The sequence below is a fragment of the Sturnira hondurensis genome, unplaced genomic scaffold (assembly GCF_014824575.4).
Source record: "Sturnira hondurensis isolate 20B ecotype Veracruz unplaced genomic scaffold, ASM1482457v3 Scaffold0019428, whole genome shotgun sequence".
NCBI classification, from domain to species: domain Eukaryota; kingdom Metazoa; phylum Chordata; class Mammalia; order Chiroptera; family Phyllostomidae; genus Sturnira; species Sturnira hondurensis.
In genome coordinates this window covers 5,844,878-6,121,577 of record NW_028092059.1, presented here as the reverse complement: position 1 = coordinate 6,121,577, position 276,700 = coordinate 5,844,878, and the positions used below count along the sequence as shown (strand labels likewise).

Here is a 276,700-nt window from a genome sequence, read left to right as displayed (position 1 = left end):
GGGCAGAACCGGGAGGATTTGAGACATGCCAGTGAAGCCCCTTCCCAGTGAGCGTTCAAAACGCACAGTGTTTGCTCAGGTTGCAGCGATTCCTTCCTGCGAGCGACCCCCTGAGCCTCTCGCCTCACCCCGGAGAGCAGCTGAGTGATGGAAAGGCTGGCAGTAGGAAACGGCCGCAGCCAAATCTTACTCCCCACCACTCCCGGGGCCGCACGAAACCCATTGTACTTAATCGGAGCTGAAAAGCTAATCGAATTGTGCAACCAGGTTAGACCTAGACCACTTAACGTTTGCAACAGAGGACTTAGGTTGCAGAGCGAACATTGAAGGGGGAAGAGGGTCTGCGAGGCAGGTCCTAGGAAGTGGGAATCCGGTTGCGGGTTTTGGTGGACATAATTTTTCCACCTTCTGGTATATCCTTTCCCCAAGTAAAAGCCTATCTCCTCCTCCCAGCCTCTCATGAAATACTGATTTTTTTCTCATTGTAAGTCGTGTTTCAGTCTCCTGTCCTTTTCGATCCAGAGCCTCGGAGTAGAAGCCGAGGGCGGCCCTAACCTCCGCCCCTCTGAGCACCACGGAGGGCTGGCGTGGGAGAGGGTGATAGGGAAGGTCCCCTGGAAAGTCTGGAAGAAGGATTGCGTGGGTCCACCTGGGAGCCTGGAGCTGGCGACTAGGGACCGCCCCACCTCCGCCAGGTACCTGGGCCTGCACGGCTGCCTTCCCCAGGACAGCCCGCCCCAGTGGCTACATTTATCCATCTTGGAGGCCCCTCCATCTCCACCTTTCTATTCTTTGAGTTTCTCTTCAAGCAGGCCTCCTCTGAAACTCCACCCGCTTCTGCTCTTCCCCATAACCTACTCATAAAAATATCTTTCTTTTTAAATTCCCTTCCCATTCCCTCTGTCTGGAAGGGCCTCAGATAATGTTTTTTGTTTGTTTGTTTGTTTTTTGGTTAGGAGCTTCTGGATCTCAGAAAGTTTTTCTCTTATTCAATTTATGTTTAGAACCTTTGGACACGGAGGTGGGCACTGCAGTGCAGTCTCTCTGCGGGGCTAAATGAATTGAACACGAGTTAATCAAACCGAACCCGGAACTGCCGGCAACTCCGTGAGTGGCAATCCGGTACTGTTCAGGGCACGACGTAATGGGTGCCATCGCTGCCACTTACTAAGTTTCCAGGGAAGCAATGCCATATACGTATTTCACTTGATTTTAATTTTTTTTTAAATTAGCTCAGCTTATAGTTTAGTACAAAGTTATTTGGGTTCAAAATGAAGTTCAATATATCACCGCAGTTCATGGGACTCGGTTCCTGGTGGAGACAGAATCCTTAGGATCTCTTTTTTAAAAAAGTATTTTTAAAAAATGATACAAAAAATATGCACTCAAAATGTCGGCAGTCAGGGGTTATCTCTGTGTGGTGGGATAATAGATGGATTTTTTTCTTCTTTATACTTTACCATATTTTCTAAAGAGTATGCAACACTTATTATTCAGGAGAAAAGGTTTAAATATGTTTACTCCAAACATGCAACACTCTCCAGGCATCCATCAGAAGAGCTATAATATTAAATCCCCCTTCTACTTTTTTTCCTCCCCTTTTGTCACTCACCAAGTCCTCAAATTCCATCTCCTAGAGTAGCTTTCAGATCTCTCCGTCCTCAAAAACCACTCTGTCTCTGCCAAGGCCTCGTCGTTTCTTACCCAGATTGCTGCAACAGCCCTAATTGTTCTTTCTGGTCAGCCACAATGCTGCCGTGTCTCCTGATGACAAAGGTGATTTTGTCACTTAAAAGCTAAAAATCCTTCAGTCACCCCCCCCCATCCAACTTTATTCCTATGAAGTTCAAACCTTGTACCTGGTGGGCAAGGCCCCTCCCAGCCTGGCCTCAGCCTCCCACCTTGGCCTCATCTCCTGCCTTCACACTTCTCTACGCAGGAGGGTCTTCCCCACGGCAAATTTTTATCCTTTGCACACATACTGTGTGACTCATATCAAGTAAATGCTCAACGAAATTTTTTTAAAGCCTCACCTGAAGATATTTTTATTGATTTGAAAGAGAGAAACATTGATGTGAGAAAGAAACGTCAATTGGTTCTCTCCCAACCAAGATCAAACCCACAATTTAGGTACCTGCCCTGACCAGGAATCGAACCCTCAAACTTTTGTGCACAGGACAACACTCCAACCAACTGAGCCACACCTGCCAGTGCACTCAATAAAATTTTAAAAATAAATAAATAGGGGAGTAAATGTATTTTGTTTCATAAATTGACATGCAACTGTTATACAAAGTCTAAAACACTTTAGTGGCTATGTTTAAAAAATTAATATCATTAGATCCTTATAACACTAATTTGACTCTTCTACTGTAAATTGTCTAATTTCTTGTTCAATGTCACACTTAGGAAATATAGGTAATGTCCTATTTGTGGATATTCTATCATTGCTAGGAAGAATTTATTGTTTAGTTATTTTTTAATTTTTATTTATTAATTTAGAGAGGAAGGGAAAGAAAAAAGTGAAACAGGTTGGTTTTTCCACTTATCCATTCATTCATTCGTTGGTTTCCGCATGTGCTCTGACCAGAGGTGGAGCTTGCAATCCTGGCACATTGAGACCACGCTCCAACCTCCTGAGCTACTCAGCCAGGGCCAAATTTATTCTTTGTTAAATAAAGTTGATTTTTAATATATAAAAAACCAATTTTAAGACACAAAGCACAATCCATAAAAGAATACATAAAATGGACTTTATCAAAACTGAAAATGTTTGCTCTGCCAACAACACTGTTGAATGAATGAGAAGACAAACATAGACTAGGAGAAAATATTTGCAAATCATATATCTGACACAGGACTGGTGACACAGCCAATATGTATATAAAATTCTCAAAACTCAACAATAAGAAAACGACCAAAATTTTTCAATGAGCAAAAGATCTGAACATTTTACCAAAGGAGATAGAAAGATGGGGGAGCTCATTATTGTTAGTAATTAATGCTGATTAAACCACAATGATACTGTGGTTTAAACTGGTTTAAACTGGTTTAAACTGTACTGCATGCCAATAGAACACCCAGTACCGAGGAGAAGGCAGAGCGACCAGAACTCTCACATATTGCTCATGAGAATGCAAAATGGATCTGCCACTCTAAATACAACTTTATAGTTTCTATAAAGTTAAATATGCACTTAACCATATGACCCAATATTCCCACTCCTAGATATCTATTCAAGTAAAATCAAAGGCCTATGTTTACTCAAAAACCTGTTAAATACTTATGGCTATTTTATAGCTAAAATCTTGAAACAACCCCCAAATCCTCCTACTGGGGAGTAAATAAACAAACTGATTACATCCATAGTATGAAATGTTACTCAAAGATAAAAGGAACCAAGTGTTGATACAAACATTACGTATTTCAACGAGTTATGCTAATTGAAAGGAAATAGATTCAAAAGCTAGATGTACCCACTAGTTAAAAACATTAGAGTAGCAGCCCTGGCTGGTGTGGCTGGTGGTGACTGAGTGCTGGCCTGTGAACCAAAGGGTCGCCAGTTCGATTCCCAGTCAGGGCACATGCCTGGGTTGTGGGCCAGATCCCCAGTAGGGGGCATGTGAGAGGACACCACACACTGATGCTTCTCTCCCTCTCTTTCTCCCTCCTTCCTCTCTCTAATAAAAAAAATAAGTTAGAGTAGCAAGATAAAAGAACTTGAGGTTTTTCATGATGATGGACCTCACTTTGAGGTCTGGATGATCTATATTTACATGAGGCAATTATTTAAACCCTTGTTACTTTAAGTTTCCTGTCACATAGAGCTAGCCCTCTTTTTACCTAATATAATGAGTACATGAATTAATCAATTAATGAAAATTCAATTAAATGTAGTCTTCACAAAAGAAGAAACTGTGACTATTTTACTCACTGACACATCATCAATGCCTCACACAATGCAGTACACAGAGTGGATACTCAATAACTAACATTTAAATGCATAAGCAGACAAAAATGAAGATAAAGTTGGGGTTTTATAGAAATGTAACAAAATTTTCCACTCAGATGAGTGTTTTCCCCTTCGAAGTAGCTGCTTTGGCACATTACATTTTTCAATCCTAGTGATACTGCTCCTACTTCAAAATATATTCTCTTTCCGCTTTTTGTTTATTAAAATATTGCCTTTTCCTTAAGTAGTATTGTCTCCCTTAAATAAATTATTCACTTTCTGTCTTTCTCTTGATGAGCAAACAGTAAATTTAATGTCTTAACATTTTACTCATTTTTCAATATCTCAAGTAGTATCTAATTCATCTTCTTTTCTTCTACCACAAATATCGGAAGTTTATTTAACAGGCACATAGTAAAAATAAAAATGCAGATTTTATGGAAAGCTTAAGAGATTTTGACTCAAAAAACCATCATATTTCTAGATGTATCACTAAAAGTAATTTTCATTTATTGGACACTGATGGTTGACATTAAGCTCTTGAAATATCATTAAAATATTTCTGCTCTAACCACTTTGCACAGTCAAGCGACTTTTAAAAAATCATTTACAGCTAAGCTACTGTGATGGAATTTATTATAGAAACTCAATTTTTCTCCACCAGTTTTTTTGCTGGAAACAGTAATCCTGACTTCCAGTCAAGATGGAGGCATAGGTAGACATGCTTCACCTCCTCAGGCAACCACAAAAAGGAATTACAACTGCACCTCAAAAAAAAAACCACACCCAGAACTGTCAAACATCAAATAGTATAGAAGTCTGACAACCAGGATTTAAGGAAGCCACATTCAACCAGGCGGGTAAGAGGGGTGGAGAGGTGAGGAGACACAGAGTATGGCAATGGAACAGGCATGAGCAGTCCCACATTCACACGTGGTGAATAAATATCAGGAGGGACACCTTGGGAGCAAACAATCCCAGCCCCAGGCCAGACTGCTCAGCCCAGGATTCCAGCTCCAGGAAGATAAGTCCCCATAACTTCTGGCCATAAAAAACAGTGGGGGTTGGAGAGGCTGAAGAAATTGCTGGGTTTTCAGGAAACATTGTTTAAAGGGGCCACCTGGTCTTAATACATATGCAAACCCACCCATTCTGGGATTCAACACAAAGGCAACAACTGGAAGGGCACCAGTGGCATATGGGGAGTCAGTAAAGTGACTGGAACCAGTGGGGGTGCTGGGCAAATCCCCAGAGGCCAGGCAGCAGCACAGTCACCTCCCTGAGCCCTCCCTCCACACCAAGTCACAGAGTAGAGAAGCAGGTTGCCCCACCCTGGCAATTACCTAAGGCTCCGCCCCACACAATTTACAGGTGCATTTTACAGAGAGTCAAAGCAGCTCTACCTGATGTTGGGAACAAGAAAAATAGTCTCATCCCCAAGGAGCCTGCATCCCTAGCAAACATCCTGTAAGTTGATTGCCATCTGTTTAGTTTCAAAATTTTTCTTTCAGTTGAGTCAGACCCCACCCTGTTCCCACGTGCGAGGGCTCTGTAAGCCAAAAGCTAACCGCCACATCTGCTTCTGTGCAACGCTTGCTTGCTTGCCTCTATCTAAGGACTTAGCTGTAAGAGCTGGGTGCGACTCTCATTTGCAGCCCCTGCGGGCACTGTGTCTCCGGACACTTTGAGAGTTCGCCCCTGCGCAGGTTAAACTTGGCCAATAAAGTAACATCTTTGAAACTCTGAAAGTCTCCGACATTTGTTCTCGCGGTTGGTGGGTGCAACACCTAAAACACAGGAACAAACACAGGGAGGCTGCAAAATTGAGGAGACAAAAAAATATGGCCAAAATAAAAGGACAGAACAAAACCCCAGAAAAAGAACTAAATGAAACAGAGATAGCCAAACTATCAAATGCAGAGTTCAAAACACTGGTGATCAGGATGCTCAGAGAACTCACTGAGCACAGCAACAACATAAAGGAAGAAATGAAGTTTACACTAAGTGAAATAAAGATAAATCTGCAGGGAACCAACAGTGAAGGGAAGGAAGTCAGGACTCAAATCAATGATTTGGACCATAAGGAAGCAATAAACATTCAACCAAAATGGAAAGATAAAACAATTTTTTTTAAATGAGGATAGCATAAGATGATTCTGGGACATTTCCAAACGTGCCAACATCCAAATCATAAGGATGCCAGAAGAAGAGAAAGAGCAAGAAATTGAAAACTTATTTGAAAAAATAATGAAAGAAAACTTCCCAATGTTGGCAAAGGAGACAGACAAAGAAGTCCATGAAGTACAGAGAGTCCCAAACAATTTGGATCCAAAGACGACCGCACCAAAACACATCATAATTAAAATGCCAAAGATAAAAGATAAAGAGAGAATCTTAAAAGAAGCAAAAGAAAAGCAGAGAGTTACCTACAAAGGTAACTCTGTCCCCATAACACTGTCAGCTGATTTCTCAAAAGAAACTTTACAGGCAAGACAGGACTGACAAGGAGTATTCAAAGTGATGAAAAGCAAGGACCTACATCCAAAACTACTCTATCCAGCAAAGCTGTCATTTACAATGGAAGGGCAGATAAAGTGCTTCCCAGACAAAATAAAGCTAAAGGAGTTCATCGTCACCAAGCCCTTAACATATGAAATATTAAAGGGACTTATTTTAAAAAAGAAGAAAATCAAAACTGTGAGCTATTAACAACTGAATCTAAAAACAAACAAACAACAACAACAACAACAAAAACAAGCGAACAACCAGAACAGAAACAGAATCACAGAAATGGAGATCACATGGAGGGTTATCAGCTTGGAGGGGGAAGGGAGAGAATGGCAGAAAACGTACAGGGATTAAAAACATAATTAGTGGCACAAAATAGACAGTGGAAGGTTAGGAATAACACAGGGAATGGAGAAACGAAAACACTTATATGCAGGACCCATGGACATGAACTAAGGTAGGGATTGCTGGAGAGAAGGGGTATTAGGCAGAGGAGAGCAAAGGGGGAAAATTGGGATAACTATAATAGCATAAGCAATAAAATATACCTAAATAATAATAATAATAATAAACAGTAATCCCGGCTGCCAGCAGAGAACCCTCCCATTTGTGTTAAGACATCAATCAGCTTTATACCTTGTTTCTATCAGGGAGCATTTTTTGCATAAACTCAGGTATCATCGTACATGGAATTGACACTGTAATTGTTCAGGTAAGTAAAGCTCTCTCCTAATAACCATCAGATAATGAAAACATTGGAAGTTTAAAAAAGGGAGTCAAGGGAGATGGGAAGATATATGTGTAAGCTAAATAGGATATTATAAAGAATGAATCCCAAAGTTTTAAGTGTTTCATTAAAACACTTAATGTACCATTTATTACTGTACCTGATATCATCAAGTACCAGTTAAATTTTTGCCTCTGACCCCGCTTCTATACTTGGCCAAGACAAGGTTTGAGAAGCATCTTTGGCTTTCTTCTCTCTGATCCAGAGTTGTGGGGAATGGGGTAAAATTAGAGGAGCTGTCAGTCATTGACTAGTCCTGGCCAGTTTGGGCCAATTCTGCAGAAGTTGTGCTTTGGTTTCCTGGGCCAGTTGCTGCAGAGGTTGTGGGTCAAGTTTCTATCATTATATGTGGTCTGGCCATTGTCCATTTGTATGGTCAGCATCTCATACCATTCCCTAATTTCCCAACTTTGCATGTCTACTAAGATTCTGTCCAGAAGTGTTGTATATATTGCTGTCGAGCTGATGAATTTAGCTTTGCTTTATATACAGCTTTTTCCGGTGGTCTTTTGAAGAGTCAACTGTGAATAGTCCATACCTAGTACTACATGCTGGATGTTGTCATAACTGTCTGTCTTCATCTTTTTCCCAATGAGAAATCACTTTCAACAAGAAAACAGGATTCTCCAGTAAGGTTGTACAGTTCTTCAGCAATACATCTTCACTCAGTGCCCTCTGTGCAGGATCTGGCTGGCCCATCTTGGGAAATCCTTGACTGTCACAGACTCCTGGAGCCTAGCTGCCAGGACCCCAGCATCCATCCTTCCTATTCAGGGGAAGGCAAAAGTCACAGTGTTGCAATTCTAACACAAAAGTGCCCCTTTGTCAACATTGTCCATGTCTGATAGATTGGACAAATTTAGAGATGTTATGAGATTAACCCAGTAAAGTTACATAGAATAATTAAGTATAATATAAAAGTGTGAAAACTCCCTGAAATTCTGTCTTAAAAGAATAGCAGTGAATTTTGCTGACAGAGCAAATTCATTCATTTCCTAAATACCTGTTGAACAAAAGGCAATACCAGAGGCTTGAAAGACAATGATGTGCAAAACAAAAACAGAGCTGAGGTCATGTCTCATTAAGCTTTCAGTGTAGTGGGAGGCAAAGTCATTGATTTAACAAGTGAGTATGAAATATGAGAGTGTTAACAGGAGAATCTAGGAGGTATCAGAAGGTATACTTGAGGAATTAAACACTGAACTCTCGTTATGCTATTATATGCCCATGCAGAAGGTATTCATAACATGCCATTAAAAATTTCATCAGAAGTATTAGTAGATCTCTGCTTCAGGCTAAGATGGAACAAAGGGAATGAATTTGCCTCCCCACTGAAAACAAAACGGACAATAACTGTATGAATTAATGATTTTTGAGATACTGAACATCAGACCGCTAAGGGCAGCGATCCTTGAAGGACAGGAAATATTAACCACAACATATTGACTATTTGCCAAGCTCCCCACTGTTGGGGATGGGAGTTAAAAATACAGAAAGAAGAAAGAGTAGAATAGACTCTGGGGTAATTAATTAGCACTTGCAGTAGCAATATGAAGTCATTTTAAAATGTATATATATAAAGTATATATGTACATGGTTGTATGTTTGTTTTTATGTATAGATACAGGTATGCATACCAATATTAGAGACTTCCCTAGGTTCTATTCACTGAGGGGGTCTGGAAGCAATCAAATTCAAGTACAGTGAGCACACCTAGCCCCGGATCTTGGTTTCTAAATTCCATCCTGCACAAAAATGCCCAGAGGCCCTTAGAAAACTGGCTGATTCCTGGGCCAGAGCTTGATGGAAAGGACTACATGAGCCTAGAACATTGTGCTGTGACAGAAAGTACAGAAAGGCTGAAAGAATAAGAGGGACAAGTCAAAAGGACACAGGAGCAACTTAAAGGGGCTGCCACTGGCCAAATTTGGAACAATTTGAACATTAAAATAAATAATAGCAAAAGATGATAAGTTGAGCAAAATAAGGATAAATAATAACATGCAATGTACACAATTATACATAAATAATAAATAAAATAAGTAAGGAAGTCTTAGTTCAAGCTTCCAACTCTCCCACCTTGAATTTGGGGAAGTAATTTAACTTCTCTGAACTTTAATTTTTTCCTCTATAAAATAGTGCTAAAAAAAGGTGCTTACACCAAAGGATGGTTTTAAGAATTAAATGAGATAATAGATGTGAGAAGTGCTTTGGAAGTGAAGCACCTAAATAGACATTTACCTGTTATTCCCAGGACCTGTGTGCAAGAACAGCTTGTTACAGTGTTCTCTGAACACTGAGCTGAGAGTTGCTGCTAGAGTACCTCGCCGTAGCCCTGGAGAGAGGGGCTCTACTGTGTGTGTGTGTGTGCATGTGGCATTGGGAATGACATGCTCCAAAAGCAACAATCATAGTGGAGAAGTGAAGGTAGTGGCTCTGAAAGCTAAGAGTTAAAGCAAATAAGGAATGTGCTCATTTAGTAATTAGCACGCAAGGGTTGTTAATTGTGGCCAATATTATAGCCCACATTTCCAACCTATAGACCGCATTTCCGACCTACCTAATGGTACTTTAGGAGAGGAAGCTAAATCATCCTAAAGAGAGAGCAGCTATGGACCTGATTCCTGCAAAAGCCAAACAAGGTAAATAGATGTGAAATGCATCACCCTCAAAGTAACAGCTTTTGTCACCTTTCTCTGTTTCCAATCAATTTAAAAGAATGAACTCTGTCTTGCAGCCAACATCATTTCCTTTTGATATTAAGAAATGTAAATGAAATGTACAAGCAGGATCCTTTTACTTATAACCTTTTACTTATATCCTTTACTTATTTATTTTAAAATTTAAAAAGAAGATCTTCTTTATGAAGATTCTACATAGAACCTTCACATAAAGATTCCACAGTGGAAAATACTATTGAGGTTTCTGTTCCCTGGAGGAGTAACAATACGAGCCCCCTAGACTTTATGTAGGGAGGACTGAGCCACGCCTCAGGCTTTGGTGCTTGGTGTGCCTCTCAAATCTACACAGGTGGCCCCAGGGACTGGAAAATGCTCATGGAATGCCCAGTGCTCCTAACTGGCAGGCGGGGTGCCTTCTCCCTCCCACGTCCTCTGATCCCTGTAACCCAGCCGTCCTCTTCTCAGTTTCACTGACTAAGCTCACTTCTTCCCCATCTTGCTTCTTACTCCTCTATTCAAATGCATTTTTCTATCTCTGCAGTAAACCTTCTAACTAAACTCCATGGAGCTTCAGAAGGTTTGATGAAATGAAGAAAAAGTTAATGTGCTGGACTTTTGTGGGGACTTGTTGGGTGCTGTTGCTGTTCTGAGGAACAGTCTGTGGGACTGAGGGGCTAGACGGTCTTTTGCCAGAAGTATGTACCAGGAAGGGTCAAGTGTGGGGCTCTTCAAGTAGGAGAGAGTGAAGAGCAGGGTCTATGAGATAGATGGTAGAAGACTGGCCTCTCTGTGATGTCAGCGCCCCTTGGGCCACCTCCAAATCTTTAAGGATCCCAGGTATGACCAGTTATCTCATCCATTAACTTCGATAAATCAGGAACTTAGTTCAGAGGTCTAGTTTGTGGGTTTCTACGTTGCTGAATGATATCCAGATGTGTCTCTAGCTGTCAATATGGGATGGTTGTGGGTTGTCCCTCTAAACTGTCTCAGAGCCTCTACAATGCGTGTATTTGTTGAGGGAAGAGGATATGGATATGGATAGGGCCACAATATAACCAGTAACTCCCAGGAAAAAATCCATAGGGTTTTTCCCTGGCTGGTATGGCTCAATGGACTGAGGGCTGACCTGCAAACCAACAGGTTACTGGTGAGATTCCTGGTTAGGCCCATCCCTGGGCTGTGAGCTGGCAACTGGTTGATGTTTTTTCTCCCTCTCTCCCTATCACTCTAAAAATAAATAAAATCTTTTTAAAAAATCATAGGGCTTTCATAGTTGTGTATAAAATTCCCTACTAAACAATCAGGTAGCTCGCAGGTGAATTTGTACGGGAAGTTGAAAATCTCAATCATATGGTCCTGGTCCTACATATGGAAGTATTATAAAACTTGGCCTTTTAAATGACAGTGGCCCTATGGATATCTTCTTTATCACTCTCTTTAATACCACCCTTTCCCTAGAGCCCTTTAGGGGGAGGAGGTTCAGGTCATAAAATCCTTGTTGTCCCCAGCCAATTTGGAGGTCTTGACCTTCTGAAGGTAGTTCACTGAGGCTTTCTGTGGTTCAGGCATTGAAGACACCTGCTGAAGTATAATTCTCAAAAGGTTGAAAAATGACTTTGGCCCTGGCTGGTGTAGGTCAGTGGATTGAGCACGGGCCTGTGAAGCAAAGCGTCACTGGTTTGATTCCCAGTCAGAGCACATGCCTGGATTGCAGGCCAGGTCCCCAGTAGGGGACATATGACAGGCAACCACACATTGATACTTCTCTCCCACTCTTTCTCCTTCCCTTTCCCTCTCTCTAAAAATAAATAAATAAAATCTTTTTAAAAATGACTTTGATATACAAACATAAAATGAATGTGTCAAATATCTTACTCACCTTATTAGTTAATAAGAAATAAATAAGGTAGTAAATGTAACCCAGAGAGCATTTGTGAAGTGGAAGTGGGAGTGTGTGTGTCATGTGCACAACTTAACAAAGAAATGTTACCATAAGATAGATGGATACAAAACCGGTTCGTTCATAAACCATAAACTATAAATTAAGGGTTATCTTTTTTAATTTTACATATTAATTCGAATATGAGAGAGAGAAACAATGATTTGTTGTATCACTTATTTGTGCTTTTATAGGTTGTTTCTTGTATGTGCCCTGACCAAAGGCACAACTTTGACACTCTAACCAACTGAGCTACCTGCCCAGGGCTAAGAGTTATCTTTTTCACTGGACAGAATTATGCATATTTCTACCAGACAAAACTCCATAAGTTAACATGGGACCTTTAATCAATAATGAACAGTAAGTGCAACTAAGAACATTTCCTCAGATAATCTTTGGGTGGCTTTACCAGTCAGTGTGTGGCCCTGAAAGGATGTGCTGCCAACCTTTTCCCTTATGTCCAGTTTTAGGTAATTTTTGTGAGATTTCATAGTGGAAGGAGGCGTGCAGCAGTCCCGTGAGTGGGGGAGTGGGTGTTTGATTCAGTCCAGTCTTCCTACCAGAGACTTGCGGCTGGTTTCACCCAGGGCGTAGTACAACTCACCGAGGTGTGATTACCTTTCCTCAGCCATGGTACGTCTCCAGATCCTAAATATAAGGGGCAGGTAGAAACCAGGAAACTTGGGGTTGACATGTTTTAAAAATTGTAATTTGGGTGGAATATACAGAAAAACAAACTGAAACTGTGCTTACCACATCAGTTTACCTAAGTCACCCAAAAGATTAAACAAGTTATTTTTATAAACTCAAATAAAAACCTTAATGTCCTTGAAATAGAGCAACTTAAAGAAAAGTTAAGAACATAATTCATATTCCAAGGAGATACTTAAAGAATATTAAAGTGGCAAATGGATGAAAAGAACTATGACAAAGCCTAGGAAACCCAGAAACAAAACATAAATTCCAGGAAAATACCAAAGTAACCATGCTATCTTAAAAGCTCTACAAATAAATCACCGCACAGGGACCCAAGACTAGGTCTGGAGGCCCATGAAGGAAAGTAGCAGATATTAGATATTCCAGGTTTTTCTATGAGATTGTTCATTATATTTTTCTGAATAGATGAAATCCCTTTCATGGGGTCTCCTATTTTCCTCACTTTCCCCCTCACAATATATGCAAAAATGAATTGAAAACAGAGCAGGGCGAAGCAGTGACAGCTTGTGTCTGCTCCTCTCCGCATCAGCAGGGGCGCCTGGAGGGAAAGCTGGCACCTGGAACCCTCTAAGGTCCTCTCACGCACAGGTCCGCTCGGGGGCTGCCCTCTGCCACCTCGGCTGGGCCTGAACACCTGCACCTCAGCGGCTGCTTGGCTTCCTTGCATCATGGTGGCTGGCTATCAAGGCGAGTCCCAAGAGACAGCCAGGTGGAAGCCCTTTGGGACATGTTGCCTTTTGTGACTCAGCTTCAGGAGTCACTGCAGCACCACTGTTGCATAAATTTACTGCTTCAAGGCATACCTAGATTCCACTGTTTGGTGAGAGAGGTGTCAGACTCTGAGAACACGTTCTAAAACCACAACAATGATGCCTTGTCATTACTTTGTTTTCACCCACCGTTCCATTATGTTTCCTAACAATGGCGGTGGTGCTGAAGCCCTCGATCTAGGAAGTCATGTTTTTCAGTTTGGGGAAATTTGATTGCTTTGAAATTTTACCATAATCTGCTTTTTATATTGTTTCTCTATGGTATGCCTAGTATGCCTACTAGATTTTGGACCTTGTAAGACTATCCCCTAATTTTCATACCTCCTCTCTCCTATGTTCAGTCTCTCTTTGTTCTCATTTCAGAGACATTTCTTCAACTTTATCTTCCGATTGTTTTATCATATTTTAAAATTTCTGCTAATCTATTTTTCATTTCTGAGAGCTCTTTTTAGTCCTCTCGTCTGGTTTTATGGTAGCCTGTTTTTGTCACACAAATACAGTATTTCTCATTTCTTTAAAAACATCAATTAATTTCAGTTTTGTTATTAAAAAGTCATGCATATACAAACTTAAAATAATGTGATAACCATCCCTCCTGCCATGTACTCATCCCCTTACTTCTTCGAAGGACTCAAAGGCACACAAAAGCAAAAACTGGCACGCTGGAAACAAAGGGGTTCTGCAGCTCAGATCTCTACCTTTTCCCCACTCACATACTAGAAGCCCAGTAGACACCTTACTTCACATTGATTTCCTCAGGCTTCCGTAACAAAGCACCCCAAACTGATCCGCTTCAAACAGCAGGAACCTATTCTCTCACAGAGAGGAGAAATCCAAAGTCAAGCCCTTCCTCGCGAGCACTCGAGCACTCGGCAGGAGCGTCTGCTCCACGCCTCTCTCAGCTCCCGGTGGTGGCCGCCAGTCCTCGCCGTCCTTGGCTTGTCAATGTGCCAGTCCAATCTGCCTCCATCGTACCCCGGCTTTCTCCTTGGCTCTCTTCTGATTCTTTTTGCTTTCTCTTCTTAGACAGGACACCTGTCGCTGAATTAGGGCTCATCCTAATCCAGTATGGCCTCTTTGTAACTGAGCACAAAGACCTTATTTCCCTGTCATCGGAGAATGGGTCGCTGAATTCTCCCAAGCCCCTCCCAAGTCCAGCAGCCTTGGACCCCTGCCTTTCAAGTTTCTCATTTTTAGAATCCAAATCTTTTGGCAAACTCATTCAATAGTACTTTCTTCTCCATGACTGCTATCGCACACATGAATATATTTCACCTTTGAGCATGTACTTGAAAAACAAATATTAAAGCATTTCCTAGTGGTCCACCCCCAACTCATACAAATCTTTCAAATCTGCCAATCCACTTTTAATCCATTTTATGGGGATTTAGGACTGTAGTAACTTTCTAGTTTGTATTTATAAGCCTAAGCTGAAACTTGAAAGGAAACCTAGACTTTAAAGATAGCATTTCAATTACTTAGAAAATTACCTTTTTGTTAAGTATCCTTCATTTTCTCACACGGATACGTGGACTCACATGTCCTGTCATGGATTTCTTCAATGCTGGGCTTTGCCGCTCTAGGCCAGGAATTTCATGTGTGCCGGAGTACACGGTGGGAGTGGTGGCCTCACGCAGACTTCACAGCTCTCTCCGTTTTATAATTAGTACCATGGGGGCTGGGGCCTGCTGTTTTGTGTGTGAGTCCCGTGTCTATTGGGTAGTACTGGGTGGCTGAAGCGCTTGACTGTATTTCTTCTGCAGATGTCACATCTTGTCACCAGCCCCCTCCACCTGATGGGAATGTCCTGCAGGCATTTGTTCCCTTTAAGCAAATGCCACTCACCAAAGAGCTTTTCTGCAGGATAAAACATGCTTCACACAGAGTTCACGGCTGATTCAGTGAGGGGGCATAAAGGACATTCTTCTCAGAGGTAAAACATTCTAAAGTATAAAGGATATAAAGTTTTGCATTTTTCCCACTGGCTGGCTCTTATCAAAGCACAGATTCTCATTGCTGAATCATTAACAACCAGTGGTGCGCATTAGTTAATTTACTGAAGGGAAAAGAAAAGAGGGAGAAATAATAAGTGTTTTGGTGACAGACACGGGAGCCTTTCCATGCGACAAAGTTAAAAAGTCTGGAGAAAGATGTAATTTTCTGTATTTCTGCACTCTCTGCCTGGGGCAGTGCAACCCCCGCCTTTGAACAAGGTCAGGTGCATTGTTCCTGCCCACTGTTTGAAGAGCATTGAAAGATTCCTGAAGGGCGTGTATCCCCAGTAATAAATGAGTTTGTGGGGAAGGAGAAGGGACCCCACACAGGCTGCCTCTTTAACTCCCAAAAGTAGAGACCCTGCAGGCTCTTAACTGCCTGGGCTGGGTTAACACCTGTTCGAAGAAAGAATGTGCTAGCTCTCTGGTCACAGATAGCTGGCTTCCTGATGGGCAGGATGGGAGGCACTTCCTGGGCAATTTCTCTGTCTCCACATCACTGAGAAATGCATAGTAGACAACTGTACAATATTTTTCAAGTTGAAAGGTCAGTAAGCACTAACACTCCAAGCACATAGCAGGAAAAGAAGAAAGCCTGAAAATGTCAAATATATACATATTTGTAAGTTGTATATAGCTGTTCATTTTTATATTTCAACATACATTTGGATGGGTAAATATTTTACCCATCCAAATATATATATATATGTTATATATTTTACATTTTTATATATAATTCCACTTGATGGTGGAATTAAGGAAATTTGAGATGATTAGAGTAAATGAATCTCATAACTTATATTATTGAGGCTTTCAGTGTTTGGCTACCAGAGAATGTGTCACTTGGGGAATACTTTATTTCTATGTCATAGTCCCTGCTTTTAAGTAGTTAGCAGATTATCTTGGAGAAGAGGACATATATGCATAACATTTTCAGCAAATCAGTAAGTACCAACTTGCATAAGACCGGAGTCTTGGTAGAAGACAGAAATTCTCTGGCTCTGTCAAGTGGAGGAATAATAGGAGTCAATCATGGTAGGGGATGTAGATCATACTCCTGAGGCCTGGGGCTGGAAGAAATGTCATTTATTTACCACTTCAAATAAATTAGTTCAGACTTTTATAATGATCAAAAGGCAGTAAGTTCACCTTTCAGCTCTGAATACATAGCAATGACTGATGGGATATTTAAAAGGCAAGAAGGGAGACAGAGAGGAGGGTGGAAGGGAGGGATGAAGGAAGGAAGGAACAAAAGAAGGAAAGAAAAGCGGGAAGACTCCACCAGGCTCTAATACATGATAAATATCTCCACGGTCCAGTCACAAAAGGAAGACATAAATTGTGGGTCTGGCCTCTGGAAATAGGCAGAGGTGCCTGGGAGCTTGGTCCCTGTTGGACAAGGAGTTCTAAATGTGAATGAGCTCAGAGCAGAGACAGGCTTCCTGTTTGACAGACAGGCTGCCACAGGCAGGCAGGGCTCTCCACTCTACTGTGACTACGGCTTCTCATGAAGCCGTGAGCCTACAGAGACAGGAACTGAGCCAACTGCCTACTACACTCTGTAAACAGACCTGCCATGCCCCTCAATAGCCCCTAAGTGCAATACGTCCACAGCTGAATCATAAAACCTCTTTCTGGTTTAAGAGTAGAAGGCCTGGGCTACGTAGGGAGAGCCCCCAAACTGTGAGGTAGGGAAATTTTTGGAGGGGATACTTGAAAAGAGCCGATAAACCAAAATTCCAAGGAATAGGAAGAAGGACTGATTTCAGGTAGGACAGCCAAGAAACAAAAGACTCGGAAGAATAATTCACTCCAAATGAAATTCATTTTAGAGAACTGTCTGAAAAGATGCCAGCATAAATTTGTTGACGTTGTTCAAAAAGATACATGAAGACATTTATGATTAAAGAAGTAAGTTATGGAGCAGAAATGAAATGAAAATGAAACAAATGAAATCACTTCCAGAGTTCCCACATTGTTAGAAGGGCTGGGAATCCACCTTCAGTCATAGTCAACTCCTTCACCTACTGAGGAAGCAACCAAAAACCCCCGAGGCTTCTAGAACATTGTAAAATGGTATCTCTCATTAGTCTGTCCTGCTCATTGCTAATACCGTCGGTTTCCAGATCCTACAGTCTTCCGTGATGACTTGGCTACTTGAGTTACAGGGGAAGGGATCACACTGAAGCTGGGAGCCTTCCTGTCTAAGGCTGTGCCTTCCTAGCTTGCAACCGCTCAGAAATCATGTCACCGAACAGTGTGACAGCACAGAAGAGGACCCAGGTCCTACCACTTCCAGAACAGTCCTATCATTTCTGTGCTTTAAAATGCACAGGATCTCAAAAATCTACCCAGAGATTTAGATTCCCTAGATCTGGGTCAGGGCTTAGAAATTAGTGTTTCTAACAAGCTCCCTTGTGATTTTCATGCTGCAGACTCAGCATTTGGTCAATGCTGATATCATTTCCAGACAAGATAATGCTTCCCGGGGTCACGCAGTTAACTGTTGCCAGAATAAAACCCAGACCTTTTTCTGCTTGTTCCGTGCTTAATTCCTTCTTCATTTTTCAGTGTCTTAGGTAGGAGCTGATGTCATTGATTTGAGATCTTTATTCTATTCTAACATAGGGGTTAAGTGTTACAAATGTCTTCCCAAGCACTGTTTTAATGGAATTCCAAAAATTCTACTATGTTGTGTTTTCATTTTAATTTGGGTCAAAACACTTTGTAATTTCTCTTTGTAATTTTTCTTTGGCCCATTAATAATGTCAAAATATGTTATTTGTTTTCCAAATACTTGGAGATTGTCCAAATATCACCCTGTTATTGATTTTTTTTATTTTAATTCTTTTGTGGTCATAGAACGCACTGCATGACTTGAATCCTTTTTAATTTATTGAGACTTGTTTTACAGCCCAGAGTGTGGTCTTTCTTGGCAAACGTTCTGGGTGCCCTTGAGAAGAATGTGTATTCTGCTGCTGATGGATGGAATGGTCTGGAAGTGCCAGTCAGGGCCAGTGGGTTTGCAGTGGTGGTAAAGTTTTCTTGCTGATTTTCTGCCCACTTGATCTATCACTTATTAAGAGAAGGATGCTGAAATCTATAGCCATCACTGTGGGTTTGTCTATTTTTTCTTGCAGTTCTATCAGTTTTGGTTTCCTATATTTTAAAGGGAGCTCTGTGATTAGGTGTATGTTTAGGATTGATATAATCTCCTGTTGAAGTGACCCTTTTCTCATTATGACATGGATTTTCCTCTTTTTCTGCCTTCTCTTGAATTATGTTTTATGATCCCACTTTACTTCTTCTGTTCACTTATTTAGGTATATCTCTTTGTTTCATTTTAAAAGAAATTCCTCTAGGGTTTATAGTATACATCTTTATCTTATCAAAGTCTACCCTGAATTGATATAATACCATTTTACATCTAAGAACCTTAAAAATAGCACTGTTTTATTTTTCCCCTTCCAGGCTCTTGTTCTTGCACTTTGTACCTCCTTCTGTATTTGAAACCGCACATTACATTATTATTTTTTGTTTAAGTAGTTCATTATTTATTAAAGGCATATAAATAATAAAAAAAGTTATATTTACTCATGGAGTTACCAGTTCTGGGGTCATCACTCCTTTGTGTAGATGCACATTTATACTTAGTATCAGTTTTCTTCTATCAAAAGGACTTCCTTTAAAATCTTTTGTACTGTGATTCTACTGGTAGTCTACAACTAAATTCTTTCCACCTTTCTATGTCTGGGGGGAAAAGCCTTTAATTTTAAAAAATATTTTTATCATGTATGGAATTCTACGTGGGCAAGTTTTCTTTTAGTACTTTAAGTATGTATCTCTACTGTCTTCTCATTTGCACTGTTTCCTAGGGGAAATCTGTAGTCATCCTTCTCCTTGCTCCTCTGCATGTAATGTGTCTTTATTCTTAAAGATTTTATCTTATCACTGGTTTTCGAACAGTTTGATTATGTGCCTTAGTGTAGTTCTATTTCTATTTTGTCATTTGGTTTTTTGACAAAAAAATCTCTTTGTATCCGTGGCTTTATTGTTTTCTTGGAATTTGAAAATTTTGCAGCTATTATTGTTCCTATTTTTTTCTACCTCTCCCCCTGCCCCTTCAGGGACTACAATTTCACATTTATTAAACTGTTTGTAGTTTTTCCATCACCTACTGAAACTGTCTTCATTACTTTTTAAAAGAGATTTATTTATTTGGAGGGGAAGGGAGAAAAAGAGGGAGAGAAACATCAATGTGTGGTTGCCTCTCAATCACCCCCTACTGGGGACCTGGCCTGCAACTCAGGCATGTGCCCTGACTGGGAATCGAACCAGCAACCCTTTGGTTCACAAGCTGGTACCCAATCCACTGAGCCACACCAACCAGAGCTATTACTTTCTTTTTTTTTTCTCCTGTAGGTTTCATTTAGAACAGTATCTATTCCTATGTCTTCAGGTTCATTAGTCTTTTCTTCAGTAATATTTGATCTGCCATTAGTTCCACCCAGTGTATTTTTCACCTCAGACATTTAAGTTTTCATGTCTAGAAGTTCAATTGGCATATTTTTCATACCTTTCATTTCTCTACTAACAACTTTTAGTCTTTCCCCTAGCATTTTGAACATGCGTATAATAGTTACAATAATTGATTTAATGCCCTTAGATCTGTGTCCGACTGTTTTAATTTTTTTCCTCCTCACTCTCCCTCTTTGTATGCCTGGTAATTTTTGAATGGGTACCAAAAATTAGAATTTTATTTTGTTTGGTGCTGGATATTTTGGTTTTTTTTGTTTGTTTGTTTGTTTTTTAAAGATGTTCTTAAACTTTGCTTTTGGGACACAGTTAAGTTACCTGGAAACCATTTGGTCCTATCCGGTTCTGCTTTGAAGTTCTTTAGATGAGACCAGAGTAAAGTTGAATCTAGGGCTACCTTTTCCCATGACTAAGGCAACACCCTTCTGAGTACCTGATTCTCCATGAATTACGAGGTCTGACTGTGTGAATAGTTACTATTCCCAGCCCTTATGATCCTTACTGATTATTCCCTCTAATACTTTCAGATGGTTCTTTCCTCAGCCTCAAGTAGTTTTCCCTAATGCGGGCACTGATCAGTACTAAGCTGAATACTGAGGAGTAAGTTCTTCATGTCTCTTGTTTACTCTCTGTGCGGCTATTTCCTCTCCAGTATGCTGGCCTCCCCTGAGTCAACTCAGAGAGACTGCCAGGCTCCACCAGGGTTCTCCCTCCCTACACCGCATCTGGAAACACTTTTGAGGAAATAAGCTGGGGCAATGGTGGGGCTGACCTCATTTGCATCCTCTCTGTCAGAGAACACTGACCCTCATTGTCTGATGTTCCACGTTTGAAAACTGCCTCTTTCCTGTGATCTGTTTACATCTTCACTTGCTTGTGGGAGGGTAAATCTGCTTCCTGTCATTCCATCTTCACCAGAAGCAGCAGTCTCTTCAAAATATATCTTTAAAGTACAGAATGGAATTTATATAAAGAAAAGTATCACAAAATTATTGGCTTCATATCATGCAAATCTGGCAAAAATCATGAAAGTACTTTGGAAATGACTGAAGTTTTGAAAGTACCTGCTCACTACAAATCATTCACTACACAGCAGAAGTAACCGAGGCCTCCCTGGCAGGACATGCAGCGAGGCCCCCACAACTCCTCAGTGTGAGGAACAAAGCCCATTTTCCCAGTCATGATGTCCGGTATTCTCGTCAATATTTCCCTGTTTTAAGCTACCTCCAACCTGCCACTTAAAAAGGAGAAATTTCATATTCTTATAAAATGTACCTTATCAAATAACAATGCCTTTGTGTTTGAAGACATAAAAAAAATAGTCACTGGCTAGATTTACTTGTACCCGTATTAAAAGTGTTTTTTTAAGCTTTTATAGACACTTGAGTGACAAGATTACGTACACTGCTTCCACTGAAATTAAATGTGTTTGTAGTTCTTCTGGAAAGGAAAAGGTTGTGTCACACGTTAAGTGATAGAATCTGACGCTGGCTGAAGGCCACCTCCCCATTGCTTTCAGGAGGAGCAAGCAGCCAAGTTGCCATGGGATGCACACATGTGGTCGTTAGTTCTTCATCTGGGCCAGGCCTTAAATCCACTAGTCACCATGGGGACCATCGCCTGATGCCTTCAGGATTTCCAAGGGTCTGTGGAAATATTGGAGGTGTGGGAAAATAAATTCATTGGTTCCAGATATAAAAATAATATTCACAAAATTAAAACTAATATTTTCTAAGCCTGGCCAGGTGACTAAGTTGGTTGGAGCATTGTCCTGTAGAACAAAACGGTTGCAGCTTCCATCCCCAGTCAGGGCATTTACCTAGGATGTGGGTGTGATCCCTAGTTGGGGCATGTACCAGAGGCAACCTGTCAATGTTTCTCTCTCTCTCCCCCCCTTTTCCCCTCTCTAGAATCAGTAAAAATATCCTCGGGTGATGATGATGATGATGATGATAATAATATTTGTCTAATGCAACATGGGAACCTATGACTACAACTCAACTCTTACCTTTCTGTATGCATTTAGTCACATGGGGGTTGTCAGTTTATTGTAATATGCTGGATATGACATAAGTTGAAAGCACACAGGAATGGCCAAGTGCACTAAGGGTCTTTGAAGGGCCCCTTATTCAGTTATTGAAAATCCAAAGTTATCCATGTTGCTAGTCACCTCTACTTAGAAATGGCGATGAATTCCACTAAATACACATGTAGTTAAGATTTTCTTTTTTCATTTTACCCAATGGGACTGTGGTTTAGGTAATTCTTATTTGACTTGCATTTTTGTTTCTTAAATTTGCTTTGCCTGTTAAGCCAGTTCTCAAACAAAAGGAGAGAAATCTGCATTCTGGTGGAAGTAGATCTTTTTGCCATGATCTTCTGTTGAAAACTTGTTAAGAGATTTGAATTGCCCATGACTTCTGCAATGTAACAGTATTTATATTTCCTAATTTTTCTAAATAAAATTCAATTTTATTCTACCACTCCTTCCACAAGGTTTATGAGAAGTTCAATTATCAGGGCTTCATCTCCACTCTCAGATCTTACCAGAACCCAAGCTTACATTATCCAGGAAAGTGGAGTAGTTTTTCCCTTGTTTCATAGGCCTTTAAGGATTAAAGTACTGTTTACAGTCCCTTGAACAGTTCTTCACTCCCTCACCGAGCTCAGCTGAGGGAAATTTACCGGGGCCCCCAAGTCTTTGCTGGTTGGCTCCTGGTTCTGCAGCACAGTCCTTCCCATCTGAGGTTCTGCCATCTCATTCCTTTTCCCAGTTTCAATAAAACTAACCATACCCCCTGGCCAGGCTTCCTTCTTCTATCTAGAGATTCAATTCCCCATCTTGTTCTCTTTCCAACAAGGCCCCAGTTCTTTTGATGGACCCCTATGGCACTGCCATAGTTTTTATTTTGTGAATATCATTTTTAACACTGTTTCACACAGTGAGATCCAAAGAACATTGGTGGTCCCTGGTAGCCCATCGCATACTCTGCATGCGCTTTAATAGTTTCAGGTAACAAAAAGCACCCAAGAAGCTTTCCCTACCCAGTTCACCAATTGGAAATATAAGATTAATTAAAACTTTTACAGAAATCTCATAGATCTATTATAACAAACCCAAGTTCACTAAGAAGCCCCTGATCAGAGAGACCAAGGGAATGAGTTGAGACATAGTCTAAGAAACAACTCCTGTAAGAGGTAGTCCTTGGTGGTCTTGTTGGTAGCACTGAGCATTAACTAGTGAGAACTCTTTCCAAAGGTCTGACATATCTCCTGAAGCAATGTTACTCAGATTGCTCTCTTTGTTTTCTTCAGCTTCCTCAATAACAGTGAAAAACACTCTAGAGTGAAGAAGAATTCTTGTTACTCTAAAGGAAATGTTAACACACCTCAGGGCTCTGAGTGTGTGAGAGGAAGGGCCCAAGCTTTATGCCACTTAACGTAGAAATGCAGCTGATGGTAAAGGAAATGATGTGCTAAAGTCTACGCTTTTTAAAAGTTCCCTGTTGCTAGTCCTCGTGAACATTGTTAGACATTTTAGGAAAAGCCAGAAACATTTTTTAAGAGAAAAGAATGAGTTTAGTGGGATGAAAGCCACCCAGTAAAAGCTTAAATAAGCACTTCTTTTCCCATGGTAAATCTACTGGTGACACTCAAATTCAGCCTAACTCATAGAAATATTAGTACACTCCTTTGCTTCCAGACATCAAGGTAACTAAAAGAAAGGAACTGGTATTAAGAATCATAAACTACTCTCAGAGCTATGCAATACAACCCAGAAAAAGAGTTTTTAAACACTGCGGGAGCTGCCTCCTCCGTAGTCTTCTAATGAAGCTGCGCCGTAGTCAACTCTGTAACTGCTTCTGCTTTTTAAGCTACACTATGCAATTAACACCTTACTCTGTGCAACTCTGTTCTCAATAGTACCTGACTCTTCAGCACTTTATTTTGACAGTATAAAATATAGTTAATTATCACATTGTCTTCTCACTAATTGCTATTGGAGATTATTTTGTTTCCCTCAAATAAATTTTAGACTACTTGTGAACAAAAAGTATTGAAACTCTTTGGCATGCCATAAAAGACTAAACTAGACCTAAGTACCTTATAGTTACACAACTATATAATCAATAATTAATTGACTCTTGGGTTTAAACCACACACTAAGAATATAAACAGAACTGGACTATTTCATTGTCTCCCTCAACTCCCACAATCAGATATAGCCTTGGAGGTACTGCACAATAGACTATGTATTTGTAATGAGGTCTTTTGTTTTTTCTTTTAAAAGTTTTTTGTAGAAAACTTTGCTCAGGAAGGTACAATACCCCAGAAAGATGGTAACATCATAGAACAATGCTAAACTGGACTTTCTCACTGAAGTGGAATGTTTTAGCTCTAGTTTCGGTTCTTAAACCAGACTGATTAGATTAAGAAGAATGGACTCATTTCTCTGGCCTGCCAGGAAGAGTTAAATTTGGAGCTGGTGGGAGACTGAAGATACAAAGACCATGACCCAGGTCAAAGGTCTTCCCAAGAAAGAGACATCATCACTCTGCCTGATAAAACCTTTAGTATCTGGGACTACCTTTAAAGCACAGAGTACACTACCCCATCCAGGCCTCTGGTTCTATCTGCTCTGTGATTAGAGACAAGATCTACTGAACGGCAGGCAGATGACCTCAGTTGCTGACTGAATCTGTCGGGCTTACTTTTCATTGTCTTAGAATCCTTCTGTGAATAACCAGAGGTCCCTTCCTCCCCTTCCTGTCTGGTTTGCATCAGTGACAAATTCCACTTTTCTTCTCTTGAGATAGACATTCTTCTGGGGCCCTGCCCACATAGAAAAGCACATTCCACTTCAAGATGAGCTGGAATGCAGCTTTCATCATAAAACAATTGTAAGTGGTTGAGATAAAGTGCTCAATAAAGCAGCCAGAACTAGAAAAAGGCAGAAAAAAATCTGTGCCTTCCTGTAGACCAATAGTCCTCATCCATCACCTGAGAAGGAAAATCTGGGACACGGTTTAAAGTCTTCATTAAAATGCAATAGGGCATCAGAAAGTCAGATTTGGATCAACAATGAGATATTTTTCTTACATATATCTGAACAGCCTTGCTGTGAGCTTCAAAGTTTCTCTCTGACCAAATTCAGTGAAGTTGCTTTTTCCTCTTCTCTTTGATTGAACCCGGAGCTTTGGAAAGGACAGGAAAGTTAAGCTGAAATGAAATTGCCAAACTTATGGTTTTCAAGTAAATGAGGTTTTCTCTAATGCTTACCAACTATCACGAGGTCAGATGGATTTTTCTGCTTGAGGTCCTTTGGTGCATTAATATCTTCGCTCTTACGGTATTCCTCTGAAAGGGACCCCAGTGGCCATAAAAACACAAAAAGAAAGAAAATGCATAGCGTAACTGGTGCACAAAAGACAGTAAGAAATAACAAGTGAGGAGGGGGCAGGAAGAAAGGTCTTTACACAAGCATTTGGTTTTCAACTCACAGCTCAGATCTACCAAGAAATGGCATGACGTGCCAGGCCCAGGTGGGCTGAACTAGAAATCCTGAAATATAGGTGCATATTTTTTTCTTGACTCATCTACTGCAGTGATTAAAATTTTTTAAAAATAAACTTTTTAAAGCAGTGAAAGCACAATATATAAAGCAGCTGACAGTGAAGCTGCCCTTGCTGAGTTCGGGTCCCCTCAGCAAGGCTTCCTGTCCCCAAGCAGCAGCCCACACAGCCTCCAAGTAGGGCCAGGGTTAAAGGCACAGAAGCCACCACTCTAGAGGGGTTTAGTGATCCAGCAAGTGGTAACAGGAGGATTTAGTCTTTCTGGATACAGAAACCTATCATCTAAGTGGAGGGCAGAAAGACATGCTCTCTAATGTAGTTGTGTGCAGTTTCTTCTTCAGTCTTGTTTCTTGGGCTAAAAATCACTATCCCTTTTAATGGACACCACAAGCCTTGTCACTTACCATCTAACTGCCTCATTTCTTTCCTTCAGAAACTGTTTAGCAGATGTTTATTGAATGCTTTTCATGTCCAACACACTGTCTAGTTATTTAGAAGGTATAAATAAGGGTAGGAGTGATGGTAATAGTAATAATCATAATAATAGTAAACACATATAGCATTTACTAAAGGCCACACACTGCTCTAATCTCTTTATGTATATTAATATATATTAAGTCATTCAATTATCTAAACAACACTTTAGGAAAGATATGATTATTGTCTTCAACTTAGAGATGTGGAAACTGAGGCTCATAGAGGTTAAGCAATTTGACCAAAGTCACAGATCTAGCAAGTGGCAGAGCTGAGATTTGAACTCAGACAGCCTGGCTCCTGAATCTAAGCTTTTAGTGTATTTGCTTTATGTGTGCTGCCTTTGGGATTCATCAGTACACTTTCATTCATCCTATTATCTACACTGCAGAAGAGGATTTTCTGCTTCTACAGCTTTCAAAGTCCTTCACCCTTTTGGAACTTAATAAAACACTGTGAACAAGTGTACATGAGAAATGTGAATGACTGCATCTTTTCCTCCCAAATCATTCATTGAATACTAATTATTTATTAGGTACTTTATGTCTCCGATATCATTAATTAAAATGAATTTTAAATAAACTTTTAAATGAATAAAATTAAAACTTTATTTTTTAGAGTCACTTTAAAAAATTGTTCTTTTTTGCCCTGGCTGATGTAGCTCAGTGGATTGAGCGTGGGCCTGCAAACCAGATGATGACAGTTCAATTCCCAGTCAGGGCACATGCCTGGGTTGCAGGCCAGGTCCCAACGGAAACTCATGAGAGGCAACCATACATTGATGTTTCCCTCCCTCTCTCCTTCCCTTCCCCTCTAAAGATAAATAAATAAAATCTTAAAAAATTGTTTTTTTAATTACTGATTTATGTCCTTTTTAAATCACTGCACTCGAGCAGTTTTAGGTTCATAGCAAAATTTGTGTGTGTTCACACACAAAGATTTCATATATGCCCCATCCCCATACATGTATAGCCTCCTGAGGAGATATCTTTAATCAGCAAAAAAACTGAGGGTTAGAGGAATTAATTAATCTGTTCACAGACATATACCTAGTAAGGATCAGTTATGACTCACACCGATGTCATTTAAAGAGTTAAGTCTATGTTTCTCACACTTCCCCTGTGTTGTGAATCTTGGTTAAGATTCAGAAATGGTCAGAGTTGCTCATCACTGCCTCTAATTAGTATTATTAGTGCCATGGATCCTTTTCTCCAACTTCCTTCTGCTGTACTCTTAACGTTCCCAGATGACCCTTACACCTGTGTATATATTTTGCAAAGCATATCTACAGCCTTTCACTTATTGACCGTCAGTCATCTACAGCCTGAGAGGCAGGTGCAGGGCCAATGCTGCTCTCGCTATTTCCTACGTCATTAAATGATACATGGTAGGCTAGGGACTTGTGCGCTCCAAGCCCTGTGGTTTTCCTCTGCTTCATCCTGAACCCTGAGCCCTGGCCTGCTTGGAAGGACCCAAGTGTCTGAATATTTTTTTATCTCTTCCACTCATCAAAATGCACCACAGAGCTTTGATGACTTGACTGAAGCCAACGGAAAAAGGCAAAGACATGTCACACCAGAAGGTCTGAGCCAGTTATGAAACTGGACAAGAATGATGAATCTACCTCAGTTTAAGTTAGTTTTCACTTATCTTTCCTACCAAACCAGTGAACAAGAAAAGTGCAAATAACATACACAAGTAAAAAAGCGGAGGGAGTGGTTCCTTCCGTGAAAATCAGTGGTCCAACTGGCATTAGGACTCTGTGGTGTTGGTGGCCCAGGACCCATGGGCTTGCAGACTTATTATGCAGCAGTGCCCTGGGACAGGCAAGGTATGCACCCAAGGACCACCCTATGACCATGTAACTCAGGTCTTGCAGCACCAGTCTTACTTCTGAGTTCTACCACTGGGCCTGCAGCGGGCCTGGCCATGTCTAATAAAATCATGTCCTATGTGTAGGATTACAAATTTATTCTATGTGTACGACATCCCTTGCAGATGTCACTGGGTGTCTTATCTGGGTTGGGTGTAAAACTCTTTGGGTAGACTGAGGGGTGAAACAACACCACTCCATAAAAAAAACCTGTTGGACCTTCTGGACAGAAAGCCTCCTACCATAGACATTCCATGACTTTCTTAATTATTCTAGAGTACGTGAAGATATTTAAAACAAATACCCACTAATTCCCCTTGACTTTGATGGAACCCTGTAGACCCACATCAAAGAACTTGAATCCTATGTACATTTAGGGCTCAGACATTACAGTCTCAATGGGTAGGCTAGACATCCTAAAAAAAGAAGCAAGTTATAGAAAATGGAAATTGAACCTTTGGAGAAAAATCATCTTGAGGGAAGAAGTTTGTCAATGTGGCCAACTAAGCAAAAGGAGCTGATACTTTGGTTCTGGGGGGGGGGGGGTAAGGTGCTCTCATATGCCCACCCAGATACAAACACCTTCGCCCCAGAGTACCTGGAAGCTCTGTGGAGGAGAGGGATGGGGAATAGAGAGCTTTGTTCTTAGAGGCCCCATAGCTCTGGGATAGGAAGCCCTTCTGAAAGATCTAGTCAGGCAAAGCAGAAAGTACTTCCCCAGTGAATGGCAGGGAACAGAAGCAGGGGTGATTGGCAAGTTAGAGGAAGTTGCAGCCATGTGACCAGGCACCTGTGGGCAGTGTGGAGGTCAATGGTCTCTGCAGCAGGTGGGGCACCATCAATAGCATCGTCCCAGATCCTGGGGGTGGTGTAGATACAGTCAGTCGGAGAAGAACTGACAGAATATGGGCAGCAGCTGGGGCAATGCCCAAGGGGTGACCAGGTGACGGCAGGAAAATGAAAGTGGTCAAAGCAGCAGTAGCGGGACTGCAAAGCAGCAAGCAGTGACCCTGGTCATCTGTGAAACAAATCCCAACCTGGAACTTCTGGAGGAGTGATTCCATTTTGGATCCCTAAGTCCCAAAGAAGGAGTAAGGAGAGAACTAGGGACATTCACATGGCACCTGTGAGCACACTTGGAGATTCTTTACTACTAAAGGAGAAAGGGTCATTGGAGGGAATCACATTTTTAATCAGGCAGGCGGGATTACTACAAATGTGGCGCATACAGTCATCACTGTTTGATGCTTGGGACTCACAGTTACATGTGTAACATGTGAATCTTATTCAAATGAATGTGCCATCTCCATTATTTGGAAGGGACAGAGTTATGTTTCAGTAGACAGACCTTTGGGGGATCACTTTAATTCATATTCTTCAATCTTTCTAAATTTATGAAACATTTTTTGACCGTCAGTTGTGTGAAAGACAAGACAGTAGGACAGGGGTTGAGAAAACAAAAAACTATACACAAATATATATATATGGCATAGTCTCTGACCTCAATAATCTCACAGATCAGTGGGGAGATGACCTAGTCTAAGTAATGAACGTGATGATCAGCGATGTCTCAGGGGCCATGTGTAGGTAGATGCAAAGGAAGGGCCTGGGGGGAGTTAAAGAAGGCAGCACAGTGGACATGCCACACAGGCCTAAATAGGGGACAATGAGTTTGTTCAAAGAATGAATGAGAGGAAGGCCATTGGATCTGCAGGGGCAAGTGGAAAACACCCAGCATGGTCTTTAAGGTCTTTCTGTCTGCTTTGTAGCCTGGAAATTTGACTTCTGTGAACTATATCCCACCCTGTTCTCTATCGTTCAGTTTTAAGGTACTAGGAAGAGGTGCCCACAGGACAGGAGGAGAGAGAAGCATTTGTTTCTCCAGCTCCCTGTCTCTGCCAAGGTAGGGTTCAGCAGCAGCTGTGTTCCTCCATCCAAGTCTACAAAGCCCCCTTGAATTCCAGTGAGAAGAGGGAACAGTTATCAGAAGAGGCAAGTTTCTCAGCTTCCTGCTGATTCTGGCACCAGGGTAGTCACCTTCCTTTACTGCCCATGCCTCTATAACAGAGCCCCTGAACTGCCTTTTATCATCTTTTCAAGTATACCATCTCTTTCCCACTGGGACACTACATGGTGTATTCTAGGCACAGGGGATAGTGCATGCAACGGAGAAATAACATGGCAGCTCACATCAGGGAAGGCCACTAGTTCAAGTGGCTGGAGGAGGAGCCCAGGAGGCGGAGCCAGGAGCAGCAGCTGGAAGGCTGTTGGAGGAGCCTTGCATCCTGGGCGTCAGAGACCTATCCCAAAGACTCTGGTGACTCCATGGGCTTCACGCATGTGGCTTTCTTGCTGATTTCCTCAGAATTCCTGAGGATCTCATATTGTTATGGCCTTAGATTAACGGCATTGCCTTCTCACTGGATTACAACATAGAGCTTTCAAATAACCTGGTTAAGAGGTAGCAAAGCTCCCTCTATGCTCTGCAGAAAAGCCTCATGAACTACTCTTTGGATTGGAAACACAGGACTTGGTTGAAGGACATAATTTTTCCCTCTCAATGTGGAAAAATCCTTAAATAAATCATCTGCTGTCAGATGATTCCTAGAATTAAATACAGTTGATATTCTTCACTTTATCTTTTCTTTAAACCACCACTGAGCTAGCTGGGGAACACAAGCCAGGTAAGAGTGGATGCAAGCCCAGAGAGTCACAGGTTTCCATGTGTTCCATATTCCTTCTCAGTCTGAAGCCTGTGTGCTAGCTGTGACTAGAGGAGAGAACCAAATGAAAGAGAAGACAGTTGTTCTTGAACACAATGCATTTGACACAATAGGATATTGTTGATGGACTGATTACTCCAAAACAGAGGTACTTAAACTCTACCTACAGATAGCCCTAAATGAGATGGATATTGTAAATTCACCAAGCCAACACTCATTCCCAACCCTTGTATCCCTTCCCAAACTCTGTCACGGAGAGTAAGAAAGTTAAATTCACTTTACTCACTTCCCTTGCCAAATGGGTATGTGATGAGATTCTGGCCAACACAATGTACATGGAAGTCTGCTAAGGGGATTCTGAGAAAGCTTTTGCATTTCTGATTTTAAAAAGACAACTGCAGTGAGCATCATCCCATATGTCTTTCTACTTGACTGGAACATAGAAGGGCTTTCTGGAGCAGCAGCAGCCATCTTCTAAGCAGGAGGCAATAATTTTGAGGACAAAAAGAAGACAGAGTTTGGGTCCCAGTGGCATTGTTGAGCAATTAAAAGAACACCTCTGAATTTCTTGTTACGTTAAATGCCATTTAGGCTACTAGTAATAGAGTGATCTGTTCCTACAGCTAAATGCATTCTTAAATAGTACACAGGAATCACAGAAAACCCATACCTATTCCATATCTCTCATTTCTCTATTATAATCACGCTTTTTAAAGATAACAGTACGTGCTCAAATAACGAGCTAATATTTTTCCCGGAATGACCTTGATACACCTCTTTACAGAAATGAATGTTGCTTTCTCGACTGACACACACTTGGCAGGAACAGTAAGGCCACTATTCTTGCCCTGCTTAGACTTCATGGTCATCACTGCAATCAGTTTTGAAAAGACCTTCCCTTCTCTAACCCCGAGTCCCTCTGTCATATTCAATTAGTCTTAGGATTGAAAACACAGGACTCAATTGAAAGAAATAATGTTCCCTCTCAATGTGGAAAACTCTAAAACAAATCATCTACTGCTAGATGACAGAGAAATCCAAACATCTCTTCTCCGTGTGGGCACCGTAGCTGCTAAATATTGTAGACTAGTCTCACATTAAGTTTAAACTTGCAAATCTCAGATACGCCCTCAATCCTGCCCTCCAAAATCTAACCACATCTCTTTAGGGCTTACTTTTCCACTCTCGGGGATGACTTTTCTGCTCTATTTTCTCTTCTGAAATTTCCCATTCAAGCTTCTCCTACATACTTATAATTTACTAAGAAACTAGAAATCATCAGAGAGTAATACCTTCCTGTCCTTGTAACTGCCCATCTTTCTGGGTTTAAATTGAGGGAAAAAGTTATTTCTGAAAAAAAGTTTTTGCTTTAATTAAAAGCACAGCCCTTTTCGCTCTGCCTTTGCTGTCAAAGTTGTCTGTGGATCTGCAGCCCCAACATCCCCTGGGCAATGGTCAGAAATGCAGACTCTCAAGCCCCACCCCCCACGTGCTGACTCAGATCTGCCATTTAACAAGCTGCCCAGGTTTTTGCATGCACTTGTACACTAATGTTTGAAAAGCATTCCTCTTTATCCCTTCCTGGGAACTCTGTTCCCTTTGTCATTCCTATTCTCCTGAGTCATCACTTGCTTTTTCCCTACTGATTCAACAGGGAAGAGAGGGTGCCTTCTTTATTCCTGGGCATAAATACGGCACCTCACTCGGTGCCGGGCAGAGCAGATGCATAATAAACAAGTTCACCCATCAAACTATCTCCATTCTCCCAATAAAAAAAAGAACTGTTTATCACTGTGTTTCTCAACAATAACAACACTAGAAAAGGCTTTTAAAACTGGAACAAGAAGTTGGAGAAAATGTCTTAAAAGTTGCAGAACATTTTGTTTCTCAAGAAGTAGAAGAGTTCTTTTAATTTCTGGGGGAGATGGTGTCTCTGGTTTGGAAGAACAATCAGAAGGGGCCTTTTACTTTGACATCTCACAAAGCAATTTCTATCCAAGGTTTCCTTGGGTGAACTCTGAAGTCATCACTGACCAAAAGGCAGATGTTTTAGTCTGGATACTAAGTGCTCCTTGGGCTCTAAACCTCTGGATATAATCACAGCACAATGATGTCTTTGCCAACATTACTGCTCTCCCTTTTTGTGGGTTACAAAGCACTGTTTCATCCTGCAGACTCCATATTCCACTTAGCCTGCCATTGCTTCATTGTTTCAAAGGTGTGGTACATTCTTTTGCATGTAAAAGCTAACCGAAGGAAGGAAAGCAGAGGCTGCCACTACCAAGAACTTACTACTAGTCAGGCACTTGCCTAAGAACTAATCTCAATATGTATCAGTTAACTTTTCCACCTGTACGGTACATACTTCTATCTTTGTTTCCATTGTACACTTGAAGAAAATGGAGGCTTATTGCAATACAACTACTTAGCAGCAGAATCAGAATTCAAACTTAATTCTGGGCAGTGTCAAGGGCTGTGTCTGAACTAGGCAGCATTAAACAGAGTGGCATGCTTTAAGGAGGTCCCTTCACCTCTTGCTGGGAGAAAGGCACTAGAGGAAGCCATTCAACAGGACTGTCCTGGATAGGCGCTCGCCCATGCAAGGTGTCACCGAAGGCTGCAAGAGCTGATGTTGAGCAATATGTGCGACTCATTGTGCCCCTGGGACCAGTGAGTGAGACCATATTCTTGTGGGCGGGGCAGGCTTTTCCTATATGGAGAAGGCATTTCCCTTGTCAAGTGTCTGAGAAATGAGTTGCTTTTGGAATAGGAACTAAGGTTTGGAGAGAATGGTCCGAGGCTGGACGAACTAAAAATGTCATTCCTCCCCGGGGCTTTGGCTCTGAAGGCTGGACACACCTGGAGAACTTGGAGTGGCCTGGCTCCTGCCTCTGTGGTCAGGCTGAGAGCTAAGCAGGGAGCATCTGGGCCTGTGGACTGTGCATACAGCTGGTCCAAACGTGGCTGTTAAGCTGTGCTCTGCTCACAGTGGTGGTGTCCAGGTCAGGAGAAGGCTCTTCTCTCAGGTTTGAGGAAGAATGATAAAGGAAGGAGCAGCCCCAGCCCTCACAAGCCCCAGGTCGGTTTTTGTGCTGGCCTGTGGGAGGCAGGGTCCTGGACTTTAAAGATGAGCCAGAAGCAGTGGTGAAGCAGCATGACAGGGAACAAAGACTGCTGGGACCTTTCCGAGGGACCCATTTCTGAGCACTGGTCGGGCAGCAGGCTGAAGGGTCCGATATAACCGGGGACACTTTAGATTCTTGTCCCCACCTTCTGTATGACAGGAATGTAGTCTCTCGTTCGTAATACATTGCTTAATACATGTGAAATTATACTTATTGTTATAGGCTAGTGAGATCTTTTCTTGTTTAAGGTGATATTTCTTGACTTATAACTGGCATTTTGTACATGTATTTTAGTCAGAAATCTTTCAGATGCTGTGACAGAAATCCAACTCAAATTAGCTTATGCAGAAAAAGGAACTTACTGGCCTGCATACTGAAAAGTCCTGGCTAGAAGCCTGGGGTTCAGCCATATTTTGAGGACTCAGTGCAGCCTCCTCTATCTCCTGGCTTTGCATTTCTCTGTCCTGACTTCATTCTTCGATAAACTGTGCCATGTTGCAGCAAAGATAGTCCCTATCAGTCCTAAGTTGTACTCTCCTTATAGCTAGTAATCACAAAGAAAATATAAGAAAGGGTCACTATCCTGAAAGCTGTCACAAAAATTAGCTAGAGAGGACTATGATTGTCTTGTTGTAGGTCACATGGCCATATGTGAACCAATCAGGGTTCAGACTAAAGGGATGGGGTATTTTGGCCTGAGCTGGGTGCCAGAGGAAGTAAGACCATATGACAGACAGCCCCACCAAATAGGGGAAGGGCAGCTCGTTCCTGACAGGAAAAGAAGCCAAATGGCAAAGACACAACGGGAAAAAAATCTGCATGTTGGTGATGATCTTGACGTATAGTCTGGTGAAATCTCACGGAAAGTTTTCCATCATGTACAGAACTGCTACATCACCAGTCAGTCTCTGGAACAACAGCTTGGCTATGGAATTCTTTCCCAGGTAAAAATCTAGAATTAAGGCAGATTCCATAGACTGGAAAGCATCTAGTAGCAAGCATCTAAGTGTCTTCACTTTGGAATCCCTTAAAAAATAAGAAAGGGCATACTAATAAGGAAGGCCACACAGAGAAAGAAAAAAAGGATTTTAGAATATTTGCAACAAACACCTTACTTTTGCAAAGCGAGAACGTAACGCATGTTGACCTCTAAGGCACATGGTAGCCTCGGGACTCTGCAAGCACATAATCACGTGACACAAGGGTACTCACCATGGCTTTAGCTGACAGTGTATATTATCTTCAACACTTCCATTCATCGTCTTTCCTCCACAACCCCGCAGTCCCTTATCTGCAGCCATCTTGTCCATAGCATCTACAGTGCTGGATTTTCCCTCATCAGCAACTCTTAGCCCACACCACTGCCAGCCACGTGAAAAAGAGCAAGAAGTCAAATAGGTAAGGCGCATCCATGGGGCTGTTCGAGCAACGGAAAGCAAAGTACAGGTCTCTCCCTCTCTCTCTCTCACTCTCGCTCTCGCTCTCGCCCTCTCTCTCAGCCAGCCCCTCGGGGGACTAATCAGTTCCATAAGAAACCATCCAAACAACGGTTTCACTGGAACTTAAACACCAGCTGTCATCGCTGTTATATCATTTTCCAGGCGCCGCTCACCTTTCAACTTCAAGAGCTAGGACACTGTATCACTTGGTCGTGAAAACAAAATGCTAATAAATACCCCACCTTGCAGATTCATTTAATCAGCCCTGCCTTGAAATAGCTGTTTATTCATTTCACATAATATAATTAAATGTCCAAACACTATATTTAAGAAACATTAAAAGCATCACTTATCCTGATGGGAGCTGGGAAATCCCAAATTTAGAAAGTCTCCAACCCCTGGTGTTGTGAAAATAAGATTCTCCATGAGGGCAGCAAATTGGAATGGGAATTAGAAAGTACAATTTCCCTTCTATTAAATATTATGAGACATGAAAAATACAAAAGGAATGAGCTCGGGGAGGCTTAGAATTAGGTTCAACACTTCCTCCCTTAGTGAACGCTGAATTTGGCATTAGGTTTCAGAAGCTTCCAGCGGCAAGAAAGAGAGAGGAGTGTGGCAAAGTGAGTTAATCATTTCTTTCACTTTCCAGACTGCCCGTTCCTTCTCTGTTATTTGCTATCTCCCACCGCCTCCGCCGCGAAGCAGGAAACCTTGGGGTCATCCTTGGTCTCTCCCTCTTCCCTAACGCATGTCACGTGTCAGAAGATTCCTGTCCGTTCCCTGTGACCCTTATCCAAGTGAGGCTGTGTCAGATCATAACTTATCTGGCCTATTGCAAGGGAATCTCAACTGTCTTCTTTTCCCCAATATCATTTGAATCTAGTCCTTGCTATTGATACTACCTAATTATCTTCTAAAATGTTTTACGTTTCATTCTCAAATCCTACCAATATAACTTAAATTCTTGTTGCCGGAATCCAAATTTTCAGGCCTGTTCTTAACACATCTTGGATGCTTCTCTACTTCGTCTCAATCAAATCGCTCTATTTCTACCCTAATGCAGTAGGCAATTAACCTAGTACAGTGCGTGGAAAATATAAGGATAAAAAATATTAGCTTAACCTACTTAGAATCAAATAAAGCTATTACAATCCTTGACCTAAGACCTTCCATCCACTTTGCCACTTGTCAAAGTTTGATCTCTCTTTTAGGAGGTTAAGTTCCACCTCCCACATGAAGCCTTTTATATCCAGCCCCCCGTGGTAATTCTTTCTCTAAACGCACAGAGCAACTGCCTGTCAAAAGCAATATCTAGTTTCCTCTCAAGGGAGAAGAAGCTGGGGTATTTATCCACCAGTGGTGCTCTGGCATTTTGTCCTGCCCCATGCATGGTCCAATAATGTTTTCAGCCAGGGAAAGTCCTCAGGCAGAAAGCAGCTGGTATTATTCAGCAAAGATACTACATCCAGCATAATTGCCGCACCGGAGGCTACTACATGATTAAGTTTATGGTGGTCTTCCATAATTTGCCTTGACCTACCTGGATTTCTCAAGGACTACTTTGGTATGTTAAAGGCAGGAACTAGTGTGTGAACCACATGCACTACGCTGGGTTTAGGTGCTGTCTGAAGGTTACCTACATACTCTTTGAAATCTTAATGCAGACAGTAGGTATGAAAAAGGAAGTTTTTTCAACCATCAAGAATTGGAGACTTGGATCCGCTCGGCAGCATTCTATTGTTTTGCTTTGGGAAAACCACCAGAATTGACTATTGATTCATGCAAATGATAAATACCATTATCAGAAATAAGGGTTTTGAGAGTCTCTGGCCATGTGCTGCTAAACTTTTCTAGAAGCAGAGAACACTGAAGATCTATGGGGCTGGGACCTCAAAGTGTGAAGCAAGAATGGGACAAGCCTAGATCCTAATCACACTCAGGAGGGCTAATGGCTGTCACCTCCGGAGCAGGCTACATAAAGCTTAATCTCAACCGTTGATGTCCTACACTTGGTACTAAGACTGAATAGCTCAGAGTTGGGGGGATATACTTGTGGGTTCTGTTACCATTTTTCTGGTGAAGATAAAAAACCAGGATCAGAGTTCTCCCCTGGGGGGGACATGTCATTTCTACTTTCAGCCTTCCTGAGAAGGGTTGACTCCTAGGACAGGATAAAGACTAAAGGAATAGGCTTTCAAGGAATTAATACTTTGAGAAGGAGATAAGCATGTGCACAAATGGTTATTAAAATAAATAATTATAAGCCGGAACAGGGAAGCTGGGTTGTCATCATTTTCATCACAAGTTTAGCTGCCCAAACAGCTTTAGCTTGAAATCCTATGAACCAGTTTTGTGAAAGGTAAACACACAACCCATATCAAAGACCCACACAACTAGAAATAAATAATTTTATCCTGCAAAATTATTTTCAAGTTAATAAAAACTATACCGAAAATAAATGAGCTAAGATCTAGGATAAGGAATGAGCAAAAGAGATCAAAACAGAAGCAGTGGTTATGCTGGGTTTACTCCTCCAAAAATCTTTGATGGAAAAGACCCACTCTAATTAATGCTCCCGTACGTATGTTAATACTGTGGGGGGCTTCTTGAGATGCTAAATAAATACCTAGAGTATTCTCTGTGTTCCTTACACTGGTTTCTGCATTTAATGTATCAGGGTAGTCCTTGAAAAATCCAGGTAGATCATGGCATATTATGAAGGACCACCATAAATGTAATCAAATTATGGCCTCAGTCACGACAATTATACTGCCTGCAGTATCTTTACTAAATAATTCCAGCCCCAGGCACTTGTTTGGAGGGATAAGTCTGTGAGATCCAGTGGGGGCCTTCTCATAGTACTGGGTTTCTGTAGCTCCATCATCAGAATGAGACATTTTCTCTCCACACATCTTAGGGAACTATATTTTGCAACATTATTTGATTTGCTGTATCCTATATTCATTGATTTCCAAGGCAAATATACCTTACTAAAGCTTAATTAGAAAACCAACAGTTTGTGCAGTGACATAACCACCCCCTCCTACAGAGCAGATGTCCTTAGGCCCAAAGCACACTCATTATTCCACCATCACTGGGCAAATGCTAATTATTGTCAAGTCTGTTATAATAAAAAGTAAATGTATGAGTCTTCTGTTTATATCACATAAAAAGATGCCAGACATTACACCTGGGGATTTGGTACCTTCTTTTCACAAACGGGTCCCTCTTTCCCTTTGTTCACAGCGCTGCCAAATGTTATCCTTTAGTCTGAAGCTAATGGTTAATGCCTCCACTTCATCTACCCTCAGCAGCTGTGGCCATCCTCTAAATGAATCTATGAATTAAATTAATGTGCAATGAGTGTCTACAGTGTCCTGAAGTATATTAAAAATGAGGACTGATGGCCCCAAGGTATAAGTTCCTATTTTCTTTGAAGTTCAGAATCTGTGCGAGGAATAGATTAAAACCATCGAGTACATAGTTCACCTCCCAAGTGTGAACTAGAAAAATGGACAATGCATACGAGCACTTAACTTTGGTTCTGGGATTTATTTTTGTACGACCCTCTATAGGTATGAATGAAATTCTGGGGATTCATAAAACTTTAGTCAAAGTAACAAAACCACAATGTGAAGCTCTGACTCGGGAAGGTGTTGGATTTCCTCTTGGCGGTTCATGCCAGGCTGAAGACGCCATCGAGGTAGTAGCCAGGGGCCCACAGAAAACAAAAGGCAGGCTCTGAAGGCATTCTGGAGAGGTTGTAATGAAAGGACTCTTTACAGAGGCTCCAGGATGGTCAAGGACACCTATTGGCAAAGTTGAGGATCCCAAGGACGGCACCAGGGACAGTCATTGTCACCCTGAGAACTGACAGGGGGAGGAAGGGAGCATGTAATTGAAGGCTGGATGAGCTGAAAGAATCAATGGGATTCCACTGCAGAGAAGTAATTGTCCTGGAGGGATGCAGCCAAGAACAGAAGAGATCAGCAGTGCTGATGCAGAGGGTGTGGGGGAAAAAGTACTCTAAGTCACTCGTTCTTCCTGCCCTTTGACCTCTTGAACTGCTTTACATTGGCCCAATCCAACTAGAAACCAGAGATCAATGGAGCCCAGGTGATATCATCTGTAGGGTCAGGAGACAGGGAGGTGGAGAATGGACTCGGGGCAGGGTAGAGGTGAGTGGTCAACACAGACACCATCTAGACCAAGACCAAATGCCAACCTCTATTGAATTGTCTTTTCTTGCTTTAAGACAGCATTTTCCTGAATCTTTCTCAGGCGAAGGCTGTGTGTGTGTGTGTGTGTGTGTGTGTGTGTGTGTGTGTGTGTGTTTGTAGGAGCTCTGGGCATAAATTCATTTGGGAAAAGCTGGAGTAACACATTTAACAGGCTTCGCTACTCCAGGAATTTTCAAAGCTGCAGTATGTTAAGGCTCATCACTTTTTCATAATTGTTTTCATATTTTTTCATAATTATTTAGAACACTGATGAGCCAGGCACTGGGCTGGGTGTTGGGGATACAATGGTGAACTGGGCAGACACCTACACTTTTACCTGGAATCAGGGGAGAACAGCAATAAAGAAAGAGTAAACCAGTAAAACTAACTCTGTACAAAGTGTTTGTAATGAAGTTCTCAGATAAGGATAAAACNAGACCAAGACCAAATGCCAACCTCTATTGAATTGTCTTTTCTTGCTCTAAGACAGCATTTTCCTGAATCTTTCTCAGGCGAAGGCTGTGTGTGTGTGTGTGTGTGTGTGTGTGTGTGTGTAGGAGCTCTGGGCATAAATTCATTTGGGAAAAGCTGGAGTAACACATTTAACAGGCTTCGCTACTCCAGGAATTTTCAAAGCTGCAGTATGTTAAGGTTCATCACTTTTTCATAATTGTTTTCATATTTTTTCATAATTATTTAGAACCCTGATGAGCCAGGCACTGGGCTGGGTGTTGGGGATACAATGGTGAACTGGGCAGACACCTACACTTTTACCTGGAATCAGGGGAGAACAGCAATAAAGAAAGAGTAAACCAGTAAAACTAACTCTGTACAAAGTGTTTGTAATGAAGTTCTCAGATAAGTATAAAACATGCAGCATGTCCCAAACAAAAATTATTTAGCTTAGGAAATCTTTGTTTCTGGAAATTTTTTTAGGGAGTAAAGGGCTCTTTTAGAGAGAGGGTTTTTTGTTTGTTTGTTTTTTTAACTGTTGGTTACATACTTTTGGTCTGAAATTTACACAATAAAATACCTAGTTTTTGATGACAGTTTTTGTTCCTGTTGGCCATCCATAGTCAGTGAGAGAGCAAATCATCAGATTTGTAAAAAATGGATAATCAGAAGAAAACACGAAAAAGGAGAAGCAGTATCAGAGTTGCCAAAGCCACTTAACTCAACTTAGCTTTTCTCTTGCAGTATAGACTTTTTCTTGGAATCTACCCTGTAATGCCAGGTGACATTGTTACTGAAATGGCCACGTGGTGGATGTGTATAAGGAAGATACCAAGTTGGAAAGGCAAAGTCTACTGTGGTTCGACAAAGATGAGACAAAAAGAAGCGAGTAACTTTCAGGGAGAATGTGTTCATAATGCACACTTACCTGACTGTTAGATAAAAAGCTCTTGTGAGAGTATGTGGCCAGTTGTCGTAGGTGCCGATTGGTGCCCCACCTTGATGCCCTTTGCTGGGCTGGTCCATGCTGCCCTGGTGCTGTGCACGTGGCCCGCTAAAAGCTCACAGCTGCCCGTCCTGTAGCTTCCTAATCCCCTCCACCAAGGGGCAGTGGTTTACACCACAGACATAGGCCTTGAGGCTGAACTTTACCAGAGTCCACGTCTGGCTGACGTTGCCCCCTTCACTGCCTCCCTAGTAAGTTTTTCCTAAAGAGCACTTTCATAGCTGTGGTCCTGTCTTTATGGATATTCCTGGGAAAGTGGGCATCAGAAGGGATTTAGAAGAAATCACACAGCAAGTTAATGACAGAACAGCAAAGACATCTGTAGCCTCTTCACTATTCTGTGCACTGATCTTCATGCCTTGTTGAGATCTAGCTACATTGGCTAATTTAATAGATTTTAATTTTGATTCATCTTCAAAAAAAATATATGGAATATATGTATAGAAAACTTTGTTGATTTAACTCTTTCTACCATCCACATCTATAAGAAGCTAAGCTATTTAGATGATTAATCATCATTATCTTACTAAAGCAATTGATCCAAATTATAGACATAAATACCTGTGAAGATAATTAAAAATGTAAGCTTATAAGAACAGCACTCTAGTGAGTTCTTTAAGGAATAACAAAGGTTACAATCCTTAAAGAGTTTTTGCCACATGATATTAACTATTAGAATGATATTAGCATTGCACATTATGGTTTATAATTCACTGCCATAAATATTTCATTTATCTTCACAGTAACCCTGTGACTTGAGTAAAATAATGGGATTCTTGTAAAAGTGAAGAAACTGGAGTTAAGAGATAGGGATTTCTTCAATGTCCAGTGAGTGGCCCAGTAAAGGTCTTAAGTAGCACAGTAAAGATTCGACAGAGTTGTGGGGTTTTTCATTAGCAAATTTGGAACCTTTCTAACTTTATTGTCTGTCTTATCCACTTTTTTATGTTTTGTCATTTCTTACATTATTAGAGATTCTAATATCAGTTTATGGTTTAGCCATTGTAAAATTCCATAGTACTATTTGTATTTTAGAACACAAGACCTTGTAGAAATTCTACAAGGTAACAAAATTGAGGCCACATAATTAAACCTTTACCCCAGTTTCTATGAAATGGATATGTCAAGATTTTTCTCTCCACGTGTTATAAATTTGACTTGTGGTCCTGTAAAATTAATGTCCATTGATTTCTCAGAAAAGTGTGCGTTCACTACACAGAGGGTTTGGTTTTCAGAAAAGCCAAACAACACATCATTATTGATTATGTATTGCCTTTCCTTAAGAGCTGTTCAGAATGTGAATACTATTCTAGATGGATGCTCAGACATCATGCTTCATTTAATTCATTTTCCAAACCCAGCCACCTCCTATCCAACTACAGTTTAGTTTACTTTAAAATATCTGTATATTTTTTCAGCCCAAAAATGTCAAACAAGAAATACTGCCCCAAACATTAGCTTTTATACTTGGAGCAAATATATGGTTTCAGCTTGGTAGAAGAGAAGAGAAATTATCTCTTCTCTGTGGCTTAGAAGAATGGACTCTCCATTTGCCTTATCTCCTTGAGTTTATGCAGTTAGAAAGTGACTGTGGTATATTGATGAGCCAGAGAGGACACAGAGCTATTGAGGGACTCAGACACATCTTGGAAATTATCATTCCAAATGCTTTATGGATTTACTTCTAACTCTGGACATGCATGAAGGAGCCATGCAAATTTCCTGTAATTGCCAAAATCTAAGGGTTCACTCTCAGGGTTTCAGAGGGAAATTACTGATCACAATTATTTACTAAACACAAGTGAGAAACTCAAGCAACCTCCGAGTCACACCAAAACAGCTCTAGACTTAGGTTATAACTTCATTGGGGTACATGGAACAGTCCCATCATAACTAAAAGACCCATTTATAGCCAAGTGATATCACTCGCCACTTAGAAAGGAAGCAGGGTTCATTCATTCTAGCAAATTTCTAAATATCAGGTTGTTGCAAGTTCTTACCACACAGCTCTACACCTTTAAGAATGCAGGTAGGTCATCCTGATAAGCCAAGGTTGTGCATTCAATTCCCTGTCAGGGCACCTACAAGGAGCTACCTATGAGTGCATAAATAAGTGGAACAGCAAATCGGTTTCTCTCTCTCTCTCTCTCTAAAATTAATCAATAAAAAATTTTTTCAAATAATGCAGGCAAGCTTCCTTCAGGGTTGTTGATGAAACTGACTGTTATGGGCAGTCACTTAAGGTGCTTTTTATTACTCAATGATCATGCTATCAGAGGATTTCAACACCACCCCGTGCCTTGGGGGGAGGGGGGCTGAAGGCAGCACACACAGAAGTTATCAGTGTACGCTTAGCTCCAATAAGCATAAAGAGTTCAATGCTGCAGGCTGCGAACAAATGTAACATGCAAGTCAAGCAAGTCACTCAGACTTGGATGTGTTCGATTCACGGAAGATACAACTCTCTTTGGAACATTATTAAAATAACAAGATGAAGAACGATTTGAAATAGAACAAGAAACATGTACACTTTCCAGGAATGACCTAAGCCTCTGGGTGCACTGAGATCATTGTCATCATTTGACTGACCCTTTCATTACAGCTGGATTTGGGTCACTGTATTGGCCCAGTCTTTCCCCAGAGATGGGTCTTCACACAAGCAAATAGGCAGCTCTCTCCATGGCCTCCAAAAAACTCAGTTTTAACTACTCATTGTTAAACTGGGAGACACCAGAGAGCTTATCTTCATGAAAAGTGTGAAAAGAAGTAAAGCAGAAAACTGAGGTATATAGCAATAATAGGGAAAATTTTTTAAAAATATTTTCTTTCAAGATGTCTTATGAAATTAGCTGGAAAAATGAGGGGTGTTTTTGTTTGCTGGGTTTTTGGAAGGTTTTTTTTTTAGCTTTCTCTGCATAATTGCTTCTGATTTTGTCTGCTAGGTCTTTTTCTATTTAATTCTTGTTCAAGTACAGTTTTCTGTCTTATATTCCCAGCCCTGCCCCCCACCAGTGCTTCCCACCTCCCTCCCATTTCCGCCCCCCAGCTTAGTTATTGTCCATGTGTCCTTTATACTTGTTCATGTGGGTCCATCCCCTTTTCCCCTGTGATTCTCTCCCCTCTCTGCTCTGGTCCCTATCAGCCTTTTCTGTATTTCAGTGTCTTTGGTCATATTTTGCTTGCTTGTTTGTTTTGTTGTTTGGATTCCTGTTAACGGTGAGATCATATGGTATTTGTCTTTCACCGCCTGGCTTATTTTGCTCAGCATAATGCTTTCCAGTTCCATCCATGATGTTGCAAAGGGTAGGAGTTCCTTCTTCCTTTCTGCTGCATAGAATTCCACTGTGTAAATGTACCATAGCTTTTTGATCCAGTCATTTACCGATGGGCATCTAGGTTGCTTCCAACACTTGGCTATCATAAATTGTGCTGCTATGAACATCGGGGTTCTTTTGAATTGGTGTTTCAGGGTTCTTAGGATATACTCCTAATAGTGAAAATGTCTGCTAGGTCTTAATGGTGACAGACCAGACATTTGGGCCCCTGTTCAGGGTCCCCAGGGGTCTCATTATAGCCCAAGGTTGATGGCACTAGCAGCAGCCATTGACCATGACCAAGGCCACACACTGCCTCAGCTATTCTGGCTTGGAAGGAGCAACAGCAGCACCATAGAGAGCTGTAGCAAGAGATTTCCTTTTCATTGAGTTTTTCCACATGACACTTGAAAAGCATAACTGCTCTGAGAAGTCAGAAAATGGGGAAACTGAGGCATAGTTGAAGAATTATTTGCCCCAAATCAGAGAACTGATAGAGTCCACTGTCCCAGGAGCAGCAGCACATCCTTGTCAGCATAAGTGTTTTGGATTAGCACCCACAAAGATGCTAAATGTTCAATTAAAATGAGGCTCAGTAAACACCTGAAAAAATCAACTAACGTTTGCAACTCTCTGTACAAATTACCAGTGCCTTTCTTTGTCATGGATTTCCACTTCACACTTTTTATTTATACACTATCAAATTGATTGCAAATACGTAGAGAATTAGGACTATCTGAAAGATTTGAACTCTTAAAGTTTTCCATTCTCAAGCATTAATGCTAGATTTATCTTCCCCATATAACTCAGTTAGACTAATAGATAAGACAAGGATCCAAATACTCATACTATTGGCAAACCAGAAAAAAAATGTTCTGATATAACAAAACCCTTTATACTTTGTTCTCTAGTTATCAGGCATTGTATTAATGTTTTGAAAAACTGGAACTATCAAAATCTAAGTATAAATTTAGACTGTTAAATATGTGATGTGAGCCTTCATACTGCTGAGGAGAGAGGTGGTTTTAAGGAACCACCATGGTCGGTAAGGCCATGTACGCACAAGACAGCACGCGACGTGCGTTTCTGATACTTCGCCTCAAGCTCAGGGTCAGCAACTACCTCCCTAGACAGTAGGATCAGAAGCTTCTAACTCTTTCCAAAATCTTCTGTGTCTCCTATCAGAGTTTTAAAGACTATACAAATTAAGCTCCATGAAGAGCAACACATTTAAAGAAAAGTTGAGGACTTACCCTACTATTAAGCCACCATTCTTATTCTAGAGATGCCCATCACATCCTTTTATAGTTAAAAAAAGGAACTTACTAGCTTTAGAAAAGTTAAATCATTTGTATCTGTTTCCATGTGTTCCATGACTAATAGATTTTTAAAGAAAGAGCGTCCGTTTTGTTTTCTGAAATGAATTTATCTGTTCTAAATATACTGCTTTGTTTTCGATTATTCCAAGACCTGACAGCATAATTATCTGAGCAGCAGGTCAAACAAAAACGTGGGTTACGGACATTTAATCTTTGACCCCAAGTAGCAGTTGCTGTTCATGATGATTCATTTTATTTTTTTCCCTCTTGAGGTCTAATCTTTCATCCCTTCCCAGACAACCTATAATTCCGCTCCTTTGCCCTCTCGAAAATTACCCAAGGGTCGTCTGCCTTCGAGGGAGATTTACGGCTCCAATGGCAGGAGCAGTGAAGGTCAGCCAAAAACTTCGGGTCCATCTGCCCGGGGCGGTGGCGGGGGTGGGGGGTGGGGGGGATTCCTAAGTAATTTCAGCAGTCCCCAAAACTAATGACTGGTTTCAGTAACCCAATGACAGGCAAAACTACTGCCTCATTACAGCAAGGCAGTTTGCTTCTTCCCTGGGAAGAATTCGTTTGCTGAGTTTCTGTATATTATGCCAACTAACTTTGGGACACAGTGAACGAACACCACCGGCTCTGTAACCACCCCCCCCAACAAGCCAGGGAAGAAGCAACAAGGCAGGGTGTGTGGAGGGAGAGTCGTTGTTGTCCTTTGGTCACGCAGCCCTTGGTCCTCACTCCCCATTTCTCACTCGCGTTTCTCAGGGGCATGCAGTGCAGCACCTGTGTTTTATCATGTATCATGAAACTTCTTCAGACTTCCTAACTTCTCTTAAAAGGTGTATGAGGTGATTCCAGCTAAGTCCTTTTGAGGGGGTGAGCCTCAAACTAGGTTCATGTCCATAAACTTTGTGAGCTAGAAATTGACTCCTACCGTTAAAATCAATTCTTCATCACCTGAGAGGGGTTTACCTGTGGCTACTTACTACTTGCTGTTGAATCCACCAACCGAGAGAACAAATGTCGGAGACTTTCAGGGTTCCAAAGATGTTACTTTATTGGCCAAGTTTAACCTGCGCAGGGGCGAACTCTCAAAGTGTCCAGCGACACAATGCCCGCAAGGGCTGCAAACGAAAGTCACATGCAGTGCTTACAGCTAAGTCCTTATATAGAGGCAAGCAAGCAAGCATTACACAGATGATGTGGCGGTTAGCTATTGGCTTACAGAGCCCGCGCGCGGGAACAGGGTGGGGTCTGTCTCAACTGAAAGGAAAACTTTGAAACTAAACAGATTGCAATCAACTTACAGGATGTTTGCTAGGGACGCAGGCTCCTTGGGGCTGAGACTATTTTTCTTGTTCCCAACACTTGCTACTTGCCAGCGCATCAGCCCACCAGACATCAGCAGGAGGCGAGATTGGGGGTGGGAGGGGGAGGGTGTGAGCATACTAGGAGTTGCTATGTGTGCCTGTGACTCAACGTCCCTTCCCATGGAATTCCTGAGGCAGATATCAACGACCATTTCTTCAAACTTCACAAAGTCCATTTATGATTAACTCCTTAGTATTTTCCAGATCTTTTCTCCTACTCATTGCATATTTAAATCCTGAAATAAAACTTGTCATGGATATAATTGTGGACAGATCCACAGGTATTTGATTACATAGTGGTCCTCTTCATCAATTTTTAGTCTCGAGTGGATGAATCTAGAAAGGAAAACATACCAATAACATGGAGCAAAGCTCTGGGATATCAAAAGCTGAGTTCCTAACACTTGGATTAATTCTGTAGTTGGCATCATAAAGAGCATTGTTCAAATAATAGAGAACTGGAATTTCTTCGGGCCAGTACCATCTCCTTTTAAGCTTCAATTTCTGAAATTAGGATCATTCAGAAAACACCAAATGAGCACCCCAGACACATGACTGATGCATACAAATTAAAGAGACATGATCTTCACTCTCAAGAACACACAGGTAAGCAATTTTCCATAAAACTGTCTTAAAAAAACAGTCTCTTTCATTTCTCAGCCCTTGTTTGCCATTCTCAAAGGCTGATACTGGCTTTCTCCCTTGACCTGTATGAAGTCAGAAATTCTCATCTTAGTACTGAAATGAACGGGTGTTAGGAACAGAGAACCATGTCCTTTAAAATCTCCACAGCCTTCACTTTTGTGTTCCTCTTCTCTAGTTTTTCACAGAATTGCCATAGTCATTTTGTATTTCTCCTTTCCTTGTCTCAAGCTAGATTTATGAAGAAATTAAATAATATGGTGTCAAATAGATATTTGGCTATTTTGCTTATATTTGTCCTCGTTTTAATGTAAAACTCATTCCATTTAACAATAATTTTATATCGTTGTGTTGGTGGTATGTCTATACCCAGAACACAAAGAGAAGAAAAGTTGTGTTTTATATACTAAGCCAGTCCTTCACTAACTGCTGTTCTTGTTTGGAGTTACTTATGCAGGCTTGAAGGACATAATTTAGCCTAGCTTCCTTAAATAGGTTTCTGACTCATTTTTCTTCCTTTATTCAAACTTGTTTTGACCCTTTTTCATTCTTCAGTTCCATTATTAATCATTCATTCTTGTTTTCCACCAAACTTAGATTAAATTTCTTAATAAAAACCTCCCAAATACTAAATCAGCATTTCCTGTGCAGCAAGAGACACAATCATTCACACTGTGGCGAGGATTTGCCATCTCTCCACAATACACATGCCTCCAAAAACAAAGTCAGACATTACTTTTGTTGAATTTTATATTTTCGTTTTTGGCTCCCTCAGAAGCGCTGGATTTATTGCCCCATTACTGTGATTTGGTCCCTTCTTTATTGTTGTGTTATTGACCCTTCCATCTATTCACTGATACAATTACTTTGCTTCGAAAATGGACATAAATCTGCCCAAACTTGAGATAGAATTATAATTTATTCCTTTGGTTGACTTCCTTGATTAGTTTCTCACTTTTCTGTAGAGTAGAGGATGACTTTATAGACCATCTCTTTTTTCTTGCTTGTCTACTAAAGTCAATATCCTAGAATAATTTCATAAGAGTCAGGCAGCATTGGTTACACATGCATTTTTCCAACCCCCAATAAAGTCTGCACTACTTCTCAAGGCTTAATCAAGATAACCTTCCTAGTACTTGGCTAAGCAAGGGAACCTTTCCTGAAGTTTTTCAAGGATGGGAACTAACGTTTCCAGGGTGCTTTCCCTGTAGCTGTCATTAATACTACATCACCTGATTTAAGTTTTGCAAACAGCCTCATAAATTACATACTGTTATCCCTACTATACAACAATAAACCTACGACCTCACAGGAGAAGGATTTGCCCAGATTACACAGTTGCTAAATGGCAGAGACGGAATTAGTTAGTGCCCAAGTCTGCCAGACTTTCAAAATAGTTATTTTGTCCACAATAGACTCTGTTATTCTGTCGCCAAACAAATTCTACCCTTTCACAAAAGAGGAGAACAAGACCTACCAACCCTTCCCTCTGTAAGCCAGGATGATAAACATAATTCACATTATTTGTTAATTGCCAGCCATATATTATGCCCATGTCAAGGGGGACAAGCGAGTCATTCCCTGAATATTTATGACAAAAAGTCTTTCTAAAATTATTTTCTCTCTTTAACTCCTCAAGTTGATTTACACCTCTATCCATACTATCCTTACAATTTAGTATCATCACTAACTGACTCCTGAATCTAGCTAAAATTTATTAGCTTGTTCTCGAACATTGTTGACACTGAGTGTATGTAGCATGTTTGAGTCTGTAAAATAGCCATCAACTATGAGAAGACAAAAAAATTTTTAATTTGGACGTACAGCTCATCTAACATTAAAGAATTAAACATGTATTTGAGAACACCTGGATCTTCAACTCCATGTCTCCATTTTCTCCTAGTTGTTCAGCATTGTGAATATCAATTCTGTCTGTCACCATCCCATGATTGTTCGTCTGTCAAAGAATTCCTTGGTTTTGCCTCTTTTTTTCTCCATTCTCATAAATGTGACCCATGGCTTTTCATTCTTTTGTTGCCCTAAAGCCTTCCTAAATGCAATCTCTCTGCCTCCAATTCATTTGACATACCATAATAGCCAGACTAATCTTTTAAAGCTTTGCTTTCATCCTTTTACCCCGTTACAGAATCATTGCCAATGGTTCTGCCTATTTCATCAAATAGGCAATGCCTCAGTCTAACTGCAGGAGCATCTCACTGTTCCCCGACACATAGCCACCCTCTGATCAGGCCAGTGATTTCCCTGGGCTCTACCCACGGCTGTGCTGTGTAGTCCTAGTCCTATCTCTGTGCCGTGGCAGCCTTGATCTGGAGCCTTCTCCACAGCCTACTCATGTTTCCTAACTGAGTGCACGAGACGGAACGACCTGCCGGTGGACTGCCAGAAGCTGAGAACCAGGCAGACACCAGGGAGCTGAAGAAGGCCCAAGAAAGGCAGTGGAAAGTGTGCTGCTGCAGGAACAGTATTTCAGCAAGGAACCTGGGAGAGGTGAGGAAAGAAGGGACAAAGTGGGTAGGAAATGGATAAATCCAGTGTTACCATTACCGTAATAAGAGTGAGAGAGAAACTGAGTCTTGGGGAAACAAAGCATGAGCCTATTTGGGGGACTCCAGGGAGACATTGGAGATCACAAGAGGTCAATGAAGCCATTAGAGAGGTTTCTATTCTTTTTCTTGTAAAGAATTTACAGATTCTGGATAGAGGACTTCTGTGTACCTGTGAGCAAAGTAACTAAAAGCTGCAAAGATCAGAAAATGGTATCATGGTACCAAGCAGGGCATCACAGCACTGAAACCCTCAGACGGTTCAGCAGATTACAAGATCTCCAGAACGTGAGATTCCCTCCTTTCAGAGAGGGCCCATTTACTCAATCTCACAATGTCCAGCTTCTTTCTTGTAATTCCAGGAACTGTTTCTAGGCTTACATGCAATTTAGTTCTATGAGTGTGTGTTGGAGGGAGGTGTGTGTTTATTGTAAGTCCTAAAGGAAGCACAGCCAGACTGGAACCATGTCTTTGGAAGTTTTTCCCTCTCTTGAAGCCCGTGTTATCTTTTCCAACTACATGTGAATCTGGAGATCCGTGGGTGAAAATTGATCTTCCTGTCGGCACCAGAGTGCCAAGGGGTTTTCCTTTTGGAGTTATTGGATGGTAGCAAGGTAGCCCTCAGGTTGCTTTTCATATTATTACACACAATTTTCTCTGGTAGGGGGAAGTTGGGGTAAGCAGCTTGGGGGCAAATATGAAGTCCTCAACAGTAGCCTTAACCAGTCTAGTTGGGCCACATTCTAACTTGGGACAGGAGCTTGAAGATCCCCTTGACAGTGCAACCAGTGTTAGGAATTCAGAGGAAGTTTTTTTTGATGTGATGCTCCTATGGAAATACATGGGCATAGCTGTTGTATTGCTTAACCTCTTTAAACTTCAGGTTCCTAAATGTATACTCTTATAGTACCACAGTCTGTCTTAGATGTAGTACTGTGAAGATTAAATGAGTTCATGCATGCAAAGTCTTAAGCATCAAGCAAGTGCTTTAATATTAGCTGCTATATAACCATATCGATAATGTATATAATAACTCCTTGTTTTGCAGCACTGTTTGGAAATACGATGTATTTTGCAAGTAATTGAAGCCTAATTCTGTATTAAACCTTAAAGTTTTAATTGTTTTAGTTGAAAATATTTCTAAAATGCACTTCCTATGTTTCTGCTCTTGTCTTAATTCCATAAAGTGAGAGAAATTCTATTCTAGGAACAGAGCACAGGGGCTCCTTGGGAAGGCTGTTGTACTTGCACTCCGATCCCTGGGTTTTCTGTTGCTGTTACATGTTTTTAAATAAATTTAAGGGACTCTGACCAGAACTAAGAGTCTCAAGATTAATACTAAATTTGTTTTAATCTGAGTCTTTATTTCCATACCCCCAAGACACCTTGCAGGCCCCAGAGAGAAGAGTTTAATTGGCCCTTTTAACAAGTACCTCTTGGGTGTCTACTCTGTTCCAGGAATTGCTCCAGATGCTGAATAAATAGTAAGACACAAAATGGGCAAAAATCTCTATTTTCATGGAGTTTATATTCTGACTGGAGCTACATTCTGACAATAAACAAACAAAAAATAAGTTTTACATGAGATATTAAAAGAGGGGTTACACTTTCAAATAAATAGTGAGGTGAAATCTCACTGGTAAGATGCCATTTGATCAAACTCATGAAGGAAATGAGGGAGGGAACCACGTAGAATTGTGGATAAAGACACTCCACGCAGAGGGGACAGCAATGGTAAAGGCCCTGAGGTGGAACCTCACTTGCCATCCAGGAACTGCACTGGAGCAAGGGAGGTTGTTGATGATGAAGAGGAACATGAAGTGGCAGGAAATTAAAGCCAGAAAAGGTTTGAAGTATACCAAGATCATTTTCGGCACCTTCATGTTTCTTCTGTGCAAAGAGAAAGTCCTTGGAGTGTTCTGAGCAGAGGAATAATTTCACTTAAGTTTTCAAAAGTTCCTGAAACTCCAGCTATTGGAAAGTAGACTCTAGGGGGCAAGGGTGAGAGCAAAGATCAGTATTGTCATGGTGGCGGCTACAGAAGTGGTCAGATTCTCTATGTATTTTGAAAGTGGACATATATTTTGGAAGTATAAGGTGTAAGAAAGTGACAGCCAATGATAAATTCTAGAGTTTTGGACTGAGTGATTAGAAGACTGGAATTATGATAAATGAACCTGGGAAAGGCTACATGTAAAACAGGTTTGAAAGGGAAGAAGGCAATTCGACTGAGCTTGACATGTTCTAGACACCTCAAGATGCTAATGTCAACAGCATCTCAAGATGCTATTAGACATCCAAGTGCTAATGTCAAGATAGGCATTTGGATATCTAAGTCTGGAGCTCTGGAGGAAGATTCAGAAACAGCTCTTCACATTAAAGATCAATTTTCACAAAGGCACCAAGATAATTCAATAGGAGATTAAAAATATTTTCAATTAGTGGGAGTTGAGATGTATGCAGTAGAAAGTAAACCTGGAGCCCTATTTCCATACCAATACATTAGTCTCAGATGGATCATACATCAGTTGTAAAAAGTAAAACTAAAAACTTCTAGTAGCCATGAGAGAGTATCTGTACCACCTTGAAGTAGGCAAAGATTTCTTAGACTGGACACACACATACAAAAACACTATCTTTGAAGTTGATCATTTAAGCTTTATCAAAATTTTAAAGTTCTGCTACTAAAATGATCATTAAGAAAATTTAAAACAAGTCTCAGAATAAGAGAAATCTTTGCAATATAACTGATAAGTGTTATGTGTCCAGAATACATAAAGATCTCTTATAAATCAACAATAAAATGATAACCCAATTTTAAAATAGATAAAAATCTTGAATAGTCACTTCATAAGAGAAAACAAAAGTAATAAGCATCAAAAGTGTGCTCATCATTAGTCATGAAAAAGGGAAATTCTAACACCCATGAGTTATTACTTCAAACCCATTAGAATGCCTAAAATGGAATGAAATTTGATAATACCAAATATTGGGAAGCACATGCAATAACATGAACTCTCACGCATTACTTTTCAGACATTAACATGTCACAATCAGTATAGGAAACCATGAGGGCAGTTTATTAAGTTAAACATACATCTGCTTTTGGACTGAGAAATTCCACTCTCAAATATTTATGCAAGAGAAGTGAAAATACATGTCTACAAAAAATACATTTGTAGAAACATTCATAGAAGCTTCATTAACAGTAGTCCAAATCTAGAAACAACCTAAATGTGCACCAGTATATGAATGGATAAAACAATGGTGGTACAGTCATATAATGAAATACTTCTGAGCAATAAACAGGAACAAATTGACCCACACAACCACATGGATGCCTATCAAAAACATTTGCTGATTGAGAAAAGCCAGACTGTCTGACTCAAAGAACATACTATAATATGATTCCATTTATATGACTTGTAAAAATAGGCAAAACAAATCTACACTGTGAGAAAGTTGAAGGAGGGCTTGCCTCTCCAGTGAGGTAGGGTTCACTGGATAGGACGTGAGGGAATCCCCCGAGGTGACAGGAGTATTCTATATCTTGATTTGGGTGTTAGTTACATGCGTGTATGGTTGTACACATTTGTCAAAATTCATCAGACTGTTCACTTAAGAACTATATGTTTTATGGAATGAAGACTAATTTTTTAGTTTAAAAAACAGAACTATAAAACTGGCCATGGTCAGTCACTTCCTCTTCCACATGAACAAGTAGCTCACTGTCCTCTGAGGTCTGTCACAAGATTGTCCTCAGAGCAATCAAAAAAGCACGCAAGCTGAGTGTGGACCTCCCAAGCCCTATCAGGTGCTGCTGCTTGCTCTCAGACCTTGCATTGATGGGGGAGAGTGCAGGGGAGAAAGGGGAAGAAATTCTAGACAAGGTAGAATTACTTGTTATGCACACGTCAAAGTGAGTCATTGCTTCAACAATTCCAGCGGTCCCACTTGTACTCAAGATTAAAATAACCTGATCTAGGCAGTGATGCATTCTGTAGAGCAATGTTTACAAAATTTGCATGTTTCCATAAGTATTTTCCAAAGGGAAAATACACACTTGCCAAATAACTGATTCAATTCTTTGTGAGCTGATTTAAATTTTAATTCCAGTTTATGTCTTTTATATTTGCACAGATCCTAAGTAGGGATTGAAGTCTATTGCATAACACACAGCGGACAGAGCACACAGGGTCTGAGTTTCCTCTGTACTTCACTGTGACCCATTTCAGCTCAAGAAATTGTCTCTGAGTCTATGAATATGTTAATATTTATTTTTTATAGCCTGAGTTTTTTTTATGAATATCAATCACTCAGTGAAAGTTCAGAGGTTTTTGAGACCCTGAAAGACTTTTAACTTACATTAAATATGCCCAAGTAACTTTGAGTGCATTTTCAAGAATGCGTTATAGTGTTCTCTACTTCCCACCTTTTGGTCAAGCTAATCACAGTCATTTTTTGGTGCTCTCGCTCTCCCTTTAAGAGTCCTGACGTTGCTTATTGTCATTTGCTAAGGGCCAAGAAACTAGAAACCTAGCCAGTATTGCATAAATAAGTGTAAATTAAGTGCATAGTAAACAATAATTGAAACTAGTAAAATACTGATGCAAAATGTATTAATGAAATGCCATAGAAATGGCAGAAAATGTATATATCAAATATTAGAATATTTCAAATCTATGGAAAAGGGGTGAATTGTCACATGGATGAGTTTAAGACTAAAAATTTGAGAAAAATAAGAAAGTAGCCCTATTTTATATCAAACACCAAAAGTACTTTCAATTTGATTAAATTTTTAAAGTACAAAATGATATTCTAAAAACAATAGAAGAAATATATGTGAATATTAATATATTCTTAGCATGGAGGTATACTTTGTTTTTCAATCACAGTTTACATTCAATATTATTCTGTATTAGTTTCAGATGTATAGTATAGTGGCCAGACAAGGGGGTATGCTTCCTATAATACTCAAGGAAGAAATAATAAAGAAAACGATTGATTGATTTTACTACATAAAACTATAACAATTTGACATGTAAATAATGAATAAAATTATAAAGCAATCAACACAAAAATAGCTGTACATTTATGACAGCCCAAGAATTGGTAGGCTTAGTATGTAAAGAGTTCCTGCAAAGCAATTTAAAATGACACAAATGAAAAATGGGCAAAGAACATGAAAAGCAATTTACAAAGAAAATGTGTCTGCCAAGAGTAAAGTATCAGAGGAACTCTCCTAAATAAAGAGATACGTGGACATAGTCTTTATGACTGCTATTTGGGTAATTTTATGGTTTCCTCACCCCCTATTTTTGGTTCTTGGTTAAATTTGCCACTTAAATGCACAAGAATAGAGAGGGATTTTCACCAGGCTTTCATTACCTCGGCTAAGAATGCAGACTATGAACGTGGAAGATAAAAGTTCTTTGGCTTTTTCAGCCTGGAATGCATGGCTTTGTCCTTCTGGACACAGCTGTCCTAAGTTACTGAGGTGAGCAGCCACAGACACTGAGCACTGTCTCCCGCTCTCCGCTGCAGGGCTCGCGTGTGCAGAGGCGGGCAGCAGAGGGGTCAAAGAGGAGGACCTGACTACTCGAGAGTCGTGGCTACCTCGTTGGAATCCTGGCTCACAATTTACAATGTGAGTTCTTAACCTCTGAATTTTGCTCTCCCAACTGGATAACTTCCCTAAATAAGGATAACAACAATACCTACCTTATATAGTTGCCAGGAATGTTTAATGAGATGATGCCTGTAAAGCATTTAGTATTGTGACTGACACTTAGGAACTACCAGTAAGTATTGGCTATTATCTTTATTACGGGTGAAAAGTCCTTCTTTCCTTTCTGAATGAAACTATGCTAAGACATCACAGAATGATTTGTTGCCCTTTATGTGGGCATTCATGCAGTACACTGGGAAACGTGCACTACTTGACATCAGAAGATCGGACCCTAGTCCCAGTTCTGACTTTAACATGACTCCTCCAGGCCTCAGTTTCAGTTTCTCTGTTACATAAAATAGTTGAACTACTAATTGCTATACCTCCTTCTGTCCCAACATTCTACCCTAAAGAAATATAAAACAACAGATAAATCAGGGTCTTGAAATATGACAATATCTACATTAAGTAATAATGAGGATCTTTGAGCTAATAGGATTTAAAACCTAAAAGAATATAGATATTAATTTGCTAAACTGATGACATTATATCAATTTATTAGCGCAATTTATTATTATATCAATTTATTATAGTCACATAATCAAAAGCTCCAATTGGCAGTTAAGCATCTTTGATTAGTTTTTTAAAATCACTTAATACATTCTACAAAGCATGGAGAACTCTTTAGTGATGAAAAGTGAGAAAACCACTAGCCTGTGTACTTAGTATCAATTGAGATACCCCAGCCACCAACACTTTTATAGGAAAGCCAAAGTCGATGCTAATTTATTCTATGAAATATGTAACAAGAGTAATGATACCCACTACTCTGGGGAAAAGCCAAGAACCATCCAAATCTTTTTACATGGATTATTTCCTTTAATTCTCATAACAACCTGTTTATTTCCATTTTATAAATAAGAAAACGGAAACTTAAGAATGAGAGCTATTCTTACCTAACTAGATGAATCTTTGGAATTGCAGAATTTCAAAAACAAAGGAGTCTACAGAAAATAGTTCAAAAGTATTTTAAAATTAAACCCCTTCATTTTTCAGGCAAAGCATTGACAAAGTGCAAGCCATGCATGTACAGTATCTCATTCCTCTGAAGTCCAAATATTTAAGGGGCTACTGCAGTTGCTGAAACACATAGTTACCACATGCTGGCATTTAAGAAAAATTAAGTGAACTTCCCACCTACGAATTATCACTGGAACATTTTTTCGTTTACTCTTGGTGTCTGCTTGCTGCTCAGTACCTTTGAGGGCTTTAAATTCACATAATTAGTGTGAAAGCACTAAAAAATGAATTTTAGTATTAACCCAAGCAAAATGTAATTAAGGAAGTAAATCTACAACAGAAAAGAAAAACATATACTACTTTGCAATGTCGAGAAAATGGCTTTGGGATTATGTGCCGTGAGGAATTCTTTCATCCATATTTCCTTCTCTTCTGCTCATTTCTTCTCTCCGTAACTATAGGGAACCTGTTTAACATGCAGGAATTGGGCCCTTAATTGAGGCATGTCACTCAAAACTGAGGACGCTGAGTTGATGTTGAACATCTGTAATTACCATTAAGCTAGTCTCCTTCAGAGGTGACCTTTGACTTTTAAGTACAGCTGTCAAAGGTGAAGAGAGGAGCACTGGCTGGTGTGGCTCAGTGGATTGAGTACCAGCCTGTGAACCGAAAGGTTGCTAGTTTGGTTCCCAGTCAGGGCACATGTCTGGGTTGTGGGCCAGGTCCCCACTAGGAGCATGCAAGAGGCAACTGATGGATGTATCTCTTGCGTATCAATGTTTCTCTTCCTCTCTTTCTCCTTCCCTTCCCCTCTCTCTAAAAATAAATAAATATTTTTAAGTGAAGAGAGAGAGAGCGAGAGCAAGCCAACATTGGCTACACTCAGGCCTTTGACATTTAGCCAAAAAGTTCAAGGATGATTTACAGATAAATCTTTCATAGCGGATGCCAGTCATACATCTGAGTCTAACCGAGTCTAACCCCCACCCCCTCCATGGGCGTTTTCCTAGTCTCCCCCCAAATACAGAGGTCACTTTGAAAGTAGCTCAAACAAACTCTAAATTACCAGGATTACTTGCTATTTCTTTGAAAATGACTTTCATGTGAAAATAATTCAGAAACATAAAAGCTAATCACCCCCTATCGTTACTTGCATCTAGTAGCAGAGCAAAGAGGAAATTAAGTTCTTCTTCATTCTTTCCCACAAAATTAATTAGAGCCTCATTCAATCTTCTCCACACTATATGTAGAAATGGAGCACAACCCAATGCCACCCCCTCCCTCTTTTTCAAAAAGAAAAAGGTAAAACACAGAGTGCTCAAAAACTCCTAAAGTTAGAGAAGAATTCCAGGGAGAGTGAAGTTCCCACTAGAGGTATATAGTGAACATCTAGAAATATAAGTTCATAGGAGGTTAGCTCTCTAACAAATGAAATGTACTTTATTGACATCTTCAACATAAACCATCAAAAGCTTCATAAGTATATCACTGCGGTGCATATTTTATTGTCAGTGTTCAGCAAACCCTTTATATTCATTTTTGATGATGATGCCCAATCCCAAACTTGTTCCTCAATTTCAAACTTTTTCATCGTCTGGCCTGAGTGTAAAATGAAAATCTTGTGTTCTACTCACTCTAGGGAGCTCAGCTTGAGCCCTTTGAATAAAATATGACTCTGATCATTAAAATGTAATAAAAAGAAGTACTTTGAAACCTTAACCTAAAAAAGCTTGCTTTCTGATGTTGAGGGCAAACTTCAGCTGTTCCCTCAGCAGGGCCTCTGCAGAAAGCCTCGGCCCCAGAAAAATGACCAAAACCCGCTAATGAATGTTGTGCGTGTAGCTGAGACACGCACAACCACACACACAGTCGGAGCCACTTCCACAGTAGGCATCTCCCCGCAGCTCTTGGGTCTTTGTCACTTTCAGGCTTCCAGGGTCTTCCTATAGTCACTCTCTTCCCGGGAAGAATACTGCAATCGGCAGGAGTCAGGCCCAGGTTCTATAGAGGTTAAATTTGTGGCTGAGTGTTCCTCAATGTGTCTCTCCAGAAATCTCCCCGGAGAAGAACAGAATAACGTGGCTTTTCGATCAGCTCATGATTTAAAGGAAGGCTCAGCAAATGTTCCCAAAGACTGGGCAGTGGGGCCCAAAAGGCCCTCAAGTAAATCACATGAATTCAGCTTAACAGCGGCCAGGTCAAACCGTGCTCTTGGAAATTTCTTTTTTACCTGTGCCAAGGTGATCCACACAACAGGGGATGGGACATGGGCCTCAGCTGCTGTTCCCACCAGGGTCCCCAGAGAGGGTGTTTAACACCAGAGAGAGTTAGCATAAGATCTGCGTTTGTGTGTTGGTGGGAAAAGGCCAATTTCAGCTCACATCCCAACATGGAAGTCACTTTTTCTGTTTAAAAGAACATAATTCAAGGTTTCTCTCCTATTATTGTAGCACAGTCAGAAAAAAAATTGCCCAACAGGAGGAAAAGAGTCTATACTAAAGAAAAAGGAAGTAGTAGATAAATTAAAAATCAGGTAATATATGACTAATGACAGATATTTTTGGTTTTTTTGTTTTTTTGTTTTTTTAATATATTTTATTGATTATACCATTACAGTTGTTCTATCCCCCCTTCATTCCCCTCCACCTGCACACTCCCTCCCCCACTCTTCTCCCCCCCTTAGTTTATAACCACGTGTCTCAATTTCTTTAGATTCTATATTTCCCCCACTATTCTCGCCCTCCCCCCTATCTATTTTCTACCTACCATCTATGCTATTTTCTGTGCCTTCTCCCCCCTTCTCCTCCTCCCACTCCCCTGTTTCTAACCCTCCATGTGTTCTTCATTTCTATGGTTCCACTCCTGATCTAGCTGTCCTCTTGGTTTGCTTTTGTTTTAGGTGTGGTTGTTAATAACTGTGTGTTTGCTGTCCTTTCACTGTTCATATTTTTCATCTTCTTTTTCTTATATAAGTCCCTTTAGCATTTCATATAATAAGGGCTTGGTGATGATGAACTCCTTGAACTTGACCTTATCTGAGAAGCACTTTATCTGTCCTTCCATTCTAAATGAAAGTTTTGCTGGATAAAGCAATCTTGGCTGTAGGTCTTTGGATTTCATGACTTGGAATACTTCTTTCCAGCCCCTTCTTGCCTGTAAGGTCTCTTTTGAGAAATCCGCTGACAGTCTGATGGGTACTCCTTTGTAGGTGACTGTCCCCTTATCCCTTGCTGCTTCTAGGATTCTCTCCTTCATTTTAGTCTTGGCTAATGTAATTATGATGTGCCTTGGTGTGTTCCTTCTTGGGTCCAACTTCTTTGGCACTCTCTGAGCTTCCTGGATTTCCTGGAAGTCTATTTCCTTTGCCAGACTGGGGAAGTTCTCCTTTATTATTTGTTCAAATACGTTTTCCACTCGTGGCTGTTTCTTTCCCCCTTCTGGTACCCCTATAATCCGGATGTTGGAACGTTTAAAGATGTCCTGGAGGTTGCTAAGCCTCTCCTCATTTTTTTGAATTCTCATTTCTTCATTCCTTTCTGGTGGGATGTTTTGTTCTTCCTTCTGGTCCATTCCATTGATTTGAGTCCCAGTTTCCTTTCCATCACTATTGGTTTCCTGGACATCTCCCTTCGTTTCAATTAGTTTAGCCTTCATATGTTCCTCTAATTTGTGACTGTACTCTACCAATTCTGTGAGCATCCTGATAAATTGTGTCTTAAATTGGGCTTCTGAGAGGCTGGCAATCTGTTGGTCGCTTAGAGTTATTGGCTCTGGGACTTTGAGTTCTTCTTGCGCCATCTTTTGGGCTGTTCCTGCCTGTTCCGTAGCAGGATCAGAGCCCTAAAGTGTTCAACAGAGCAGGGCAACTAAGTCGCTGGGTTGTGACGTTGTATGTGGGGGCGGGGTCAAAGAGGGACAATGGCTTCCCTCCGCCGCCTGCTGCCGCGACCCCCACCAGCACTGCAGCCACCACCGTCACCAGGCCCACGAGCCTCGCTCCACAGCACGCGAGTGTGCCACCACTGTCAGCCCTCCACCACTGGGTTCGCCCCCTGGGGCCTGCGTGGTCCGTCTCACTGCGCGCGAATGTGCGACCTTGGTCAGTCTGCCCCCCACCCCGACTAGTTCTGGGCTGCCTGTGCTCCTAGGTCTGTCCTGCCTGACTCAGCTCCCCTGCTGGCTCCACCTCTCTTACCGTCCTCGTTGAACGGTTCGTAGCTGTCGGACTTCCGTATAATTCCGTTTTCTGGTCTCTGGGTGTGTCTTAGTTCTCCAAAACTTTTGTTGTATCCAAATTTGGTTGTGGGAGAAGGCACAGTGTTTCCACCTATGCCTCCATCTTGGCGGAAGTCTGACAGATATTTTTGCAGTGAATTAATTTTATACTTGAAGTGAACTTTGGGATACCATGCAAGGAGTGATAACTTCCTAGGAGAAAAAAGAACTAAAAGTTTAAATTTAACATCCAAAACATCCTAGTACCTGGCAGTGTCACTATATAATGATGGCGGGTTTTGATTCTACTGAACCACTGATGAGCTCTGAGTTCCTCCTCATCGTGTACAGCTGGCAGCAGGGGGGGCAGTGTAACAGGCCAAAACACCCACTCACGTCCAGGGAGGCCTGAATTCGGTCCGGGCTTGGGAGCATACAGCCGAAGTACGATCTAACTCTTAGTATAGGCTTTTCTCTTCTTTTTTTAATATGTGATTTTCTTGGTATGGATCCCTGTTGAGTAAAATTCTGTTTGATTTGATGGACAGCTTGGATTCTTTAAAGAGAGCAAATCATCAGATAAGGTGGGGTCAGAGTCCTTTTTAGATGTAATGCTGTCCATGTTCTGTGCTCAGCTGAACTATCTGTCGTTTTAATATGATTTTATTGGGGTGATGTTGGTTCACAAAACCATCCAGGTGTCAAGTACACACCTCGGCAAAAGACCATCTGCACACTGCATTGTGTGCCCAGTGCCCCCAGCAGAGTCTCCCATCCCCATTTTACCCTCTTTGCCCTCCTCCACCTACCCCACCTCCTTTCCCTCTGGCTGTCACCACATTGTTGTCTGCATCTATGTGATGTGTGTGTGTGTGTGTATATAATATACATATATGAAATATATATGAATACATACCAGAGAGTATCACACATATATCAAACAGTATGTGTATATATATTATTGGTCTTAACCTCATTCTCTAATAGGCAGATGCCCTAGGAGAGCATTTCAATCTAACACCAAAGTTAAACTATTGCAGTGGACAAAAAGTCCGTTGAGCTTTTTCCATAAAATAAAAGACAAATTTTTTATTTTCATCAATAGCTTTATTGATTTGGATGTTGTGAATATGTCAGCTTTCTCCTGCATGGCATAATGTTGGCTTTTCTCAATTAATGTCTCAGGTTGATTGCCATCAACTTCAGCTGGTCGACCTGCTCAGGGAACATCACCCAGTGAGAACTCTCCAGCACGAAGCTTCGCAACCACTTCTGACACATTCGATCAGTCAGGGCACCTTCTCCATACACTGCATAATTTTTTTAGCATTTCAGTTGTGTTTTACCTTTCCTGAAATAATAAAGCATAATACACCAGAAATGATGCCTATTTTCTTCCATCTTCAATATAAAGTGGCTAGACAAAATTTCACCAATTTTCACAAGTTTTTTTAAAGTGCATGCTGATAGGACAGCTATCACCACACAATCTAACAAAACTGTTTTGAATGAAGTTAATGACAACTAAGCACTACTAGAGCCATCTTACAAAAAGAAAATTAAAAAGCAAATGAAATTTTTGGCCAACCCAGTATCTAGGAAATGTCAGAATTATTGGGTGAATTTTCTCTTTCATTTAGGCCAGAGTTGAGGAACGGCTGGTTTTCAGACCAGGTCTAGTCCTTGCTCTAGTTTCTTCCAGCCTAGGGAATAACAATGCTTTGAGCAGTGCAACTGAAACCCAGACAATAAACCTTCTTTGCTGGGTGTGGTGACCATCCCAGTAAAATAAGGTGATACCCAAATGCTTGCGAGCCAGCTGGTGTAAAGCTGTGGAGTAAGGTTCAGAAGACCTTTGGTTGTTGGATGGTGAGGAGTTCAGCACTATTCCCAAAAATGGGGCTGAGCTTCAGCGGGCAAGTGGTGGGGCACTGGATGCCTCGGAGCTGCCAATATTTCAGTAGCTGCTACCACTATACTGATTCATCCTGGCTGGTTGTAAGAAGTGAGTGGATCGCAGATTATCTATAGGACAGAGGGACCAGAGGTGTGAAAATTGAAGATATGCACAACCAAAGTTTTAAGTGCCCAGTTTAACATGCCTAACAATTGACTTCAACTAAGGCTCCTTCCAAAATTCCTCTGCCTTTCCCTTTTCTCTTAGCTATATCTCAATTTCTCTGTCATGTATCTTCTGCAAATGCCTCCACTCTCTCAATACCTCTTCCCTTTCTCTGCAGCTACCTTGCTCTTCCTATGTGCTCTTTTCTTTTTCTTTGTTTCCTTTTCTCCTCCATTGCCCCTCTGTCCCCATAATGTCTTAGAAGTATAATGTTGATTTTTGTAGTGTTTTTCTGTAAGTCATTGTGGCCCACTCTATGTAAGAACTATATGTAAGAATATATACACATAAAGACTTAAAATGAAAAAAAGACATATCTTCACTGCTTGCAAAAGGGGAAACTCATTGTGTGCAGAAGGAGAAACTTATTTCAAGACCCACATTAAAATCCCCCATCCTGCCTTCCCTGGATGCATTGTCAGAAGGCACCCAGTTCTTGGCCTTCCTAAACCAACAAGCCAAGCTTTCTTCCCATGAATTACCTGCTGCACTGCTCAGCCAAGGCCATGAATTTGACCATTGGGCTGCTCACTACTCCCTCATCTTCCATTGGTGCTAGCTACCCTAGTCCCAGATTTTCGCAGCCGTGGACAAACCTGAAGACAAGTCATATCCTTCCCAACTAAAAACAGACTAATCCTTGAAGCCTAGCCACGAGAATTCAAGTGGGGTGCTGCAAAGCCCAGCAGATGACATGCGCAAAAATAGTTGAAATCCTCCAAATCAAGCAGAAGGGGACGGTCAGCATCCGGTAGAGCATACTTGTCCCAATTACACCTTGCCTTCCTGGGCCTGTTTGTCTTAGATTTACTCCCGGTCCTTCCTACCTGCCCCAACCCTCCCCTCAACCTCTGCTCTGTTTCCCAAGTTCCCAGGTCAGTGGCTTCTGGCTGGGCTCAGCCATGAGGAGACACTGGCTCGAGGAAAGAAGCCAGAATGTTTCTCCCCTTTCCTTTCTGCTTGGACTATTTCCCCCTCATTTTTCTGCTCAGACAGGGCTCTAGGTTGACAATATGTTTTCTGGTTAGGTTTTCGGCCTCTTCCAATTCCTGTGAAACCAATTGCCTGAATTAAATTCCCTCTGTTTTAAATGCTCACAGCAGTTTCCGTGTTTCTGGCTGGATCTTGACTGATACATCTCCTTAGGAGCCGGCACCTTTCTGAAAGACAACACTGCTCCTGCCTGCTGCTGACCCAAATCCCCACTCCATAGCTGCACATACATTTCAGCCACTGCCTACACAAGTCTGCACCTTCCTTTTTGCCATTCTAGTTAAATTCTTGTCACTGAAAGAACTGCACATCTAATTTTCCTCCACTACAGGAAACACGAGATCTGAAGACTAGTAGGTAGGGACTCAGGTCACCAAAGAATAGGAGTGACATCTCCCCTGTACCCAGCGTCTACGGCCAGCCAGGTCATCATAAACTGTTGGTGGGAACATAAAATGATGCAGCTGCATAGTAGCTACAGGGCAGCTCATCAAAAAAATAAGAATAGAATTACCCTATGATGCAATATTGCCATTCCTGGATATATACCCCCCAAAACTGAAAGCAGGGTTAAGCAGAGATATTTGTACACCTATGTTCATAGGAGCATTATTCCCAATAGCCAAGAGGTGGAAGCAACGCAAGTAAGTGTCTATCAATATGTGAATACATAAGCAAAATGTGGTATACTACTTAGCCTTAAAAAGAAAGGAAATTCTGACATATGTTACAATCGATGAACTTTGAGGACACTATTCTAAGTAAAATAATCAGTCACAAAAAGACAAATACTGTATGATTCCATTTATGTGAAGTACCTAGAGTAGCCAAGTTTATAGAGACAGAAAGTGCAATGGTGGTTGCCCCAGGCGGAGGGAGGGGATAGTGGGGAGCTGTTTGATGGGTACAGAGTTCCGGTTTTGTAAAAAGAGTTCTGGAGGTTGATCCCACAACCATGGGAATGGACTTAACACTACTGAGCTCTAGACTTAAAAATTGTTGAGATGGTAAATGTTACATTACGTGCCTTTTAACACAATTAAAAATCTTTGAAAAATTATTTTTTAAAAAGAAGTGAAACCCACCATATACTTAAGAGTCTGTTTTACAGCCCAAAAGGATGGATTAAGGACGATTGGATTCAGGCCACATTGCATCTTTATTTTCTCTAGCACTTAGGTAATTAATTTACTCATTTGGAATTTTGTTTAGTTGGTTTGGAGGTGTGTGACTGGCCTGAATTTCTCAGGCAAATGTGGCTTTGGAGCTGTGGTTTGGAAACATTGATTTGGCAAGTGGGCTCACTGCTGTGTAGCAAATGGCAGCAGCTCTGCCCCCTGCTGAAAGGAAAACACGGTGGTGGGAGGAGAGGAGCACTGAACCTGGAGTCAGGAAAACCGGGCTGAATCTCTGTCCCACGACTGCTGACTTAAGGCATGCCAAGCAATTTCTCTGAGCCTTACATGCTTCACCTGTCACTTGGGCAGATAACACTCTCTATTCCCTAGTTCCTCATGTTGTTATAATGCTCAAATAAGAAAAACTATGTAAACACACTTTATAAACTGTAAAGTGAGATCCAAAAAGGTATTTAATGTAAATCCCACTTAAGATCCTTGCTGTATGTTTTCCTTTAATTCTTTTTACATCACTTTTCCAAGTCAACCTGTTATTTTTTAGTGCTATTAACTTCAGCAACTTAGCCCTCAATGAAGAATATAAACAATACCAGCCTTGTGCAAATTAATTTTCAATTGACTCTATATTGGAATTATCTGTTGCATTCCACTTTATATTTTGTTTTGTTTTTTCACTTCACATCCTACACTTCATTCTCAGGTATTAACATGCCACATAAAACTCTCCGTTACTGCGAACCATTAACTTGCTCTAGTGTGTGGCATCATTTCCAAATAGACCCTAAATATCAACCGATAAACAGAAGCCTTTAAAGATGGACCTATGTGTTAGATATGCTCTCACACAAAAGTCCCAAACTATAACCTGATGAAATTTGGAACAGAGGCAGCATCAACCTTCTCGGCTGAGAGAATTCTGAGGCAACACCCTCAGGAAGACAGAAATGATGAATGTGGTAAATGACAGTCCTGTGGACGACAGTCCTAACTGCTGCCAACCTACTAACCAAGAAGCAAGACTAGATTTATCACAAATGAAAGACCAACACAGCTGAACAGGAAACCAAGACCAGGGAGAGAGCATGCAAGGTGGTTGATAATTCTGGAAAACCTGGGTGTGAGTTCTGGCACTGCCACCAATGGGTGCCACCTACCTAGCATTGGGAAATATACTGAACCTCTGCAGCTCTCTATTGTCCCACATATAAGAAGAGGTGATAGTGGTACCTAACCCATAGAGTTGCTCGGAAAAAATTAAATAAGATACACATATAAAGCACCTAGCATGTGCTCCAAACTCAGATACAAAATTACACTTGGCAATAAGTTTCTATATCTTAAACACTGATATTGTTACCACTAAGGGAACTCTGCAGAGTGCTCAAGACATATCGGTGCAGTGGGGGTCAGACATCCACAACCAGGGGGTGCCCAGTAGATCCCTTTTTACATAATGTTAACTGCTTTTATTTTATTTTTAAAGGTTTTATTTATTTATTTTTAGAGAGAGTCAGGCAGAAAAAGGGAGAGAATCATCAATGGATGTTTGCCTCTCATGCCTCCCAACTGGGGACCTGGCCTGCAACCCAGACATGTGTCCTGACTGGGAATCAAACCTGTGACCCTTCAGTTTGCAGGCCAAGGCTCAATCCACTGAGCCACACCCGCCAGGGTAGTTTTTTAAAAGCAGCGCTTTAGTTGCCTTCAGGCAGCAATAACACAGCACTCGCAACTCCCACTCTAAACCCACTCTGCCTCTTCGGTGCACAGAAAAGTATGTACTTAAACCCTGAGAAAGAGGACACCTACTTAGAACTACTAGGAAGGGTTCCTGCTGGCTAACAAAGACTCAAATCAAGAACAATAACAACAACAACAATAGCCCAGAGCCCAGCAGCCATTTCTATATACAGGGGCCTCTCATGCAAACTGCACCTCAGGGAGACCACCTGCTCTGCATCACCTACCTCTGCAATGACCTGTCCACCTGCACTGTGTTTTTGCCATCTGAGCCAGCTCTTTTAAAGAAGTTCCTGGAATCTTATTTCAACCAACAGGACTGTGGCTTTCCCCATCCAATTAGAGCTGCATGGCTCTGACCAACTATGGTGTCTCTATTCTGACCAATCAGGACAGTGCCTTTTGAACCAATCAAACTATGAGGATTTGGAGTCCTCATTAGCATGAGGACAGACCCCAGTCAGGGACCAGGAGCAGAGACTTCTGTCCATATAAACCAGCTCCACTCTGAATTTGAGAGCATATTTTCCCTTTCTTCTAAAACACTGAAGAAGTCTTACCGGAGCGGAATGGAGCAGACCAGTGCAGCACGAAGTAGACCAGTACAGAGCAGAGCAGAGCTATACAGCCTGAGATGTGCCTGACCCCAGGACTGCCTCTCAGCTCTGCTGTTTTCAGAGCCACATTGTATCAAAATTAAGCTGTTTTATACCAAATAAAGTTTCCTTCTTCACCACACCCCAAGCTGGGAATTACGGTTGGTGCTCCAACAACTATCAGTGGACAGTACTATTTCCAAAGTCTGATAATCTAGCATGAATAAAGCAGTGTAGCAGCAAGCCCTACCTCAAGGCGCAGGGACTTGAAATTTATTCTTAATTAGACAGCAGTATCTTTTGGCAAATAAAAATATTCAAGTCCATTTCTAGACATCATAAATTCCAGACAAATGGAAAATGTTTCCAAAGCTGCTAATGAGAAATAGGTTATCCAAATGTAAAAGCAAATCTTGTGGTCCTGGGAAAGCAAGTGGCATGAAAGCAGAAAGAGATCAGCAGAGTTACTAAATTCTAAGGGTCTGAAATGCCGTAATACCCAGAAGCTTCAAAACAAATATTCTCTTTTGAGTGTTGACCCAGGAGCAACAGTTAGCTCCTTGCTTTATTTGGCAGAAAAGTTACTTTTCACAACATATAAACAAATATCAAAAAGTCCATGTGAGGGAGGAGGCCTGTGTAATCTTCCAAAACCCAATTATATAGGCATAACCTATTCCACTCCTACATATATACTCAACAGTCATCAATAAGTGCACCGAAAACATGTACAAGATAACAAGAGTGGCTTCATTCATAACAGCCCCACAGTGAAAACAACCCGTATGTCCATAATTGGAATGGATGAGTTGTGGTTATATTCATGTAAAAGAATAATAATCAGCAATGGAAATGCATAAACTACCACATCATGCAGCAATATGAATGAATCTCATAAACATAATTTTAAGTCAAGAAGCCAAATAGAAAAGAAAGAATATATACCATATGATTGATTTATTAATATCTCAAAAACAGGCAAGCCTAATCTATGGTATTGGAGGTTATGAAAGCACCCATCTTTGTATGGGAGAAAGGGGACAGTAACTGGAAATGCACGCCTTGGGGCTTCTGGGATGCTGGTCGTGTTCTATTTCTTGTCCTAGGAGGTAACTATAGGAGTGTGTTATCTTGGTCCCAATTCATCAAACTGTCACTTTGACTTGTGCATTTTTCTATACGCATATTGTGCTTTGATTAAAAATGTATTCAAGTGTTAAATGCAACCTAATAAAAATAAAATAATAAAAATGTATTTAAAATATTTCTACTAAATTGACTAATACAAATATATGGAGAAATTGCCTTACTGGAGCAGACTGATGGACAATTCCATCTAACTTTCTTTTAATGAAGCCAAGAGAGGTGGGTTGGAGTTGATAACTATGGGGTTATCAAGTTAAACTTCCTTCTTTTATCCAAATAACTTGTTCTGAAGCTCTAATCTAAGAATCCATTATTATTTTTTTTAAATTACTTTATTGTTGTTCAGTAACAGTTGTCTGCATTTACCCCCTAACACTCCCCACGACCCCATCCAAACCCACCTCCCTCCCTTGCTTCCACCCTCCCCCTTGGTTTTGTCCATGTGTCCTTTATAGTAGTTCCTGAAAACCATTCCCCCCACTGTCCCCTCCCCCTCCCCCTAGCTATTGTTAACTTGTTCTTAATTTCAGTGTCTCTGGTTATATTTTGTTTGCTTTTTTTTGTTGTTGATTATGTTCCAGTTAAAGGTAAGGTCATATGGTATTTGTCCCTCACTACCTGGCTTATTTCACCATTATTACCTCTTTGAAGTTATATTATTTTTACTTATTTGATTTAACAAGTTCCATATATTTATTACTGCTATGAAAAATATTTCTTCTGTGTATCAGATAATCTTTTTAAGCCTCAGTGGGTAGGTACCCCAGCCCAAAATTAATAAGTCCACTTTTTACACATATTTCATTCTCTTGTCAATGTGTTTAGTATATTCATTCCACATTCATATTTCCAGATTCCACAGTTCTGAGATTTTCATCTCTGTTGATAGAAACTCAGCTTTGAGGTTTCTTTTTAATCATGCACTTCTGGCTTTCTGAGCATTTTGGGTACCTCCTTTCGACCTAGTCTGCATTCATTGTCTTTCCTAAGGTTTCAATGTGCAGTAGGTGAAGCAGTGAGCTCTGCACTGCCTGAGCAACCCTCCCCCACCGTGTGCAGCTCTCCGTGCTTCTGGAGCAGCTTGAAGAAAGGTAACAACTGCCAGCCTGGCTGGCCTGAATCACAGCTGGCCTGAAAGGTTCGCTCACCTTTCACATATGTTACTGAAAAATGTATTATTTGTATTTACCACATTGAAGTGACCTGTCTACCTCAGTTTTGGACCACTCACAGAACCTTCCACTAGGTTTCTAAAATGAATGGCATGAGAAATTCCTAGAGGTCCTTGATTCTCTTTGCAAAGTTGACATCAGTGTGTATTCCTGCCTTCCAAACAATTATAAGCCTCTTAAAAATGCATGAGCCCAGCATCAACTCCCATGTGACCCTACATTTAGCTTTGCTGATCCAGAGAAATATGTATATGTAGAATTTCTTAGTTTATAAGAAATTAAAAATTAAAAAATTAAAAATTAAATTGCCTGGCATGAATCTCATTTCTTATCCTTAATAATATATTTTCCTAAGTCTATAATAATAAATATATTTTAAAAGATTTTGACATGAAACTTACTCTATGACCTTTTGAACATCTAATACATATATCCAACAGTTGTCATTATCTAAATATTGACAACAACAATACTAACTAACTAACGTTGGGAGCTTACCATGTACTGGGGACCTTGCTAAGTGATTGCATATTTTTATCTCTTTTAATCCTTTCTACTATCACAGGAGGTAAATGCTATCACCATCCCAAGTTTACCTGGCTGAGGTCCCCTATCTCTCCGAGAGCAGAGCCTTTTTTAAAAAGAATTTATATTTACTTAATTCTTGTTCAAGTACAGTTTTCTATCTTATATTCCCAGTCCTGCCCCCCACCCCAGTGCTATTGATGTGAATCCAGGTGTGCTTGCTGCTGTTCACACTAATACATCCCTTTAGCTTATTGAGTTTTCTTAAGTAATAGAACTAGATATAGCAAATTGTGTAAAATATTATGACTCTTAACTATCCATTTTAAAATTAAAGTACCAAAATGCATTTCAAAGCTATAAATATTAATTTATTTTTGGATTAGGGATGCTCTTAAATTATCTGGCACCATTAGCATTGGCAATCAAGATTGGAATGTAAATAGTAACGAGTTAAAGAGTAGTTGGAAAAAAAATACTTGGCTTAAAGTTTAGGTACAAAGAAAAGAACAGAAAAAAAATCCCCTTTTTTGTCTAACTTCACTGCTGCAGAATAATGTTGCACTGGAGGTATCTCTGGTAAACAAACATGTAGGTGAGATTATTAGGTATCTTTAATTATGTTTGTTACTTTATTTTTTCCTATTGCTTTCTATTCTCAGGTAAGAAGGTAATGGGATTAATGTGACCGCCACGTGTTTAGTGTTGATTGCTTAAATCGTACTTTAATTTTAAAAGACTACGATAAATGCCCAGACACTACCCTGAAGCTATATCATGGAAGAAGTTCATAAACCTCTAGAGAAAAAGTTGTGATAATTAATCAACAGAAACTTCAAAAAATGAAGTTGGGAGGCTTCAAAAAACTTCATTAAAATGAAGTTGGGAGGCTACAAGAGACAATTCACATACATGTCACTCAACACACTCTTCTGACCCCAACAGGAAGAGACATGCCTTGCATCTCTGACAGAAAGTGATGTGACTGCACTACCTCAGCAGGAGGAAGAAAAGATTCCTCTTTGCCCAATAATAGCTCAGCCAATGGGAGACTACCATACTTCAGCCAATGAGAAGTCACTACACTTAGAACTTTCAGTTTCTTCCAATGGACTCTTTGTTTATAACAGCCCTTCCAAGTTTATAAAAGGTTGCCCTTTTCCTCTGTTTCTCTGGACTTGTATGTGGTTTTCCTTTAGACCACATGTCTTGAATTGAAATTCATTTTTGTTCCTGAATGAACCCAGGAAATACTAGGCCGCCTATTTGTTTAGTTAAGGACCAAGGATTCATTGAGAATATGCTAATGTATATACATATATATAAACAGAGTTCACTCAACTGGAAGCTTTGAACTTTGCAGGTAAATAAGTTCAGGTCACTACCAAAATGTGCTTCTCTCCTTTAAAACAGGCCCAAAAGAGGACAACGATATTTCAAATGGCTGAGTTCAAAATGAGCTGCAAGAAAATGTCTGACAGTGAAGAACTGCTGGACAGAAGCGAACTGGCATGAATTTCATTTTAAAAGAAATATTTTTATCCCCAACATCATTAGCTCTGAAACTAAAGCAAGAAGAACACTTGAAAATTAATTACATATCTATTGAAAAAAGAAGATGAGCCAATACACACAGGCCCAGAAAAGGCTCGTTAGCTGAGTGTGTTAATGCAAAAGCTCTGAGGTCATGTAATACTCAGTGCAAACCTCAGTCAGCTCTGGGAACTGGGCAATGAAGAAAGAGGGCTGATGGGACCTGAAAGAGATGTATTCACTGCAGGTATAAGCCAATTTCGCCAAGATTGAACTATCTCCTCGGATAATGAAATACTCACCAGGAATAAGATTTTCCATGAAGAAAAAGAAAATAATAACCCCAGATCTCCCCACTGAGTCTGCCGTATCTGTCCTAACTGCAGTTGCAGAGGCAGGAAGGGAGGGAGGGAGGGAGGGTGGGAGGGAGGAAAGGAGGAGAAGGGAATGACAACTCTTCCTTCTTTGTCCAAAAGGCAGTATAATATTTATGGCAAGACTAAGAGTATGGTGTCTAAAATACCCTCAAACTAGCACATTGTATCCTTTTAGCTTACTATGTCTTTCTTCACAATGTTTATTAATAGTGGAAATGAGCACCAAACATTCGTTCATTTGCCACCTGTCATGCATTCTCTCCACTACAGTGTAAGCAGCTCCACGCGGGCAGACATGTCATGTCACTGCAGACGTACCTCCAGCTCCTATGATAACACCTAGGACAGTAGGCACTCAAAATATATCTGTGGAATGGCAAATGAGTAAGTCAATTGATTAGATAATTAACTGGGGTATCATTATACCTTGCCTTTTCAAAACCTTATGATCTGGACTCCCTTTACCCCATCAGGCATAATGACATGGAGGTGGGGTGCTGACCTTACTCCCCCAGGCCAGAGCCCAATTTAGCATGTGTGTGCACCACACACATTTGCTTAGGCAAAGAAATCCCAGCTGAAAGGAAAAAATATACTCTGATAGAAAGTGAGAAGGCAGGAACAGGCAATTTAAAAGAAAAAAGAAAGTAGCAAAAATGTACCCTCTGTTAATTAAAATAGTAATGAGATACCCATTTTTTTAATATTTGCCAATTGGATATAAAAAAACAATATCCATTTTTGCACATGTGTAGTGAACAAAGCACTTTTCCATGCTGCTAGTGAAAGTGTCAAGTATTAGACATTCTCTTCACTCCGTGTAGTGTTCCATGGAGGGGGCTGTCAATGACGATGTCTGTCCTGCCGTGGAGGTGAGCCCAGGATGGCACAGGACCCAACACGATGGAGATGATAGGACATTGTGCGGGGAAGACTGATTCTTTAGTTGCAGAAGATCACCACAGATATTTAAAGATATTAAACTTATTCAGACAAATCCATTCCCAAAGACTGACCTACTACTCTTCAACTGACTTTGAAGAAAATTTCCAAGGGCTTCTAGAAAAGAAATTAAAACTTCTTCTTTGTCTTTTTTATTTTTTCATTGATTTTTTAAAATTTTTATTTTAATTGTTGTTCAAGTACAGTTTTCTGTCTTTTACTCCCATCCCACACCACCCACCCACATTGTCTTTCTAAGAGGCAAAGCTTAGAAGGCTGCACTGTCTAAAGCAAGGCAAAGAAAATTATCCTGTGAGCATCCAGGTCTTACCAAGCCAAAACCCCACAGAATCACATCATTATCTAATGATAATGTGATGATAATCACATCATTATCTTCCTTATACAGTAAGGAAGAGAGGAAAAAAGGAAATCCCCCCATTGAACCATGGGCCAGGCATAGTGCTAAGGACTGTATATATTGTGGTCCTTTCCCCATATGTCCTCCCTTGAAAGTCAGTAGCTTTGCTTTAGAAGTGTGTTTAGTAGGCATTTATATGTATACATAAGTGTGTGTGCTGCAGGACACCTGAACAATCTAATGTTTTGTATTAGGTAAAACAATCTTTAACTGGGTTTTTAGTTTGTTTTTCATGAACATAGGTTAGTTTAATAATGAGTCATGGCCAATCAGAACCACATGAAATTTTTATGTTCCAGTCACTATTTTCCTAAAGTGATTTCAAGTAAATGGAGATATATTTTTCTATACGTTTTTTAAAGAATAAAAAGCAGTTTTCAGAGTTTCTGAAATAATATCCTTCTCTGAAATAGCACACAAGGAATGTCAGCACTACAGAGAAAATGTAAATGCTGAACATAGCAATTTTGGTCAAAGTCCAATTGTTTAGTCCCCAGAGCTATCTAGTGACAAATGGGCAGGGGTCATGACGATTCCGCTGTGGGAAGTGAAAACCTTTCTCACTGGACATACTGCCACTTATTTCCACTGGTCCCAAGAGGGACTTACTGGAGGTGGTAAGAAAAAGTTACTCCTTTTCAATTTCCACCCCTCTTCACTGAGCGGTAGACCATGGTTCTTCTATTTTCTACTGTTACCTCTCAACCAAGTATAATTTCCAGAATTCCTAAAGAAGAATGGAGAAAAATAATACTAAATATAACTCATTATCCAAAACGATTCTAAACCCTTTCCATGGAAAGTCCTCATTTCTGTTTCTCCTTTCCTCCATACCCTTCCTTGCAAGTAACAGACTATTCCCCTAAGTATCTTAAGTAAGAAAGACAAACCTCCACTTTTACTGTCAAATCCAGAGTACTGCAGTCCCACAATCAGTTGGACCTGAATCTCTGATTCTCTCTTGGTTCTTATCCTCATAAGCATAAAATGGCTGCCTTAGCTCCAAGCGTTATACTAACACTTCAGATTGCCAGAGGCAGAAACAAGGGTAGAGCAGTGGTATTCTAAAGATCATATAATTTACTATTTGAACTGGATTTTTTAATGTGATAGAGGGCAATATTAGTAATTTTTAAGCCTCACCTGAGAACATTTTTTCATTGCTTTCAGAGAGAGAGGGAGAGAGGAAGGTAGAGAGACATCAGTGCAAGAGGGAAGCATCGATCGGTTGTCTCCCTTATGCGCTTGTTCCGAGGACTCGATGCACTGGTACCAGGGAAAGTAGGCACCCAGACTGGAGATCATAGGTGCCCAGAGGACTGAACCTGCAACCTAAACATGTGCCCGGAGCAGGAATCGAACCCACAACCTTTTGCTTATGGGAGGGTGCTCCAACCAACTAAGCCACACCAGCCAGGGCTAATATTAGTAATTTTATCAGGAAAATACACATAAACCATCACTGTCTTGGGAAAACTGGGATATATGGTGGCCCTACTTACTAGAGACAAAGGCACTTCCCAGTGGCCTAGGGGGGTTGGAAGGAGCCGCTCCCCTTACCCGAGCATGTTGCCACCCCTACAGGCTTCTGTTAGCAAGAAAGAAGGTGGCTTAGCTGCTGACTAGGCAACATACTGTATCTGCCATAATTCCAGCCATAATCCAACCTATGAGAATAAAATTGAACTTCCACATCGGGTCTTAGAAATAGAGAAATAGGCCTGCTTTCCCAAGGACGAAGCTGCAGCAGGAGGTAGGGCTGTGATGGTGGTAACAGTCCTTCCTCCAGACGTAAATCCTCACAAATCTCACTGTTAGACACAAACCTTTCTGTTGTTTCATCAAGTCAGTATTCTCAAAGTGCATAGAGAAATGTCCTATTCTTGGCAGGAGCTTACAACTGGTTTTCCGATGAGCAAACATTCCTTAGCCCAAAAGGTACACAGCTACGCGGAGGCCCAGACGCTCACACTGGGAGACATATTTCAGCCTGAGAGTTCGGTAGAAAGGCATTGATATTCTCAAAGTTAACAATTCCAGAAGAAACACCTTGAGATTTATTCTAGTTTCATTCTCCAAGTCATTACAGTGCAATACTGTCTCATATAATCTCTAACTATCCCATTTTGTAAAATCATTTCATGTACCTTAAACCCAAACATCACAAAGTCCTCAGGTTATTAGAAGGGTGGCAAGTGACCACACAGATATGCAATTAAAATCTTTGTTATCCTTTCTTACAGCATCTGAAAACAGAAAATCCACATTCTGTTGCAAGACTTTGTTTCTTATGGTGGGAACACATATGTTACATGACTTAAAATCTATAAAATTCAGGGTGCCCAACCTGTGGCCCATGGGCCCCATGCAGCCCAGCATGGCTATGAATGAGGCCCAACACAAAATTGTAAATTTACTTAAAATTAATATTATGAGATCTTTTTGTAATCACGTGTTGCAATGTTTTTATTATGTGGCTCAAGACAACTCTCCTTCCAGTGTGTCCTAGAGACCCCAAAATGTTGCATACTCCTGTGAAATGCTGGGGATGCTGACCTAGTTCAAGTTCAATATGTTCATAACCAAAGGGGAAATACTCCCTGTCAGATTTTGACTTTCCTTTGCATTTAAACAGTGTGATAGTTAAGGTCCCAAAACCAAGGCTTTGGCATACAGCATGAAACATACTTTTAAACCCTTCTTATATTTCCATTCTCAAATCTTCATTTCTAGCTGGGATAGTTGAAAATGAAGAGGAGAGATGAAGAGATACTTTTTCACATTCATCAAAGTCTGACAGCTGACTTCAGCGGCTGGGGCTTCAGTCTCGTGGAGACTGATGTAGGCGCGTGAACTTGCACGTGCAGATGTTGGGGGCGTGAGCTGTTCCTGCAGAAAGAATTAGACTCATCATTCTCCACACCTCCAGGAGCAGCATTCCAAAACGCCTGAGGACAGGAAATTAACCTGTGTGTCAACTGTTGGCCCCTCAGCTTGTGAAACATTGAAAATCCCTAATTAAGTAGAAGGCAATGGAAATTAGGCAAGATTCATGGGTTTTAACATAATTATAATCCCATTACTCCAAAGTCATGGATTCTACTCTATAGTGTGTTAGAGAAGCATGTCCCTTTTCATGACTGTATAACATGCTCGAGAAATAGAGAGACCTGACTGTGTTTCAGGTTTTGACTCTGGTGTCTATTTACCGAGGGGAATTGGTGCTCCCATAAACGTCCTTTCCCAAATGATAACATATGGACTCTAATCAATCTAGTCTATTTTAACCAAATCTTTAGTATTTCACTATTATTTCAGTTCACTTTGAAATTGTTCAAAAACAACAAAAATTCAACTTAAACAGTAAAAAATGCTCTGTTTCTTATGTAATGAAGATAACAGCAGCGCTGACTTTATAGTGACCACCTTTGGGCTGTATTTTTTTCATGTAGCAACAAAGAAATGCTGTCATAGAAAAAGATATTAATTTAGAAAGTGCTTTCCAGGAAAGGTACTTTCTGGACTTAAATCATTGCCAAGGGGTGGGGGAGGGAAGCAGCTCTGTATCTTTCAGAAAACTAAGTGAATTTGTTACAGTCTCCTGCAAAGGTCCAGATTGAACCCTAAAGTCACCACATAAAGTCCACCTTCCACCTTGGAAAACCTTGTTGATTTCTGTGCTTTGCAGTTCCTCACGTGAAGAGCACACATCAAATATGTCATCCCAGGAAAAGCACAGAAGTGCAGATGTAGGCGTTGGATTCTATCCAAGAATATTAGAGGGTTGACAAACAGTCAAGCATATTTGCAGGTAAACTCTTTTTTTTCTTCAGTTATCATCTCTAAAAGCCACAGATATATGTTCTGTGTGTGTGCTTTTAACAAGTCCCATTTATCTTAGCCTAAAATTGTATACAGCAAGTCCTTGAATAACATTTTATTCAACATCATTTCATTATAATTGATGAGGAAAAAAATTAATGGGTTCCAGGCCAGGCCACTGTCTGCGTGCGGTTTCCCCACTTCCCCTGTCTGCGTGGGTTTTCTCTGGGGACTCCAGTTTCCTCCCGAAGCCCAAAGACGTGCACGTGAGGTGAACAGGAGTGTTTCAACTGTCTCAGTGTGAGTGACTGTGGGTGTGTGTGAGTGCACGCTGCAATGGAAGGCCAGCCTGTCCAGGATGGGTCCCATCTGGCCCCCCTGAGCTGCTGGCATAGGCTTCTGCCGCCTCACAACCCAGATTGGAAAATCATTATCTTTGTCGGGGTTCATTTTGTTTTGTTTTGTTTTACAGTGTAAAATTTTTATGTTTAGAATTAGCCAGCTACACTCAGTTTAGATTTTCACAATTTTGTTGGCAACATCCAAAGCTCATAGTTGGGAGCCAGTTGAACATAGGCCTTCTCTCGTCAGGACTGATCAGGGCATTGACCTTGGCCGCATCAATGTCATAGAGCTTCTTCACAGCCCGTTTGACCCAGTGCTTGTTGGCCTTGACATCCGTAATGAACACAAGTTGTCTTCTGTCTTCTCCACAGCTGACCTGACCCATTAGCCAGGGGAACTTGATGACCCACTAGCCAGTGATCAAGCTTGTATATCTTGGGGTGCTTTTCCCAGGATATCTGGGCTGCCTTCAGAGCTGGAGCGTCTTTGGCCTCAGAAGCAGATCTTCTTTCTCTGTGACTGTGGGTGCCTTTCAGCACTGCTTTCTTTGCCTTCAAAGTTTTTGCTTTGGCTTCAGCTTTGGGAGGAGCAGGGGCTTCCTTCTTCACTTTCTGTGCCACCTTCATGAAAAACCATCTTACCTGTTTTTTATTAATCTTTCTTAAACGTATATATAGCTCACACTTATTTAAATGTTTCCTAATAGAACTGTTTGGGGTCCTTCAGAAGTTTGGTGATGTTTTTGTGACCAGAAATATGCCTTAGGAATATAACTCTTGTTTGTATTGACTAGTCTGCAGTAAAATTGGTTTCATTACACATTGTTTCTCTTCAAGTTCCAATGGCCAAGCTCCTATGGATGGCTAAGTGAGGACTTACTGTATTGCTTGGAAAATGGGCATTCACCAGACAATGAGTGATTGGCCTCAAGCTTCCCAGGCAGTAGTAGTCAACTCTATGAGGTTCTCAGTAAAGATAAGTCTAACCCAGGGAGGCACTGGTAGGAAAAGGGATTAGAAGATAAAACAATTCCAATAACAAGGTTTCTGTTCCCAAACTGACTCTGCACTCTTCAATTAAAAACTGAAATCCCTAAAGAAGTGCAGTTGCTCTCAGTACATGAGTTTACATTGTCTTCTTCTGAATATAAATCAAGTCTCTCCTATGGAATCAAACACTCCACATAGATTGGACTGCCTAGAGGTAGCAATGCCAACATTCAATGCAAGACCTCCACAGCCACGTCACTCTTGAAACTCACAGGTACCAAAATAAAGCTTCTCTGCTATGTGACTCTTTTGTTCTAGAACTTGACTTCCCCTTTCACCTCTGTACTACATAGTGACATGAAAGGATGCTAGATTTTTAAACATATGACACACAGAAATAAAATTGTAAGACAGAGTAGCTATTCTTGGTTGTAAAACTATGAAAAGTATTTATATTTATATTCTTCAGCTAGTCCTAGAACTCTTTAATGAGTATGTTATTTGCAGAGAGAAAAATAAATGCATAGAAAATGAATAGTCACAGAAATTATATTGTTGATGTGTTCCCTTTCTAAAATAAAGCTCCTGCATTTTTCTAAATGCAAATTTTATGCAATTTCCCTCAGTAAGTTTATTTTCTATTCAACTTCTTATTTCACTGTTTTCATTTCTTTAGAATTTTCCGATTTCTTTTAGGTTGGAAAGGGCTGTCTTGTTGGTCCTCTTAAACAACTTTTAGACTTTAGTTGAATACAAATGGATTATATATACTGTGTTGTAACACATAAATATCTTCCAAGCATCTATGTATTGCTTCTTTACAGGGAAATGTCTCAAGGGTAGGAAATTACTTATCTATTCATTGTGAACTGCTGGAACTATGAGGGCTTAAATGGAAACATAATATAGAACCTATTCTCTTACCTGAAAGTTTTATTTATTTATTATTCTTTCAAATGTTCCAAAAACTAATCAGCTGAAGCCCATGCGTCCTGAACGATAAAGTGTGGAAGAGCTGCTCTAGATTTGGGAGATTCTGAGAGCAGGGTTATCAACTTTCTGCCTCTTGCAAAACACAGCTTTAATAGTGTCCCAGTAGAATCCTCGATTTTGAGGAAGGTCGCATACCAATGAGCCTGCCAGGTCAGTTAGCTACAAAATGCAGTTGCAGGTAAATCATTTAACCATGCCCTCCATGCACTCCAGGAGCCCCTTTTAAATACAATTTCCACACGGAATTGAAATTACTCACATACACGTCTCACCCTCCAGGCATGAGGGCTCCATTGGGGCAGACCACTTGCTTCTCCTTCCTACTCGGTCCCTCTCAGAGTGCTTGGTACGTAGTTGATACTTATCAAATATTCATTCCATGACTCACTTAACAGTGTATTGATTTTTTTAAACTATTGGATGAACGTAGCTTTAACAAGAAAATGCTTTTATAAGAAAGCTTTTGTGATAGACACAGTTAGCCACAATGTGACACTTCAATATCTCCCTCTGCCAAAATCTGCTTCCCCCTCCCTTCTTTTCACAGGTGTTGATCCTAATCAATAGCATGCACCCCCAAAGGCTGTTTCAGCATTTGCTTCCAGAGAATCCAAGCCATGAATGCCTGGAAATAAAATATAAGACAGATCAAACCTCAAGGCAAAACATTTTAATGGCATCTGTGCAAATGTCTCATCCTCACATCCTTGCTTACCCAAGCCCCAAACAGGTTCCTTCCATCAACATACCCTCTCCAGTGCTCTTCAGTCCTTTTATGTTGCTTTAGTTTCCTCGTAGCAATATCTCTCCTGCATTGTTTGACTGCTTACTGTCTCCTGGAGTAGAAGATAAATTCCATAAAGCAAAGACTTTGACTTGTTCATTGTTCTGTGCCCAGTGTCTAAGAGCACTGCTGAGTACAGTAGGCACTCAATAAATATTTATTGAGTGAATAAAACATAGCTAGATTTATTATCTTAGAAACACAATTGGGAAACCTTAGAAACCAGGTTCTCTATACTGAAATTTTAATAAGAGTTTCCTTCTAGGGTTAATTTTTTTAAAGTTACTGAATGTACCAAATATTCTCAGCAGCTAATTGGATTCAATTGTTATAACTAAAAGCCTTTGTGCAATCATGGAAATAATTACTGATTCATAAATCCTGAACAAACACAAATCTGAGGCAGGCCTCATAGAATGATCATCCACCTTCTCCTTATTGTAAGTTGGTTTGGTTTCCACGTAACCTTTTTGTGTGTGTATTTTGTTTTGTTTTTAGAGAAGACTTCATGGGTATTTATTTCAGGATGATCTCATCTCTCATAAGCTAGAGAAGGAAAAGGGAATGACCAGGAAGAGAAGGGAAGAATGCTTGTCTATATGGACTTAGCCTACTCATTAATTCACTTTAAAAGTTTGTATTTAAAAGTATGTCTTGAATGACTCCTCTGATCTGAGCCTAATGCTAAATTCCTTACCTCATACAGAGTATATGCTAGTGGGGAAGACAAATATTAGACAGGTAAACAGATAAGCAAACCAAGTAATTATAGCTTGTGAAAAACACTTTGAAGAAAAGAAATAGAATACTACACATGATAAACAGTAAATGGGCAAGGTGGGATTAGTGTTAAGACAGGATGATCGCCTTCCCTAAAGAGGTGCCATATAGGCTGAGACCTGAAGCACAGGAAGAAACCACTCACGCAGTGACCTGCTGGAAGGCAGATTCCAGGCAGAGGGAAAAGAATGAGCAAAGAGCCTGAAGCAGGAATGAACTTGGTGGGTTGAGCAGCACTGGGACTAGCATGAGGCACTCACTGAGGTTGCAAGAGTCAAGGAAGGGTGTGCCAAAAACCTCAGTGATCAAGATAAGTAATATTTTAATGCAAGGAGAGTGAAGGAATTAAGCGAAGGAAATAAAAACTCAGGGACACAGACAACAGTATGGTGATTGCCAGAAGGAAGGGGGTTGGGAGGAGGTAGAAGAGAGTAGAGGCAGGGGTAAATGGTGATGGAAGGAGACTTGACTTGGGGTGGTGAACACATAGTACAATATCGGATGATGCATTATAGAATTGTACACCTGAAACATATATAATTTTATTAACCAATGTCATTCAAAAAAATTCAATAAAAATATAAATTAAAACATCAAATTTAAGGCAAAAGACCCATCTTCAAATATTGATATTGAACAGAATATCAATATTTTCAATGAGGGCAGATTTGGTATTACCGACTTTTCTTTTGTCTCAAGCTCCAGTATAGCTGGTCCTGACCCTATTTTTAAATTTTTGATGTTTTATGAGCCATTCACCTCACCAGTCCCAGGTATAGGAGCATGAAACAGAAGCCAGACGGTGTGACTGGGGTGTAGTAAGTGAGAGGAGAATGATAGTAGAGAGAAGCAGAGGCCAAATCCTTCAGGCCATTGTAAAAGTATAGATTTTATTCCTGGGCCATGGAAAGTCATTGAGGTGATTTAAGCAATTGGCATTTGAAAAGGATCATCCACACTATGGGTGCAAGAGCAGAAGTGGGATGACTAGGGAGGAGCTCAACCAGGCTCAAACTTTTTATGCCCTCAGTCTCTAACATCTAGCAGGTACTCAAAAAGGATATGTGGAGTGATTGGATGTAGGCAGGCATAAGAAGACAATGAATGTACTCTGGTAAGAAAATTAAAGAGGTAATCTCTCAAATCCGGGATCTAAAACAGAAGAGTGCTTCATCCTCTCTGCCTGTTTCTCATGAGAATTAAGAATTAAAATAATGTCATGCATAAGAAAAAGGATGGGATTCATTCTCAAAACTAAGTTTTGAGTAACAGTGCCCTGAATAAAAGAGTCTTAATGCTTCCAGGACAAAGAAAAGAACAATCGACTAGCTGACCAACACATGCTAGGAAGCTGACTAGATCAAAAGGTTGTAAAAGTTCTCGCAGCATTCGTAGAAACATAAAGGTGTTTAATAGTTGGTGTCTCAGTTCAAGCTGCCACAACAAAATGCCATAGATTGGGTGGCTTCCAAACCACAGAAATTTATTTCTCATAATTCTGGAGCCCGGTCTGAGAGCAGGAATGGAAGGCTGGTCAAGGAATTGCAGACTGCCATCTGCTTGTTGTGTCCTCATGTGGCAGAAGGACAGTGAGAGTTCTCTGAGGTCCTTTTCACAAAGACTCTACCCTCATGACCTCAGCATCTCCCAAAGGTCCCACTTCCTAATACCATCATGTTGGGGGCTGGGATTTCAACGTATGAATTTGAGGGAAGACACCAACATTCATTCCATAACAGCCTCTACTGACACTAAACTGAGCATAGAGTGCCTTGGCTTATTGCAGACATTCACTCTAGGGTGACAAATAAAATAGGTGTGCCGCCATTGGTCCTAGCTGCACCACTGGGAGTTTCTAGGACCGTGCTCTCTTCATGGCCGCTATTTGGAACAATCACCTGTACCAACAGCATTTCCAGTCGCTTCAACAGAAAACAACAAGGGTTTAATTGTATCTCAGTTCAAGGAGAAAAACACAGTTGGTCTATAAACATGTACTTTTAAAAAATGTTGTGAATTGGCAATATATTTGGTAAGTATAAATCACAGTACCAGAAATTTTAAATGGCAACACCCAGACTTTACCTCCAAAAATGATACAGCCACGTTGCCCAAACTGTGGCATGGTAACACATTTCCTTTGCCCCCCATGTGCCTTTATACCTCTGAGCATTTCTCTGCATGTCCTTGTGCAGCCAGAGTGCTCTGCCCTGATGTATGTATGTACCTTTTCGGTGGACATTAAGATATTTACACATATATGAGTCCTGTTTTTCTCATTATAGTAAAGTTTACAACAGAAGGGAATGTGCCTTCTTTTTCTTGTTCTCTTTCTTCTGCGTCTCTGCCTTTTCTTCCGTCTTTTCCAGCTAGCTTTCCCCCTTTCTCTTTATTTAGTCTCCAAAGGGGTTATCTCAATTCATATGTCTCTATCCTCATTTACTACCACATCCTCATCCTTGCCCTTAAATCCCCAGCTCTCTCAAAGTCCTAGAAGTTTGTTGGGCAAAGGGAAAAGCATTTATGCAGAGGGATCAGCAAAAATTAGTGTTGGGTAGGTGTTGACTGAAACCTCCCTCCATCTTCCCCAGTGCATATCTGGGAGATGTAAAAGCCTGTGAGAAGATGGGGGTTTAGCTTAAAAATAATGTCATTCTTTTGGGGCAGGAAGAGAATGTCAGGCTTGAGACTAACAAGAAAAAGACCACATCTGATATCAAGGGCTCGGATGTAAAGGTGGAGGAGAGGCTCATTCTTGATGTGGTACATAGCATGCAGTCTATAGCCCCAAATTCCTCAGACCCATACACCTGCTGTGGCACCAAACAAATGCCTGGGGAAATGTGCATACAGTAGTTCCCCCTTATCCTCAGGGGACACATTACAGACCTCCAGTGGGTGCCTGAAACTGTGGGCAGTATCAAACCATACACATATTATGTTTTTCCCATAGATACATACTATAATAAAGTTTAACTTATAAACCAGGCATGGTAAGAGATTAACAATAATAACTAATAATAAAATAGAACAATTATAATAATATACTATGATGAAAGTTACATGAATATACCTTCTCTCTCTCTTTTTCACTAAATATCTGCTAGCTGAGATGCCTAATAAGCAAGTGATGGGCAAGGAGCGTATATAGCACAGAGATGCTGGACAGAGGGAGGGAGGATTCCCATCCCGAGCAGGGCAGAGTGGGACAGTGAGGAAGTTCATCACAACACTTACAACATCACAGCAGTTAAAACTGAGACATTTTTAACTTCTGGAGTTTTCCATTTAATATCTTTGGATTGTGGTTGACCACAGGTACCTGAAACCATGGAAAGGAAAACCTCAGATAAAGGGGTATTACTGTGCTCACAACTTTGGGAGCCTGGTTCTGGGGAGGCTTGGCATGACTTTCAATGAGCAAAACAATGAAAGAAACATAAAGACATTTCATGTCCAACCCAGGACGACTGATACGGTCCGTGGCCCTAAAGCACCGACACTCTCTTCGTTAGTGGGCACACCGCACTCAGCCTGTCGCGTGTTGGACCTCAGGGCCATCCTGTCCCACAGCACTGCAGGGCTTCCAGCAGTGGTGGGCCTGGGACTGGGGAGTCCGATCATCAGTGCTTCAACAGCACAAAGGCAGCAACAACTACCCTCCAAATAAGAGAACTGTTGGTAGACTGCATATGTCTCCCAGGTTTCTGTCAATAGGAGATTATTAAATTAGGGCTGCATTCTGGCAAAGAGTGAAGAGTGCTGGAACTCTTGGAGAAATCCCAGGAAAGACAGAGATGGAGAGAGAGGAGATTGATATTATTTGTGATAGATGGAAGGAGACTCCATGACATTTAATGTGAATATTAAAAGTAATGAGTTGCTCTTCAGTGCCCTGAGCTGAAGCTGTCACTGTCCACCCCACAGGCCTTGCCCCATCCAGGGTCACATGCAGACAATTCCTACACCCAACAAAGCAGCTCCGTCTGGAAGGAGCTGGATCGTGTTCAGTCAGTGTGCAGGGCAGCTCAGAAGGGCAGGGTGCTCACGCCCAGGAGCTGGTGGTCAGTGCCTCCACTTCCTCACTCCTCACAGAGACAGTTCAGAGGTGTGAGCCACACGGTCTCGCACAAGGTCCCAAGGGGGTGAAGTCCCAGTTGCCTACAGCAGTAACCTGCTCATTTATGTTTCCAGCAGCTTTGCTCTCTTTCCTGTCCTGCTTAACTACTCCCTCATTGTGTTTCCTGGAGCTGTCTCTGAGAAGGAGGGAGGGAGGGAGAAAGGGAGGACGAGCGAGCAGGTCAGGGAGAATGAGAGAATAACTTGCACCTAAATCCTTTTTCCAGGGTCTGCTCTTGGGGAAACTAAATTAAAGCAAGTGTAAACTGTGTAGAGGGACATATCTCTTTGGACATCTGGCTCTCTGCTACTTTCAGCTCTTTGGAGAAAGCAAATTTGTTTGTCTTTCTGGCCCCTTCCACATTCTGATACTTTTCAGAATCTTAAATACAGGGTCTTGTGGAAGTAATGCCTGCTTGAGGCATTACTGGCTGGTAGGGTGATAATATGGGTGTAATAATTTATATTTTTAACTTGAACGTTTCACCTAAATGCTGGATGGTGTGCTTGAGTGTGATATTGTTATTTTATAGAATTATATGCTTATGATTTTATAATTAAAAGGGGTGTTATTTGTGCCAGACACTGTATTTGCTGAATAAATGAATCAGGTATCTGAAAATGTCCATTTAAGCCATCACACTTTCCTTCTTATAAGCAACATGCTTAGTTTACTGAGTAAAAGCAAACTGGTGTCAACTATTGTAACCAATGAAAAGTGGCAGCTATTTCTAAAAAATATGTCCACTTAGCTTTTATCACAATGAGAAGCAAAGACGACCTCAGAGTGTAGGCCTACCAGGGGTGAGGTCTATTCACTATGCACCACCTATGTACATGGCCTCTCCCATTGCTACACAAAGGCCACACCAACACCACAAGTACCAGGAAGAGATAGCACACAGCTAAGGCAAAATGCTTGTTCATTCCCTTTAAAACATGCAGCAGAGCCATCAGGCTGGTCTGACACACTCAGAGAGAGTGCTAAGCACCGTACGATCGGACAGTAACACCTGCCCTCTCCACTGACTAGCTGCTGTCAGAGCAGAGGGCTATCTGAGGCTCGGTCCTAAAAGACAGTAAGGAGCTCCTAACATAATGTCTATTCCTTCTTCCTCCCCTAAATTTTACATCTTCCTCTCTCTTTCTACCACTCCCTCAAACTGACTACATCTCTAATAGGTCAAAGAATGGTCCAACATCAGTATGTTCTTGGTTTTTAAGTCTTCACTAACACTGTTTTTTATGTAATCATTTCTGGGGTCAGTGGACTGTACTGTATCATTAGAGTTGGGGGTGGGGTCTCTTGAATGGGTAGATATTCCTATGCAGTCATCCTTAGAGGAGGCAGCCTCTGGGACAGGAACGGAGGCCTGGGAAACATACCATAAACCAAAAGGAGAGAGTTACCTTGCTTCCTCTGTGCCTCCTCAATTAAAGCTTTAAGATGCACAGTGGAGGTCGGGTGATTGGGGATGATGTAGGCCAGATAAGAAAGGAATGGTGGCAATGAGCTGGCTGCTGGCCCAGGGAAGGCGCCCTGGAGTGACACTGTGCAGCCATTTCCAGCATCAGTGGTCAGTAATTCTGTGTTGCATTTCCTCTCCAAGGCCACCTGACCTTCCGTGAGGTTTTGTTCAAACTTGGCAATAGGAGGATTAGGGAAAGGATTAATACAGAGGGGGCCCGCACGCTGACCTCTAAGCACTGAGTGGCATTAAGAAGCGTAGGCAGTAGGAAAGCAGAAAAGTGTTTATCTTCGTAGGTGGGAGAAATAGGCAGAAGGATTTAGAAAACCAGGTGCTACAGAAAACAGCACTTTGGGGGAGATTTTAGAAATAACTACAATTACTCTTTCACTGTTGGTCCCCGAGCTCCTCAAAGTGGGTATGCTGAGCATTTTATGGATACATCTTGGTTCCATCTATTTGTTCTGCGTGATGATGTGGGCCGCACCGTACCCAAGAGAATATCTCTGTCACAGGCTAGCCAGAAGGGGCTGCTCCCTCTCTTGAGTATCCATTGCAAGTATTGTCCAGACACTTAATGTCCCAACTATTTGGCAGAAAAGAACAAATATCATTTATTGATTATGGTGCTGGTTCATGGTAAGGACCAAGGTTAATGATTAGTTCACTTAACCAGTATGATGTGTTTAAATTAATCATTAGGGTCCAGGAGCAAATATTAAGGAATTTGAATTTTCAAACATCATTTGAATTTCCTTGACTTGCCATTAAAACGCGTAATTCATCAATCTGTCAATTCTTGACTGCAATTTGGACATCGGCTTGTTGGACTTTGCCTTGTCAATGTAAATCTGTTGGGGTTAATCAATGGGTGTTAAATTTTAATTCCCCACATCAGTTTCGAGGGCCCACTTCTCTACACCAACCAAAACAAAACCCACATGGAGATTATAGAAATGCATTGAGATTTGATTATTGAGTGAGTCTGTTCATAAAATGCTGATCTGGGAGCACCTTTCTATAGAGGCTCTTATACACTGACAGTCCTAATCCCTTAACCTGCAGGGAGCAGGAGAGACCACCCTGTAGCCAGTCTTTGGCCTCATTCACTTGAGTCCCAGAGACGACATTATTTATGGAAGTGTAAGCAGTTCGTTGGATGAATGCCCAGGGGCCTTGGCATTGCAGGTACTTAAATAAATCAAATGATCCAGAAAACTAGAATTATGAGAGACCTTCACTTGAACTGCCACCCCTCCCACACCCACTGGCAAAGCCAAAGGGCAGGGCAGACCCCCTCCCTTGCAAGGGGAGGAGGGCCAGAAGAATAAGGGGAGAGAACCAGCTAGGTGTGCCCAGTGTTTAGGGACCCAGAGATCTTGTAGCGTCATGTTGGGGGTAGAAACTGACCATGCTCCCAAAGGTAAGACATGCTGCTTAGATTACTTCTGATGCAAACTTGTCATCTGGAATCCAGGCTATTCCTCAATACTTTGCACTGAAGCTACCCTGAAGCACAGAGGCAAGAATATACATTTTAATCAGGTTTGGTTTTCATTATTTTATCATTTTACTAAACACCTTTATCCCTGTGGATTGTTTTCTAAAAATCTGGTTATATTGCAGTTTCAGACATTTCTCAGAAATTACCCCCAGGAAAGCTTAATCCTACTTGAGCACAGGAAAGAAATGCAACCCCACCACCTAAAAATTCAGGATAAAGACAAAAAGGACTAACTGAATATTGACCAGAGAAAGCTGTCTTGTTTATTCCTCACTTTAATATTCTTTCTTAAAGCATACCTTATCAGCCTGGCCTCTATTCTGTGGGACAGCTCTACCTACCAGCAACATTAGCAAGAAACTGGAAATGCTACAATAAGATATTTAGATGGTAAGTCTCCAAAAGTGGAGTCATACCTGCCTCCTGATTTCACATGGCTACTTGGAGAGACTGATGAACGTTGTAGCAATGGTCACAACAGCAACACCAGCAGACACGCAGGGAATTACAGCTCGAATGCATTCAAGATGGACTTCGCCTCCTTGAGATTTAATTAAATGCACGACACATAAATAGTCTCACTCGTCCTAATTCCCTATCCCAGTGAGAGTAACCCAGGACTTGCAGCCTCTTGCTCTGCTGCATGACCAGGTGTTGATCTGAAAACTAAGAACAACTAATAAAAGTTAGACCCAAAGGAAAAACAAGCATTCTGGGCTGTCACCTCCGTCACCTTCTTTGTGTCTCTGTGGATTTTATCATTTCATAAACATAACCCTCACTGTCCAGAACATTGGAACACAGAATGTTTCCCACACCACTTATCAGCAAAATTTTAAGCCACTGAAAATGTGATAGTTGGCAAGACACAATCTTGTTCATTGAAATTCAAATGATGATGGAATAAATTTGACATTGGGGAGGTTAGGATGTGGAAGTGAGGAGAGACCAAGAGAGGAAATGCTCCTATATTGTCACAGTTAGCTTTAGAAAGACCCTCAATGTATGTCCTCACATATTATTTGGGGTCCCAACCAGTCACAGCACCTAGCCTACCCATCATCACTTATAAAGGGGACTGCCCCACCCAGCTGCCTTACAGAGGGAAACACCAGGCAGCCATGCTCCCTCACCTGTGAGCCACACTCCAGCCACACTCCCCACTATTGGACCACAGTCCCCTGGACCAGAGGGAACCACCCTCTAAGCTGGACACGTGACTGTGTGGGAGTCTGGTGTGGAAATGACTTCCAAAGCAAGAAAGCACTGAGCAACTCAAATTGTGCCACAGATATAAAAGCAGAAAAGTCACGAAATAGAAAAGGAACAAGGGCCCAGAGAGCCCAAGTCATGAAGAATTCCAATGTGAGTAAGAAGAAGCTATAGGACCAAGAGGGTCAGGGAGCAGTTCTCAGGAAAAGGGATGAAATGAAAAGACACCAAAAGGAGACAGAATTGGAAAGTCACATTAAAGGCACTGCAACAGGGGGAAGATCCAAGCTCCTCTGGTTTCCAAGGGTCTTGAATCCCGGTGGACCTTTAATTCCAGCCTCAGCGAGAACTGACCACATCAGGTTCTGTTCCACCCAAAGGCCCGCTTCCTCCATTGCCTTGTAGCTAAGATATGTATTTAGAAAAATAAATGTGAAAACTAAGATGCAGATGAACTAGGCTGGTGTTTTTCTGGTGAGCATATTAAAGTCTCCTTATGTGACGAACATCAAGGGCAGTGTAGAAACGCTCAAGATAAATTTACTTTTCACTGTCAAGTGCAATAGAACTGTTACCATCAGCATCTTGAGATGCAGACCAAAAAAAAAAAAAAGGATAATTAAACCCAGCCTTTCAAATAAGCATGGTTGCAAAGGTTATAAAACACTGCACTGTTGCCAAACTTGATGAAATCAATTTCCATCTGGTTGCAGCAAAGATTGCTGAAACCAACAAAATGAAAAGGATTAGTAATTAATACTTTGTATAAGTTAACTTGCTTATTTGCCTAAAGAAAACTAGCCAAACAATGCATCAAATAGAAGCCCTGCACATTACATAATATAAAGCATTTACTTCCTATTGTTTAAAAAAAATGAGGCATTTGAAGTTTGAGGAAATCTAACCAGTTAATGAAAACAAAATGAGAATCCCTCTGTTTATCACTAAAATGAAGTCAATTTGATGGGTGCAGAAGGGGCATCTTAATGAATTCATAGGCACTGCAATATAAAGGGTAGCAACATAAATATATCTAATTGACGTAAAATGAAATGAAGATAATATAAGTTCATGTTTTTTGCAGCACTTGCTAACTACCAAGTCTTAGGAGCCATTACTTGATTCTCCTGCAATGATTAGGAGGTGGATGGAGGATGAAGAATATGCACAAACAAGACAGCAAATGCTGGTGAGGTTAAGGACTTTGTGAAAAGTATCCCATGGTTCATTTCAACACATAGGTATTGTTGGGCAAGGCCATGGCTCACCTGCCACTGGCCCTATTACAGGAATCAACGTTGGGCATAGTGGGAGGAGATGGGGACAGGGAGTTGAGGGCCTCTGGAGCCTAGTTTTTTAAATTTACAATCGTATCTCTTTTGTCACATGCCCAGGATACATTCAGTTCTTCAAGGGCTAAGTTATTCACTTTGAGGACTTTTGGGCTCTAGGCTTCTTTCTTTATTTTCATCCCTTCTTCCCTATTCATTTTTATTAAGGATTCTGCCAGAGGTTGGCTTCTAAGTGTTCCCTGCAAAGGATGAATACATCAAAAATTGGCTACAATTTCAGAGTCTTAGAAATTTATCATAAAAATCAGGCAGGAGTTCAGTCCATGGAGCAAAACCAGGGGCGGAGAAAATCAGATTTGCAAACAGGATAATATATTAGATTGCAAATCCATCTCCCACTTGTGTCTCATAAATAATTCACCTTCACACCTATTGACCCTCAAGGTTATTCACCCATTCTCTATCCAAGAGAACCAGAGGAGAAAAAGCCATCTCATTCCACAACCCAGGTCTTAGTGCATTTAGGATGTCAGGGCATTCTAAGCCCTGGGTGTAATGGCTGAAGCTCCTCAACGGGAACCTGGTGGGCCAGGCTGGACTCAGAATTTAAGGTCGCACTGCTGACCCCAGCAGAGATTCCGAGAGAGCAGTCACTGCACAGCCACTCCACACGTGTGGTTTTCCAACTTGCCTGTGCAAATCTCAGATTACCCATCCCCTTCAGGCACAGCAGGCTTCTCTGAGGAAAAGAATTAAATGCTTATTAAGATTCTGCTCGTGCGCCCTGAGAACTAACTGCACCCCACATGTGTCGGGGCCGTCCTCACATTGTTAGCACAGACACTTATCCATGTCTGACAACGGACTTCAAACCACTTCAGGGAATTGCATTTCCAGAGCAGCCGTAGATACAGAAATGCAGAAGATTCGGCTTCGCCTCTTGCTTCACTCAAAAAGTAGATAAGATCTCGCATTCTTGCTTTTTTTTTTTTTTTGGAGTCAAAGTTTTGCCTCGAACTATTTAACTGTTTTCTTCCTAATCATAAACTCCATGTTTCTGGCTTGTCCCTTCGCTTGCAGTATGTGCTTCATTATCATTACCTTATTAAATCATGGATTATCTTTCCACTTAATTAAACTCACTTTTCACTTTGAAACATCGTATTAAAAAAGAAAAATACTAATGTCATGTAGAATTATTTCACTAATCTATTATATATCAGTCAAATAATTGCTCCCTGCCTCAGGTAGTTAAACAATGAGACATTGTTACAACTATAATCAAAACCTTCCTCTTGTCTTTCCTCAAATTCCAGAATTTTTAAGGCCAGGTAAGTACAAAAGAGCCAGATTTTGAATAGGGCTGAGGGAACATCTTCTAAAGTCAATGGTAGACATTTGGATTTCTGATTAGTTACAAGAAAAGACTCACTAGAAGAAACGTGTATTTACCTAAGTTTGGCAAAATGCTGGGTTAGTCTTTATTTTAAATTTCAGCTGAGTCGCATCTTCATTTTCCTTTGCTGGACGAGCCGTGGTGGAACTTTCCTTCAGTGTCTGTCCACACCTCTGACCAAAAGGCATCTTCAGTCCATCAGTGAATTTTGGCCTAAATCCATTAGTTAAAATGAGGATAAATACTTAATAGTTAGAATCCATTTCTGACCCCAGTTTAATTTCACAATAAATGTAAAAATATTTAGAAATAACACATGACTATTTCTGATCATTCTTCAGAAAGCACATGGAAAGAGAGAGCAAACAAAAAGAAAACATTCTCAGAAAACACTGCCTCCTTGATTGGTTTATAGCAGAGTCCTAAGGAGTGATGGGCCCTTCAGATCTCGAGGAAAATGCCATGAGTGGGATTCAAATCAGTGCAGGACACTGAATAGGCCAACCAATCCAGGAACAACAACAATTACAAACACTAAAAAAGCATTAAAAATGCCTTCTTTTAAGGCAGTTTCTCAAGTTTCTGCCTCATCTAAGGATAATGGAATCAGGTCTATACCAGATGGAGCCCAAGATCTTAGAGAATCAGCATTTCTAAAGGATTGATTCCTGTAGTCAGCACATACCCATGAAGTACACATGACTAATTCTAGAAGTCAGTGTCCTACCCACCTCGTGTTCTGCAGCCTTTCCCTTCGTATTTCTCTAGACGTACAAACCAGTATTGGCTAAACAAAGTGTGTTCTATGGATCCCAGATGCTTGTGGAAGAAAAGCTGCTCTTGTGGAATAGACAGGAAGTGCTGCATGCTTTCTGGACTCCTTGGGGATCGGCAATGCACATTAATCAAAAAAGAGTGCAGTGGGAATTGCAAGAGGCAAGGGAGCTCCTCTGACCGGATCTGCTTCCCGCTAGCTGTGTGGTTAGAGCAAGTTTGTGCAGCTCCGGAGGGCTGGGCTCGCTTGTTTCCAATGAGAGCCCTCTCTCAGCTCCCTTAACAACTGCCCCCCAGCACAGCTTTAGCTGGTGGGAAACTGAGCTGCCCACCCACAGCTGTTTCTTGATCCTTTTTAATTCCTATGTTGCTCAGATATTTACCTGCTGTCCACACATGCCTCGGGGGACACTGAACTCTCTTTAGCTGTATTAAACTGAGGGTGACATCTTGCTTGTGATCTGTTGGGATCCTGGGTAAAGGAGACCTTCTTCTCTTCCTGGTGTGTGTCCAGTAATACCTTCCGCCATGCCCCCCACCCCTGTCTACTGCCCTGGACACTGTGTGGGCAGAATAGGACAGCGAAGGCCATCTCCCCACCAAAGGACATGGGGAAGGTGAGAGCCAAAATAACAGTGGAGAATGGAGCTCAAGCCAGAGGAGTAAGTCCACCCTAGAACCTACTCTCCCTCTGAACATCCAGTTATGTGAGACAATACACTTACTCACATCAGTTTGATTGGGGCTCTCAGTCACTTGCAGCTGAAGTCATCCTCATAGATACCACACTCTATGAAAGGTCCCCTCCCTGTTAGACCCTCAACAACTTTATCAGAATATGTCTCCAAAACTGTTTGCTCCATGTTGCTAATTCTCTTTTGAAGAATATTTTTAGGTTCTGCCCCACCTTGGATGCACTTACCTTGCCCTGGCTTTGCTTCCTTACTGCCTCACTCAGCCATGACTCACAGGGAGTTTAGTCGATGAACCCTGGTCATCCTGCTTGCCTGAAAGAGCCCCCACCCCATCCCTGCCGACCAGCGGTCCTGAAGCCCCCACATGTCCCAGGCTTCCCAGGACCATTCCCAACACGGCAGCTCTGCCAGGCCAGTATCCCCCAGGTGCTCCCAGCCCCTTAGCTGGGACCAATTTTCATAGACCAGAAAAGCACACGTGTGGAGGTTTAGGAATCATGATTCTCTCAATTTAAGCATCTCCAGCCTTACACTGAGGCCCTGCACTATTGTTTCTAAACTGATGGCCAAAGACTACCAGTATCAGAGTGACCAGTGTCGTGATTGGATGCTCATTAAACATGCAGATTCAGGTTCAGGCTGCCAATGCCTTGTTTTTCACAGCCCAGTCCTGGTTATCTCCAGTTCCAGTTCTGGATTACTCTAAAGACAGCTCAGAGGCCAAGGCAATGAGGAAGGGATGGGGAAATAGACAGGATTATGAAAATGAAGGGAAAAGTGGACAGTGTGAGAATACTGTTTCAGGTGCACAGCGGTGGCACCACACCTAAAGCAGACTCAAATTATGGCAGCCATTTGTTTTCCAGTTTCCACAACTTTCAACTTTGGGCATCTGCTGCTGGCCTTTGTCTTCTGTCAGAGTGTGTGCCCAGGCACATCAGGCATTGTGACGGAGCCCTTCACAAATCACAGGGTCCAGGGAAAAATAAAACATCCATATTCAAAGGGCAGAGCAAAGTTTTAGAAGATGGCAATCTACCTGTCACAAAGATTTTCCATAAGAGTCAGTCATTTCACAAACGTGAAGTGTATTTTCCTGATTCCCCACCTCCCCTTCCAAGTCCACGCCGGTTCACACTGCTCTTTCACGCTTTGCAGGGCTTTGTAAATTCTTTCCCAGTGAGAAACAGAAACCGACCCCACCCTTCCTCTTGTTATGAAATATGTTTTACACAGTGACTGACACAACAGAATGCAGATTATATGGAAAATAATGCCTGCAATTTCTGACGGCTAACTTCACTGAGTTGGGTTTAGAAGAGTTTAGATATAGCTGGGGAAAAATTTTGGCGGTACCGTTTTTTTCTTTTTTCTTTTCAGGTCATAAGTGATGGACAGGAATTCCAAGTTTATTCTAGCATGCAGGTCTATTCAAAATGGACCTTTGATGGGCCATTCCCTCACCCTCCTCATATTCATAGCTAATTCCTTGTCTCCTTTGTAACGACAAATTTATACATTCCCCTCGCCTACTGCACCCACTCTCCAATTCTCACTGGACATTCTGATGACAAACTACTTCTTACTTCTTGCTCACTAATAAAATTAGTCTCAGGCTTCTGGTACTTGGCCATGCCAGGTCCCTATGCAAAGGACTAAAAAAATCCATGTAATGGACTCTAATGATTGGATTTTTTGCATTCTAGTTTTTAAATTACATTGGAGACACTACATAGAATCAACTTATAATGCAAAGGATGTTCACGTTAAAACTCGAAGGTCAAGTGTTGGAGCCTGGGCCTTCTGGTCCCCAACATTATGCTCACCTCTTTCTGTCTAGTTTAATGGCTCCCCAACCAGCTATGTATCAGAATCAGTTGTGCGGTTTATTAAAAATACAGATTTTCTGACACACTCAGACATAGCAAATCTAACTTTCTGGAGTTCCATTTTGCTTTATTTTTCTTTCTTTTCTTCTCCTCTGCCTTCCAATTTATACAAGCTTCCTGTATGAGTGATCTCATACATCCAGCAGATACCCATTTACTGAAGGCATTTGGGAAGCACTCTGGTCCAGTGGTTCTGGATTTTGTGTGTGCATCAGAAGTACCTGGAGGTGTTATTAAAATACATGTCGAACCCCCAGAATTTCTGATTCAGTATGTCCGAAATGGAGGTTTTGCCTTTCTAAGAAGTTTCTAGCTAATGCTGATCCTGTTGGTCGGGGACCACACTTTGAGAACCACAACTATAGCCCAGGTTACCCATGCATATGCTTGTTAGTCATTAGCATTCTGATTATGTGGCCAAGAAGTGGGCTTCAGGGAAAGGAATAAACCTCTCACATCAAGAGTAACACATCTGGATGGACATAACTGTCCGCTGAGAGCTTTTTAAAATTTTTTTACTTAACATTCAATTTGGGGTTAAGCTGGCACTGCAACCCAGATCTACCGATCAGCCTCTCCAGGATGCCCTGGGAATCTTATTGTTCTGAAGTCACCCAGAAGACTCTCATTTACTCCAAAAATTTGAAAACGTTGCCTTAGATGGGCCAGACTTATGAGTCCACAGAAAACCCATACTAAAAAATTACGTGTTGTTTCTCTAAAATTCAGATTTAATGGATCATTCCATGTCTTTATTTGGAAATCTGGCACCCCAATTTACCGGGCCACCTTTGCCAGGAGTTCGTTTCCTCTGTGTGTTCCCTCTTTTGCACAGCATAGCCCTGCTTCAAATGCTTAGGGATGAAAGCCACACAAACATGACATGTGGGGGTGAAGAAGAAAAAATTAAGATGTTTCCTTGGAAAAGAAAAAAACACACACAAAGAAAAATTCATTTATCTAGATAGCAGAAACGAAATCAGAAAGAAATGTCTGCTAATGTTTTTTTTTTACCAGACAATTCGTCAATTACACAGTCAAAAGAAACCCTGAGGAATAAAAAGACAGCAACGATGGTATTAAAATGTCCCAAGTGAAGCCATATATAATTAATTTCAAACAAGCATAACTATGAAAACTCAAATACTTTGAGGTGCTGAGTGAAAGGTGGGATGAATGTACACCAGGCTTCAAAACTGATGCTTGCAGGTGAGTCTGTGGATCAACCAGAGGCGAGGAGATAATGATGTCCTCCCCTCCCTGTGTTATTAGAAGCTAAAGAGCCTACAGGTGAAAGGCTCCCGGTGCGTCAAGAGAAAAAACAGACAAACAGCTCAGAACCTGACAAGAGCACATAATTGCTAAGAGACGGAATCAAATGGGTAGAACAAACAAAACAGAAGAAAAATTCACTGATGCAGAAAACAAAGAAAATAAGTGAAGTGATGTGGCAAACTCTTGCACAGGCTGAATAAGCACCATCAGCACCCTGCCCCTGCAAAGCCAGCAGCTTTCTCCCAGTGTCCCCATGCAGGCTCACCATTTCAGAGGTTAGAGGTTAGCACTTTTACTGTAAAGGACAAAGCCATAAATCTTTTAGACTTGGTGGCACACCCGTGCTCCACTGTACTTATCTACTCATCTTTCTGTTGTAGCAAGAAAGGAGTCAGAGACAATACATAAACAAAAGACAGGGCTGTGTTCCAATAAAACTTTATTCACAAAAGTTTGTAGTTTCTATGGACTAAATGTTTACCTGCCCCCAACTCTAATTCATATGTTGAAGCCTAAATTCCTCATGTGATGGTATTTGGATTTGAGACCTTCTAGAGATAATTAGATCGTGAGTGTGGAACCCTCATGAATGGGAATGAAGGGAATGGAGCTCTCTCCCCGCTCTCTGCCTTGTGAGCCTCCAAACTGATGGTGTTCTGCAAACCGGGATGAGGGTGCTCACCAGACAACAGTCTGCCAGCACCTTGACCTTGGACTTCCCAGCATCCAGAACTGTGAGGAGTAAAAGTAGTTGCTTCAGCCACTCAATCAATGGTATATTTGTTACAGCAGCCTAGCAGACTAAGAACACTGAGTCACGTTTGGCCCGAGGACAACAACTTGCCAACCCCTCTCATGGGTTAGTGCATGTGGCAAGGACGGCGCTGTCAATGGGTTCCGTGGAGCACTCGGTGTCCTCATGGCTGGTTAACAAGGACCCCGTTAATTTGTCACTATCTGTACAAAGGCAGAGTGTCTAAAGAGCACCCCAAAGTGTAAGGCAGAAAATCAGGATTCTAGGAGTAAAAAGAAGGTGCTCATCGGAAATTCTGAGACTGTTATACAGGGAAAGAAAAGGAAATGAGGGGACAAAGGTTTTAGGATGTTTCTACAAAGGTCCCCTTGGTGGCCCTGCCATTCAGACAGAAGCTGACCATGTGGGCCAGGTTCTCAGACTTCACTCTGCTTCTTCTGGGATGATATCATCCATCCTAATCAGGGAAGTTTTCCGACCACCTCAATTCACTAATTTTGCATTTAGCATCCAAAGAAGTGTACTTCCCCAAAGGGAAAATAAAGACTAAGTCACTTGGGCATGAGATGTTATACTTTAAGCCAGAAAATAATCTGCCAGGATGCATGGAAAACATCACTACAGTGACCTTCTTTATGACACTGGTAGACATCTTTCCTCTGAGATCTTCATGGAAGCCAACAAATACAAACACATGCGTTTTATACTGTATAAGTTAAAAGCTTTATTCCCCCCCACACACACACACACAATTAGCAAATGAGTTTCATAGTAATTCAACTGGAAGTTTTCCTTCTTTCCTTGCCTTTCCCATTGACTACACATTGTCAGGGAAATTACTTTCTCATCAGGGGAAGGTTTAGATTTCCTACAGATACTCTGAGCTAATCCCAGAATAAGAGGATCTGAGCCAGCAGCCTCTGAAGGAGTCAGTGAGGTCAAGGAGCCCTTTCAGCTAAAGGACCTGTCAGGCAGGGACAATATCAGCTACCGCAACCTGCCCATTGTAGATGCTGGCAGGATCCTCCCTGCAAAAGTGACATAATGCAGCCTTTTTCACCAGGAAGCCTGGAAGCCAGATAATGCCCTCAGTCTGGGCCACATTCCCTTCCTCAATCCCATGGCCTCATGCAAGAGCGTTTTAGCTAAGCAAACAACTGTACTCCTCACCAACTGCAAGATTTGTCTTTGCTCAAAAGTTCACTGTTTACACAGTTTTCAGTTTGTGCTTCAGAGGACTGGTCTCTGCCCCTCCTGGGAATAATGTCATCACATCAATGGAAGCATGAAGACCCAGGCAAGTGCTGGCAGGTAGAGCGTGTGGGCGCTGCTCCCAGACGTTCTCTGAGCATGCATCACAGCGAAGACTGCGTTAGTGTGGTTGGTGGGTAGTTCCACATTGCAGATCATTCCTTCACAGCAAGACCTGCACTCCTGTTACAAAGTGAAGAGGGGAGGAGAGTGAGAGAATGAAGGAAGAGGGAAGGGTGAAACAAAAAAAAAGGAGAAAGGCTTCTCAAGCTGTCTGAGGACAGACAGAATGAGGTTGGTTTTCCAGTCTAGGATACCAATGGTGGCCTATAGTACCACAGGCCCTTTGGTAGCATTCCATTGACCTGAAAATAAGGACCATCTGGAGAATCTTTCCATGTTAACTGTGATCTATCCGTATCAACCCAAGCATGAGCAAGGGAAAGAAGAGGAAGGGAAACTGAATTAGACAGCCTGCTTGAGTCAATAACTCTTCTAAAGGCTTGTAAGGAAAAACACTGAAATAAAAACGAAAGCTAGGAACACCTTGGATTGGTCCCTGACTTCCTTTCTCGCTATTGGCCATGCAGACGCCTGATTACTAGCACTGCGGCAGCAGTGGCTTGCTAATTACGGCTGCTGAGAGGTGACCAGCGATTGCTCCCACGTAGCACTTCTCAGGGGAAGCCATCTCCTGTCATAACACCTGGTAAAAATGCCTTGAACTGATAATCCCAGCCATTCATGGAGACTTCCAGAATGGCTAGGTAAGATAGAGTAGTGACTCTTATGTACCTTTATCAGTGGTTTTCAACCCAGGCTGCACATCAGAATATCCTGGGGAACTTAAGGACCCCGCCCTGAAGTCCTGTCTCTGCTGGTCTGGGATGCCCCCGCCCATCACAGCTCACAACAGCTCTCAGGACCGTCTCTGCGCAGCCAGAGCTAGCAGCCATCAGGGTCAGCACCATTTTCTGTACATACGGGCTAAATCAGCTTCTAAAACCTCATCAAATTAACACACTTTCGAGTCATTTTTTCTCAAACATTTCAGGATTCTGGACACATAAAAGAGTAAACCACTCATTGAGAATGGTAGAGTGAGAAAATCAGAGAGATCCAGTGATCTAAAACGTATCTAGAGTTCATCATATGAAACCAAGGTTAACTTTCAGACTCTCACTCCCTCATCTAAGCAGAGGTAGTGGGTGAGACGAGATCTCCTTGGTAAAGGCATCGCCCTTTTCCTGCTCCCACTGTCCAGCTTCCCTGCGGAGGGTTCTTGGTCATTTCTGGCCAGACCCAAAATAGGTGAGCAGAGCCTGGTAGCTCATCATGCTACCACACGGAGGGTTTATTCGCGGGCTTCTGGGTCTGACTGCAGACAATCCACCCAAAGCTGAAGGTCGAAGGTCTAGCTCTGGAGTCTGGGAACTGCATTTCACTTTCTGTAACATTATTTTTATTGAAGGACAGAAACTCTGCAACTTCTCTTTGGTCTGCATTGCATCACTATAAAGAAGTCTTTCTCACAGTACAAACATGTTCAACATATTACTTATCCTTCCTGTGTCTCCATGACATATGACTAACCATCACTAGCAAGAAACCTTAGAACAGTAACTTTACACACAAATGCACTGCTTACTGTATGTTCAGAATCTCGGCTACGGTGGCAGCCAACAAAATGACATTCGCTTCTGGAGGCACACTTTTTGGTGATTGAGGTACTTCTTCCATGACTGGTAAAGTGATGAACTGTCAAACAGTACTGTGTATCTAGGCAGGAAGACAAGAAAAGGCAACTTCATTTTTTGCATCGTAAAAGAGAAACTCTTAACGATCATTTCAGAAGTGACTAAAATTCAGGATGATCCTTAGGTTTCTAGGCAAGAAATACAATGACAGAGAACTCAAGAGTTTATAGGTGGTATTTTTGAAAAGGCATTAGCTTCTGAAGCACATGTGTATTATGCACATGAATATAGCCCTGGCTGGTTTGCTCAGTTGGTTGGAGCGTCATCCAGTAGACAAAAAGGTTGCAGGTTCAGTCCCCAGTTGGGGCATGCGTGGGAGGCAACCTATCAATGTTTCTCTCTCACATCAATCAATCTCTCTCTCTCTCTCAACCCCTTCCTTTTTCTGTAAAATCAATAAATATATCCTTGGGTGAGGATTTAAAAAAAGAAAAGAAAACTGAATAAAAATGGCCACTTGTCCTTTGAGCCAACTAAAGCTGAGAAAAAAAAATTGGACAAGATTTTCAGCAAAACCACAGGTTTGCCCATTTCATGTGACAGTGTTAGTACCTCTGCCTGTCTCGTCTCTCTCTCTCTGATGCCCATGTTCTGTAACTCTAAAATAAAATGAGAGCCTGGCTGGTGTAGCTCAGTGGATTGAGCACAGGCCTGCGAACCAGAGGATCATGGTTTGATTCCCAGTCAAGGCACATGCCTGGGTTGCAGGCCAACTCCCAGCAGGGGACACACGAGAAGGCAACCATACATTGATATTTGTCTCCCTCTCTCTATCTCTTCCTCTCTAAAAATAAAATAAATAAATAAATCTTTAAAATAAAATGAAAAAATGTCCATTTGAAATGCAGGAGGTCAGGCCAGTCTGTAGCATTACTCAACGTTTGTTCCTTGTATGTTAATAGGCTGTGTGGAACGAAAAGCAGGTGCTGCAAAGTACACATAAAGACCACCTTCCTTATTTCTTACATAAACTATTTCTTACATAAAGTATTTCTATTTCTTGCCTCTTCTTCAATTAACTCTTATTACTTTCTCTGGCCCACCCCTCTCCTCATAGCTAACACTTTTCTACACAGAGTTATCCTTACAGCTTTAATCACTCACATTTTATTACTTCGGGTTCTTTAAAGAAGGTGATTTCATTCAATATCCCAGGACATTCTGCTTTAGTTCTGTAACTCTTCCATAGTTATCTCAGGGCAATAGAATGCTTTTTAGTTAGTTGGGAAGGAACTACAACAGCAATGTCATAGAATGGAGAAAAAATTTGACTAAAGTTGAGAATACTGGGCTTATGAAATTGCCTTTGTCACCAGTGAGCAAGCCACATTAGATCCTTGGATGTCATTCTCTTTTTATTTATTTTTACTATTATTTCAAACAATTTATTGAGGTATTATTAGTTAATCACATTATGTAAATTTCAGGTGCACAACATTATAATTCAATACCTGTGTACTCTACCGCCCATTCACAACCAAAAGTCTAGTTTCTTTCCATTATCATATACTTTACTCCTGTACCCAATTTGCCCTCCCCTCTTTCCCTCTAGTAACCAACTGGCTGTTGTACCTATGACCTGATCTTTGTTTTGTTTTGTTAGCTCATTTATTCCTTTTTGATTTTATATTCCATATATGAATGAATGACATGTTTTTGTCCTTTTCCATCTGATTCATTTCACTTAGTACAATATCCTCGAGATCCATCCACGTTGTTGCAAGTGACAATATTTCATCTTTCCTATGGCTGGGGAGTTTCCACTGTGTATTTCTATCACCCTTCTTTAATGGTTCATCCACCAGTGGGCGCCGAGGCTGCTTCCACAGCTTGGCTATCATAAATAATGCTGTGATGAACACAGGGGCACATATACCTTTAAGAACTAGTGTTTTCATATTCTTTGGATAAATACCCACAAGAGGAATTACTGGATCATGTGGTAGTTCTACTCTTAATTTTTGAAGAATCTCCATACCATTTCCATAGTGGCTGTACCAGTTTACATTCCCACCAGCAGTGTATGAGGGTGCCTTTTTCTCCACATCCTTTCATCACTTGTTATTTGTCTTCTAGATAATAGCCATTCCAGCAGGTGTGAGGTGGCATCTCATTGTGATTTCGATTTGTATTTCTTTAATAGCTAGTGAAGTTGAGTATTTTTTCATATTCACGCTGGCCATGTGTATGTTTTATTGGGAAAAGTGTCTCTTCAGATCCTCTACCCATTTTTAAATCAGATTGGGGTGGTGGTGGTTGTTGAACTGTGTGAGTTCTTTATATATTTTGGGTATTAACCCCTTGTTGGAGGTATCATTTGCAAATATCTTCTCCCACTTGGTTTGTTGCCTTTTTGTTCTGTTGATGGCTTCCTTTACAGAAGCTTTTTCATTTGATAGAGTCCCATTTTTTTATTTTTGCTTCTGTTTTCCTTGCCTTTGGAATCAAACATTCAAAAATGCCACTGAGGCCAATGCCTAGAAGCTTAATTTTTCTTCTCTGTATTTTACTGTTTCATGTCTTACATTCCAGTCTTTAATCCATTTTGAGACACTTGTTATGCGTATTGTAAGATGTGGTCCAGTCTCATTCTTTTGCACATGGCTGTCCAGTTTTCCCAACATCGTTTATTGAAAAGACTTTCCTTTCTCCATTGTATATCCTTGTCTCCTTTGTTGTAAACTATTAGCCCTCATATGTGTGGGTTTATTTCTGGGCTCTCAGTTCTGTTCCATTGGTCTGTATGTCTGACTTTTGTCAACACTACACTGTTCTGATTGCTAGAGCTTCCTAGTACAGTTTGAAATAAGGGAGTGTTATACCTCTGGCTTTCTTCTTTTTCCTCAGAAGGCTTTGACTATTCAGAGTCTTTAGTGGTAACATACCAAAGTGAGGATTTTTTGTTCTATTTCTGTGAAAATGCCATTGGGATTTTGATAGGGATTGCACTGCATATGTAGATTGCTTTAGGTTCATTTTCTGTTTAGTAAAATTATCATAGTAAGTGCCTTAGCATCTTCCTAGGGCAGTTGTAAGCTTTAACTAGTAACAACAACAGTAAACACATACTGAGTGGGTACCACCGGCCAGCTACTCTTCCAACATGTATTCACTCATTCAATCCTTATAATAAACCTTGAGATAAGTCATATTGATATCTTCATGTTACAGCTTTTTGAAAGACTGAAGCACTGTTTGCTGTCCACAGCCACATAGGTACAAAGTGGTGGAAGGTAGGATTCTAACCTGGGTGGGCAGCCTCCCAAGGTTTGTGCTCTTAGCCAGGCACTATTCGGCCCCTCAGTACACATCATATTAAACTGGATGGTGCTGTAACACGCTCTACAAGATAGCTGACTTCTGGATGCACAAGGCAAGAGAACTACCAAATGTTCTGGAAAAGCATTTTGCCTTACTCTAAACAATGAGGAAGTGAAAGTTAGTGGTTGCATGTGTTCACACAAAGTGTCACAAGTCCTAAAGTAGCCCTAGAAAGTCAGAATAAAAGCCATGGTAAATAAAATAAGAAATGTCATTCTTGACATAACCTGTTACCCAGAAATCCTCCTTTAACGACACCAACAAACTGTGGAAAGGAAACTAAAAGGTGGGAAGGAAACCTGACATGACAACGAACAATGGCTGCAGGCCTGATGGCCCAAGAAATGGCTGACTATCATTTCCCTAAATAATGACAAACTGAAAGTAAGAAATGACACCCTCCGTTGGAATTCCAGGTGGTTAGCACCTTGGGGGCTTGACTGGTGTACAGTCGAGGCTGCGCCGGCAAGCACGCTGGAAGGCTGGGCCACCCCGTGCCACTCTCAGGCTTCCCGAGTGGAAGAGTTGACTGTCCTCACCCTTCCGTCACTGACGCCTTCTCGGTGGTGAAAGCAGCAGCTTTCCCCCTTTGTTCACATGTTTCAACCCATGAAATTCTAAAACCCAGAAATACCCATATATATGATCCCATTGAAAACGGTTTTGATTAATAAATGACAAACTGGAGCATTGTGCATGGACCTAGGAGGAACTGTCTCAGTACAATTCACACATTCCGTGAAGCCAAGGCACATAGGATGGATGGACATTGATGCCCCAGTTACGCTGTTCCAACCCGACCGCCCAGTTTTCACAAAAATTTAAAGCAAATAGTTCAAAAATAATGCCACCCTCGGGAATAAGGTAGTAAAGAGTGGCATTCTCAAAAACTTTGTAATAATGAAGGTAAATTTCTGTAACAAATGTGGGGAAAGTCCCCAAATGTGTACACTCACACGTGCACGTGCAGTGGCAAGCACACACACAATTTAAGGCAATTGCTCTACAGAAATGTAAAAGAAGCCAAGAAAAAGGATTTGGGTAATTAATTATTCTTGAAAAGAAGTAACAAAAAGTGCTGTCTGAGTAGATGTCACAACCATCTGTGCTAACTCTTGGCCTGAGATTCTCAAGCCCAGTAGAAGGTCTTTCTTCAGTGTGTCCTACTTCTTGGCTCCCCACGCCGGCTTTATCTGGAAGAGGGCACGCTGTTTCACTGCTATGCACAGTGTGATACAGAAATTTCCAACGGAAATCTGAATAGCCTGGTCTCCATAGAGCTGTAGTAGTTTCTCAGTTCCAAACCATCCATCAGCACATCCTGTCTGCTTTGCCTCCACATGTGCATAAGTGAAACCATCCGACTTCTCCCCCCTCCCCTCCTACCAGCCTCGTCCAAGTCACCGTCTTCTCCACCTGAAGATGATAAAAGACCCTACTTGATGTCCCCCTCGACTCTTGTCCCCAACCATCCTTTCTCTACACAGCAGCCAGAGCAACACTTTAGAATACAACTAGTATCTTACATTCCCTAGTTTAAAGCCCCTCTTCAGCCTTCCCATCACATTTACAATAAAATTCAAACTACCAGCAAAAGGTCCTGTGTGTCCCACTCCTTACCTCCAGAGACTCTTTCTCCATCTCCCACTAAGCCCCACTGGCCAGCCTTCTCCCTATTCACTGAAGAGGCCAAATCTTTCCTCTTGTAGCCTTTGCATTTGCTGTTCCCTCCTATTAGCATGCTATTCCTACAGATCTCCATGTGGCTGGCTTGTTGGGGTCTTTCGGTTCTTCTTTCGACTGTTTAGTCCTCAGAGAAGATTTCCCTGATCACCCAATCAAAGGTATCCATTCATTCCATCAACAAATATTTACTGAGTACCAAATATGGGCCAGGCACTGGATTAAACTATGGATATATCAGTGAACTGAACACACTAAAAATATAGTCAAATGTCTGTCAAATGAATGAAAGAGTTCCCCAAACAACAGTGCAGCTCAAGCGCACGAAACCCTTCCTTTGCTTTAGCCAGTAAGTATGACTTTTTGGACGTATCCGTGATCAAGCATTTCTGAAGTTCTTAGAATGCCCTAGTCAACACTGAGTCTATTTTTCATCCCAGGTAAATACCACTTAATAAATCCTTCCTCAAAGAACACACATCTATGAACAGAGGCTATGCCATCAGTTTCTAAGTATTCTCATAGTGGTCTGATGTCAGGACAGTCTCTTAAAAGGAATCTCTGATTTCTACAGAAGCGCATCAGCCTGTTGGTTTGTTAAGAGACACCTAATGCGGTGTGATCCCAAAGGAGTCTTCCAAACTCAGCACACTTACTTTGCGGACACCATTTGTCTTCTGCCCATCGATTGCAGTTATAATTATCTCCTGCATTTTCACAGGTAAAACACTTGAAGCTGTTTGGAAAGGGTGTAGCTTAAAAAAAAAGATGAACAGTGAAAAGACAAAACACTTTAACATCAAGTATGGTACAAATGAGCAACTTGCATTAGCAAGAGACAAAATTTACAAGCCATCATCCTTAAAATTTCTGTTTCTACAGAGCTAGACTTAACTGCCAGACTTTGGGGCGATTTATTTATTCCTTTTTCTTTAAATATTTCATCTATGCATACCTACTATGGAGTAAAAAGTCACTCCACAAGCCCCTTTGAAATATTTATGGTATTGTTTTATTATAATTTATAACATAGGACTAAGTGGGGGTTGAGAGGATGAGCAAGGACAATGGTGGCAGCATCGGAACCAAAAATGTGACATAGTATTGTCCCTGCGAGGAACTGGAGTCGGGTTAACCTGAACTTGAATGCTAACCTTCCCACTAATTAGTTGTATGATTTTTAACTTCAAAGAAATTATATGTATAATAGGAACAAGGAAGATCCCCATTACCTGCAGAGGTATAGTGAAGTTTAAGCAGGAAGTTGCAAGAAAAAATACCTAGTAGAGTCCCTGAGAAATCAAATCATGCTGGTTTCCATCCAGTGTGCTGCCGTTACAACTACATTTAACCTCCATCAAACAATCTCACTTGATTTATGTCATTCACCACAACAGACCTCAAGTTGAAATGTAACATTTGATAAAAGGTGATAGCATCTCTCGGGTCCTTATGCTTGGGCGTAAGGGAGGAATTAGGAGCTGCTGGCAGTCTGGTTTGAGAGCAACTAGACTGTTCTTTCTTTCTTTCTTTCTTTTTCATCTTTATGCTTTTTCCCCTACCTTTTATCTTGTTATTTTAATGAGTAAAAAACAAAAAAGTACAATAAATTCGACATCCTTCTACGGGCTAGTGTATAAAGTCTTGTGTAAAACTCTCAATTCTTCCATTTTTTTAAAATGAAACAGACAAAGAACAAGGTGAAGCCCAGTCCATCCCAGGAACCTGAACACAAGTGGGGACGATACATGGAAAGCAGTGGGGATTGTGGAAACAGGGGAGGGTAAATATCTATGCATAAAACAAGAGCAAAATACCAGAAGTTAAAGTTCAGAGAGTATTAAATTAAGTATTACAAATACATTTCAGTTTTGCCTAGGCATAAGAGTTAATTAGGTAAGTTAAAAAAAAAACCTAATGGAATCCCTTTTCACCTATTAAATCAGTACAGTTTTTAAAATACTAATAATGAGGTTAAAAAAGTGAAAATGTTAAGAAGTACAAATTGCTCATTCTAAAAAGTCACAGGGATATAAAGTAGAGCACAAAGAATATTATGATATCTATGTATGATGTCAGGCGGGCACTAGACTTACTGGGGGCATCACCTCATAACTTACATGAATGTCTAGTCACTGTGTTGTCCACTTGAAACCAATGTAATACTGTAGGTATGTCAATTATCATTGAAAAAATAGTTTTAATCTAAAAAATACTAATACTTCATGTTGATGGGTAAATAAAGTATAAATTGGTACAACTTTTTGATTAAGGTCATTATTCAAATAGGAAGGAAAATGCATTCACAAAGTTTGAATGAAGCATTAAATGAAGCTGCTGGTGGTTCTGTGCGTGTCTGTGCACATGTACAGATGTGGGTCATAGTTGGGGAATTGCTTAAATACACTATAGACCAGCCATATGACTTTTAAGAATTTGAATGTAAAAGGCATTAAATTACTTTCAAACACATAGAAAATCACTTAAAATATAGTGTAATGACAAAAACTGCTGCAAAATTAAATTGGTGTGATCTCAGTACATCACGTGTTTATGGACACACACAGAAAAACACAGTGGCAGGAAATATTCCCAAACATAAAGAAGAGTTCACTCTCAATCTTAGGATTATGAATAAGCGATATTTTCTGCTGTACATTTCCTGTCTCTGGAATTTTCTATAATGAGCAAACATTACTGTTTTTCTCTTTTTTAAAGATTATTTAAAATTATTTTTGAGTTATTGTTGACATACTAATCATTGAAACTAATACTATATTAGTTTCAGATGTACAACATAGTGATTAGACATTTATATAACTTATGACGTGATCACCGTGATAAGCCTAGTACCCATCTAACATCATATACAGTTACTAGAACAGTGTTGACTGCAACCCCTTCCCTCCCACGCCTCATCCCTTTGACAACCACTAGTGCACTCTCTGTATCCATTAGTGTTCCAATTGTGTTTGCTCTTTTATTTAAAAATTATGTTTTAATTAAAATAAACCCTTCTCACTTTTTTAAAATGTTTTTATGATAAAATTGCATTAGTCTTAAAAGGTTTGAAATTTGTCAATAATTTATGTTTTATGAAAGCTATGTCTGTGTGTACTATCAGTTACAATCATTCCCAATTTAGAAGTGTACAATACATGATAGTCCAAGGTATATGCGGTACACACGAATCTACATGTGTATGTGACACGGATGCAGATATGCACAAGTGCACGCACACACGCTCACTGAATGTCCTAAATAATAAGTACAAAATGAAGAACAATAATGACAGAAATTTCATTTAACAGAGTAGCATAAAGACTGTGGCTCCCCAAACTATTTGAAGAGTATGAGTTCCAATAGTATCAGAAGAGCTTTACTAAAATAAAGTCGGGGAGAAAAACATCATTTGCATTGCACCCTTCTTACTACTGAATCTCTGGGGGAGGGACGCAGGAATGTGTAGTTTTAAAGGCACTTATGGTACCTCTGATACTCTTCCAGGGGTGGGAACCACAGGCATGTACAGTGCTACCAAACAATCTTTATCTACACCAGCTCAAGTTTTATGTATCTGAAGAGACAGAAAGCAGGGGAGATGATATATGTATACAAACATATATACACATATATGTATATAAAATATATAAACATATTATCCTGTAGGTAATATACACTATTTATCTTTATATTACTAGTGGGAAAATTGAGTTTTTATAGCCTTTCCTAACTGTGCACAATACTAATGAACATTCAGGTATATTTTCTTCCAAATTTTATACATACTAGTCTGTTTTCAAAATTGTTAATGGCCATTGAAAGAATATATAATTGATCCAGAAACTTCCTACAGCCAATGTCCTTCTTCAATGAAGGGGTAAGCAAAGAACACTGAATTTCTCTGTGAAGCCATTCTTAGAGATAGTGTTCAAAAGACTGTTTTAAACAAGAACCCTTTGGAGACTTCAGCAAGAAGCCGAATCACTTCAAAGAAATGGAGAGAATTTCAGACGTAGTGAAGATTTTCTGTCTTATTCTAGGTATAAACCAAATATCCTAGAAAAAGCAAAGTTGCAATCGTGGAAACGGGGACTTCAAATGCTCACTCCGACCCCACAGTCATGAACTACCGTGGTGGCGCCCACTACTTACGGTCAAGAGGAGGCCTCACATTATAGAAGTTGATGTTCTTGGCCAGTGCTCGGTTTTCCAAGAAGATAAAGATCTGGACAACTGCTACAGCCAGAGCGTGACCGAGGGGCAGCATTCTGACCCTGGGATGGCAAAGTGTGAATGTCCGATATCTATGATGAGAAGAGAGACTGGTTGAGTTTATTTGCATTTTCCATGTCAGTAGGAGTATGTTTTGCTTCTCTTTGGAAAGCTTGATTATTCAAATAAATTCAACCATCTACTTGTTCTGTAGGGCAAACTGCATTCTTTCTGACCAGCTGAAAGTTAAGCAATTACTGCCTTCTACTGGTCAAGACTCTGCACTAGCCAGCTGAGTGTTAGCACAACACCCAGTGGCCTTTCGGGTTCCAGGAGCACAGGCGGCCAGTACGGGTCTGGCCGTGCCCCAGCCCATCACTGGCCCCAGACTAGTCCACTTCCTGTTGAATCACCTCATCTCTTAACAACCGGGGTTTGGAGGCTTGTTCAGCTGAGGCTACTGAACCACCTGTCTGTCAGTTCCATTCCTTGAATAGACACAGATGTTCGATACATTTTGCAATTCTTTCAAAACCTGGAGGAAACGATAAAAGTTGGAGCAGCAATAGGAAGGACAGTGGATAAAGGACAATGAGTTTGAGAAATAAAGACCTGCTGAAAGCCCTGAGCAAAGTATATTATTTCTTAAGCTGCATAGGTTCTCCCCTCTAGAAGCACACCTGACAGTAAGGCAATCTCCAGGCCTGATGCTCAGAACCAAAATAGCACCACTGGCAAGCTCTCTTAGACCAGGAGGAGGTGGGAGCAGCAGGAAACATATGTAACTGGGAGTCCAAAGACTTTGGTTCAAGTGCTGGCTCTGCTATTTATTAGCCACCTGACCTGGGGCAAGCTCTTTAAATCTATTAGCCTCAATTTCCTCCTCTGTAAAGTGGCTTAATAACATCGCCCTGCCCTGCCCTGCCCACCTGCTTGGGGGATCCTGAACATCAAACACAGGCTCGGGTAGGATCACAGAGGATGGTGCACATAAGAGCACTTGTAACACCAGTTCTGTGAAAATGCCGGAGTCTTAGAGCTCAGTAATACTGGCTGATTGCACCCTGGCTTGTGTGGCTCAGTGGATTGAGTGGAAAGGGTTGCTGGTATGATTCCCAGTCTAGGGCACATGCCTGGGTTGCAGGCCAGGTCCCTGATGTGAGGGGCAACCATACACTAATGTTTCTCTCCCTCTCTTCCTCTCTTCCCCTCTCTAAAAATAAATAAAAAATATTTGAAAAAAGAATACTGGCTGAACTCATTTTCTTCCTGCTGAATCAGCTGGTTTCAATGGGTTCAAGGAGTTTTTCAAAGAAAAATCAAGATCTCCACATATACGAGCATAACCCTTCACATGGGTATTTTGTTTGAAAACAGCATAATAATGCATGGGTTCTAGAGCTGTTGTCCCTCTCTTCTTTTGCTAGTATATCAGTTTTTCAAGTGCGGCTAAAAATGCATACTCGCCCTGGCTGGTGTAGCTCAGTGGATTGAGCGTGGGCCTGCGAACCACACGATCGCGGTTTGATTCCCAGTCAAGGCACATGCCTGGGTTGCAGGCCATTTCCCAGCAGGGGACTCACAAGAAGCAACCATACATTGATATTTCTCTCCTTCTCTCCTTTCCTTCCTCTCTAAAGATAAATAAATAAAATCTTTAAAAAAATAAAAATTAAAAAAAATAAAAATGCATACTCATGGACATGGAAGTGATTATTTGACAAAATAAGTGATGTATTCGACAAGATGTATTCAACAAAATACATCATCATCTCATTCATTTCAAGTCACTAAGGAAGTGCTCAGGGAAAAAACCTGGTGCGTTTCATGAAACAGTAGTGCTGAACTTCAGACTTTCAGCCCAGTATAGAGTCAGACCTAGTGACAGATAAATATGCACATAATTCTACCCTGGTTCATTTTAGAAACTAAAATCAACCTTTCACAGTTACCAGATTTCTAAATCCTGTTGCTCTGCTCTTTCCAAAGACATAGCCATTTAGAAAACGGTTTTATATCTTACAGACAAGCAATTATCCTGATACAACTTCTGCTTCTCCTATTCATTTCCCCGAGTTGTCCTGTTCTGTGTTCCTTATGAATCTGTGGCCAAGCAATGGCTACCCCTCCTTTATCGAGCACTTTCTATTAGGTAGCAGAGTACCGGCTGAGACCCCTGCTTCCAAGCCTACTCTCTATGCAGCCTCGTGAAAATTCCTTACTCTCCTGGCACGACAATTTCTGCATCTATAGAATGGATATAATAATAATACCTACCTCATAGGGTTGTGGGACTTAAATTAGTTAGTGCATGTAAAGCACTTGAACTAATTAACTATTAGTTCCCAAATCAGAGCCCCTGGTTTTCCTCGTGTAATCTCAGTGTGACACAAAAGCCCATGCATCTAGCATGCCATTAGTGACACCTCATAGATAACAGATATTTGTATGACTGTGTCCCCAGTAAGTCTTTGCTCTCATGCAGTTTGCATGTTATGGGGGGAAGATAGGGAATACATGGAAATATATATAATTTCAGACAGTCACACATTCTACAAAGGGAACACGATGAGGAGAGGTGTTAGCAACTAGAAGGAGCTATTTTACACGTAGAATGAGCTCAGTATGTCTCTGCGAGTTGACATTTGAACAGGCAAATTAAATGATGAGAAGAAACTGTCCAAGCAAAGAATCCAGGGGAAAGACACCAGGGTCCTAAGGCAGGAAAAACGTGTGCCTGGTTAAGGGGATTCGGAAATCAGCCAGCGAGACTGGAGCAGACAAAGGGACAACAGGAGCAGACAAAGCCCCGGAGTGCTGGGCCAGGCCACACAGGCACTTCCGGGCCACGGCAAGGATTTACAGCCCAGCAAAGTAAGAAATTGTTTGACTTCAGATTATCTAGTTTTGAAAAATACTAAGAATGCTTGTCTCTGCAGAGGAATCTGCACCAAACACCTGCCCTATTTCTAGTCCCTGGAACACAGGAAAGCAAGTAATAGTGACTACAGATGGATACAGATTCAGATAAACCACAAAAGTTCTCTGAATGAAAAAGTGAATGGATGATAGACAACGGAAAACAAAGGAATGAACAAAGCCAAGGGTGGGAGTTGTTTTCTGGTTTCTCCATTCCTCAAAACCAGAGGGAATGGACTTTATAACATGCACAACTGAGGAAAGTGAGGTTGGGAAGCCACGCGTGCACAGGTCCTCGCACACAGCCTGGAACAGAGCAGCCCCCAAAACACTTCCACAGAGTCTGCTCCAGCCTACAGCACTTGAAAACGCGTGAACAGTAAACCAAAGGACTGTATAGACTGGGCGGATCTTCATTTCCACTTTGAACTAAAGAAGCACAGCCTTATTATATCAAAGTTCTTCCAAACTGCAAAGGTTTTACCTGTCAAATAAGGGAAGAACTAAATAAAAATGCCTCATTTTTCAGAGCATGCTTTATAGTCTATTGCCATCGCCTGTTTCTCCCCCCCCCCCCCCAAGTACCTCTGATCTATCCCTAACCCTTTTTCGGTGTGTAAGTTTGTATTAACAGGACTATTTTATTTTCACAACCAAAAGACAGTAGGAGAAAGAGCAAATGACTAACTACAGTATTTGAATGCTGTTTTACATTGAGAATCAGTTCACGAAGACCGAATTAAAAATTTTCTGCTGAGACTGCTGAGTAGGCTCTCACTGCAGTCTTTGTTGCAGAACAAGGTTACAATAGCACTTGTATTTTGCTCCAGAAGGAAAAAAAATCTTTCTTTTAACACAAATTAACCTAAAGCATTCTGGTCTTTGTTCTGGACCATCAGAGAAGGCCGAGATTTTCATATAGGAGAGGGGTGACCTATGAGCTCCTTAGGCCTACTTGCAAAATTTTGTGTCTGTACATATTTTCATTTCAGGTTAAGTATCTCAAAGGAAACTGGAATCCACATAATGCTTAAGAACAGCTGCTTGCTGTTTCAGAATACTGCCACTGTGATTCAGCTCCCCGTGACTCAAAAGTTCTCATATTTTGACACTAGGAAAGTTCTACAAGACATATACACATGAAGTACCTGGCCCACACTCCTCAAACTGAAGTCTTCCTCCCCAGACAGGGCTCATTCCTGTTGTCCACCTTTCCCGGGTAGTAGGCCTGGTCTTCCATTTATTTTACCAGTCTTCTCTTTGGAAAGTATATTCATTCTTCTTCCAGAATGCAGTGTGTCTTTTGGCCAACAGAGAGAAGGGATTTCTGCAAGGCACATTGGTCGGGTACACTGGGGCGGGCAACTCTCAGGCAGTCCAAGGAATGGCGAGTAGCCAGATTTGTAAATTCAGGAAGCCCTGCCTGAGGCTTTGGCCCACTACTGCCTGGAGTGAAGGGCCTACATGGCAACTGGCCAAGAAACATAACTACTTCCCAGGTCAGAGCCACGCTAATCTCCTCATTCTCTATGTAGCATCTTATACTCCCATGGAAAATGTGGAAAGTTGGCAAGGCCGAGGCCCGGGAAATGGTGCAACCTTGACATCATAAATTCTTTGGGGGCAGGAAAATGATCTATGGGATTTTTTTGCTTAATGAGTTTGACTTTTATTAATCACAATTATCATTATACATACACAGAAATTGATACTCAATAAATACTTTTGGGGAAGGACCAACATCATTAGCTACCACCTATAAGGAGTACCTTTCTTACCAAGTATTCGGTAGAAAGGTTATGGGCAGTGAAGAGCTGGCAAGGTGTCCAAGATGACAAATTATAGACTCAGGGGAGTTGAAAGAGACCAAACAGAAGTAGTAAATAGCGGCGTATCTCACACATTGCTAAAAATGAGTCAGCAGGCACAAGGCCAACTTCAACAGCCAATAAAACCAATGAAATAGGTAATTTAAAGGAAACAGCTCTACTAAGTCCAACGTGCCTATCAACACTCACATTCACACCTTCCTGCAAGCATCACTTGTCCTGCAGGAAGACTCTTTGATGACAAAATTTAATAGGCCTGGCTTTCCTTGTAAAGGGAATAGACGGCAAAAAGGAAATTTAAAATGAGTGCTGAAATTTTACTTAGAAGGAGTGGAATAGACGGAAACACTCCTCTCAAAAGGAGAAACGTACCAGAAAACTTTACCATCCACCACAAGGATGGGTCTACGTGTTTCTGGCTGTAAGGAGAGGTTGGCGAAGGGAGATACTCTGGTCCCCATCGCGTTCAGGAAGTGTGTGGATGAGACTTCTGTTGCGACTGTCCTCGCTCCCTTACCTGCATGGAGCTGAGGTCGTAGTTGCTAACCCTGCCTGGGCAGTGAGAGCCCAGCTGCTAAGCCTTCAGCTCCAACTTTCTCTGGTAGGTTCTCTCTCTATTTCTGGCACATGAAGAATATTTTCACCCCCTACATTAAAATATGAATTTAATTTTTAAAATATTTAATCTAGGATTTGTATGTGCCTGGAGAAACATTTGGCTTATGCTCAAGTCACCATTTTCATATAAAAATACAAAAAGCTCCAGAGGAGCATGTATTTGCATAACAAATGTCAATAGGGAGAATGGAATCATGGTGCAACCCCTCCTTAGAGCTTACCCGAATCTTGCAAGCAGTATGATTATAGGCCATGCATTTATATCAGGTACCAGGCTAAGCGCTTTGCATACAACAGGGCCTAACAGAAACTCAGTCCCTGTGCTCTCATTCATTATGGGGGCCAGAGTCAATGTGAGCCACTGGTGAGATGTGACTGCTGAGAGTTAATACAATCATCTTTGAGGAGAGGAAAAACAGGACCAGAATAAAATTCTGGTTCTACATTTACTAATCAGGTGATAACAATGTTAAGAAGTATTGTCCTCATTTGCCAGTAAGAAAAGTGAGAGGCAGAGCCACGCAGGTAAATTTTCTAAGCTGCTTCGTGGATTGGGTACAACCACACATGTAAAGCACATTCTAGTTAGGCAGTGTTCAAGAACTATTAAGTGCCTGCCCCGCTACCCTCCTCTCCCTCCCTGCTTCTTCAGATGCCCTTAGCAGGAGATTAAGATCGGATCAAGGTGCATAACTGTCCAACTCCATTCCTTACTAGCTGAACAAAATCTGGGAAACAGTGGTGATTTCTATGCACTCACGTCTTAAGAGGATTCAGATATCCCCTCAATTACAACCCAGTGGGAAGTGGGAATGGGTGAGAGCCAAGGTTCCTTTCACTTGTAATATTCTATGACTTTTGTGAAAGGGTAATAATTAAGTATTCCAGTTATGGCATGAAAAGTCATAAAGGTAATAGAGTAATATTATTTCCATAATCTTTCAGATTCTTGCTATATTGTTTTAAAGAATACAAATTTTAAAAAATTTCACCAACCACAGGATCAAAACCTCACAAAAATAATATCTAATTTCTAAACACTCAGCTGTCCATTTTGCAGTTCTAAAAATAGATATTTTTCCTATGTGCAACCTGATAAAAGATAATATCTAAAACAGTGCTAATATTAACATAATTCTATTACACAAATTGATTTTAAATCTAATCATAAATTAATACAGGGACCAAAAGTGTATAATATGTGTGCAGAATAGTCTAATCAATTTTAAAGACATATTTTTAAATGTGATTTAAATTTTTAAGTGTATTTCATTGATTATGCTATTACAGTTTTCCCAATTTTTTTCTCCCCTTCTTCCCGCCTCTCCCCTGTACTGCACTCTCCAGCCCTGCAGCACTACCCCCTTTTGCTTCATGTCCATGGGTTGTACATATAAGTTCTTTGGCTTCTCTGTTTCCTCTACCATTCTTAACCGCTCCCCATCTATTTTATGCCAACCAATTACATTTCTTTTCCCTGTTCCTTCCCCCTCCTTTCTTTCCTTCCCCCTCTCCACTGATAACCCTCCATGTGATCTCCATTTCTCTGGTTCTGTTCCTGTTCTAGTTGTTTGCTTAGTTTTTGTTTATGTTTTTCAAGTTCAGTTCTTAATAGTTATGAGTTTGTTGTCATTTTACTGTTCATAGTTTTTGATCTTCTATTTCTTAGATGAGTCCCTTTAACATTTCATATAATAAGGGCTGGGTGATGATGAACTCCTTTAACTTAACCTTATTTGGGAAACACTTTATCTGCCCTTCCATTCTAAATGATAGCTTTGCTGGATAGAGTAATCTTGGATGTAGGCCCTTGCCTTTCATGACTTCAAATACTTCTTCAGAAACTTCTTTCTAGTCTCTTCTTACCTGTAAGATTTTTTTTTTTTTTTGAGAAATCAGCTGATACTCTTAAGGGCTCTCCTTTGTAGATAATTCTCCTTTCCTCTTGCTACTTTTAAGATTCTCTTCTTATCTTTAATCTTGCGTAACCTAATTACGATGTGCCTTGTGTTCCTCCTTGGGTTCAATTCAAATTTAATAAAAAGCCAAAAGACACTTCCAAAGCAATACTTATCCAACTTTATTTCTGTCAAAGATACTATCGTACATCTTTTTTGAAAAAGCTTTCATAACACCAGAGGACTTAACATGGTAAGAACTCCTTATTAACAAGAACAGAATTGGAAACTGGACTCCTTAAAAAAACGGACTCCCCTTTAAAAGAATCAAGATTGGCTTGTGAGGTCTTATTGAACTACTGGGACAAATGGTAAGAACCTAATAAAAATGTATTAATGGGTGAAATTTGAGAGTGTCCTTCAGATAGGTAGAATAATTTTTACCCAGTCTGCTCCAAAAATGAATTTTCAGCTTGTGCCAAGTCACTTATGCATTACGGCTCTCAACATGTGAGGCGGAAACCACACTGGATGACAGCGAGTTTCCAGCCCCTTCTGTGAATGGTGCTCCTCTGCTGCGTGCGACCCTCCACTCTGTACATCCCAGCAGCCAAGGGAGACACACATGGGACGCACATTCTCACTATTTAACAAGGAGACTCTTCTGTCACCTCATTCTCAAATTAGCGGGCCCGGAGTGCTGCCACCCAGCGAGCACCGAACGGCACATGGACAACATCTGGAATCTGTTCGGAGGAGCTCCAAATGCCTCCTTCTTTGGTCATGTCTTTAAAAAGGCCAACAACATAACTGTAAAAAGTCATTTAATGGAGATATTTCCACTGTCAGGCAGGCAAATGAGAGAGGTTATTTTCTTCTTCACGGGAGAGGCGTGTTTTTAAATTTGAGAGGAAGGTGTAATGACCGGACTGCAGCTCCGCAGGAGAGCGGCAGGCACACAGGTGTTTGGTGCTGCGTGGACATAAACTGAGCAGCAACAGAAGCTGGGCACGGAACACAGCGTTTTTATGCCCCACATCCTCGCCTGCTTCACTGAACTCATTTCTTTTAATTACCAATCTAAAGTCTCATAATAGAAACCTAGGCTGGAATGTCCGACAGCTGGCTAATAACCTGTTATTTCGAATATTTGTTGAATGGAGGAGTGTATCACCTCAGCACGTATTCTCTAGTGTGCGGCACACAGAATGAGAAAGTTTAGCTTTCAGGGTCACTAGGTGTGCAGCTAATAGCTACTAGCACTTTTCACTTCATTTCATCTCAACAAACATAGAAAAATGAGCCTAAAAACAAAATTGGTATACAGATGTGTTTCACTCTCTATATATTTTTAAAATATTTTATTTATTTGTGTTTAGAGAGAGGAAAAGGGAAGGAGAAAGAGAGAGAAATGTCCATAGATCACTTCTCTCTCCCATACCCTCAACCAGGGACCGGGCCTGCAACCCAGGCATGTGCCCTGACTGAGAATCGAACCAGCAACCTTTGGTTCACAGGCCAGCACTCAATCCACTGAGCCACACCAGTCAGGGCTCTCCGTATATATTCTAGTATGACAGAATGTCTTTGCCAATGCAGAAATCGTGAGTGATATGTTCATTTGGATATGTGTGTGTGTACATGTCTATGGAGGTATACATACATATATATGTGTGTGTATCTGCATATAAACACACATATATTTTTGAATGAACTGCTTAAGCACTATGTGCCAGGTTTTAAATTGTCCCTAGAACTCTGGTTAAGAGACTGTATCATCACTCATGTCCGCTGCTGTTCGCACCCCCATAGCTTTCTTTGAACTGGGAAAGCTTAAAGATGCAGAATCGTTACTATGCATTTATCCTGTCATCTTTCTCCTGTCCTAGGGTTTTATATCACTGACCACTGTTTATAGAACCTCCACCGGCTCAACTTTATTCTTGATTCTGAATCTAAAAACGTATTACACAATAAAGAACAAGTTCATGGATATCAATCTGAAAGAGAAGGGCACTTAAAAACCGACCATAAACTGCATGCTATGGCGAAAGAATAGCATGCTGACTTCTGCAAAGTCACAAAAGCCAGAACAGATTATTCAAAGAACTCTCTGGAATCTGACAAGCTTATTAAAGCCATCCTAACCAAAAAAAAATTCTGCATTCTGCAATAACAGAGTTACAGTGTGTCACTTGCTATATAAATTGCCACTATTACCACTTGGAGCCCAAGGAAATGTACATACACAGAGATCTATGTGCACAATTTCATATTCCTAGATGAAACTGAAAAATTACATGTTTTAATTGCAGCATGAAAAACGACATTCAAGCAATGGCACACAATCCCCCAAAGTTAAAGTCAAGTGTGCCTGCTGCCGGGAACAACAGGGGAAGGGCAGCTTTGCGGACACCCAATTCCCGGCGTGAACTCTGACTTTGTCACGTACTAGATTTACTGCTTCTAGCCAACCCCTCTATTATTCTGAGACTCGGTTTCCCTAGATTTAAGACTGAAAACATATTTTCGGCTCTCAAATTTTATGATTATCTGAGCATACATGAGCGAAGGATATAATTCCTCCAAAGACCAATTTTAGGAAAACTACTCTAAGACATACCCAAGAACAATATTCAGGCCTCATTAAAGCATTCTCTTTTATCTGCACTCTGATACATCTATACTCTTTGTCTATAGTCATAAATATTCCACAGTTGCTCCTATGAAGTTGGCTTTAAAAAGCAGCAGGCTCTGTGCTCCCACACAAGTCGTTACCCGGCCACACTTCCCACTCTCCTTTGAAGGCCCAGTTCTAGTATTTCTCACCCATTAAATCCTTCTGTATCTGCTCCAGCCCATGGGTTAGTCTCTACCCTGAAAAAAACTTAGGATTTGTTTGGGGACATAAGGCTGCCCTTCCTTGTTTAGCACTGGGTTGGGCATAGAAAGTTCCAGTCCTTGTTTGGAGATAAGCTGAAAGTCCTTTTTTGTTATTATTTTTTTAAAGATTTTATTTATTTATTTTTAGAGAGAGGAAAAGGGAAGGAGAAAGAGATTTAGAGAAACATCAATGTGTGGTTGCCTTTCATGTAGCCCCCACTGGGGACCTGGCCTGCAACCCAGACGTGTGCCCTGACTGGGAATCGAACTGGCAACCCTTTGGTTCACAGGCCAGCATTCAATCCACTGAGCCACACCAGCCAGGGCTTTTTCTTTTTAATTAAAAAAATATATTTTTATTGATTTTAGAGAGAAAGGGAGGGAGGGACAGACAGTGAGTGAGCAAGAGAAAAAGAGAGAGAGACTTCAACTTGCTGTTCCACTTATTTACACATTCATTGGTTGCTTCTTACATGTCTTCTGACCTGACATTGAACCTGCAACCTTGGTGTATTAGGACTACATTCTAACCGACTGAGCCACCTGTCAGGGTTACACTGAATGTCTTTAAAGGCCTCCCACACTTGCAGGTATTACCAATAAAAAATAAATTTAGGAAAAAGTTTTTCCATCTTTCCTACCAACAGAATTTCCATTTCCATTTTGATTGTTCATTTAGACTCTAGGTTAACCATATGGAGATTGTGAAAACTCAGTTTTCAGCAACTTAAGTTCTGCCCAGTGATGACCTAAAACTTTCATGTGTTGTTCAACACACAGTATGTTGAGCTTTAAACATGCTGCAACCGCACAATCTTCCCAAACTCTCCTAGTAAGGTGGGTGGGAAGTGAACCCTACAAGACTTTCACCTCTCACCCCTCGAGATTCACCCTCCATCCCTTTCCTCCCTGCTCTGGGCCCTGGGAAGACATTGGCTTCTGGTTTGGTTTGGCCAATGGCAGGAACTGGCAGGCAAGAGCATGGGAAGAGAGTGAGTAGTATATTTATCCCACTGACTCACTCCCGGCCACATTGCCATCCTTTCCCTCAGCTCCACAGGTACCATCTCCTGTGTGACCATTTTCTCCCCTTGACCTTTGGGCCTATAGCCCAAAGTGGCAAACACAAGGCCCTCAGGCCGAACTCAGCCCTCCGCCCTGTTTTATCCAGCCCAGCACCTTGTTTCTACCCAGCAGCAGCACCGAGCTCCTTGCCCCTAGTTAAGGAGCAGTTACATTTATACAGTCCTAAAAGTACAACTGGCCCTTTGAAGGCAATTTCGAGGGGCTCATGTGGCCCCCAGTGAAAATGAATTTGACACCCCTGGCCTATAGGACAGAAATGGCTATTTCTTCTGTTGCTAACTTCTGTGGCTAACAGAGATACTTCCTTATTGGTTCCCCTGAATCTAGCCCACACCATTGTAGACAGCCCTTTACTAATTCTCTCAAATAACACCCATCTAAATATGCCATCTGGTTGCTGCCAGGACCCTGACAGAGCCTTGAGCCCAGTGAAAAAGAGCTACCAGGAAAAGGGCCATTCTGGACCCAGGAGTCATGCTTTGTGGTCACAAGAGGCCGTTACCTGTTACAGGAGCAGTTAGTACCGGTGCTAGGAAGACGTAAGAGCAAGCGTCACTTCTAGGTTTACAGGAAACCAGGGATTGGATTTATACCTCAAACCAGGAAGGGTAAGAATGAAAGCCTTAGAAACAAAATGCCTATATTAACCAAAAGATAAATCTAGCTAAAAGAATATCTTATAAGCAAAAGAAAATATTGCAAGCCCACCAAAATTCAGCTTTTTCTGCTTCTATCACTCAAGAACATCATTAAACAAGTAGGGGGGGTGGGGCAGAGAGACAGACAGACAGACAAAATTCTTGAACTTTATTTAACGAAGGAGCTGACAGTGGGAGAGCAACACTGGTGTGAACACAGCACTGCAGCCTGCTGGAGCTTCGGTGCCGTCAAGGCCGTGCCCACAGATGTCTGCACAGAGATGTAGGTGCATTTCATTCTACCAAATTCACTGACAGTGAATTAATATGATTCGTCATTACTACGGAATACCATTAACATGGGACTCCCATATGAGTGCAGTGGTACTCTGCCCTCTACTCCCCTTCCTAAAGTCTGGTATTTCATGCAACAACACTAGATTTTTAGACGACACTCCTGAACTGCTCTCTGCTTATTTTCTGGTTAGCTCTCATCTTCGCCAGTCCCAAACCTTCCTATCGGGATAATGTTCTTAATAGCCTCATTTGCCAAGAGAAGCCCTTTACTTCACCTTCTAAGGTTACTCGGACCCATCTTTCTTAATCAATTTTCTTTCCTCCTCCTCCCCTTCCAATTCTCTGCCACCCTCACCACTCAAGGACACCTGAAGGTGGGGAAGGAAGTTCAGCTGGAAATGTACATTGAGATCTCATCCATATCCTGCACCAATTTCCAGACCATAAAATTCCTTATTGGCAGAGAAAGCGTTCTGTGATAAAGCCTAAAATAGTCCCTTTTACCTTGTGCTCAAAGTAAAGCACACCTTGAATGTACTTTCTAAAACTATGGAAGGCAACAGAAGTCAAAGAGGTTAAAAGAGGGATTCTTCTCCTTTCTATTACTTTTTGTTAACGGACACAATCTCCCTCTGCACTGAACGCACCTAAGAGACAGGAGACTGGCTTAGGGATTTGGTGAGCGTGGCTTCTGGAAAGGAAGGGACTGAGGCAGCACCCACGACCCCACTCATCTTGCAGCGTAAGCCTGGATGTGGAACTCACTGTTCCTGACACCCGGCTTACATCTCCAATGGCAAAGATGACTTCCGACCACATAGTCACAATTCTGGGCTGTCACCTTCCACTTCAGCGGCCAGGAGTGCCTGCACATCAGGGCATTGCACCCCTCATTAACCCCGATACCATTCACACAGCACAGACACTCGGTAAGTAATCACTGAATAAATGCTTACATAAGGTTGACTTCACCCATCCATTCAGCGTGCAAAGTCCATGCCCCTGACCCTGAGGTGGAACAATTTCTGTTTTCCCTTTGGTGCCTGGAGCTGGGCAGTAGGCGGTTACCACACTCATGGTTGTGCAGCCTCAAATTACCACACTCATGACACCACATGACTCATCTTCAAAGAACTTTCCCATCTGAAACTAATTAATCTCCTCCACGTCCCTGTGAGGTAAGTGCGGGGTGCTCACTGCAGGTTGTAAGGAGAAAAGTGGGAGTGAGGAGGTTATAGGCCGTGCCAAACGTTACTAAGGGTGTCTGCTGGGCAATGAGGTCATAATGCAGTCATCTGGGTGCAGCCTCGCCAGCCACTCGGGAATGCAGGCTTTTCCCCTGCAATCTGACTGCCTTATCATTCTCTGGGCTTTTGTGAAAGTGTCGACAGAGTCCAGCAGGTATGTGTGTTTCAAGGGGGAAAAAAGTATTATGATTTGCCCCTGCTAAATACTTCAGATGTCTTTCCCACAATAATTCACCTAAGAAGTCATCTCTCCCAGATTTTTTTCCAGTAAATATACCTTGTTACGTAGATTCAGCACTACCTTCTGGAAAGGGCTGAGGATAATATGTATTCATCCATCTTCCTGGGAAACACACGGCGAGGTTCACTCTCACATCTTCACAGACACAAGCCAGCACACGGGCAGCCTCGAAGTTCATGGTTACTGCCTGTCCAGGCCTGCGAACTGCCCAGAGCAGGATGACGCACAGCCTCCTTGACACACTTCACACCTCCCACCTCCTGTCTCTGCGGATTCCCATGGCAGCCGCACAGCAAACATTACAGCCTTCTCTCCCGCTGGCCTCTCTGACTCTGCCAAACAGAACTAGGGCTGGCTAGTTCCCAAGGAAAAGCAAACTTCACCCACCACAGCCATGTCCTTTTTCCTTTGCTGGTTCCTCTTGCTCCCCCTCCCTCCTAGATTTGGACCTTCCCCAGGTTTCAGGGTTTGGTGTTATCACCATTTACTTTCCTGAAGTGTGTGCTATTACTATTATTTTCCTTTAGGAACCACACTCACTTTCACATTCCGCTCCCGTTCCTTGTTGATTCTAAATCACCAGGTCTATCTCTGACCTAAGGAGGACAGATTATAAACTCTAATTTTCTGCCATTTTCATATAGCATGAGTTGGAGTATGACTTACTCCATTTGGGGTAAGCATGACGTACTATCCCATTTGGGGAACGCCTAGTCCTGATAGACATTAAAGCATTCCCTCATACACCAATACTTAAAACAGTATGCTACTAGCATACAAACAGATAGACAAATGGAACAGAAGAGAAAGTACAGAAATACTCAGATGCACATGGTAACTGATTATATGATAAAGGGGGCTTCCTGAACCAGGAAAGTAAGAATAAATTTACAAACTTAAGTTGGGACAACTGGGTGGCCAGGAAAAAAATAAGGTTGGACACATACCTCATAGTGTACTCAGAAAAAACAAGGCCATACAGGCCCCAGAAGAAAAAATATGAATACAGAATGGCAAGAGTTAATCTTAAGGAATTCCTGGTGTAATAGTGATACAGAGGTTGTGTTCTAAACGGTCCCTACATACCATTGCTACATATTGATGTGCTTACAAAGAAAGTACTTTGATGTCTAGGTTTGCTTTAGTTATTCTCAAAATGAAAGAGAAGAATAGGTAAAACAAGACTGAGAACAGCCCTGGCTGGTGTAGCTCAGTGGATTGAGTGCGGACCTGTGAACCACACGATCGCGGTTCGATTCCCAGTCAGGGCACATGCCTGGGTTGCAGGCCAGTTCCCTGCAGGCCAACTCCCAGCAGGGGATGCACGAAAGGCAACCATACATTGATGTTTCTCTCCCTCTCTCCTTCCCTTCCCCTCGAAAGATAAATAAATAAAATATTTTTTAAAAAAAGACTGAGAACAGCCATGGCTGGTATAGCTCAGTGGACTGAGCATGGGCCTGCGAACCAAAGGATCACAGTTCGATTCCCAGTCAGGGCACATGCAGGGCACATGCCTGGGTTGCAGGCCAGTCCCCAGTAAGGGTCAGTTCCCAGCAAGGGACACACAAGAAGCAACCATACATTGATATTTCTCTCCCTCTCTCTCTTTCCCTTCCCTTCTAAAGATAAATAAAATCTGAAATATAAATAAATAAAATTATTTTAAAAATTAAAATTAAATAAAATTATTTTTAAAAAATAAAAATAAAATTAAAAATGCCAGCCTTTAAAAAAAAAGACTGAGAACATATTCCTAATTATCAAAGCTGAATGCCAGGCAGTTGGGGTTTATTGTACTACTTTTTCTAATTTGTGCATGTTTAAAATTTTTCATAAGAAGAAGTTTATGAAAAAGTACCAAAAGAAAATGTAAGTGATTTCTCTGGAGTATGAAAAGGCCTTTCTAATTATGATTTAAAACACAGAAAGTTTTCAATTAAAGTTTGATAAATTCAATTACTTTAAAGAACAATAACTTCTGCATGACAAAAAAAAAAAACATAAGCAAAGTTGAGAACAACAACCTGGGAAAATATTTCCAACTTACGGCACAGACAAAACAATGGGTGATCTCACTAATATGGAAAGAGTCAATAAGAATTCAATAAGGAGATTATTAGCAATCCAACAGAAAAACTAGCAAAAAACATTAATGGACATTTAATAGAAAAAATAAATAAAATGGCCTTTAAATGTCATGAGAAAAGTTGAGCATCTTTCCAAATAGGAGAAATGTAAATTAAAAATATACTTTATAACCTCCAGATTTGGACTAGTCAGACAGGTAAAAATGTTTTCTGACATTCTCTTTCGAGGAGACTATGTGAAATCAGTCATTTTCACTTACTGCTGGTGTGACTGTGACTGCTAAAGACCCATTTAAAATTTCAAATGCATTTGCCCTTGACCCAATGCTCCCTTCGGAGGATGTTCCAGAGAGCCTGCACACCTGCACAGCGATGTGCTGCTGTGACAGCAAACGGTCGGAAACAACCGAAGTGGCCAGCAGGAAGAGCATGTGATGTCTGTGCACAAGTATGTGCACCTATACGCATTATATATATATGTACACACAATGGAACGTGATACAGCTGTTAAAAATGAGGATGTGCCCTGTATGCTGCTGGGGAAATGTACTGTGATAGGGATATTATAGAGTAATGCAGATAGATTTAGAACTGTGGAGATCATGTCAACTTTGTGTTATGGAGGGAATGAAATACTAAAATACACAGCATGTACTTATTCACTACGTATATAGGCATGAATACACAATGTACAGGAAACAAGTGGGAATGGTGACCTGCGTGTAGAAAGACAAGTGCAAGGCACGTGGTGTGAGGGCGCAGCAGAGGGGCGGAGGCTTCTCAGAGTACACCTCATTTCATTGTTTTGATTTTTGATCCATATGATGCAGAACTTTTTAAAATTAAATTAAAACAAAGCATCCAATAGGCTCCATGGTTTATCAATGGTTAACTATAGGAGATTAAAGCTCAATAGTTAAAGCTCAATACTTCCTTCTAACACACCAGGACTTGGAAAATCAAAGAGCAGATAATGAACAATGGCATTATTTGCCTTTGAAATGCATCATTTGGTGGTAGGTATGAGGGTAGCAGACAATTCACCACCCTAATTATATTTTGCAAACTCCATTGGTAAGGTTCCCTGAGGTCTTGGTAAGAACACAGTCTCAGTTGTCTACAAAAACAGCAGATTGAGAATGTGGGTGAGGAAGATAAACAGCCCAGAAGCACTGCCTTCCGGCAGAACAGAAGCGCTGTATCCATTCAGGTGTATTGTAACTGTTGACTATTAGCAACACGTCTCTCTTATACTCTAGACCAGAGTGTCCAATCTTTTGGTGTCTCTGGGCCACACTGGAAAAAGAATTTTGTGGGACTACCCATTAAATACATTGTGACACAGAATCACAAAAAAAAATCTTATAATGTTTTAAGTAAATTTACGATTTTGTGTTAGGCAGCATTCATGGACATCCGGAGCCGCATGCGGCCCACAGGCTACAGGATGGACACCCCCTCCAGACCAATAGGTGCTAAGTTTTTCATCCCCAATGTTCATTTCTAACTTGCCTCCACTCCAGACCCCAGATTCTGTTTAGAAGGATTTATCTAAACTGTATTGCCCATTTTTAAGATTTAAACAATAATTACCCATTTTTAACATTTAAAATGCATAATTGCCATGAAAAGTATCTGACCCACATGAAATAACTACATTATATTAACATGATATATTCAACATTGACACATGAAAAAAAATTGTATGCATTCATTAGCCACATTGTTTTATTGGTCCTAAATAAACAATTTTTTGTTAGGCTCTTTGAAATATGAGAAATAGCTCAACAAGTTCTGTGATCCCATTGGAGGTTCTGCCATCCCAAATTTCAGGCTTTTAAGTCAGTAAGAGGCAGTGGCCTGGAAAGGCTCTCCCCAAACCCTTCACATGACGGCTTCATCTGTAAAAAGGGGCTGTAACCCACTCCCACAGGAAAGGATACAGTGGTTCCTCGTGCACACAGAGCAAGCGGGACTTCCTGCTAGTTAGCTGAGTGAATGAGCTACACATTTTCCCATACTGAGCTATTTCCCAGCAGTTCAGTTTCCTTACACATAGAATCAAGCATTGAAAATTGGGGCCAACATCGAGCAAATTACTGAACCTCCCTGTGGCTCAGTTTCCTCATGGTAAAAGAGAATAATTTAAAAAGTGACCTCAAGTGAGTGAGTCATATGTTTTAAGTACACAGAATAATGTCAGAAAGACAGTACAAACTCAAGAAATACTGGCTACCTGCATGTAACACCTCAGAGGCAGGTTTCAAACTCTCCGTTTGGAGCCTGCCTTCCGGGGCTACCTCCGGAGAAGTTACAGAATATCCTGTCACCATTTTCCTTAGACTAATTAGCTGTGGTAGCAATGGAAATTATTTACTTTCATAACTTTACCTTTACTTGTGCTGAATGATTTACATAATCCTGTAGCTAGGAGGTCCCAGACCTGCATTCCTCTCTCCTTGGTAAATTTGCTCATCTTCCTCCAAAGTCGGTATTTTGTTCATCACACAGCATCTGAGAAATGGCTTCAGGCTAGGGTTAGGCAGAGAACACCGATCCCTTTCCCCACCCTCTGTGCCAGGACCTGGAACACTGGGAAGCAGAGGAAGACACTATGCAGCCAAGGGCAGAAACAACCAGCCCACAGTTTGACAAGAGCATTTAGAAAAGAACTCATGGGTGGGGCCCACTGGCAAATGTCAGAAAGTGATGCAGTTAGAATTCAGCACCTGGAACCTCTGAGCCTCTACTTTCTGTCCCAAGAGGGTTAGTAAACTGTCATAATCTAGAAGTAAGTGACAGAAAACAGTGTTTATAATCACCAGTTCAAATGTGTGCGTGTCTGTCTCCTACAACAGGAGTCCTCAGCCTCTGGACCACGACCAAGTATGTTCCATGGCCTGTTAGCAACCTGGACATGCAGCAGGAGGGATGCACAGCAGGTGGTGAGCGGCAGGCAAGTGAGAGAATGGTCCCTGGTGCCAAAAAGGCCGGGAGCGCTTTCCTACAGTGTCTCCCGTTAACACTGTGCAAACAGGACAGCAAACAAACCGGGAATGCTGCCCCAAGGAAGAGGCCACACTGAATGTTACAAAATGCTTCCCAAATCATTTGCTCTTCAGGAAGCAAACGGAATCACACCCAATGTGCCTGACGAGAAATAAGAGGACAAATGTTTTCCTGGCTACTTATTTGAAAAATATACCTTTGCCACACTCAAAATGTCTGCACAGTATTTCTTTCCCTATACCTTACCTCAGTAAAGGTGGACATTTTTAATGTTTTCATAAAAATTACTCAACTTATATGTGGGGGCAACTTTGCCCGCAAGTCCCCCCATCTGCCACAGATGAAAGTAATGCTACCAAGACACAATCTGCTTAGGGAGGAGAGGTGGTCAATCTCTCACAGGAGAAGGACCAAGAGCCTTTTCCTCAATGGGCTTTTATTGGGTTCATTTTGCACAAGAATACAGGTAAGGCTCAAACAACAGATAGTATTCAAAGAGCTATGAGGGCTTATTCTCAGTCAGGGTCAGATAGCTAAAGAGCCATAAAACTTTGAGGAACAAACTTCTTGCTTGGACCCTTCTTTAAATGAGAGGTTTGTACATTCTAAACAAAGCAGGTTTCACAGGATTTTGTGCATTCTTTCTTAGGCCTGATCACCCAGGGAACCCGCCCTTTCCAGCACAGGGTGCACCACCTTCCGCATCATAGGTTTTCAGGCTTAAGCAGATTAGAGCCAGGAAGTGCTTCTCCCAGAGGGAAATGGGGACTCAGGCTATGTCAGAACAGCTGGGGGTGAGGGTGCATCACTCCCTCTTTGTTGCAGCCCCCCCCAACCGAGTCCTTCCATGATGGCCTCCCAAGTGATTGTGTTTGGCTTAAGTTGCCCCCTTTCTGAGGGGTCTTACCCATCTCTATCTGACCATGCATTGGGGGCAGGGGGATGAAGCAGAAGCAGCGTTTGCTACCAGAGACAAGCTTTGTCTCCTTAGTGGCTCACATTCCGGAGGTCGTTCACTCAGCCTTAGTCATGGGGGACAGTTACAACTCCTGAAACCAGGCAGAGCGGTTCCCAACACTTACACACTCTAAATAGATTGAACACACAGACACTGATTTAGCTATTCAATCAATATTTATGGAGCATCTACTATAAACTTTGGCATCTTTTTGTTCATAGTCGCAGCTCCAGTCCCTAAAACACCGTTTCTGCTCTTGGAAATACGACTTTCCAGAGGTTTGTTAATGATTTTCTCCACGTGCCCTCATGCAGAATAGCCTTTTTTAAGCTAACATTTCTTGAGAGCTATGGGTATCAGGTACCTAGAAGCAATAATTCATTTAATTCTCACCCCACATCTGTGAGGTGGGTACTGTTCTTATCCCCACTATACAGACGAGGAGTTCAGGCTTAAGGAGCATAAGTAACTTACCTTAGACTACAAAGCTAGTAAATCACGCGTAGAATTTAAATTCAGGTCCAGTTCCAAACTCCTCCATCTTCCTCCCTACACTATGCTGCCTTCAAAATTCCTTAAATATACTTGGCTATGATGGCTGTATTTTGTTTATAATAGTCTCTTCTGCATTTTTTTTGTTTGCTGTGATCTCATTTTCTTCTGTCTGATGCCTTTCTAGCATCTAGAAAATGATCATTTAAAAACAATTGTATCAAGTCATGGGACCATGGCAGAGCAGGCTAAGAAATGACAGCCATTGGTACATAAATATTTAAATATAACCACTCTACTCCACTTAGTGCATTATTCAAAATCTGGGCTTACACCAAAAGGTTTCTGGAACTTACCAGCTGCTTCCTTTTGTGATCTCAATGATTCTCACCCAAACAAGACTCCAAGGACCCATCTTCCAAATCAGCCTCCTTATATTTACACCTGGTCACTGATGTCACTTGCCGTTCCTGCCAACTCCAAACTGACTACAGAAGAGAATCAATGTGAATTCTCTCTAATTGCTTCCTTTCCTTTCCCCGAACTTGCTTTTCACCCCCGCTCAAAACCCCGGAAGCCAAAACCATAGTTCAGTGAAGTGAGTGTGATTAAGCAAATTACGAACCAGCTCAGGAAGTCATTCTAATTGCTCTCATCGGGGATATTTTCCCCCCTCTGCCTGTGGGCGGCCTGGCTGGCCAGAATGCTCGCTCCCTGTCCCTGGGCGGGGTGTCAGGAGATGGCAATCATCCCTGCTCTGTTTCCAGGTGAATGTGAGATTGTTCAAGTCTGGAGCTCCAAACCCTGCTGATTCTTCTCCATCTCTTTCATGGGCCCACTGAACACACCTTGTCTTTCATCCCTGAGTGCTCCAGAAGCCCATGCCCCCACTCAGACCAGGACATCAGATTCTTCAACGGGAAGAAGAATGTGTGTGAGGGGGAGGTCTGTCTACCTGGCTGATGAGACACAAGCTCCCTGAAGGCAGGCACAATCTTTCATCTCTGGGAATGGGCTTAACACACAGAGGGGGACCAAATGTTTGTGAATGCATGCTATGGAATGAAGAAAGGAGGTGTGAAAGTAAAGCTGCATTTTCTTTTAAGGAGCACTTTATGAAGCAATGAGTTTATTTAATAAGAAGAAAGAAAATACTCGCACAGAGAATGTGCGTATCACATACTATACTTGGGGACGCTGAAAAGATGGGCCAGTACTTAGCACATGTTTTACCATTAACTCAAAAGAGGTAAAGGTTGCAAGTCTGTACGAGAAAGAGAAAAAAAAAGATAGAGGTTGGGGTACAGTACAAAAGCATCAAACTGGCATTAAATCGGGAGCTTCTACCAGGAAAACAGCAGAAACAGCAGCAATAACTGATGTTCTAACAAGTTTGGTTTGTTAATAAAATCCTTCAAGGAAAATTCCAGAACCTCGGGAATTTAATCCCTTAATGAGGCCTCGTTGGTGTTTGTATATTAAAATATGCCCACCCTTGCTTAACTTTCCACACCTTTTGGCAACAGTAGCTCATGAAGTGGGGCTGAGACAGCTGTCACAGAAGCTGCTCTGAGTCTGGATTCTCTGGGGCTGGCAGCACCGAGGCAAGGAGACCTGGCCACACACCGCAGCTGTGGGAGCACCCATACTGCAGTCCGTGTACTTGGCTTCCTTCGTGTGGGTCATTATGCCGAGCATTGGACTAGAAGTGTCACATTCTGGCATCATCAATCCAACTTTATCTTTGGGGTTTTTCTTAGCTGAGAAAGTATTAATCAAACAAACTTTTTAAAAGGAAAATGCATATATTGTTTATTCGTGGCTAAGACTTCCCCCAGATATCACCAGAACACATTAATGGTTGCAGACCAGCACTCAGATTTGCAATACTGATCAGCTATCACCTTGAGGCTCTGTTTCCACATCACAAACCAGACTTTGAGGGTTTTCACCAAACTCCATGGCTCCTCTGTTCCTTGTTCTTGATTCAGAATCTTCCCTCTCCCAACAAAGTTCAATTCTTCCAGAAGCATCAGACACAACAGATACGCCAAGCTTCAGGAAGGGAGGAGGGGTCGAGTTTACTGATCACCATCTTAGCCATACCAAGGTAAGTCTTCAGTGCGGGTACCCAGCAAGCCCCTGCACCTAACGAGAGTTTATCACCACACATTCACCTCATTTTTCTGAGGGCATTCTAGTAGTATTCTAGTTACCTAAAAAGTGGTATGGTTCCCTGTGATCCAAAATGAAATAATCTTCATGTACATAAAGAACTATTTGCCATTTACATATAGAAGCGCTAACAGCCCTTGCTCTTAAAATGAACGGAACTTGACACCAAAACTTATATTCCAGGAATACATTTGACTAGGAAGAAGTTGGATGCAAAGTCATGTGGATGTTAAAATATGTTACCTCCTGAATCCAGCCAAGGGCTCTTTTGCTGTGTTAGACCGAAGCAGCCTCCTCAGCGATGTACTGATGGTCTGGGCAGCCTCCTCACTCACCGGGACTTTCTCCCTGTTCCCTGTGAATATCCACACGGTTTTTTAAAGGCTATGCTGAGGCCTGGCTGCCAAAATCATTACAACTAGTCCTAGAACTGAGTTGTACCTTGAGTTAATGTTCAAGAAAATATCTCACTCAACTTATGTGCCCTACTTTCAAGGTCTCCCATTTAAAAATCCTTAGACTTTCAATCTTGCTTTAGGAGAAAGCCAGAATTTCAAGTACCCTCTTAATTAAATGCCCTCTACTGCTAGCACGCCAAAAATAGCAGGTTCTTAGAAAATATCAGAGATCAACTCCTATTCAACAAGTCCATATGAAGTACCTACTGGGTCAGCACTGTGAAAACCACTGCGGAGTTCTGCTGGAGTTATACTTTAAATATAAGAAAAATCTTTAACCTAAAGACCTGGTTAGACTAGATATAACGCAGGAGATGAGTGCAGGCAGCGCAGGGCAGAGTGGGATTCATAATTAAAACAAGTGCTACAGGGTACAATAAGTGATCATGATCATTCATAATAATGCCTCATTATTTAAGAACAAAGCCTGAAAAATAGAGTACTTAAATTAGCCAAGCGCATTCCCACACAATACTTCTTTCGATTCTTACAGCCACACAGCGAGGCAGACAAGGGAGATGAGGAAACTGTGATCCACAGAAATAAGGGGGCTCGGCCAAGGGCACCTTGCAAAGAAGTGGCAGAATTGCAGGTTGGTAGTCCGAGTGTTGCCTCCCTGTCCAACATCAGTCTGCCTCCTGGCTGAGCACCAGGGGAGCGAGAGGAGGCAGCATGAGAGGACTTGAAGGGTGAGCTATGAAGGACATCGGTCTTCAAGGGGAAAGGACGATAGAGAGATGAGCAAAGAGCATGATCACAGGCTCAGAAGCAGAGATTTGGGAGAGAATGACTTACTGAAAGGGGACATATATTAGAAGGAAGTTGGAAATGGGATCTGACACGAAATTCAAATAATCATGGGACTCACAGCAAGTCAGAGTCTGGAGCAGAGTTTGCAGCTTTCGAACAGTGATGCTACTTTTTGAAGAAGACTGACAGGATCAATACAGAGATTCAGAAAATTAATACAGCGTTCATGTAGAAGAGGGGTTAGAGAGGTGGGGGTGGGGCAAAGAGTCTGGGTGTTTGAAATCCAGGAGAGATGGTGGAAAGCTTGGCATAGTTCTGAGATGTTGAGGTGGGTACGCTTTACGGAATTTATCACCCACATTCATTTGCACATCATTGAGCAACAGCAAAGATAAAAATACTCCAGCTGTAAGGAATAGCACATATAAAAAGTAGGAAGATCGGTGCTTACAAATTTATGATGGATAAAGCCATTTTAGGTTAGTTGACTTAAAACTTTTCAAATACGCTGTCTCCAGAATTCAGGGCTGACAAAGGCAACACCACCACCTCCATTTCTGGCCTTGGTTTAGTGACCTCCCACCTCAGCCAGCCCATGTCAGGCTGGACTAAGGTGACCCAGAGGCCTGCCGGAGTGCCAACAGATGGAGGGGAATGGCGTCGGGGGGCACTCTGGGTTCCTCACCCATACGTACACAGAAAGAGGTCTAATTTTGTACAATTGCTTTTATTAAAGTAATTTGAGAAAATTTCATTTGGGTAAAGGGTTCCATGGTTCAAAAGCTGAAAAGCCACTGTTCATGTCCCACCTCAGGTACAGACACAGGTTGGGATCAAGACAGAGAGGTGTCATGCCTGGCTCAAGATCACAGAGGGGTGAGGTCACCTCAGGGGCATTTTCCACTGCTTTCAATTGGGAACTAAACAGGCTTTTGTACAGCAAAAAGAAAAGACAAAATGAAAACGCAACCTATGGAATAAGAGATAAAATTTACAAATCAAGATCTAATAAAAAGTTAATATCCAGAATACATAAGGAACTCACAACTCAATAGCAAAATAAAATCTGATGAAAAAATAGGCAGCCCTGGCAGTTCAGTTGGTTGGGGCATTGTCCTACACAGCAAAATGTTGGGGGTTCAGTCCTTGGTCAGGGCACATAACTGGGTTGTGGATTCAATCCCCAGCCAGGGCATGTATGTGACAACTGATCAATGTTTCTTTCTCACAATGATGTTTCTCTCCCTCCCTCTCTCTCTAAAAATCAATAAATATCCTCAGGGGAGGGGTAAAAAAAATGGGTACAAGACTTGAATATGCATTTTTCCAAAGAAGGCATACAAATGGCCAACAGGTACATGGCAAGTTACTCAGCATCACTCATCATCAGGAAAACGTAAATTAAAGGCACAGTGAGATATCACTTCACATGTTCAGAATGGCTATCATCAAAAAGAGAAAAGATAAGTGCTGGCAAGGGCGTGGAGAAAAGGAAACCCATTTACACTGTTGGGAATGTAAATTAGTGCAACCACTAGGGAAAAGGGATAGTGGTCCCTCGGAAAATTGGTCATCATCTCGTAAACCAAAAAGTTGCCGATTTAATTCCATGGCAGGCACATGCCTGGGTTACAGGTCAGGTCTTTGACTGGTGGCGTGCAGGAGGCAACCAACAGATGCTTCTCTCCCTCTCTGTCTTCCTCCCTTCCCACTCTCTAAAAATAAACAAATAAAATCTCTTTTTAAGTTTGAAAACGTTAACAATTGAATTCCCATGTGATCCAGCAATCTTACTTCTTCTGGGTAGAAATTTTAAGAAAACGAAATCACTATCTCCAGGAGACATCTGTGCTCCTACCAACACACTGCGGCATTACTCACAGTAGCCAAGACATGGAAACAACCCAGTCGAATGAGTAAAAAATATGATATATATTTTTTTCCTTAGTATGTATGTGTAGAATATTACTCTGCCATAAAAAAGAAATCCCGCCATTTGAGACCACATGAATGGGTCTTGAAGGCATTATGCCAAGTGAAATAAGTGGAGGAAGACAAATACAGTATGATCTCATGTGCGTGTGGATTCTAAAAAGAGTCAAAATCACAGAACCAGAGAGTAGAACAGGGCTTGCCGGGGACTGGGAGTCGGGGAAATGGAGGGATGCTGGTCAAGGCCACAAGCTTTTGGTTATAAGATAAATAACTTCTGGTAGTCTGACTGACAATATAACCACTGGTTAATAACACTGTATTACACACTTGAAATCTAAAAGAGTACATTTCAAGTGTTCTTACCACAAGATAAAGGTAACTACATTATATGAGAGGTGTTTAAACATCACTGTGGTAACCAATTCACAGTGTTTACATATACCATATCATCACATTGCACACCTTAACAAAATTAATAGAATTCTGTCTATTTTCTTTGGTCAATGTTTCTTCAATAAAGCTGGGGGTAAGAGGATGGGGGAATTTGGGCAATGAGAACTCAGAAAACAAAAATCATTTAACGCCCTTTAAGTTCACAGTCTGGGACGCCCTGCAGGCCCGTTCCTTGCCTGGGGCAGAGCCAGTCTGGTCCCCCAAGCAGGTCAGCACAGGCAGCAAGGACCCAACTGCGGACGCGTGCACACACACATGCACGCATGCACGCAGCCTGGCTGGGCCTCAGAGCAGCAGGGTGTGCTCCCAGAGCTTCTTGCAGGTTTAAGCCTTCTGCCGACAAATAAAACATAGAGTACTTCTAATGAGAAAAAAATCTAGTTCATACTTTTCTCCAACTCATTCATGCTTCAACACTTGCTTATCCTTTTTTTCTTCACTTTAGTCTCCTTTTAGAGGCCAGGATAAATCCTTCCCCTCAAAAAGTAACTCTTAAAAGAACACCAACCCACCACCAACAATAAAACGCCACCTTAACAAAGGGATCTGTGTGCCTTGGGGAAGATAAAGAGGTGTTGCAGGCTTGGAATTCTCACTGTTACCGAAGAATTATGACCCAGCAGCAGAGAATCATTAAATCTGCTGGTTTCACTTGTATAACAGCATATAATATTGTACCTGTCCCTGCGCTGCACGCTGAATCAGGAAGTTTAGGGGGGCAAAGCCCAGCAGAGTCCCTAGTAAATCCGTCTTTTTGTATTCCAATCATAAAAAAGTCTTCCCCTCACTTTTTCACACAAGGTCTACCATCGCCTGAACCACGTTTATCGAACAAAGTGTCTTTCTCGAAGCTAGAGCATTTCTCTTCTTTGACAGCAAAACTGATTAAATCTTCCCAGAGAAAAGTTAGGCAGACCAGACCCCACCTTCCTGCCAGTAACGAAAGGACAGGCTCTCCAACTCCAAGGTTTCCTTTTCCTTTCTTATGGTTAAGAAAAAATTTAAAAAGTGGTACAATTTTGTAGAATAGTTTTATAGTTGTCTCCATTTTGACTTAGGTTGAAAGATTTCTTACCTGTTTTGGGAATTAGCTAATTTAACGGTAAGATCTCCTGAACTATTCTGAGAAAACTGTGACTTTGCTTAGAGATATCAGTGGCCAGAGGCATTTCCAAAAAGAGGTGGTAAGTTACAAATTCACAACAGCTCTCTGTGAACTGATTAGCTCCTCCATATTTACAATGCCCAGTTTTTAAAATAACAAATCAAGATGACTTTTCCAGCACTCAGCCTCACTGCAAATGGTAATATACCCCAGTTAGAAACTGGGGTGGGGCACAATTGTATCTATGGCACATGTGCTGATCTGAGCAATACAGCCCATTTTTGTCACTCACCCTGGTCAGAAATATAAAATATCCTTATAATAAGTTACACGGCTCTTTGTGCCACGTGAGCAATTCACCAACACAAAAGCTGCAGATTTTACAATGGTCATCAGCACTGTCAGCGCGCTGCTGAGAGTTATTGACATTAATTTGAGAGGCAAAATATCTTGTGTTGCCTTTGAAAGTCATCTGCATAATTGCAGCACTTTCTAATCGCGTGGAAGACCCATAATTACGCTAGGAGAAATTGAGGCTCTCTGATTTCCCGGTCTGGTAACTAGATGCACAAACTTCCCTTTAGATTCTTCTGGAACAACAGCGCTTAAGCATCACTGTGGGAAAGGAAAGCAGGCCTCCCAGCATGCAATGCTCTCTAGCCAGCCACTCATCAGTGATTCTGAAATCACTTATTCAGCTGGAAATTTCTTTCCTCACTCCTGAACTTGGATATTTACAAAGTGGCTAATGAAGAAACAAGTAATCTCCGACCATTGTAATAGACAAGAATGAAAACCGACAGATGGACACTTCTACTCTCGAGCTGGATAAGAGGAGTAATTTCCACCCCACCGAGTTCTGCTGGGGCGGCCTTTCGTCCTGTCTGGGGAGGTGTAAAGCTTTGTGCAGGCTGGCCTGGCCTTCGACGGATTTATTGAAAAGACCCACTGGCCAGACTGCATGCAGGGATATATCGTTTGTTAAAAAAGAGAAGAATTTTTCCACCAGGTTTGGAATTCTCACTATTACCAAAGAATTATGATCTGGAAGCAGAGAACCATGAAACCCCTGGTTTCACTTGTTCAACAGCATATAATGTACCTGTTCCTGCACTGCCTACTGAATCAGGACCTCGTAAAACAGAGGTTTGGCTTAGAAGATCATGGCGGCAATGTATTAGTGTCAAGAGGAAGGCGTTCAAGATATTCCTCAAGTTTCAGGGAAAACAATGTCAAAAGCAAGGTGAGCTGGCTGCCAGTGTCTGTTGGATGTTGTCAGACTCTGCTCTGTGGACCTGGCATAGCTTCGGTCACTTCAGTTTGTCAGGTGCTCAAAGGACAGACCACACAGGTAGCACTGCTTAGTCTCATCTGGGAGGAGCGGAGAGGGTAAATGATGTAAAACGATGTAAAACTGACGCTGAGTTAATTTTTCATTGCCTTCTAGATCACAGTGGTGACAAAATGCTGTCTTCATTATAATATTTTACAACTTCAATAAAGCTCTGATATTATTGGATGGCAATAAAGGAGAAAACAATGAACAACTGTCTGTATGTGGCAGTCTATATAAAAAGTCTGAGGCTGGAAGTCTAATTGCTTCTCAGCCTGAGTATTTAAACCTCCAGCCCCCAGTGGAACACAAGTTAACACCAAGGTGGAGTGTATCCTGAATTTAACTGGAGTCAGGAAAACCTTGCTCAGGTCCTGAACTTTGTCTCCGCTAGGAACTGTTTAACCTGAGCAGGCTGCTTAACTTCTTAGAGTCTCAGTTTCCTCATCTATAAAACTGAACTGGAAAATTAAAATTTCAGGGCTGTGGTGAGAAGTAAATGATAAGACACAGTGAAAATTACATGAATTAACTATAAAGTATTTTTCACAATGCCTAGCTATAATAAGTGCTCAATAAATGTTAGTTCCCTTCTAGTTTTTTCACTTTCTTTTTTTAAGTATATTTTATTGGTTATGCTATTACAGTTGTCCCAATATTCTCCCCTTCACCCCCCTCCATGCACTACCCCTCTTCCCTCCAGCCATCCCTTCCTTAGTTCATATCCATGGGTCATACACTTAAGTTCTTTGGCTTCTCCTTTCCTATACTATTCTTAACCTCCTCCTTTGTATTTTGTACCTACCAATTATGTTTCTTAATCCCTGTAACTTTTCCGCTATTCTCTCCCTTCCCCCTCCCAGCTGATAACATTCCAGGTGATCTCCATGTCTATGATTCCTGTTCTAGTTGTTTGCTTAGTTTGTTTTATTTTTTAGATTCAGTTGTTGATAGTTGTGAGCTTATTGTCATTTTACTGTTCATAGTTTTGTCTTCTTCTTTTTCTTAAATAAGTCCCTTTAACATTTCATATAATAATGGCCTGGTGATGATGAACTCCTTTAGCTTTACCTTGTCTAGGAAGCACTTTACTTGCCCTTCCATTCTAAATGATAACTTTGCCGAAGAGAGTAAACTTGATTGTAGGTGCTTGATTTTCATAGCTTTTAATACTTCTTGCCAGTATGTTTTTGCCTACAAAGTTTCTTTTCAGAAATCAGCTGACAGTCTTACAGGCACTCCTTTGTAGGTACTATCTCCTTTTGCTTGCTGCTTTTAAGATTCTCTTTTTATCTTGTACCTTTGGCATTTTAATTATGATGTGTCTTGGCATGGTCCTCTCTGGGTCCAACTTATTTGGGACGCTCTGTGCTCCCTGGACTTGGATGTCTATTTTATTCACAAAATTGGGAACATTTTCTTTCATTATTGTTTCAAATAAGTTTTCAATTTCTTGCTTTTCTTCTTCTCCTTCTTGCATCCCTATGATTTGAATATTGGCATTTTTGAAGATGTCCCAGGGTCTTCTTATACTCTCCTCTTTATTAAAACAAATTCCTGTTTCTTCATTCTGCTTTAGTTGAATGTTTATTGCTTCCTTATGTTCCAAATCATTGATCTGAATCCTGGCTTCCTTCCCTTCACTGTTGGTTCCCTATGGGTTTTTCTTTATTTCACTTAGTGTAACCTTCATTTCTTCCTTATGTTGTTGCAGTATCCAATGATTTCTTTGAGCATCCTGATCACCAGTGTTCAAACTCTGCAACTGATAGGTTGGTTATCTCCATTTCATTTAGTTCCTTTCCTGGGTTTTTGTTCTGTTTCTTTCATTTGGGCCATACTTCGTTGTCTCCTCAATTTGGCAGCCTCCCTGTGTGAGTTTCTGTGCATTAAGTAGAGGTGCTTTGACTCCCTGTCTCAGAGCACCCATCTGGATAAATGTGGCTTCTTTAAATCCTTGGTTGTCCGACTTCCATACAGTTCAATTTTCTGGCAGTTCTGGGTGTTTTTTGTTTTGAGGCTGGTTGTGATTTCTTCTTGTGGTTGTGCAAGGAAGCAAAGCATGCCTACCTATGCCTCCATCTTGACTGGAAGTCCTTTTTTTTTTTTTTTTCATTTTCAACTGTGGCAAAGGAACTCTTGCAAGAAGGAGACAGAACCAGGTAATGTAAAAAAAGCTTATACCAGTTGAGTTTTCTCACTGCTCAGGGGGCAGATTTAGCTGAACCACTATCAGTCCTGTAAATAAGCCCTGCGTACCACTGCTGAAGGTGCTGGTTGCAGGGAAAGTACAATGAAGCATCCGGCAGGTGTGAGATTTGCTCATGGTATATTAACCATCCGCCCCAGCACCCTGCAGATCCCACAGCAGAGGTTTCTACTAGTGACTCCCAAAAGGTCCTCCCTTTAAGCCAAAAAGCAACACATAAGCTGTTTCTTTGCCCGTGGTCATTTACATATATTTTGTATACTAAAAGATCACTACTGGCTCCCAAAGAAACAAGATGACAGGAAATAAAAGACCGGAGGAAATGGCCAGGTGGAAGAACAGCTAAGGCGCCCAATTATAACAAACCTCTCTTTCCTGCCAGGACACTAAAAACAGAATCCCAGCCAGCTTGTGAGCTACTCTCTTAGCCAATTGGCTACATATTTGATGGAAAGAGAGTTCCAACTGTGGAAAAATGAAAGCTTTTCCCAACAAGTGGGGAGTGGTTGGAGATGCATGTGAAGAAAACTGCCATTGTGGTGTTCCAGGTTTATCCTCTCTGTGTGGTGCCGATGGAGCTGTCTCAGCTCACAGGCTTGTGGGCCATTTCTCCAACCACTGATGCTGCTGATTCCACCTGCAATCTAAAACGCCTGGCTGTACATTTGGTTCCTCATCTCCCCACGTGTAATAAATGAAACATCACTTTTCATGCTCTAGAAAATGCAAACACAGCTGAACTGATGCATTTCAAATCCTTCTGAGCAATTCAACTAAAAATGAAAGCAGATAAGTCATTTCAAAGGATGACTGGATGTGTTTGGGCACAGGGATGGAGGGTGGCATACAGGAAGGTATCTTTTTAAGAGAGCCATTATTGGTTTAAAGCATAGGAGGCTACCCTAATTTTAAAGTGTGTCAGATATGCATCCCATATGACTGCATGCGGCATCTTCAGAGTCATAATACCACCGCCTTCTGAAGAACTAGAGGGCAGCTGTCACACTAGGCTGTAGGATGCAGGTGGCTAGGATGCAGCTGCCTGTAGTCACCTGATTAGTCTGAATGCCCCCAAAAGCCAAAATCAGGACATAGTTCAGAAGTGACTCAAATCGTTTAAAAAATGTCTTGAATAAAATGTGTTTAAAGGCACAGGACCATTTATATATGGTTTTTTTAAAAGAAATAAATACTATAAATGTATTCGCTCTTTCTTACGATTTTCTCAATAACATTTTCTTTCCTCTGGTTTACTTTATTGTAAGAACACAATATATAATACATGTAACATATAAAATATGTGCTAATCAACTGTTTATGTTATTGGTAAGACTTCTGGTCCACAACAGGCTATTATTAGTGAAGTTTGGGGCAAGTCAAAGTTATACATGGCTTTTCAACTGCACAGGGGATCAGATTCCATAACCTCTGAGATATTCAAGGGTCAAGTGTAGTTAACATGACCAGGTCTAGGAATCAGAAGGTCAATTTAGCAGGCAGAGGGGCCTAGATAGGCTGGGTTGGAGTCCAGGTATAGGCCACATACCAACAGAGGCTTTATTTCTTCCTTTGAATGATCTTCCATCCTTTCTAAAACTAATCATCAACTCCTTATTCAGCAAGGCCCAGCTCAAATTCTACTGTCTATGATCTCTTTACCAGGCAGTTGGCTGAACTCTTGGATAGGCTTTTACTAGGTGTTATTTATTATGCTGCTTTTATAAAACCCCATTTTTATTATACAAGTAATATAATTACACATAAATACATGCATGTTATCAACAGAGTATTGTAATTATATATCTCTTTCTTTCACTAGACTATAAACTTTTGAAGGCAGGAACCACATCCCATACATTGGGTACCATACTAAACACTGAAGATTCACAAGTAAACATCTCTTTAAAGTTTAATAAGTGTAGGTACAGATTACTAAGTAGTTACTTTGTGAGCAAGTAGAAAAGAAGTGATTAGTAAGGTCTAAGATAGGTAAACAGAGACAAACTATAGCCAAATCTCACTTTCCTTCGTAGCACGGTTAGAGACTACTAAATCAGTAGAACTCCATATATGGCCTGGATTTGGGGGAGGCAATACATAACATTTTTTATCACTGTCAGAATGATGGCAAATTATGAGCTCTCAAATAATGTTTTTTCATAGATGAGCCTCAACCCTAAACAGTCTAATAGCATGCTGCACGACTCTGTCTTTATCTGCGCTGTTTAACATTTTTATCAACTACTTGAATGGAGATAAAATGGTTTCTTATGAAACCTAATGAGGGCACAAAGCCAGGCAAGAAACTACTATGCTTCATAACACAACCATTTTGTAAAAGGACTTGGTAAATTATAGTATCAAGCTGAATTCAACACAATACTAAATATAAAGTTATGCATTCAAGTTATCGAGGGTACAGGCAGAGAATAACCAAGACCTTGCTAGAGAGAGATTACTTTATGTGAATTTTAGAGTAATCAAAAACACCAAGTCATACATATGTATGGGCATATGTGTGCATGTGTGTGTGTATGAATTCCTCTTCACAAGTCTGATCCCCTTTGGAACTTAACCTTCACTTCTAATTAGGAGGCCTATAGAACTATATATCTAGGATGATGAGGTCTAAAAACTCTGCCTGACTTATAATATTTGAGAGAGCTACACCTGTTTGCCCAGAGAAATGAAAACTTTGGGGAAAGAACAGGAAAACTGTCTTAAACTTCAACTGATAACTTTCCAGGTAGTGGAGAGGAAAAAGTTACCTCAGAAGATAAATTCAAGGAAGTTACAGGAGATTCATTTGGGGTCAAGTTTTGAAATGACCAACAAGGGAATGGGCTGCCTGAGAGCAGTGGGCATTATTCAAGTAGAGGATGGATGAGCAACCACCAATGTGGATGTGTCAAATGGATTTCTGCACATGGAGATCACGATCCTTAAAGGAAAGGTCCCTAAAGCCCTTGCATCTCTATGGTCTTTATTGGAGCTGACAGTGGGTGGACCAGAGGGCCAGGAGATGGACATCTCAAATCACTCAGTTGCACCATGAACTTGACACAACCATGTGCTGTATATACACCACTCAGACTTGAAATCACCTGTCTGGAATGAGTTTGTCCTTACAAATGCACACATGGCTGAGTAGCTTTTGTGGCTCACAATGACCAGCCTGAGTGAATGCCCTGCTATTGACACCTTAATGTAAGCACACATAGAAAATGAAGCCAAAATAAGCAAAAAGGGCAGAGAGTGTGGAAAATGGGCGTGTGAGCTGTAAAGCAGGGAGCCTGGGTTGAAGACATATAATTCAGAATACAAAGGGGTAATCTCAATGCTGTGGGCTCTCACACAGATCATTGGTTTTCATTGCAGATCCTGGGAATAAAACCACAGAGCAAATTGCAGTGTGGGGCACAGTACAACCACTTCCTCTTCAGCCCAATGGCTTCCATGTTCCCGTAGCTCTAAAGAGTGGAGAGAGCACTGACAAAAAAATGTTCTCTTATTCGAAACCTCCCCCTCTGACCTATGTGTTACTGCAAACATGTAATTTCTTGAATTCCTGTTTCCCTTTGCCCCCGTCACCCCATCCTCACCACCACCAACAACAACAACAATGACAATAACAGCAACAGTAACAACAACAAAGATAGGCTGTGGATACAGGACCAAAAAAAAATCAGACTAGGCAAAGCCTTCCTGTAAGGAATGAGATCAACAGAATTCCTATCCTTCAGTTACAAAAACTGAACGGGGACTTTCATAGACCCAGAAAGTGACGAAGTGAAGAGAAAGACCTCAAGTCCACACACAAGGTGATAAAATATTTTATTTGTTTTTGGTTGTGGAAAAGAAAATAAATCATTAAAATGACATTCAGAATGCCTCAAGGATAAGGGCATTGAGTACGTCTTGGCCATAAATGCTGTCGAAAGTGGTAAAAGACTTGGTTTTGTTTCCTTAGCATTTGTCTGGGCCGAGCCTTCCTATTTCAACACAGGGACTGGCCCACCACAGGGGGCGCACTATTGCCTTTCCACGCAGGTCCTGCCGGAGATCCCAGAGCACTCTCTCACCTGTCCCAGGTTTCCATCTAACACGGATCCTACACACATGCCATCACCCCACCAGGGCTTCTGGGTCACAGTTCATTTTATTTTCACGGTTATTAGTTATTTCACATTTACCTGCTGATAAATAGCTTTTATGTGTGTGTGTTTTTATTCTTATTTTCCTGCAGCCTCAGAATTCAACGTGAAGAAAGCAGGGCTTCTGCCCCAAGGAAGCCAGTCTACAGTCTAAAGGGCCTTGGATTGATTCTGATGCTGCTTAAGGGTGTATTTCAAGTGCCTGGAGACTGAGGGAGGTGACAGAGTAGCTGTTATTAAAGCAACTCTTGGTTTTATTTAAACCAGGAAGGATTAGCTAAGAATGTGTAAAAGTGGTAGGATTTTCGACTAGCCCGCAAATTTGTATCCAGCATTCTGTTTTGACTATTTTATTTTTATTTCCTGCATGTCAAGCTCTCCCATGAAAATGCGATGGCTCGACTAAGTCTCAACAGACAGCTCCCCTTCAAGACTAAGTTTCTCTAAATCTGCAACACAGAAAAACATTAAGAACTTGGAAAGAAACTGGACTTTGGAATGAACTGGAACTAAACACACGTGCCAATCAGTATTGCTCTCTGCAACCGCTCATAGGTTCAGTCTTACATCTGCCCTCCACGCCGCACTCAATAGGACCCCAGAGGAGTGCTCGGAACAGCAACATGAGAGGGGCCGGGCAGGATTTGTAAGTGGAAGCAAGTCCAGCTCCCTTTCCACAGTACCTGTCTCTGACAGCACACGTCTTCTTAAGTGCCAAGGCCCTCTCAGCACCATGACAAGGAAGGAGTCTTAAAGGAGCTTCATTAAGATCCCCACTGAACAAACACAAGGGTCAACCTACAGCACTAACTAAGAAGGTCCAGGCAAGATGTATCCCCAAATCGCCCTTCATTTTCATAGCCGTTACTTTGCCCCTTAGCTCAGCACCAGGCAGCCTGAAGGGTCTGGCTGTTTATATAATCATCCTATATTGACCATTGAGACGGGCACTTTTGACCATGCTGGACAATACAACTTCCCAAGTGAGCCACAGCTCCATGTCCAAGGCATGCTTTTTGTGGGAACCTTGGCCCTAGAGTCCATTGCCTGGAGATTCTAATTCAGCTGAAACCAACAGGAGCCAGCCTGGATGACTCAGGGGGAACGAAAATGATGGGATGAGTGATTGTTCTCTTGAAGTCCCTCGTTGGGTAAAAGCAGTTGTTCACCACCTGACAGGACAGGTTTCTCAGGCTGCCCGAGAACAAAACAATAAATCAACGTCACTTTCCACCCTAACATCTTAAAAGTCTATATTTAAAATCTTCATTTCAGCTCATAAGTCAAGGAAAACTATCCACAGAACTATCCATTCGGCCTCTGGTAATAAGAGGGGTCAACGAAGCAGGGGAGAAACGGCTGAGAGGACGTGTCAGTGGAAAGACATCCCATGGGAACACCATCTGGCTGTCTGCTCATGGTCACTGCCTCGGTTATTTAAGGAATCCACAAACTAGCACAATGACTTACTCTAACAGGGTAAGCACACATGTTAGCAATAGAAAGTTGAAAGACTTGAAAATTGGAAAGTTTCCCTTTCAGAGTCATAACTAACCTCAGGAGCAAATCCACAAGTGCCTTAAGGATTCTCACTTCCCAATTAACCTGAATCTCCACTATGTTCCATATTGCATTCCTCTGATTTACCTTTTTGGGAGAGATCTTTTAAAATACTGTTTCCTTGCAATTAGTAGCCAAGTAAGTTCTAAAGAGCTTATTCACAGTACAGTGGATACGAATAACAATACCAAATCGTCATCATCAAACTTGCTAAGAGACTAGATCTTTATTATTCCCATTACAAAATAATAATAAGTGATGTGATAGATAAAGGCGCAAACACTAAAATGTCAACCATTATAATATGTCAATGTATCAAGTCAAATGCATATGATGCTATATATCAAATATATTTCAATACAACATTTAAAATACTGTTAATTACAAATGTAGTGCTACCACAAATATAGAAAATAAACTGATTTAATAAATGGCAAGTAACTATTCTACATTATTTTCCTCATATTAGAGTTCTGTTGAGGGACAGCTAAACAGGTTTATGTCATGTGTGATCTCGGCAGTGATCTGTCTGGATATATTGCGGAGGCTCTGAAGTAAACCTGAGTAAAAAGACTCGCCCTCCCAGCCAAAGCACACCTGAGGTTTAAAGACAAAAGAGAAGCTGGACCCCTATGATCAGAGTGTATGCTGCAGATGACATGGTCCGAAATATTCGCTGTCCATTCGGTGTGGCCCCACTGTGTGGCAAACACAGATCTAACATCTCAGATTGAACCACCTTTGCCCTTTTACCCTAGCAGGGACCCAAATTTTGAGAAAGGGGGAAACACAGGTAATAAGTAGATGGGACTCCGTGTTCACAGGCGAAGCATGGCATATGACCATGGTGAGACCAGCAGAACCATGCACGGGCCTGTCATGCTTAGACACAGAAGAAGCTTTCATGTCTATCGCAGGAAGACTTCCTGAAGACTTCCTGAAGACTCGCAAGCTGCTTAAGGTCAGATCTGAAATGCTGTGCTGTCACTGGATTGCCAAAAAGCACCTTTCAAGAGAGAGCCATTGAGGACTATACGAGAGTTACTGGGGCTGGAAGCCGGTGGCTGAGTGCGCAGGCACGTAATTGTGAATCCTAACCATTTAAAATGCCTTCTCCAGCTCAGCCTTCCATGCTGAGAGCCAACCTAGAGCAAAGTTATTTTTTAAAACTCCCTTCTGTGTTTATTGGTAAACAGCCATCTTCACTGCTTAAAAAGGCAGGGCTTATGCAAACTTTCAGCTATTGTCTTCCTACAATATTGGTTAGAAAATCAGCAAGAAAGGGGAACAATACACCAAGCACCCATAGCATGGGTCAAAACAGCAGCAACTTCAAGGAAATGGCATGTCTGACCTGTCCTCCCTGGGGGCAGGGGAATGAACCTCCGCTTCAGGAGGCACGGCAACTTCTGTGCGCGTGCAAGGACCCTGTGGTGATCCACAGTTTTCTAAGCGCAACAAGTCACCCAGCCCAGCCCGGAGCTAGTGCCACAGCTGCCTCTCCCCTCTCTTCCCTCCTCTATCACAGCCTCACGTCCTTCTCCTGGGCACTGCCAGTCCCCCAAACAGGCAGTGTTAGCCAAAGCTAAAGGCCAACTAATGTTGATGACCGCAAATCAAAGGTATGTGTTTGGGCAGTCCTGGTTGACCAAGGAGGAGAGAGGGAAAGGGGTACAGCCAGGTGGCCAGATCCATCAAAGGAAGCAATTACATTTATGGGGGAAAGAGCAGCCTGAAAGGCCTGGGGAGACAAAGGAAGCTTCCTGCCTGTGTTCTGTCCTTTAATTCTGGGCTAAGTGCAGGCAGAGCTATTCAGTGCAGCACTGTTTGGAGACTCTGCTGTAGGGACCTGTCTGTCTGGTTTTCAAGTCTATGGCAGGGGATAAACTGTCCCAGCTCATTTGAATAAGAAAAGGAAGCAAGCATCCAAAAAGAAAAAAGCACTTTATGTAGGTAGGACAGGGTTATAAACTCTTCAAGGTTAGCTAAAGTGAAAGATTATAAGGGTGACAGAGTTTACACTAATATAAGAAAAACATCACTGGGATTTCTTGCTTGGTGATCAAAAAAATCTGGCCTTGTCCTGACCAGTGTGATTCGGTTAGTTGGCTGTTGTCCTGCAGGGTGAAAGGTCATGGGTTGAGTTCTCAGTCAGGGCACACACCTGGGTTGTGGGTCCAGTCCCCAGTCAGGGCATGTAGGAAAGGAACCAATCGATGTTTCTCTCACACACCAATGTTTCTCTCCTCTCTGTCTCCCTTCCCTCCCCTCTCTCTAAAAACGAATAAATAAAATCTTGAAAAAAAAAAAGAAAAGGAAGGAAGAAAGAGAGAGAGGGAGGGAGGGATGAATGAGTGAATGAATCTGGCCTTCAGGGGAGTTGCTGGTGTGGGAGGTAGGACGTGATGGGAGGGGTGGGCAGCCGGCAGCAAGGGTCTCCCTAACCCCACGTTCTGCCATTTCTGGTGGGGTTGTTCTTGACCAGACTGCCTCACTTCCAGCGCAGATTCTAGTGGAGATCACATTAGGGTGAACACGTAGATTCTTATGGATACAGAAGCTGTAACAAAAACCTCCCAGCTGTGGAAACAGTTGTTGAGTCAACATCAAAGGAAGAGGCGGTCAGAAGGAGGAGGCTACCAGGCCAGTTGCGGAGTTAAGAGGCAACAGTGGGATTTGACGGAGGAGAGATGCCTAGTGGCTAGAATGACTGCCCATAAGTCTTAGACTGGTGGTGTCTCCCCCATTCCAGTGCTAAATGCAAAGTCCTGAATCCTACACACGCTTTGCACCCCTCAAACCTAGGAAGGGATATGGGTCCCTTACATTGGTGCCAGGGATCACTCCATCCGTGGCTGCGAGGGTGACCTTATAAAAGACAATAAAATGTCACTTTCCTTTGATGAATCTCCTGGTGCTACGTGGAGAATGGACTGAATTTAGTTCCACAAAGGCTATAGGAAGAAGGCTATTACCTTACTCTTGAACAAAATCTAAATAACTACATTTTTTTTTGGAGCTGAGGCTTGCTGATTACCCGAAGCCAAGAACAAGAGAGATGATCTGAAAGGCTAGAGGGGACATAGTCAGATATTCCCATTCTTCAAATGTCCAGCACAAGAGCAGACTAACACTGTGACAATGACCACGACCACCACCATCACCAGACAGGCCCACACATTTACATGATGGAAAATTACTCTCTATTGTGTGGGATCACAAGTGTCTTTATTATCTCCAGTTACAGCCTCCTACAACGTGACCAGGACCATTTTGGCCATATGGATGCACCCAAAAAGACTTAGTGCCCCTTTCCAAATGGCCAGTCCCCCTGCCTGTCAAAAACTACATGGTCCAAGAGAGATCTCTACCAAGAGTCAGGAAGAGTTAGTTTCCATCACCTTGAGAGGTATTTGGGGTTAATACGCAGAGCCCAGAGCCAGTCTGCCTGGGTGAAATTACAGGCCTGCCACGTGGCACCTTTAGGACACTGGGGGATGCCCCTTAACCTCTTTGTGCCTCCGTTTTCTCCCCTACAAAATAAACCCAGAGTAACAACCCAGCTGAGCCCCACCAATTCCTGCTTCAGTGGCAACTGATCAGGTTATAAATCAAGGGAGTCCAGAGAACCCCTGACTCCATGGAATTATAGAGCTAAGGAGGTATAAGTGGTCCTCAGACAAAGATGCTAAACTGAAATAACTTACCCAAGATTTGCAGCTAGTTGCAGTGCGGAGACCCAGAGGTGGCTCTTCACCGAAACTCCTGCCGGACCCACAGAGACCCTGCTCAAGATACGAGGTGTTTGCAATGTGAGGGGGCAGAGACACCCCATAGTACTGACCCAGCTGTCAGCACACAGAAATTGGCTATCCAGAAGCTCTGCACTTGCCACAGGGGAGCAACTCAAGGATACAACTTCTCGTGGAATAAACCTAAGAGTCCTCTAACCACGTACAGCATCCATTAAAACAGGCTTAGGAAGCCTGGTACAAGATAAAAAAGCACAAGATACTACTTGTTAAATTTAAAATGCAAAACTAAAATACATAGAAACTATGTGAACAAACCATACACAAGGGAAGAGGCAATAGCAACACACTGCTGTGTTCATGACTTACAGAGTGGGCATCTTTTAAAACGGGGTGATTTTTAATCTTCGTTATTTCTCTATATTCTCTATGAGCCAAATACTCTTTCAAAATCTTGAACTACTTATATACTGTGTGATGCTTTCACTACATCAGTGCAGAAGAGACAAAACGTTCATGGTAGGTGGGCAGAGGGCATGTGAGCAGGGACAGGTAGGAACGAGGAGCCAATGGCGGCCACACACACCGCACTCGGGGCGGAGCCGCGGGTGGTCAACCTCAGTCTGTGCTGTCAGTTACTCCCCCTGCTCTGCGCCTTTCTCGTTTGGTCGTCTTACTTTGAGCCGCTTCCCTAACCTCTTCAAATCCTACCTTCTCAATTGTAAAAGGTAAATGTTGATAGGACCTTCCTCATAGGGATGCTGTACAGATTAAGAAAAAATAATGCAAATAAAATGTGTAGTCATCTGCCTGGCAGAAAGAAGGGGCCAGTAAATGCTAGCTGTTGTGATGGCGGTGACAGAGACAGTTAATACTGAAGTTACTCTTTTCTATTGCCCTTGTTGTCATTGTCATGATGACTATCATGATGGTGACGATGATGTTCCTACACTGTGCTTAACGCAACAGCTACAACAGCATTAAGTCTCCTTGCTTTGGAAGATCACCGAATGTTCTCCCTATGGCCCACTGCTGGAACGTCATTTCTCTGATCTCCATAGTCTACAGGTTTATTCATAGCAGTCTCTTAAACTGAAGTAACAGCTGGCCCACCACCCAATATTCCCTAAGGGTTAACAGTGTTAACATACAGATTCCTACCCGTTTTCCCGGACCCAATTAGGGTAGTACAATATCATCCTTTTTTTAAAAAAAGGCAAGGAGGAAAGCATCTTAGCAGACACCCACAGAACACTGCTTTGTACCTGAAACACATAATTAGCACTGACAAATGGGTGCTAATAACTCAGTCTGCCCTTTAGACAAGAAACAGGAAGGTAAACCTGGCCCAGGCCCCATCACTCCCAATCTGACACAGCTTCCTCTAGAGGCTGCCTCCTTCACCCACAATATGCCAGGTGGGAGGTCGGCTGGCAAGGCAGAGGGCCTCTGGGCTGGGAGCTGAGGGCCCCCGCCAGGGAGATTACTCAGCAGACCAGGCTGAGGCCCCTGACGCCTCAAAAAGATATCCTGTCCTGGCCAGGTGGCTCAGCTGGTTGGAGCATCGGCCCGCGCACCAAAAGTTTGTGGGTTCCATCCTCAGTCGGAACATGTATGGGAAGCAACCAATTGATCACTCTCTCTCTCCCCCCACACCCCACTTCCCACCCCTTCTCTCTCTGTAAAATCAGTAAACATATCCTTGGGTGAGAATTAAACACACACAAAAAGTCACTCCTTGGTCTTAGCAGCCTGCCGGCAGAAAAGCAGGTCTCAGATTCGTTTTTTTCCCAGGGGAAAATGGAGACATGCGAATAACCTAACCTGGTCAGCCTGTGTACTAAGTGCCACACCTACAGCAAAAGGGCAAAATGAAGTAAAAAGCAGCCATCGGTAAAACACAACTTTAAATGTGCTCACATCGATGCCGTTGCCTCTTCTCTGTTCGAGTAACACTCTCATCCTATTTTGGCTCTGGAAATACTTTCTAACCCTTAACATTTAAATGCCCTCTAATTACAAATGCTTGATTAGCAGTGCATGCACTCACTAAGCCGAGTTGGCAATGCAGTGCACTTGACACAGACCCTTCTGCACATCCCTTCCCACTCCTCAGACATTCTTATCTCTGGAACTGGGGCCATTACTCCAGGAGGCTCTGTTTTAATTGACCATATTAGTGTATCATGTGGGAAGCAGAGAAGTCTTCGATCCACTGGTGACTCCCTGAATATGAGGACTCCCTTCTCAGGAGCACCAGAAAGAGAACTAAAACCAAAACCAGGCTTTGAAAGGCCAGGACCACAGGGAGCAGCGAAGGGTTAGAATGGGATAGAACACCTGCCACACTGGCGAGGAGAGGGGCTAAAGACAGAGTGCCCACAGCTCCCTGACCAGCTACCTAATCCCAAGCTTCCCAACGAAACGCGCAGAGAGCTGTTGGTAGTCACTTCCATTCTTACCTTGAGAGGGAGCGTGGCTGTCAGACTCAGCTCCAGCACTGAAGGGGTCTGTGCCCAAAGGAAGTAACCTCCAGCCTGGAAAGGCAAAAAGATAAGGTAAGAGCCACTGCTGACGAAGAGTTGCATTCCTGAACAACTGGAATGTTTCCTCATAAAAGGCAGGTCTCCAGATGTTTGAAGACCTTACAGAGTGGAACAGCAGCCATATAACCAATTGAACAACACCAAATGCGTGAAATCCCTGGAATCAAGTCAGAGTGAGCTAATGTTTTATTAACACACACCTGGACCCCGTCTAATTGGGAATGGTAATGATTGGTGAAATCATGCACCTCATCACGTCCCTCCACAAAAATAGCTGTTTAGCAAGGAGCTGGCAGAACTTCGCATACACTGACATACACCAGGGTACGTTGGCAGGTCAGCACATCCACACACAATGCAGACTCTGTGCCATTTAACCAGCCCTGCTTTGGACGGCAGCCCTACCAGCTGATGAGATAATGACATGAGACTTGAACCTAGAGGAGGAGGTGAAAGGGAATTGGAAACTTTTTCTGCACGCACTCAAATAAGCAACTGTAAAAGACACTGAATGATTATGCCCAATTTTAAATAATTATCTGTACCCCTATTGGTGATGGTTAATTTTCTGTATTTACTCAACTTGGCTGAGCTACGGTCCTCAGTTTGATCAAACACAACCAGATTGCTGTAAAGATATTTTTAGACGTGATTAACATTTAAATTAGTACACCTTGAGTAAAGCAGATTACCTGCCATAATGTGGGTGGGCCTCATCAAATCAGTTGAGTCTTTAGGGGTAAAGACTGAGCCCTGGCCAGGTGGCTCAGCTGGTTGGAATGTCACTCCATACACCAAAAGTTTGCCAGTTAGATCCCTGATCAGGACACAACCTGGGTGATGGATTCAGTCCCTGATCGGGGTGCATATAGCAGGCAACTGATCAATGTTTCTCGCTCACATTGATGTCTCTATATCATTTTCTTCCTCTCATTCTCTCTCTTTCTCTCTCTCTCTCTCTCATTTTCTCTCCCCTCCCCATCCCCCCTTCTCCCTGCCCCCTTCCTCTCTCTCAAATAAATTTTAAAAAAGAGTAAAAACTGAGCCTCCAGCATGCTAGCCTGCCCTGCAATTTTTCAGACCAGGGATTGAACCCTCAGCTAAGGTGTGTGCCCTGACCAGGAATAGAACCTACAACCTTTTGGCCATGGGGCATTGCTCCAACCAATCCAGACACAATGGCTAGGGCCTACCCTGCAAATTTCAAACCTGCCAGCCTCCACACACATGAGTCAAGTCCTTAAAATAAACATCTCTTTCTTTCTTGCCATATAAGGTATATATGTATATATGTATATAAGGGGGGACCCCCCAAAAACATATAAGTTATTTATCAAAAATTGCTTACTTATTCTTAAATGTTTAAACTTCAGTCACCTTCAAAGTACTCTTCATTCAATGCAATACACCTATCAAGACATTTTTCCCACTGCTCAAAACAGTTTCTAAACTTGTCCATTTTGATGCCTTTTAGTACTTCTCTCCTTGGCTGCTATATAAAAGTCCAGCCATTGTTAATATAACAAGAATGGTTTGCACGACACTGATGTAACTTGACAGCCAAGAAGAGTGGACTGGAATGCACATGTATAAACAATGACGACTTCACTGTACTCGTCAGTGGGGACGGTACATGCCCTTGAGTGAACATGTGTACTGTGTGGCCTTCACATTCAAAGTGATTGAGCAAAGACTGGCACCCTGGGACTTCTGGCTTTTCCAAAAACTAAAATCTCCTTTGAAAAGGAAAAGATTTCAGACCATCAGTGAGATTCAGGAAAATACTGCAGGGCAGCTGATGGTGATTAGGAGAACTGTGTGAGGTCCCAAAGTGCCTACTTTGAAGGGGACTGAGGTGTCAATGTCCTATGTACAATGTTTCTTGTATCTTGTATCTTCTTCAATAAATGTTTCTATTTTTCATATTACATGACTGGATACATTCTAGATACATTTCATATATATATATATATATATATATACACACACACACACATATATATATATGTATGAGGAAAAGTTAGTGCACAGGAAGTAATAAAGTACTAAATTATTACTTGATATGGTTCATAAATTGGGTCCTGAGCATCCCAGTGGCCAAAGCAAAGAAGAAAGGAGACACAAGATAATTAAATGGACTTTAAAATAAAATACAATGTACATACTTCTCAAAAGGGTTGGCTTATTCTTGTCATTGAGAAATTTCTCCTAATTCCTTGGGTGAATTCTTAAAACATCCTTTATCATCCACACTGGCAGGTCAGGGGATGAGAATAACAATTAATAGTGCCTCTAAGCCTGGCTGGTGTAGCTCAGTGATTGAGCACCAGCCTGCAAACCAGAGGATCGCAGTTCGATTCCCAGTCAGGGCACGTGCTTGGGTTGCAGGCCAGGTCCTGGCAGGGGACACACGATACATTGTGTGCCCCCGGCAGAGGCAACCATACATTGATATTTCTCTCCCTCTCTCCTTCCCTTTCCCTCTAAAGGTAAATAAATAAAATCTTTAAAAAAAATAGTGCCTCTAAGTGTGCACAGTAGGGAGTCTCCTACAATGCTACCTATCATTCCCCTCAGTGTAAGGTAAGAGGCCAAAAGCACAGTTCACTGAAGTGACTTAGCAAGGCCAGAATGATGCCCATACGCACGGCAATTGGATCATCTGGCTTGACCCAGGGATAAAAAAGGGGATTTCTGGATGAATTAATGAAGTCCATATCCTGAAAGGTATTTCCCAGAAATAGTATCATTCGCCCCAACAAAAAGCGAGGTGAGGATCAGCTACACCTGCCTGAGACTGGGCTCTGGCAACGGCCTGGAGTAAAGGTTTTCTCTGTTGCTGATGAGGAACAGACCCACAGAAGGACTACCCTCAGAAGGTCTATGAGCTCAGGCTCCAGTTTATATTTTTGCATTCCTAGGAGTCATATACCCTTCCTGCACTGGAATCAGTTTTTAAAACATTTTTATGGCAAAATATACTTCCCATAAAATTCCCCATTTAACACGTTTTCTTTGTTATTGACACTATTACCATTTAACATCACAAGTGTACAGCTAAGTGGCACAGGTGTGTGCCCAGCGTCATGCAGCTACTGCCACCGTCCACTTCCAGAACTGTTCATCACCTCAGAGTCCCTGCTCCCACTGAGCAGTAAGTCCCCGTGAAATGGATGTCCCCCAGCCCCTGATAACCACTGTCCTACTTTCTGTGCCCATGACTTTGCCTCTTTGCAGCACCTCATACAAACGGAATCACACGTTCGTCCTTCCAGTCCCTATTTCACTAAGCATAATGTTTTCAGGGTTCATTCCTGCTGTGTCGCGCATCAGCAATCCATTCATTCGTATGCCTGAATAATATTGCACTGCAAGTACCTGCCACATTGGTTTATCCTGGAATCTGGTTTTATATAATTAATCTGACAAGTAATGATCAAATATTTACAATGTGAAAAATTTCATTATTTTTTCATAATAACTTTGTTCAAAGAACAAAGGGTCTTGTTCTTTGTACAAGGGTCAGAAGAGCCATACCACAACGAACCCATTAACTGGATAAGTCCTAGTTTCAGTAGCAGCAGCAAGAAAACAGAAGTCTATTTATTAAGTGCTTTTTCTTCCCTACGGGTCAGGTAAATCTCCCCTACAATCTTAATTACTGTTCTTCATATTCAAAGCTGAAGGGAGATAAGAATATCCCCACACGCGGAACTCTTCTCCTCACAGAGCCTACAGCTTAAGTGCTGCCCTTGACCCCTGACCCAGTGTTGAGAAGCTTCTTCCACACGGCTGGTGTGGAGAAGTGAGAGAAACCGCACTGCTATGAAGCACTGTTCTATCCCTGCAGATGAGGTTCCCAGACGAGACCAACTAGGAGAGCATGTCTCCCCCAGCCAGCTGGCCATCCCTGAGCTTCTCCTTCCTGGAGCACAGGAAGAAGGTAACCAGCCTGCTATGTGGGGATGTGGGTCTCAAAGCAAACACAGCTCCTCCCCATCGAGACGACCGAATGGCTGAAAGAGAAAGCGAGGCTGCACTGCACTCTGGTCCTCGCTGCAGAGTGTACAACAGGGCAGATGGCACAAAGCGGGGACGCCACTGCACACCTGGACTCACAAAAAGAGCCTGGGGCGAGGCATCGAAAGATGTCCCCAGGAAGTTGATGAAACACAATCATTTCTGCACCCTGGAGAGAGAACTGCAAGCAAAATCAAGAGACACTGATCACTCAGGCCACTTCATTTAGCGCGAACTTCTCAGCTGGGAGGATGCTGCAGTCACCCCAGACTGCGGGCACACGGAGGGGTGGCAGTTCACTCACTGCTCAGGGTTCAGTCAGCTGGGAACATGTCATCTAAGCATCAAAAGCTGTTTCAGAAACTCACAGAGAATTTAGACTTGAGTTCCTTCCAGAGGTATATAAAGACTGATTTCAAGAGCAAGAGTTTTGGGCAGATAAAAACAAAATGAAAGTGTTAAGATTGTTCTTTTCAGTATACAATTAAGGAATCTATTGCCTCTAAAACAGGTCACATTTCCATGGGTTGTATCAGGTTGGCCAAAAAGTTCATTTGTTTTTTCCCATATAATGGTTCTAGTAATACTTGATTGTCTTTACTGCCATTCAAAGCAATTTTGTTAGATTGTATTGTGACAGTTGTCATGTCTGCGAGCATTTAAAAAACAGTATCAAAATTGGTGAATTGTTGTGTAGCCATTTAAATATTGAAGATGGAAGGAAATACGTAACATTTTCAGCATATTATGCTTTATTATCTCAAGAAAGGTAAAAACACAACTGAAACATAAGAAGAGATTTGTGCAGTGTATGGAGGAGGTGCTGGGACTGATCTAACGCATCAAAAGTGGTTTGCAAAGTTTCCTGCTGGAGATTTCTCACTGGACAATGCACCAGGGCTGGGTATCCCAGTTGGAGTTGATAGCAATCAGATCGACATTAAATGAGAACAATCAACATCAAAGCACATGGGAGATAGCCACATACTCAAAATATCCACTGTCCCAAAGGCCCTCAGCTCCGTATCACAGGACCTTTTTCTGCCTTTCCCAAATGCTCAGGGCTAACTAGGGGTCACCCCACAAACAGCATCCCTGGGAGACTGTTCACGGAACTTGTGTCCTCATTTCTCATGCCTCAATCCCCAGAGCTGAATCAGATGCCTTAGCCGACTTCAGTTCCCCACCTGCTTCCTAAAAAGAAGAGGAAGAGTTACGTGCCAAAGTGCCCTGCACATCCTTGAAGCGAGTTCAGAACAAGATATTATTGGGACAAAAGGACTCACAGTTGCTTCGAGACCTGAGTCACAAGTAATTACTTTCTCCTTCATTGGAAAAGTTTAAACATGAGAATTGACTGATGTCCTGAGTGCTGAGAGACACAAACACCACAGTTCAATTTCCACACCCTCCACAGATGATATTTAGCCTACAGCATACATGGGTAGTATGTCTGGTTCCAGATGCTATAGTTCGAAGGGGACTATATTGATTTCAGAGGGGGACCCTAACAAGATGCACTGTTGGAGGCAAGTCACAAGTGACAGTGGCAACACAAGGGATCACCTAGCCTGTCCTAGGGTCGCAACTCCAGTTTCATTCTTGCTCATTCACCTCCCCAAAGACAACACAAGCTAGGCACAGCTTTGCCCAGAACTGTCCAGAGACAAATGTGAAATCTCCCATTATTGGAGGTAATGCTCTCAAACACTCTTGCGGTCAACAAACAAGGCCAATGGGTCCTCTCTAGGCTTCGGTGACAGGCTGGAGTTCTTGTCCTGGGCACATCCCAGCAACAGGAACTGCTAACACTGAGGCTGACACTCATGCCTGCCAAGTCCCAGCCCACGGAGGAAAAAGAGAGCAGGCTGATGCAATTAGCCAGGTCAATGGGAACTTGGGAAACCATTCAGATAACATAGTTCTTGAATTTATTCAGTTCCCATTACCGGAGGATCATTGTGTTTCTGCCCCCTGCGGATTCTGGAGGCTGCACAGCATTTGCCCTGGCAAATTCCAGGGCTCTGTGGCTACATGAGCACACAGCGTACATCAGGCCGAGGGTAATTTGATTCTAGGCATCAAGGGGCACACACTATGGAGTGACTTTGTCCCAGAATCTGAAACTCAGTGATGAATTCTAAACAAACTCAAGTATCCAATTAATAAAAAAATAAACTAAGATGCCTCATTCAAGTCAATCTCCCTTACACCTCTTGATGACTGATTACACATTAGCCTCACTAATGTTTTTATTTCCATTACTGAGTCGTAAGCATCTCAAGAGTCCACGTGGAATCTTGTCCTTATATCCCTTCCATGCCTAGCATAGTGGGGAACACAAAATAGAAACTCAGTTAAGGCTCAGTTATTCATTGCTTCTTGCTTGTGAAATATTTTTCCCTGTAGGGAAGCAAATCCACTCTACCTGCCTCATTTCATCAACAGGACACCTTCTTCCTCACCCTGGACCCCACCCCCTCGCCAAAGTAACTTCAGCAACAGTGCCTTCACAATGGACGTCCACGCTGAGCTCAGTGGTCACACAAAAAAACAAAGTTACAAATGGAGCTTCGAGGTTGGTAAATTCTTGTCCTGTGCATTCTTGTCCATATTTTAAATATGAGCATATCTGTATGCCTCCTAGACTGCAGTAACAAATCACCACAAATTTAGTGGTTTAAAACAGTAGTTTATTCTTTCACAGTTTTGAGGGTATAAAAAGGTCAAACTCAAGGCGTCAGAGGGGTTGATGACTTCTGTAGGCTCTGAGCGACAATCTGTCCCTTGCCTGTCTCCTCCTAGTTTCTGGTGCCTCCTAGTGTCTTGGCTTGTAGCTACAGAGCCCCAGTCTTGGCCTCTGTCTTCTCATGCTCTTCCCTGCGTCTCTGTGTCAGATCTCTGTCTCAGACCTACGGCCTGATCTCTAGTATCAGACCTACGGCCCACCCCAAATCCAAGATAAGCTCATCCTGAGATCCTTAACTTAATTATATCTGCAAAGACCCTATTTTCAAATCAGGTCACATTCACAAGTACTGGAAGCTAAGACTTAGATATAGCTAGTTTGGGGAACACCATTCAATCTTCCACATTACCCAAAAGCAGAACATATCATCCTCACCACAAAGCCCTCTCCTTTTCCCAACGCTCTTCTTCATACTAATAGACTCATTTCTCAGGCCGAACTCTTCAGGTTGTCGTCAAGGGCTCTTACTCCCTTGCTCCCCAATTCCAATCAGCTCCATAATCCACAGTAATGAAGTTGGGTCAATCCTACTCAAGTGAGGTGCTCGTGCCTGTCTCCTCTGGTCCATGCCTGCTGCCTGACCGCCCTGGCCCCAGCCCAGATCACCACCTTGGACTAGGTCATGACTTCTTCCCACCTGTCCTCCCAGCTCCCTTTTCTGACCATACCACCTGTTGCTATCTCAAACAGAACCTGACGATGCCACAACCATGTCCACACACTTTCCATTGCCTCTAAGCAAATGAAGCCCAATCTCTTTACAGTCCAGCATCTGGCTCTCCTAGAATGAGTCCCAAACCTCCTCCATTTGGTCCAGGCTTTGGTCAAAGTAGATTACTGACCGTTCTCGAATACTTGCTCAAAGGCCTCCAACACTTTGAGGTCGTTCTGCCTAGGATTTATTGGTCAATTCAACGAGCTTTTTACCTTGACTATGTCTCCTTGTCAATATCTCACACAGAATAGTTCAACTCAAAAGACAACTCACTCGAAAGTCTTCATCCAGGTTCACCAACCACTTTAGAATCCTCACTCTTTTAAAATTTAATAGCCTGACAGGTATGGCATTCTTTTATTTTTAAATTTTTCTACTGATTGATTTTTAAGAAAGAGGAAGGGAGGGGCAAGAGAGTGAAACATCAATTTTTATTTCTCCACTTATTCAGGCATTCACTGGTTGTTCCTGCATGTGCCCTGGATGGGGATCGAACCCACAACCTTGATCTAAGGGGACAATACTCTAACCAACTGAGCTACCCGGCCAGGGCAAGATGAGGCATTCTTGTTCTCTCCTCCCCTAGGAGGTTTGAGCACTTATCATCAACCTCATGACAGACCCTGGATAGAATTCTGCTTTACTCACGTACATCTCCCTATAATCTAGCACAGTGCCTAGCATATTAACATGTGCTTAGAAATGCCTGGTCAATAAAATATACAATATATCAAATGGTGAATAATATAGTCCTTGCCTGTACACAGCTTACATTTGGGGGTGGGGAGGATGAAATAAGCACTAAAGTGAATAAGAATGACTCAAATCATAGTACTGTAAGCATCATAAAAGAATAAATGGAATTCTGTGGAAATCACAGAAGAAGAAGCTTTCGAAAGGGGTGCAAGTTTCCTAGAGAAGGTAAAACTTAAGCCATTAAGTTTTTACACCTACACCGTAATAAGTGTAATGATAAGCCTTACACTTATCATTATCTTAAGGGATAATGATATTTTGATAAGCAAAAGGGGGGGTCAGGGAAGAGATTAAAATACAGACGAAACGGCATCTGCAAAAGACACAGGGCCAAGTGAGAGCAAGTGGCATTTCCCAGGCTCCATTTTGCCTTTGGGCTTTCGAATGTCTCAGAGAAATAAACAGTACTTCTCCTTGCCCTCCCTGTTCTTCACTTCCCCAGAAATAAACACATCCTTTTGGGGAGTATCGCGCACCCATGTTTATGCAGAGAAGGGAATATAGGCATATGTATGCATCCACGACAACTAAATAGCACTACTATTTTGTGTTAAAATTATATAAATGACACTTAGTAAATATTGTTCTAAATTTGCTTTACTCGTTGTGAAGCACCTTTAAAAGCTCAGATTTCTGCATCCTGCCCAGACCTAATCAATCACAACCACTCGGTAGAGGTGTTTAGAAACATGCATTTTAAGAATCCCATTTCATTATGATGTTAGTAGGGCTACATGTGGGAGTCACTGGTGTAGAAGATGAACTGGGGGGGGGGATAAAGCAGACACAGGAAGAGCAGGAAGGTTTCATGACAATTCAAGCAAGAGATGATGAGGGTGTAAGCGAGGGTAGCTGTGATGGAAATTAAGACGGGGGGCAGATTCTGAGGCCCTGTAAGGATAAAATCAACAGGACTTTATAACTAATTCGAATCTGGGGTGAGAAAAAGTAGTAGCTAAGAAATGGCCCTGAGGATGCTAACTTGAGTGAGCAGGAGGACAGTGACATCATTAACAAAAATGGAAGAAGAACAAGATATGAAAGATAGAGATGATTTGGTGTTAACATGTCCTTGTCAGGGTTCAGCAGGACCCCCGTGTAAGCACCCCCAATGGGATTTGTACATGCTGGACTAGACCAAGGGAGAAAGAAGGTCAGGACCCACCGCACAGATCAGAATTCCCTGCTAAAAGGGAACAGCTTGTGAACATAGAAACGGGAAGAGGCCCCAGGGCAGGTCTCTGGGGGGCATTTGTGTGCAGGGGATGGCAGATGAAGAGGAGCAAGCTCTGGAAGCCACCAGAAGGATCAGGGTCAGTAATCCATAGTGAGTGACCAGATGTGACACGGATGAGGACCAGAGGACATCACGGAAAATGAGTGAGTGACCTTTCGGAGAATATCAGCCACCACAGAGGCAGAAGTCTGAGAGTGACATCAGTTAAAAAGACCATAAGCAGCATGTTAAGCTCCTCTTTAGTGTTAAAAAATGAGGTCAAAAAGAATGGTTACAAAATAGCCATGGGGATGTAAAGTACATTGCTGAGAATATGGTCAGTAATATTGTGACAACTACGTACGGTGTCTAACCATTCTGCTGTACACCTGCCATTAATATAGTGTTGAATGTCAGCTGCAATTGAAAAAAATTTAAAAGAATGGTTGAAAGATAATTATTTTAGGATTTAGACAGGAGAGTTGAATGTATAAAATATGAGAAAGGAATTCAGTGGTAGAAAAACTGTGAAGAGATGAGAAAATAAAAATAGATGAATTAGGCCCTGGCTGGTGTAGCTGAGTGGATTGAGTGCGGGCCTGGGAACCAAAGGATCACAGTTCGATTCCCAGTCAGGGCACATGCCTGGGTTGCAGGCCGAATGGGATTCGAAAGAGGCAACCACACATCAATGTTTCTCTCCCTCTCTCCTTCCTTTTCCCTCTAAAGATAAATAAATAAAATCTTTTTAAAAATAAAAATAAAATAAAATAAATAGATGAATTAGGGTTCTGAAGAAATGAGGGAATTGGATTAGGACATAGAGAGACTTCCTGTTGAAAATGACAGACCAATGACACATTTGTGTCTCTCCCTTCCCGAATCCCTACTAAAAGGCCTGCTAAGCCTATTAAATAGTTCTAGGGCTATTAAACACTAAAACCATTAAACTTTTCTTCATTAAGATAAAGAGAACTAGAAGGAGATAACCACAGCGGAAAATATAAAGCAGAAAGACAAATGGTAACTTAGTTTATGATATTCTTGCCTTACCAATAGCTTGCAAAGTAGGATCCCAATAAGAAGTGAACTAACTTGTCCTGTAGATTATGCAGGGCTGAACGCCTGAAGGCGCCGAGATGCAAGAGGGCAAGGTGGACCCTGAAAGCAGAGAGATTACTTAAAAGCAGACAGAGCCATTTACAGCCAGAGCCCCTCCTCAACCCTGTGTAGTAAGGCATCTAACCCTACAGAACTAGGGCTTTGTCCTCTGGAAAAAATTAACCAGATGGCTGTCTGGATTCAAAGGCCTCGGGCGGAGCGCAACAGTGGGATGAGCGTGGGACTGAACACTGGCAGAGGAGCAACGGTCTGCACACGGAACCGCCCATCCCACTGACAGCAGCATCCAGCTGCAGGACCACAGCACAACCCCCCCCCCCCCCCGCGTCGTCCTTCACACCTGCCTTGTCGCTCCCTCCCTCAGGAGGCTGGACACTCCTCTAGAAAAACTAAGTGTCCCAGAGATATTCCCATATATACAGACCATCTGTCACCTACAGGAAAGCCCCACGTATTCGCACTGAACTTTCGGCCGAAGGCAGCCAAGGATCAGGTTGGAGGCGAGCTCCCCACCCGGGGGAGCAGAGCAAGCCAAACCGATGAATCCAAGGCACTCAGAGACGTAAGGAAGCCGAGGTCTCACGGCAACCTAGAGCCTCCCCCAAACGGCCCAGGGAGACATTTTATTTGCCTAGCACAGTTATTTTAACAATGAAATAAATTCACATAATAATCTCTATTTTTAACTTGTCCTAAAAAATCAAAAGAGATCTGGCAATTCCATGCTCCTATGGTAACCTCATCTCTGGAGCCAGGAGCACGAGCAAGAACGACGTGGGCCAAGCGCGTGAGCCCGGACAGTGTTCCGAGGAGAGGGGTCACAGCTAGTCCGGATTCACAAACGGTTCACGACCCAAGAAGGGGTTAAGAGCCTTGAAACAGCCTGTCGTCTCTCTTCCTTTCCCGACAGTTTATCACCCTCTAAGCGGTTTGCCCTCTGCTCCCCCCACACCTGCAGTTCGGCCAAGAGCAGCATGTCACTCCCTTAATCTCTGTCAGTCACCTCCTCAGGCCCTTAATCACCTTTATGACTCTTTTCCAAATTCTGCCAGTGTGTCCAAATCCAACATGAATTTCTCCGGGACAATGTAACACACTTGAGAATTACTAAGCAAGAGTGCACTTAAAAGCTTTTAGAAGGAACACTCAAGGTTTGACGTGTTAAATCAACTTCTCTCCGGCAGCTGCCCAGCTCGGGAAGAAGGAACACAGAGCACTCCGGGGAATGTGAGGAAGGGGAGTCTTGCGCACGGATATTCTCTACTGTTTATTGTGCATTGAAACTATACAGCTCGGTGAGTGGAGAGAGGCCTGCTCTTGCAGCCCATCTGAAATATCCTGGAGAAACGAGGAGGAATCCAAAGTACCCGCAGCTCAGAACACATGACTACTACCATCTCTGACTTGATTAGAAAAAATTAAAATACACCCCCCCCCACACACACACTGGTTCTATGCATAAATTTGTCATCAGCCAAGCCTCCTCTGTCCAACCCCACGGCTTCTGCAAGTCACAGGAAAACATCAGACAATTTGCTCTGACTGGAGGTAATCACAATACATGAATAAATTCCAGCCAAATCAGAATAAATTTAAATTCCTTTCAAAGCTCTTCAAGAGACAGAAAAGGATGCCCTCCAGACATACTTCTCCTGAACTAAGAGGCTGGATTATTCTGTGTATCACAAGCCAAAGGTAACTTGGTAGGTGGACTGATAAAGGTTCCGTCTCAAACTGCTTCACTGTAGGGTTTCTCCTTTGGAAGGTGCTTTGTTTGGAATGTGCAGAGTTTGGGGCCACACAGTGCTCCCCATGCCCCCAGTTACAGAGGAGGAGGGCTGGAGCCTTGGGCTCAAAGAGAATTTCAGTCACTGATCTGGGGAAACACTTGGAACCTGGGAGGAGCAGCCTCCTGGAGAGAGACCTGGCCCAGGACTATGCGGGGAAGCCCTCCATCTGACCATCTTCCAGCAGTGCCCCCTGTGGGCTGGGACCTCAGCAGGAAGCCTGTATGCCAGATGCAGTTCTAGAACTTTCCATGCGGGCAGCTCAAGTTTCTTGCTCTACCTGAGAATGTTTCTAGGAAATCTTAAGAGATAATAGTTTAGAGAAAGCTCTGCAGCTTCTGAAAAATGTTCCTAGCACCAGCAGATGAGCGCGAGCGCCTCCATGACTACCAGCCAGAAGGTCTCTAACGCCTATCTTTGTTACTTTAGGGATTTTTCTGGAGTTGCTTTCCCTTCACTTACCCCTGGGGTTGTTAACATTGGGGGTTTTGTGGAAACGGCCCCAACGGGCACAGCTCTGGCCTGACAGTCCAAAGCTGAGAGGGTGTTCAGCATCTAGGGTCCTCTTGCCTGGGCCTTCCAAGTAACGCTTCCCTACTTTTATTCCTCCAAAAATTTTCCGTTGCACCTCAGAGAAAGAGAAAACTCCCTTAAAATGGCCTGGACTGGCCCCAGGTCCCTAGTGCCCTATCGGCTCAGACCACGCTGGCCTTCTTTCTGACATTTGTATCTGCAATGCCCACCACAGAGCCTGTGGCTGTGGTGGCCCCAACCGAGGAAGGTCTCCCCTCACTCCTTCTTGTGCTTAACTCTTACCTGCCCTTTCTATTTCCATTCACGGAGCCACTGTGCCCAAAAGCCTTGTGTGACCTGTCTCACTCATCTGCCTCTAATAAAGGCTCGCGGGGCAATCTGAGTCCCCTTCTCCTAGTGCTGACCATGTTGCAACCCTACGCTTGCTGGGACCATTACGTGACCATTATCTGTCCCCGACACTGGGTTTTAAGCTGTGAGAGAGAAGACCATGATTGTGTTTGCTCACCCGTTGTACCAACTCTGGTGTGAACTAGAGGCTTAATAAATAGCAGATGGACACACGGATGAAGGATGAACAAACCACCTCAGTAGGACTGCCTTCTTCCCCACCCTATTCTCCCACGTTTTCGCCTTTGCTCTTGTTTTCCTCTGCTGAGAAGGTCCTCTGAAGCATGGGTCCCAGTTTCCTGAACAGTACTAAGGGGTGGAGGTGCCAACTAGGAGTGTGGTCGTGTTGGCAACTCCTGGGATACAGCCTCACCGAGGTGAAAAGGAGATGGGAGAGAGGCCAGCAGATAAATCCACCCTCCTCTCTCTCTCCCAGGAACTGTTTTGGAGGTGGTCCCCAGCACTCCTGGGAAAGTGCTGAGCCAAGGGAAGAAGCTGCTGACAGGCGTGGCTCTTCACACCCTGGGAACTGGGACCCGTGTCAGCAGCTCAGTAAAGCCACGTAAAGATCTGTGGGCAGATCTTCCCTCTTCCCACTTCTTTTCTCTCTCGCCCTCACTATCCTGGCCCTGCCTCTTCCAAATCAGTTGTCGACACCTTAATCCTTCTCTCACACCCTGAAGTCTTGAGCTTCCAGGCTGAAGTCCTGAGATGACCCCTAAAGAGAGAAACTGCACCTACAGCCCAACGCAGAGAACTTTGAGCGAAGCTTCTCACTAAATGTCCACTCAGTGAACCAAACTACTGTGATCTTGGCCTGGACTTAAGAAGGGAATTCACAATCCCTCTACTGGATTCTGAGCTGGTCAAGCCCCAGCATCAGTGGCACTGATTTTAGTTTTGAGATACTCACTCTAAAACCGTATTTCACAACGTTTTTGGATGATCCACCTGTTAGAGAGCCTGATGAGAGCCCAGAACCCTCCTCCCAGGCAGACGCACCCCCACATCTGTTTGCCCTCACTTGAGGGGTCCTCAGAAGCCTGGAGCTCCTCCACTAATTTCACGTCAGGAGACGCTGCTTCAGAGAAACAGGCACTTGGAGGAACACGCCGAATGGACAGGAGCAAGCTGAGCAACAGGAGCCAGGTTTCCTAAGGAGCAGGTGAAGGGATGACTAACTTATTAGAGAGAAAAAAAAATGAAGGCTGGTGTAGTTGGAGGCATACCCCATGGAAAAGGACTTCATTGTTTGTTCCTGTATTGTGTCCTCTCTTGGGGGTGACGTCTCTGATTTCCCTGGGCAGACACAGCTGTCTTCCTCTGTGTTCCTGTAGCACCATGAACATGCTGCAATTCCAACCCACAAACCACTAGGCCTTCAACCTAAAGGGCCAGACAGGGGCTCCACTATCACTTGAAGTGTCAAAAAAGAGGGGGGAATGCTGAGAGACCCTACCCATCCCTCCTCGCTTTGTAAAAATTTTTCTCAGTTCCTGGGCCACAGAAGAACTGTTGCCTGTCTGGCTTTGCACCAGAGGCCATAGTCTGCCATCCCCTGCAGAAGACTGCACCCCCTGGTCGGTCCATCTCCGCCCTCCCAGACTACACACTCAAGTCATGCCTGATTTCACTCTGGGGTGCCAGTTGTAACACTGTGCTGGGTACACAGCCAAAGCTTAATACACACATAAACGAATCCTGCTCACCTTCCAGGTCTGGGCTTGGGTGCCACCTCCACAAAGACTCCTTCTGCCCCAGTCTGAGCTGGTTTGGCCGTGCCCTGCAGTGCCCGCTTACTGCTCTTTGGCACCTAGGAATGCTGTGTCCTGGGGTTGTCTCCCAGCTCACGTGACTTAATATGAGCAGCTTACGCAGAAAACCAGAGAATTCATCCTTGCCAATTTTCAGGTTGGTTTTCTTCTTTATGTGAAATAATCATTCCCTATGGATTTCCATAAGCTAGCCTTTTAAAAGTCCTAACAGAATTGGGGATAGCTCCAAGGAACCTGTTCAATATTCTTCTGCAGCTGTTCGCATCTTAGTGTTTTAAGTAGCTATAATTGCAGTTGAGAAAACAATTACACTCTGTGGGTGTTATTTACTGCATCTTGTGATTATTCCTTCCTTAGGCTCCTCCAAAGGACACAAATGGGTGGAGAGACCTGGGTTTACAAACTAGCAGGACTGAAACAACTTTCTGTCACCTGCAGTGGATTGTCCTTGACACGCTCTTGAGCTGAGGATGGGGCGATCTGAGAAGACATCATCTTGCAACTTCAGAAGTCGGATCTCTAAGGTCATCGAACGGCACAGCCACAACCCGGTGGTGTGGATGTGGTTTCCCTCGTGCCCTAGCATAGGAAGACCAAGAGAACCGCCATCTCCCGTGGTATCTTCACAGGATCACAAAGTCCTTGGCATTTACATTCCTCAAAACAAGCTAGAGTCAAAATGTACAAACCATCTCAGCCAGTGTGGCTCAGTGGGCTGTAGCATCACCTCATACACCAAAAGGTTGGGGGGGTCGCTTCCCTGACAGGCACATACCTAGGCTGCAAGTTTGATCCCCAGGGGACACATATGGGAGGCCTGGTGACTGTCTCTCTCTCTCTTCCTCTCTCTCTAAAATTAATAACCATCATTTTAATTTTTTTAATTTACATACCAATAATGAAGAAGTTTGGTAGAAAAACAATGGGTATTAAAATGTGTAAATCTCCTCATCTCATATGGGGAAAGGCTAACAATAATACTTTGCTGGGAAATAAATTTAAAATAATTATTTGAAAAAGGTAGTCTATAAATTTAATGTTGTGTCCTATGGGATCCTAGAACAAATACAGAACAACAGGTAAGAACTTAGGGAATCAGAATAAACATGGACTTTGGCTTATACTAATGCATCATTGGCTCATCAGTCTCGACAAATGGTCCACACTGATACAAAATGTCAACAGTGGAACTGGCCATGGGGTAGATGGGGACCCTCTGTACTACCCTGTCAGCTTTTTAAAAAATCTAGAACTAGGCCCTGGCTGGTGTAGCTCAGTGGATTGAGCACAGACCTGCAAACCAGAGGATCGCGGTTCGATTCCCAGTCAGGGCACATGCCTGGGTTGCAGGCCAGTTCCCTGCAGGCCAACTCCCAGCAGGGGATGCACGAAAGGCAACCGTACATTGATGTTTCTCTCCCTCTCTCCTTCCCCTCTAAAGATAAATAAATAAATAAATAAATATAAATAAAAATAAAAATCTAGAACTAAAGTAGAAAGTTTATTAATGTTTTTTTTAAAAAGATGCAGTCCCTAAAGAATTTTATTAAAATATGTCCCTTATAATCAGGTGGGGAGGGTAAAGATAAATATTTTAAAGTTTTAGTCAGTCCAAGAGAATGCACTAAATAAGAAAAGTGTCCTTTGAAGGTAGAGATTGTAAATCATATACACAGCAAACAAAAAAGCTGCAAAATGAAAGGTTGAGTTAAGGATACAGTATCTCTTATGTCCCTAATTAAATATTGGGCTGCCACCTTTCAAGTCCCTTCTGTTAACTTTTTTCACTCCTATCCCAGGCAGCTTATCAGTGATCAGTGAGTGAATCAACCAGTTTCAGAAATATTAACTGAGCCCAAGTACAAGGCCCTCAGTAGGTGCCCTGGGACCACATTGCCTGAAAAAGCAAGGCTCTTCCTCAGCTGTGCCTCCCCAGGGCTCACGCAAGACCTGCAGGCTGTAGGTGCTTACCACACATGTGCAGCGATTGTCCGGGCAGTGCCCTGGCTATGAACTCACCTGGGGAGCTCTTACCGAAGGCCAATCTCAGAGCCACTGCAACAGAGGCTCTAACTTAATTGGTCTTGGGTGGAAGCCAAAATATCAGCATCTTTTTTTAACAAAGCTCCCCAGGAGGTTCTAACACACAGCAGGATCGCCTGTAGAGGGCGAGTCTATAAGGTGAACTGGAGCAGACAGGGCCTGACTGCTAGGAAGCCAATCCACTGTGACAACAGAACAGGTGTGAGAATGTCAAACCATTACTATTTCCTCTCCCTCCAGCAGTGACTAATCTTGTCTCCAGCAGCCGAAATGTGCAGAGTAGCCCGCTCTGAAGAGTAAAGAATGTAAGGAGGGAAGCGGAGTCGCGTAACCACCACGGCCTATCAGATGGTTGCTAAGAAAATGCTCACTATGAATTCAGAGCACATTTTTAGTCCTCAAAGAGGAAAGATGTATTTAGGGGAGAACTTAAAAAAATGTGTCGACCCTCTCTCAACATTTTATAGAACAACTAGACAGAATGTTAGCAAGAATATATAAGAATATAAAAGAATAATACCATCAACCAGCAGAATCTAATAGACATTTATAGAACACCCCCAAATAGCAGAATACACATTCTTTTCCATTGCTCATAGAGCGCAGACCATCAGAGACCGTATCGTGGGCTATAAAACAACCTCCACAAATTTACAAGAATTTATATCAACCAAAGTATATTCTCCAACCACAATGAATCAAACTAGAAATCACTACCAGAAAGACAACAGGAAATTCTCCAAACCCTTGGAAACGAAACAATACACTTCTAAATAATCTATGGGTCAATGACAAAGTTTTAAAGGAAATTGAAAACTCTATTTAACTGAATGAAAATGAAAATACAATATATCAAACTATGTATTGCAGAACACAGATAAAGCAGTGCCGAGTGAAATTTATAGCACTAAACGCAAACATTAGAAAGGAAGAAATGTCTCAAATGAATAACCTAAGCTCCCACCTCAAGATTTTAGAAGAAAGAAGAGCAATATAAATCCAAAGCAGGCAGAAGGAAGGGGAGAATAAAGCTAAGGGCAGAAAGTACACAGAGAGCCATCAGGGGACGTTGTGCGACCAGACGCAGGACTTGGACTGATGCGGCTGCAAACCAGGGACCCAAAGATTGCCAGCAAACCACCAGAAGCTAAGACGCAAGAACTATTCCCCGCAGGCTTCCGAGGGAGCACAGCCCTGCCAGAACCGTGAGGCAATCCACTGGATGGTACTTTGTAACTGCAGCCCTAGAAAGCAAAAGCAGCTTCCAGTTAGGTGGCGGGGGCAGGGGGGAGCGGGGGCAGAATAAGAAAACACCTGATTAATCCAACAGAAGGCAGAAATTATTTTTCTAAATAGCTAAAGAAAAAGGTTTTATATGACCAATACAAAACAACATAGAAGATATACATTCAAATATACCAATAACTCAAAACTACAGACAGATAAAACCCTACTCCCAATGAATAGAACTCGCATCTTTTTAAGCTCAAGAAACACTTATAAAATGATCAATGCCCCAGGTGTCCAAGAAATCTCAACAAATTTCAAAGAATCACAACCATATAGACAACATTCCCCAATAAAAATAAGACACTGTTTCTCCCTGATGTCAGCTTCACTCCAGGAGAAATGCACATTAGCCACAGGGACACTGTGTTTCCCACACACACTGCAAACACAATGGAGCACGGATGGGCAGTGCTGTCGGGGGTGAAACAACAGTGTCAGCCACGGTGGGAGTGTAAATTGATAAAACTTGGAAATTTCTGTCGAAACTCAACATACATATTCCCCTTTGATCACTAATCCATTGCTAGGAATTTTTCCTATAAATATACTTATGAATGTGCAAAAAGAAACGTGTGCAAGGATTTTCATACAGTAATGATTGTTATAGCAAAAGATAAAAAAAACCCGCTGTCCATCAGGGTGAAAATGACTGAACTGTCTCCCCAGGTAACTGAATGGTAATGAAAATGAGGCAACCCCATCTTTACCGACATGGAAGAGCTCTGAGACCCACACGATGTGCAACACTGTGCACGGGTGCACGCGTATGGTCACGATCATTGCTTTGTTTTCTAGAGGAGAGGGGTTTGCACTCCAGAAACACACCAGGATCTGCTAACAGTTATTTACTTATGAGCAGAAGTGCCGAGACAGGGAAGACTTATGTTCACTGAATGTCTTTTTGTAATACATCTGCATTCTTACCACATGTGTGTATTAGTACTACTCAAATAATAAATAGGCAAAAGCCTCTAATCACTTAATTTTATCCATTTAAAATACAGCATCAAAACTAAAATGAAGTCTCTAACAAACTGCAGAAATTCCAAATTCCTTTACACCTTCCCCTTAAATTCCTCTACTGATGAACTGTCAGGGAGAACGTGCCAGTGCAGTTAAACCAGCAAACACGTCCAACAAGGTTTCCGAGAGCTGCGCTACCCGACTCGCACCGGCACAGGTCCTCAGTCAAAAACTGCCACTCGGAGACAGGGCCCACAAATGGGCGGCTGCTTCCTTTCACCGCACACGAACCTGATGGATCCTGGCTACCTCTCGGTCTCTCTCCCTCCCTGGTCCCAAAGGGCCACACCGAGCTCATTTCGGCCCAGCCTCAGGAACGCGGCACGTGCTACACTTGTTTCCTAGAATGTTCCTGTCCGCCCCCGCCATCCCAGCACCCATCCTACGTGCCCCCACCAGGCGGTCGCATGGCTTACGCCCTGGATCCACGCAGATCTCCGCGCATGTCACTTGTTCAGAAAGCCCTCAGCTGACTAGCTAACCTACAACAGTCCTGCCCTCCCAGTCCCTGGCTACCTCCTCACACCCGTTACCTTCATTTTATTTTTCATCACTTTTCACTGCCTGATCCTGGTGTGATTTATCTTGCTTAGTTGTTTGCTCCCCACACTAGAAGGTAAGCCCCATAAGGGCAGGGTTTACTGCTACCCATTAGCACCTAGTAGTACACAGTAGACACTAAATAAATGTGTGCAACATAAATCAAATAAAATTTGCATTTGGAAAAATCAATAGCATAGTTTTCCTGAATGTTCTGGTCAAAACCCATCTAACGTTGAAGTCATTTTATTACTCAGAGACACAAGAAGCCCCCCCCCACACACACGTGCAGCTACGTGACTGCAGGAGGGGTCTGCAGACACCAGCCCAGCACCTGTCCCGCCCGTGGGGCTTCCGCCCAGCAAGCCTCTGCCACGTCCACCTGGTTCACGGAGCCTGAAGAAAAGTTATCTTACTAAACTGCAGGGTTTTTCTCTTCTTTTATGCCTAACCAATGATCAAAGACAGGGCAAATGAAGAAAAGTTCCCTCTGGAGAAAGAGCAGACTCAGGAATGGAGGAAGGACTGGCACCATGATGCAGGCTTTGGTGACAGTCGCCAGGCTAATGTGTGACAGGCTCAGGCCAGCACTTATCTTCTTGGTCATCCAATCATAGGAGTTAGGACAGTATGAGAAATAAAAGCCCAGCGTGTTCCAAAAGCAAGGATAAGTTTAAAGAAGTTACTTGATCTAAGCCAGTGCTTTTCAACCGGTGCGCCACAAGAATGTTGAAGACACGCAATACCTGACTATTTAGTCAGGGGCACCGACCTCTTTTCCCGTAGATTGTCAACGTGAAGAAAACGGCAACAGCCAACACAACGGTGGCTGTCCACTGTGAGTGCCCTGCCTCAGACCATAAGTGCACAGGTTACATGACAGAGGTACATCTCACTGGCCAGGTCTCATGACAAGGTTGTGTCTGATGGGGTAACTCTTAGTACCAGAAATCCTTTTACACAAGTATAGGCACCTGAGTTTTTAAAAAGTCACTTCGGAGCACAAAGAGTTGGTATTACTGTTTTTTTTGTAAATCAATCAAAATCATACCTATTTTTGTCAGATCGGCTATATATATTTGGCATGCTGTAGAATGTTAGGAACCAGTTTCTGTGTGCCAGGAGATGAGAAGTGTTGACAATCACTGATCTAAGCACACGGAGGGCGCTGGCCCTCCAGGCCCGGCAGGTGCGAGTCAGATCTGGCTACGGCCCCGCAGGGACAACCCCAAACCCCATCAAAGGCAGATCTCCATTACACATCTCCCACTCACTGTCTCTAGGCATCACTGACCAAAGATGATGTTCATCTACATCAGAGAATGAAACACAGGGACAGAGAGAATCTCTCAACCCAGGCACTCCCACTTTGGTGATTTAAGGGAGCCCCACACCTTGTTAAGCCTGAGTCACAGGCTTACTTATCACCTGGCCTCCCCGGCTCTGGCCCAAAGAGAAGGTGGTATGAGCTCCATGGCACCAAGCCAAATGCTCCATCATCTTCCCACCAAACACAAAACCACCTGCCCAGTTCCTGCCACCGCCGCAAGGCTCCCTGGGGGCCAGCTACACACGTCTGTGAATCAGCACACAGCCTAGTCTCAGCCCAGTAAACTGCTCCTGGAATCCAATTCCAGTAATGAAAATAACTGACTACTAGTAAGACAAATACGTGTATTTGTACACACACATACATATATATGCACATAGATACACATATATACCCACTGCATTCCCCACACAGGGGTTTTGCCAGTCTTCAGTCAGGAAGTTCTTCATGTAGTCTAACCTAACTCTTCCTCGAATCAAGAAGACTTATATTTCTCCTGTTTTCACTGGAAAAGGAGAAGAGTTCATAAACACCATCCATCTTATACATCTCCAAATACTTCAGGGCCCGGCTCTGACCTTGTCTACTCTAGAAGAAGTAACCCCTCTTCTGTAAGTTCATGGCAGTCATCCAGTATATTTCATTGTCCCCTTACTCGTGAAATACTGTTAAATTGGAATCAGCAGTAAAAATAGTTAAATTGCTAAAAGTTATGCTCCTCTTATATCTAAACCTGCCCAATTACTACACCTCTTTGCTTGTTATATTTTAAACAGCACAGAATGAAAAAACAATTGCTTTTTCAAGCATCTGTTGCCACTGACCCTGGGTTACCTTGGCAGAGCAGGCTTACAGCATTTACCTAAGATTATTAAGTGCTCCAATGACATTATTACAAGAGGGGGCAGGAACAGTGTCAGCCTAATGAGGCGGCAGATTATATCTGATGGTCTCCATCAGAAAATCGGGGCAGGCCAGGCTGCGTGCCAATCAAGTCACCAAAGGCCCTTCACCCTGGGACAACGGCAGCCTTTGTCTACACCTGAGAGGAAAATGAGCTGCGTCCTTTCTAGTGCTAATAAGTTTAGTGGAGACGGGTTATGTTCCATGGGAAAGGCTGGGCTCTCCCCTTCTAGGGCAAGCATCCAAAGTAAGGGGCCAGAAACCATTCCTCCCTGAGCGGGAGCTCGTACCACTCTCGGGAATGCCCACACTGTGTCCTTGAGCTCTGAATCGCCAGCACGTTTCACAGTGCTTGACACAGAATAGGGGCTCCATGTGTGTTCACTGAATAAACAAACGAATGAGTGAATAAAGATTTACATTTGCCTATAAACTGCCAAAGAGAGAAGTATACCGGTATACACAGTTCTCATGTATGAATAAGAGCGAAGAGAACACTGCTCCCAAAGACACAGAATTGCTGCTAACATTGTTTTGGAGAATGCTGAGCACATGTTTCTATGAGTTTTTAAAATCTTCTGCTGAAAACCCACGCAAAAGCCCAGCAAAATTCAGTGATCTTTATGGTATTTATGAGATGAAAAGATCTGTTGTTCGCATGTGGATTTTCCCACTCACACCCATTTATAGGGCAAAGATCAAGATTAGTAGCTTCCTCTGTGCATCCTTAACAGCCAACACGAACACACCATGGAGTCTGTTAATGTTTACACTGGCTGCTGAGCCTGGAACAAGAGACCAGACATTCCCCTGGCAGATCATTCCCGCAGTGGTTAGACGTGGTTTGGAAATGCAGCCACGGTTTCACGGCAAGTGGTCTGGTCCCACTTGCTAACGACGTACGGCTAATTCGAGACTTAGCTTTTTCTTCCCTGGGTATGTAGTTAGCAACGACAGGAGAGACTTCATATACTAAAACAGGGGTGCAGAGAATAGCAAAGAGAACATAACTTAGGGTTTTTTTCAAAAATTAATTGAATAATATCACATACTCTCTCAACCTTGAAGGAAGAAGCCATATTATAATGTCTTTGCGTCTACGCATGATAATAGAAACTAGAGAAAGCAATAAGCCCTCTACATTTTGGAATTTAACGGTATTTTGAAGAATGAAAACGCTGCAAACTCCAAAGGCAGCCAGGCTGCAATGAAGCAGGTCGTCTTACTTGCTGTTGGAGGCCGGCCACTGACAGGCCGGTCAATGAAGCACCTGCAGGAAGCCTGTGTGAAAGTCTAAGCAATGCGTCCCTCATTCCCAGCAACCCCACTTCCAGGAATCTATCACAAGAACCTATTGGTAGGATATGTGAGTATTGTTTATGAAAATCTAAATGTCGGTGAACAGAAATTTGATTAAATTAAGCATGGCGTGTTTCAAGAATTGTAATGATTATTTCGCTCTTGCATACACACATAGTTATTGAGCATATGCTATGCTGAACTTGGTTCCAGGTGGTTGAGTTACATTACAAAAAGTATATAGAAAAATCCTTGGTGTTGTTGAGTTTATATTTTAGATGCAACATTTTAAAATAAACTGTTACTGGGAAATCCTAAAATGGCTACATATTTTTGAAATACAAACATACATGTATCTGTAAGATAATATTTTATATATACAGGTAAATGGATTCAAGACTAGATTTAATATATACTTTACCTCCATAATCTCAATAATTTAAATATTTAATCTCTCTTATCCAGTTTACCCTTTTTTGACTGACAGAATTGCCATAAGCATTCAAAGAAAAATAAAATATCTAAAATTCCTTACAAAATGCTTGGAAAACAGCAGATGCCCCAGAAGCATCCGTTTCCTGCCCTCTCTCTTTGGCCTGCCCTGGCATTCAGAATCCTCAACCACTCCACGAATGGTTAAGCCTTTCTCTACTAATTGAGTATCCAACTGAAAAGAAAATAATCATTTAAAAATAATCATCATTATTACTGTTGTTAGGTCGAGGGATTTTTAACTGTCCTCTGCCTCTCAGCCCCCCCCACACACACACACAGCAAAAACCAGTCAGTCTTCTTTCCTTCAACAGCTACACCTGTTCCCTCTTCATAGAAGAAGCTGGTTAAAATGATTTTTTAATGAAGCAGATACCTATAAGCTTATTCTCACCTGCCTTCTTCAACCCACATTAGTTTCCACAAATAATTCTTTTCTCATAAAGCCTTCCCAGATCAGCAAGGGGAAATCCTGCTGCAAACAGGATTGGGAGAACTGGGAGGCCCACACCCGGCTAGGGCATGCTGGAACCCTAAACCGACTGCGGCATCCGCACACTTTGTTTTCTCTGAGATGTCCGCCCTTAATTTACACGCTTCACTTCATGCCTTAGCCTGCAAGCACAATAAGCTCTATTAGATAGTTACAATCGTGAAGATAAAATCCAGTGGTATAAAATTCCTTGTCTCGTGGACACACTGCCATCTGGGAAAATGATGTTCCAATAGAGACTCTGCAAGTGCAGAAGCTAACGAAGACCCAGACCGCCCAGGCGCCGGAGTTGCCTCCAGCTGCAAGGCGCTGCAAAAAGCCACGTTCTTTCATTTGGTCCAGGGTGAGAGTAGCTTATTAAGTACCGAAAACAACATTTCTTGAAACTCGCTGTCTTTACATTTCATCGGATAGTTTCAAGAACTTAACATCAAGAAAAAAAACTGGATCTTTTGAAGTAATGCTGTTTAATCTTATGTGCATATGAGAACGGTGTGATCAATATATTTTTCTTTTTGCTTTGGTTACCAGTTCAGAACCAGATATAAATCTTAAACTCATTCATTCATTATTTAATAGATACACATGGAGCCCTTATCACATATCAGGCAGCATTCAAAGTGCTGGTACTTCAGAACTCAAGGAGATAGAGTCGGCTTTCCAGAAAGCCGTGGACAGGTACCAAATGTACAAGTGGCTGTTACCATGACTGAGGTGCACACGGAATATTCCGAGCGCTCAGAAGAAGAGCGCCTCACTCCACCGGGCAGGGGTCGCAGAGGCGACAGGAGCTGGCAGGAAGAATTAAGGATTCCCTAAAACTAGTATGATATCAATTGTGGTTCTTGGTAAATTATGCCTCACTTGATTTCTGATTCTTCTGATTCTTTCTGTAAAAATATTTCAAACTTTCATTTAAAAAAATGGGAAAATATGTATCTATTGAGTCATACATATGCATATTCAACTATACACACAAAACTGACAAACAATACCCTTTAATCTAAAGAACCCTCGAAACTTACAAAATACAGCTGACAATGGGGTATGACAAGAGACCCTGTAAAAATAATCAGACACAATGAAAAGTAATCTGCTTTGAAGAGTTGATCCTTCCCATGAATATTTTCCATGCCTCCAAAATAGGTTTGGTGTAAAAATATTTAGGTATCCTCCTATTAATTTAGCACATTCTTAACCTTTTCTGTTTTACCCCGTTCGTGCCAGCACGCCAGGCCAGAAGATCCAGACCTGGCAGCTCTGGGAGACAGGGATTGATGACCGGGATCAACCACGCTGTTTCCTGATGGGTCCTGGCTCATTGCCAGGCGTGGCTAATGCAGAGCCACTGCATTCCTTTGCCTCCTCCTATCCCCACATTTCCCTCCACCACATCAACGCAGTGGGAGAGAATGGGGTTGCTGGCATCATGTCAAGTTATTTCATTGATTCGAATCTATCCCCAAGCAAACCTGCTTGTATTCCAGAAGAGCATTCTCTAGTTATTTAAATTGCAGGGACAGTAAAAAAAAAAAAAACAAAAACTACATTTATGTAGCATTCCCACCCCCAAAGGAATAGTTTTATGTGCCTACAAATACCTTAGAAGCAATAATGAGTTTGGGGAGTTGGAGTCTTTCTGTGGCTTTCTGAAAAAAATCAGAATTCCATGCAGTAGAAATATATTGAATTTGACACTTAATAATAACAGCAACTGCTATAATAAAGGATGTTACGTGCATAATTCTCAGTTAACAGTAACTACTTTGAAAATATATGGTAAAAATAATAACATCCAGCTTATAAATCAAAATCAGCAAGCTGCGCCTTCGGGGAAGAGCTGCAGGGAACGGCAGACTGCACCCTCGCATTCCCTCTGCGGGCGCCCCGTGTCCAGCCGACAGTCACAGGCCTCCCCCAGCCTCGGCCACAGGCCCGCCTGTCAGGAAGGCCTTTCCTGGGGACATTTCTTTAAAACAGACCTCCAGCTTTCCCTAGCCCCTGCTTGCTTGCTTTTCCTTTGTTCTCTGGTTCTTTGGTCCTTTCATCTTTCCTTCCATTCTATTTTTCCCTTCCTTCCTTCCTTTGTTTCTTATCACTACAGACACATATTTCTTCACTTGCTTTCCCTCTTCCCTCAATAAAACATATGCCCTGGAGACCAGGGCGATGCTTTGTTCTTTACTGTGCTTCTAACAACTGCACCAAGGAGGCATTCCATAAATGTCTGTTGAATTCATGATTTTTTAAATTTTTACTCTTTTAGCTCACTCGCATTCTGTCCATGCAGTGCCATACTGAAACCAAGGCACAATGAGCAGAAATGATGTTTCCCAACCTCCTCTTCTTACTCTCACAAAGAGCAGGGCCCTACAAAAAAAAAAAAAAAAAAAGCTGAAGAAGATCGGAGCAGATGCCCCAGAAGTTCCGTTCATCCTTCAGGTTTACATCTAGAACTATACACCAGGCAGCCCAACTAGTGAGTGTATTTTGGTGTAGCGGTTCTGACACTCTTGAAATCTGCCTGCTCCGCATAGTTCCTAAAAATGTTCCCTGGGAGTTTCGCAAAGGAAGGAGAAACCAGGCAGAATGTCTCGTTTTGAGCTTGAAACGAAACAGATTTACCCTGGCTACATGAACTTGCTTTCCAGCATCTGAAGTTAAAGCAGGGGCAGCCCGGAAGCACGGAGACCAGTGACCGTCAACGACCCTATGCATCCAGGAACCTCATTAAACTGACCACACAGCCCCAGTCACCACGCCTACTTTGCACTTGAGAATCTCTATAGTCAAAAGCATTAACCTTCCTGAATGTGAGTCTATAAGATTCATTACTATTATTAAATTTAACTTAAGAGGAAGCAATGCAGGTATGCAAAGGCATCAGAGACTGGAAGTCACTTTAAATCACAGGATATCTAGAACCCAGTAAGACAAGAACCACAAAATATAACTAAATAGACAATAAAGTGTCTGATTCATGATTGCTTTTGGTTCTGCCACTACAAGGGGAACATACCCTAGAAAAAAACTTTAAGAATGAGCAAATCAAGTACAAGTATCAAGCCACAGAAACTAAGGAACTTTGAGCACACTGTAATTCCAAGTCTCAGAATTCTGTCTCGACATTTGCAACCAGAGTGTTCTGCAAAACTGCCTGCCAAGGAGCAATGAGGCAGAGCCCTAGCAAATCTTCCAACGAGCAACTGAGAGTACAAGGCGGATTGCTGCAAGGTCAAGTGCAGTTAACACACTGCATATCTGTAAGGTGCAAATAAGTTGTCCTTGTCTCTAGCAGTAACTCTCCTCACTAAGTAGCTCTAAAAGAGTTTTGAAGCTTTTCTCCTTCTTGGTGTGTAGCTACCAATGAGTTCATTTCTGTCTGCAGGGGGAAAGAAAGAGGCTGCCAAAATGCAAGGCTTTTCCCAGCACCCACTGGAGCTGCCATGGACAGAGAAATTCAAGCTGCATCTGACCTCTTCTCCTGAGAAAAAACACGTGGAATCATGTTCTACTGCGTATTAATCTATGTGCCTTTTCTAAGTCCCCTTCCTCTTGCCCAGATGCAAGTCAACTCACGATCCCTGGAGGGTGAGTCCATTTCCACATCAACCTTTGAGTGTCAGGCAGCCTGGGTTCCATCTAGAGTGCTCCCATTCACTGCACACCAGAAATCTGGCTCTTCCTGGGGAAAGATGAGCTTCCGAGACTGTGAAAAGATGAACTGCATTCTAGGTGTGCCTCTTCTTTTGATGTGATGAGTCAAACACTTGTCTGCCTTGTTTTATTTTATTCTATGCCACACAGCCTTGACTTGCCTTTGATGTCATTTCTAGAAAAGGTAGCATTAGCGTAGGGAAAGAAACCAAGTTGTTCAGCCACCTACTGTGTCCATCTTAGGCACATTACTCCCCCTTTCTTGGCCTTGGTTTTCTCATCTATAAAGGACAAAGATGAGACTAAAATGATATCTGTCTATTCCAGGCGTCTCCAGCTCTGTGGATTTTTCTGGGATATATCTCTTTAAAAGAAGTATGTTCATCATCAATTCTTTCTGGCCTCTCAATTTGTTTTAGCTCTTATTTATCCCTCAAGACTGTGCTGATCAGAGGCCCCTTGTCCCCTGCTGGAGAATTTTCAATGCGCCTCTTCAAATCACAGAAGAGACTGACCTAAGATTCAGGAGTTTCCAGCTCTCTGGTCACCCAGAGCCCTGACAATTTTCCCACCCTTTCATCATCAAACAGGGAGGGGAGAGGTGGCTGTGACTGGCCACACAGGCTCATACACCTCGTTTCTTTGGGAGGCTGCAGACGGGTCCTTTCTATCTCTTGCCTTATGAACTCTCAGGTGGGAGGAGGCTTGCAGCCTGAGGGAACCAGTGGCCTACATAGCCTTCCCCAAAAGCTCCTCTTTTTCTTCTCTCCCTTGTCTTTCTCTTTCTCATACTTTCTTGCTCTTCCTTTTTTTCTTCTTCTCCTTTTTCATCTCTTTCCCCTGGTCCTGTCAGCACACTGAGGGCATTATTTAGAGCCACTGGTAACCCATCAGAAAATAAAATAAGCTACTGCCGCTTATCTTCAGCGAACAGAACCACCAGATTCGAACTGAGAGCTGTTGGAAGCACAGGCGTGTTGACAGCACCAAGGAGGCTGCAAACACGAAACCACGCGAGAGGAGGTGAGTCCACCAGCACAAATAAGATCAGCAGCTACCTTATCTTGAAACACTCTAAGATACAGCTTTGTGTCCAAAGTTCTTTCATAAAAAGCTGACATGATCAGGGGAAGATGTGGAAACCACAGTATTTAGTGAATGTACAGCAGCACAGTTCCCGACATGAATGAAATTCCAGATCACAACTAAAACATTTCTGTTAAGCAGGAGTAGCTCATGTGGTGAGCATCTGTAGTTCAGCCAGAATGTCTTCTCTACAGCCACTTGGGAACATAATACACTCAGGGTCGATGTGATTAACCAAAGCAGCCCGGTCCAGGAGGGCTGCCAACAGCAGACAGGGACGTGGCAGATCTAAACATAGAAAGGCACCATCACAATGATGTTGTAGACACCTGGGATAGAAGGCTTCTGAAGTAAGTAGGAGGTTTTAGGCACGGGACAAGTCTGAAAGAGGTCCCTAGGCTCAGTAGCCTTTCCCAGGCACAAACCAGGAACAGGAAAGACCCAGACCTCAGACAAGGTCATCCTATCCCCAGGTAGAAAGATCTGGTGGGATTAAGGGAGAAGATACAAATTTTCAGAGGCACCAGGAATAGGGTCAGCACCCGCCTCCCCAGTCACAGAGAACCACTTAACCCGGCCCTGCTATAACTCAGTGGGCCTAGGCCTGCCTGCCTCCCTCTTTCAGAGAAAAACATTTGATTTTTGAACAAGCACCTTGAATTTTCCCTCCAGATGTAAACAGAACTTCCCAGGTACACAAGATGGATGGCTAATTTTTTCCCTCCTTTATGAACCACTCCATATGTGCCTAAATAAAGACTCATTATAAAATCACTACAGAATGTGAGCCAAATTGTTCTGATGTCCAAATTAAAACAGTTGATTTTCCTCCCTTCTCCTTCCCTTCAAAAGGTATTTAAAAGTTTTTTTTTCCCTATAACAATACAAATGCAATACATCTGGAAATCTGCCATTGGTATAGCAGGGGCTGGAGGACAGGTCCACAGAGCAGCACGAACTGTATCCGCAGCGAGAGCTCCCTGGGCGGGACAGAGGTCCTGGCTGTGTCGTGGGCAAACCCGAAGCAGACCATGACAAGGCTTGCCTTAGGATGTGGAGTGATGAGAGCTGTTGCTCGGAGTCCTGGCCCAGGAGGACAAAGAAGAGGGGGACACCATCACCATACTTGAGCACAAGGCCAACAGTACCCAGGGTCCTAAATTAAAGGTCAGGGCCCGGGATGGAGCAGAAGCAGAAGTCTGGGGAAGCAGGAAGAAACAAAAAATCAGCTTTTACACACACACACACACACACACACAAACCAGTACTAAGAAGGACTGGGACCATGGCAAGAAAAAGAGTGAGACAATGTGGGTATTTGGCCTTTCAGGCTGAGTTCCTATCTGTGCGCCTCTCTCCCTCCTTCCCAGACACCCTAACCCCGCCTCAGGTCCTGAGCTGACATCCATTCAACTGTTAATATTTATTGGACTCCTACCTTGCACCAGGCATTGAGTTAGAAATGAAGGATGCAGAGATGAATTCTACAGGTTCCTTGCTTTGATGACACAAAGCCCCATCAAGAAAAGTGGATAAAGTCCACCACGAGTCATGTCTGTTCCATTATGAGCACCACTAGCTGTGGCTGCTGCCCCCACCAGGGGAAAAGCCCTGTGACTCCACAGAACACTTAGCACTCCCCACCCCTTCTTCAACGTGTAACTCCCACCACCCAGCAGATACACTCACTATTACTCCATTGGAGCTACAGTGCCTTGACTGAAAGATTATCTCCAGTTAAACACCAGGAGGAGGAAATCCATGAAGCTTGCTAGTAATTTGTACCTCTGAATGAAAGAGTTAATTATATTCTTCCCAAAGAGAAAATTTTTATGTGGAGTCTGAAGACCAGTTACCTGAAAGCAACACAGAGTAGAAAGCAGACGCCAAGGGCGGCCCAGGCTGGGCACTTATCCTAATTTCTTCAGGCCACATTCCCAAGACACATCCCTGCTGGCTGCATTTCATCTATTCTCAAGCTTGGAAAATCATTCATGCTCTAAGTGTTCTCATATGCTATAACTCTTAGATTTTTTTCTTCTCTTACTGGGATCTTAGAGATGGATTTTTTAGGAACCTTGCTAAACACAGAGATTTTTGACTCCTGCCTTGCATGTCCCCATCAGCCAGCCAGCACAGGGTCTGTGTGTGTTTGAAGGGCATCTCCTACCCGCTGAGCTTTAGAAGGCATGCAACGGGCCCCCAAATCCCATATACCCCTTGCTGATCACCCATACAGCATCACGCTTAAACCAGTCAGGAATTATTCATAATTTTTCATCAGAAAAAGAGTTGGGAATTCTCCAAGTTAGTTTTCCCTCCCTTCCATTTGTGAAGTTAAGGCCGGTGACCTACGTAATTTTCATCAGATTATCGACTGGTATGCAATCATGGGGATAGGAACAGTAGGCTATATTAAAAATACAGCAGTCTCTCAAGAGAAAGTAAAAGGCAAGGTGATATGTTCTTCAGGAACATGTCCTTAAGCATCTGGGCCATGAACAGATACATAACCTTCTACAAACATCCTGTTGCTATTTTATTGGCAAGTGGCTCTGTGGTTGCTGTAAGAGGTTCTGGCTTGTTTTGAAAAGAGAAACATCACGAAATGTTTCATGTACAAAGACCCCCTTACCACTGTTCACGGGGGGCTCTGAGTNTTGTGAAGTTAAGGCCGGTGACCTACGTAATTTGCAATCATGGGGATAGGAACAGTAGGCTATATTAAAAATACAGCAGTCTCTCAAGAGAAAGTAAAAGGCAAGATGATATGTTCTTCAGGAACATGTCCTTAAGCATCTGGGCCATGAACAGATACATAACCTTCTACAAACATCCTGTTGCTATTTTATTGGCAAGTGGCTCTGTGGTTGCTGTAAGAGGTTCTGGCTTGTTTTGAAAAGAGAAACATCATGAAATGTTTCATGTACAAAGACCCCCTTACCACTGTTCACCGGGGGCTCTGAGTACCTTACCCACTGCTTCCCACGGTCTCCATCCAGACAAGGCAACACCACTGCAGACGGCCCTGATGAACTCCAAACGAAACCCCTCCTGCCTCTGCCTTCCATCGGCGCAAGACTCTCTCCTGTCATTCCGGGAGCTGCTCTTCAGTAACGGGAAAGATGTGGTGCCAGTGGTCAGAACTGGGACAAGGAATCTGTTTTCAGAAAATATCCCTGAGGTCCATGATTTGGATCTATAACTCGAACCAAACGACTTGCTCTACTAATCAAGACCAGCCTATCAGGAGATTTCAAGTGCTAATACAACCCTGAATGCTATACCCAGGTCTCTGTCACACCATCTGGAAAAACGTAATTCAGTTCCAGAAAGGTTTATCACATGGTAGCTGTAACTAGTTAAACACACACACACACACACACACACACACACGATTGTCTAGGTGCAAATGATGGCAACATCATATCCAAGTGTAAAGAGCCTCTTGAGTAAATGGGTTGTTGTTTTTTCTTTTAAGTTGAGAAATCAGTTAAATGACATCCATTAGTTGAAAATATATCTTTTAAAGGAATTAAGCACCCAAATACGGGATCCAGTTTTTTCTTTAAAAAGTAATTTGCCGTATCTGTATTTTTAGGACACACCTCTGCCCGGTGACCTCACCCCATGAGGCAGTATGTGAAATGCTAGGTGGTTGGGGCACCATTATACCCCATAAGCCAAAAATAGCTCCAGGGCTCAGCCTGCATTCACCAACTAGCTGTGCCTGAGAGGAGACAAGGAACTGGGGTATCCTCTAAAGGTATCGGTCAAAGTTTCTGCTTCTAGCCCGTATTCTGAGAGGCCTTCTTGCTACAATAGAATAGCATCCTGGATAAATAGAACAAACTAACTTTATAATGCATTTTTGAGCACCAAAAAAGTAGGGGGGAAAAGCATTTCAAAGAAGTATATATACAGACAGAGAGAGAGGGGGGAAGGAAAAGCAGAGGGGAGTGGGGAGAGGAAGAGGAGGAAAAAGAAACGTAAGATAAAATGTAAAGGATAACTGGCCGGCGTACACACGAGCCAGGGCTGCGCCGGGAGCAGAAGCTGCTCGGACCTCCAGCCTCAGGCCCCTTACACGGTCGGCGGGGACCCTGAGACTCATGTGAAAAGCTGAGAACCTTGAAGGGTGCTAACGCAGTCCTAGGTCAGCTCTTCCCCAAGCTCTAGAAGAATCTCAAATCTTCTCTGGAGAAAAGTTATCAATAAATCCCTTACTACTGCTAAAATTAAATTTAGTCAAATATAAGCTCTAAAAAAAGTCCTCAAAGCACAAGGAAACAAAGCAGCATAAATGAGAGTTGCCAAAACAACAAACAGAATTATATCCTCAATTATCAAATATTTAGTATTCTCAGATATATAATGCTACATATGAAATAGTTCATATAATAAGGAAAAATTGAGAAACAAAAAGAAACTTTTCAACAGTAACTAGAACGATGTACAACTCAGCCTAAGAGAATTTTTAGAAACAACAGCATAAAAATCATTGAGGTTGAATGCTCAATGGACAGGTTAAGCCACAGATGTACACAGTGGAAGGTACAATCATTCACCTGCTAAGAGTTCTGAAAAAAAGTGATCAGAATGCAGCAGAGATAAGAGACAAAGACATTAAAAGTATATTAAGAAGCACAGAGCAGAGAATAAGAAGGTTGACTGAGTCCAGTGAAAGGCATAGGAGAGACCTGAGACTGGAGAAGGGGCATTTTCGAGACATAATGGCCAAAGCTTTTCTTGAACTAGTGACTGACTCCACTCCAAAGATGCAGAAAACACCTTGTATCCTAAGCAGAACAAACAAAAAGTATTCCACATCTAGACACACTGACCAGATACTGCAGAACTCCCGAGGCAACGACAATACAGTGAATGCAGCCACGGTCTGAACAGAGCAACAGTCAGACGGACACAGTGACAAGGGAGGTCAGAAGCCAGAAGTTACCTTCAAAGCGGGAGGAGGACCTGTTAACTGGAACATCCAGTGAAGCTGGTTTTAAAGAATCAGTACAAAATAAATACATTATCTTATAAACAAAACGGAGAGAGCTTACTATCCACAGAACTTCACTAAAGAAATGTGTAAAGGATATAATTTAGGAAGAAAGAAAATAAACCCAAAGGAATATCTGACGTGCAAGAAATGGTGAGCAAAAATGTTGTTAACTGTATATAGATATTTTAAACTGTTTCTATAAAATAATAATAAAACTAAAGTATACCTTGTGATGGCAGAAGATCAGAACAAAGTATTGGACAATGATAGCATATAATTTAAGAGAAAGTAAAGACAGAATTAGGGTATGATCCAGCAATTCCACTTCCAGATAGCTATCAGAAGGAAACGAAAACACTAACTTGAAAAGCTCTTTGTCCCCCCATGTGGCTGCAGCATTATGTACAGCACACGAACGCCACCCATGTGGCATGACACCCATGTGTCACATTCGTGACAAACGAACGCCACCCATGTGTCTATCAATGGACACAGGGATAAAGAAAATGAACACACATGTGCACACTGGAATATCATCCAGCCATAAAAAGAAAATCTTGCCATTTATGGCAACGCGAATGGACATTGAGAACATTATTCTAAGTGACATAACTCAGACAGAGAAAGACAAGTACTATATAATCTCACTTATATGTGCCATTTATTTTATTTTTTAAAATATTTTATTTATTTATCTTTAGAGGGGAAGGGAAGGAGAGAGAGAGAAATATCAGTGTATGGTTGCCTCTTGTACATCCCCTGCTGGGGACTGGCCTGCAACCCAGGCACATGCCCTGACTGGGAATCAAACCGCGATCCTTTTGTTCGCAGGCCTGTGCTCAATCCACTGAGCTATACCAGCCAGGGCTATATATGCCATTTAAAAACCAACCAACCACAACAACAAAAACCCACCAAACTCCGAGATGTAGAGAACAGATTGGTGGTTGCTAGGGGTGGAGGTGGTAGCTGAGCAAAAAACGTGTAGGATCAAAATGTACAACTCCCAGTGATCAAACAAGTCATGAGGATGTAATGCACAGCCTTGAGACTACCGTACATACTGTGTAGTATATTTGAAAGTTGCTAAGAGAATGACTCTTAAAAGTTCTCATCTCAAGAGAAAAAAATGTAACTATGTGTAGTAATGGATGTTAACAAGACTTACTACAGTGACCATTTAACAACATATATACAAATATCAAAATCATTATGTTGTACACCTGAAACTAATATAATGTTACATGTCAAGTACATCTCAACAAGAAAAAAAGAAAGCGAGAGGCCTATTGGAGTTCAAGGACTCCAAGGTGCCACATCGTTGAGACATAGTGTTGTGATGCTGAATTCACTTCACTCATGGTGGGAGAGAATGTTGCCCTGGCCCTAATCTGCCTGCACTCACCATGTTCCCTCCCACCCTTGACCTGCCCCTCCCAGCTGCAATCTAGGCAAGAAGCAGGGCAAGGGGAGAGATTAGCAAATTTGATGTTTCCTGACAGAATGAGATGCCTACCTGGGTTCCTGGAGACCAAGTGGCTTCCCTGATGGAGGAGAAGCTCTGAGCAAAGCAAAGACCTGGAGGAGGAGGAAAGGCAGCCAAACGTTCAGCTGAGTCTGGAAAGTCACCTACTGCTCCTAGCTCGCAGGCCAGGCAGGCATAGCTCCGTTTCTGGAGGGCTTTGTTGGGGCCAGGCATTGTTGGACTTCAGCAAACAGGCTTGGAGAGTGGTGATTTGTGGAGTCACCGCCTGGACTGGCAGGTGAGGGTATGTTTGAGTCCCTGGGCTTTGCCAGTTGAGAGGTCGGGGGTGGAGAAGTGATGTGAAACGTTTCTGCTTGACTGGGGAAGCCCAATTTCCTCCTGGAATTTTTCTGTTACAGGTGGTCTGACCTCACCAACCCGTGTCGACTTTCTCCTTAGGAAAGTAAAAATCACATCCAAGACCTTCTTCCTCCTTCGACCTAGTTACTGAATCTAGGCCTTCTTGGTTATTGTGGTTGGCCACCAGGACAATTACCCAAAGAAGCTTCCTGGGAGCGTTTCTTCATCACTTTTCATAATAACTTGGACCATGGGGTTGGCATGGGGAGAAGGAGGTGGGAAGAGAGCTGGGAGGGGCAGCGAAGCCCTGTAAACAGAATCCTAAATTGTGGAATGCAGGTTCCTTTTTACATAATCTTAAAGCAAACAGTGGAAAGGTCAATCAGCAGAGGAGAAACCGCAGGACACATTTCAGCATCAGCACAAATTATTTATGAACCATCTATTGTTTGGATTCTCTCTCCCTGCCCCACGAACCCCATTTGGAAGAATCAGTCAGCAGTAACAATAGTTGATCATTGCCCTGTTCCTACAGCTTCTGAAGCACTAAAGTGGTTCCATTCTCAAGAGTTGCTAAGGACGAAAGGTGTTGCCTAGCTGAGAATAACGGGCTGCCCCAGCATGCACGCCTGCCCACAGGATTACATGATCCGTCCGTTACACAACGTGTTTTATAACCCCTGCCGAAAGAATAGACCCTAATACCACACACACCGTGACTTGGCTTTCCCACACACACTTGGGTGTTGATATGAATTATCTGATACATGCACAGAAAAGACAATACCCAATGTAGACGTTGTCCCTGAGCATTACCGGGTGGTTTTTCACAGCCCCAAAGCAGACCGTCTGTCAGTACCTGCCTGGAAGCGCTACACACAAAACCCACATTGCTGGAGGGGCAGCGCAGTGAGGAATTAAAAGGAAGAAACATTCTTTCATCTTTTCAACCAATAAAGTTAATACCTCAGAAAGTCAATCAGCAAATATGTACAAGGCTTCACTATACGACTTCATGCTGGCAGAAATAGGCAGAACCACCCTTGAATTTTACACGAAAGAGTTCTCAAAAGTATACGGCAAATAAGCCAGTGGGATCCTGTTGGCTAATACCATGAGTATGTCCTAAGTATGTGCTACTAAATCACCCAAACCCTCACGAATCCTTGGGGTGAAGATTTAGAAAGTCTTTTTAGAACTAAAAGGAGATTTTAAAATTCCATCCCTTCTTCCCTTCCCTCCTTCCATCTTCCCTTAATCAGTTCACAGAGGCCAAGATGACCAGTCTGGTGTTTTTAACTCCACATGGTAATTATATGTATACAGATTTTTTTAAGAAAAATATTCCCTCAGATACCCCAGTGTTAACTATGTTGTTCCCTAGAAAACAACCGATTTAAAACCAGGTCCAACATCCTTAGATGTATTGCCGTTAACCTATACAAACCAAAGCTCATGTATAAATAAATACATCCCAAACTATAAACTGCCTAGCATTCAAATTAATAACATTCATATAACAAGACAGATAATGTTCTGCTGAAACCACACTGTTGCCCAAGTGAGGAGACAGGTAGTCCAGGTCACTGACTGCTACGGCATGGGTCCTCCTGCGATCACCATTGACATCCACGTTCCCTGCGATGTCCGGGTTCTCCCACCAGTTTTGGGCTGAAACTACTCTGAAACCTGTCTTCATCAGCCTGCCCTGTGAGCATTTGGCCTTCAAATGTAAACACTGCTTAGACATCAAATTAACTCTACCCTGATTTTTCACAACCACCCTCCACATCTCCAACTGGATGTACTTGACACTCACTTGAACATAAACCTAAAGGCAGGTGCAGGCACAGAAATCACGGTGCAGGGTTCAGTTATAAGACAGTTATCCAATGATCCAGGATATGAGTAGATTGAATTTTCATTGTCGTTCAAATGAAAGCAACATTTTAAAATTCTTAGAGAAGACTCACAAACCCACAGCACCCCAAAATGCTCAAGGGCCCTTAGCTCCCAACATGAGAAACTGCCCTGTGGAATGATATCTGGGACCAGGTTCGTACAGATAATCTGCTCTGAGTGTGTCCTTGAAAGTAGAAAAACACTTGGTTTGAAACCTTACAGGGTGAGTTTAGGAGCTGGAGGGGAAGCGGAACAGCTAGTATAAGCAATAAAATCAGAGCTGACGTGGAACTGCGAAGACGGCCATGAAGCAGACCCAGTGCCCAGCAGACACATGACTTGTTCTGTCAGTGCTGAGAGCTCTTTCTGAGTCTCCGGATCTCTCGCTGCGACCTAGTTTCCATAATACAAGATATGCAACATGGAAGGAAGGCCTTTCTCAAAGACTGCATGCAGTCCAGACAGACGTGAAATACAACTCAAAGGTGAGATTCTACAAAATAGGACAGTACTGCCCTTGAAACCAACCTCCCAGTGTCATGGTGCCAGTCTTTTTGTCATTTGCATCCCCACCTCCACCAGCCCAAGATCACCTGTCTGCCCTGCTCTGTGCCCTGGGAGGGTGACCCCATGCATCATATCACTCAGGTCCATGGGTCAAACTGACTTCTGTCCGGGTCTGACCAACAGAGGCACCACAGGAGACCAGAGGAAGGCAGGAGAGGGGGGTTGGGGTGTTGGCTCCCACGCCCCACAGGCTCCAGCTCAGCATCCCTGGTGCAGTCAGCTCCCTCTGCAGCCCCAGCCCCAGCAGCACTGCTTCCTCCGCTGAGGCTCCAAGTGCTCATGAAACACTTTTCTCCCTAGGCTGGCTGTGAGCACTCCTAAAACACTGTTTCTTCTCCTGTCCCCTCAGCTCAGGGCTGGCCATGGCCTTCCCTCTTCTAAATCCCTTGTTTGTTCTCTCACCCGCACACACTGCTGTGAGCAGCCCTTGCCTGAATTCTCTTCATTTGAAGAAATGGAACCACTGCTGATACAGCCATCCAGCCGTTCTGGAAAATCAGTACAATGTGAACTCCTACGTGCAGATTAGATTCTCGAATATTAACAATATGAAAAAAAGAAAAATCACCACCTATCAGGGAAGTGAACCTGATTATCAGGGAAGATAATCACATAGACAACAAAAGTAGCACTGACCTTCTAAGTCCACTTGTGAAAAATTTAACTGAAGAAAACAATACCTTAGGAAATAAAAGGGCTCTGTTTATGAAGATGCTTATTACATCATCGGCCATAGCAGAGGAAACTTCGGAAACAACTGAGATGACAATAGTGGAATAATTAAATCACAACACAGGAACCTGATGGACTTTGAGGCTACCGTGATATATTGGTAAGGTTTTATAGCAGCAAAAAAATAAATAGCTAATTATAACAACAATGGTAAATGATGTGGATATTAGGACAGATGTGTAAATATAATTAGATTTTAATTATGTAAAAATAAGCATGCATACATCTAAACGTAAGATAAAATTTCATCAAACTAAATCCCATGTTGGAGGATTCAAAATCTAAGTATCATATATTTCTTTTCTAAAGTATCTTCAAAAATGAAACAAAGGACATAATATCCAGAGACTGCATGGCTACAGCTTGTGATAGGAGAGGTGCATTCTGGGAGAGCAAGGCTCCTCCAGACCATGCTGCGCCCTCCAGTCCACAGTCTGCCCTCAGCAGGACCGTGAGCTTCCGTCTCCATTTCTTTCCTCTGCAGCAGGACAGGGATGCCCCACTCACAAGAATGTGAAGGTGATGAAACCAAGCAGGACTGCAAAATATTTTTTTGCTTTTGTGTACCTGCCTCATTGTATACACTGACTGTATATGCTGACTCTAGCCGGGACAATTTAAAACAAAAGCATTTCCCTAGATCAATTTTGTGGTGCAGTGCTTGTAAGCTCTCTTTCAGAGACTGAGCACTTTCATTAGAAAGTGGAAAGATGAACATCGTCATTTGGGGGCCTTCATTGAAGGTTTTAAAATATGTTTCATGCTCCTCCTTAAAGAGATCCTATCTAGCAGAGTGATAACAGATTGATGGCCATGACCTTCTTCACATTCTTCTAACTCCTTTTAAAATAAAATCAGGGCTCTGGCTGCTGCTGTCTGTGGGCCGGGTGCCAAGGCGCTGTAATGAGGGCGACATATCATCTCAAGACCATCATCTCAGTTCACTGTTAATGCGTTAACACCACCAACACTCAGGCCCACGGAGGGAAAATCCAAGAGAAAAGAATGCTTTCCCATCCCCAAGGCTTATTTTCTGTAAACAGTAGTTGTCAGAAAGACAACATCTTTGCATCAAAGACAAATATGACACCATATCAACACTATGACAAAATGCTTTTAAAGACATAAAGCTCTTTGTGCTTTAATTTTAAATGGATGATTTGATATCTTCCTAAATTATACATTTCAGCAGAGTTTCCTAATCTAAAACGTGTATTGGTCTTGAATGCATATTAACTTAAAATATTGCCATCCCTACTTCATAGCTGAGCGGGCAATCATTTCCTTTAATTACACATTAATTCCAATATATTACCTGGATGGGCACTTTATGTTTTATCGGGGTAAGGATTAATGGGTAGGTGCCCTGCTATAATCTGACTGCAGAAGAAATACAGGGATTATACATGATTCATTTAATTAGTTCTCTGAGCTGAATAATATTAATCACACAGCCACCTTACATTTATAAGGCACTTCATTTTCAAAGTGCTTTTGTATCTGGGATTACATTTTCCCAGATATTTTATTTTTAACAGGCTCTTCCAGATAACACACAACTCTACATTTTTTCAACTTTCTGATGCCCAAACATTTTATGTGCATGTGTTTTATACCAATTGGTTATGATCAGAGGTAGCAGAATAACCATGGCCTTTGAAGACAGATTGACCTGGGCTGAAATCTCAGCTCAACCACTTATTGCAAGACCTTTTAAACAAATTGTCCTGGCTGGTGGCTCAGTGGATTGAGTTCTGGCCTTCAAACCAAACGATAGCCATTTTGATTCCCAGTCAAGGCACATGCCTGGGTTGTGGGCCAGGTCCCCAGTAGGGAGCATGTGAGAGGCAACCACATATTGATGTTTCTCTCCCTCTATTTCTTCTTCCTTTCCCCTCTCTCTAAAAATAAATAAAATATTTTTAAGAAAAGACCTTGGACAAATTACTGTGAACCTCAGTTTCATTATACTTAAAATGGGGAGCACATCGTCTCCCATCAATGGCCATGGAAGGACTAAGTCAGAGGTAACTTGCGGAAAGAATGTTATATACCTGGCACACAGCAGGAACTCAATAAAGAAAAGTTACGGCTATTATTGGCAGCTCTTTTACTCTGTCTTAAACATTTTCTTGCCCCTGCCTGATTCATTTTATTCAAAATATTTGGATTCAGAGAGGTATAGAGGAAGTAGAAAATCAAGAATAACAAAGTTAGCCCAAAAAGTGTACCAGAGGTGTAACATTGAGCAAACAGTCTGCAAAACCTCACCCATCTCTTTCCTACTTGAGTAGAGCATAAAGGCTATAGTGCTTGAGATTCCTGTATTTTAAGTTTAAAAGTATTTTAAGCCCAAGAAACGATCTAAAACAAATAATGCTTTCCAGTTTTAGTGGTAGCCAGCCTCCACAATGGCCCTTGATAACGCCACCCCCTCACCCTCTGCTGCCCCGTAGCCAAACCATTGGTAGTTTTCTCCCCCATCCCCAACACACACACCGAAGCAGGGATGGTCTGTTATGCAACCAATAGAATTAGGTGAAAATGATGTGTGACTTCTGAAGCTAAGTCATCAAAGACATTGAGGTTTCTGTGCCTTAGTCTTTTGGATCACTTGCTCTGGGGAAAGCCTAGTCCCACACCATGAGGACACTCCAGCAGTGCCCTGAAGAGGCCCATATGAAGAAGAACGAACTTTCCATCACAGGAGTCACCAGAGACGTAAGTCTTCTAGCTCCAGACGGGCTGTCAGATGACTACAGCCCTGGCCAAAATCTGATGACAACCTCAGGAGAAATCCTGATTTTTCCAGCCCCAGCCAATCCACTTCTCAACTCCTGACCCACAGAAACCATGAGAGATAATAAATAACAATGGGTTCTGTAAGCAACTATATTTTAGAGTGCTTTGTTACATAGCAATAGACTGTTATTACGGTATCACAGGTAATTTGGTAAGAATATCAACTGGGATCACATGACCCCTCACCATATAGTTATATAACCCAAAGGACACGTCCAAACCATGAGAGAGGAATAACAAGGCCCTGCTATGCAGAAAAACATGGATTTATATAGGACCATTTTCATATTTTAAGAATTATCACATCGTAGCCCTGGCTGGTGTAGCTCAGTGGATTGAGCGCGGGCCTGCGAACCAGAGGATCGCGGTTCGATTCCCAGTCAGGGCACATGCCTGGGTTGCAGGCTGGTTCCCTGCAGGCCAACTCCCAGCAGGGGACGCACGGAAGGCAACCATACATTGATGTTTCTCTCCCTCTATCCTTCCCCTCTAAAGATAAATAAATAAATAAAATATTTTAAAAAAAAAGAATTATCACATCACACGTTAACTGATCCCTCCAGCCCCCTCCCAATTGCAGAAGCCTTTAAAAATGACATGTTTGGTTATATAAAAATGTAAGATGTCTATATGGAAAAACCATAAAGTAAAAATCTAACAACAAATGAAAATTATCAGCAATATAAGCTAGACAGAGTATTAATACTCTCTATATAGAAGAAAATGTATAAATTAAAAAGAGATTCAACAGTAAGTCAGGGAGCAGATATGACTGAGAGAGTCAAACAGAAGAGGTGTACAGGAAGACTGAGCTTTGGGGCACTCTCGTACTTAGGAGTCCGGAAGAAGAGGGTGCAGCGTGGAGACCCAGGAGTGGCCACTAGGGCAGGAGGAAAACTAGAAGATTCTGATGCCCAGGAAGCTAAAACAAAAAAGGGGTTTCAAGAAATAAGGAGTGATAAAATGTGCCAAACCCTGCTTGTGAGGTCAAGTAAGATGAGAACTGAAGGTTCATTACTCAATTTTGCCACATGGAATGACTGGTAACAGCTGCATCACCTGGTTTCCTTGGGCAATAAAGGTTGAGTGACCACTATATGCTAGATACAGCACTTCTTGAACTTAGCTCCTTTTATAGTGGTTCTGCCAATAGGTTATGACTGCCAGTACAGGTGGCTCCTTTGGGTTACATCCAAAAGGGCATTACAGATTCTTTAGAATATAGGAATGGAAAGAAGGTCCAAATAACCAGTTTTAAACCCATTAGGTGTCAAGTAATAGCACACCAGTAAATAAACAGTAAATATTAGGAAGGATCTGAGAGACTTCTAACTATTAATCACAATAATAATTTTATGACTTCTTTATACCTAGAGCTGTCTGGATAGGGTAAGCTATGCTGCTGAAACAAATGACCCCTCAGTCTCAGTGATCTGATACAGTATAAGACTATTTCTTGCTTATTCAAAGCCCACAGGGCCAGCTCTCCCAGATAACTACCTTCCGTGTGTTGTCTCAGCATTCCAGACACCTCTAAATGTAGAAACACATTCTCACAATCACAAAAACAAAGGAAGAGTGCTCTAAACTGGAAGAGACCTCATGCCAGCAATGAAATAATCTGGCCAGAGTGACACATTCAACCATAACCCCTTCTGCAGAAGAGATCACATGACCAGCCCAATTAGAAGGGAAGCTAGGAAATTTTCCCGTGAAGATGAACTAGGTATTGGTGAGCATTGCAGGTCTCTACCACAATCAGGTTCTATCTTTCAAAGGCTATGACATCTTATCATCCATTTGACCATAAAAACATCCCAATAAGGCAAGTAGAGAAGTTATCAAAATCTTCATTAATACATGCAAAAATTGAGGCCAAAACTTTAAACAACTTATCTAATCAGTGATACTATCTAATTTAAATCATTGTAAGAATTGACTCCCAATTCTATGAGCTTTTTCTCCCCCGCCCCACAAGTCCATGCTGCCATTAATTTGGAAAAAACTCATTAGGATCATGGATATTTGTGGCCATTGAGGTATATATCAAATACGCCACAGAGTAGAATACTGCATGATTCTCTAAGTATCTCATACAAAAGAAGGCCCTTTGAAATAGCTGGGATCAGTCCCTTCAGTCATTTCTGTCAATGACTGGCCGATGCCTAAAATGAAAGCCAAAAGGGCTTAAAATGGAAGGTTTGGGTTTTCCTCATAACACTTGAGATTCCTTTCTCTGTAACTGTCACTAAAGATTAGCCCACAGAATAGCATGTGTGAACCCTCTTCATGTTAAAGGTGAACTTTGAGTTTCCACATTTCCTAGGGTTCTAATTTGGAGACTGCTGACAGCCTAGCTTAATGAGGACCAGCCTTCATGACTTCTGTGTTAAGCCTTAAGGTGCAATTTCCTTCTCTCAGATATGTGGGGTCTCGGTATGGTTTTAGGAAAGTAGAGAAGAGCCGTATTGGGGTTTTTCTTTATCAGTAGTTATTTAATTTAGTTGCACAAAATGCTAACTTTTTTCAAAAAGAAATATATATTCAAACACTGAATTCCTAGATCAAAATGAAATATTGCTTGGCACTGAGATAAAAGCATTACTTACAATGATGACTTTTCTCCAAAGACTGTGTATTCAGAAAGAGCTGAAAGAGCAATGAGCTATAAGCTCTTACGTTCGGTTTCAATCCCTAAATCCTGTATTGTAATCCTTAATTTAGGAGTTGGTATGTGAGCAAAGTACTAAGTAAGTAAAAGCCTCAAATGGTATCAGGTCAACCCCTGAGCCTCTTTTAACTGTTCTGTCCACACTTCACTGCCCTTTGCTGTACTGGACTTCCAGGTGGAAAGAGAAAGGAATGGCGTTTCCAATGTTGAGAAAAATGGCACGTGCCCAAATCTGACAGTAGCCAACCAACTTCTATCCCATCTCGAAAATGGGCACGGATTTTTTGCCTCTACACCCTCTCGGTGCCTTATAAAGCAAAGGCAACTCACATAATGAAGAAAGCTTGGTTTCCTGAAAAAGTAGCCATGCATGGTAACTTCAGGAAACCATGTAAACTCACTTTGTGTCCTAGTCAGAAAAGCCCTACCTGGAGAGTAGGAAAAGGACTCCCAGATGCATGTTACAATGGAAGAGCATAAGGAGACATGGATTTTATTCCCAGATCAATCACTTACTAGCTATTCCCATATCTGTTTTAAAAATCAGAGAATACAATAGACTCAAGTGGAATAATACAAATGAAAGCACTTCACATCTGAATAGACCCTTATGGTTTGCAACATATTTTACTCAATATTGCTCTCCCCGGCCTATATTAAGAACCAATACTTATATTGCCCAACTAGCAAGGACAGAAAAGTTCACTGGAGAGTCTATCTTCCCATCCCAAATGTTATTTATCTTTCTCAACTTCATCAGAGAATTTAAATCTGGTAGTTAACCTTGATATCCTTTTAATGTCATTGGCCCATTAAACTAAATCTTATTTCTCCACTCTAACATACCAATCTTTGAAAAGCCATCCAAGAGTATCGCTGAGTCCTGTACTAACCTGTAAGGATTGCACGTCCCTTATGTTGAGGGACCACTTAATATACCCTCCAAAATGGGACACTTCTGGAAGGGAAAGGGGACTCTTTAAGTAACAACACCAGGAAAATGGTTTAACCAGATTGTCCTTACAAATCATACTTTTGACAAGCCTCACAGGTTGACCTTAGGTTAGGCAGGAGATTTCAAGCCTTGAAGGCTGTGTATAAACAAAATCACATTTTCATTCCTCTGTTTTGCGGATGCATTAAATTTTCTCCAGCTGATTTTTCAGATGGCAAGTACCATCCAAGTTTTTTACCACACGCTCGCTTCTCTTGTTCAACAAAACAGCCAGTGACCTGAGCAGAAAAACACAGGTCACCTGAGGCTTCTATTTAATGGAACTCAGTTTACCTGTTGGCTGGTTTGGTGTTAAAAACGCAGAAACTATACCAAGTGGAAAATGACACAGAACCAAACACTCCTAACATTTCAGCAAGGGCTGTCCCAGTCTGTTTTCAATGTTTCTAACTTTCAATTACAATAGTAATGTATAAGTATGTGTGAATATTTCCTTCCCTTAAAACATTGAACAATTATAAGAAATAACTATTTATTAATGGCCCAAGAACCTATTCATTTCCAGACACTTAACGTATATTATTCCAAATTCTAAAGTTCATTCCATTTATACCACATAATATCACTTTTATTATTTTATGTATTTTCTTTTTGCCTTTTCTCTGCATAGTTTTTTGTTTGCCCCAATCATACTATGTATACCATAGTCTATGTTTATGTGCATTTTCACATATTAACACAAACCTTGAAATGACTGCTTCTCGGAAAGAGCAATGCAAGATTGATGGGGAAAACATCTCCTTCAATCTCCTTTAAATCCAAGTCCACCGAATCTCTTTTTCAGAGGTAACCACAGGGAAGCCTTTCTGGTCTCCGTTAAGACACCTCAGCACCCCCGGCGTACGTGTCTGATCACACTCTATCCCTGTGTGCCCCTTTACAACGCAGTGCCAAAGCCCAACCGTGCTCACTCTCACACCCTGTCCTACATTCTCCCTCGAGCTCACTCCAGTCACACTGTCATTCCTACCTCTTCAGCAAGACTGCACTTGTCCCAGTCCTCCACATTGCCAAACTCCAAATTCAGTTCATTCTTAGGCCTCATTTTCCTCAAGTTTAAGAGCAACTGACATTCTATTGACATAATGCATCTTCTTTCTTGAAACAGTTTCTTCTCTTGGTTCCTAGATGTCACTCTCTGAATATCATCCTGACTCTTTGGCCATTCCCTGTTGGTCTCCTTCGATGGCTCTTCCACAGCTTCCTGACCTCTAAACAGGGGGCAATCCCGGTTCTCAGCCTCCTTTCATTTTCTGTCTATACCTGCTCCCCAGGTGGCCTCATCCAGGCCTCTGCCCTAAATGCCTGCTGCCTACTAATGACCCCTGACCCAGACTGCAGTCCGGACTTCCCCCACGTCCTGCAGACCTGTCTGGGCACCTTGCAGGGGCTTTCTAACTCAAAGGGTCAAAAGTGACCTCTTAAGTCTCCTCTCCCACTTTTCTCTACACCACTACAAAGCAACTTTATTTTTCAAGTTGTTGGGGAAGCGAGAGGGAGAGGGGGAAACTAACAAAAACAACAATAAAATCTTCTTAATGTCATTCTCCCTCCCTCACGCCTTCCTTCTCATCGTCATAAAAGAAAAAAAATGATAAATTGAATTTCATCAAAATTAAAACTTCAGTTTTTTGAAAGACACTGTGAGGATAGATAAGCCATCGCCTGGGAGAAAATATTTACAAAGCATATATCTGATAAAGGGCTTGCATCCAGAATATACAAGAATCCTCAAAAATAATGAGAAAATAGTCCAGTTTTTAAACTGAAGAGCATATACACATGGTAAATAGCAATAAAGAACATATATAAATGGTAAATAGCAATAAAGAACATTCAACGTCATTACTCGGTTAGGAAATGCAAATCAAAACCACAATGAGATCAAACGTCTTCTGTACCGAGTGCTGGCAAGGCTGTGGAGAAACTAAAACTCACACCCCGTTAGTGGGGACAGAACACAGTGTGACTTTCTGGAAAGTAGTGTGATGGCTCAATGGCTAAGCGCACAACTGCCTGATGATCCAGCACTGCATCCCTAGGTGTTCACCCAAGAAAAAGAAAATGTGCGTCCACACAGATACTTGTATATAAACGTTCAGAACAGCTTTATTTGCAATAGCCCCAAACTACTCACTAACAACCCAGATATCCACCAAGAAGTGAATGGACACACACATGGGGCGTAGCCATACCGTGCAGTGTTGGTCAGCAATACATGGAATAAGTTAATGATACATACAACTTACAGGAATCCCTAATTATGCTGAGAAGGAAGATGAAAATGAGTATATACTGTACTCTTAACATAAAACTCTAGAAAGTGCAAACTAATCTATAGTGACGGAAGGCATTTCCCCGCCTGAGGAAGAGTGGGCACAGGGTAGGGGTAGACGGGGATTATCGAGGGGCATAAAGAAACATTTGGGGGTGATGAATGTGCTCATCATCTTGATTATGGTGGTAGTTTCGCAGCTACACACACATGTCAATCTTAACAAACTGCACACTTTTAATATGTGACGTTTATAGTGGGCCAATTATATGTCAAAAAAGCTGAGATTGCCTATTTGAGGCCGCCCTCTTGCCAGCCTAAATTTTGGCCTCACTGCAAAAATTCTCTTGAAGAGCATTTAGGAACAGACTGACATTGTTAAGTTTAATGTTCTGTGAAATCGTCTAAACTAATTGTTTCAAAGGCCTGTGGCAGCAGTTTTCTGAGATTATACCAGACGACAGTTTTTGTCTTTATGTAAACAGAAACCAACATTGCCACTGGATACCAAACAGTGCTTTTACTGCAGGAATCCCAGCCCTCTTCCTGCCAACAGCTGAACCTGTTATTTCACCTGAAGACTCCTGAGAACAATGTCCTTACTTCCCCATGTCACAGTCTGTTACTTTACTTGGGGGCCTCTGCAGGGAATTCTACAAGGGAGGCAGCAGACTTGAATCACTGGTGGACTGTGTGTGTGTGCGCGCGTGTGTGTGTGTGAGAGCACAAGCGTGCTGCACTCCTGTGTGAGAAAGACTGAGAGACAGGGGATGAAGGAGAGAGACACAGAGAGAAGTGGGAAGTGAGGTCTCGAGTCCTGGCTTCTGTCCAGCCATTTCTTCCCTACAGAAAAAAAGATGTGGAGTCAATTGCTTGACTTCTAAATAGCTCCAGTCACTCCTACATCTTCTAGTCCCACGCTCAGGAACACGGAAAGTCCACAATTTCTCAGCTTCCTTTCGTGGAAGAGGTACACACAAACCCAGGACACAAGCACATACATGTACACTTAGACCCAAGTCCCCCCAACTACTGTGCAAATGTTTCTTCTTATTCTCTCCTTGGCAGATGTTATCAGAAACCTGTATTACTGGGGTACACACCTCTCTTCCTCAAATAACGTCATAATTCCATCTTACATTTGGTCCCTTTACAATAGATCGGTGTTTTCTAAATGCAACCCAAGCCAGTGACAACTTGGATTTGACTAAAACAATGAGGAAATCAACTCATTTCTTTTATATAGTTATATTTTAAATGGTACTTCACTTCTTTGAATAAAACATCAGTATCCCTTGGCAAAGGCAGAAGGTAATTCCAAACAGACATACAATGAACACTAAAGATGTCAGTGAATGTGTGCAATCATCCCCTGTAGAAACCTCGGGGTCTGAGTCCAGCTCTCACTCTGGGGCTGGTGTGGCTAACGAAGGCATCCCTAGCACTCACTGGTATCTCTTTTAACAAACTGATACTTGTTTCTTGACTAATGAGAAGGACCGACAGAGAGTTGAAAGGGAAAAACTTCTTCCATGCGTCGCCATGCGCATCCTGAGCTCATCTGGGGCATGATAGCTCCTGCCCTTCGAAATCTCTGAGAGCCCGTCTCCTGAGCCAGGAGGCCAACGTGGATCCGGGTTCGAATAAAAGTGTGACCTACCTCAAAGACTTGGGAGAAGTATGAGGGTCCCTCCCAACCCACATGGCACCTTTGTGAAAATTAGGAAAAGGAGCCCGCTCTGGGTAGGTGAGCGCTATGGGTACGTAGGGCTTGGTGACAGGACAGTGTCTGTATGAGCATTTGAAAAAGGCCTCCCTTTCTCCAGGCCAGCATCACCTTCTGCCAGACAGACAACAGGTTGGATTTGGGCCCCATCCTACCCTTTGGCTTGGTGCCCCTGTGCTGTGAACAAGAGGCACAACTATACTTGATGGCTTGCCAAGCATTACCTAAGTCTCAGCATTTCCACTGATTATTGCCAAATTCATAATTCAGTAGCTGACTTTCTAGGGCTCTGTGTGGTGTTCTACCCCACCCCTGTCCCAGCTGCTTTTAACTTCTAGCCTTTGGGCTGTGCGGTGGCTCAGGGGCACTCCCACAGGGTCATGCACTGGAGAAGAAGGAAGCACTGACAGTCCCCCTGAGGGTCCCAGGTGTCCTCTGGTGTTGGCTCACAGCTGCTGGCCCGTCCCCACCCTGCTACAGCTGAGGCTGGCCCTGGCAGAGACGCACCCCATCCTGAGATGGCTGTTTCCTTTCGGTCCTGTTGATATGTAGTAACTGAGGAATGAGTCGGGCTCAGAGGTATGCCTGTTTTGCCAAAGGCACACACTAACAAACATCAAGCCAAGGTAACTTATGGAAAGCAGCACAACTGAGGACCAGGGGCTCTAAGCGAGTGGGTTCTAAGTCAACACACAGCTCTGCCTGCAAGATCAGAACTCTGACAAGCATTGGTTCAAGCAACAAGATGCTGATTTAAAGTTCCACAAAGAGCTGGTGGCGGGGTGGTGGGGGGCGGGGGGGGCGCGGTGGCCTGGGCTTGTATTAGCACAGACAGGAAGCAGATTTTTATATGTTTTGTTCTTGGTACTTCAAATTCTGGGTAATTCACGGCCAATCTACATGGCAATCTTGAAAGGAGAATTCTCAAATGTTACTAAGTTCAAAGAAGGATTCATTTTGGCTTTTACAATGGCTTACACAAAGCCATCATATAAAAGTTTGTGTAAATAAGACAGGCTTGGTTCATAAAGCCTGTAGGAAAGTGTAGTGCGGAGGAACTAAACTTTCCAAAAAGAGGACACATTGGCCTGTTACCTCTCTTTGAACATAAGCCTCTACAAGGTCCTCTAGTCCAGTACAAGGACCCGCTGCCCATTGGTGACAGGGCAGGGAGACCTAGGGGGACCCACCACTTTTGAATACAAACTTCTAGAGGAAATCGGAGAAAGTAACCTATCTAAACCAGAAGTGGCAAACTGGCATCAGCGCATGTGCCGACACCAGGTGATCAGAAATGACTGCCTGAGCACCGAGCTGAGTGGCATCTGGAGTCACACCTGGGCTCAAAGCAAAGGGGCTATAACTTGATAATGACTTCAAAATGCGGTGTGACCCAGGTTAGATGGTCACATACTCCACCATTCCTTGTCCCTCCCCAGCAGTCCTCAACAGGAAATAAGTTTGAATAAATGGTTCTCTTTAGAACAAAGCGTGAAATTCCTCAGGCAGAACATAATGATTCCAAACTGCTCATTCAGGCAGCCCTGAGCCACTGGAGGGACCACTACTGCTGAGAACAGCACTGTGCAGCCTGCGCGAATCTCGGGAACAACTTCCAGCCAAAGCCCCTGGCCACCTACTTATTAAATATGATGCTGCTATGCCAACAGACTTACAGGAGGTCTAAACTAAGGCTGGGCAATGGGGCAAGGTCTAACCTTGAGGGCTAGTTGTCCTTTCAGTCTTTGGGGAGAAGGTTTTATAAGCCCTTAGGTCTAAGACTTGTATTCCTGAAGATCAGACAACATAAAAGAAGACATTCAATCATGAACTAGGCATTGCTCCTGGTCACAGGGTTTTGGAGAACTCACAGAAGGCTGGGAGGGGGCTGGCTCCACCCTCATCACCAGGATGCACTTCATTATTCAGAGATATGGTATTCAAAAGTCTTAGAGTTCTCCTGGGTTCCAAGCTCGGCAGGATCTAGCGACATGGATTGCCTCCTGCTGGCACTCCTGTGATGCTGCCATGAGAAAGTCGTCCTGCGGCTCAGACACCCACTCTGGTCTCTGAAGAAACAGATGTAAGAGAAGAGCTTCTGTCCCTCTGAAGGGCTTTGCCTGCCCTCCCTAGTCCTGTGGACCACAACAGCAAAGCTTTCTTACAGATGGATAGGCAGCACACCTTCAAAAACTCAGCTCATAACCAGCTATATACGGGGGACATTAATGGTCATCGGACATCAGGAAACAATTTCCTTATGCGATTGCTTTGGCTGCCAGTCAGGAATCCAGGAGGCACGCAAAGCCCCTGATCATTGTAGCGACAGTTCGATATGTGGGAAAAGCATTGGGGAGCCTTGCGAAAGAGCAGGAAAGGGCAGTGCACCCATGTCCCATCGCCTCGCATTTGTCTTAACTTCCTACTGTTAAAGCAGCATGCTAAACATGTATCTGTACCTGTATCCACCCAAGTCCCAAAGTACTCGGATAGTAGATAAGCTTAACTTACAGAAGCAAATGCAAAAATCAAACCCATCTTTAAATTTCCACAGTCATGTCCTACACGACTCACACAGCACAAACAGGTTTGGGCCACGTGGATCCACATCAGTTTGAGGACATGAAAGTTAAAGTAGCCTCAGAAAATGTAAGGGTCAGGAATTCACAATGAAACTCAAAATGTACCCACATGGGTACCATTCACAAAGGAAATAATTCAGGGAGAGCACTGGCACTGGGTCTCCTAACTCCTAGGATTTCCATCACTCCATGCTAACTCTCTCAAAAAGTGAACAAAAGGGAAAGTGATAACAAGTAAGCAACTATTTGCTATTTTTATTTGCAAGATCTTTAATCTTGCAATCACAATATTGCAAGATTTTGAGGCTCAATGCCAATAAAAGTGCAATATTTGACCCGATGACTTCTAAAAATTATACTTTCTGCTATTTCATCATTAACTAAATCTGTGTCTGTGCATTAGAAACCATGTGGGATACATGATGACGTCACGGAATAGCCCCAAACTTCTGATGTTTAGATTCAAATATACTTGTATTTCTCACTGACAGAACAACAGCCATTAGCTTTTCCCAAAGTCAGTAAAGCAACCTAATTTATTTAAGAGGCTTATTGCATTGCCTACTCTAACTTGTATAAATCTCTGATGATATCTAATCCAAAAACTCTGCTTCCTCCTTTTGCGATTATTCCCAGCTGCACTGACACTACCTTCGGGAGGAAGGTCCAGGGAACGCAGCACAGCCATGGGAATGCAGGCCCATCGCTGCTGAAACTGCTAGGGTCTGGTGCTCCCCGCAGGAGGTGGTGCAACCAGGGTTGCCACTTGAGCAAATAAAAACACGGGAGGCTCAGTTCACTTTGAATTTCAGATAAACAACAAATAATGTTTTATTCATTGCTTATCTGAAATCCAAGTGTAACCAGGTGCCGTGTATTTTATCTGGCGACCCTACTTCCCTCCACTGTGAGTTCCTGTGTGTGGTTTGCACAAAAGGAAACTCTTTTCCAACATCCTGTTGAGCCTGCAACTTTTGCAGATTAAAGTTGAAGAACAGTCCCTACATCTATAGCATGCCCTGGACACCTTCATACTTCAGGGACTTTTGAAGTGGCTTTGCCCTACGCTGCTAGTGGGAGAGGCTCCCTCCAGTGGCGGTGGGGTGGGGGGGGGGGGGCGTTGGGGGTGAGGAAGTGGGAGCGGAAGGAGGGCGGGATGCATGGTACCACAGAGCAGCACGCCCACACACTTTCTAGGCTCCACTTTCTTGGTAGTTCGCAGCCCCCGCAGCACTTTATAAATGAGATAATAATAATTAGTATTATGTGCTGCTACTGTGGAGCACCTGTTTACTGATCAACAGAAACTAGAACTGGCAGCGTGTTTGGCTGGCTCCCACTGGGGATGGAGATCTGGCTCAAAAAATACTCCTATGAAAATAACTGGAATTTCAAAGGTTCTAGTCCCACTTAAAAAATAATAATCTTTGCCTCAGATCAGAGGAAAGCAGCTGATCTTTCTCTTTCTTTGTCTTCAGCTCTAAAACATCCCATTCACTCTCTTCTCTTGATGGAAACTTACCCACCTCAGCTAACGAATCCCTCAGTCAGCAGGAACTCGCCATCTTTTCTCACCTGCAGAAAGTAAGCATAGAAAAATAAACAACTTAGGAAGAAAAAAATCAACCACCCAGAGATGGCTAAGAGGTTTAATTATTGCCTGGAAAGCAACACCCTTGCACAGCATCTGTAAGACTAATTTTCATAATTACTTTCTGATTGAAACTGGGACTTGCAACAGGGTAAGCTCATTTCCATATTAATATTAAGTAATGATTAACACAGCTCAGGACCCAAGTTCAGGATCTGGGAGCACGGACTAAATGGAAATAAAGAAATTTTAACCCATAGGGGTAAATTTGCTACTTGTCTCTGAAATGATTTTCCATTCATTAACCAGCACACAACAAACTTACATTTTGCTCCGTGAGAACTCACCAGAACGAATTCTGACAGTTACCAAGGGGCCCTACTGAACACAAGACCTCCTCGGATTTGACTCCCTACCTCCCATTTCTCTCTCCCCATCCTCCCTCCTCAGCTTGTCTGTTTTTGCACATTCGTTCTCTCGTTCTCTCATCCTCTGTGTCTGTCTGCCTTTCTTGCCTTTCTCTCTCCCCAACTCCCTCTCCCCCTCCTCCTTCCCACACCCTCTGCTGCTCACCTCCTCACCCTCTCCCGCCACACTGGCCTCGCTCCCTTTCATTCCCTTGACATCTCCCGCTCTATCTTGGGCTCCCTTACATGGCCTCATGCACGTTTTTGCTCTCCGTTTCTCTCTCCCACCTGGCAGAATGCAATGGCTTCAACACCAGAGAGCAATAATTAACCAGATTAGCTGAGAGTAAATAATTTTTATTGTTCAACCCAAGTGCAGGCAAATCACTAAGCACCACTGTGCTTAAAAACAAACTCCCACTGCGGGTGGGAGAGCCCAGCTAGACACGTGCTAAACTTCACCTCAAGAATAAAATGTCTCAACTGGGATAGCATACCTTCTTTCTAAAGAGAGAAATGCCCTTCCAACTTTTGTCCTTGCAGATTAAAGTTGAAAAACATTGCCATAATCTTTTAAAACAGAAATTTCTGAACATTAAAAGTCACACAAACCAGAATAATGACATAAGATGTTCATAATTTCTTGTTGTTTTAATAGCTATTTTTGGAGTCACTACCTGACACTTGCTCATCCTCCTTAGAAGTCCTCCAACCAGCAACCAAGCAATGCCCAGCAAACAAGCAAAAAGATGGGAGTGGTCTGAAGCCCCCTGTTACAACTAGCAAGTTAGTCATTACCTATTGACAAGGAGCAGACGTGAAAACAGGAATTGCAAAGAATGCTTACATTCTTATTGTCTGTAAATGTTTTGTTTTAGATAATTTAAGTTTAAAGTAAATTCTAGCTTTCTCATTTTTTCTTTACAAAAAAGAATCCATCTGAGAGTTAATGAGGGCTATCAAGAATTCCAGTCTTACAGGAAATGAATAATTACTCTCCTGCCTCTAATAAGGCACCACATGCAGAGCTTAATCCCCAAAAGGTTAACCCCAGGGTAACAGTCTCCTAACTATTCATTTCCACCTGCCTGGGGTTCAGTGGCACCTTTCAGACAAGCCTTTGAATATTTGGCTCAGCAAATTTAATTATGATCTTCCCGTGCAAAATATGTCTGCAAGATTATAGCATGTCCTTGGAATTCCAGAAGTGAAATTAGAAGGCCTTATTCAATTTTTCTTATGTATGGGAGCCAGAGTCCAAACATTCCTATGTCAAAAGTTCATTTACATTTACTTAGTGAAGTTGCAGCTGGTATTCAAATCCTTGCTTGAGCATTTAAAAAGAAAGAAACAGGACTTCCGGCCAAGGCGGAGGCATAGGTAGACACACTGCCTACTCGAACAACCAAAATAAGGACCACAATTTAGAAACAAAGTAACAACCAAAACTGAAAGAAAATTGAACTGTATGGAAGTCCGACAACCAAGGAGTTAAAATAGACACATCCATCCAGACATCCATCCAGACGAGTGGGGGCGGGGGGGGGGGGAGTTGGGCGGCTGAGCAGAGAGGGTCAGCGGCACAGGAAGCGGTGATACCGGGCACGCAAGGCACCCCAGGTGCACAAGGTGGCACCAGGCAGACCCTGGGCACCCAGGTGGCGGCTGGCAGACCCCAGGCGTAGGGTGGCAATGGGCAGACCCAGTGAGGTGGCATTTGAGAAGCAGGGCACTGTGAGCAAGGTAGCTGGCTGACCGGGCAGCAGGACCCACATTCACATGCAGATAACTGGGGAGTGAGTTAGATCGCACAACCCAGGGTCCCAGCGCCGGGAAATAAAGCCTCAAAACACTGATTGAAAACACTTGTGGGGGTTGAGGTGCAGGAAGAGACTCCCACCCTCACAGGAAAGTTTGTTGGAGAGACCCACAGGGTCCTAGAATGCACACAAGCCAACACACCTAGGAATCAGCACCAGAAAAGCCCAATTTGCTTGGGGGAAGCAGTGGAAGGGACTGAGGTGCAACAGAGAGAGGAGCAAAGCACCATGTTTTCCTTCTCAGACTCCACCCCCACATACAGCATCACAACCAAGCGACTTAGGTTGCCCCGCCCTGATGAACACCTAAGGCTCCACCCCTCATACATAACAGGTATGAACAGACCAAAACATATGGCTCAAGCAGAAAAACAGCTCAAAGCCCCAAAGCCAATACTTCTAAGCAACAAAGAGATAACCAACCTATCAGATGCACAGTTCAAAATACTGGTGATCAGGATGCTCACAGAACTGGTTGATTTTACTCACAAATTAGATGAAAAAATGAAGGCTAAAGTAAGTGAAATGAAGGGAAATGCACAGGGAACCAGTAATGATGGAAAGGAAAATGGGACTCAAATCAATGGAATGGACCAGAAGGAAGAAAGAAACATTCAACAAGAACAGAATTAAGAAACAAGAATTCAAAAAATGAGGAGAGGCTTAGAAACCTCCAGGACATCTTTAAATGTTCCAACATCCGAATTATAAGGGTACTGGAAGGGGAAGAAGAAGAGCAACAAGTGGGAAACTTATTTGAACAAACAATAAAGGAGAACTTCCCCAATCTGGAAAAGGAAATATATTTCCAGGAAGTCCAGGAAGCTCAGAGAGTCCCAAAGAAGTTGGACCCAAGAAGGAACACACCAAGGCACATCATAATTATATTAGCCAAGATTAAAATGAAGGAGAGAATCCTAGAAGCAGCAAGAGATAAGGGGACAGTCACCTACAAAGGAGTTCCCATCAGACTGTCAGCTGATTTCTCAAAAGAGACCTTACAGGCAAAAAGGGGCTAGAAAGAAGTATTCCAAGTCATGAAATCCAAAGACCTCATCCAAGATTGCTCTATCCATCAAAGCTTTCATTTAGAATGGAAGGACAGATTAAGTGCTTCTCAGATAAGGTCAAATTCAAGGAGTTCATCATCATCAAGCCCTGAAATGTTAAAGGGACTTATCTAAGAAAAAGAAGATAAAAAATACAAACAGTGAAAGGACAGCAAACACACAGTTATTAACAACCACACCTAAAACAAAAGCAAACTAAGCAGACAGCTAGATCAGGAGCAGAACCATAAAATGGAGATCACATGGCGATTAGCCACAACAGAGTGGGAGGACGAGAAGGGGGAAGAAGGTACAGAGAATAAGTAGCATAGACGGTGGGGAGAAAATAAGGGGGAGGGCAAGAATAGTATGGGAAATATAGAATCTAAAGAACTTGTGACACATGGACATAAACTAAAGGGGGGGAATGTGGGAGAGAGAGGGTGTGCAGGGTGGAGGGGAATGAAGGGGAGAAATGGGACAACTGTAATAACATAATCAAGAAAATATATTTAAAAAATAAATTTAAAAAAATAAATAAATAATAAAAAGGAAGAAATGTGTTTTCACTCAATGTACTATTTATTATGTCCATTCATTCACACACAAGGACATCATTATTTTCTTATTTGCTGGAGGAATTCTCATTCACTATAGATGTTTATTTTACCCACTTATTGCTGCATCCTCTATATCAACTCCACAACATCAAAGTAATATTCCATCAGATTACAGCAGAAACAAAAAAGTCAAGAGAACTCTTATTCCATTATAATTAGACAAAGATGACATAAAAGAGTCTCAAACTGATTTAGAAGAATCACAGATGAAAGAGAAATTTAAACTAGTGGAGCTGGGAGTAAGTGTAAGAAAAAAAGTGACTACCATAAATCGGGAAAAATTTATTCACTGACAAGAGCTGAAGAAGTAAAACAAAATGCAAATCCCTAATACATGCAAGAAATGTAAAAGAAAATTCTTGGGGAAAGAGAAAATCACAAATTGTGAAAGTCAAAGTTAATGAAGAAAGAGAAAATCACAAATTGTGAAAGTCAAAGTTAATGAAGAAAATGCCATTTTAGAGCATGCTTGTGGAAAAAGGAAAAACACACCTAGTGCTGTCTAAACCATGTACAATTCAAAACATCAAATCCAAGGGAAAATACCTGAACTTCATCTTTTATGAGGCAGCCCATGAGCACTTAGAGGAAAGAGCGTCAGGGATTGTCCCAGAACAGACAACAGACTACCCTTCCTTCCCTTTGAACACCATCCCAAGTCTCACTCATGGAAATGTTAATAGGGTATCTCAACATTCTGTCCTGATACCTCATTAGACCAGGGCCCCAGGCCTCAGCACCAACAAACTTTATTCCCCATGGCCACATTCATCTGCTGCCTACCTGTTAGAGCTGACTGCACAATCTAAGTTGCATGTAGACCCAAAGAGACTACATCAGACATCCTCTGGAATCTTTGAGTCAGCTTCAACCACTGTGTCTCACATCCTTGACTTCTTTGATCTCTGCCAAAAGGTAAATTCCTGCCCAAATTCTCTTCCCTGTCCATATTCCCCTTGAAAGCCATCATTCACTGTTCCTGGCCCCTCAGAGCTTTCCACTGTACCTCTGGCAACCTTGTTTCCAGAAAAACCAGCCCTTCAGCACCCATCAGCTCTTCTCAGAATACTATTTACACCTTTGTACTTCAACTGAAATCAGGTCTCTCTTAGAGATACTTCTTCTTCCCCTGCTGATGCCAACTACCCTGTCCTCCCAATCGTAAACTATGGTGGTGGATTCACTCGGCCATGAGTGACAAAGTCTCAGAACCCCAAGAGAGCAATGGCATTAGAAGATAAAACACTGTTGTTCTCTCCCACATAAGAAATATCTAGAGATGGGCTTCACGAAGTCAAGAAGAACCAAGGTTATTTCTTATCTAACTGCTCGAACCACGCAGAGCAGTAGTTTTGCCTCTTAGTACAAGAGGGCTGTCATTTGACAGGCAAGCACAAGCATATTCAAGTTAGAAGAGAGAAAGCTCTTTTCTCTCTACAGAAGTTTTGTGTCAATTATAAACACCACTTTCATTTACATTCTATTGGTCAGAACTGTGGTCATATGGCCACACCTAGTTACATGACAGGCTGGGAAATGTAGTCTTTCTCTGGGTGGCCATGTCCCACATAAAAGTCATCATTATGTTGTGGAGGAAGAACAGATATGGGGCATAAACTCACAATCTCTCCTTGGGATATAAATCTGTAATTCCAGGGCCACCGCCAGAATTGTGGGCCTGTCCTGGTTTGGAGAGATTGCCTAGACACTTCCACCTTCTCAGCGACACCTGGCTACGGTCTTCATGACATCCCAAGTCCTCCATCTAAGGCGTAGACGGCCTATTCAGCACCCTGCCATCATCACTATTTGACTTTCTCAATGCCAACACTTTCAACTTCTCTCCAGCTCTTCTATCCCCTCTCCCGTCCACACACTAGTGTCGTGGTCACCTTTGACATCTGCTTTTCTTTTTTTAAGGTATTTATTTATTTATCTATTTTTAGAGAGAGGAGGAGGGCAGGAGAAAAGAGAGGGAGAGAAACGTCATTGTGTGGTTGCCTCTCACATGCCCCTACTGGATATGCGGTCCACAACCCAGGTATGTGCTCTGACTAGAAATTGAACCGGTGACATTTTGGTTCAAAAGCCAGAGCTCAGTCCACTGAACCACACCAGCCAGGGCCATCTTTGATATCTTAAACTCAACGCTTTACACCATGAATCTCAACTTCCTATCCTTCCAGCTCCCTTACTTCCCCTATCCTGTCAAACAATGAGACTGCTTGTCCTCTGAGAGGTGCATTTTTCCCAGTCTGTCAGGCTTCCTCTAGAAAGGAAGGAAGGGAAGTTGAGTCCCCCCTCTTTCAGTCCATCTCTCTCTTTCTCTCCCTCCCTCCCCATATAATTCCCCCCAACCCATCCCTCTTTCCTCCCTTCACCAATCTGGAGGCCAGAGCTGTTCACATGAACTATCATCCTACCTTTCCAGCAAACCTCTATTCTGAATCAATTATTTCCAAAGCAATGATCCTTAAAATTGGCTTAAATTCGGCACATAGTTTTAAAATGTCTTTTTGTACCATTTTCCCCTCTACCAGATTTCAACCTCTGTCTTCTCTGTATTTGAGCTGCAGAAAGGACACGGTATGTGATTCACAGGAGTCACCTGGTAAGTGTTAGTTGGTTTCTTGGTAGAATGATAGATAGATAAGTGACTTGATGACAATAAGAATATATACTGAACTATAGTAAACTTAGACTTGTAGCTACTTAAAGAAAAAAAGAATGCCAATTATGGTGAATCTAAGCCCAAGGGAATCTCATGAAAGGTAGAGCACAAAGCTTGATCCTTGGACTTGTCCTGCTCAGCATGAGTGAGGATGGAGTTGGCATGATTATTAAAAATGCCAAAGACCTGGAAACAAAAGTGTGAAATAAATATGGTATGCCAGAGACAAGATCCAAAGGGTTCTTGATTGATAGATTGATTCTAGGCTAGAATCAATTAATTTTTTATCATATATGTGATAAATATACATACATTATACACACACTTCATTTGTTTGTTTGTTTGTTTGTTTTAAAAAGGACAAATGTAAGGTTCTTCATTTTACTTAGCCTCTTTACTTAGATCCAAAATCCCAATTTCACAGATGGCAGAGGCACAACAGAATAGACAAAACTGTACAAATGAAAACATACATAAGGCTTTATTTCGGTGTAGAGCTTAGTTTGAACAAAGAGCTCTTCCAAAGCTAATGCAGCTTCATCTTACCTTACAGACACAAAGCATCAAGAACCGAATCCTGATTCACTCTGTACAATCACACGTCAAGCGCTGTGTTAAACACAGGGCACCCAGATAGTTTCAGAATAATCTGGACCAACCAGAACATATTCAGGAAAAGTAACCTCACAAAACTCATGAGAAAGATCTGTCTCTTAATCAATATGTCTGTTCCCGTGCCCACCACAATGATGTTGTCCGATGCTATAGTTTCACAGCCTCAGGGTTTCAAAGTGAGTGATGCCTACCACATAACAGGCACTCAGTGAAGACTGATTAAATAGTGAAATGAATAAACACAAACTCTTATTGCTTTATATCAAGTTTTAAAGATTTAATACCTCTTTATTTGCTTTATGTAACCAATACCATTGGGTCCCCTGTCTGAGTTACCTCCCCAATGGTTTGAGATTAGTTTTATTTTTAGCAAATAGGGTATTCTTTCAAATTAACTAAAAGATTTTGCCCTGGCTGGGGAGCCAGTTGGTTACAGCGTCACGCTGACATGCCAAGGTTGTGGGTTCTAACCTCAAACACACACAAAAGTCAACCAGTGAATGCATAAATAAGTGGAACAACAAATCGATGTTTCTCCCTCGAATGCTCTCCCCCTCTCCCTCTCCTTTCTCTTTCTCATATCAATCAATCAATACATGTTTTAAAATAAGTCAAAGATGTTTATAGTATCTCCATTTATGCCTTATATGTGGAATTTTGTTCAGAGTCTGCATAATATGAACAATCCTGTTTGAAGAAGCTGAGGATTCTGAAAATATCAATAAAGATCATCTCCACTCCCAACATTCTGTGAATACCTCTAACCTCTAGCTTGAGCCAAGAGAAAACAAGACTAAAATGAAAAGGAATCATCCAAAAAGACTGATTTATTCATATTATTTAAGCACATGTTGAATGCCTTTTGCTTGTAAGTTATTATGACCCACTGGTCAGCTGGAAATTATATCTGAACAATTCTAGGAAAATAAGTCCATTTCCTAAAAGCCTATGTAATTCATGTGAGTCTCTGTTATGTTAATGCCTTAAGCTAGGTGTATGCCCTTCAAAGGGTGAATTCATATATCTCTGAAATATAAAGTCTTTTATCGGGATATTACCTGTTATTAATTCAACATCTTGTGATGACACAAAATCCTCACTGCACCAGCACAATGGGAATGCAGTGGTAGAGAACCACAAAGTCCCTGACCCTCCAATGCACAAATCAAGGCTGAGTCACGGGCCTGGGGCTGCTGGAGCAGGCTGCCTCCCTCCCCATCACACACTGTCAGGTGCACACTGCAAAGGAAGACAGTGGGGTCGGAGTGAGACGGAAGGACCAGGCCGTCGGCACAGCTGTGAGAAATACACACAGAGACTACAGCCACAGTGTCCTAAACACTCACCCATTCAGCCTCTCTATGATTATGCAACGATTACGCAATTTTGATTTTTAAAACGCATTCACTTTCTATTGCACCACAGAAATCTTTTAAAATACATATTTTAAGAATCTCACAAGCTACCGGATGGGCAAGATTACACAGCAACAATTAAAACTAACCAAACAATCCAGGAGTTCTTAGTAGATAGCGTGAGTCAGTAATTTACTTCCTCTACTTATTTAAAGTGATTCTTTCCTTAAATTTTCTAGCACATCCATTAAAGCATATTGTATCCAGATCATAAATATACAGTGTGGATGATCATTTAGAAAAAAAAGTATTAACATTAGATTTAATATTTTAATTATTTCTAGAATAGTTGGATAATCTGTAATATAAAATTGAAGGTAGCATTACTGGACCAGAGATTAGCTGTATGCTACACTAGAGGACTGGTGAACACACGTCATCACCCTTCCCTGCACAGGTACATTCAACTCCAGTACTTCCCATGGCATCCGGACACAGCCTCACCAACCATTGAAATCAGTGCCTTTCAATCTGAAGTAAAATATATTAACCAACCCAAGTTGGATTCATAATGATTTATATACAACTGAAGGTGAACTAATGGCCTAGAATGTTCTCCAGCCACATTTGTGTGGTACACACCAAATAACTATCTTCATATTAAAAACTAACATTTACAGAATCTTGAACATGCACACAAATGCACTTTCTGTATGCTCTACATGTATTCTGTCTCTTGATCTTCACTATGGTAGGTACTGTTATCACCATTTTTAGGGGCGGAAATTGAACCTTTGGGGGTTAAATAGCTTCTCTAAATTTAGTCACCGAGAAAGTACGTGGAAGTTCTGTTCAGTTCTCATTGCTAAAACTGCGCTGTTAGCCACAACTCTGTACTATCTCCCTTGCTCTTCTCAAAGGCTCAAACAGTCTATTTGGTACAACTACTTACCTCTAATGGAAGAATTTCACACTCTTTGTCCTGGTTTCTTGACCCTGGCGAATTAATGACTGCCGTGAAAATTCCACAGCACTTTACTCATTACACATGGTCCTAACACTGAACACCAAACATTCAATTGAAATCATATCAGTATCATTGTACGGACTATCCCAAATGGAATACTGCTTAGCACTCCCACACCTCACAGATAACCTTTTAAGAGGATATCCGTGTGATAGAGCTGTACATAGCAATTGTGTTCTCAAGCTGTTATAAGTGGCATGGGGTCCACCACCAAGAAGCCAGGGGGGTGGCTGGGTCTCTGGGATTTGCTCCTAGACATTAGAATTTCTAAGTAACCAATGGCACAAAAAGAAATTATCAAACCAAAAAGACAACACTCACATAATTAAATTTTGAAACTAAAAGATCAGCTTTATACAAAAGAACATTTCTTATATTAATTTATCTGTTCCTATTTTACCCTGTCTGCTAGTATAACTATGTTCTTGGGTGTTATCATGCAGCCTACACAGAACATAGACCACAGGGAATTAGAAAAATATTCCCAAAACCTTGGTCCTAAGCCTTTCAAAGAAAATCTCTGAAAGATATATGATTAGTCTGTTTTCTACCTGCCTTAGAAGGTTCTAGAAGTTACCCACTGTCACAAAGAAGCATGAACCCAGGAGATAGCAGATACCCACAGGAATGTAACAATTCCTAAAGGCAGAGTGGGAGATGTGAGGGCAAGAGGATAGAATCCCTGCCCTACTGAAGGTCAAATGTGGAGGGGAGATGAGAGGGAACAGAAACCAAAGCACTGAATTGCTTATCTACAAACAGTGATTCATGACAATCAAGGTGACTGTCACCACCTCATGGTGCAGAATTGCTGGTCCTGACAACAGCGCAGTCGTTCTCAAATTCTATGTGCCTGAGAACTTCTTGAGGCACATGTTTAAATGTGAATTCCATGGTACATTTACACAGTGGAATTCTATGAAGCAGAAAGAAACAAGGAGCTCCTACCCTTTGCAACAGCATGGATGGAACTAGAAAGCATTATGCTGAGTGAAATAAGCCAGGCAGTGAAAGACAAATACCATTGATTTCACCTTTAACAGGAACCTAAACAACAAAACAAACAAGCAAGCAAAATATAACCAAAGACACTGAAATAGAGAACAGGCTGACAGTGACCAGAGGGAAGAAGGGAGGGAATTTTCAGGGAAAAAGAGGAAGGGTTTACAGAAACAAGTATAAAGGACACATAGACAAAAACTAAGGAGTATGGAAATGGGAGGGAGGTGGGGAGCACTGGGGGGTGGGCTGGGATGGGAGTAAAAAACAGAAAACTACTAGAACAACAGTTAAAATAAATAAATTTTTTAAAATGGACTTCCAGCCAAGATGGAGGCATAGGTAGAAATACTATACCTCCTTGCACAACCAAATTTAAGGACAACAAAGATTTAGAAATAAAAACACAACCAAAACAGACAGAAAATTGAACTGTACCGAAGTCCAACAACAACAAACCATTCATCCAGACCAGTAAGAGGGATGGAGTTGGCCAGTGGAGAGGGGTCCTGGCAGGAAGAGGTGGTGGTTGGCAGACACGAGTGCAGGGAGGAAATGAGCAAAACCAGTAAGGTGCACAAGGCAGTTGGCTGACCGCAGACACACATTCACATGCAGATAAACCAGGCAGGTTTAAAAACAGTCAGTGAGATGGACTATGCAACCCAGGGCCCCAGCAACAGGAAATAAAGCCTAAAAGCACTGATTTGAAAAACTTTCAGGGGTTGAGGTGCCGGGAGAGGTGCCCAGCCTCACAGGAGAGTTTGCTGGGGAGACCCACAGGGTCCTAGAAGGTACACAAGTCCACCCGCCCGGGAACCAGCACCAGAAGGGCCCAATTTGTTTGTGGGAAGCAGCAAAGGGGACCAAAATCCAAGGGAGAGCAGAAGAAATGCCATTTCTCCTTCTCTGACCCCACCCCCAGTCACAACCCAGCAACTGGATTGACTCACCCTTGTGAACACCTAAGGCTCCACCCCTCACACGTAACAGGCATGAACAGACCAAAACATTATGGCTCAAGCAGAAAAACAGATCAAAGCCCCAAAGCCAATACCTCTAAGTGACAAAGAGATAGCCAACCTATCAGATGCACAGTTCAAAATACTGGTTATAAGGATGCTCACAAAACTGGTTGACTTTAGTCACAAATCAGATGAAAAAATGAAGGCTACACTAAGTGAAATGAAGGAAAATGCACAGAGAACCAATAGTGATGGAAACAAAACTGGGACTAAAATCAATGGAGTGGACCAGAAGGAAGGAAGAAACAACCAAACAGAAAAAAATGAAGAAATAAGCCAGGCAGTGAAATAAGCCAGGCAGTGAAAGACAAACAGTGAAAGGACAGCAAGCTCACAGTTATTAACAACCACAAAAAGCAAACTAAAGGACAGCTAGATCAAGAGTGGAGCCACAGAAATGAAGATCACATGGAGGGTTAGCAACAGGGAAGTGGGAGGAAGAGAAGGGGGGAGAAGGTACAGAGAATAAGTAGCATGGACTGTAGGCAGAAACTAGGCAGTGGGAGGGCAAGAATAGTATGGGAAATGTAGAATCTAAAGAACTTGTGGCACATGGACATGAACTAAAGGGGGGAAATGTGGGGGGAGGGGATGTGCAGGGTGGAGGGGAATGAAGGGGGAAATGGGACAACTGTAATGGCATAATTAATAAAATAGGAAAAAAATTAAAAATGACATAAATCAAATAAATAAATAAATAAATGTGGATTCCTAGGTCCTGCTTCCAAAGATATTGGTCCAACCGCTATGGAATAATGCCCATGGAAAAGCATCTTTAAAAGCATGACACGTGATTCTGAAGCAGGTGGCACTAGATTGAGATGTTATAGAATTTCCCTCGGGCATCAGGTCCCAATTCTGACAGCTGCCACGGAGAACCTGTAAGGAACTCTTGGTGGGCAAGCAAGACACTGGCGAGGCTCTCCACAGGTGTGCACACTGACACAACCGTCCACAGCCTATGTGTCATGACTACTATGTATCATGACTAGACATGTATCATGACTACTGAAGAATAGTATCTGTCATAACTGATGTCTCCTTTCCTTACACACCTAAAAATCAAACCCAGAGTAACAGATGCAGAAGAAGAGGAAACTGTCAATTAAGTACTTTTTCTAACTAAGCTCAGTTATTATAGATGACACCTTAAACTGTGCTCATGCTCTTATTTCTGGTATGAGTTGTACACCACAGCAGCGTTCAGGAAGCTCAATTTTAAGGGACTAAGTTACAAATATATTAATAATTTTTAACACTGAAGTCAAATACTAGGATGTATTTCTATATCTCCTGTTAGGAGATGTAAAATTCATACACACACTCACTCATATGTTGAAGTCTGAATCCCCAGCGCCTCAGAAGGTGACTGTACTTGGAAATAGGGCCTCTAAAGACATAATTAAGTTAAAGTGGGGTCTTTAGGGTAGGCCTTGGTCTAGGGTGAGTGGTGTCCCTCCAAGAAGAGGAAACTTGGACACAGAGAAGGTAATGTGGAGACACAGCAGGAAGACATCTATAAGCCAAGGAGAGAAGCCTCAGAGGAAAACAGTCCTCTTGACACCTTGATCTTGGACATCCAGCCTCCAGAACTGTGAGAAACCACTTTCTGTTGTTTAGTCTACCCAACCTGTGGGACTTTGTTATGGCAACCTTGGCAAAATAATACACGTTCCCATGTAAAAAACGGGCAATCCAATTTCATCCACCACCTTCCTTATGGCGGTTTACCTCATCCTAGTTCTGAGAGGGGGCCAGCCTGTCCAGAGATGACACTCGGGACTCAGACTGAGAAAAGAGAAGAAGAGAACAAAGCACCAGGTTTTAAACTTACTAATTTGTGAGTCCCCAAAACTCATGGAACCGCCACAGCTCATTTTCTGCGGCTGCTGTTCCCCTTCCGGGTGTGCAGGAACAGAGTGGGGATGGGCGCTGAGGGTCATGAGGGAAGGAGGCAATATTCACAAACCTGAAGCCATCTCTCCTGGCTCTCTCGGGGAGGGAACAAAGGCCCCTCTCCATTTTCTAGAATGCAGCCCCCTTTGGTTCTGTTATCATTAAATGTATGCAAACATGGGTAGGCTGTTTCACACAGGAGAAGTGTTGATCTACATTGGGGCAGGGAGTGTATTCTGGAAACATTTCATTTTGGAAGAAAAAAAACGGGCTTCATTCCAACCTGGTCAGAACACTTCACTTACGGTGCAGCCAAGCATTGCAAAGGCGCAGGCCCTCTGCCAGAGAGCAGCTTCCTGGCAATGCCTCGGATTTTGATGGAGCTGTTTTTAATGGACCTTTCTCCAGCTGCCTGCATTAACCCAGAGGCACCGGTAGCCTGACTTCCTTTTTCAGATAATTCCAGTCCTTTCCAGTCCCAGCTGACTAGCCTTCTAAACAGGGCCACATTCCTAACCTCTCACGGTAGTCTTTCCTCATTCTTCTTCCATATTAGTAACAGAAGCAATGGGGAAAGGACAATGTTTCAAATCAGAAAAAGAATGGAAGAAAAGTTACATCTGTACAACAGTTACTAGATGGGTTCCTTCCTCTCCGCTCTGCTTTAGCAATGCTCAACATCAAATCTCTTCTTAGGTTCTACAGTTTTATAACTGCCCCAAAGAGGGGTCTTAAACAGAATAACTCCCCAGCCACCGCCCTACCCTGACCAGTGGGGCTCAGTTGGTTAGGTGTCACCCCACAAAGCAAATGGTGGCCACAGGGCACGTGCGTAGGCTCAGTCCCAGGCCGGGCAGCATGTGAGAGGCAACCAATCAAGGTTTCTCTCCCTCTATTTCTCCCTCCTTTCCCTTCTCTTTATAAATAACTAAGTAAGTAATTGTTTAAGTATTTATTTATTTTTAGAGAGAGGGGAAGGAGGGAGAAAGAGAGGGAGAGAAACATCAATGTGCGAGAGAAACATGGGTCCATTGCTTCTTGAACACCCCAACCAAGGACCGGACCAGTAACCCACACGAGTCCTGACGGGAAAACGAACAGACTACCTTTGTTTTGCGGGATAACACCCAACGCACTGAGCCACACCAGTTGGGGCTAAATAAAAATATTTTTTAAAGAGAGAGAACGAGGGTAAACCCCCTAAAAGATATACTCTCGTTGCTGGAACATTCTACATCCTTCTGAACGCAAATAATTTAAGCCAGTTGCCTACAGTTAAGACACTATTTTAAATGGCCCTATTCTTATACAAGAGAACTTGTCGATGAACAAACTAAACTTCCTCATGCCCTTCACCATGAAGGACATCCAGAGTATCAAAGAGTAGTGGCTGGGATTGTTTATAATGTGTTAAATAAATAAAAACCCAAGAATCCACAGTGAAACTCAGAAAATGGGTGAGGAGAATTCTCTACAGAAAAATGACAGCAGCTCAACACAAAAGCAATAAAAAAATTACAAAATTCCCATTTCGCAACTCCAATGTAATAGCTGATTCAAAGAGGGGTCAAGGAAGCAAAACAATTGGTTGAAAATTGTTTGGAAACATGATACATGCAGTTTGCCAGAAAGCACTCCACAGATTCTCACTAACGACAAAGGGAAAATGTACCTTTACAGTGGGAGGATCTGGCAGTCATCAGCTCTGTATCAGTAATACTGAGTCAGCAGCATATTATGCAATGTGAGATTCACAGCATCACCTACGAAGTCGTTTGGGCAAAATGCTTCCTGTGGTCCCTGGCCCAGTGGCTCCCTTGGTTGGAGCACTGTCCTGTGCACCAAAAGGTTGCAGGTTCGATCCGCAGTCAGGGCACATACCTAGGTTGTAGGTTCAATCTCTGATTGGCAACCGATTGATGTTTCTCACATCAATATGTTTTCTCTCTCACTCTCACTGCCTTCCTCTCTCTCTCTAAAAAATCAATAATTATATCCTCAGGTGAGGATTTAAAAAAAGAGACCAATAAAAAAAATGTTTAGCCCTGGCTGGTGTGGCTCAGTGGATCGAGCATGGGCCTGTGAACGAAAGGGTCGATTGGTTCGATTCCCAGTCAGGGCACATACCTAGGTTGTGGGCCAGGTCCCCAGTCGGGCGTATGCGAGAGACAACCACACATTGATGTTTCTCTCCCTCTCTTTCTCCCTCCCTTCCCCTCTGTCTAAAATAAATAAAGAAAGTCTGTAAAAAAATGTCTGTTTTGGTCTTAATGTTTGTGTCCCCCCCAAATTCCTATATCAAAATCCTAACCCCCAAGGCCTTAGATATCAGGAGGTGGGGCCTTTCAGCGGTGGTTAGGGCATGCGGAGGAAGCCCTCATAAATGCCTTATAACAGACCCCACGGCACTCCCTCCCCCTCTGTCAGTGAGGCTACACAGAGAAGTCTGCAACCCAGAAGAGGGCCCTCACCAGGCCATACTGGCCTCCTGATCTCAGTCTCAAGCCCCCGGAACTGTGAGAAATAAACTTCTCAGAGTGTTTATAAAACACTCAGTTGGTGATACTTTGTTATAGAGCAGCCTGAATGGACCAAGCCAATATTCAACCTTAATCTACTCATATTTCTAAATCTAACTTCCAGCTTACAGGATATATACACAAAAGAGAATAAGCACATGACTCATAAGGAAACAAACCAGGAAACACAGAATGTGGGACATTCTCCAAGACAACTAGCCCAGATTTTGCAAAACAGTAAAGAAGAAGATATAGAAGATATGTTAAACTAATAAGACATAACAACCAAATGCAATATGTGAACTTTGATTAAGTCCTCATGTTGAAAAAAATTAGACATTTTTTCAAATCTGCAGGAAAATTGGAAAATACTGCATATTAGGTGAGAACACAATCACTGTTGATGTTCTTATGTGTAATATTATAGTAATAAAAGGGAAATGGCCTTCTTCATAGCAGATGCACTCTGAAGTATTTAGGGGGGAAATGCTCTGAAGTCTGAAATGTGAGAGAAAGCGAGAGAGAGGACGGTGGTGCAGGAGATGGTCAGGAGGGAGGAAATTCTGAAACGGGCCCGGACTAAGACAAAAGACACTGATAAAGAACAGAAACCAAGTTCTAAGACCGGCTGTGCAGGAAGGAGAAATTCCGGAGGTGCCTCAGGACTAAAAGGACTTCCATACAGGACAGAGAGACCCTGTTCTAAGACGGGTTGCCCTCACTTTCTGGAAAAGCGCTGCATCACAGTGAGTCATGGTGAGTCATGACTGTACCTACGTAGAAGATGCTGTGTGACCCCTGCTTCATCCTAACAGCATTACACTAAATTAGCATTGCAGGACCCCCTGCCCTGGTGGCCAGCCAAGGAAAGTCATGGCAGACCCCATATGCAGTAGCTTAAAAGTGATATAACTACTTGCACATGCTCAATAAAGCCCACCGAAACTAGCCAGGGAGTATCTGCCCTATAAGAACAGAGTCCCTCTAGCCACTGAAGGTCAGTCTCTGCTTGGAGTTGGCCCCCTCCCATGTTCTGTGGCGTGTGCTATTGCTTAATAAATCTGCTCTCTCTCTCTCGCTCTCTCTCTCTCTGCTATAAATTCTCAGTGTGTTTGGTTCAATTCTTTGTCCTCGGTCACTAATAACCTGGTTACCTGTGCCCACCTGCAACAAAAGTAGATCAAGAAAAATGCTAATTGTTTGCTGGTGCAGTGTACTGCTCTGGTATGCATAAAGTTCTTTCCTTTAGTAATAACTTTTCTGCAGTTGTGCCCCACTGTCCCACTTTATTCCCATTCAAGGGCACTTTGTCCATTGGCCCCAAACTCTAGCCTGGAGACATGCATTTCTTCACCAGTTTCCTTATCTGCAGTGGGAACATCTGTTCCTGGCGGCATTGGGTTTCCTTTATGAAGACATACCCAGGAGCACCGAGGCAGGTGGAGAAAGCTGTTCCGCACCCTGAATTCCTTATTTCCTATAAGCAATGAGGTAGAAAGAGAGACCTGAATTACGGCTGTACCCAGACCGGTTCAGCTGACAAGGTGTTTGGCTGCCTAACTACATGGTAATTATTAACCATGCAATGGAGTCCAGCCATCCGGGGCCCTCTGCCAGAACAAGGAAAATCCCAAATAATTTCAAAGGAGGACACTGACAGCCTCGGCTCTTGAGCACTTACTATGTGCTGGACACCCTTTTAAGTGCCTTGCTTATACTGTAATTTATGGATTTCCAGATGCGGTCAATCTTTCACATTAAGTACTACACTAAAGCACTGAGTGAGACACTCATCGTAACTAAACGCTAAAAAGTAATTTGTAATATTATTCACATTCAGGCTACGTTATCACTGTTGGAGAAAATGGGAATTGTATGGGGGAGGGGAAGGTTAGCTGTTTCTCTCTGAAAAACTACTGATGCAAAACATCCAATTCTTGCATGTCCGGGCATCCAAAACCATTTATCACAAGAAAGAATGCCTCACAGTCAAAATCACAGCTTGCTGCCAGCCATGTAGCATGGCAATCAAAGCTAGAGAAGCAAAGATATATCACCTTTATTCAGCAGCTCCTGGGGGGCCATGCTAATCCCACTGCCTTTGCTCACAGCTCCTTCGCGTGCACGTTAGTGTGAGAAGAGTCAAAGGACTGGAGCAGAGGTCTCCCTCCTCCAAGTTACTGCAGACAGTTACTAAGGGGGGGGGGGGGAATGAAGCTTCAAACATCCTGAAGGGATAGAATAAAGGAGGGAGGGACCTTCAAACATCAAGAAAGATTGGCAGGCACTTGGGTCTTAGAGAAAAGCTGCTGAATTACATGAACATGTACAAAAAAGAAGTGAGGCAAACCACGCAGCCAGTGACTCCAGGATTTAACCACATAGGAACTACCCAGGAGAAAGTAATTTGTATCACTCAAACAGAAAGGCTACACTAGAATATCACGCAGCAATGGTAATTGAAGGGCAACAGACATTGCCATGCTAAAATATGACTGTAGGAGCTCAGGACGTGCCACCCCGAAACATTCGGCACACAGGCTATTCTGTTATCGGCACTTGAAAAACAGCTAATTCAGGGAGAGGCTGTCTCTGAACTCCCCTGTCTGCTTAACAGTAGGTCCCCCCAAGGAAACTCAATTGTCACAAAGCCCTCCCCACCGGTTTCATCAACCAGGGAGGGCTGACCATTACAGGACAGCAGACTAGAAGTCCACACCACACCCAGACGGACTTTGTCACAAACTCAGGTGTTTCTCATCTGTTCTTCAAGGGCCCATCATCTTTTCTAAGAATTACTTATTTTCCCCAAAGAGGCCTCCACTCCTCCTTCCCCTTCCCTGTTAAGATGGTATTTAAGCCTGAATTCGAAACCACCCCCAGGTGCTAGACATTTTCCCTTGGTTATGTATTACCGTATACATAAAGTACACATTAATTACTTCTTTGTTTTTCTCTTATCAAACTGTCTTTTTTTACAGAGGTCTTAGCCATGAACTCTGAAGGGCAGGGCAACATTATTTTTCCTCCCGTAGAATCAATGAACATGGCTACAGGCAACACGCAGATGAAACCTCACGTGATGTGGACCAAAGGAAGCCAGACACGAAAAAGTGTCTATGACTGTATAAAAAGTATTTCTATAACCTATGACTATATAAAATGTATTTGCATAATTTGCTTATTAATTTTCTTAAGTTAAAAAAGTTTTAAATACATGTAAAATGTATATAAAATTCAAACAAAGCAAAAAGAATCCATGCTGTTAGAACTCAGAATAACAGTCACTTTTGAAGGGAGACAGTAACCAGGAGGCGGCAAGACGGGCGGGGGTTGTCTCTGGGTGCTGGCAAGGTTCTACTTCTTTCTTTCTCTCTTTTTGAATCCTCACCTGAGGATGTGTTTATTGATCTTAGAGGGAAAGGAAGGGGGAGAGAGAGAGAGAACCATTGATCAGCTGCCTCCCATACGTGCCTGGACTGGGAATCGAAACGGCAACATAGACAGGTGCCTGACTGGGGATAGAACCCACCACCTTTCCGTGTGGGGGACGACGCTCCAGCCAACTGAGCCACCCAACTAGACCAAGGTCCTAGTTTTTGATATGGGTGGGTGCTTGTCACATAGGTTTGTTCAGTGTACGGAAATTCACTAACCTCTACTCTTCCATGTGCAACTTTCTACACACATATAGTGCTTTCATAACAGTGTAACTTAAAATATGAAGTTAAGTTAATACTCCTACACCAAGAGATCTCTCTAACTTCTATGCTTCAAACCACTTCAGAAATGACGGTTATCTATAAAATCAGCCACTAAAGAAAAGTAAGCATGCGGGGCAATTAGGAGCCAACATCTACATCTATATGTAAAGTGAAAAGTGAAATTAGACACAGTCCCAGCAATAGTCCCTACAAATAACTCTGCAGCCATTAGCAGGAATTGCTGGGAGGAGTAATTACCAAGGCCTTTGATCCCCAATTACGTCTTCTAACTGGGATCTCAAAGAGGCCAGGAAACATGAGGAGAGCTCTGACAGGGGCACCTGTGTCTCCATCTGTTCCCAGCACTAGGGCCCGATCCTAGCCCTTTGCCTGGAAAAGGATCCAGGCTTTATCATGCCCTGAAATTAATCAGAGTTAAATCAAGATACCATGTAAGTCGACTTCTGTCTGGCCTTTGTAAGTGGGATGCCAGTCAGAGAACAAATCTTTGTGTTCTGGGCTGGCATTTTCCTAATACACTGGATTCTCAAAAACAGAGAAAAAAGAAAGAGAGAATCTAGCCCGCTATGTCAGACTGCCCAATTCTATTTGGCCATCATGCCTACTGTTAGGGGTTGAATTGTGTCCCCCCAAAATTCACAAGTCGAGGTCCTAATCCCCAGCACCTCGGGATGTGACCTTATTTAGCAACAGTATCACTGCAGACGCAGGGAGTTAAGAGGAGGTCGTACTGGAGTAGGGTGGGCCCCTAAGCCAACATCACCAGTGTCCTCATAAAAAAGGGAAAAGTTGCACACCCGCAGGAAGCACACCCTGTACAGACTGGAGTTACACTGCCACAGGCCCGGGAAGTGTCAGCAGCTGGAGAGAGACCGGGAACAGATCCATCCTCACAGCCTTCAAAGGGAGCAAGACCTGCCTCCAGGACTAAGAAAAGGCATGTCCATTGTTTAAGCCACTCAGTTTGTGTTACTGGGCTATGGCAGCCTTAGCAAACCACGGCAGCACCTCCACCCAGCCCAGGCCTGGCGAGGTCGGTTAACGGGGCAGTTTATCTTGGAGATGAAATAACGGATACGGAACAACAAAGCAGACTGCTTTAAATCACAAATCAGGGGACACAGACCAAGATTAGAATTCGGGAATCAATACAAAGCGTGCTGCAAAAAGTGGTGAGAAGTCAAAGCAGGAAGGGACAGCAAACCCTCCTCCCCTGGAGCCCTGCTGCCGCCTCTGTCTGGGGTGGCTCTTCCAGCCCCAGCACAAGAGACAGCGGGCTAAGGCACGTCCCCCCAAAGCCAACTACAGGGCACCTCCCCCCAGACTCGTAACCCCCACTGCAGGAATGAATTCCTCTTCAAAGGCCTGAATCTGCTAAAAAGAATGTACTTGCTGAAAATAAGGCATGAAAAAAAGAGAATATGAATAGAAATGGCATTTTAATAAGTAACAAGACTGCAAGGGAGGCTGGTAGTTCAGACTCACTTCTGAACTTTAACATAGAATTAATGCACATTGTCTCCCAAAAACGTCCATCTGGCAAAAACCTAGCACAATGGTGTCTCTTTCAAATGCAGCCACAGAAACCAAAAATGAACCTACATCTATAAGCAATCGGCACTTGGATGGGCTTCTCGAATCGATCTCTGGTATGTGCCCTCTATGACTGAAGTTCAGATGACAGCAAGCATCAGTAACATCTATGTTACATTCAACATTGCCTAGAAAAACATGACTAGAGTTACACTGCATGCAATGGAAGTCTACTCACTTAAGAAGCGTTAACTGAGCATCCACTATGTGCTAGATACCAGTCCACACACTGGAAGTCAGACCCAGCAGTGAACAAAACAGATAGTAGCCCGCCCTCACGGGGCCTAGAATGGAGCTCACAAACTATATTTAAGAGGTAACTCACACAGTGGTCATTTTTGCTGGTCTTTAAAGAAGAAAATTTTGTGATAACAATCTTAAAAATTTCTTTTTTGTTCTTCCGAATTTGAAAGTAGCTGGGCCAGCCATGACTCTCATTGGAATCGGTACCAGAAGCCGAGCTGTGGGCTCCTCAGAGGCACACTGTAGGGAGGGGTATCGAGGGCCCCTCAGCATGTGCACCAATCTCAGGAGCAAACCAATGTACAGCCTGAGAAGGCCAAAGGCAGTGATCTCATCCCAAAGGACCTGGGGACTTCAGGACACTGTACTCATCCTCCTGGCTGGCAACCCCACCTTCCAAACCGCTGGATTACAGAAAGGAATGGTGTCCTCCAACAGACTCAGATGTGATACGGGCAACGCATTTCACGAACAGAGAGGGACACAAAGGCCAATTCAAATGAATATTGGTTATGGCAGGAAACCGGCAGCCCTCTGTCTAGGCACAGTGGCACCTTTCCCCAGGCAGGGGGCAGCAGGGGTGCGGGGTGAGGACAGCATCCCCTCCACCTCCACTATGGGATTCCTGCCATCCTTCAAGGGCCCTCCTCTGCCCTGACACTGTGGCACCACAATGTGACATTTTTAGGTCAGCCTACCAGGCAAACTGGTAGTGTTGGCTGTGAATTCTACGATTTTCTTTTCCCTACTGAGGGCCAAGCCAGTCAGAAACAGCCCTTTAAGGAAACCTGCCCTTCATGAAGCAGCAGCATTTGCTTCAAGAAGCAACACTCAGTTTTAGTCCAAAGCCACAGCGTGGGGACTCAGTGCCATTCCAACTCCCCCCCCTTTCTCAATGACATCAGCTCACTCTCATCCAAATGACAAACTGAAAGTTGGATGCCAACGTGATTAACTTCCATTTTTACATTATTAAATTCACACTTTATCCACTAAAAAGTCACCCAGCACTTGGAGGACAGGGTCTCACGTAGTGTGCTAACAACGAAGGGTCCCAGGTGAGCCCCAAACTGGACCGACTGTAGCAGCGGGAGATGGCGTGGGTATGCCCAGCTCACTGACTCTGAAGACTAGGGTACAAAGAAGAGAAACCAAAACCCTTAAAAGCCACTTCCTTCAAATCACTTTGAAACAGACCTGGAGGAGCTAGCTGCTCCGGGGCAGTCCTAGGAAATTTTTCTGTAACAAAAATCAAAATGCATACAAATACAATGATTTCCAAATACAAGGAGAACATATTTTTCAGTTAATCGNCTGGACCGACTGTAGTAGCGGGAGATGGCGTGGGTATGCCCAGTTCACTGACTCTGAAGACTAGGGTACAAAGAAGAGAAACCAAAACCCTTAAAAGCCACTTCCTTCAAATCACTTTGAAACAGACCTGGAGGAGCTAGCTGCTCCGGGGCAGTCCTAGGAAATTTTTCTGTAACAAAAATCAAAATGCATACAAATACAATGATTTCCAAATACAAGGAGAACATATTTTTCAGTTAATCGATTATGTCCAGATGGCTATTTAAGCCATTGCAGAGACCAAAAGCCCCACCTCCTAGGCTGACGGAAAACTGGTTTCAATGCTCTCGTGCTCAAAAAATCCCCAGTTGGATTTTTTTTGGCCTTATTGTTTCAGATTTTTAGACTTATCTTTTCAAAGTTGCAAAGAATTTCCTGAAGATTAAAAATAAGCTGTCACAGTATTCTGTGGCTTTTCACAGGACACCGGCCACTGAGTTCTCTATGGCCATCCATTCCAGCCGCCAGCAGCCTGGCTACAGCCAGGGGCTCTGATTGTCATCTTCGAAAACTACAAACCCTCAAATATGAAAGGGGGATGGGCTGACCCTGCAAACTCTGCGTATCCTGGGTGAGGACTGTGTTCACCGCCCCGCACTGAAGAGCTCCTTCCTCCTCTCGTCTCAGAACACAACCAAACTCAGCCCCTGCGTATCCTAACCGGGACACTGTACCACTAAAGAATTTACAGAAATGCCTTGAACGCCTCAGTTTAAAACATTCATGATTACTGACACGGCTTAAGCGTCAATGGACTGTCCACAGATGAATGGATAAAGATGTGGTATATAAACACACACATACACACACACAAAGGAATATTACTCAGCCATAAAAATAACAAAATCTTGCCATTTATGGCAATGTGGATGCACCCAGAGGGTATCATGCTAAGTCAAGTCGGATAGAGATAAGTACCATATGATTTCACTTAATATGTAGAATCTAAAAACCAAAATAAATGAACAAACAAAACAGAAACAAAGTTATAGATACAGAGAACAAACAGATGGCTGCCAGATGGGAGGGAGATTGTGGGGAAGGGTTTAGAAGGTGAAGGGATCGAGAAATACAAGTTGCCAGTTACAGGAACAGCCACGAGATGTGAAGTACAGCTCCGGGAGCATAGTCAATAACGCCGTAGTAGCTATGTGGTGTCAGATGGGTACCAGGCTGCTTGGGTGAGAGAGCACGCCATTCAACTTCAGCAACAAAACAGAACCCTCAGAGTAACGTGCGGAGCACAGCTCTAATTCCAAGACCATCTCAGGTTACTCTGGGACCAATGCTGTGAAAATAATACACTGCAGTGGCTTCTCAAACTTTCACGTACCTCCCAATCACCTGCGAATACGTGAAACGCTGATTCTGACTGAGAAGGCCAGGGGCTCCACCTTCCAACAAGCTGCCGGGGGCTCTTACTGCTCCTAGTCTAAGGATGTCAGCACCTAAGAATTCTGTAATCACTAGATTTATTGTCAAGCTACAGCTATAAATGATTAGATCGGTTTGTTTTGTTAAAAACAAGGTCATTAAAGAGAGAAAAGACACCATGTTTTTCCACATGATTAACACTGATTGAGCGATGACATTGACTGTTAATGAAATGTATCAGAAATGGGGGCAGGAGCTGCCAAGAGGAAGGAACTGGCCAACTTGGGGGAAGGAGGGAGGACTTTCACTGTCTTTTGCAGCCTTTAAATGTTGAACCACATGAGCGCATTACCTATTCAGAAAATAAATTGTATTTTAAAATTTTAAAGCATTTCATAGGATATTCTGGAAGCTCGATAAATGTTAATTCAAGTTAATCCATTTCCCAAGAAAGGAACTGGGAGGACTTACTCTATTACTTTAAATAAGTTAGCACTTTTCTTCAAAAAGGAAATATCTCTTAGTTTAACCACCTTTTCTAGGACCATGCCAATGTTACATGTCATAACAACATTTTTCAATGTGATTACTCTTCTCCGGCACTGGAAATACCCAACAGCACACCTGGCCCTCATAGAAGATTCAAAAAAGCTTCTATGTGCAGCCCGAAGGAGTCAGGGTCCTCCTGCGGGGAGCAGGAGAAAACTGCAAAGCACTTCCTGTTACTTCAAACTCTATAAATTTGAGGGTCAGGACGATTTGCACTCTCATTCCTACCAACAGCATTCAAAGTGGTGTTTCAGATCCACACACACAGAAGTGACTGTGACTGAAAACAGAAACCAACAGAGGGATTGGCTGAAAACATGCGAACGTGTGTGCACGGTGTGCGTGGGTGTGTTATCACTTCAGGGACCCTATCACTGACCCACCTAACCTATTTTTTAAAGATTTTATTTATTTATTTAATTAGAAAGAGGGGACGGGAAAGAGAAGGAGAGGGAGAGGAACATCAATGTGTGATTGCCCCTCACATATCCCCAACTGGGGACTTGGTTCACAGCCCAGACACGTGCCCTCACCAGGAATCGAACCAGCGACCCTTTGGTTCACAAGCTCTTGTTCAGCCCATTGAGCTACACCAGCCAGGGCTGACCCACCAAATCTTAACCCCTATCAGCCCACCCCTATCTGGACCTTCACAGGGCCTCTGTGGCAGACACGTTCTTCTTCACATAACTTGGTCAGGACTCAGCTGTAAGACTCCGAAAGGACTAGGTGCATTTGCAACTTATGAACTAACGTTCATGTGTAAACCTTTAAACAGCTGGTTCTGCCTCATATTGAGTCACCACAGAGCAGACCACCAAGTTCTGCTGAGGTTTCCTTCCCCGCATCTCTCACTCTGCCCTCCTCCACTCACATTGCCAGTCCCCTGGCCGGGTCTCCATGCCCCCACCCTGGGTCCCCCTCTCTCCCTCTCTGGCAGAGCCTGTGCTTACAACTGAGTGGATCAGCTGTGTAGGCTAAAGATCAAAGGCAGACACCCAAGCTAGAAGGAATCCGCACGTCACAGCCCTGCCTGGAGGAGTTTTGGCAACAGTCCAGCATGTGTGTCTAAAGAAGCACAGTCAGCAGTGCGCAATTCCAGCCCCCACGTCTATTATCCCAGGAGATACGGCAGAGGTGAAAAGATAACCAAAAACACTGGGGTGAGGAAAAGGAGGCCTGGCAGCTCAGTGGATCTTCCTAACGTCTCCACTCAGTGCACAGTCCCAAACTGCAACAGATACAACCCTGAACCGGCACTGACTCCCAGCAACACAGGGAGGGGGGTTTGGCAGGGAGGACGGCAAGCACCAGGCAGATCCGAGAGCCCAGCCCTGAGGGCCAAGGTCCCAGCAGGAATGTCAATGCCAAGCAAGAAATCCAAGACACTCAGAATTACAGGCCAAGTAAATATTGTGAGGGTTGAGGCAGGGGCATCATTCAGCTCACACGCGTGCTCTCACCCAGGGCTTGAGCGGTAGCTCAAGTTTCCTACTTGTCAGGTGACGGGTGTGAAGCTGCGAAAGTGCCTTTGCCCACGTTAGATATGGATCAAGATCTGAGAGCTACTGAGCTGGGGCTGCCACTGAAAACCAAGAGGTGCTGCAGCTGCTCGGGGCTGGAGAAAGTACTGCCAAATGGCCATTCCACTCACTCAGAAACTCTCAGTACCCCTCCTCCACTACCATCACCACCACCACCACCACCAAAACCAGCAGTGATTGGACTGCCATTGCCTCAATGGCTTCACCGGCAACCATTCCCCTGCCTGCTCACTATTCTCCGGCTTCACTGGCCTTTTTGATGTTCCTTAAATAACCCAGGTACATTGCCTTTGCACTGAACATTCCTTCTGCCTGGAAGGCTCCTCCCGTAGGAGCCTCCAAGTTCTTCCCTCCTCCCTCAGTCTTCACTCAAACGTCTCAGCTCGCCTTCCATGACCAACCTGTTTGAAATGATAAATCTCCTCTACCACCTCAGCACTTTTTCCTGTATTTATTTTTCTCCACATCACTTACCACACTGACATTCTGCATGCTTTAGTTACATACTTGTTTATTGTCTCATTCACCAGACACACACGTGCTGAGAGGCTAGGAAGGATAAAACAACTTTCCAGGAGAAAAAAGGGTATTTATTACCGTCAAAAACAACAAATACCCGATAGGTCCTTTTCTTTCTTCCCATTACACGGCCATTTGCTTCCTGATCACTCAAATCTACAGTGAGAGTCCTCCTCCTTAAAGTTTCCCTTTATGTCTCTCTTTAAAAAAAATATTTTGTTTATTTATTTTTAGAGATGGGAATGGAACCGGCAACCTTTCGCTTTGCTGGACGATGCCCGACCAACTGCACCACACCGGTCAGGGCTCCCTTCAGCCTCCTCACCTCCCTGGTCTCCCCTCCCCCCACACTCACACAGCACTGTCCACTCAAGGCAAACTTCACAGTGACCTATAGCCCCTGCCTCACCAGGCTACGGGGAGGCTTCCATGAGTCAGCGCCTGCTTAGAAAAGCACTGGGTCAGCGCTCAGTTCCGCTAAGGATCGTTAAATTGTAGCCATTATTATTATTTAGTATGTGTACCTGGTATCTCATATACTGATTAAAATCTTATTTCTATGGCTAAATTACTAGCAAACTGAGGGCAAGGAGCTTATCCTATATTTTGGAATCCCCCAGAGTACTTAACCCAGGCTTTTAAAAATTATTTGTCAGGTGATTGGAACAGAGGACTTTTATTTTAAAGATTTATTTGAAACCCCTTAAAACCTCTACTTAAACAATGGTTCCAACCCCCACCTCTTCCAGAACTGACCTGATGTACAAATACAGCAAATTCCAGAAAATGACACTTGCTATAGGCACTTTGTGATATCATGAATAGCAGGGCCAAAATACTACATAGAAAGATCAAACAAATATTGACTCAAAAGAATGTTCCCCAAGGCAACTGTTATAGTCTTATCTTGAATAGAATGTTTGCACAGGTAATTAAATATTGCCATGGACTCAGCAAAACCCCGGGGTAGACCCTGCCAAATCGAGTTTCACATTCCCACCGTCTTATCACTACGTACAAATCCCTCTCCTCACACCCCTCACCTATCACTGCAGCTAATGCCAAGTGTGGGATTAAATGATAAGTAAGTCACACAGCTTTTAGCCGTGGACAAAAGAAAATGGAATCTCAAGGCCAAAGGCTGCATTTCCCTATTACCTATCCCAGAGTAAATATGCTGTCTTTACCCTCCTGAAATCAATCAGGCTACCTGTTGACTGACTTCTTGGAAATGCATGAAAGAGCAAAACTGTGTAGAGAGAGAGGCATTTACTGGTTTTACAGAACCTGCCTCTCTCAGCCAAATAGTAATGAGAGTTTTACTTCCCATGATCACCACCCATGAAGCCTGCCAGGAACCAGGGGCGTCAAAATTCCCCTCAAACTCCCAGACTGCTCTCTGGTCAGGGAGCAGGCTAACCAAGAGCTCTCATGGGCTGTCTAATACGTGGAGGTCGATTATGATGGGTAGAAACCAAACAAGAGTCACCCACAACCTTTCTTTCTTCCCTGCAGTTGTTATTTACTGAGCAATATATGATGACAGATTATCTGTATGATGGTCCAGACACTATTCTAGACTGGGAATACAAGAGGAAATAAACTCTACCATGTCCTCAGGAAAGTTGTAGTTCAGTGAGAGGTGCCAACAACTTAAATACGAAAAATCTATATTCTGTTAGATATTAATGGCTAAGGAGAAGAGAAAAGCAAAAAACAAAATAGGAAAGCAGAATATGATATGTCACAGGGCCAAAGAGAGGGACTGAAATTACAGGTGGGTGGCCAAGAACATCCTCAGTGAGAATTCACATTTGAGTCTCAAGGGAGTGGGAGGCAGCCTTGCAGGTACACGGTAAAGAACATTCCAGGAAGGGAAGACTTCTGTGCAAATGTCCTGGGGCAGAGCACGGCCGGCATGCTGAGGAACATCAAGGCGGCCAGTGTGGCTGGAACCTAATGTTCACAGGGAGAGAGGCAAGAAACAAGATCCAAGAGGAGCAGGAAGTAAGACCATACAGAACCTTCCTTCAGAAACATAAGCCTTCTTATTAAGCATAGAAAGACCATATATTTACTCAATTTTGATTTACTAAAAACTCTCCAGTGGTTATTTTCTCAAGAATTTATGTCTCCATATTTCAAGCAAACTGTCCCCTACCCCCCACCCAAAAAAAGTTAGGCAGCAAGCCAACACATTTGCCTAGGGAAAAATCCTAAGATTCTATTTGTGGCTTTGAATATAAGCTTCCATACATGGGACTGGGGCCAGATAACACAACAGAGAACACAGTTTAGCAACATGGGAACCTGGACATGCAACGATGCTATAAAAAGATGCCATGATGATTAAAAAGAATAACATGCAGCATTATGGGAGTCCAGAGCATTGGAATTTATCACAGGGACACTTTTTAAATGTGTAATGCTTTAAAGTCTTTTGAAAATTAAAATGCCAAACTGGCTGATCCAGACTACACCTGTATCCTGCCCAACCAGCTTCTCAACGTGAATAAGATGCTATCAGCCAAGATCTAAGACACCGCAGGTTTTGGGGTGGTACCTGAAAATCTGTTCTCTACCAAGTCAATTCAATTCTGATCAACCCAGGTTCATGCATCACAAAAACAGTTTTCTAATTAACAAATGCTCATGACAGATTCTAAACAACTTACTGCAGTGACTCCACTGTTCTTAAGACTGTCACTGCAGTGACAGTCTGTGTCACCCAGATAAGCATGGGCCACGGTGCATCCCTCAAAGCCCAGGTAACAAAAATCAGCCATTATTGTTACTGACCAAAAAGTCACAATCTTTCACTATGAGGCTCTACCAGGGCCACACCTACCACCCCACCCACAAAAAGAGACAAATTCATATTGCTGGGTCATTTTGTGGCTCTCCTGGTTTGGAAGTTGGACACAGAAATGCATGGAATTCTTCACGTGACATGATAGAGTCTGCGTCATCGAGGGCAATGATGTATTCCAGAACAATCCTGGCAAAATGTTGCTGACAAAACACAACCAGCTGTCCCAGGCCTTGCTTTGAACATCGAAGCCAGTTATTCAATGGGTGTTAAAAATCACATGTCAATTTCTCCCCAAATTACCTTAACGAGCAGATTTTGATCAATTCATTCTGTCTTGCATTTTTCCAGTTTCAGCAAAGAGCTCAAGACACAAAAACCAGCTTCCTTACAGTGCTGTTCCCCTATCATCTAGACGTTTCTAAGCAAATGACAGAAGAAAAAAAGGACTTAACTTCCTCTAGGGATCGTCAATCTAAACAGTCCCTCCCTTCACTCTCAAGGAGACAAACTGTCAATCAAATGAAAGGAGTGTGGTCATGCATCCTTCAAAAGTAAAAGGCTTTTCTTCCTTCCAGGAAGTTTCCAATCGAAGAGGATTAATATAGAATATAGAATATGTCCCACCATGAGTAGTTAATTTTTCAGTTGCACAAAGAGATTAATAAATTCTTCATTATGACTATAAAATAACTATTTAAGACATTGATGATTACACTAGGAATCTTTTGAAATTACATAAAATAATAGAGAAATGGGAACTATAGGTGGCATCAAAACTAAAAGTAAAGATTATCTGAGAGGACCTTCTACAGCCAAAGGACAGAAGCAAAGCCTATGAAGTCCCACCTTATAACACGACATAAAGCCCCCAAACCTAAATATGTAGGATAGATTCTAGTCTCTGTTTCATCATTTTTCTTATTTTCTTGACTTTCTACACAGATCATATATAATGTCTACAAATCACAAAAAACAAATTTTTTTAAAATCACACACAGAAAAATAACAAAAAGAAAATGTACCTTTAAAATGTTATCAATACATGTACTTGGAAGGTAAATTACTCTATACTTCTCATGTTTCTGTACTTTCTGAAGCATTTATAATTATAACATAGTAATTTATACTAAAAACAACTTTTAAAAGATATTTAAATTATTAAAATGTCAAAGGACTAAATTTTTTTGTTAAGGGTCATAAAGGTATAGATACAAACTATGATCAGGAAGAAGCATTCACCACTGATCAAGCTCCGTGTCGCAGTTAAAGAAGTCACATGGTACATACCAGTGCCTCTCAGACTAGCGCAGCACAAGCCCCCCAGAGGGTGTGTTGGAACACAGGTGACGGCACCAGTTCCCAAGCTCTCAGGGGTTCCCAGGGCTACCAAGCAATGGACCCCAGTTTTAGCAGCCGGGTTTGATGGAACAGAAAGTGAGTAGAGTCCAGCTGGTGTTCTTTCCGGAAGCATGTCAAGTTCATTCTAGACTGGGCTGAAGAGACAGTGAACTCAGAATTCCACCTTCTTTCAAAGTTCTAAAGCAGGGGTACTGATCCAACTCTCTCTAGCCAACAACCCTTGGTGATTAAATTCAGCCATGTCCTTAAAAGGGGGTTGACGGCCCTGGCCGGTGTGGCTCAGCGGATTGAACGCAGGCCTGTGAACCAGAGTCACTTGCCTGGATTCCCAAGTCTAGGGCACAGGCCTGGGTTGCCTAGGTTGCAGGCCAGGTCCCCAGTAGGGGGCGCACTAGAGGCAACCACACACTGATGTTTCTTTCCCTCTCTTTCTCCCACCCTTCCTCTCCAACTAAAAATAAATAAATAAATAAAATATTTTTTTTAAAAATGAGGGGGCATCAATGAAATGAAGATAGTCATGGTTCCAGGGCCTAATGAATTTGTCAGAGCATCCGATGGAAGCAGCCTTTGGCTCCAACTCATCAGTCTGCTCTGGACTCCCCAGAATTTCCATAAACATATGCAATCTCCTGGTGGTAGTTTTCAAAGACCCTATTTTTCGCTACAATGACTTTGTTAGATGCCTAAGAATGGGAGACAGTCCATGAACTCAGTATTTATCAGTTATAAGGAGCCAAAAAAAGAAAAAAGATGAGCTGACCAAGCACTTACCAGGTGAGTGAGAACACTGGCGTGCAGGGGAGAGTGAACTATTTCCGAGTCAAAACAGTTTCCGCCCTTTCACTCTCAACCTCACACTCCCAGCCACCTCAGGGCCATCAGGAGCTAGAGACAAAAACCACACTCAGAAACCCCAGAAAACCTCAGCAAGACACCTCAACGCCTAAGCAATGGCTCAGGCCACACGCAATCGCCTCCACCTGACAGCCCATCAAAATGCTCCAGGTGCTGTGTGTTTCCTAAGGTAGAAGGTGCCTGGCTGAGAGGCGTCCAAGTCTGTGCAGTGAGAACCCTCGGAAACAAACTAAATTCCCGCTCAGAGGAGCCTCCAGCCCCCAGGTCCCCAGACACCACACTTGCCTTTCATCCCCGATGCTGTCATTTCCTGCCTGCAGTGAACTAATTACACACAGTGGCGATTTCAGAGCTGCCAGAGCTCATGTTTATCTGCTGTTAACTTGCGCGACCTCAAAGCTATTTCTCCAGTGCCTCTATTTCCTCTGCCATAAAAGCAAGATAAGGGACTGACATGCGTGACAAAGGGCCCTAACATAATGCTACAGTCATCCCTGTCCTGGAGATGCCTGCAGATACGATCATTAGCTCGTCTCTTCTAGGAAGGCCTTTACAGAAAACTGATGACATGTTGTGAAAAGCGTGGGATCTCAAATAGTATCTCCTCCTTCGCTAGAACAGGTTTTAGTGGCAAACGCCACCTATAAAATTGTTGATTTAACAAAAAAACATTTTCTTATGACTACCACCTGAAAATAAATTGTTTTAATGATTAAAAAATATATATATATCAAATGTGCTTCTTGGTAAATCATTCAGTGCCATGGATTTTTCCATACCCCTAATGACAGACCCTAGTGTGAGAAATCACTTGAAATTATATTTCCATAACCTTAACCTCCAGCACTGAAACTTAAGCAAAATGGGGCTGTACTTCCTTACCAATGAAATACTTTCCAACCACTGAAAACCATGTTTTAGAAGATTAGTTGGAAACACAGTCTGGACGTGTGAGAAAAACTGGTTATAAAACATTCTACATACAAAACAAGAGTATAATCCAATTTTGTATATCTGTGTGGGCACAGAAATACATTAAATAAATGGTACCTATTATGTTTTACATCTATGTATGTGGGGACAGCTCTTTATTTATACATCTGAGTAAGCGATATACTGAAGCTATCGCTGATATTCATACTTGTGCCACGAGTTAGTACAAATTTCCGCAGTCTCTTGTCTCTTTATTTGTATAGAAGTTTTACATTTTAATATATTTAAATCTGTTCATTTTTTTCCTCACTGGTTGTTTCTCTTGTTTTAGAGCCATAAAAACTCTTATTTCTATGCAGACCAAATAAATATTTTCTGCTAGCTTTTCTATACTTTGAAAATACTCAATTACAACCTACTCAATTACATTGAATATACTGTTGCATCCAACAAATGTCGGAGACTTTCAGGGTTTCAAAGATGTTACTTTATTGGCCAAGTTTAACCTGCGCAGGGGCGAACTCTCAAAGTGTCCAGAGACACGGTGCCCGCAGGGGCTGCAAACGGGAGTGGCGCCCAGCGCTTACAGCTAAGTCCTCACATAGAGGCAAGCAAGCAAGCGTTGCACAGAAGCAGATGTGGCTGTTAGCTATTGGCCTACAGAGCCCAACAGGGTGGGGTCTGACTCAACTGAAAGGAAAATTTTGAAACTAAACAGATGGCAATCAACTTACAGGATGTTTGCTGGGGACGCAGGCTCCTTGGGGCTGAGACTATTTTTCTTGTTCCCAACATATACAATACTCAATTCTTTGGAGTTTATTTTTGGAACATGTTATGTTTGGTGGGGTCCAAATTGACATTATGTACAAACAATTTATTTAAAAATCTATCAAATAATTCTCCCACGTTGCCTTATTCTGAAAACTTTGGCAGCTTTGTGTTGTATGTAGTTAGGAAAGTATTCCAATTCATTTTTCTAATATGAAGTACAAGAACCTCAAAGTAAAACCCAAACATACATAATAGTTTTGTAAGAAATCTCAGTAAGAGTATGAAACGAGTCAAATCATCACCATCGAGCCATGTCATCTTCCATGGGGCACCGGGCAGCTAAGCAACAATTTCTGTTTGAAGTCAGTCGTCCTAGTTTTCAGCAGGCGTGGAGAAAGTAATTGTGGGGTGTCCAAGTGCATGGTAGCTGAGTCACCGATTGCTACTGACCTCTCTGCAACTTCTCGGGCGGCAATGTTGTTCTAACCCTGACACACCTGGAAACAACACTTGAAAAATCTAAAAGAAGTTGAAGAATTCACTGTTTAATTAAATCAAGATTCAGAACCATGGTTTTTACTCTTGATTTTTTTCCCTCCGGACATATTAGAAATCTATCATACACAATATGTACTATATAAATTTGCATTTGTTTTTTTCAGTTTCTAGTGTCTGCACCTTGCCATTCTCATTAAGATCTAGGCTCCTGGAAAGCAAAGTTTGTGTTTATCGATGGAGGCAGGAAGGAAGGGGAGGGGAAGGGGAAGGGAAGGGGGAGGGGAGGGGGGAGGGGAAGGGGGAGGGGAGGGGGAAGGGCCCATCTGCAATCCTTGTAGCTACCTCCTTGCTAAGCCTTGCCCACAGTGGACACCTAAAAGCTGCCAGTGGAACCACTATTTTAGTATCTCAGCCATAAATGGTGCTTAAAGAAAAAGAAAAAGAACATATATCACAGAAAGCTTTCATCTGACTTAATCCTCCCTACTAAGTAATATGGACAGGTTTCTACAGTCAACTCACCCTGAAGCACAAGATAGGATGATCTTTCTTTGCATTTGCATAGCTATGACTCATCATTATCCAAGCCCTATTTTTTTTGACTCAACAAAATAGAATTGTACCATTAGGATTTCAGCATGTCTCGTCTCGCAGGGACTATTTCGAATTGTGCCTTTTAGAAGCAACCACTTTAAGAAAAAAATATTGTAACTTCTGAGGTATACACTTGGCTTGGTTTTAGAACCTGCGCTTTTCTGCATTCATTTCCCTGTTGCTTTCCTTGCAGGGAGGGCACGGCCAGGGAGCTTCCTCTGGATCGAGGCAGCCCACGGAGCCTTCAGCCTTGTAACCCCTCCAACAATAAATGAACTAGAGAGAGAGCCCGAACATCAGCAATGCTACAATTTACTGCGCAGCTTATAAACATATGCTTTACTTGTTACTTCCAGTGCTGTTTTTGTTATCAAAAAACTCTAGAATGTATTCCTTTCCCATCTCCAAAACAACTGCTCGATTTAATACTACACTTAATTATTAAGCATAATCTTAGAGCTCTTGCTTAGTTTTTTAATTTAACAAAGGACAAGCATGTTAAAAATTCTGATATTTAATTTGATAATATCTTATGTTCATGCAGAAAATAGAAAAGCCTGATTTATAAGAATGTCCACCCTGTCCCTGCTCTCTCTTTTCTGTTGCAGAAGAATGGGTACCTTTGACACTCAGCATAAGGAAGCCAGGGCAGAGGAGAGAGATTATTTTACATGCTGGCAAAGTGATCATAGTTGACTCCTCCCACCACTGTCTCCATCCTACTCCCAAGCCCAGGGGAGCCTGGGCGGAGAAAGTAGAGTTACGCACTCATAAATACTAACCAAACTGTCTCTCCCTCCCTTCTTCCAGCATTTGCCTAGGGGTGTCCACAGGAGAGCCAGGCAAGCCTCACAGGAGGTTCCCAGAGACTAGAAAACAAATGCCAGGAGCCCAGAAAGAATGCAACTCCTTCCTCTGTGTTGGGAGAGACATATCTAAAAACACATGTAAACAAACATTTACTTTATTCTTGGATTTAAACAGTAAGACTTATCATAGCAGTTCGCACCTGCTACCAGCCATGTTCCAGGATGTCCCTGCAGCCGGGTTGGTCTGAAGAGAGACTACAGAGCACTCCAGCAGAAGGGCTCTGCCCCTCTGCCTCCCACGGCAGTACTGGGGGGTGTCACCCCACGTCACCCCGCAGAGTCCAGATTCAGACCCACACCAACACATTTCCCCTAAAACGGGCAGTCTCCCCCAGAGACTCTGAGCAGCAGGAGAAAGGCATTTGCAAGATCCAACCATTGACCTTGGGACCAGTGCAGGAAAGGAAGGTCTCTACGTGAAGCCAGATGCCTGGGGTTTAAGGTTCCCTGAGCTGAATGCTGACTCTGCCCCTCATGGCATCTTTCTCTTTGACGTGACAGAGTTGCACTTACAGGACACACTAGTGCAGCCTGTGTGACACCTCACATTTTTGGCTGCCATCCTTCACCCCTGCCTGTGTTCACGCCTTCCAACAAGTGACTTAGATCCCACTAACAGGGATCTCTGTATTCCCCTGCCCTTTGATGCTGGGTGTGCCTGCGACTTTCTTGGGCTAGAGAGAGGTTAGGACTTCAGAAGTCTTGCAGGTTTCTTCTTACACCTTCCAGCTCTGCCACTGCCTTTGGAAAAACTACCCCAAGGTAAGTCCAGACAGCAGGCCCAGCCAGGTCACAGCTTGAAGCACAGCCGCTCAGTCAAGTCCAGTCTAGATCAGCCAGGTCCCAGCCAACCCACAGCTGCAACAGCCCTAATAATCGTTGTTCTGAGCCAGCGATTTTCAACTGGTGTGCTACAAGAATTTTTCAAACATGCAACCCCTGACTAGTTCTTCAGGGACACCGACCTCTTTTCTCTTAGACTGTTAAATTTAAATAAAAGACAACAGCCAACACAACAATAGCCGTCTGGTGTAAATGAATCAAATTATACCTATTCTTTGTCAGATTGGTAAAAAGTATAAATTGCCATTCTCATTAAGATTTAGGCTCCTGGAAAGCAAAGTTTGTATTTATGGATGGAGGTATTTTTTGAGTGCTGCAGAATTTTAGTAATTAGTTTATGTGTGCCGTGAGATAAAAAGTTGAAAAGCACTGTTCTAAGCTGTATTTTGGAGTGTGTTTTACACCACATTATTATGGCAATAGCTAACTGATATACAGTCCAAGGAGACTGCTCATGTAAAATATGATATTCCCCGCCCCCCAAAAAGATAACTAAATGTTAATAAGTGCTTACTATGGACTTATTTTTGTAAGAGCTTTAGGTAAATTTATTTATTTATTCCTCCCAAGGACCCCAGAACACAGGTAGGGTTTTTACTCCTGTTTTAAAGATGAGGCAGCCCCGTTAAGCAACTTGCCCACAGCTGGAGTGTGGTGAAGGCAGGATCCAAGGCCCAGTCACCTGGGCAAGTTGCTTAACGGGGCTGCCCTTGCTTGTAACTTCAACGCTAAACAGTCTTGCAAACCTCCTGCCCTAACATTCTGCTGTGGGTTCCTATACCTTCCTGGTAAAGTCCAAACTGACAACCCATTGTAAAGTATCCAAGGCCCTCCACAGTCCCATCCCTATCCAGACTCCTTCCTCCTCACCCCTCCCTCACAGTCTGCTCCAATACGCTGAGCTCCTACATTTTACCAAACCCACCAACCGCTTCTCACCTGGAAACCAACGCTCCCTCTCTGCAGAATGCCCATGCCCTCCATTCTGGGCCACCTCCAGGTCATCCTCTAGGACACAGGCCCTGGTACCTCCTGCAAGAACCACATCCTGCCCCAGCCAAGTGCACAGGGCTGCTCCTCCTGAGTACTCCCTGCTCCCAGGGCCCTCCCCAAAGAGCACTGAGTGCTCAGGGCAACTACCATCTGCTTAGCTTTCTCCTGAGCCCAGCCACCAGCCCCTTGAGGGCAAGGCCTGAGTCCTATTCATCTCTGTCAGCCCAGTGATTAACAAGGTGTCTGGTCTCATCGTGGGAAGACAATAAAAGTTGCTAAATTAAAAAGTGGGTGAGAGGAACAATGACATGATGGAGAAATGGATATGGAGACAGGAGGTTTAAATTTTCATTTTTAAATAGCAAGTCTTCATTTCTAATAAACGTTAATTAAATTGTTCAACACCCCTGAGTCTCCAGCTACACATTCTTCAATTAAAATAGTTCTTTCATGATGGTTTCCTCTGCCAAACCTTTCCTTGCAGGCTTATGTGTTCACCAGGGCACCTTGGGACAAGCAACAAAGGCACAGTATTCACTTGGAACAGCAGGGAAATTGAAAGCCTACTCCCTAAGTGTTTACTCCTGACAACACAAAAGTAGGTGCATTAGGATTTCAAACGAGATGGAGGATAGTCTATGGCAGAGGAAGGCAACTTATTAAGGAGTAAAAGAAGAAGATTCCCAAGACAGAGCACAGATGGGTGATGGTTCACCGTCAGAGAGAAGGGCTCATTCAATATGAACCAACAAGGGGCTTCTGCAGGAGGCCAACTCTCAGAATCTGGACCCGCAGGTGATAAGGGGTTGGTATTGCCTTAACCTCCAAGTCACACGGTAAAGGAGCAGGGTTCTGTGACCTGACAGCAGCTGATGAAGGCCATGACATGGAGGCTGTAGCTGCCCCCAACATCACATGCCTCCCAGGCCCCTGGAAGTGGGCAGGTCCCAATCTCAGAGCCAAGAGAAACTACATCCAACAAGAGTGAAATGTGCCTTGAGTCAGAGGCTGAAATCCTATAAACTCGGCTCCTTTCCCTGCTGCAGCTTCAAGTTCACGAATATGTGCATTTCTGATGCTCAGGAAAATGTGCCCTAGTGTTTCCTGAGAAAGAAGGGAGAGGCTGGAATAATGGATGTTCCTTGATCCCTCTCTCATTCAGCTTGGACTGGGCGTCAGCATTGTAGACAACTAGGTGTGAGAACCAGAGATCGTTGAGATCAGGCCTTCTAAGAGTTTCCAAACACTTTCTAGTGACTTCAAACACTTTCAAGCTGCTTGCTCTAACAACAGCTTGCAGAAGTATCAATTCAGGAGAGGAAACCGAGGCGGCTTCCTCTGGGAGGCAGGGACCACCCCATGGAATGGCTTGATGGCTTGGAAATTTGGTTGGAAATCAGATTCAGTCCAAACCTGTATTTTGCAGTAAGGAAAAAATAGGTTAGAGGGATAAGGTGACTTGTCCAAGATCACAGGGTCTGAAGACAGAAGGACCAAGAACAGGACTCAGGTTCCTGACTGCCAGTCCAAAGGCTCTGTCCTCTGTGTGGTGCCATCCTTTTCTTTCCTTTCTTTTTTTTTTTTTATCATTGATTTCAGAGAGAGAGGAAGGGAGACAGAAAGAAAGAGAGAAACATTGATGTGAGAAACATCCATCCTTTGCCTCTCACATACACCCTCACCAGGGATCGAACCCGAGACCTAGGTATGTGCCCTGCCCAGGGATTCAAATCACATCCTTTTGGGGCACTGAACAACACTGCAACCAACTGGGCCACCCAGCCAGGGTGCCACTCCCTTTTCTAGGAAGGCCCTCGACACATTCACCTCCCTCTCCCTTCCCCATTAGCAAGTTCCCAGGCAGCTATAGGGCTTAGAGGTAAATAGTGAGTTGGTGACAATGTCTTAGAAATGCGTTTATCACCCACAATGGGGGAAGCTCTGCTATAAACACCAATGCATCCTCTCCACTCTCCACCCCAAGGGACCAGTGACCTGAAACTTGCTCAGCATCTCCTCCCCCTTTCCTTTTCCGAGGCATCAGAACAGCAGTGAATTGTGCGACTGTCTGCAATGCTGGGACTCTTCCATTTGCTGGGTCCATCCCCACATGGTCTTTGTGTTTGGTTTTAAAATGCTGTTTCCACCACTTTTTAATTTCATTTTAGAAGTCTGCAAGGAGACAAGCTAACATTAAATCATAGGGACTGGAAGGAACTTTACAAATCACTTACAAGGCACAAATAGAGTAGTTATTTTCCTATTTCCCTTTTTATTGAATTGGCCGTCGTATCATATGCAGTAAACAATGTGAACCAGAAGGTAGTTCTGCCTCCTTATCTCACTCCTCACATCATCAAAAGAAAAAACTCAGTGTAATAACAAAGAGAAAAGGAAACTAGAACTTCATATTTGTTTGAAAGTTAATTAAACTTGAAAGGTTTGGGGGGACAATTCATTTTCTTTTGTAACCCAAGGCCATAAGGTTCCTGTTCCATTTACCAGTGAAATGATTAAAAAAATATCCTGTTATTTTAATCATAACAATAAATACTACATAAAAAAGCCAGAATCAAAGGTTTCTTTTCAAATAGCAAAGTAAAATGGAAACTCATGTGCCACACAATTCTGAATTGACTTAAAAAAAAAACTCTGTAAACTTATCTAAGATGTGTAGCAATTTAATTGCTTTGGCTAATAACCACTTTCATTCTTTTCTAGAAAGATGACTTTACAGTAAGCACACAGGTATGACTTTGTATGCATCCTAATTAATCCTCTGGACTGAAAAAAATAAAATGGAACACGTATGCGCTTTGCAAACAAAATTGAATATACAATAAAACAGAACAAGGGACCTTCCACAGGCTTTCTGGGTAACTCAGATCTGGAGTCAGATAACATCCAGTCCTTGTCAATTCCACATCAAAAGCACCTGTCAAAACGCACCTATGGGCAGGACAATGCTGAGCAGCTGAGCAGGCAAGGTGAAGCGGGAACCAACCCTACAGGGGCCCACTGAGGATGAACATGGGGCTGGTGTCATATTACCCCAACCAGACACAACAAACGGAGCCAGGAAACGAGCTCACCATGGATTGCCTCTCCACGGACAAGGCTGTTTGTGTATGTGAGGGGGGGAGGGAGGGGGAAACATGAAGCGGGAGGGAGAAACAGAAAAAGAAGAGTTGCTGATGAGATAAAACAGGAATTGTTACATCAGGTAAGAGGTTCCTTCTATCAAAAGTGTGAGGTTGGATAAAGGATTTCCAAGCATCCAGTTCTAAAATTCTTTGATTTCATGGAGTAGAGAGCAAATGTTCCATTAGCAAACAGACCCCAAAACTCCAAGGGTGAAGCCCACATCTGGCACCGGTTTTCTTCTGTCGGGTCACCCTTCGATGGGAACCACTGGCCAGAACATAAAACTTCCTACTTCCTGTCTGTCTCCCCAAAAGACTTCTCATGAGCTCCGAGGACGTGGCTTGTGTTAGTCTGTGTTATTCCAGCACAGTACCTGAAACATGCAGTGGACAATCAAAAGCGGAGCAAGGCAGGGTAGAAAAACTAGTAGGAAAAATTGGAGTTTTATTTTTAAATAATGAATGCTTATGTCATGGAAAATGTTAATCAAACTCCTTAGCACCTAGATGTCATGTGAACAGATTCTTCAATGAAAATACTTCTTTTCTAGAAACTATTATGCCATGCCTTCCATTGCTTGATTGTCCCTTCCCTGGGAGGAACCAGTCAGCAACTCCTGCTCCATCAGATTCTTAGAGTCCTCAAAACCGTCATCAAAAGCAGCATAAATTATACTGGCCATCTCGTTAATCAGGAACATCAGGGAGGAGTAAAATAAGGATTTTTTAAAATATTTATTTATTTATTTTTAGAGAGAGGGGAAGGTAAGGAGAAAGAGTGGGAGAGAAACATCAATGTATGGTTGCCTCCCATGTGTCCCCCACTGGGGACCTGGCCCGCAACCCAGCCATGTGCCCTGACTGGGAATCCAACCGGTGACCCTTTGCTTCACAGGCCCACGCTCAACCCACTGAGCTACACCAGCCAGGGTGTAGCTGTCAACATTGTACTGTCAAAGCAATTAGCCAATAAAAAGAAATAAAAGTCATCCATATTGGAAGGAAAAAAGTAAAAGCTAGCTCCATGTGTAGATGACATGATCATGTATATAGAAAATCCTACTAAATTCACAAAAAAACTACTAAAGTTAACCAAGTTCAGGAAGGTTTCAGGGTACATGATCAAAACACTAGTCTCTATTGCACTTCTGTGCACTGCCAATAGACCATCCAAAAATGAAATTAAGACAATTTTATTTAAACGACATCAGAAAGACAATGCTCAGTAATAAATTTAACTTTAAAAATTAACTTTAAACTTTTTCAAGATTTTATTTATTTATTTTTAGAGAGAGGGGAAGTGAAGGAGAAAGAGAAGGAGACAACAATTGGTTGCTCCTCACACACCCCCAACCAGGGACTCAGCCTGCAAACCCGGCATGAACCCCCACTGGGAATCAAATAGGTGAGCCTTCGGTTCGCAGGCTAATGCTCAAGCCACACCAGCCAGGGAGGGCTAAACTATTTTTTTTTTTTTTTTAGTAAAAGAAGACTTGAACACTGAAAATTACCACACATCGCTGAAAGAAATTAAAGACCAAAGTAACTGGAGAAATATCTCTCAAATTAATAATCCTCAAATCCTCAAATTGATCCACAGATTCAATGCAATCCTTATCAAAATCCAACCAGGCATATTTTTTTGGCAGAAATAAACAAACTAACTAAAATTCGTATGGAAATACAAGGGGTCCAGAATAGCCAAAACAATCTTGAAAAAAACAAAGTTGGAAAACTTCTACTTTGCAATTTCAAAACTGCTACGAAACAGCAGTAATCCAAATTCTGTGGAAGTGGCATAAGGATGGACATGTGGGCCGAGTAAGACTGAAAACACAGAAGGAAACTACATATTAATGGGCCACTGGTCTTCGATGAAGGTGTTACCCCAGCAGAAAAGGTGCTCCTTTTAACAAATGGTGTTGATATAACTGGACAGTTACATGCAAAAGAATAAATTTGGATCCCTAAATCATACCATACACAAAAATTAACTCAAAATAGATCAAATATCTAAATGGTAGAGTTAAAACTATCAAACTCTTAGGAAAACCATACGTATTAACCTTAATGACCTTAGATTAAGTAATGGTTTCTTCGATATGGTATCAGAACCACAAGTGAAAAAAATAGATTAATAAGACGTTATCAAAAACAAACCTTTTGTGTTTCAAAAAAAACTATCAAGGGAGTGAAAAGATAACCTTTAGAATAAGAAAAAATATTTGCAAACCATGTATCTGATAAGGGTCTAGTATTCAGAATACATAAAGAACTCTTAAAACTCTACAATGAAAAGATAAATAACCCAATTTTTTAAATAGGCAAGTAATTTGAACAGACATTTCTCCAAAGATATATGAATGGCCAATGTGTGCGTGAAAGATGCTCAGCATCTTGTGGCAGGAAGTTTTTAGGAAAATGCAAATCAAAACCACGAAGAGACACGACGCCACAAGCACCAGAGCGGCTCTAAGCCAAACATGGACAATGAAAAGTGTGGAGAGGCCGGGGAGAATCTGTCGCCCTCAAACCCTGCTGGCGGGGATGTGAGGTGGCACAGCCGCGGTGGGAACAGTGTAGCAATTCCTCAGAAAGTTAAACAGCTGCCCTGTGGTCCAGCAGTTAGTTACATTCCTATGCATGTCCCCGAGAGAACTAAAATATTCCACACAAAACACTTGCAGGTGAACGTTCACAGAAGCACTATTCGTCACAGCCAGAACATGAAAACGACCCAAGTCTCCGACAAGATGAATGAACGGACTGACAGGATACGGTACCCTGACACAACAGAATGTTTTTCAGCCATAAACAGGAATGAAGTACTGGTTTACGCTACACCTGGAAACCGCTCTGAACCTTACACTTTTAAGGTATTGTGCAAAGTGAAAGAAGCTAGACGTGAAAGGCTGCATATTGAATAATTCCATTTACATGAAATGTCCAGGATAGGCAAATCCATAGAGATTAAAAAGTAGATGTGTGGTTGCCAGGGGCAGGGGGGAGGAGGGAACGGGAAGGGACAGTACTTAGTACGACACCTCTTTGTCCGGTCATGAAAACATTCTGGAATTAGACAGTGATGATGGTTGCTCAACTCTGTGAACGTACTAACCACCACCGAGTATAAACTTTAAGAGAGTAATTGTTATGACGTGTATTTGTCCCGATTTAAAAATAACAAAATAATGGTGAGATACGTTCATCTGCTGCTGGTAAAATGTTCCCTGGTAGAATTTTTTGTAAAAGTGGTTTGGAAATGGGTATCAAATTTGACCTGATCATTCAAATTCTAAGGATTTATCCTCTGAAAAGAATTATGTTACCACTTTAGCTATAAAGATTATCTGCAATGTTGTTTATAATATTGAAATATCGAAAATACCCTGAAGGCACTACAGAGATTTTGTAAATTATGGTACATAATGTCCATGGGATTTCCATAATTTCATCCCATGGAAAATGCTTCATCAGCTGTTAAAATTATGCTTATGATATAGTGTTAACTACAAAAAAGGAAATAAAATACAATATGGGCTGTGACCATATGTTTGGCTTTCTAACTATGTAGACATGTATGTGTATGCATGCCTCCATATTACAGAAATAGTAGAACTAGGCTGTCCCACACCAGAGCCACTAGCCACATGTGTATATTTACATGCAAATTAATGAGAGTTGCTAAAAATTGAAGATTCAGTTCCTCGGTTGCGCCAGCCACATTTCAAACGCTCAACAAAGACAGGAGGCCTGTGGTCACTGTCGTGAACGGCACGGAACAGCTCCGAACGGCTCCGTCGCCGCAGAAAGCTCGGCTGAGACAGAATACGCATCAAGTGGGCTTACAGGTGCTTTTGATTTTCTTCTCTTCATTTTTGTTTATTCTCCCTTTTTCTATCGTAAGTACAAATGTTTATTTTTAAAGGATATTTTTGTTTTGTTAAAGATGCAAAGTAAACTGAGACGGGGGAGGAGAAGTCTAAGAACAACACCCACCCCCGCACCCCCCGCCCCGTGAGTGCAGGCTCCGCCCACCACAGCGAATGGAGTGAACGCTCGGATATCCGCAGCCAGGCAGCTTCTGAGAGCCTCCCCGCCCCCCCACCCCAGGCCACACGTCCGCAGCCACTGAGCCTCCGGTGGTGAGGGGATGGGGTCTCCACCCACGCCCACTGTTCTTACACGACGTCCAGCAATTTTTCAAGAATAATGCTTCTGAGTTTGCTGTGTACCTCTGATGGATTGCCAGAGTGATAAAATGCCTGTTTCTGTTCATTTTGTCCAGATTTACAGTTGCTTTCTGTGGAGAGGATTTGCAGTCTCCTCACTTGGCCACATCCAGAAATCTTGCCTCCTAATATAGGTTTTAAAAAAATAGTAATAATCCTGGGACTGCAGGAAGCGTGGGGAAGAGGCATTCTCAAGCTCTAGAAGATAAAATAGATTAGTTCATGCTTTCCAAAGGACGACATGGAAATATGCATCTGGAGCCTTAAAAATATTATAGCCCTGTACTCAACTGTGTCGCTTCTAGAAAGTCCATTCCGAGGAAATAATCTCGGATGTGCTTCGGAGATTTGGCTGCACACACATACACGGCAAGGTTGATGATGGTCGCAAAAAGCTGAATTCAAGCTACGAGGACAGGATATAACCTCGTGATGAAAGACTAGACCAGCCATTAAAGATAATGTTGTGCAGGAATACTGAATGGCGTAGAAAATGTTTGTATATATTAAATTTTAAAGAGTTTTGATGCGGTGTGAAAAAGTATCATTTCACATTTGTAAAATACATACACAGATACTCATACACACAGAAGAAAGATACACAACCTTAGAAGAAATGAGAGTAATTGAAACGTAAACAGTGACTATCTCTGAAATGGGAGAATATCTGATGGGGGAGCTGTACTCTGAGCCGTAAGGTAACTCTGTTACTTTCCACCTGTGCCATAATGAACATTGATCAATGTGGTAATTAGAAAAATAAAAATTCCATCTGTTTTTAAAAGATGAAATCATATGACTTAAGGCAGGAAATCTCTGTACTTAGAACTTGAAATATAATTACCCTTGAGATGAGTATTTTTATGTTTTGCTCTGGGCTTCCTGGCTGCCGGGGCATGAAGAGAAATATAAAGAATGACACGGGTCTCCCCGGAGATCAATGGCCACCCGGGCACCAGACTCTAAGGGGAAATTAGGACGCACGCACGTTTCTCAGTGACGCTAATACCCACCCTGCAGCGCGGCTCCACCCTCATCTTCGTCCCAACTACTCTCGTAGCCGCTTAAGAACTCTGGTCCTCACACCTTCCTAATGGACAGATCACACACACAGGGCACCTAATTTTTTCATAAAGCACTTTCACCCCTATTTTCTACCCAAATCATCCCAAAATAAATGAGACGTTTTCAATATGACACCGATGATTCTTTTATACGATAATTTGATGGTGTCACTGGCTCACGGTGAACAAGAACACTCAGGAGATTATTTGACAGATGAAATGTATCATGTTTCTTAATAATGTATGTTTCTTAATAATCCATCTGAACAGGAGCCCTCTGAGAGCAGAAAGGAGAAAAATCAGGTCAATGGCTATGAAAACTTGTTCTAAAACTTGATGGAAATCACTAAGAGGCTGAGCCAGAGCTACCAGCTGTCAAATGGCCCCAGCAAGCGGAACCTCGTGATGACAAGGAGGAGCTTCCAGAACAGCAGTGGAACCATGTCTGTCCGAGTTGGGGCCTGACGGCTCGTCTGTGTGGGCGGGGGCAAGGGGTGAGTGCGGTGAGGGCAAGTGAGCCTGTTACCTTCTGTGGATATCTATCCTGCTGCAGAAACAGTTTAAACTAGATTTCCCTCTGTATCTGACCTGCATTTTCTCTCAGACCTATGGCTCCAAGTCGCTCCTAGAGAGAGCAGAACTTGGAACTTCACAGAACTTCGGAGATGACTAAAACAGGTTTCTTCTCCTTCTAAACCTTCCCCACTTCCACATACCTCTCACTCCAAGTCTAATGCTAACTTTCCAAGTCAAAACCATTTTCTTTTGCCTGTGACCTCTGAGAACACGTGTCCACGACACAGCTCACTGACATTCATCTTGCACGTCACATGAGCACAAACAGGCTGTAGGCTGTGGAATACTGGGTGTCTCACACAGAACCCAGCACAGAGTCTCATGCATGAGCACTAAGCTGACAAGGACATGTGGATTACTCTGTGTGTCCCCTGCCCAAAGTTAATGCAGGGCTCTCACGCACTTGTGTTGGCAGGTTACAGATAAGGTCGGTGGCAGCACTGCCAGCAAAGCCACAGTGCTGAAAAGCCGGTGTTTCCTGACTGGGAACACTGTTTTCTAAGATTCACTCAACAAATTAATTTTTTTCTGATCCCTATGAAGAAAAGAATGAAATATTCTTCTTGCCATCTAAGGAATTCACAGTCTCTTGGAAAATAAAGACACACATATAGCTAATTAGGACAACATGCTATTAATGTAAAAAAAAGGGGGACACATAAAAATCACCCCCCAAAACCATCCACAATGTTCAAGAGATGGTTCCAAGTTACATTCCACTGACTTTGGGCCAGGGACTAGAAATGGGGTCTAAAGACAGACCATGAGCCCTTCCTTCCTCTACTCTGAACGGACCCGCCCGCTCACACGGCCCTGGGCCCTGCACAAGGCCATTTGTGTGCAGGGCACAGAGGTTCCCCTAGGGCACGGCAGTGGCAGAATGGTGAGGAAGATGGAGCAGCGCAAGGAGCCAGCATGATAGCAGGCACAAGGCAACTCTGAGGCACCAGAGGAGCGGTCTTGAAACCCTTGCTTGTGGAATATGGACCGGAGGAGCACTTTCCATATTGCAACAACCAACAACCCACTGGTGGGTTATGAAATCAATGGAGAAGTACAAGAATTGCAGTAAGTGTTACTTCATAAAATGTTTGTGATGGGTATGACTGTGTGTGTTCACACATGTATGCACACACATGTGCATTGGGGTCATGCAAATGAATTCCTTTGAAACCAGTCTGCAAGGTTGTGAATTAGACAAATTACTTGGGAGGTTATAGAAGAGCTCCTTTCAATTCCAGAGAAGAAAAACACCTCTAACAAGTGAATCTCACGATGGGGTGTGTTATTTTGAATGACTAGAGTTTCCAGCACCTGAAAGACTGCAGGCAGAGCCAAAGCCATAGTTTCTCGTGGACGGTAGTCATAGAAGTCATAGGAAGTTAAATGAGAAGAACTCTAAGTTTCCTCTCCATTCTACAAGACTACCCATCAATCACAGGTCATTAACCACCACTGAAAGCACAACTAGAAGGGAAACGATTCCCCAGTCACGTGGGTGAGTACGTACAGCCTCAGGTTTTATTTGGTCGTTTATGTTGGAACAGCACCCCTGTGAAAGGAAGAGCTGTGAGCGACACTTAGACCAGAAGTTCTCAGCCTCGCTGTGTATCTGGATCACTGGGGAGCTTTTAAGAGATGCCCGTGCCTGGACCCCAATGTACATCAAGTGAAACCCTGGAGCCCAAGATTTTTATTTGTTTAATGTTCCCGAGGTAAGAGTTGAGAATCACTGATTTATACATCTAAAACGTCTAAATAAAATTGTACAAAGCATACAGGGAAAGAAAACAGCACCAGGATTTTACAAGAAGATCGTAAAAAGAAAGAGCCACAGAATATCAAATCAAAGCTTTTAAATTCTGCTCAGGGCTGAAAAGCATCACAAACAAACAGCCATATAAACTGCAAGTTCATAACTTCCCAGAATTCATTAAATAGCTGAGGTCACAGTGGAGCAAACTAGGCCAAAATCTGAGACCCAGTCACCTGCAGGAAGAGACAAGACAGAAGCATTTGTTTACCTGAGGCAAATGCACCTGGACACTGGCTAACAAGCATCGAGGAACAAATAATAAAGGAATGCTTCTGGAAGAGTTGAAATAGCATGAAGAGCAACCACGTAAAGATGCAGTGTAAAAGGAAGACCTAAGGCTGACACTGAAACAGATATTGAGAAAAGCCACCCAGCAAACCAGCCTCAACGCAGAACTCTAGATATTGTACTGCAGCGGAATTTGAAGTCGGTGGTGCACTGAGGATGACCACAGCAACAAGGCACTTCAGATCCAGTTCAATTCCCAACTAGATTACCGACCCCCACACTGAAGGCCTAATAAAAACATAAAGGGATACCCATTTCTAGGTATAAAAACTATTTATCTTTAGCCCTGGCTGGTGTAGCTCAGTGGATTGAGCACAGGCTGCGAACCATAAGGATTGCCAGTTCGATTCCCAGTCAGGGCACATGCCAGGGTTGCAGGCCAAGTCCCCCAGTGGGGGCCACATGAGAGGCAACCACACATTGATATTTCCCTCCCTTTCTCCCTCCCTTCTCCTCTCTCTCTAAAAATAAATACATAAAATTTAAAAATAAAAAAATAGAAATAACTATCTCAGTCTCTAATGTTCTACACAAAATATTTGATTCTCAACATAACATTATGGAATAAACAAAAAATCACGAAAAAACTACAGTGACAAAAAACATAGCAATTAACAGAAACAGGCTCAGATGTAACTCAGATGTGGAAGCTATCAGACACAAAAATTAAAATAAGCATAATTAATCATAAAAGACCCTAAAAGAAAATGTGAACAATAAAAGATTAAAAGTATAATTTTAACTAGAGAAATAAAAACTATAGGAATAAAATGAAAATGTTTGAAAGGCTAATCACAGTAATAGAAATTAAGAATGCTTTCAACAGATGTTCCTCACTAGACTTGACACAGCCAAGGAGAGAATCAGTGACCTTGGAAACAGGTCAGTAGAAATTACCCAAAGCAAAACAAGAAGGAATAAAAGGATGAAACAAAACAAATTTAAAATGTGTCCAGGAGCTGTGGAATATACTGAAAATTCTAACCTAGGTATAGTCAAAACTGCAGGAAAAGAGAGAGTAGGACAGAAGAAATATCTGGAGAAATACTGCTGAGAATTTTCCAAAATTAGTGACAGACACCAAACCACAGATCCAAGCTCGAATACCAAGCAGGTCAAATGCCAAGCATGGGTGTGTGCATATGTGCACACTCAGGCACGTCACAGTCAAGTGGTTGAAAACCAAAGAGAAAAAGAACATATTGACAGCAGTGAGAGAAAAGTGAAACATTCAAAAAAGGAACAAAGATAAGAATTACAGAAGGCAAGCAAATAAGAAGACAATGAAACATCTCTAAAGTGCCAAAGAAATAAAACTGCCAACCCAGATTTCTATATCCAGTGAAAATATCTTCCAAAATAAATAGAAATAAGACTGTCATAGATAACAGACACTGAGAGAATTCATTGCCAGGAGATCTATACTATAAGAAATGTCCAATGAAGTTATGCAAGCAAAATATAACACCAGACATAAACTTGGATGTACACAAAGACATAAAGTGCTGGAAATGGAATAAAGGAGAATCAAACAGAAAAAACTTTTTAATTTTTAATTGCTATAAAAGATAGCTGACTGTTTAAAGCAAGAATCAACAAATTTGGGCCTTCAAGCCAAATCCAGCCCAATGTCTGCTTCAGAATGATGTATGAGCTAAGAATGACTTTACGTTTTAAAATGTTTTTAAAAAGAAAAATATACAACAGAGACCATATGTTGCTCACAGCCTAAGCTATTTACTTTTTGGCCCTTTACAGAAAAAATTTGCTAACTCCTGGTCTAAAGCAAATATAGTAGCAAGGTTTGGTTTACCATTTATATAAAACCAAAATGATAACAATAGCACAAAGGATATAAAAGAAGAATTGGGAACATTCTGCTGAAGGTCCTTAACACTGAGCATGAAACAGTAATTTATTTGAAAATAAACTCTGGTGTGTGTGTGTGTGTATCACTAAAAATGTTAAAGAAGCATAAATGAGAAGTCCATAGAGAAGATAAAAGGGAATCATAAAAATGCTCAATAAATAGGACAAAAAAAACAAGAACAAAAGAACAGATAGAACAAATAGAAGACAGCATGGCAAAATGATAGATTTTAATTAAACCATATCAATATCATAGTAAGTGTGAATGAACAACACACTGATTAACAGACAGATATTGTCAGATTGGCTAAAATTATAAGACCCAACTACGTGAGGTCTACAAGAAACCCACCTTAAAAATACAGACATAGATTGGTTAAAAGAAAAAAGTACAGGATGCAAACACTAACCAAAGGAAAGCTGGAGTACCTGTACTATTAACACTCAAAGTGGACTCCGGAACAAGGAAAACTAACAGAGAGAAAGAGGATATTGTACAATAAGAACAGGATCAACTCTCCCTTTCTTAGGGCATAACAACCCTAAATATATGTGCACTTAATAACAGATGTTTAAAATATGTGAAGCAAAAAGTGATGCAACTAAAGTGATAAACGGAAAAAGTCTATAATTCTAGCTGGAGACTCCAGCATTCCTCTCTGCCATTGGTAAAACAAGTAGACAGAAAATAATTACAGACACAGAAGATCTGAACAATTCTATCAAACAACTGGACCTGCTGTTTCCAGAATATTCTAGCAAAATACACATTGGACCAATAATAGCAGAATATACATTCTTTTCAGAACTTTTACCAGGCTAGACTATATTCTGGACCATAAAAACAAATGAACAAATTTTAAAGCACAGAAAGTAGACAAATTATATAATGAGATAATAATAGAACTAAACTAGAATTTAGTTAGAGAAAGACTTCTGGGGAATTCCCAAATATGTAAAAATTAAATGACATATTTTTAAAGAACACGTGGGCCAAGAAGAAGTCTCAGTGAAAATGTTTACATATTTTAATTCCAAATGAAAATGAAAATACATATATCAAAATTGTGAAACACAGCTAGAGCAGTGGTTAAAGGAAAATTTATAGCATTAATTGCTTATATTAAAACAAGAAAAATCTCAGATTAGTGACATAAGCTCTCTTTTTAAAAATATTTTATTTATTTATCTTTAGAGGGGAAGGGAAGGAGAGAGGAAGGAAACATCAATGTGTGGCTGCTTCCCGTGCATCCCCTGCAGAGAACTGGTCCCTGCCGGAAACTGGCCTGCAATCCAAGCATGTGCCCTGACTGGGAATCGAACCGCGATCATCTGGTTCGCAGGCCCACGCTCAATCCACTGAGCTACACCAGCCAGGGCCATAAGCTCTTTTTAAGAAAACTGTAGAGTAAATTAAACCCAAAGCAAAAAGAAGAAAGAAAATAATAAAGAACAAAAATCAATTAAGTTAAAAACAGAAAAATAAAAGAATATTAATAAAACCAAAATCTGGATCTTTGAAAAGATCAATAAATTTGATAAACTTCTAGACATACTGAGTAAGAAAAAGACTGAAAACACAATTTACCAATATCAGGAATGAATTGGGAACATCACTATAGAGTTCACAGTCATTAAATGGATAATATAACACTACCACAAACAAGCCATAAATTTGATGACTTAAGTAAATCAATTCCTTGAAAGATATAAACTACCAAAATATATCAAGAAAAAAAAACAGGTAACCTGAATTGCAAAAAACCTGTATCTATTAAAGAAATTAAATATGTAGCTAAAAATCTTCCATCAAAGAAAACTCTAGGTTTCATTAATTCATTCTACCAAACACTGAAAAAAGAAAAAAAATACCAAATCTATGTATTTTCTTCCAAAAATATATCACAACCCAAGTGAAGTTGATCCCAGGAATACAAGGCTGGTTCAGCATTTGAGAATCAATCAGTGTCATTCACCATATTAAATATAAAGAAGAATCGCATGATTCTGTCAATAGATGGACAAAAAGCATTCAACAAAATTCACAATCCATTCAGAATAAAAACTCAGAAAACTAGGAATCCAATGGCATTTACAAAAAACCTCAGCCATCATAATAGTGAAAGATTGTTCCCCCATGATAAAAAATAAGGCAAGATATTCCCTCTCACCACCCCCATTCCACACTGTGCTGGAAATCTTGGTCAGGGCAACGAGACAAGAGAAAGAGAAAAGGTGTCCAGATTGGAAAGGAAGAAATACAATTGTCTTTATTCACAGATGACATCATTGTCCATATAGAAAATCCCAAAGAATCTACAAATAAGCCTCCTAGAACAAATAACTGACTTTTATCAAGGTACCAGAATATAATATCAATACACAAAAATAAATTATATATCTATACATGCAAGCAACAATGCCCATCCCTCAAAAATGAAATACTTAAGTATAAATATAACAAATCATATGCAAAACCTGTATTCTAAAAGCTTCTATACTGACAGAAAAATAAGAAAAAAATGAAATAAACAGAGACATTATATCGTGTTCATGAATGGAAAGACTCAACATTGTAAGGATGTCTATTTTTCCTAAATGAATTTATAAACTCAATACAATCCTTCTAAAAGTCCCAGTGGGAATTTTTATGTATATTGATAAGCTGCTTCTACAATTCTGATAACAAGGCAAAGGAACTAGAAGAGCCACAACACTTTTGAAAAAGAATAAAGCCGGAGGACTTACACTATCAACTTTCCAAACTTGTTTTAAAGTCACAGTGATCAGACAGTGCAATGTTGGCACAGAGCAGGCACACAGATCAGTGGAACAGAATCGAGAGTCCAGAAATAAACACACTATGGCCAACTGGCTTTCAACAGAAGTGTCCAGACAATTCAAACAGAGAAAGGAGAATCTGTTAAACAAATGGTGCTGGAACAACTGAACTTCCACGTGCCAAAAAGATTTCCTTGACTGAAACCTTACTCCTTATATCAAAATTAGCCCAAAATTGGCCATAGACTTAAGTATAAAACATAACACCATGAAACTTCTAGAGGAAAACATAGAAAATTTTCAAGACTTTTACTTAGGCCAAAAAGTTCTTAGCTAAAACGACAAAAGTCTGTTCCATGAAAATATTGATAAATTGCCCTGGCTGGTAGGCTCAGTGGATTGAGTGTTGGCCTGCAAACCAAAGGGTCACTGGTTTGATTCCCAGTCAGGGTACATGCCTGGGTTGCAGGCCAGGTCCCCTGTAGGGGGTGCATGAAAGGCAACCACACATTGATGTTTCTCTCCCTCTCTTTCTCCATCCTTTTCCCACTCTCTAAAAATGAATAAAATCTTTAAAAAAAAAAAATATATATATATATATATATATTGATAAACTGGTTCATCAAAGTTTTAAAAATTCTTCCCTGAGAAAGATACTGTTACAGGAATAAAAAGATAAAACACAGACCAGGAAAAATTGTTTGTAAATGACACTTCTGACAAAGAATATAGAACCAGATTAATAAAGAACTCTCAAAACTTGACAGTAAGAAAACAAACAAGCCAATAAAAANTATATATATATATACATATATATATATATATATTGATAAACTGGTTCATCAAAGTTTTAAAAATTCTTCCCTGAGAAAGATACTGTTACAGGAATAAAAAGATAAAACACAGACCAGGAAAAATTGTTTGTAAATGACACTTCTGACAAAGAATATAGAACCAGATTAATAAAGAACTCTCGAAACTTGACAGTAAGAAAACAAACAAGCCAATAAAAACAGTTCACCAAAATTATCTCTGCATAGCATTTCTATGCTGTAAATTTTTATTTGAATATGTATATTTTTCTAGTCAGTTACGGATGCAAACCACTCACTAAGTTTCATTTGTACCACATTGTTTGGCGCCAAAATTAGGCTTTTGATCTCTGTTAACCTTTGATGTACTTCATGTTGAATTTTAAAAAACAATTAGTTTTCTTTGAACTCAGGAATAAAATTTCATATGAGTCCTTAATAAACAGACCATTTTTCTATCCCACAAAATAGGCTCTTTAAACAACAACAAAAAAGGTTTAACTTCCTGATTCATCAAACTTATTTTTCGCCTTTTATATATGATGAACACTGAACATGAATCACCACATTTCTAACCATGACCGCACTTCCTCCTTCCCCTGCTACCCAAACTAAACAATTCTGGAGCACCGCGATGAAAGAAGTGACCCTCATTTTCCCTTTGCTCCTGTTTCTTCACTTACATCTCATCACCTGGTACCATTCTTTGCAAGTCATTGTAAATCATGTTTGGGAACAATGTGAAGTACAACAAACAGATTCGGCATGAAAGAAATCCCTTCTGATTAAGTTACTCAATATGGGAATATGTAACCCTCTTCTTCCATGTGAACATGTGTGTTTTGTTTTGTTTGTTTGCTTGTTTGTTCATTTTTTGCCCAATACCATAATCTGTTCATACTATATTTCTCTGCTGGCAATCAGAGAGATAACAAATCTTGAAGATTTTCTATGCCCTGAATGTTCTTTCTCTTAACCTTTTTTTTAGTATAGTACTTCTACTCACCTGATATAAGAAACAAAACATTAATAAAGGTCTCCTTCCAGTAAACTGTAAGCTACATGAGAACAGAGACTTTGTCTTTCTTATGTATTCTTTTATCACCAGCACCCAGAACAGTGTCTAGTACACAGTAGATGTTCAATAAATATTTATGGAATGAATGATTAGCCAACATAGCTCTCTACCCCTTTCCCTCACATTCTTCCAGAGATCCTGGCTAGCCCATGGCAGTCCTGCTGATGGAAACCACAAAATATGCCGCCTTCCTCTCCCTCCTCTCTGCCAGGATTAGTGACCAGGTCTTTTTGTCCATTTCTGCACTCACGAGACACTGAGGATGGAGGATAGTGAGAAGCAGCATCCGTGGTTATCCAGTCTAGCTCCAAATATCCACCATATCAAGTGAAAACAAAAAGCAGCTCTCACTTTATACTTCAAATGAAAACAGGCTAAATGCTCTCAGAGCAATAGACAGGCTGGCTTCCTCCTAGACACAACTATCCAGTATTCACTCACTGGACTTGCAGTCCACAGAATTGTTTTCTAGTTCAGGATCTACCACTAACTGCATCTCCACCAAGTCCCCAGCCGTTAGTTTAAGGACAGGTAACAACACTAAATTGAAGCCATGACACCAGGCAGCAGGGGGAAGGCGAAGCAGAGGTACTGGGGGAGGCTGGGGAGTGGGAGGCACAGCAGAACCATCTCAGAAACCTTTTCGAACTACACACGGCCGTCCCTAAAGTCCTCCACCCTAACCCACCCCTTGAGAATTGCGACCTCTGCTGCTGTTACTCATGGGGGTATGAAAAACTCAGAGAAAATGTTCTGGGTTTTGAATGCAAGTTCTTCGAGGAGTAGAACCAAGGTTATGCTGCAGAGTGCCGTCCAGAGCGGCACCTAATGTCGAGTCCTCCTGTCTCCACCTGGGCTCCAGTCTCAGCTCCTTCCTCCCCGTCAGCCACACTGTGTACAGGGTCCGGCACAAGTAACACCTGCTGGACTGTGGCTGGTAGGGTGTAATCATTTATAGTTTTAATTTGAACATTTCGCCCAAAATGTCTTATTGTAATGTTAGAGAATTACATGCTTATGATTTAGTAAAAGATTTTATAATAAAAAGGGGAGTTATTTGTGCCAGACCCTGCACTGCTATAGTGTTGAACTTCTCCTGACTGCCCACACGGGCGGGGACTTTCATCATCTGTCCCGGCCTGTGGGAGACACGGGTGACAGCCTACCTAACTGCCCAAAAGGCAGTCTCGCTGTCTTCCTTGCTAAGAGAATTTCGATTTTGCTCAGATAGGGAGCATCGATGTGCTCAGGGAAAGTGAGCCCCTCCCCCAGCTCCAGAAGACTGCTTGGCCGAAACACTCACAGCCGCCCTCTTCTCCTTTGCCAGGGACTGGTTTAGGGTGGGCCTATGATTGATTATCCTGGCCAATGACACTTGGCCGAGGCACATGGAACTTCTAGGAAATTTTGTCCTTTGTCATCTAGAGAAGCGTAAAGTAGCAAGCCCTGTCTCCTCCTTTCTGCTTTGGCTGTTATCAAATGAAGCTCTGGTCACCCTGTTACAGGGCAGAGAAAACCAGAGGAATCTTGAGGGGCCAACCTAGAGCTGTGACTACTTTGAACTGCCTCCCTCCAGGCTTCTCACCCAAGAGAGTAAAGTCATCTAAATAACGTTACTTACAAGAGAAAGTACCCCACGTGATACACTACCCCGCAGCCTGGGAAGTCCGTCCAACTTCTACAGCGGCCCTACTCTTCTCCAAAATAAAGGTCAACTACAGTCTCCTTGGGACGTCTTCACTCTCTAACCCCGTGAGACGGTCCCAGGCACTGCCTTTCCAGCTGGACTGTGAGCTCAAAAGCCAGCATTTTCACCCTTGGCAGAGGCCTTAGCCCACGTTGGGCATTAATCAAATGCTGAATGAATAAATAAACAACTAAACAATGAATGAAAGGATGAATATGCAAGATGCCTTCATGCCTTGGGTAAACATTTGATGACTCACAGGCAGACTATGACATCCAGGCTGTGTAAACTCTGCTGTAGACAGTTTCAGATGAGCAAAGAAAGGTAGAGACAGTGTAATGGGCATGTCCTATTTTTATCTGCCCAGAGTGCAGCCCTCTCCTTCGGAACTGCCCCTCCCCAACCCCCAGCAGCTGGGGTGGCACCATCACAGTAGGTAAGCTGATCCCCCGGCACTGCTGGTGCCTGGGCAAAGTACCCACTTCTACAGTGGAAGCCCACTCCCTATCCACCAAGAAGGCTTGGCCCCGCTTGGGTCAAATACATCAGTAAGATTTGCGATAATGATAGAGAAGGTAGAAGACGACACTCTCCCCAGCCAACCCCACCCCACCCCACCCCACCCTCTCTCTGAAAGAGCAGATAAGCCTGGAGGTGCCAGTGACATTTATCACTCCATATTAAGAGCCAAGTCAACACAGAGGGAAGAGCCGGCATATACTGTATTTTACTGTGTATAGTGCACACTTTTTTTGCCCAAATTTTTGAGGGAAAAATAAGGATGCACATTACACATGGGTATAATGATTCTATACCATGGGTATAATAATCCCACGTATGATACGCACAAACATGGTGCACATTATACACAGCAAAATACGGGCATGTGGGAAAGAAGGAGCCCTGCAACCTGACAGGCGCTCCTGGATCTAACTATGCCTGAAGCTAAACCCTCAGCCTTTTCCTTCATGTGACCCAATCCATTTCTATACTGCATAAAGCGATTTCCATGTGAAGAAAATCCAACCCAAAGAAAAGAATTCTGCCAAATGTAATAATGAACGCAAGCTGATAACAGCCCTTCTACCTGCAGGGTCTGTGCACCACTCCCCATTCTTGGCCTTTAGAATGGCGTCAGGAAGTAAAGAAGCCGGGTAAGGGATGGCAGGGGGCTACCTGTGAACAAGTCCTAGTGGTTAAAATAATAATAATTATTATTATTAAATTTAAATCAAAACTAAAATAAAATATACAAAATATTAAAAAGGCTTCCCACCCCCCCAAGAGCACAAAACCACCATGCTCCCCCCTAAAAGAGCCGCCTACTGTATCTTTCTGTTTAGAAATGTGTGGAGACTTCTGGAAGACATAAGTGTTACATTAACCCCTAAACAAAATAGAGAGAACTTTTTACCAAGCACTGCGCTATGTACTTTATGAACAGCATTAACTCAAGGCTGTTCTAATGATTATAATACCCACCTTACCTGTAAGGAAACTGCGGATCAGCGAAGTTAAGTAGCTCGCTCAAGGTAACACAACTAGTAACTAACCACCACTCTACTAGACGTCTTCCACTTGATCACCCTATTCGGCAGGCCCCGGGAGACGGAGAGCGCCCCGCCACCTCCACCTCTCACAATGCCCCAGGGCACAGAGACTGGCAGGCAGCCTCACAACCGAGGGCCCAAGGAGTCAGAGCGGCTTTGCACACTTAGCTTCTCAGAATCCCCAGGTAACCCATGTGTAGGTCGGTTACTCAACACCAACACCAAAAGTAAAGAGCCCGGCTGAGAAGGCAGCACCACAGGCGCGGGCCCCTGGGAAGAGCCGCAGACGGAGAGGCTGGAGCTCGCCTGCCTCCTCCGTCGGCCCGAACCCCTGCACCAGCTCCGCGCTAGCCTCGGCAGTGCGGCACCACCGAAACAGTGCTTCCGCGGACCCCGGCCACTCAAAGCGCCACGCAGACCCTGCCTTGTGCTCGCCCCGCTCCTGCCCTATCCAGATGTGCACAGCTGTTCACCCTAAGCCTGCGGCCGGACCCCGACCTCTCTACTGTCTTGCGGCTCCCACGAGCCCCGCTCCTCGCGCCCCGCGCGCTGGACCCCGGTACCCCGCATTGCCCGCTACAGCCCTTCGACCCCCGCAGGGCCCCCGACACGGAATCCGCAGTCCCCGCCCCCCCACCCCGCGCCGCCGGCTGAACAAAGTCCCGGGCCCGCTGCTCACCTGTGCCGCCTGCGCCAGCCCGGCCCTCGGCGCGTTCGCCTGGCTCCGGGCCCCAGCTCCCAGCGCGCCCGCAGGGGGCTGGCGTTGGCTGCGACCACGCGGGGCGGGGCGGGGCGCGGCACGTCTCCTGCGCGCTCTGAGCCACCTGGGGCACCCGCAGCGGGGCAAAGCCGGACAGGTGGGCCCTGTGGGCCAGTGAGCAGCCCCGAGCTCCAGCTCCTCTGGGAAATCTCACGGATCCTCCGCGGGGCGGAAGGGAGGCCCGGGCGACCTCGAGTTAAGTGACACCTGGTACCCTTATTACTTGGGAGATGGCAGGGAGTCAGAGCCCCGCCTGTCCGCACCCAGCCTGGCCCGCTTATGAAATGGAACACAGAGGGAGTGAGCTGGACCCAGCCGAGCTGGAAGAGGGGGAGACCAACCTCCTTCTGTAGTGACGGAGACACTCGAGAGAAAATGACTGAGCCAAGGGCATGGGTCAGTTAGTGCAGAACTGGAAGAATTCAAAAGGCCTTTTCCAATCGTCCCGCCCTACCCCATTCCCACGTCACCCACCCCTCAAACGATCCTCCCTCTCTTTTTTAAATAATGGCATTAGGTTATAAATAAGATCATTTCCGACTGAAATATCCTCCCCACCCCCAGACTGCAAGCCCCAGACTGGGCAGGAACCTCGCCTGTCCACTGTTGAATCACCAGAACCTTGAACAAGCCCAGGACAGAGCAGGGGTCCACTTAACGCCCAGTAAACAAATGAGATGTGGCCCAGCCTTATGCTGACCCTTCACATCAGGCCGGAGTGACTCACTCCCACTTTAGCAGCGACAGCCCAGGGTGGAGCAGCTGGCTTCCGGGACACCTATCCCTGTACTTCTCACCTGGCCTCCCACCCACAGCCAGGCAGCTTGTGGGAGGTCTACATTCCCATGGCAACTTTGTACCCCGTCAAGGAAACCTTTAACTTCCAGAGGTATCACAGGCAGGGAAACTCGGAAACTCTGGCCAGACTTCCAGTGTGGCAACACTGCGGCAACTGTCCCCAAAACCCCACAGCTGGTGGTTTGAAGTGCCGATAGAACCTGTAGCTGGGAAATCTTGGTGGGGACAGAGCCTCTGAAGAAATGGGGCTTGGGTTTGTCCTCCTGCTGTAATCTCTAATCTGAGGCCTTCCCAGGCCTCTCAGAGGTCAGTGTGATCCAAACCATTTGCACTTACTGAGTCTCTAACAGTGCCCAAAACACAGACGTGTCAAAATAGTACACAAGGAGTGTGGTATTTTTTGTATGTTCCATGGAACAAATGAAAGGGCTTCACACACATACATACACGAGGTGATGTGTGATACTACTGATTTCAAGATTCATTAAAGAAATCCATTTGAGTAATGGATGCTGTATAGGGGAATGCTGTATAGCTTTAAAGTTACAATGGACAACATTCTTCTTATAACTCTTTCAGCATACCTCTATGCCTGCATATATTAAAACTCAAAGGCCATAATTGGAAACTGCCAAGGTGAAGTCAGGGTCCAGTGGCTTGCTCCTTCCCTGCCCCCAACAATATGCTCCACATTCTCAGGCCTGGACCCCCTCAGTCCCCCTCATCAGTGAGTCCCACGTGGACAGGTGTTGAAGTTCTGGTGTTGCCTGGCTGGGCACGTCATGCTGGCCAAGGCCAACCTGGAAAAAAGCTGCAGTGGATGCCCCACCTAGGTGTGCCCTACACCAGCTGTCCTCCCTCTGTGGTGGGTGCGGAGGCTGGTGTCCAGGGTGGGGCTGCCGTAGGGCCTGCCCATCGGGATAGCCACCGGCACCGGCAGGTGGGGTTGAACTTGGGAGTTCCTCCAGGTCTCAAGCAAGCAAAATGGGCCCAAGCCTGTTGAGGGTTGACTTCAGTCAGTGGAGCATGTGATCCCCTGTGATTTAGGACCCTTTCACTGTGTGTGATGCTGTCTGGGCCATTCTGGTAAGTGATGCCCCCCAGACAGACTGGCCTCGAATCATCAGGGAGGCACCAAGTTCTGCCCTGGCACACACTTGGGTTCCTCTTCCCTTGCCTTCCCTTCCCTCTCTTCTCTCTACATCTATGTCTATGTCTATGTCTATGTCTATGTCTGTCTCTATCATCTCTATCTCCACCTCTCCCAGTGCTTCGTGAGTATCCCTGGGCATGTTCTTCAAGTATACATTTTCCCCTTGGGAAATGTTCAGGCATAAAAAACAGGCAAGATCTCTGCTTGAAGATCTTTGCTTGAAAGGGGTATCTGAAATATAAAGGTCCGAGGTCCGGTGAGACAGTGCATGCGGGGTGCTTGATCACAGCGCCAGCCCAAAGCACCTGCACAGAAACAGTGCTCTTTCTGTCATTAATGTGGCTCCGGCTGGGGGCCCGAAGAGAGCCAGCTGACGTCTGATGGACGTTCAAGTGCTGAAGACAGAGACAAAATCATTGCTTGACTCTTAGGAATCCAGAATAAATGAACCCTTGCAAATAACTGTCTTGCTATTCTCTGCTGCGCTCCAAGAAAATATCTGAACTGGAAAATCTTCAGTTTCTTGTCTATCTCTAGTTCTCTTATAATGTCATGAAAGAGAAGTTATCCAAAGAGGAAATAATCCAAAGCATTTGGATTATTTAAGGAAATACTTCCGCCCTGGGTGGTGTAGCTCAGTGGATTGAGCACAGGCCTGCGAGCCGCATGGTCGCGGTTCGATTCCCAGTCGGGAGGGCACGTGCCTGGGTTGCAGGCCAGTTCCCAGCGGGGTACTCACGGGAGGCAGCCGTACATCGATGTTTCTCTCCTTCTCTCCTTCCCTTCCCCTCTAAAGATAAATAAATAAAATCTTAAAAAAAAAAGAAAATACTTCCTCAGGAAATACTTCCCTTCCCAATTTTTTCTACATTCACTGAGAACTCAGTGTGTCCATTAATACTGGGTTTCGTTTTCTGAGCGTATCTTTTAATGCAGCAATGCATATAATGTCACTAGGATTTTTCCTGGCACATAATAACTACTCGACCAATCATAACTAATATGAGAGAGGTGTAGAGAAATGGCCCTGAATACTAGAGTTAGAAAGAGCCATTCAGGTAGGCAAAACTGATCATCACGTGATTGGGTTACCCAAAGTTTTGAGTTCACTGGCTGTGGAATCAGACCGTTTGGGCTCAAATCGATCCATCACTTACAAGGAAAGTTACTATCTCTATGCCCCACTATCCCCGTCTGTAAAATGCAAACAATCCTAGTATATCATAGGAAAGCTGAGAGACACCAGCAGAATAGCCCTGAGTGAGCGGCCGCCTTGTGACAGCCACGGTTCCCAACTCTGAGGCTCTCAGAGCTGACTTGAGACCAGGAATTCTTCATTGAAGGCCAGAGACCCTGAGCCTGGATTCAGTATTTCACGTCTGCATCCGTTTTTCCTACAGAGGAAACATCGTACGTTAGGAAACATCCACAGCTGTCCTCAGACTTGCAAAGAGGTTTGGGTCTCAAACGTAATTAGAATTCACTGCCTCCCAGGCTCAGCCAAGGGTTTTTGAGCTGAAAGACTCAAAGATCATGCAGACCACTGTTCCAGGACCTCTTTGGGAAGGAGGATCAGCTGGGCAGCTGGCCGCAGACACCAACCTCTGCTCCTGAGGACTCTGATTCAGCGAGTGCGAGGGTTTTGTGTAAGTACTCCAGATGCCACTTGCCTCCGGGCAGCCTAGAAACTGATCTCATCCAACCTTCTCTTTTCTCAGGGGAGGAAACAGACCCCCGGGCCCGGTTCAGTCTGAAACAGCTTCTATCCCACACCTGCAAGGAGCCTCCCTCCCCTCGGAGTGAGGCCCTCACCCCACCTGGACAAAGGGAGAGAAAAGTTTTTCCTTCCACAACCCAAGTTCACATGCAGAGCTCTCTAAAAAATAAAGTCGGGCTTTTTAAAGAGGAAACTAAAATGCACAGGCACCTCTGTGTGGGCCCTTTAAATCTCAGGGAAGCCTAGACCTCTCCTGCCAGGACTACTGACAACTCATCCGGTGCCCACCCCCACCACACACACCCCATCTCACTGTGCTATTTGAACAGCTGAGGCTATTCAGCTAACACTTCTAAGTGACATCTTTCAAAAATGTAGGGGCTTTGTTCTACTTCCTAAAGCCATCGGCGAATTACATACTGAAGAGGGTATGTAATGCCTTCAGTCTAAAGCCATTCAGTCCTGGGAGGCCCACAGCGCGGGGCACCACTTCCCTGGGGGACCTCAGCCAGGACTGTCTGGAAGAGTGCAGGGCAGGCAGCAGCTGCAGCGACAGTGGTTCCAGAGTTCTGCGTCCAGGGGGGCCCGGAAGTGTCAGCTCAGGCGTTCTCAGACAAAATCTGGAATCTTCTCCTTTTGCCTGGCGAAGCTCTCTCCAATGGTGGCCTAGGGTGTCTGTGTTTTGTTGGGGTTTTGATGCTCACCGACCACAGAGTCCTGATGTAGCAAAAAGTTGAAATAACCCAAACTGTGTCGGGCATACTTCTCACATCCCAGGCCAGGAAGCAAAGTGCTACAGTTTCATTTTCCTGAAAAGAGGACTACAAAAAGAGGCCGGTGGCCCCCTCGGGGCTGTGCTCCACCCTGAAGCTGGGCAGCAGGTCAACTTTTCCAGATGAGTCTGTCAGTGGCACTCTTCACCCTCCCGAGGACTGTGGGTTGGTGTGCGCTGGCTCGGCCCTCTGAAATGCCTGCCGGGATGTGCTTACCCACTTCACCTGGGTTTCACAGCAAGCTCTGAAGCCTGGGCCACGCCCTGTGGGGCTGCGCACAAAATTGCTGGCTACAAAAATGCCCAAATAGCTTTGTTGTTGTATTCTTTAAAAATATTTATTTATTTTTAGAGAGAGTGGAAGGGAGAAAGAGAGGGAGAGAAACATCAGTGTGTGCTTGCCTTTCACATGGGGACCTGGCCTGCAACCCAGGGAATCAAACCCATGACCCTTTGGTTCACAGCCCACACTCAATCCACTGAGCTACACCAGCCAGGGCTTACTGTTGTATTTCTAACCCCAGGAAAGAAGTCCTTGATTCTTCCAAATTTACTTCTTACTTTCGAAGGTCCCACGAACATAATTATCATCTTTTTTAACTTGTTAATTCAAGGAGGAAATGAAATACCAGTATGGGGAAAATGGTTTGGTTTTGTTTGTATAAAAATCAGAGTTTAATAACCGTTAACACACCAAGCAAAATCTTCTTCAGGACCTTTGCATTTGCTGTTTCTTCTGCTTAGAAGTTCTGTCTCCAGGTCTTTGCATGGCTGTTTCCTTCCATCATTCAGAGAGGCCATTCCCAACCACCAGGCTGAAAATAGACCCAAGACACTTGCTCTCACAGCATCCAGTTTTCTCTTCAGAGCATTTCAATGTTACTGAGTCATTTTAGAAAGCGGTGTTCACTGGCTTATAACTCGCCTCTAGGAAGATAAAAGCTTTGTCTTGTTTACCACTTCTCTCCAAAAGCAATGCTGAATACAAAATCAGCGCTCAAATATTTGCGGAAAGAATAAATGAATGCTAATATCTTGTAGAAAGTGTTGAGTTCCGCGCATGAAGACTTCAGCTGCCGAGGCTAGACAACAAGTCGAGGCACCAGATTAAGTACAGGGAAGGGCGGAAACTACTGGAACTCCAGCCCATAAACCGCGAACGTCCGCTCGAGCACCAGGTGTCCGGCACATAGTACACACACAGCAAATGACTGTGGGGAAACATTTCCCCGATATAATAGCAAGCGATGCTTGACCTAATGTCAAGAGGCTCCCATTGCTACCCTAGTGACTGTGACTGGCTTTGAGGTTCACAGGCCCAGGGCTTGTACAGCAGAGTGAACCCTGAGTCCAGGAAGATGCTCTGGGCTCGAGGAAGAGCCGCTTAACGTCATGGGCTGGATCCAGATAATTCCCACTGTCCCTTGTAGCTTTCTCTGCTACTCTAAGTATTGGTGATATATACTTCATTTCTTCAAGGTCTCCCTCATTTCCTGGCTCAATATGGTGAAGCGAAAACCACTTTAAAAGGCACTATTTATTTACAACATCTCACGGAGGAAATCGGGGACAGTGAAAATGGAAATGGGCAAGCCTAGGGCTGTGATACCAACAGAAGGAACCTGAATTCTGGAGCCAAAACAACCACGTGACCTTGGACAAGTTACTTCGGCTCCTTGGATTTTGTTTCTCCTCCTGGGTTTAAGTCCGAAAGGAGACGAGTACGAAGCAGAAGACAGGACCCCAGTCCTCTTGTGTTTACCCACGGCCCTCTGCGCTCCGGGGGCTGCAGGCTGCACTGCGCCTCCAGGACCTGCCTCCCATGCGCGCCGAGAGGGGACGCTTTCTGGCAGAGGGAGCAGACAGCTTGCGGCAGATGCTGACACGAGCCAAGCGTGCTCTTGTGCACCAGCTGGACTCAGGGATTCCGTGAGCACATCTAACCTCACCACGGGGTCTTCGGCTCTGGCACAGATGCGGCTGGGGGCCGGCTCTGCAGCGGCCGTGGGTGCTGGGAAGCCGACCCGACCAAACTCACCACCCAGAATCTGGACGCTCAGGGCGGCGCACCTCGCAGGAGCCCTGGGTATGAATAGCCACCAGGCACACAGTGTGGACACTGGCCTGAAACCCTACTCAGTGTAGTTATTGGGGGGGGGGGGCATGTTCTCTCCCCGTGAAATAGCCTAAGAGAGTTTGTTCCCAAGAGGAAAGTGGCTGGAAAAGTGGGACAATTAGAAGAACCCTAAACGTTGAGTTGCATGATATTCGACCCCACGGGCAGACTAGACGATCTTGGCTTCTCGCGTTCTTCCTTCTTTCATGCCGAAGTAAAGGTGCTGACCGGTGAAGGCACAGCTGGGGCCATTGCAAAAATACCTTCTCCTAGGAAGTTTTTGATAACACAACCCCGTGCCCATGAGTAGAACTTGTACAGAATCCTTGCCCACCCTTTCTCACCTGATCCTCACAACAAACTGTGGCGAGTGGAAGGCGGCGAGCTAAAGGCTGCGGCTCGTCCAGCCGCGGTCACAGAGCTGCTGCGTAGTTAGACAACTGGACCAGCATCCCACAGCCCATCAGTTCGAGTTATCGGCAAATCAGGATCCAATGCCATCGTTCTTTCCACTTTGGAATTGTGGTTGAAAAAGTGGCCACATACTAAATCTGACAACCTCAGGTGAGGCCGGAATGGCGGGCCTTACAAACTCAAGAGACCTAACATAACCACACCGGATGGTCTGAAATTAAAACTTCCTAACTAAAAGCGAGTCATGGCGGGTAGTCGTGTCCTAGGGCAGTATCTTCTTGACAAAGGTCAGTCTTTACTGAGCCTGTCTGCTGTCCTTTTTGTACCGAGGATAACATACCCTTGGAACGTCAGGGTAATCCCCCTTTTCCAGACCCCCTCAGGGCCCACTCTCCCACCAGAACAGGAGGCCACAGAGCCCCTCATTGTTACCTGGTCCCCTCCCATCCCCACACGCTGTAAATGTTAACTACCCTGAACCTGACATTGTAGATGTGTCTACACATTTTTTCATGTAAACCCCTTATGTCTTCCCCTGTGGTTCTGATATATAAAATAAGAGATGAAACTGCCATTTTTCAGAGCATTTTCTCAATCTGTTGAGATTTTGCTTCCCAGCAACTGTCATCCGTTTGGCTGGAACAAACTCATAAAACTTCTCTACAGGTTTGGACGTTTCTTATGTCAGCAGAATTATAGAATGTTTCCAACTTATGTCTCGACTTCAGGATGGTTGGAAAGCCATAGGCGTCGATCTTCTCCAGGGCCGGCGGCGGAGTTGGGGTCGCACCCTCTCCTGGTGCTGGGCAGCGGGGGCCAGCAGCAGCCCCCAGTCAGTCGGTTGGGCGTGCAAGGGTATTTTCAGCTTCGGATACTTTCAACTCAGTATGTGTTTACTGGGACACAAGCCACTAGTGAAAGAGGTGGTATGTGCTCAGCAGTGTCACTGCCTGGCAGCCAGTGCACCAGGGGTATTTTGCCATTGCCTACAAGCCCCAGAAGGGGCTTTGCAGGGCAGCAAGGATGCCTGGGTTGGGGGTCGGGTCTGTTGGTACTGTGTGGAATTAACATCTTTTGGCCTAGAAAAACCTGCCATCAACCTGCCCTCAACCCTGCAGCACCAACAGCATCCTCCGACGGGAGGCGCAGGTAGTCTGGTAAAGTGGGGACCCCTAGGAGAAAGCTGCTTGCACTGTTTCTACCTGTTCACGTAGTTGGACTTGCACATGCAGGTGTGGTATGATTGGCATGTTTACTTGTCCTAAACCTAAAGCTCTAAAATGAGATGCTATCAATCATCTCGACAGGGTGGGAGGTGAGGTAGGGGGCAGCCGTTATCAGCAGGGCTCCCTGAGCAGCCTCCTCCAGGGTCTCACAGGCCTGGGGACCAGGAAAACCCTCCCAGGGCCCCTCCAGTACAGTGGGCTGAGATGGGGCAAGAGAAGCTTGCTTTATTCTTAAGAAGCAGGAGAGCCCTGACTAGGGTGGCTCAGTGGATTGAGCACCAGCCTATAAACAGAAAGGTTGCAGGTTCAATTCCTGGTCAGGGCATACGCCTGGGTTTCTGGCCAGGTCCCCAGTTAGGGGTGTGCAAGGGATAATTGACAAATGTTCGTCTCCTACTCTCTAAAATTAAAAGAAGAGGTGGGAGGGAATGTAGATTATGTACTTAAAAATGCAACCAGTAGTCCTGGCTGGTGTAGCTCGGTGGATTGAGCGCGGGCCTGCGAACCACACAATCGAGGTTCCATTCCCAGTCAGGGCACATGCCTGGGTTGCAGGCCAGTTCCCAGCAGGGGACTCATGAGAGGCAACCGTATATGCATTGATATTTCTCTCCCTCTCTCCTTCCCTTCCCCTCTAGAGATAAATAAATAAACTCTTTTTTTAAAAAAAAGCAGGAATCCATATTTTAAAAAAATGCAACCAGAGGTAGTTAATGTCCTGAAGAGAAAAAAAGTTACCATGGATAATAAGTTAAGTTCTTACTACACCGTTTGAAGGGGACTGCATCACTTCTAAGTGTCTGCTGCTTACAGAAAAGACTCCGACAGCGGTGCTGCAGCATCAGCCTTCTCTCGGAGCCTCCCCCCCAACCCGCCCCTCCCCTCCCCCCCCCCGCCTGCCCCTCCCCCGCCCCGACCAAGGTGTCCTCTTTCGTTTCCATTTCGATGATTCTTTCCTAGATACATCTGACCGCTTAAAGTGATTCAGTGATGTCTAAGATGACTACCAAAGGAAGAAACAGAAATGTTGTGAAGGTACAAAACTTTGTATCAGTTCTTTCCAAAAGGATTTTTTTTTTTTGAGGCTTGGTAACACTGCATTATTTTGAGAGGCAGGGTTACTAGCTGCCAAAGCACAAACCTTGGGAACAGACAACCTGGGTTTGTCTTTTCTCTTCCTCCTAGCTGTGAGACCGTGAGCAAGTTCCTTAACAGCTCTGTGCCTGTTTGCTCCTGGGTGAAGTGGGGATGATAGTACTTACCTCACTCGGTGATTAGGAGGATTAGGTGGATTAATACATGTAAAGCACTTAAAACAGTGTCTGGCACCCGGCCAGAAGAGTCTCTCGCATTACTTTCTGAGCATTAAGAAGTCCTGGTGGTGTTATATGTCACCCCAAACAAGTGTGCCGATTGCTCCAATTTCATTGATGCCTTCTGAACAAGTGGACTGGGGTTGTGGGTGAAGTGTTTGAAAAGCTAGCACTGCGGCAGGATTGGGAGGGTGCTGAACAGGGCGGAGCGCCCACGGAGACACTCTGGGCCGACCTGCAAGTCTTCTGTTACTTTGAGCCCAACTTAACTACACAGAAATTGGTGTTTTCTTTGCAAACTGGATGAAGAACCACCAACCGCCAAAGGGAAAGTGAAAATCCCATGGCTCAGGGTACCTTTTGTCAAACGAGCCCACATTTTCGTCTGATGTGTCACCCGAGAGATTCCTCCTACTTCTGTTACTTTGTTATGTACATAAGACAAATCACAAGATGTAACCTGTCACAACTACTGGAATTAAACCTGCCATTACACACGTCCCCGGTAATTGCCTTTGCAGATTATAGCTTCAGTTCCACATTCTCCCACAGATGCTCCAGCCCTGAACTTGCAAGGCACTGCCCAAACACCACTCACAGCACGAGGGGCGGGAGACTTGCAGAAACCCTGGGAACGGTGGGCAGCCTGCCGTTTGGAGACCTGTGGGGCCATTTCCCATTGACATGGAAATTTTCTTTGTAATTGGGTTCTTTCAGAGGACTGCTTTGCCATTTTAAATAAGCAGACTTCAGCCTAATAATTCGTCCCCCCCAATCGTCGTTTTACTACATAAGTCACCTTTAACAATCTGGTATTTAGAAACTGCCTCTCCCAATTTCTTTGGGAAATAACTATTTCAGTAAGGATGGAAAAGACATCATTAAAGCACATCATTTGCAGCACCCTCAATTCCACTTACAAAATGTTCACTTGGCATCCATCCTTCCCATTTCTAATTGTTTAAAGCAGGTTTCTGTCTGGCTCCTGCGCACCATTAACCAAACCAACAAGAGTGATGGTGTTGCATATACACAATGCCATGAGTGGCCAGAGGATTTCATGACCCGAGGTGGGGCAGTCTCCTTGTTGAGAGAGCAGATAAAAACCATCCTGTGTTCTGCCACTTGCTGGTCTCCAAAGGCTTCCAGCATCCCCTCGATCCCCACCAAGATCTCAGAACTGCGCATTAATCCTAATAATCAGGTTAAATGGAAATACACACAGCCTAACCCTTCTCAAAGATGCCAATAATCTCTCAACATATACAAAGCTCCAATGCATTGGTTGAAAAATGCCAATGTTTCTAAAACATGTTATTAGAATAAGTGCCCTTCTTAGGCAAGAAGAGATCCAGCCAATACACCGGTGCATCTACTGAGCTTTAACTCAATCCTCCTTTTTAAAAAGTTAGTGTATGTATTTACATCAGTCACTATCTTCTAAGTGCTCAAGGAACAAATGTCAGGTTTCCTTCGTTTTCCAATGAAAAATATTTAAAACTGATTATTTAGGCCAATGGAAAGACGAAGAAAGAGGTCAAGGTGGACCTTGGTCATGCTTTGTATTTGAGCTCCAGCCCCATGAAATGAATCCCTGTGAGGCCAGAACACGGCTCCTACCAACACTGGCACTGGGGC

General features: G+C 42.6%; 1 protein-coding gene and 1 long non-coding RNA gene across 5 annotated transcripts; both read right to left on the bottom strand.

Annotated features, from left to right (window-relative positions):
• Positions 1–75,958: 75,958 nt before the first annotated feature.
• LOC118974422 (uncharacterized) lies at positions 75,959–87,007 on the bottom strand. Its single transcript, XR_005063893.1, has 3 exons — positions 86,834–87,007; positions 80,490–80,576; positions 75,959–76,480 (listed from the first exon to the last, which is right to left on the bottom strand). It is a non-coding gene; the product is annotated as an uncharacterized LOC118974422 (long non-coding RNA).
• Positions 87,008–97,403: 10,396 nt separating this feature from the next.
• Positions 97,404–265,724, bottom strand: LYPD6B (LY6/PLAUR domain containing 6B). 4 transcript variants are annotated; one of them, XM_037027825.1, is made up of 7 exons: positions 265,473–265,724; positions 206,393–206,445; positions 152,462–152,536; positions 109,851–110,002; positions 106,352–106,450; positions 100,583–100,713; positions 97,404–99,117 (listed from the first exon to the last, which is right to left on the bottom strand). In XM_037027825.1, exons 4-7 carry the CDS (start codon positions 109,963–109,965, stop codon positions 98,953–98,955), a joined length of 510 nt encoding a protein of 169 aa, XP_036883720.1. In that variant the 5' UTR covers positions 109,966–110,002; positions 152,462–152,536; positions 206,393–206,445; positions 265,473–265,724; the 3' UTR covers positions 97,404–98,952. The 4 variants fall into 4 exon arrangements, with proteins under 4 accessions (XP_036883720.1, XP_036883718.1, XP_036883719.1 ...); XM_037027823.1 differs by having other exon boundaries at positions 206,397–206,445; XM_037027824.1 differs by lacking the exon at positions 265,473–265,724 and adding an exon at positions 233,443–233,496 and having other exon boundaries at positions 206,397–206,445.
• Positions 265,725–276,700: the final 10,976 nt, after the last annotated feature.

What these genes read in the sequence shown, in the direction of transcription:
- LYPD6B (XM_037027825.1), bottom strand. Translation starts at nt 109,965, where the DNA reads ATGCTGCCCCTCGGTCACGCTCTGGCTGTAGCAGTTGTCCAGATCTTT. An exon ending in TGTGAGGCCTCCTCTTGACC is followed by an intron (nt 106,451 to 109,850) that starts GTAAGTAGTGGG and finishes TTTTTTTTTAAG; the next exon opens with CTACACCCTTTCCAAACAGC. An exon ending in AGACAAATGGTGTCCGCAAA is followed by an intron (nt 100,714 to 106,351) that starts GTAAGTGTGCTG and finishes CTTCCTGCCTAG; the next exon opens with ATACACAGTACTGTTTGACA.